Below are 251,773 nucleotides of genomic sequence, written 5' to 3' on the forward strand. Positions count from 1 at the left end.
ATTTGAGGAATTCTGCTGCAAACCTGCAGACTAGCAGGTACACCATGGCTGTTTGCCTAAAAAGGACGTGCAAACATGTGACAAACTGTATTTTGGGAGGTACCTTCATACAGCAAGAACAGTGGGATTCTCTCCACATGGGCAAGGGAATAAAAAGGTCCCTAAGGTTTCTCTATTTGTCTTCATTTCATCACTTCACTTCAGAAGCCGCTTTGCTATGAACAAAGGGCCCAGAAGGACTGTTGGCCCATCCTAACAAAGGATGTACTCCAGAGACTGTTAAGAGCAGTTTGTTCCATCTCTGTTACAAGCTTGCACCAGGAACTTTGTGATTGGTGTATGTAATGTCATTCCTTTAACAATTCTACTCTCAACCTTTTCTTTCTTTTTAATAATAAACCTTTAGATTTTAGATTCTAATAGATTGGCATGGTGTACTCTTTTGGGTAAGATCTAAGGTATAAACTGACCTGGGAATGTGGCTGGTCCTTTGGCATTGGGAGAACCTGTTTGGATTTGGTAAGACTGGTTTTCATAACCTCTCATCTGTATAAAGTGTGGTGCTGGTTGTGGCACAGATAAAGCTGGAATGTCTAAGGGGGTTGCATGTGCGACTTCTTGCTGGACAGCGTGGCAGCTGAAGAGCTCTGTGTGACTGGTTTGATGCCCTATAGTGAAGGACCCCAAGTCTTGGGCAGTAAGTAGCCGTTTCTAAGCAAGTCACCCTGATTTGACCCTCAGTGGGGCCCTCAGAAATTATTATATTACAGCTAATAATGAGAATAGTGTCCATTTAATCATAGAAAGGAGAAATTATCCTTTTTGGAGCAACAGTCCTCCTTCAAATGATAGTCCCTTTGTGTATTCCACACGTGGGGAGGCATGTTCATCATGTGCCGAAGTCTGGAAATTCTTCAATGTCTGTTGACCTACAATTATGCAGTAGCGTCCTTCATGTTCCCAGCCTATATTATAAGAGGCAGTGAGTGTTGAGGCCTCTCCAATTCTTTCTTATTTCTTATGATCTGAGTCAGAATTGTCATCCTTCACTTTGTGCTGTATCACCTGTAAAATAAAATATTTGTAAGTAGCTTTTATATCTTAGCTTGGTAGTTATAGTTAGTGGATATAGTATAGAATATTCCCCTCCACCGCCTCACTGTCCAATCAAATAAAATCCTCCTTTGTCCCAGCACTATGCCCAGAGTCCCAGGATTCAAGAACTGCATATCCTGCCCTCATGCCTTCTCCATCAGAGACAAGTATCGGCAGTGCCTATACTATCTGGGTGAGGCATATCTCTGCAAAGTGCAGTCTGCTGATCCTTCCCAAATCCCATCCAGAACTCGTGAGGGTCAAGAACTGCAATTGAAAACGTTTTGGATTAAGGAAGCACCAAGGCCCCACTCTGACCTAAGCTCAGTAGATCTCCCTGAACATTGGCCTCAGCCAACCAGCAGTGCCGCTCCACACGTATGCCTGGGAGTGGAGCTTTTAACATTGAAGCCCAAGGACTCTCCCTCTAGGGCTCCCTATGAGAGTAGGGGACATTCTCGTGGGCATTGGGGCAGATCCCTGCAGAGGACTGTATGAAGAGCTGCTCTAGGTTAAGTGAGATGTCGGAACCCATGGAACTGGTGCCCCCAGACTGATGTGCAAGAGGCACAAAAAGAAGGATCCACTGGTAACAAGAGTGACTGCTGTACCAAAGTGGAAAGACAGACTTTCTCCAGCCTCAGCTCTGAGTGTGGGTCCAGGCTAATTGTTGGTGCTGCCTCATTTACCCAGAGACCTTTTGACTGTGACAGATGAGCTAAGTCCTTCGGGATCTCTTCTGGAATTCCGTGACCCATTAGGAGAGAACATGATTAAGAGCCGTGTGTTGTGTGGATTCCAGCAAATATGGTAATAGGCTCCTTTGTAGATGGGGAAATAATCTCTATAAACCTTTCTGTGAAGGTAGCATGTTCTCCTGGAAGTATGTAGTGTTTCGCAATATGTTAGAGATCACCAATATATTCCTAGAAGAAAAATAATTAGTATTTTCAGTGTTCACACTTTGGTTTTAATGCTGCTTGCACACTACATAAATCTGTTTCCCCCTCCCCTGCAAACACTGTATGAAGTCTGTTTAAGAATCTAATATTTACTCTAATAAACATGAAGGCAGCTCCCTTTATCCATTTCTGCAGATAATACTCATCCCTTCATTGTGAAGACAGATGTCAAAAATTAAAACTGCTATGAAGAAGCCTAAGAAAATGTGTGCTTCGAAATGTTTATTACACAACCATTTAAAGCATCTTCTGAATCATATCATTGCCCTCATTTCATTTGTTTCTTTGCTTCATTTTTCCCCCTGCACCATTTTCCTCTTAAAACTGTTCTTGCTGCTTCCTTATTATTCAGATGTATAATTAGAAATCCATTATTATGTTTTATGGAGATGTAAAGTGTAGGAAGAAAGCGGCATAACTACTTTTTACATACTGCATGCAAATTATCCACCTTGTGTATTTTGGCAGTGGCTCTGAATGTTCGGCAGATGCAGTTTTCATTTCCCTTGGAGCTCTGTTTACCCATTTTATTGCTAGTCATCAAGTAGAGCAGCAGAAAATCTAAAGGGGGGGAACTTTCTATACAAGGAGCTTAATATGTGTGGATTGTAGCTTTTTGGCTGGGAATGTGTATATATTAATGTGCTGCACCTACACAATCATTTTCATGGTTATTATATATAATTGATGGCCGTAAAAGACACAAGTAAGAAATATACCACACAAGAACTCTCTCTCCAAAATTATAACTGTTAGACAAGCATTTGTAAGATATGATTTTAAATATTCTGCACAAATAAAATATATGCAGAATAAAGGAGACAGAACCACAGTGCAGCTGTTTTGTGGGGGACGGGTACTAAGAATTAAAAACAAGCCTGTTTCCTGAGCCTGCTTCCTCTAACTGAGCATATTTATGGCCTCATAATGTCAACAGTGCTTTGGTTACCTAGATCAGTGGTCCCCAATGTGATGCCTGCGGGCTCCATGGCGCCCACCGGGGCATTTATGTGAGCCCGCCGAGTGATCAGGGCCAGCCCAAGCCATGCTTGTGCCCCGGGCATGCAGTGCATGCGTGGCCCCGCGTCCAGGTGCCTGGCAGCCCCAAAAGGTTGGGGACCACTGACCTAGATGGTTTGATGTACTTAGACCTGATAGTATAAAGAATTATGCACAAATGGTAACATTGTTAATACCCGTACATGTATACAATGGTGCAAATAGAATCCATTTCTCATGGTTACAGGGGACATATGACCTCCCCATGACTCCTACGCACCCCAACACCCATCTGAATGCCCTCAAGCACTCCCTGTTACCTCCCCATAAGCCACAGATGTTATTAGGAGCAGGGGGCTTCTATCCTCCTCCCATTGTGCCAGAGACTTCAGAAACACAGTGGCAAAAGGAGCAGAACATTGAGGAGCCTCATACAGGCAACTCCTACAGCAACTCATACAGGCAACTTCTTAAACTGTGTTCCGTGGCATGAGGCAGTCGGAGGTGTGCCATGGAGAACAGAGTTCAAAACGGCCGACCTTAACGAGGCAGGTGACCTTTTTTTCCCCCCCTGAATAACTTTCCCCCGACCCTCTCCTCCCCCCCAACTTTTTTTTTCCTCAACAAAAAATCATTGGTGTCCTTCATAAAAAAAAAATGTTTGGTGTTCCTTGGTCTTACAAAGATTAAGAAACACTGTCCTACAGTGTGGCTGTTTTGCCCCCAATCCTGTCCTCTCATGGGGCTGCTGTTCAGATCTCCACAGACACCTCCATGGAATGGCTATGGGGCAGGGTTGGCGTGGTGCCACTCCAAAGGAGCTGCTGGTGGCCCCACATTCTGCCCTTCTTGTGCCTTTCCAGTATGGAGCACCAACTACAATTATCTTTCTGGGTACAGTGTTGTGTAGCATACCCTGCCTTACTGTACTATACAGTATAGCCATACTTGCACTGCTTACTATATATTATGCCTTGACTGCCTAAGTGGTATGCTGCACACAAAAGAACAAGTTCTGGTCTCACATGTGTTTGTATAACGTTGGTCCATTTTATGGATGTTCATTGCAAGCACCTAGTGCCCTAGCTGTATAATGCACATGCTACTTTAAAATGATGTTGGTCACTGTAACTCAGACAACTGCATGGAAATAGCTTTTAAGAAACCTTAAAAGAGCAACATTTCTTCCACAATTACTTTTTTCTCTTCTTTAAGGCATTTGGAGAGGGGATATCTCGAGAGGAGGTAGGGTGTTTGTTAATTGAATTATGTACATATAGTATGATTGCACATGATTTTTGGTGTTGGATTTTAGCAGGTCAGTGTAAATTTGATTCCTGTATTCTAAATATTGAAAATGCAATGAGTGGAATCTTCCTATTCATGGTTTAAAATGAAGAAAGAGAGTAAATTTTTTCAGACATTATATCTGAATGTCAAAGAGACATTCATGGATGCATCACAGTCATCTGAAGAAGTGGGCTATGCCCATGAAAGCTCCTGATACCATCTACATGTTTTGTTAGTCTATAAAGTGCTACCAGACCATTTGTTGATTTTTATGTTTATCCTGTACAGACTAACTCGGCTACCCCCTGAAGCTAGATAGCATACAGTATTTTGCCAAAAGTTTTTGGGTTTTTTTCCCTTTAAAATGTAATTTCATGCATCTGACCAGAACAATGCATTATTTCTGAGAATAGTATACTTATGGCTAAAGAACTTGTATACTTATGGCTAAATCAGCACTGCTGCAATTAATGCAGCTGTGTTGATTTAGCAGGACTGAAAGGTCCGCTAAGTCAATGGCAGAGTGTTCCCCTATTGGTTTCTTTGTTCCAGCTCCCTGAGAAGCATAAGGGAAGTTGGCGGGCAAGCATCTCCTGTTGACACAGTGTAGTGTAGATACCGTTTTAAGTTTACCTAAATTACATAAAAAGAAGGGTAACTTAGATTGACTTGTAGCAGTAGTGTAGACCAGCCCTCAGTTTTCTTTCAGTGGTGGAAAGAGGAGGAAGCAGATTTTAGAAAACCAAATAGTACAATTCACTTAATTCTACAATGTTCACTCAGCATATTATAAACATAAGAATTAAGGATGACTGTTTCTTTTCTCACTAGCTTACTATATTTGTATTAACTAGTTTGCATTAGTTGTGGCATGTAACCAAAGCCTTTTGTTTGGGAACTGAAATTATGCTTTAGTTTTGAGGGAGGGAGTTGAATTTCTTGGACTTACTTGGAATCTTAAAATTATGTGAGAAAAGGATGGTCCAATGAGAGATTTCTAGCCTGCAACTTAAGAAACCAAAGTCCAGTTCCTTTTTCCACTTGCAGACTGCAAATCACTCATAGTTGGACCCTCAGTTGGAGTTAATCAATAGACCTCCATTGACAGTAGTAGAATTGCACCAGTTGAGGAACCGCCCCTTAGCCATTTCATGTCTCAGTTCCGCCCTTCTATACAATGGAGATCAACTTTCCAACCCCATAGGACTGTTGAGAGGATAAATATGAACACTACAAGGTGGTCAGATACTGCAGTAATGGGCTAGATAGATAGATTAGATAGATGGTAAAAGAAGGTATCAGTGAGATAGAATGGGCTTCCTTCTACTGTTAGGTGTATGTTTTGTATTTTGGCTTTTTGCATAAAAGGGAACGATGACACCTTCTTTTAGAGAAATAAAGGCATCTAGAACACCTGCACGTGATTTCTATAAAGAAGCAGAAAATTAGGAGAGTAACTTGATTAAAATAACAAGATTCACTACCATACTCCTATCAAACCTGCTTTTTCTAAGAAATACTTGTGCTCTTCATGTTTGTGAAAGGTAATAAATTCCCAGCTTTGGAGAGTAAAGTCTTTTATTCATGCACAGAACAGGTATAGCAGAGCTACCTGTTATCACTGCAGGCTACCTCATATCACTCTGTTACTGTGCCTCAACTCGGGACTAGAGCAGGCATCTCCCAGGGTAAAGCACTGTTATATTTGCATGTCATTCCATTTTGTTTTCTGTGGAGTGAGACTAGTGGTAGGTGAATTTTGAAGATAAAAGTGTGTATGTCTGTCTGAATTACTCACCCTTAGAAGATGGAATTTCCCCTTAGGGGTGGGTGTTCATGGGAGTCCCCATTGTCTCTGATAATGGAAGTCCTTGCAAAGCCTCTCCTCAAAAGTAAGCTCTGAACTGCATTATCTTCAAAAGGGAGATGCCAGAGCAAGAAAAATATCCAAAGGTGTGGAAGGACTAAGTAAAATACTTTACGGCTGTGTCTAGACTGGCAAGTTTTTCTGCAAAATCATCTGCTTTTGCGGAAAAACTTGCCAGCTGTCTACACTGGCCGCTTGAATTTCCGCAAGAACACTGACGATCTCATGTAAGATCGTCAGTGTTCTTGTGGAAATACTATGCTGCTCCTGTTCGGGCAAAAGCCCTCTTGCACAAATCATTTGCGCAAGAGGGCCAGTGTAGAAAGCACAGTACTGTTTTGCACAAAAAAGCCCCGATGGCTAAAATGGCGATCGGGGCTTTTTTGCGTAAAACTGCATCTAGATTGGCACGGACGCTTTTCTGCAAAAAGTGCTTTTGCGGAAAAGCGTCCGTGCCAATCTAGATGCGCTTTTCCGAAAATGCTTTTAACGGAAAACTTTTCTTTTCATGCCAGTGTAGACGTAGCCTACATGCGTAGCTTAGTGAGAAGTGATACAGTCTGCAAATATCTGAAGGGGATGAATACAAGAGTGGCTAAGCTTTGAGCAAGGAGAGAATTTTTTAGAACTGGAGGACTTACCCAGCATTGCCCAGGTCCAGCTCAGGAGCAGGGAGAAGCCATGCAGGCTTCTCTGGGGCCAACCCAGAAGTGGGAAGAGACGATTGTGCAGGCCGGCTGGCTGTAGCTGCACTGGGTGGCCCAGCAGTGCTGAAGAGTGGGTGGGCTATGATTCCTGTGGCAGGGGCCAGGGCAGCATTTCCTGGCCCTAGTGGTGCTCCCAAAGGGAGTCATGGTAGTGGGGCCACTGTGGCTTTTCCCTGCTCCTGGTCTGGCGCTGGGGCCAAGGAATAAGGGTTTGGGGGAGCTTTTCCCCACTCATGGTCCAGTGCTGGGGCCAAGGAATAGGGATTTTGGGGTAGAGGGGGCACTTACCTGGGGCCATTGGCAGGCAAGATGGCAAGCCCCAGCCAGGGCCGGATTAAGACCTTTAGAAGCCCTAAGCACTGAAAAGATTATGGTGCCCCCCCCATATGTAATTCAAAATAAAAATAATACCATACCGTAAAATCTCATTTTTGTTTTTGTTTTGTGCCCCTGCTTTGCTGGTGCCGTAAGCACGTGCTTAGTCTGCCTACTGGGTAATCCAGCCCTGGCCCCAGCTGACCACCCCCTTCATGGTTGTATCTGATCCTCTGCTCACCCTCGCCCCTTTCGTGTTATGGAAAACAATTGAATTCCAGGCACATCCCATTTTCCTGGCACAACCAAACCTTGGCCTTGCTTTAAGTTAGGATAAAAGGAAGTTGCATACCAAACTTAGTGGTCCTAAGTCTTACTGTTTAGGAGGAGTTCTTGAAGAAACAGACTCACAAAACAGACAAACAGATGCACACATCTCTAATATATAAAATCATCCACCTGGGCATACCTGGATGAAAATAAAAGTAGGAAAATTGTCTGAATAGTATGCCAGATTCACTAAATATTAGATCCCTTGGCTGTGGAATAATCTCCAAGGGAAGTGATGGAGACATCATTGAATGAGACATTTTTTTAGAAGGTAGTATGCAATGTTGCATTAGAAATAAGATACACTAGAGCAGGGGTCTCCAAACTACGGCCCGCGGGCCGGATGCGGCCCGCGAGGCCCTCTCATCCGGCCCGTGGAGACCTTTTTGTCTACGGAAAAAAAATTACGTGAAGAACAATTTGAGAACAAACTTGTCCGATGATAATCTCAGGTCACTGTTGATGTTAGGGACAACAAATCTAAAGCCAGAAATGTCTGCTATTTTGGCATCCAGGAAACAATTTCACCATTCACACTAATACAGGTGTTCATGTGTAGTGTATCAATGTGTTATTAAATAATAACTGAATAAAATAATATTAAATAAATAATTAAAAACAACATCCATGTTTTGATTGTTTTTTATTTGGACCTCAAGTGTGTAGTCGGCCCCTGAACTGCTGTTTGATAGTTAATGCGGCCCTCGGGCTGAAAAGTTTGGAGACCCCTGCACTAGAGCAACGTCAACATTGGCAAGATTTTGTGCAAATACTCTTTAATGCAAGAGTTTTTGCGTTAAGAGTATTTGCGCAAGAGAGCGTCTACATTGGCATATGCCTTTGCGCAAGAGATGTGCTTTTGCGCAAGAGCATCCATGCCAGTGTAGACGCTCTCTTGCGCAAGAGAGCTCTGATGGCCATTTTAACCATCGGGCTTTCTTGCGCAAGAAATTCATGTTGCCTGTCTACACTGATCTCTTGCGCAAGAACAGTTGCACAAGAGGGCTTATTCCTGAGCGGGAGCATCATAGTTCTTGCGCAAGAAGCACTGATTTCACACATTAGAATGTCAGTGTTCTTGCGCAAGAACTCCCCACCAGTGTAGACAGGCAGCATGTTTTTGCGCAAATGCGTCCGCTTTGGCGCAAGATCGCACCAATGTAGACACAGCCTAGATGATTTACTAGGACTACCTCAGCTGTTAATACTGTGATCATAAAGTGAGTGAAATATAACCATGTAAAGAAATGACGACTGGCATGCTATTAACAGACTTGCCCACTGAGTGGTAAAATCTTAGGTCCTGTTCTAAATTATGTTCAGATAATTATGTGAAATAATGATACCCAAAGGACATAGTGCTAGTCCAAGATTGAGCCAAATGAGGTGAGAGATGCTGATGATAGTGAAACATAAAAGTATGTAGAAATGGACCGGTAAGAAAGATGAGTACTATGATTTATGTGCTTTTATGCTTGCTGTGCACCTGTCCTAACTCTACTGATTGTTAAGCATAGTTTTGTATTCAGCCTTCATGGTTACAATCCCAGGTTTCTGCTCCCCCTGCCAGCACCTGTCTGTCCTTCTATTTTAAGCCTCTTCACCTGGATTTATTGAAGTACCTTCATTTCTCTCATTGCCCCCAAGATCAAGTTGACCTGTTTGAATTCCTTTGAATTCTATCTGGTGTGCAGCACAATCGCATGAGCAAGCTTGAGGTGGGGAAAGGGAATTTCCTCCTCTTCCTTAGGGTGGTTTTCCAGGTGGACAGGAAAGATTTCTCAGAATGTATTGGTCACATCCTGTTGCCAAGCATGTACAGAGCTCAGTTGTTGCAAATAGAGCCCTGCATAGCTAGAAATGTCTACCCATGGATGCTGGCTCCCAGGTGTGATGGGACCATGCTCCTTTCCATTGGTCACAGTGACTCTTGGGAGTAGAGCCTTGCACATCTGAAGATCCTGATGTCTATCTGCAGATATCTGCATCCGCAAGTACACATTTCTATCCATGCAGGGGTTAGAACTTTCCTTCTTCCCTTTGCAGGGACTTGTTCTCTTACTACTTGTTCTCTTAATAGTAGTAAGTTAAAAGATGTTGTCTGTAATGGAAAATATGAAAAAAACCTGGGATCTGACAGTCTGGGTTCTATGCTGTTTGTGCAACATCACTAGTAATAAGGAGTCTTCAAGTGAAATTCTGCTTTCCTTTACACTTGTGCTACTCCTGTCTTCAAATTTTGCCCTCAGTTACAGCCCCGTTGCTTTCAGCTTAAGTCTTTGTTATCTTAAGTGGAAGCCTCAGTCTTGCAGACAACCTCTACAGTTGTACTTTTTTACATGAATAACTCTATATGGGTGCAAAGGTTCACTTTTGGGGACCAATTTGTAAGACTAGGGTCTGATGCCTTGTTTACACTGGGGCTACGTCTAGACTGGCATGATTTTCTGGAAATGCTTTTAACGGAAAACTTTTCCGTTAAAAGCATTTTCGGAGAAGAGCGTCTAGATTGGTGTGGAGTTCGCGTTATAACGATGCGCTTTTGCGAAAAAGAGTACGCGCCAATCTAGACGTGCTTTTCCGCAAAAAAGCCCCAATCGCCATTTTCGTGATTGGGGCTTTTTTGCGGAAAACAAATCTGGGCTGTCTACACTGACCCTTTTGCACAAAGGGACTTTTGCCCGAATGGGAGCAGCATAGTATTTCTGCAAAAAGCACTGATTTCTTACAGTAGGAAGTCAGTGCTTTTGCGGAAATTCAAGCGGCCAGTGTAGACAGCTGGCAAGTTTTTCCGGGAAAGCGGCAGATTTTCTGGAAAAACTGGCCAGTCTAGACACAGGCTGGATGTTTGCCATGATTACAGCCATTAGTAGCCAAGCAAAGGTATAGGGTTGCCAACTTTGTAATATTTAAAAATCAGACACACCACCAACAGTTCCAGAACCTCTTCCATCCCACCCCTTCCTCAAGGCCACTGTTCACTGCTTTTTCTCTCTTTTCCCTCCCTTCCCCTCTGACCAGGTCAGGAGGAATTTGAAGAGCTGAGGATGAGAGCTGAAGCTGCTTGTCACAGGTAGGAGACCCTGGCTGAGTCAGGGCTGGTGTAGGCAATGACCCAATATCTTCCCACCTCCCTCACCCACAGAAATCAGACTTTGGATGCCATGTCAGTAAATCTGACCAGATGCTGTTAGGTCCCCTTTTCAATTTGACTTTCTTGTTGAAAATCTAGCACCTGGCCACAGTACAGTGGTGTAGCTGCACTGGTGAAAATCACTGTTGTTCACATTGGTGGTGCTTACCCTTGCTTGAAAAAGAAGGCTGAATCTGAAGACAGTTTATCCCATCTACATTACGGTGTTGCATCAGTGCAGTTATACTGTAGGCTGGCCACCCAGGGCTACAACTAGGCAAATCCCCAATGAGGACAAGTTCCATTGGTGTGTGAAACCAGAAAGAATCCAGCTCACTTTCCCATAACTGCATTGGCTCTGCATTGCCAACAGCTGTAAAGACTAATAAAAGCTATTTTTTAAATCACTAAAGTAAATAGATACAACTCTAGATAGTGGATACACACTGGAAGCAGAGGAAGCAGGTGTCATTTTTACATAGCTACTTTTCAGAGCAGAATTGCACTTTAATGATCATTTTTAATTTGAAGGCAGTACTTTGTAAAAAAAAGTGAAGTGTTTATAAAATTCATTTGATCCAGCTGGAGCTCGCACGTCCTCTTTAACATTTTCTTTTATTATTTAAAAATCTTAATTATCTGAGACAAAATTGGTAAGGAAATCTGCAGAATCTGGGGATTCCACAGGGCTCTATCTGCAAGCACTCATGCTATTCACTGCTGCCAAATAGAAATGTGCCAACATTGAAATACCCACCCACTCCCTGCTGCTGCAGCAAACTAATAAGCACATTGACTACATCCATTTGAAGAAAAATGCTGTTCTTTTAATCTTTACATCCTGTAAGCTTTAGATTTCTGATTGTGAGTGATGTCATGTTTATCACACATCAGATGGTGCAAAAGCTACTTGACACACCTCAGTTCATTAGGTATTTTTAAAAATGCTTTTAAGAGTGCCAGCTAGTGGAAGTAGCAGAATATCATCATTGTCTGCAGGTTGTCATGTACCTTTTCTGTGTCAGTACCAGCACTAATGAATCAGAGGCCTCTGAAATCAGAACAATTTGTTTGTTTGTTTGGTGGGGAGAAGTGCTAGTCAGGTTCACCAGTTAACCTGGATAATTCTGAAGCCAGCTGCTCCAGTAATAACTGACAAACTTATTTAATGTCTTTCACAATATTTCCATACTAAATCATTCTGACAAGACTTGCATTATACCTATTATGATATATAAAATTATGTTTTTAAATTAAGACCAAATGACTATATTCTAATTTAAACACAAGTTGACCATCTTCAAAATCTGTGTTATAGAAAAGGTCAGACTAGATCTGTAGAGTTAATTGAGGTAAGTGTACCCTTGGGGGTACTTGGAGATCTTCTGGGAGGTACATCTATTCATCTAGAGGTTTGCCTAGTTTAAAACAGGCTACATAAAAAAGCAGTAGCACAGTTAGTACAAACTGAAATTTCATGCAGATGATGTATTTATACTGATGTATAAGGAAATAGTGAGGGAGGCACTGGACACCAACGGGCACCGAGCCCATGGATGTTGATGATGATATATGAGACACTGAAATGTAAATACAATATTTAAATTCCAATTGATTTATAAAATGAGAAAGTAAACATTTTTTCAGTAATAGTATGCTGTAACACTTTTGTATTTTTATGTCTAATTTTCTAAGCATCTTAGAGTCTGCAAGGGGGTAGGTAGTCAGGAAAGGCTGAGAGGCACTGGACTAGATGATCATAATGGCCCTTCATGATCTTAAAATCTGTATCCTAAACATTTCATAGAATCATAGGACTGGAAGGGACCTCGAGAGGTCATCCAGTCCAGCCCCCCGCCCTCAAGGCAGGACCAAGCTCCATCTACACCATCCCTGACAGATGTCTACCTAACCTGTTCTTAAATATCTCCAGAGAGGGAGATTCCACCACCTCCCTTGGCAATTTATTCCAATATTTGACCACCCTGACAGACAGGAATTTTTTCCTAATGTCCAATCTAAACCTCCCCTGCTGCACTTTAAGCCCATTACTCCTTGTCCTGTCCTCAGAAACCAAGAGGAACAAATTTTCTCCTTCCTCCTTGTGACACCCTTTTAGATATTTGAAAACCGCTATCATGTCCCCCCTTAATCTTCTTTTTTTCCAAACTAAGTCTATGAAAGTTGGAGCTGGAGCTGGGCTGATTCATGATGCATAAATATGTTTGTTGACTATGAGGCGTTTCAGGATGTATCAGAAGCACAGAATGTGGCTTTTAGTTATTCATCAGGCTCTGGACTGGAAGCTCAGAGAGCCAGCTCCTTCCTACGTGCCTGAATCGCAGCCAGGCCGTGTGCCCGTGAAATTGCGCTCTTTGTTTTGCTGCTTGGGGGGGGGGGAGCAAGGAGGCTCTGCGGGGGTCCCGCAGGGCACTTGATTAGTGCCCCCAGCGCCCCCGCGGCAGGCCAGGGAGTCGTGAGGAGACACCTCCCCAGAGCAGGGAGCTGCGATGGGTCACGACTTGCCTCTGACTGTTCCCCCAGCGCCCCGCATGGCCCCCTACAGCGCCCTGGCGGCGCGCTGTGCGGCTGGGCAGCGCCTGGAGGGGGCGCGACCCCCGGGCGCTCGCGGGGCTGTTCCCAGGGTACAAATCACCTTGCAGCTTCCCGCGCTGGGCGGGTTTCTCCCTCCCGAGCTCAGCCCCTGCGCCGCCTCCGGCCGCTTCCCGGGCCGCCGCGTCCCTGCTGCACCGCTGTAAGTGGCCTTCGCCCGAGCCGGCTCTTGTAGCGGGGGGGTGGGAAGGGCGGCTGCGGAAAGGGCTGGGGCCGGTGTGGGGCGGGCGGTGTCGCTGCCCGGGGGGCGAGTTCCTCTCCCGTCTCCGCACGAGGAGGCCTTTCCCCTGCAGCGCCGGGGGGGCCCGCGGGCTGTGCTGGGGGAGTGCCCCGAAGCGCCCCTCTTCCCTGGGGCGGACCTGGGCGCAGCAGCCGCCTCTGCCCCTGTGCAGAACCCGGGGGGAGCTCGCTGCTGCTAGCGACCCGCGCAAAGCCTCCCGCGGAGCCAAGACATTCCCCTGCTCAGTGCCGCTCGCTCGCTCGCTCGCTGCCAGGGGGGCCGTGCAAAGGGGGCTGGGGGCGGTGGGGCTGCGCAACCCCCAGTTTGACCATTACACAGTTAAAACTAGGAGAACGGCCATACTGGCTCACACCCAACGTCCATCTCACCCAGTATCCGGTCTTCCTACAGTTGTTTTCCTTCTGCTTCTAGTGCCAGCTGTCTCGCTTTAAAAATCCCATTTAACTCAATAATAAACTGTGGTCACTATAGAGGTGATGAATACAAGGAGAGGAGCTCTGGGAGTTTTCTGTCCTGTACCTTTGTTTTCCTTCAGTCACTGATGTTAATACTGATGGGAAAAGTTAGTAAAATGAAGCCCGGTGACAAAGTTGGTTGTTGGCTGTGGGTAACCTTTCCATGTGTTGCAGTGCTCATCACATTTTTCCCTAGCTTTTAGGGGCCTGATCCATCTCCCTGACCTAAATGAGCCATTTGGATGATGCCAGAGATCAGCCTTTGTGCCAAGAGTACACCTCAGATGAGTAATTTTAATACTCATCACTAAAAATACCCATTTGGTAATAATTTATACCCCAATTCTGTCACTCACTTATGCTGAATCAGATCTGCCTTGGGACCTGGCCATAGGACTCAGGATGGCCGCCTCAGGCCCTGTGCTTTGGAAGGCCTTGCAGTGGCTGACTGAACCGTCCTATAGACAAATCCCAGGTTGGCCCAGAATGAATATGGAGTAGGGGAGGAAGGTTCTGGGCCACTCTGGATCCCGTTGCCAAAGTGAGGAGGGGGGCAACCCCTTGCTGCTGCCTGACCCGCGTGCTCGCAGTCCACTGTGCTCTGCTTCACCACAGCAGCAGGAAGCAGAGTTCCCTGGCCCTAGGGCACTCTGTTTCCTGCTGCTGTAGAGAAGCAGGGTGCAATGGGCTGGGCGCAATGTTCCCAGTAAGTTGAGTTCTTGGGCAGCCTCCCACGGAAGATTCAAATGCGGTCCAGCTGATTAGCAGAATGCCCATAGCAGCGCCCAGCAAGCAGCATGTGTTTCTATGGTGGTGCACATCTGTACATGCCTGGATGCACATAACAAAATTTATTTTGCAAAAAATAAAGGAACATTGGCTGGGAGAGGGCAGCCTGGAATTTGTTCTAGCCGGTTTGGTATTCCAAAGAGGGGAGAAAATCAATTATAGTCTTTTTTCCCCCCGTCACTCCCATTGGTAGTGCACAAGAGGACCTGAGTGGGGGACAGGATACCAGCACCACTATAGTCAAGGTGGACCGAGGAGCCAGTGAATAGATATACCAGACAGTGAGGAAAGGGACCCCCAGCAATTACCCAGTCTGACTGTGCTCAGAGAAAAATGAATGTAATTTTTGCTAGACTGACAATAAATCTAGTTTATATCTTTCTTTTTTCCCTTAACCTCTGTTTTAATATGTGGATTCCTTGTACACAGCTTCATTGTGCATGATTTTACTTGTGGAGAAATTTAAATGCTCATCTTCTGCTTTTCCAGTCTGCTCCTGAGAGAGTCAATGTGCCAATGATTTCCTCAGGCTGTGCTCCCATTTTTAAAGGTTAAGTCATTCACTGGCTTAGGTGATCAGTGAGAGATGGACCAAGGAATTCTCAATACCAGCAGCATGAAGGATGTTTCATTGCAAATGGCAAGAAAAAAATTGAAATCAGTTTAGATTATAGAAAATTCATAGAAAGGAAAAAGATCCAAACCTGCTCCTCACAACAGTCAGATTTGCTTTATGGAACTATGCCATGCTGGGAAGTGGCATCTGCAGGCAAAGGGGCCACAGGTCGCTGCTTCCCACAGCTCTCAATGGCTGGAACTAACGAACTACAGCCATTGAAAGCTGTGGGGAGCGGTGCCTGTGGATACAAAATGTCTCATGTCCCACAATCAAAGTAGTTTGATGGGCTGTGTGTAGGCTGTAGGTTGCCTACCACTGTGCTAGAGACAGCCAAAAATATAGTCCTCCAAAGTCAGTACATAAAGAAGCAACAGACTCTGCTCAGAAATAACTTTGAGGGGGATTAGAAGCCACAAATAAAGGGAGGAAAATACCTTGGGATGCCCAGAAACAGTACCCACCCAGACCAGTACAAGCGGGTCAAGAGAGGGCTATGCTAATCTGGAATAAAGAAATGAAATACAGGAGCATGAAATAATGCCATTGGCGTGGCAGACTATTTCACAGCAGATGGCTTTCTCCAGCAAGGAACACCATATGCATTCTTCTTAGACATTTCCTGCAATGGTCTGCTGAGCTAAATGCATGATACCAGCTGTCTTTCAAAAAGACCCAAAGAATTCTGGGGTTGCATACTTTGAAGCCATAAGAGATAACTAAAGAGAACCACTGTGTATCACCACAATCCCCTTAGAAAAATATAAACATGGACTTCAGAATAGACACAGCTGCTGATATAATGGTCATTTTAGAATTACTTTAGAGGAGGATGAAAGCACTATTTCAAGAGCCAAAAAGATATTGAAAGGACCAGGATGGTCCCGAATAAACATGAAAGGAAAAAATGTGACCCTTTTAAAACTCTGAGCAAAATCTACAGCTGAAGAGATGTTGATGGAACATCTGTACTGTAGTAGACAGTTGAAACAGTGCATAGGCCTCCTGCCCAGCAGTGGCAGCATAGCTTTAGGTCTGATTAAAGTTAATGAACATGAGTTGCTAACAGGGCAGTTTTGTGAAGGAGTTCTTCAGGTGAAGGAGGAGCAATTATGTAACCCATGGGGTGAGTGATTGTCTGTAGTGTGCGTGTCTGTGTTTGCTGCTTGCCTGAAAGTTACTGTGTGTGGAGCTTGTTTGTTTGGAGGACCATGTGCTAAGGCTAGCAGCCTGTTTGAAGGCTGAAAGCTTCTTAACAAAGTTATGATACCTGATCCCTTTAATGCCCATCAAGCCTTAAGCAGGGGGCAAGCCTGTAGACCCTTCTGAGAAAGCTGCTACTGGGCTGCTCTGGTTCGCTTACTTACCGGCTCTGCAGCCCCGGAGACTTGTGGCTCCCATGGGCTGCGATTCACCATTTGCAGCCAAGGGGAGCTGCGGGAAGCAGCATGACCGGAATGGTGATAGTAACTGCGAAATGCTAAGGGAGATTAGAGAGGCTATAAACATAAAAAAACTCATTAATAATGGTGGATTTCAGCTATCACTGTATTGACTGGATACAGACCATCCTCACCATAAGTTCAAGATACCTTAAAAAAAACCATCTTAAAACACGGAATTTATTTTCCTGGGACTGACTTCCATTTTGCACTTTTAAGTCGCAAAAAAAAAAAAAAAGTGGGAAATGGGAGGACTTACAAAGCATCGGTTCCTACAAGCATCAATGACTTTACTGCAGAACAGATGTATTCTGGGGCGACTTATAGCAGGGATGCCCTGTACATGTTACCTCAGGACAGGATGCAGAGATAAAGTTTCTGGACACCTTAAATGACTGTTTCTTGGAGTGGCTGGTTCTGGAACCCACAAGAGGAGAGGCAATTTGTGATTTAGTCTGACCTAAGTGGAGTGCAGGATTTGGTCCAAGAGATGAATATAACTGAACCACTTGGAAATAGTGACCATAATATAATTACATTTAATATCCCTATGGTGGGAAAAATACCAGAGCTGCCCAACACGGTAGCATTTTATTTCAGAAAAGGGAACTACAGAATTACCAGATATGCTACAGAAAAATTTGTAGTGTAGACCTGCCCTGAGATATAATTTGGTCCTTGTTTCTTTCTTTGGTCAGGAGAAGTGGGGAGAGAGGGAAGATTGGAGGAATAATCTGAGTTACCTTGTGGGTCTGGGCTGCTCCTGGGGCAGTGTAACTAAGCAACAGGCAGTGCATACATCTTGTGGTAAAACCAAATCTAGCTCCTGGATATTAGCTCACATCAAAGGCTTGCTATAATTTGGTGCCACTCAAAATACTTCATGGCCCAGAGGCTATATTTAACACAGGTGGCCCTTATCGCTGGCTATATGTAAGTACCTTGTTGAATATACTCTTGGCTAATATTTAACCAAGCACATTTAGTGAATAACTGATGTTTCATTTTATAACAAGAAGCTTTTAGTACCAAAAGGTTAAGTGGTTCGTTCAAATATTGCCCATGTATCTCTGCCATTTAATTTTTTAAAAAAAATTAATTTGCCCCTCTTGTGGCCAAGTCTGACAGGCAATGGATAAAAATAATAGTGGGTTACAGCAGTTTGCTGCCATGACATCATTTTACTGGCATTCAGCAGATAGATTTTTTTAAACATTTCCTCTATAGACTATTTTATCAGCATGGGTCCTCATTCAGCCTAATCATAACCTGGTAATAGGTCATCCTGCAATGGGAATTATTGATTGGTTAGGTCTGAAGCATTTGTTCTAAGAAGTATGAAGGGATTTTTTGGAGGGTGGGAAGCATTCATGATATTCAGATAGCATCAAAAACAGCAGCTATAAAGAGGGCCTAATTCTTAGCATTCATTTTTTCCAACAGAGACCATAGCTCAGAAGCCACAGGTGAGGAGGAGACAGGGTGGAGCGGGGATGGAAAAAAATCAGTTGTCTGAATGCAGGTAAAATAATGTGATGTGAGCAGTTTCCCATAACCTGCCATTGTTTTTATCCAGTGCCTCTCAGCCTTGGTCACAACATTGTCAAATTAACTTCTAAAAACAGTGTTTCTTGGTTTACTCTACTCTAAACATCAAGATTCATAACAACTTATTATTTATTAGTATGTTCTGCTTGCTGGTGATGGGTGGGAAGGGGAAATGCACCAGATCTATTGACGATGTACTGTTCTGTTTTGGTCTTTTGTCAAAGGAGGATCTATTTCATGAACTTGCCTTCTGAACCCTGCAGTTATAGCCTGTTTGTTTTCATATAAAACAGTAACAGTCTATATAATAACCCCTGTGCTGTTGCCACTCCAGTGTTGCCCAATGACATGCAGTGTAAACTATTTGTTCAGTCTGTTAGTCTTTAGCAATACCTGTACCGGTTGTACTTCCCTGCAAGGGCACCATTTTGGGACAACGGGGGGGCAGCAGCCATGCATACTGGAATGCTACTTGCTTTTCTTCCCGTTCCTCTGAATATTGGGGAGCAGGGGGAAACTACACGGCTTGTGTCCATGCCTCTCACTCCTAGTGAGTGAGGGGAAGAGCAGAGAAGTAATTCACAAAATATGTGTAGTTTCTCCTCACTCCCCGATAGTCAGGGGAACGGGAAGAAAAGCAAGCTGTGTCCCAGTACACATGGCTGCTGCCCTTCCCCCCCACTCTCCTGAAATGGCGCTCTTGCCTCCCTGGTCTGGCACCCTTGGGACCTGATTGGCAGGGATTTTGGTAGGGGAGGCTGTCCTGTGCATGCCGTGATGTGGGCGGAGGGGGGGGAAGGGGGGAGTGAGCGTATAGGAGGGGACTGAGGACAGAGGCTTCAGCAGTGTACAGTGCAAACTAAGCACCAAATGGGAAGGGTGGGGGGGAGGGAACCAACCCTATCCACCTTACACACACCATCTCTGTCCAGAGGCTACCAAGGCACTGGATAACTCTACTTTTTTTTTTTTTTTGGCAAACAGCTTCGCAGTTAGCTGACAGGAGCACCGAATCTAATTCCTATATAAAAGAAAGAAAAAATAAATGAATAAATATTAGACCCACTCAGCTCTAACACTAACATATGCTGACATCTTGTGGCAAGTCACTTAAGTCAGTGGTCCCCAAACTGTTTTATACCACAGACTGGCAAACCCATTCACAAACTTTTGGCTGATGCCACATGGTGGGCGGCTGCCACAGCTGAAGCCGGCAGTTCGTGGGGCTCTGGGGACCGGGTCTGGGTACACCCTGGCTCCCTGAGCCCCCCAGTGCTAGTTGGGAACTGCTGACTTAAGGGACACTGGATAGCCTTACAATTTTAATGTATATTCTTACTTTGTTACTAACTCAGTGGAGAGAGTGACCCCATCAGGACTCCTGGGCTCTATCTCAGCTCTGGAAGGGGAGTGGGGTCTAGTGGGTTACAGCAAGGGGGCAGATACATTTCAGCTCTAGATAAGAACACCAGAATGGCCATACTGGATCAGAGCAAAGGTCCTTCTCACCTAGTATCCTGTCTTCCAACAGTGGCCAATGCCAGGTGCTTCAGAAGGAATAAGCAGAAGAGGCAATCATCATGATCCATCCCCTGTCGCCCATTCCTAGCTTCTGGCAAACGGAGACTAGGGACATGGTACCATCGCTGCCCATTGTGGCTAGTAGCCATTGATCAACTTGTCCTCCTTGAACTTATTTTGTTCCTATTGGAACCCTATTATAGTTTGGGTCTCTCCACCATCTCTTGGCAAAGAGTTCCACAAGTTGATTGTGAAAAAATAATTTATTTTGTTTGTTTTTAAATCTGCTGCCTATAAATTTAATTGGTTCAGCTTCTTGTGTTATGTTAGTGAAGGAATAAATAACATCTGCCTTTGTGTTTTGTGAGATCCCTTTGCAACTTTTTGCAGTCAGGTTTAGATTAGTTCCTGTTCACCTCTTTTTCAAGAACATTTATAAGTTTAACACACTAATCCAAATGCAGCACAACACTCATTCCTATTCCCCCCTTTCCTGTATCTTGTAAGTAGAGTGCCCAGCAAGATTTTCATGATAATCTAAAGATCCTTCAATTACTTGACTGCCCAGCCTTTTGTTATTCTTATTCACCTCCTTTCCATTTTTTATAACAAACTCCCTACCCCAAAGGCAAAGCTGCAAGTAGCTCAAACTCTGTTGCATTTAAGAACTGCCTCTAGAGCCAAGCAGCCCTCAAGTATGAAATCCAGGGGCTCCAATTTTGGGAGGAGGGCTACTGTCCCACCCCCCATAAATGGCATCCTCGCTGACCGGTCTCAAAGCAGGGAATATACTGGACCAGGTGAAATCAATTCTGACCCCTCTGCTGCTACCAGCTGCAGGGCTCCATGCTGCCAGCAACAGAGGGGCCAGCATTGTTCAACAAGCAGGGACTGTGGGAGGGTAGATGTAGAGCCCCAGGAGTGCAGTGCTCATCTGTGGCACCCCTGAACCTCTGAGGGTATGTAGGCATTCGAACTTGCAAATGAAGCCCAGGATTTAAATATCCCGGGATTTAAACCTCCTTGCAGGAGGAATAACGGTAGTTCGAATTAGGAGCTTTAATTCGAACTACCTAGTCCGTGCCGTGTGAAGCCGCGGGCAAGTAGTTCGAATACAGGGCATTTAAAAATGGCATCACCCGGGAACATGCAAATGAAGCCCGGATATTTAAATCCCAGGCTTCATTTGCAAGTTTGAATGCCTACATTAGCCACCCTAGTTCGAACTAGGGTAGCAGTGTAAACATACCTTGAGAGAACAGGGGAGGAGTTGCTGTGCGTGGGGCCCAGCTTTTCCCCATGAGTATTCCAGCCCAGGAGGACCCATGACAATGCCAGATCACAAATGTTGCCAGGCTTTGGAAGTCTGGACCATAGAGGTGGAACCTGTATTGATCTTTAATAGAATATGAGGACTACTTACCTCCCTTCATCATTTAAATGGGATTCTGATACTTCTCTCTTGCGTTTTCCATGTGAAATCCTTTATGCCAGTGACTAATTATGATCTCCCTTGCAACTTCACATCTCTGGAAGACAGATGTTGCTTACCAGAGCAATGCAATACCAAGAGAAATATGGCTTTGATTTAGAGGTAGGAGTGAGAGGGAAGAAAGGAATTGAAGGGGAAGGAGATCAAATCATATTCTTTGGATGATGTTGGGTTTCTACTTAAAAGGCTGCATTTATATGTTGGTAAAGTGTGATCTGGTTTCCTTGCCTTATAATTAAGCCTAAAATGTTAAAATATTTTTCCTGTATACGTATACTGTGTTTTTTAATATATAAGGTCGAGTGGGGGCTTCTTTAAGGTCTTTCTGTTTCTTATTTACACCAGTTTAGACTAGGGTTGTAAAATCCTGTTTAAATGGTTAATCGGTTAAACATATTGTTTAACCGATTAAAGTGGGAGCTGGGTACACGACTGTAGCAGTACCCCCTGCCACAGGCAGGGGCTGCACGGGCTAGGTTGGAGCAGCCCTTGCCACGGGCAGGGGTTACTTCAGCATACTACTGGAGCAATCTTGTCTATGGTGAGCAGCCCCTGTCCGTTTGTGTAACCCGCACACCTCGTGTGGGTCACTGACCAGTGCAGTGTCACGTAGACCACTTACAGCAACAGATAAGAACAAGAGACCTCCACAGCCTAGGATGAGAAACAGCAGCTAGGATGAGAAACAGCAGGCTTTATAGCTCAAGCTGTAGAGGCTCCTGTATTAAGCCCTGTGGTGGTTACATTTGTGCAGTTGGGTCCAAGCTCATTGTGTCTGGGGGAGGTGTTATTGCACTAAATATGTTTAATTAATAGTACACATCCCTATTTCTTTTTTCTATCACTACAGCACTATAATTTCAGAAGTAAGGAAGGGGTATAAAATCCACTTTTTCCTTAGAAACAGGCTTTTTTTTTTAACTTACATCACTGTAAATTAAGAGTGACTCCACTGTAGATAAGGCGCACGCGCGCACACACACACACACACACACACACACCCTCAGAACTGAGAATTTTTAAAGAATTTCTTGGAAGAATACCCTCCAGAGAGCATTGTGAGGAGAACACTCTGTCTTTTATTGTTGGACTGAATTGAGCTGGACTCTGTGCTGCAGGAATAAACACCAACTGCTTCTGTTTTGAAAGACCTTTCTTCCTGCCCTCTTTTTAGAAAGTCATATCCTCACATAATTTGAAATACAATCTTCATGTCCTGATTAATGATACTCATTGGGGCTGCATCCAGCTATGTTCTGAGTACACCTGCCAATATCCAGCCAACCACTTAAGCATGTGCTTAAGTCCCTTCGATTTCATGTTTGTTTTGCTGGGTCAGGGTCAAAGCACTAAGCATAGGGAAGCCAGGTGTCCGGTATTTGCGGCATGTGTGCGGTAAAAACAACTCAACAACTTTTTTTGTTTTGTTTTGTTTGTTTTTGGCTCAACCAATTTTTTCCCTGCAGTGTTTGGTATTTTTCATGAAACTATCTGGCAACCTAACTAAGCAACTTGCAGGATCAGGAATTCCATATTATGAAATAGTGGAGGAGAAGGATACACACACAGACACACACACAGACACACACACACTCTCTCTCTCTCTCTCTCTCTCTCTCTCTCTCTCTCTCTCTTACTGAATAGAATACAGGCAGTCCCCGGGTTACATGGATCTGACTTACATCGGATCCCTACTTACAAACGGGGTGAGGCAACCCCGCACTAGCTGCTTCCCCCCAGCAGACCAGGGAGACGCGAAGCTAGCGCCCCACCCCCCCCAGCAGACCAGGGAGACGCGGAGCAGCTTTTCTCAGCAGACACCTCAGCTTGAGAATAAAGGACTGAGGGAAGTGAGGTGTGGGAGAATAAAACTGAGCTCTGGAGAAATGTTTGGCTAGAGTTTCCCCTACAATATGTACCAGTTCCGACTTACATACAAATTCAACTTAAGAACAAACCTACAGTCCCTATCTTGTACGTAACCCGGGGACTGCCTGTATTCAGGTTTTAGTACGTAAGATCTAGCAAAAAGCAGCTTCAGCCTCACAATGCCTGATCTTGCTTTTTGTTGGATTTTGTCCTCTCTGTTTCATGTGTCACTTCTGCCTGGTCAGTCAACAGAATTCACCTTTGTTTTCTGGCTCAGTCTGGCTTATGCCTCAAAAAAAGAGGCATACAGATCTTGCGCAAAAGAGTTTTTTGTGCAAAACAGATCCATCTACACTGCTAGTTTTTGCGCAAAAAGCCTCGGGCAGGGATTATGCAAATGAATCATGAGAAGGTGCTAATGAGCACTTCCTTAGCATACTCTCTGCTGGCAAAAGCTAGCAGTGTAGGCATAGCTTCTGTGTTTAGTGGACCTGCAAAGTATGTCTTTCTGCAAGCCTTTTCAGGATGCTGCTAAGGATCGGGGAACTAGATAAAGCTTTTGAGACCAAAAATGCAGTCAATGATTAGGCTTGAAAAATATGAGGAGAGTTCAAACTGAGATAAAATGGCATAGAAAGAAACAGGTATTAAATGAACTAGGAATAATTTACAAGTGGTATTTATATGGAGTGTGCATTTGCTGCAAGCAAACACAACATCCTCAAGAGGAAAAGAGCTGCATCTAATGGAGATTTTGCAGGCTCCAACTTCAGGAAAGAGTGATGGAAGAGTGCACAGTTGCTGATTCATCTTCTCTGCTGGATGGTATAACATAGAGAACTTACACACTGACTGCTTTATAACTGCAGTATGTGATAGTTAAAGAAAATCTACTGGTTTTAGACTGCTGTCTGCTGAAACCAAAGGCATTAGAAACAAATGAACTATGCCTAGATAGGTAGTTATTGGATATGGGAACAAGAGTGGTATTCTGTGATGCATTTCAGTGCACTGCAGAGGAGTTTCTTGGGGAGAGGCCCAGGCAATTTGTAATGAAGGATCATTGGCAGTGTGCACTATCTCTTCAGAAGGCTATTGCTCAGATGCACAGCAGTGCACATGCCATGAGCAGCAGCTATCCTGGAATTCAGACAATGATGTGTGAGAGTCCCCTCTCTTGTGATCATTACTCCACCAGATGACATGTGGATCCAGATAATTGAAAACCAAAGCATAAAGCAGGGTTTGGATTTATTGGAGTTTAGGTGTCTGAAGTTAGTTTTTTTGTGGAAAATGCTAAGTGCAAAATTAGTTTTCTCATAAACTGATCCCGTCCCACACCCCTTTGCCTCCCACAGCTAATTGTAATTCCTAGTTTTCCGTCCTTGTCCTTACACACATCTCTTACAATTATTGTGTACAGTAAGACACAGTGTTTGTATTCTGTCTCATTGCCTGTACTAAATTTCTTAATATAATTATCCACTTTTATCAATTCAAAGAAAAGATTTTTTGAAAGCTGCAGTGAGGACCATAAAGGACAGGGAATGCAAGTAAACAGGGACCCAACTCTTTAAAAAAGCTGGGCTTTTAAAAATTGCTTAATCAAAAGTCCCCAAAGTTTTCCTTGACTGAGAGTTGAGACCACTCTTCTTAAACTACAGCATGGTCCTTCCCCTGACATTCAGCCCATTTTAAAATATGTGTGTTTCCATTTCAAGTTAGGTGCAGGAAAAGAGAAGGAAACTTCAAGCCTCTAATTTAGAGACGAGCATAAAAATCATGATGCATTAAGGAGATTACTGTGACAGTAGGTTAAAATAATTTAGGTACAATAACTTGGCTAAATAATGATTGTATTGGTAGGGGACCATGATAACTCTCTATTAGGATTTGAAGGGTGTAAACACCCAGGAGGGAGTGGAATTTAGTAAGGGTAACAACTGTAGAAATGTGATTAAGCAAAGATTAATGTAGGCTGCAGTGCGTAGGAGGCAAAATACATTAATTGTGAGACCTAATAGACTGTGGGATAATCATTCAAAGGGAAAGGCTGGAAATATATCATAGTTCAGGATACCTAAAGCTAAACTGGTCTGAACCAAGCATAGGAAAATACATTGTAGGTTAAAATCCTATTTTTGGATGATGGGGGCTTCTGTGATATAATAAAGTGTTTTATCCATCTCTAAATTGTGTGACTCCAGCTTGCTTCCTGTATTAAGCTGAATCATTTATGGGATACATATCAGTTCATTCATTCAATCTCCATTTTTAACTTTACTTTTTGATGTGATTGTCTACACATCATGCTTATAATGTATTAATAACAATCGGTGCCTCTTTGGTGCTCTGAGAAAATTGTATTTTGCATCAGCCTCTTGGGGCTGATTGTGATCTTAGAGCACTCCCTGTGACCTTGGGTACAATAACCACTCAGCTAGGGATATTTTGATAAGTGGCCTCCTTCATCTCTCCTGTTGAAACTAGGGATGTAAGCGTTTAACCAGTTAACTGATTAACCAATTAGCTGATGCTTATTGGTTTCTTTTAATAGTTAAACTCTGCTAAGGTCCATGTCTACTAGCTCCATGCCCTTGCTGCTGGCCTGTAGCCTGGGGCTCTGCTGTTGCCACACCTGGGGTGCTGATGCTTCCTGCTATCTCAGAGCTCCAGGCTCCCCCATGACCAGGTTCTGACCTGTCTCCCAGTCCGTCTCATGGGGGTCTACCTAGGAATATAAGCGACTAGTCGACTATCCAGTAAGCAAAAGCTTATCGGACAGTCGACACGCTAGTCAACCAGTCTCTTCCCCTCCCCCTTGCTGCCTCTATCACAAAGAGGCAGCAAGTTGGGGAAGAGGAGAGGGTGCTGGGGGGAGCCAGATTAAAAGCCAGTTCACTCCAGCTCCGTAGGAGGGGCAGGGGCGCAGTAGCTGCGTTCGAACTTTGAACAAGAGTCCCCACTGGGGTTCTTGTACATTTTAAAGCAGAATTGCCTGCATGGAGCCTGGGGCCAGCAGGGGACTCTGAATCCCCCACTGACCACAGGGTGCATGAGGGTGCTTCTGCTTTGAAATGTAGATTTCAAAGATTGAAACGCCACATGGAACCCGGAGTGTGCGGGGGACCCCCTGCTGGCCCTGGGCTCCACGCCACGTTTCAGTCTTTGAAACGTACAAAAGTCCTCAGACACATCACATTCATTCTGGCAGTTCTAAGGTAGGCTGCAGGTGTAGCATAGTTTACTTCCGATTTCACAGGGGGTGGAGCTGGCTAGGCATCAACTTCCTGGAGACCGACCATGATGCCATGACAATTCCTGAAGTCCCTTGGGTCTATGGGAGGGCTAATGCCTCTGGTTCAGTCCCAGGTTTCACAGGCTGTTACATCCCTTCCAAGAGGTGATTTTTTTCTTGGACACTTGTCAGTTAATTTATATACTTTGCAGGGTCCTTTCTCACCTTTAAAGGTTATAGATCCTAGACTGCCTTATGATTGGGTATTTCTCATTCACACTTTCCAGTTCATTCCAATGATTACATAAGCTTGCTTACATAAGCTCTGCTAGTCTAACAAAAGCCTAATATAAATTGTTTTGCTTGACATAACAAGAAAATTAACATAAATTGTAGCTGAGAGAGCCAGAATCAAGGGAAGGGAGATGCAGGGGTATGTGTCCAGCCAGCTAGACTCCAGTGGTTGGGGGAGGGGGTCATGTCCAGCTGGCTACAACACGCACCCCTCATCCGGAATTATCTCGTCTCACAATATACCTCAAACCTCTCAGCTCATCCATTTTATGCCTCTTTTTCTGAAGACTTTCACTTGGTCGGCCATCACTTCACCAGATTCTATTGCCTGATGGTTCTTTATTTCCTGGGCTTCATTATTCATCTCCTCTTCGGTTAGGTCAGGCTTAAATACCACATTAGGATCACATTAGTAACTTTTACTTCAAAGGGATCTGCATAATGTAAGTGACTCTTGGAGTATTGTTTCAACCTCTTCTTTATTTGATCAGGCATTACTAGCAGTGTCCCCTAGTCAATGTGCTGGAACTATCATCACTGCCTCCTTTGGTTATTATGCTAAGCATTCGCTTCACAAGAACCAGCTGAGATACAGAAAGTACCTGAGTCCACGGGAGAGGTTCCTGACTGTGGATCATAAGAAGCACTGCCCTGCAGCCCAGTATTAGATGTCTATCTCCAGAAGGGCAGGACATAAGCACACATTCCTCTCATTGCCTACTACCCATGTGTAACTTAGGTGGCCCCCACCTAGCATGCTGGCTTTTGTACATTCCATTTTTAGGTGACTCTTCCTCCCCCATTCACTGCTTTGGGAGTTGTGGTGTTAACTCAGAGTTTGTGGGTTGCAGTGATTTTTCTAGCTGCTCAAGTCCTTTTGTGGATCGAAGCCATAGAGTCTTTCCTCTACACTCCTGGTTCAAATTCACCACACTTGGGCTGTGATCAAACATCCATGCCATTGAGAGTGGCTAGGTGGCCTGGTTAAAAGTTTGTTGGTATTTCATCCTAATTTTGGATGAGTATGTGTTTCACAAAACAATCACCACCACCACTTTTGCTTTTCACTGGCAGAATCAGTGGAGCAAAAACATAGATTACCTTTTGGCCCCTCAGCCTGGTTCTTTCACAACATAGCTGAGATACCTTGAAGGGGATGTTTTCAAGGTAATGTTTTTGCTATTTTGTAGCCAAAGAGAGGACCTCAGTTCCCGCTAGCAGTGTTCTTTCACTCTTCACGAGCTATCAATTCCTTTAAAAAAAAACCAACATCAAAAACTTTGCTAGAGAATAGGAGGTTGGTCTGGTAACCTTGACTAAAATGTCCCCTCTGTTGTTGTGCGGTTTGCTCTGTACTGTTTAAAACCTGTCCTTCATTTTAGTAATGCCCATGCGTCAGTGGTGCTGTTGTATAATTTAAGTGGTCTAGAGTTTCTTATAGGTTGAAAGGCACAGTTCTATGGCCAGTCAGTGTGAAGTTGTTTATGGCATTCTATTTAATTCAAATCAAAATGGGAGAGATGGAAGATACATAGTATACAATCTGTTTTCACTTTAAATTGAGTTGCCATGTTATCGCCTGTCTGTACATACAGTTTTTTCTTACACGTTCTATGGCAAATACAGCAGATCATTTCTTGGAAATATCCACCGCAGCCAAGAAGTTTGCATGTAATGCATTGTCATTTCTCTCCACTAGTCAAGATTATGTTCTGGTTAAGCTTGGAAAGCAAATAGCTCTACAGGTACACAGCAATGGCATCTCAAGAACCAATCAGACCTTGCAAAATTATGTTCACTGGAATCATTAGTTAACTGCATAGTCTGGAATGACAAATTCATCCAAATAAATTCAGCAAGCCATAGGATGTAGTTAAGCTTGTTTCTTAAACCTCCTACTCCAAAATGTAAAGAATGTTCTTCTCCCCTAAAGGGCAGGAAATCTCTTGACTTTATGAAATTACTAGGACAGTGTTTCTTAAACTTTTTAAGACCGAGGAACACCAAACAATATTTTTTTTCTCTGAGGAACACCAAGGATTTTTTGTTGAGGAAAAAAAATAGATCAGGGGGAAAAGGGTCAGAAGGAGAAGTTATTAAGGAAAAAAAAGGGTCGGGGGAAAGTTATTAAGCAATAAAAAAGGTTGCCTGCCTCTTTAAGGGTGGCCATTTTGAATTCTGTTGTTCTCTGTGGCACACCTCCAACTGCCTCGCGGCACACTGGTGTGCCACGGAACACAGTTTAAGAAACACTGTACTAGCATGTTCTTTGCAAGTAGGCAATTTAAGAAGACTCCGTGTTTAGAAGTAGAACCACCATATGCAGTTTGGTTAGCAAGCAGCCCATTGTCCACACAATTTTCAACGTCTTGCATGCATAGCAGTCTTCAGGGGTGGTCTGTCTAAAAGAAATCTAGTATAAGTTCTGAATGAGGTGATGCTTTTATTCTCTCTGTAAATGTAGTGACATTTTCTCCAACAAACCTCCTCAGTAGGTATTTTAAACAACCACTTTAAAGACCTCCAAGATTTCCAGTACCATGTTCTTCAGCATTTAGTTAAACCATCTGTATTAGGCAACAGTTTTTGCTGATCTCTGAGGAGGTTGCTTAAGGTAGTGTCAAATTTATTGCCATTTCTCCCTTGAAATCAAATGTATTCTTTGGTTGCTTAGCTTCCCACCATCCTTTATAATAACTTAGCATATTTTGATTATTAATTCATTTTTTTCATTGCAGTGCCTGATTACTTTTTTCTTCCTCTATAACCTTGTTTTCATTTTCACAAAAACTTATTTAGGTTGTTCGATTTCTGGTGAATCCACTATAACCTTACTGTTGTTCGGAGATCTAGTTATTATTAGACTGTTTACTCCTCATTCTGAAGTTTAATTATGTTTTTCCGTCTGCCGTTGGTACAGGTGCAGCAATTAGATGGCATTCAGTCTGTCTCAAGTTCATTAAATAGATTTGTTATTGCCATCTTTTATATTTTAGGTGCTTTAAATAAGTCACTCATTTTTTAATGGATTGGATTCAAGTTTGGTGTTCTTCTGCATTGGTAGTACTGAGAAATTTCTTGTTTTAGGTTTCCCCAATATCATGAATTATCAGTCAGTTCAATCCAATCTACCCCTAACATTAAAAAAGCCAGATCTGACTAGAGGTGTTTGTGGCTGGTTTTTTTTAAGGTAGATTTGCATGTCCACATGCATACTCGTTCTCTCATTCTCTGTGTTTTAGTATATATTTTGATGCATATACTTGCATCTTCTAACTGTTCCCATATAACGGGAGCTAGCGGAAGTGGTTTAATAGTCAGTTAAGATGAATGAACCTCAGCAAAGGGTGGTGGGGGAGAAGGGAACAGTTCCAAGATTCCCAGGGCAAAACTGGTTATAAGAAGTTGTTTGCGAATGTACTGATCTGGTTTCCTTGGCAACAACTGAGATGAAGGTTGTGAACAGCAATTGCATTAAGAGAGAGCCAGTTCTGTCTATGACAGTGAGGAAGAACTAGGAATCTGTTAATTCCTAGATTTAGCAAATGGGAGCCCTATTTGGAGTGTATGTGTATCAGGGAGAAAGAGAGTATATGTAATCAGTCCCTTAGGATTTACAGGAAAAGTCTATTCCATGTGTAGACCTCTTCTGTGCCACTGCAGCACCAGCTCCCTCCATCTTTGGACCTGAAGAGAGCTTTCTGAAGAAATCTAGATCCCCATGTGGGGAGAGCATGGACCAGGGCGGGGAAGCAGGTAGGCTATGTTCACTCCCTGCGGCAATGAGCTGAGGATCTCCAGAGGAGTTAGTGCAGTCTGCGACTACATTAACTGTTCAGCTGCTTCACTCTATGCTGTGGCACATGCGATGCGTGACACTTGCAACTGCTTTTAGTGCATCTTTAAATTTCTACAGATCTGGCTAGCTGCAAAGCTGCTGCCATTTTCTGATGCAGCATATTGCAGAGGAAATGTGCATCATGCTCTCTCTTGGGGGATCTTACTTTTGTTCCCTATATGTTTTGTTTCTGTTTAGGAATTTGGAATGGATTCAGTGGGAATAAGTAAACATTACTATAGAGTACTTACTGGAGTGAAACCAGACTTAGATAATATTTCAGTCCTGATCATGTATGGAACTCACAGTATAGAAATTAATGAAGCACTGTGAGTAGAGTCCATTCATATTTGTTTTCTCTTGACTTTCGGAACAAAAACCATATATACTTGATTTAGTGCATGAGGACTGAAGTGTAACAAAGTAATTTTACCTGAGCACCCAAGTTTCAGTGGGCAGATATTCAATCCTGCCAGAAATAACATTTGGTTTAGTAGTCAAACCTTGTAACAGTGACTAATACATTTTATATATATGTAAAAATGTCAAAGTATGTTTTCTTTACAACTTCCTGTGCTTTGCCAGTGTCCAGAAAACGTGTTCTGGTCCATTGTTTGCAAGAGGACTGTTCACTGGCTACTGCAACATAAATCCATCAAGTACAGGACAGGGGCACAAAAGCATCTGCAAATATTTAAACAGCAAATGACCTTGAAGATTGAAGGGATGTACATAATTCCAAGTAATAGCTTGAAATTAAGAAAAACTGAGGTTGGCTAACCCAAAATATTTCTTGACAGTGAGATCTATCAGGGAAGGAAAAAGTTCTGTCAGTTGAGAGACAGAAAATTAGACTGAATAAGGAACTAGAAAATCAACTGTGGGTAAGTCTCCTGCACCAGCAGATGATATAGGTGTTTTCTGTTTCTAACTTGTATTACTCTGATTCTTGTTTGAAGCCAAGTAAGTATGAGAATTAATGGCAATAAGCCACATTTAGAGGTAAGTTAATTCTACGTAAGTTCAGAGGGGACATTAACTGATGTAACTTATCCCTGCTTCCGGTAGCCACTGTACCAATGTCTGAAGTGACCTGAGGAAAAAGTCCCTTGAACTGCATATCATGGACACAATGTGTGAATTGTATGGCTGTTGAGAACTGGTTTTACGATATGTGTAAAGAAGAGGCTCTGCCTTCACAGTTCCTAGCAAAAATCTTAATTTACATCAGACTTCAACATAAGCCCTGGTTTTGCCTGCATTTCTGCTGCTCAGCCTGCTGGCTCCCTCCTGCAGTGACATTTGTTCAGTGACAGAAATGTTGACCATTGTGTTAGTCCTCTGAATGTTGATTCATGTTTTACTTTTTGCCTGTCTGTGTGTGTGTCTGTTTGTTCAAGAGCTCCTAAACAGTAAGAGCTAGGACCACCAAATTTGGTATGCAGATTCCTTTTATCATAACTTAAAGCAAAGTCAGGGTTTCGTTGTGCCAGGAAAATGTAATTGCTTCTCATAAAGCGGGAGGGGGAGGGGACCTAAGACCCAGGGGCCAGAGGCAGTCCCTGGCTTGCCTAGATCCAGCCCCTGAGACTCAGGGCTCCCCCCAACATGCTGGTGCTCCAGCCCACCTCCAGTTTCTCACTTGTGTGTGCCCCCCTCCCTGACTGATTTTTCTGTGAGTCAACAGTCCTCACCCCCAAAAAGGTTCCCCACCCAGCCATACAGAAGAGACAGAATCATCAAGCAGGTGAAAGGGAAAGACTAGGTCATACCCCCTCCCCATCCAGGACTGCCCCATTTCCAAGCCTTCCACCCACCAGGTGCCTTTTAGAGAGTACATGGGGGCTGAAGCTCCCCCCCTTTCCCCAATTTGCTGGCTGTTCCCCTTTGTCAGAGAGCAAAGGGAAAGGGCACAGTTTGCTGCATTCTTCACGCTGTCTGGGGAGCAGTGGGACATGCACCCCTCCCCCAGCTATGCATGCTGTACCTGCAGCTGCTGTGGAGAGGTGTTTCTGTGGTGAGAGGGAGCAGGGGGAGTCCTCTCTCCTCATAGCAGCCTGCATACTGAACCCCTCGTCCCAAGCCCCACCTCAGAGCAATGATTTAAATGCTCCAAATGAAGCATGTACGTTTTAATTTTATTTTCCAAAAAACAAAAATTAATCGAGTTAAGGATCCAAGCAACAGCAGGTAAATCTTCTAGTTAGTTTATAAAAGGCAATGGTAGTGGACTGACATATTTTGCTTTCTGGCTTTATAAAGCACTAGTAACTCAAGAATGAAATGTGGAGTTCTTAGAAACAAGAGATATACAGGAAATTGTGCCTGTGGCATTGAAGTTACGCTTATTAGACTTCTACAGAAGGTGAATTAATAAATCTGTGGTGATGTGCATGTCTTTGTAGAGTGTTCACATACTTTGAAACACTGTCAATGGATGCATTTAATATAATGGACCTGAACTGGGAAGACCATTACATCATTTACTTATAAAAGGCAAAAGCTTTTCCCAGAGTGTAGTTAAGGGTTTGGAAACTCATTTATTTTTTAAATTATGACACTCCAACAAATAGTATGCCCATCATTTGAAAGGTAGATATGGGCTTATCTAATATTTAAAACCTATTTGTGAGCTAACCACCAAAGCAGAAGGAATGACCCTGAATAAATATTAACGGAATAATTAGAAGAGTACTGCAGTTTGAAGAAAGCTGCCACTTAAAGTTTTTGCAAATCCCAAGGAATCACGCTGGGGGTGGGGAACCTCAGGGCTTGCTTGGATCTGGCCCCAGAGGCTCAGGGCTTTTTTGGTTTTTGATTTTTCTGTGCATCAGTGGCCCTTGACCCAAAAAAAGGTTCCCAACCCCTGACTTATGCCTAGATTCACAAAGGTACACAGAAAGACACTACAATCACCAAGCATGAGTTAGGCATCTGGGCACTCTAGATGATGAAGGGGCAACTCACAAAAGCCAGCACACTAGGCAGCATGTCACTGCGAGGGGTGTGTGGTAAGCCCCACCACTCTCAGGGAGAAACTCTGAAGTTTACAATTGAGAGAGGTGTCCAAGGTGGATTTTTCAAAAAAGTAAGGGAAGAGGGAACATTGCTCTTATGACTTTAGCCCCGTAGTCAGGGTACTCAGCTGCTTTTCCTTCACAGAGAGATGCAGAATTCGGGTTAATCTGAAAAACTGGAACTTTATTAAATATTCTGGACAGCTCTGTCCATGTGACTGAATTGCTTCTAGGCTAACACTATGCATTTCTATTGTCCAGTCAATAGTAGCTCTTCCAGGAGACATGGGACTCTCTGACTGAAGTTCTACTGGTCAATATACACGTGGTTCAAGTCCCTTCTCTTGTGATCTGAACGGGGATCTGTTACAGCACAGGTGAGAGCCCTGGGCTGTGAGCTATTCTGTTATGGGTAGAGATGTCATAGTGTAGTCAAATACCCGATTAACCTATAATCTTATCAACTACATTAGCTAGATTAACCAGTTAATCTTAACTATACACATCTTCCCCCATTGTTGCCTCTGTATCAGAAACAGCCAGGGGGAGAGCTGGTACAAACAGGAAGCCCGCAAGTCAGCTCCCCGCGCATACCTGCACATGCAAGCTGCTTCCCGCCCTCCCAGCCCCACGCTGCTGCCTCTCTATCAGAGGCAGCAGCACGCACGGGGGAGGGGGGAATGAAGGAGGAGAAGGCGGGAGCTGATATTCATGGGGAGCTGGGTGTTATGCCGGCTCTTCTTGCATGCCAGCTCTGCAGAGCTGCCAGCTCTGCAGAGCTCTCCCCCCCCCCCCGTTGCTATGTGCCACAGAGGCAGTGAGAGGGGGTAGGCAGGAGCTGGTGCAAGAGGGGAGCCATCTGCATGCCCCTCCCAAGTGCTGCTGCCTATCAGAGGCAGCAGTGTGGGGGCAGGGCAGGAGAGGCTGCCATGTCCTCAGCAGGCCCAGGCTCACCGCAGACAAAAGCTGCTCCATGGGATGTCAGCGCAGCCTCTGTCCGTAGGGAGCTCGGACCCCCTGTGGACAGGGGCTGCTGCCACCCTGAGGCAGCAGTGCGGGATGGAAGGTGGGAGCTGGTCTGCATGGGGAACTGGTTCCTAAACCAGCTGATACAGAGGCAGCAGCCCCAGGGTAGCAGGGGGCTCTGGCTGCCAGCACTGCCCCCAGGGACTATTGAATAGTCGTGTAACTGCTAAGATTTCATGCAGTTACATGACTAATTAATTGCTATCTAACATCCTTAGTTATGGGAACTTGGTTTCTCCTGTTGAAGCTGTTCTGTTTTGGCTAAATGAAGTGGTATCACAGGAGGGTGACTCGGTCATGGCTCTTGAACATCCTGGGTGAGTGCAGTAGCTCTTAAGCTACAATAACTCACGTGTACACACTCAGCCAACGACATTTATTTATCCACAATGGAACAACGTCCCACAGTTGAGAGATGGCAAATCCATTTAAATCCTCTCCCCCCTTCGTGGCAGGACTTGAGGCAGGAGTCTCTTCTAACATGAATACCTGGACTTAAAGTGCTGGGAACAAGGTGTTTCTCCTCCTGCCCAGCCCCACCATTTTGTGAGAGCTTGCCTATAGAACCTTATGCACTAAAGTGAGTTTGAGCACACTTATCACCTAGCCTTCCCTCCTCCTCCCAGGCAAGTTTGATAGAGGAATGCCTATTCTTCTCAGGTTCCTGTGTCAGGCTGGGGCTTAGGCATCTGGATATCCAGCATGGAGTTGCAGTGAGCAAGTGCAGATTCAGAAACATAGATACCTAGGGAACTTTTACTGCAACAGTGTAGGTGCCAAGAGAGTTTAGGCATCAGCAAGGTTTGGAGGCTGCTGAGCAAGGGGATTTTGAATCCTAGTCAGGCTTGATTTGGGGATTTAGGCTCAAATTGTATTTCTCAATTGATCTTGACTACACTTTTGGTTCAGTATTAAAGTTCAAGAGACTAAATAACCAAGCTCCATTCATTTATTGTATAGAAACAAAGTACAAGTGTGAAAAGGAGGTATATCTACCACTTCCAGGAAGCTTTTGTTTCTTCCCATGCAATTCGCTTTTCACAGATGTGCTCCTCCCATGGATGTGAGCCAGCATAGACACAGTTATCTCTTTACAAGTTAAAGAGCACTCTTTGTCACCCAAAACTAAATTTAACCAATGAGCTGTTTTTATCTTGTTCTTCTGGTGTTATGGTGTATTTTTCCTTTGCTCTTTTGGATACTGTATTCCAAACCAATTGTCCATGCAGGTACCTCCATACCTGTATCAGGCGGGACAAACCATAACTATTTATTGCCATTTACAGGTTTCCTGTTTTACAGTTCTAAATCTGACTTTTGCAAAGTGTTGTGGGATACTTGGCATAGGTGAACAGAATTATAGGAAAAATATGATGCATGTCAGGTAACCTAACTACACAACATTCCTATATAATATCATGTACACAGCATTAGTTGTGCGTGTGTGTATATAATATGTTGGAAAATAGGAACCATTTAGGGGCCTACGTCCTTTTGGGTACATCTACACTGCACGGCTACCCCGCATCTACACAAGCCACCCGTTATTTTGTAATATTTTTGGAAATAACGGGTGTGCTATTTCGCCAACCTGGTCAACTTTATTGCTCAAAGGATAAGGGATGGCTTGAAATAGCACATTATTTCGAAATTTGGTGTCATGTATATGTGCCAAATTTCAAAATAGATTTGAAATAAGATACGCAATTTGCATAGTGCAAATTGTGTATCTTATTTTGAGTTTAGGGTGCTGTGTAGCTGCACCCTTAGTGAATCTAGCCCAGTTTAATACTGCTACAAGACAAATTGAGGCAGGTGCTGTTTTACATATGAGTATATAAACAGGTAAAAGAACTCAGCAAAAAAAGGTAAAGAAGGCAAAATTGTAGGAAAAGATAGGGAATAAGAAGAAAATCCAAGACAAACACTTTCCCCTCCTTTGTAACCAAGTGTCTTCTGTACATTTCAGGAGGTTATTTTTCTTGTTTCCATTTGTCATTTATTTTCTCCATAGGCACTGCTGTAGTGCTCATTACCACAGAATGAGAATGTGGCATCTTCAGCATTTCTAATCCTATCTATGATCAAGCACTGGAGTAGGCAGGCAGAGTTCAGTGACTGAATATGAACTCACACAATGCTTTTCAGGAAGAATTTGACAAAGCACACTAAAGCTTCTGTGTGATAAATAGAGATAGTGCGATAGAGCCAGAAACTTTGAAGAGCTGATATGTGAAAGCCTGAAAAGCATTCAAACAGCTAGGGTACGTCTACTACACAGTAGTGTTATTTCGTTATAAGTGACGTTATTCTGAAATAACATAGTCTGTGTCTACAAGCAGTTGTTTCAACATAATGTCAAAATAATGGCGAGCTGGAGGACTTCTTACTCCAACTCCTGTAACCCTCATTGATGAGGAGTAAAGGAAGTTGGAGGAAGAACACACTCTTGGACTGCCTGCTGTGTAGACAGCGCCAAAAGCCGAAATAAGGTATTTCGACTTAAGCTACACAATTGACATAGCTCAAGTTGCGTATCTTATTTTGGCTTTAGCCCTGCTGTGTAGACGTGCTCTGATAGACTTGGTCTGTTTTTGTTTTCTCTGTCAAGGTAACATGGGGGTCTAAAACACATGTAATAAATAAAACTGATCTTACATTGATTGGTGGACTTACTAGAAAATCGAATCCTCCTATTAACCGCTGGAAGCAGTTGTTTTTAGGCCAGCTGACTATCCTTATGTGTATTTCATCATACACATTAATCATAGAATTTAATCAGTCATTTCATGGAACCCATGTTTTTTTACGGATAGAAAGTAATTTATGATTCACCTTACTATTCTTTTTCTAGGTTAGAGATTCACCAAGCAAATGTACTCGAAGATGGCCTCAGCTCCAACAAATCCTGAAGTTACTTGCTCTTTGCTAAGTATTTGCTTTTGTTCAGCCCTCCTGATATCTGAAAAATATTTCCTGAAAGACAGACTTCTGTTTTAACCATTAAACTACCAAAGCTAGCTGCAGATCTATCCATAGCCTTTTTCTGGCAGCCAAAATGAAAAATGGCAACAACTGAAGAGTTAAAAGGAAGACTTTTTGGCTCTTCCTCCTCCCAGTTCAGGTCAGTCAGTGATGGCATGCAATGACACTCACGTTGCTCTCAATGAGAGTACCCCACCCATAGGCTCCCATTACACATCTGTGCCTGTCCCACTCAGGATAGTGCTGGTAATAATAATGGTATTCATGATCGCTATTGGATTTTTTGGTAATGCCATTGTCTGCCTCATTGTCTACCAGAAGACAGCCATGCGTTCAGCCATCAATCTGCTGCTAGCTACTTTGGCCTTTTCGGACATCATGCTGTCTTTGTTCTGCATGCCTTTTACTGCCATTACAGTTATTACAGTGAACTGGAACTTTGGAGCGCACTTCTGCCGAATATCAGCTATGCTCTATTGGTTATTTGTCTTGGAGGGAGTCTCTATACTCTTGGTCATTAGCGTGGACCGTTTCTTAATCATTGTTCAGCGGCAAGACAAGCTGAATCCTCACCGTGCCAAAGTTATCATAGTCATTTCATGGGTACTGTCCTTTTGCATTTCCTTTCCTTCAGTGATTGGATGGACATTTGTGGAAGTGCCAGCCCGGGCCCCTCAATGCGTTCTGGGGTACACTGAATTTCCTGCTGACAGAGCATATGCTGTGACACTAGTTGTAGCAGTTTTCTTCATTCCTTTCAGTGTCATGCTGTATTCTTACTTTTGCATTCTAAATACTGTGCGACGCAATGCCCTCAGGATCCACAACCATGCTGAGAGCCTTTGTTTGAGCCAGGTGAGCAAACTAGGCCTCATAGGTCTACAGAAGCCTCAGCAGGTGAATGTGGACATGAGCTTCAAAACCAGAGCCTTCACTACAATTCTCATTCTGTTCATTGGGTTTTCACTCTGCTGGCTTCCACATACCGTGTTCAGCTTGCTCTCTGTATTTAGCAGACAGTTCTACTACAGCCCTTCTTTCTACAGCACCAGCACCTACATCCTGTGGCTGAGTTACCTTAAGTCAGTATTCAATCCTGTCGTCTACTGTTGGAGAATCAAGAAATTTCGTGAAGCCTGTATGGAGTTCATGCCTAAAACATTCAAGATCCTCCCTAAAGTGCCTGGGCGAACAAAGAGGAGAATACAGCCAAGTACAATATATGTATGTAGTGAGACACAGTCAGCTGTTTAGGAAGAAGTTACAGGGCCAATGGGAAAAGTTATGAAAGGATTGGTTAAAGTAGGCAATGGTTTATTTCTATTATTTACTTTCTGCAGTTGTCAACTATCTTCAAAATGATTCTATGCTAGATTGTTTGTGTGTTATGAATGCATTTCTAACTTCTCCCAAGATTACAAATAACGTAGTACTGCTTCAATTAAAACCACTTGGTGCATTAATGTTGCAATACTTGATGTCATGCAAAAATGTCACTTGTGACCAAAAATATAGTCTAATAGCACTTTATTAACAGCTGAGAGCCTATGTCATCCTTTAAAAAAATGTGGTTTCATCACACAGTTCAGTTGTAGAAAACACACCAAGAACAGAAATAAGGCCTAAGTCCACAGTATCAAGCTCTAGAACAAAAATAGTTTTTAATTCTACTCATTGCCAGGTAACTGCAGGGAAGTATAAGTATAGTTAAAATGGCTGCAATGTCAGATTTTAGGGAGGCTGTACAGAAAACAAATATTTCAATTACAGTCCCCTTAGAGTAGAAGATATGTTTAAAATCTGTACCAAATTAAAATTACAGGTTTAGAGAAAAGCATAGTACTCCAAATTATCTGAACATCATTCTAACATAGGTGGTTAATGTTAAGGTATAATAACTTATGGCCTGAAAAGCACACGCCAAAAAATATTATGAACCTCAGACTTTTCCTCAAGATAGGGCAGCTGAAGCTACTTTACAGTTGGATGCAAATACAATACCAAACTATTGCATGGCCAGACTGTCAAAAACAAGTTAAACACCAGGTTACTTAAGGTCTTTTGATGCCAGTGGACTTTCCAAATGCACATCATATAAACAGCAAACAATGTGAAATGTCAATCACAATGAACATATCAGCCCAGGCAATCCTGCTGCATAATGTCGTCATTAAGCATACTGTAGATTGATAGTATGTATGAACCTGTCCCACAGGACATCCTGTTCACAACTCTGAGGACATTTGGCTGAGGGATTTGAAAATGCCAAGGCTTGCATGTATATAATGCAACTGCAGTTGCAGTGTCCTACAAAGCTGTAAGGTTAGGATGACAAAACCTCTTTCACATGGTTGTAACAGACTCTCTCTGCTCTGTGTCCATGGTGATACATAGAACTGAACATCAAAGACGGCCATCATTTGAGCTAAAGCAGCAACTATAGCTGCTAGCAGGAGGCAGTCCTTATAAGCAGTCAGATAGGAACATTACAACTAATGGCATCCAGTGAAAATCTGAAGAATCTTTTTAAAGGCAGCATTGTGATGAGGGGCATTTTTACCAACTAGCCAGGTGTCCAGGTCACTGGGCTGGACTATCAATTATTCTGCTTATAGTATTTAACCAGTTAGTAGGCCTCTGCAGGAATTCAGCATAATTAAGGCAAAGCTTGGAGGAAGAAGGCAGTGATTACATGGAGTGAGCCTGATTCAATGTTCTCTTTGATATGCTGGGGCAGGGCTGGATTAAGTGGGGTGGCAAGCTGGGCAGCTGCCTGGGGTGCCAACCTATGGGGGGTGCCTGATGGCAGCTGTAAGGTGCGCAGCATGCCGGGGGGTGGGGCTGCGCATGTGTCGTGCACCCACTGCCCGGGGCGCAGGAATGGCTCCAGCCAGCCCTTTGGGTAAGTATCTGTGAAAGACAGGAAGTCTCTCTGTATTTGACTTCTGCTGGGTGGCTGTGTCAGTGCCCATGAGACTGTAGACTATGCAAAAACACAATTGTGTAACAGCTTAAGTTCTTGCTTAGTTTTTTCTTTGATGTAATTGTAGCCATTACTAACAAACAGGGTAGACAGGTCTGAGGAATTTGGATTCGACCTGGATAGGACCTAGATAGGACTTGGAATTCCTAGTGACAGGTTTATAGCTGGCCACTAGAACCCTGTTTGGCCACTTAAAACCCCTTCAGACAGGTAACTAATGTTTGGGAGTGCTCTGTACCCTATTGTGTTTGTATGTGCTTAAGTCTAAGGCTATGTCTATACTTCACACTTTACAATGGCACCATTGTGCCATTATAGCTGCACCATTTAAGGTTAGCAGGGTAGCTGCTCTTTGTCAGCAGGAGAGAGTTCTCCTGACAATCAAATAAAACCACTCCGAACAAGAAGCATTAGCTTTGTTGATGGGACAGCGACTCCCACCAACAGTGCTGTCCACACCGATGTTTTTTGTTGTCAAAACTGGTCATTAGGGGGTATTATTTCTCACTTCTGAGCAACAAAAGTTGTAAGGATGAAAGTGCAATGTAGATATTCAGGAGAGCTGGCAGCCACACCGGGCCCCTGGGTAAGGTGGAGGGGAACCCAGATCTGTACTCTCAGAAGAGGCAGGGCCTCAGCAAGAAAGGACAGGGCCTGGGCAGCCAGCTCTCAGCACTGCCCAGAAAGCCCCTCAATGGTAATTTAAAGGACGTGGGAATCCATGCACTGTCATTGCCATAGAACCCCAGGCCCACCAAATACTCCCTCTTTCCCTCTGTCTGTCAGCAGTCCAGAAGACATGGTCTAAAGAAATCACAGACTTAGAGCAAAAGCTTTCCAGTGAGGCTATGTCTACACTGCAGGCTTTTGCTAGCAGAGAGTTTGCTAAATGAAGCACTCATTAGCATTTGTCGCACTGTCATTTTCATATTCTCTGCCCATGCTTTGTGCACAAGAGGTTTTTGCCTCCTTTGAGGCATAAGGATCTTGTGTAAAAGGTTTTTTTGCGCAAAACGGACCCATCTGCACTGCTTGTTTTTGCGCAAAAGCCTCTTGCATAAAAAGCATCGTCAGAGAATATGCAAATAACTGCATAACAAATGCTAATGAGTGCTTCGTTAGCATATTCTCTGCTGACAAATACCTGCAATGTACACATAGCCTGAGAGTGTTAAAGGCTACTAAAATGAAAGCTTCATGTAAAAGCGCTTCATTAGGTGCAGCCCTATAGCAGGTGCTGTGTCTCATTTATTTCTTGAAATCACCTCAGAGAGCAAAGTTACTGACAGCTTTGGATTTAGGAAGCCCCAGGTAGGCACCTGAGATTGGAAGATGATCATTAGGCCTCAATTGGAGTATTGTATCTAGTTCTGGGCAACACATTTCAAGAAAGATATGGAGAAACTGGAAAAGGTCCAGAGAAGAACAACAAGAATGATTAAAGGTCTAGAGAACATGACCTATGAAGGAAGACTGAAAGAATTGGGCTTATTTCGTTTGGAAAGGAGAAGACTGAGAGGAGACATGATAGTGGTTTTCAGATATCTAAAAGGTGTCACAAGGAAGAGGGAGAAAATTTGTTCTCCTTGGCCTCCAAAGAAAGATAAGAAGCAATGGGTTTAAATTGCCGCAAGGAAGGTTTAGGTTGGACATTAGGAAAAAGTTCCTAACTGTCAGGGTGGTTAAACACTGGAATACATTGTCAGGGAGGTTGTAGAATCTCCATCTCTGGAGATATTTAAGAGCAGGTTAGATAGACATCTATCAGAGATGGTCTAGACTGGTGTGGCCAACCCATTACAGAGGAAGAGCTAAAATAATGGTGGATACAGCGCAAAGAGCCGAGGGGAAAAAAGTTGTTGAGCAAAAAAAAGCCTCGGCTGCCACCCTCTAAAGAGCAGAGCAGGCATTGCCCTTTTAAGGTGGCCATTTTGAAGTCTGCACGGGATGCTGCGACTCTGGCACTGTCTCTTTCAGACCGAAATATGCTGCCCCTTTAAGAGCCGTGAGCGCGGGAGCCACAATTTTTTCTTTGAAGAGCTGCATGCGGCTCACGAGCCGTGAGTTGGCCATCCCTGGTCTAGACAGTGCTTGGTTCAGCCATGAGGGCAGGAGACTGGACTCGATGACCTCTCGAGGTCCCTTCCAGTTCTAGTGTTCTATGATTACCCTGCATGAAGTTGCAGTAAATATATTCCCGCTCCAGGGAGTGCCCAGACTGCCCCCACAGCTAGCTGCTGGGGGGGGGGGTGGAATCTTCCAGCTGCTGTGCACATGCATGTGCATACACAGCTGATTGGAATGCACACAAACAAGCATTCAAAGAAGATCATCAATACCTGTGGTCAGATTTCTCATGACATCTTGAATAAGGGCTACAAATGGGACATGCATCAGTGTTGTACGAAGATAAAGGAGCTGAGGTAGGCATACCACAAGGCAAGGGAATCAATCCATTACTCTGGTGCTTTGCCAAAGACTTACCTCTTCTATAAGGAGCTGGAAACCATCCTCATGGTAACCCCACCTCCACTGTTAAGAGCCCCATTGTAAGAAATTTTCCCACACCAATTGGCAAAGCACTTGTGCAGGAACCAAAGTGGCATCCAGGTGAGCACGCATAAGGACTTGGTCTGAAGCTGCATGCATGCAAGAGATTCTGCATACTCTCAGGAGTGAGATACTTACTTTCATGACTCTCCCACCCACCCTCTGGAAAATGGTAACATTATAATATTGTCTCTAATTGCCTATAGTGATCCCCTTAAACAGACCTTTCCCCATTTTTTGCCTGTACTGTTTGGCTGATTTATTGCTCTACCAAGTTCATCCCTGCTGTAGTTTTAACTAACCCAATCAGGAATCATATGGCCTGTGAGTCATATAGCACCCGAGAAAGTCCATACTGCTCAACAACAACTGCGGAATCCCAATAAATGCAGACTTAGTGGACAGGAAGAGAGGAAGCATACTACATGAGAAAATCACCCTCTCCCCTCCAAAAAAAACCATCCAAATTGCCTAGTGTTCTAGAAGGAGGACAACCAGTTCACCTAGGATTTAGTACAAACATTGAGCATATCATTGATCACTTCTTAGTAGATATTTCAGTTGCCTCTAACAAGGCAACATTTCCTTCATGAAGGTTTGCTTCATTTAACAGTGATATATCAGAGCGTGTACCTCTAGAAAGCAAGTTACAAAAAGTATTTAAAATAATTTATTAAAATCAACATGTTAACATTAGTATATTCCATATGCTGCTGGATATGTTCACTGCCATACTGAGCAAGAAGTCAAAATAGCAGAAGGATAAATATGAAGATGGCCATAGAAGCAAGCTTAATCCTGGGGTGTATTTCATTGTGCAATTAGCCATTAACTTTGCATTGGAAGCAGCAGCACATTTCATAAGTGTTCACAGGGCATAAACTTGTTAGCTTACAGCTCAGCCCGTGTTCTACAGCAAGGAAACACTCTACATTAGTAATTCATAGGCATTAGAAGAACTGGAGACATGATGAATTATTCATTGCAAATGTAAATTTAATATAAAAATTAGGACGTAACTGAAAATTTAGATCATGATGATCTGTATAGAATGATCAGACTAAAGCTAACTGGAAAAGAAGAAGTGATTACCATAGAGAACAATGAAAACTATCAGCAGAATGACTGATTTTTAAAATTACTCAAGGTAAGAAAAATCATTTTGTTAAAGTTGGAGCATTGATTCACAGTTAGTCTTTCATATGAAAATCATGAAGGTATTAAATGGCTCATATGCTTATATTTCCACCCCAAAGATAGCAGTTTCATAATACTAATGCATAATGGAAACTAATATTTTAATCAACCCACGAGTGATATGGTTGAAGATGCAGCTAATGATTTCAAGGCTATAATCAAGCAATGACCACATGGGATGTGAATGGTGGCACAACAGCAGGCTGTAGCTTCATATTTTGATGCCTCATTTAAACTTACAGTTTTTAGTAAAGATGCTACCTATGCTGATGGGAAAGTTTCTCCTATGGCTGTGTCTAGACTGGCATGATTTTGCGGAAATACTTTTAACGGAAAAGTTTGTCCATTAAAAGTATTTCTGCAAAAGAGCATCTAGATTGGCACAGATGCTTTTGAGCAAAAAGTGCTTTTGCGCAAAAGCATCCATGCCCAGCATAGACACGCTTTTGCGCAAGAAAGCTCTGATGGCCATTTTAGCCATCGGGCTTTCTTGCTTAAAAAATTAAGGTGCCTGTCTACACTGGCCCTCTTGCACAAGTATTCTTGCGCAAGAGGGTTATCCCTGAACGGGAGCGTCAAAGTATTTGCGCAAGAAGCACTGAATTCTTACATTAGAACGTCAGTGCTCTTGCGCAAATTCAAGTGGCCAGTGTAGACAGCTGGCAAGTTTTTGCACAAAAGCAATTGCTTTTGTACAAAATTTTGCCAGTCTAGACGCACCCATATATGAATGTAGGTACTCCACCTCTGCAAGAGGTGGTAGTTATCCTGACAGGAAAAGCACTGTGGATGACACAGCACTGTCTGCACCAGATGTTCAGTTGGTATAACTGTCACTCAAGATCGTGGAAAAGCCACACCCCTGAGCAACACAGTTATACTGATATAAGTTTGTCATGTAAACCAGGGCTGACTACACAGCAACTTACTGCTCTGCAAAACAAACCATTATGAGTGAAATGTGGTATTAAACCCACACAAAATAAGTTTGGAGAGAGAGAGAGAGAGAGAGAGAGAGAGATCAATGAGCATAAAAGTCTCATATCACAAGTTTGATGGACATTACATAAAAATAACTGTCTCTAACACACATGGTATGCAATTTATCAAGAATATTCTTGTAGTACAGTCAAGTTGCATGACAATTTACAGATGAAGGAGAACAGAGTGAAATGCCCCCCTGCTTAATTTAATCCAGCCCATTGCCAAGTCTCTGTGCCACAGGTGTGAAGCCCTGAGCCTCAGTTCTCCCCTCCTGCTCTGTGCTGGAGCTGCGAGTTCCAAGCTCCAGCAAATGCCGCCTTCACAGCTCCAATTGGCCAGGGACAGTGATCAATGGAAACTGAGGGTGCAGTGCCCATAGGCAAGGGCAGCACATGGAGACACCTCCCCCTAAGATGTGCTGGCTGTGGCTGCTTCTGGAAGTGGCAGCAGCATTGGGTTAGGGGTGGTGCAGGGAGCCTCTTGCCACTGTATGGGAGCTGCCTAAGTGTCCCAAACCCTCTTCTGCTCCCCAAATCCCTGCCCTAGCATTGAGCCCCCCTCCTGCACCTAAACTGCCTACTGGAGCCAGCACCCCCACTCAGGATATTAAGAGCCAGATAATTCACTAATCAACTACACAATTAGTCGCTAAGGGAAGAAGCGCTCAGTCCTGGCTCACACTGGATCCAGGCACTAACCCCACTGTGGCTTTGTGGTTTAAATGTAGTAAGAGCCAGGCAGGCAGGCAGCCTAGCTCCTACTACATTTAAGCTGCAGAGCTGCAGCAGGGGTAGGTCCCAGATCCGGCACAAGCCAAGACTGATCTGGACTGGACTGTCTGCCCAGGTGGAGCAACCCCCTGTCCACAGCCAGCCTGGCCTGCCATGGGCAGAGGCTGCTTTGTAGCAGCCTCCCCTCTCCCTTGCGTTGCTGCCTCTGATAGAGCAGCAGAGTGGGAGGGCAGGCAGCATTGCAGAAACAGTGGGGGGAAGGATAGCTCAGTGGTTTGAGCATTGGCCTGCTAAACCCAGGGTTGTGAGTTCAGCCCTTGAGAAGGACCATTTAGGGATCTGGGGCAAATAGGTCAGGGATGGTACTTGGTCCTGCCATGAGTGCAGGAGACTACTTGATTTGATGACATCTCAAGGTCCCTTCCAGCTCTACGAGATAGGTGTTGGGGGAGCCAGCTCCTGCTTCCCCCCCTACTGCTTCTGATATAGGGGGGGATGTGAGTAGTCCACTAACCAATAAGCCTAGGCTCATCAGTTGGTTGACTAGTCACTTACATCCCTAACCCCCATGTGGTGCTCTAACTCCTACCCAGACCTCCATCCTGTGTCTGGAGCCCTTGCCTGCACCCCAAACACTTCATTGTCTGTGCCCTCACTCAGAGCCCACATCCACACCCCAACCTTCTAACTCAGCTTGGAGCCTGCATCTGACCCCTAATTTTTGGCCCAAGCCTCCATGCTCTCCACAGCTGGGTTGTATATGGCCTGCCACTCATTTTTTCTGCATGTCAGTGGTCCCGATAGGAAAAAGTTTCCCTACTCCTGCTTTACAGGCATAATTAGGACAGTTCACTGCTGTTTCTAGCATCTAATTTAAGCAGAACAGTGTTCTGAAGTGCACGTTTTAATCAATTATTTCTTCCCTACTTTTTGCTTTACATAGGGAGAAAAACAGACTGTAAATCAGGACAAATTAAGATTTGGGGGGGCGGGGGGGATGGAGAGAAGCAAAGATATTATCTTCTTTAACCAGGATAATTGTGGACACATTAGTCAACATAGGTGACTAAAATCCCTGTGAATTACCTGAAATTTTAGGCCAACATTCAATGATATTTCAGTATGTGCAAGTAGCAGGCAGTACAGAAAGTTATGAGCTGGGTGCTGAAGTAAAAAGGAAACAGAGAAGTTTGTTTCATGTTGATAACAGCATCATATGGCTCTCAATTTATATGGACAACACAGGATGAAAACAAGCTTCAACTCCAGTAGTTGTGCTGAATAGTATCATTGTTGCAATGCTGTGTTTTATACCCAGTGCTGACATTTTGATTGGTTTGCTTACCAAAGATATAACATAGTAGAGAGGCTTGATCTTGGAGACCGAAGTGCTTTGAACTGACTCCAGAACCAGCAATGATTGAATAAATTGGTAGAACAATAAGTTGCAGAGATTCTGCAAGATAACTGCTGTGAAAGTGCACAGACTGATATAATAGTGTCTCAAAGGCAAAGTAAATCAGAAAAATGGCACTTCCAAGTCATAGCTGATGTCATTTCTTATCTAAGTTGTCAGCAGGGTTGCTGACACCAACCACCTCCAATGAATCCCTCCCAGAACCAGTAAACAACAACCCAACATATTCTTTCTGACAGAAAGTGTTACTAACAAGAACCAATAATTTGCAACCTCCAAGAATCTAGAGGGTTAGCAGGAGACATTCCACACTGCAGTACTGCTGCTATTGATATCAGATAGGGTGAAAAACAAAGGTAAAGGCAGAGACAATGAGAGAAAGGTTAGGCAAAGGGGCACAAACATCTTTCTGCAGTTCTGAATCCAATTTTGCTAGTTTCTCTCACATTTTGCATCAAAAGATCTTAGAAGGGTGGCCAGGAAGGGGGACAGTCCATCGTTCGAGATTACTCCAAAACTATTTACGGGATAGCAACTAAAGATTGTTGTCACCCATGTTCTTTCTCTGTCTTCTGTGGAACCTGGATTTACCTTTGGTTTATTTGCATTTGGAAATTCTAGCAAGTTTCCACACAGTTTAGAGATGCTACATTAATGTACTGATTCCTACACAATTTGAATTTAATTTGAGGCAAATTCTCAAGGTGGTTGCAGAATATGACGCTGTAACTGAAAAGATTTTGATACAAGTGCCTTGCAAATGGCTCTAGAATAGAAGTTTAATGATGGTCTTTGTGCCAGTGGCAGTAGTCTCACAAACCTGCTAATTTATCGTTGCACATAACTGAGTTGTTTTGAGATAATTTATAGTGCTTATTCTGCCAGCAAATAAAGGTGTTGCTTTAAATTTTAGAATTATATTCAAAATGTGCACAGCTGTAGGTATACATTGAACACAGTGATATAGAAGTTAATATTAAAGCAGCAATATATATTCCCCCTGCCAAGATTACACTCATAGACAAGTCCCTTGAGTTAAAAAAACTGTATGCATATTTTTTGCCTACTAAAGGTTAGATTATATTATTCTCCACTATCCGTGTGCCTTGAATGTGTGCTATAGTTAGATGAATTACAAGTTAAATGAATTACAAGGTTGTTTAGATAAGTATCTGTTTTTCTATTAACAAAATAAATTAATGCAGAATGGATATGAGCAAGCACTCAAAGTGTACGTCTAGACTACAAGCTTCTGTCGATAGAGAGTGTCTAGACTACATTCAGTTCTGTCGACAAAGCAAGCTGCTTTGTCGACAAAACCCTGTAGTCTAGACACAACCCTAGATGCAATAACACCTTCTGTTGACAGAACTCTGTCGACAGAAGGCGTTATGCCTCATAAAATGAGGTTTACCAGCATCGACAAAACTGCTGAGTTCTGTCGACGTTATGTCGACAGAACTCAGCGGTAGTGTAGACGCAAGTATAGTTTTGTTGACAAAAGTGGACTTTTGTCGACAAAACTCTGTAGTCTAGACACACCCAAAGACAGATACCTGTTTCGTAACTGGTGTTCGATATATGTTGCTTATGTCCATTACACATTAGATGTGTGTGCTTGCCAGAAGTTCTTCCCTCGTGAGCAACACTTCTTGAACACCAGCTATGGAACAGGTGTCTTGTCTTCAAGTGCTTGTTCACACTCATTCCGCATGGAGTGACTCCAAACGATATCCTTGGAAAGCAGGTAGGAGTTCACAGCTGCATAGGTTGTAACAGCTCTGCCAAACCCACATTGTTTCCGGCCTGCTGAGTGATGACATAATAAGATGTGAATGTGTTATAATAGGGCCATATCATGGGCTCTCCAGATGTTCTGGATTGAAATGTTCACCAGGAAGGCTGCTAAAGACACCTGCACTCTAGTAGAATGGGATCTGACAACTGGCAGTGGTAGAACTTTTGCCAGCTCCTAACAGGTTCTTATGCAAGAGGTAATCCAGTAGGTAATCCTCTGCAAGGAGGCTGGAAGACCCTTCATTGCTACATTGGATAGGATGAAGAGCTAGGTTGACTTAGGGAAATTATTTGTCTTTTCCAAGTAAAAGGCCAAGGCCCTCTGGATATCTACTGCGTGAAGACACCTTTCTACGGCAGTCCTGTGGAGTTTGGGAAAGAACACTGGGAAGAATGTCCTGGTTCTTGTGGAAGGAAGATACTACCTTTGGCAGGAAGGAAGGAACAAGTGGGACAGGAGCTGGACTTTTTAAAAAGACCGTGTAAGGTGGTTCCGAGGTCAAGGCCTTAATCTCCAAGACTCTTCTTGCCTAGTCAACGTGACTGCTACCAGGAAAGTGACCTTGCAGGATATGTGGGAAAGGAAGCAGGAGCCCAGCAGATTGAAGGGCTCTCCAGTGAGCCTGGAGAGAACCAGGTTAAGATCCCACTACAGGATCTTACAGGTGGCTCCTGATGTCGCTGGCTCCCTTGACCTTGAAGGTTGCAACCAGAATAATTTATAGGCAGGACTGGGAATGTACGGTCCCAATATCTTAGCGTAATGTAAAGGTTCTTAAGTCCGTGCAAAATGGTGGCCATTTGCTCTGCAAATGGAGTATGGCCATCGAAAGGAAGGTTTTGAATCAATAAAGAGCCTCCACGGACAAGCTGGAGAAGTACAGTCAGGATGCCCAATGCAGGGATATAGCTGAGATCATGGAGTCCATTGCATTGGAAGCAACCTGGAACCTTCAGGAAGCAATTCTTTGACTCTGTCCATGTCCTACCATTATTGAAACTATAATGGCCAAGGAGGGCTTGATGATTAGCCACCCTCAATTGTAGGCTGGAGGATGAATAAATTTTTCCACCTCAAACCTATCCAGTCTCCTGAAGTTTTTATTTGGCATTGCCCTGATTGACCCACTCTCCCTCTGGTTGACCACTTCAGAGTTAGGATCTGGGGAGTATAAACCAGTTACTCATGGTCCTAAAGATTTATATTCAGCTTTTTTGGAAATGTGCAGGGAGGAGGTAGAATATTAGTGATGAAGGAGCAAAGTCAACCTAGCTAGAGTTCCTCAGCGCCAATCAAAATGTGTCTAAATGTCTCTTTGAGCACCTCTGCACATAGGCCCAGGTGAAATATGAGACTCTTCAGCAGTTTCCAATTCACCTGAGTGTGACCCTGTGAGGGGGGTGCTTAGCGGCCTTGTCTGTTGTCATGGAGGATGCTGGTGCTGTGAGCTCTGTCCCTTCCTCCTACAAGGTGGCAGGCTGCTCCTCTAGAGCTTTTTGGGTCTGGGGAAGGTGAGATAAGGCCAATGGTCTTTCTGAAGCCCCTGAAATCAGTCAGGCGACCTGAAATGGTTGGGTTAACCCTTAAAGGTTCCACAGGTACAAGGGCACCAGCCATTGCTCCTGCAGACACATGGATTAGTGGCGGTGCTGAAGATGAGAGCGGTACCAACAATGTCTGTGCCTGCCCTTGTGGCAGGGACACCTCAGTACCGGCCTCCAAGGTGGAGCGCATGCTGACCAGCAATCAGGATCGGAAAGGTGTGAGGTCTTTTCCTACACAGATCCCTTGGAGTGGTCAGAGTCTCTGTCTTGGGACCAGTTAGGACATGGCCAGATTGAGAATGGTAAACTAGCATTCATAGATTCCCATTGCTCACCCAGTGCTGGGAGTTGGTCTGGCAGACCTCCAAGGCCATAAGGACCTGCATGATGGAGACTGGCACTGACAAGATGGTGACTAGTGACTCTGTTCAACTTGTGAGCAATTTCAAAGCCTGGGAGACACAGGGCGCTTGTCTCAATGCTCTTGCCGAAGGGCACAAGCCTCAACTAGTCTGTGCTGTGGTCTTGGTGAGCTGTGCTCAAAGTCCCGTTCCTGGTGCCCTCGTTCCCTGTGATGAAGGGGCACTCACAGAGCCCAAAGTCTGAGGAATGGTGGCTTTGCAAGGGAGCACTGGTGGGAAGGCCCCTTAGCCAGGGACCAACACTACTGGAACGGAGATGCTTGAAAGGAGCCCAACATGGGCTTGCCCTGGGACTGTGACACTGCTTATGTTGGTGCCACTGGCACCAGCAAAGGCAAAATGGTCTGTGCTGCTGGCAAGGCTTAGATAGCACCTCTACATGCCAGCAGCCTTTATCACTGTCTAGCATGGGGTGGAAAGGGCTGGACCACTTGGCTTGAGCTGTGGCCCAATTTGATGATCCACCCATCACAAGTCTTATCTCTCTTTGTTCTCTCCTTTCTTTTACAGGATACCAGAGATGTGCCCCTCATGGCCCCCTTTGGCTTTCTTGAGCAAGGCTAGAGGGGGATTGTACGTGGGCTTGACGCCAGTGCCACTGCAGTGCCCTACACCAATGCTATGATGCTGGGGCAGAGTCTGACCTGTACTCCTCTGCTGGAATTAGTGCTGACTTCATTATAATTGTCCTGAGGCAAATGGTTCTTTTGTTGACCAGAGCTTAAATGCAACAGTTGCTAATGTAGCCCTTGCCCAGACACCTCAGGCAACAACCATGTGGGTTGCTAAAGGGCATGGGCTGCTTGCACAATTCACAAGGTTTAAACCTAGGGACTTAGTGATAAAAAAACCCATCTGAAACCACAGAAGTTCTATACACTATAGGCGGTGTCTAGACTGGCTGCTTGAATTTCCGCAAGAACACTGACTTCCTACTGTCTGAAATCAGTGCTTCTTGTGGAAATACTACGTTGCTCCCGTTCCAGCAAAAGTCCTTTTGCGCAAAAAGGCCAGTGTAGACAGCTCGGATTTGTTTTGCGCAAAAGCGCGTCTAGATGGGCACGGACGCTTTTCCGCAAAAAGTGCTTTTAACAGAAAACTTTTCCGTTAAAAGCATTTGCAGAAAATCATGCCAGTCTAGACGTAGCCTATCACTGGCAGCAAAAAGGAACTCAAGAGTGGGAGGGAGTTGGCAGCATGAGTGCCATTACCTATGCATACTGCTGAGGGAAAAACTTCTGATACCAATGCATATGATGAGCACATAACACTTAATGTGGAATGGACATGTTCAACTGTCCAAAGAATATTTGGTCTTATTCACATATAAACTCATTTAAGGTGTTCTAACACAAATTTCTCCTTAGCCAAGTCCCCAGGGTTCCATTTTTTTTTTTAAAGATCAAGTGTAAAGCATCTGGATTCGACTTCCTGGCTGAAGAATAACCATACTTGTTTTTTTAAAAAAGAAACTATACATTTCCAGTGAGATATCTTTATGAAAACAGGTGTATTGCACCTGATATTTGTGTAATGCCTCTTTCCCGATATATAATGTCTTACAAACTCCATGCTATTGCCTACTTAAAAAAAAAACCCATATTCAAATCTTTAGATAACACTGATTTCCAGATGCATCAGTACTCCTTGAGTTATGATGTGGGTCTCCCCCCTCCAATAATTTGTTGACATTACCAATCTCAACTTATGTTATTTACCTGTATTTTGTCATACTGATTTATGATACTGTGTTCTAAAAGTAGTTATAGTCAGTGTAAAAAAAGCCATGCTTAACCTAAGGGAACACCACAAACCAAAGGAACTGAGCAGAATCAATTTACAATTGAATTGGGGAATCCTGGAGGCCTAATGCAGGAAAAAAGTAAGTTATGGACACCTTTATTTATGTGAAGAACTTTTAACAAAATTTAGCCTGTATGCTTCAGAGCAAACCATTCAAACAGAAATGTTACAGAATCATTTTCTGAGGTATGCAAGGTAAGAACCCAAGCCAAAGAACCCTAAATTGCTAATTTCTTATCTTGGGGTCAGAAAGATAGCTATTAAAGAAGCTAGATCCAAAACAGTTTTGCCTAAAGGTAGAGCAAAATGTTACATCCTTTCAGGATCAGACTCCAGCAACTATAGCTGGGTATGGAAATTTCTCTTAGGTAGCCAGACTATCATCAGGCCCCATACTGTGTGAAAGCCCACAGACTTTTTAGATTGCATCTAGAGGACATTGAGCAGATACACTTTGTGCTGAAAAATCTCAACTGACATAAGCTGAAAATTTAGAGTCAATTATTTCATCAATGTATCACTCAAGAGCCTATTATACTTATTACAGTGTGATTATTTCTTTGGCTTAAAATATTACAAAGTTTTTAATATATGGATATTTAATCTTATGTAAAGTGATTTCTTCCAAACTCAGGTCGCTTATAAAATTTGATTAAGGAGTATCTTGAATAGTTTACAGACTCAATAAATATTTTTTTCCTCATACTATAGAAAAAAGTTACCTGAAGAAGAGCTGTGTGAAAGCTCGAAACTTGCACTGACAGAAGTTGGTCCAGTAAAGTTGCCTCACTTACCATTTCTCTCCAGCTGAACACATCAGAATTTATATAGCATTTATTAAATCCTACCAAATTCACTAGCACATCAGGTGTGAGTACTGACTTCCTCACAATCTCTCCCCCCTCATTAAGTCTTAGATCTCAAAGGGATCTGAAAGCACTGATACTTACTATTGCAGTGAGTCCCAGTGGAGTCTCAGCTTGTTGTCAAAGTTATATTACAGCAGACATTTATAATATAACCCCAACCCTGATATCACTGGCTACATGTTTATCCTCCAAGGACATTCAATATGATAAGACCAATTTATTGAACTCTATTTACAGTATAGTATTAATAAATAAGTCCATATTTAAAATTATTAAAGCCTCTTTCACAACAAAAAAAGTGACTAGGGTCTGACCAGACAGCTTCATTATGATTGGCTTTTTCAAATACAGATGTGTGACTGTATGAGGCCATCAGTTTCCACTGAGTTTATTACTTTATATACAGCAGAACAGTAGAAACTTGCAACAGGCCAGTATTTAAATTTGTATTATGACAACAATACAGCAAGGGGGGGGGGCAAAAAGTGCATCAAAAGCCAATAATTTGTAGGGCATAGAACAAGTTCAGAATGTGATCCCGTGGAACAGGGTTCAGCAGAAATGAGGACATGCTGCAGCTAACAATCAATATGCATTTTTCTTGAAAATGAGCTGAAACATACCAGTCTCTTCTCTACACTGCTACAACATGGTATAGTCTCTTCATAAAGCATTCTAGAGATAGATAAAATCCAACTCCTGAATAAAAGTCTTACCGCCACACCATATTTATAAACACATTCAGTGCAAATTTAAGTTTCCTTAAAAAAAAACATTCATCTGCCCTTGTATCCATCCTTTTTGTGAAGAAAAGGCTTATTTTCTTTCAGCAGGTAGATTTTTATTACTATACACAGAACGGCTTACTCTTGCATGTCTCCATTTCTGACAGTTAATATTTTCATTGCTGTCTACATTCATAAAGATCAGCAGATAAGTGGCCATATTTCACATTTACTGAAATCTTCCCATTAGCCCCAGGATAATCTCTTCATCTTGATTTATTGTTAAAGTAGCTGCACTTTGTTCTTTATCCAGCATGTTTTCCAAGGAATAAGTCGTGGAAACCAGTGCAACTTGGAAAATATTTCAAGTCTGACTGCTAGAGTTTGATAAGTGATGGGTTATGTTAGGGTTCAGGAGTCTGTTTGCAGCGCAATGGGTGTGAACCATACCACCATTCGGGTATCTCACGAAGGCAGGCTCACAGAAGGGACTTTGGCACACCTGGCAGAGCTTTTTGTCCGAAAGAATAATTGGACTTCCTTTTAATTTAACCTATAAATAGGAGAGAAAACAGGAATCCATTATCATTGTAAATCAGGAAGGGAACTAGACAAAACAACATAATTCAGGTTGTTTATAAGACAAAAGTGTCCATTAAAGCTTTTTACATTACAGCTACATTAGCTATCTAGCACTAAGGGCAAGTTTCAGAGGAACAGCCATGTTACTCTGTTTCAGCAAAATCAATGCGGCATCTTAAAGACTAACAATTTTACTCTGGCATAAGCTTTTGAGGGCTGGAATCCACTTTGTCAGATGCTCTAGTCCACACATCTGTCGAAGTGGGTTCTAGCCCACAAAACCTTATGCCCAAATACATTTATTAGTCTTTAAGATGCTCCAGGACTCTCGTTTGTACTAACTGGATAGACTTAGTCACTTGATTGGGATTTATAAAAAGCCCAATTACATGGACTGTTTACAATAGCTTGGACTAATTTTGCATATTTAACAGCTATTTTTGTAAATATTCCATGTTTATTCCTAATTACTACTCTTTAAAAAAATAGCACTTTATTTAAATCCGAAGCTCCCCAAGTATGTATGTGGAAATAAGTATTGCGAGTGTACATTCCCCAGCTTCTCGAGATTAATTAGCTCATGGATTCTTGTCTCAGTCAGATTCTGTAGGTCAATATGTTAACTCTCTTAATTAAATGAGCATAACAGCACATTGGAAATGTTCAGTAACATTAGTGTAAGCAAGGATGTAAGGTGGTTTCTCAAGTGAACATTGTGCTTACAGAAGTGATCCAGTAGGTCTGAGTTGGGGTGACTGCTGAGCAAATGTCACGCCGCAACTCCATCCAATACATCTCAATCCTGATTAGAAAAAAGTCGATTACTGGAGTCCTGAAGTTCGCAGTAGAGCATACTAATCTTTTAAAGGGAAAATGAAGCGGTTTGTGTCACAGTATTTGAAATTTAGGACTGGATAGAGTTGGGCAGTTATCAGTACTGTCCTGATAACTGGGAGATATAGCCAGAGGGAAAAAAGCAACTTTGAATAACTGACAAGAACTAAGGGAAAGATTTCTTCCTCAGGAAACAAATACCTTAAAATTATAGACATATTTAAAAATAAATCCATATATTTGAATTATAAGAGAGAAAGCAACGCACCCACCTTGTCATGTTTATAGATTAAGTTTTCAGCTTTTGCTAAACCAAGTGTAATTTGAGTCATTCTTTTTGTATGAAGGCTTTCCCTCATTGTTCTAGTCAGGAATGGGGAGAGAAGCTGTACTGACCAGCTGTCAGGCACAAGCTGTAAGACATGGGCTGCATCAAATTCGGTAGCATGATTATTCAAGAGATCTACAGCAGCCATAACCAATTCACAGTCTGAAGAGCCTGGATTTAGATAAACTGAGAGCAACATATGGAAAAGCCTTTGCCTGTATGGTAGACCTTTATTCTCAGAGCTCCATATGCAGTAATCTTCAGCGGCAGAGAAGTCCTTTATTTCATGGACTAGGATATGCAACGCTTTGTCATGTTCTTCCAGTTTCCCATATAGTATTGCCCTTTCCATATGAAGAACTGTCCCCTTGATTTTATCTGTCAAATGAGAATCAGTTTAGTGCAGTGCTTTGTTCAATAAAGGAGCATTATTTGCCTCCCCAGACAGAATCAAAACTTTGACACCCAAAGCCAGTATTCTCCAATACTTGTTTCCAATAAAAATCAATCAAAAATAATTTTTGGGAAAAAACAAACTGCAAAATACTGCTATCTATGCAACCAAGGGCAGTGTCATTCTACGTACTTTATCTGAAAAAATATATTTATATAAATCCACCTTGTGTGCTCAGTGGATATCAGCCCATATTATGAACTATGAAAAAGAAAGAAATAATTTTCAGCTAATGTATTTAGAGTAAGTATGTTCAACACTACTGCAGAAATATAATAGAAACTCAAATAATTTACTTACAAAATATGCTACTTTATTGTCACTTGGGAAAATTAGCATGCATTTCTAACACTTCCACCCCCAAATAAGCCAAAAGGTGGGTACGCTTACCTTTAAAGTGCACTAGCAATTTATTTCATGCTCATGTAAAATTATGAAATACCAATTCAGTGTTTCCAATTTTAGATATTGCAAAAGTTAACAGCTTTTGCGTGGAAATGTAACATTTTGAAGGGGAATGTTTATATACATTACTATCTTTTCACTTGGTTAAGCTTTAGCTTACATAGTAACATCTTCAATGACTGGCACGACCATATTTGTCTGCTAAACGCCAGGTGCATGTACAGAGCAATATAAAAACAGAAGCACCTCAGTGGGCCTTAAACCTGTTCTGTTTTCAAACCTACTCTGATTGCTGCAAAAGCTGTCAAAGGATAGTATGGTCTTTCATTTACAAGGTAAATGTGCTTATCTTACCTAAAATAAAATGAATTCTATACAAGTCAGATTTCTGAAGAAGACTGCGTAGCTTAATCTGTGTTTCAGTCAATTCCACACAATTGTCTGTTGTCACAGTTTTTAGTTGAAGCACTGCCTCCAAATACAGCACAGCTAAGTAGGTATGGTACATTTCTTTCTGCAGGCAAAAAGTACAAGATTAACTCAACATATACAAAAATGCAATTACAAGACAAAGATAATCCATCCCCGCAAAATTAAACAGTGTTTAATCTTTACTCAATATATTAGTGTAAATACACTGAAGCATGCAGTAAAAATTGCCCAATAAATTGAACACATTTTTCATCTTAGACTCTGCTCCCCAGAAAACGTTAGTATGTTCTGAAGCCTTTTGACTCTTCACTCAATGATTCTTCTAGTCCTGTACCCTATCTGATAATAATTAGTTTCTGCTTTAATGGACCAGAGTCTATATCCCTTATATGTATCCCAAGAGTACAACAAATATTCCTGTTATATAACATGTCAAATCCTTATTTTACTTGTACTGAGATCCTGGCCTCAAAGATACCTTGCAACAATGAGCTCCAGAGGGAAGTTGTTTTGTATATAAAAAAAATTCCCTTTCCTGTCAAAGTTCTTCCCATATACTGGATTTAAGCCTCAAAAATGAGGCATAAAAGCATACCTTGCCCAGAGATCAAAGTGTCAGCGAGGTTAAGTTACTTGCACAGTCTTACACCAGCCCAGTGTTGAAAAACTGGAAGCCAGATATCCTTATTCCCATGGTTACACTCTAGATCAGTGTTTCTTAAACTTTTTAAGATGGAGAATCACCAAACATTTTTTTTTTCTGGGGAACACCATGGATTTGTTTTTGTTGAGGGGGAAAAAAAAAAGGTTTGCCCTTTAAGGGAAAAAAAAGGGCCCCCAGGGAAAGTTGTTGAGCAAAAAACAAACAAACAAACAAAAAAGGATGGGGGAAAAGAAGTTAAGCAAAGAAAAAAAAAAACCAAACAGTTTGCCCTTTTATCAGGCAAGCAGGCACTGCCCTTCTAAGGGGGCCATTTTGAACGCTGTTCTCCATGGCACATCAGTGTGCCACAGAACACACCTTAAGAAATGCTGCTCTAGATATAAGACTACCCTCTTTCTCTCCTAAACTTGAAACCCAATGTTCAAACTTATGAAGAAAATAATTGTCTGCTTCAGGCTCTGCATTTGAAGTATCCCATTTGTATACTGAACCAGTGTAGGGTATTTCTGAAGAGCTTACCTCTATTTTTCTATCCAAGACTAGATGCTCCAGATATTTAACAAGTGACTTGGGGTATTTGTTAAGGCAATTCATGACATCATCTGGATTAAAGCTGTTTTTCCCTTGTTCTTCCTCAGATCTTTTTGTAAAAATCTGTACTCCAACCTATAACAAGTTAGCTGGTTTAGAAAGTCAGACTACATCTTTATTCTTTGTTTTCAGCACTTACTTTTTGTTAATTAAGTTAATCAAATACAAAATATTTAGAACGCACACAACGCCAAAGTAATGGATTAACAAAACATACTAGAACTGGGCTGCTCTGTTACTGCTTCATGATGCATCACATACCTACGGCCCCAATTCATAATCTATACATTGTCCAACTGGTAAGCCTTTTGTGGCAATGGCTTTTTCAAACAAATACTATTCATTCTAGGACATAAATGTGAATGTGAGAGAAGCAGAACAAAACATTAAATACCCCAAAGGACAAGGAAAAAGAGGAAGAGTCAAAGCTCAAATGTCAGCTAAGATTTTCTACCTCATCTCTGGATTCCTTTAAGTAAATCGAACGTATAAGCTTTTATAAATGGCTAAAATAAACAAGGTTTACTAGCTGTGGCATCAGATACAATGCTATATCAGTAGCATTGTTTTAGTTCAGATCCAAGAGGTTGGTTTCAGTGTCTGTTAAGTCTACATGCTATATAGATGGAAAAAACCATGCTTTAATTCAGCAATAACTAGAACTTATTTAGATGGTAAATTCCATGGGATAAAGGCTGCTACTTGTGCACTTTATAGCGCACAGTCCCTTGATACAAACTGTAGTACTAAATACTTGTATATGTTACAGAAATAATGCACTTGCATTCTGGTTGGGAAAGAGCATAAGCCGCTCATGACATCTGACTCCTGAAGCAGCACAGGTGTTGCCAAGAGGGGGGAGGGGGAGAAAGATTACTTAACCCATTTTCCCACACAAGTCACCACTACAGCAACCCTTTAGAGCAATGGAATATTATCAACACTGAACTATTAACATGTTAAATCAACTTGTGTTTTAATCTTCATGCGCAAAAAAGCCTTAATATGAAGCAAAACTTCAATATAAATCTCGGTTAGCATACACAATGCCATTTCTTCCATTGTGCAAGATGACAGCTTAATAGCATTTTGAAATCTATTGTTTACAATAAACATCTGCAGATACTGAAATTGGTGCTGGCATCAAACAAATTAGATAGGAGATAGTTAAGTCTAAAAGATTTAGAGAGGTAAGAAACATGAAAGGGAGAAGTGATTAAGCCATTAGATTTTACCGCATTTTTTTTTCCTGGAACTATTTGTTTTAAGAAGGGATATAATCACAAACCTCCTCACTTTTCTGTAAAACCCATTCAGCATATTTCCATACTAGTTCTTGGTCTGAGCAGAAGGTAAGGAAGTCTACTATATACTCATAGAGGTCTGAACGTGTAGAATCTTGAATGTCTCCATTAACTATTTTCACCCATAACTGAAACAGAAAAAAGTGTACAAGAATTAAACTTATGGGCTTTTTCAATATACTTCAACTTACCAAGTCTACTGCTCAATTAAAAAATTACAGGAACAACATTATGATTGTATATCTCTCCTTGGTCGTCAGTTCCCAGAGATCTCAGTGCACAGACCCTCTCTCATACCTGATTCTAGTTCCTAGTGGTTAGAGCAGGAGTGGGCAAAGGGGACTCTGTGGGCCAGAGCCAGACCACCAAGATGGTGGATCCGGCCTGTGCCGCCCTGCCGTTCCCCTACCCCCAGGCCAATCAAGACCTCTAGTCCCCCCGCCAAGGGCACACCAGCGTTTTTCTCTAGCTGTCGCAAACCCGTGGCAGGGCTGGGGGAGGTGGTGGTGGAGGGGGGAGACTTCATGCATTCACCTTGCCCCCAGACCGTGACTGGCCTGGGGGTGAGGGGAGCGTGCAAGGTCTTCTCCCATTGCAGCACCTAGGGAACCACCAACTGTTTATAAAAAGCTGGTGACTGTCTCCAGGTGCCGGGGGCACGGGAGGGAGACTTCACACACTTCCCCAACCCCAGGCCAATCAGGGTCTGTGAGGTGAGGAAGCCCCACCCCTTCCACAACAGCCCAGGGCCACCTCAGAAATTTGTGTGACCCCCTTTTAAAAATTATTGCCCACCTCTAGGTTAGAGAGTAGCTTAAATCCTGAAACATGGTGGTTTAATAGTCCTTTAAAATGTTCGCACTAACTCTGGATATTCTTTATATCCACGTATACATATAATCCCCTTTTCAATCTCACTAAAGTTCTTGGCCTCAATGACTTGCACAGTAATTATAATCAAGGAACATTTTTTCCACACTATCATTTTGGAATTTGCTCTCTTTGCTCTAAAGTTACATTCAGCCTCTAGTTGCTACTTGAATCCTGCTCTTTATATTCTAGTATAGGTTTTAAATAACTGAATGAGTTGGCAATTTAGCAACAAGCAATCTTGTTTTCTTTAATGCTGGTTTTGTCCCTATACGCAAAACTCACAAAATTGTATTAATTTGCCTAGCAGTTGCAATCACATTTATACACGTCCGTCAGCACCAGCAGACACTATTTCAAGGGCATCAAGGGTGGTGGAAAAATTTTTACAGCAGTCGTGCTGACAGCCAATGAACCAAACTCTCCCATGTATAAAATAGAAACCTCTGCAAGCCATCAGATGCAGCAGCACCCCCGGCACCGTTAGTTCTAGCACTTATGAAGGACATTCCTGGGTTGAGAAGGGTTAATCATTCATTATGCTGAATGATTTTGCTCACCTTACAGCACCTTTTTCTGCACCAAGGACCTGACCCAGCCTTACCATTAGCTTTAACAGGTTTTGTTTAATACCCTGAAGAAGGGATTAAACTTTTACAACAAATACCAGAACAAAGGAAAAAAATTGTAATGAATATATATGTCTGTGAAATAATGGAACAGTCTTTGTTGATGCACAATTAAGCACCACAGCATATCTGAAGGCAGCTTTTCTGCCTAGGATCACTCAGGTGACTACCTTCCTCATTTACTTAGTCAAATATATTGCAAGTCAAGATTTAAATAAATCTAGGAAACAACCATAGCCTAACAAAAAAGAAAGCAAGCTACTTAAGACATCTTTACAATCTACTGAGGGGACCATCTTCTAAAGAAATAATCAAGATAGTTATTCGGTACGAGTTGTTCCTGTCAGACTAAGAACATTTTGATGCCTCTATCTGAAGATGCACAGATGCGATCACAAAAGTAACCAGGGTGTGTACAAACACACTTGGGAGTTATGTCCCTTAAGCTATTTTGACCCTAGCTAAGAATTATTATGGTATAAAAGTTGCCTGAAAAGATGGGATTTAAAAAAACAATTTACATGGCTTTGTAATTCTCTAACTTCTTAGGCTTTAAGAGAAAGTTCATCTTGCTGTGGATATGTCAATCTTGAAATCAGAAATTACCTAAACGCACTTTCAGGGTAGGTATGAAGGAACTAACAAAAGTTTTATTATACCATCTCGATTAAATATCAAGTTGTCATTCTAACCTGAAGTGCTGCACCATCTTGACCATTGTAGTGATACAGGAGTCCAAGTGCAAAATACCTGTATTAAAAAAAAAAAACAAAAAAAAAAAACTATAAACATTTCAGTTCCTAGATCATCTTCATCAGTTTATATATGGTACAAATAGCAAAGGACAAAGAGCAGTGAGGGGGCTGGGGATGCAGGATCTCAGCAGGGCAGTCAGTGAGGGTGCAGGGTCTTAGCAGAGAGGGTGTTTGAGGGGGATAGGGGTGTGATGTCTTGGAAGGGCAGCAAGAGAGAGAGGGGCGGAGGTGTGGGGTCTCAGTCTGGGGGCTACTTACTTGCTTTTGCACAACTTCTAGCACCATAGCTCTGGCCAGATTCCAGCCAGTAGGAACAGTGGGAAAAGCCTCCAGGAAGCGTCCCCCTGCACTGCTATCCCACAGCTGGGGAAAGGGGAAAAGAAGCAGCAGCAGCACGCGCAGCTACTTCTAGTTCCACTTCTTCCCCACAAGCAAGATCCAATGTAGAGCCTCGGGGTTTTCTCTCAGTTTCTCCCCCCCACCTGCCTCCAGAAGCTGCTGCTTCAACCTCACAGGGGAGAGGGAATGCAAGGCTGGAGCACCAGTGCGGGGAGCGGGTGGGAGGGGCAGGAGGCTGCGCTGGAGCTGCAAAAAAAGCCTTATTTGGCTCAGGAGCTATAAGTTGCTGACCCCTGGCACAGGAGATGGGGCTTTCATGACTAGAGAGTGTGACAACGTCACTGTTGTACAGTAGGAAAAAATTGAGAGAGAGAGAGAGAGAGAGAGAGAGAGAGAGAGAGAGAGAGAGAGAGAGAGAGAGACACACACACACACACACACACACACACACACACACACACACACACACACACACACACACACACACACACACACACACAAAATCTGAAATGCCATGGTGTTGTAATTGTAGGGGTTCTTATCCAAAAAAGGAGTTGGGGAACTGGAGGATTACAAGATTATTATAAGGTAGGTTGTGCTATCCTTACTTCTGAGCTACCTTGAGAGCTGGGAAGCCAGCCAACAGCTATCACTCTCTGCTCACCCAACTCCAACCCAGTGCAGATCTAAGGGTGGCAGTACTGTGAGCCCCATAAAACATCTTTGCAACCCCCACTCCACCCTCAAAGCTTCTTTTTGGGTCCAGACCCCCAATTTGAGAAACACCGGTCTCCTCTGAAATCTGTATAGTACAGGGTAAAAGTAGACAAGAGAGACTAGATTTCCCAGTCTGAGACATTTTTTCATGGCCCATGAATTTGGTAAGGCCCTATTCATAACTATTCTCCTTTTCTCAGTGCAGTGATGTGAAATCTGATATTTTTCCCTAATTCAAATGTGCAGTTTCTGGCCTATGAATAAATTAGTAGTTTTAAAGTTAACTACTAAATAGATTACCTCTAGATTTAATTAGAATTCAACTTAAATGTAGTTCTGCTCATGTGTATGGTTTTGCTTGTCCCAGCACAAGACATCTCAAAAACAAGGAAGAATTTTGTTCTTATTGTTCCACTTTTTTGATTTGAGACTGACAAATTAAAAGGGAGACAATACCAGTAACCTATCATTTGTACAATGCTATGCCAGTCACCTAGTTTTAAGTACTACTACAAAATTATAAAATGACAGTTGAGTTACTTTAAGCCTGAAAATACCTAGGGATCAGGCAAGCAAACACTTTCCTACCCATAAGGGAATTTCCCCTTCCTAGCCTAAAGTTTTCATTTTCAAACTCATTAATCATGAAAAGAAAGTTCAAATTGTACTTCCAAGCCTGCAATTTTATGCTGGTTCAGGGAAGCTCTGTATGTCCAGCTTTGCCAATATACCTCACATTTGGACTGGAATGTCTGGATGGGATTGAATTGCATCTCTTAAAACAGGCTCTTTTGCCATTTGTGCACACACCAATACCACAAACTAAACTGAATCTAGCCTGACTAGGGCATTTAGAGAAATGGGTTCAAATCTGTAAGTGATTGCAAGTGTACAGACCTAAACAAAACATTTTTCCCCACTCCCACCTTCGAGCTGGTGATTAATTAATTAATGAAAAAAAAATCTCACTTTTTGTGTTTCTCCAGCCAAGCAGCACTATCAGTTAGAAGACAGAAGTTCTCCGAGACCAGTAGATCCAGAAGGCTTTCATGATTAGCCTCTGCATATAGCTTGAGCAAAGCTGTATCGATGTCTTCCTTGTAGCCATTTGCAACTTCAGTGCTGCGGACTTCATTCAAATAACTCATGAGGAATCGTTTGCACTTAGTCATCTTTTCCTGGTCCCCGTGGGTCAGCTGGTTTAAATCAGCATATTCATGAAGAGGCGGATGAGACCGTATGAATGAAGAGGAAGTAGGCAACAGGAAGGGGTAGAGAGAAATCAGCTCCCGGACATCAAGCTGGCCGCTTCTGCAATTACAGTGTCAAACTAAATGAAGCAAAAAAGAAAGAAAAAGTATACATAGGCACAAATAAACCCAAACATACGGAGGTTGTGTGCACACATGCTTTTGAGTGGAAGTACACTATTAAAGTGTCCATTTTTAAAGTTTTGATTAATTTTAGTACAAAGACACTTTGCCAGGAACAAGTCTGGGGATGTTTCTAGTTCTACAGAAGAACTCTTGGGTTATTCCTTATATGTGCCCCAAGGCATGAGAATTTCATTAAGGGTGACAGAGGAGCTCAGTGCTGACAAATTAACATCTAACAGCTATAGCCCATGTGAAATTAGTTGTGGTCCCAGTGCAGCTTTTAGGGGACTATTGATTTATATTATTTGTGCTGGTCTCAGACTAAGGACTGAATGCACTGAACTATCCTCTCACACTGGGCTGAGGCTCTGTATGTGCTCTGTAGATAAAGATGACTTGTCCCCCCGAGATGGTTCTCCCAGAACTAAATTCTTCAAAAAGAATCTCAGGGAGAATTCTGCCTTAGAAGAAATGTTGTATGTGGGCTAGAGAGGGTGTTGCTAACATACAATAAATGCCAAGAAAACAAAAGGTTGATTAAATGAACAACTATTTATACATATGCAACAATAAGTTGTGTATGGCAGATTGTAAAGCTCAGATCCCTAGAGTGTTAAAATCCACCTGAGTTACAATGAATGAATGATCAATGTTTAAAGAGCATTGCTTATGCTAACAGCAGCTTTTCTTTTCTTGGAGATGCTCCTTTCGCCAAGGCTGAAAATATTTTTAGTTAAAAAGCCTGGCTAGAAGACTTTTAAGCACATATCCTGTAACCAAGGATGTCTAAAACATCTGTCTGTCTTGTACTGTTCAATGCCTGAGCTACTAGTCAGATTTGGCCCCAAGTTTTTAAAAGACCTAATATTCACAAAGCAAATCCAGAAAGTCCAAGAAGGCTACACTAAATGTTGAGGATTCAACTGAAGTGAATTAGAGCTGCAACCACAGTGGAAGAATGACTGGACCTCTTTTGTTTAGTTTTCTACATTTGCAAGCACTCTACAGGACAGAACAGAGTTAATATTAGCCTTCGAGATGGAAATAATATTCAGAAAGAACAGTGTCTGCTAAGTCTCATCCTAAATGTAACTAAAATATAGAAATGTATTTTCTGCACCCTTCAAGCAGTGCAAAGGATTGAGGAAGTCAGGGTAATGGAGGAACTAAGGGAAAAAGGAAGCAATTGCTGGGAAAGTGCCTGGATGTTTGAATTGGGAGGGTTGTTGGGTGCAGACAGGAGAAGCATGGAACAGGGAGGTTGGGGTGGAGAGCAGGGTTCCCTCTAAGCTGTGCACCTGTGTGGCCATGCACAACAAATGTTAGGTCCGTGCAGCTCTCCTGCAGAGCTGCGCAGAGGCACCCACCTTCCTGCTGGACTAGAAGGTGAGTGGTGGTAGTGGTGGCAGCTGAAGTCTGGTGGTGCCACATGACAGCAAGCAGGCTGCCCTGCCCGTTTGCTCTGGCTGGAGCCAAGGCATGGTGATGCTGTCCCTGCTGGGGCAGCCTCACTGGCTCTGGTTCCAGTTATGATAGGCAGGATGCCATGGCCCAGCTGGCAGTGCCATGTAGCTGGGGGCAGCTGCTTGGGCGGCCAGGACCGGAGCCAGGGCCAGAGACACGTGGCCAGGGAGCTATTTGGTCTATGCATCGAGGGAGCTGGGCAACCCAGCCCCAGCCCTTCCTCCCATAAATAGCTGACCAGGGGTCTGGCAGCGTTCATTTCTGCCTTCCCCCACAGCAAGCAACTTCCTGGGGGGCTGGGCAACCCAGACCTGAGCCCATCCTCTGCAAGAAACCACTGGAGGAATGGGCAGCCCAGCTCCAGCCTCCCACCAGTGAGGAGCTGCCACCTGCCCAACCACTCAGCTCCCCCTTCTGAGCTCCCCCTTGCCCTGAATCCTGCCCCCTTTACCTCCCACCTCCTGCCCCGATTCCTGTACCACAGGGTCACACACTTTGTTAATTATACCTTGGTTTATTATTTTTTCTTATATAACAATTTAAATGTATGCATGTGATTAACTGTTGGGTTCTACACATCCAAATAAGAGCACATGTCAATGTGATGCACAAAACTCACTCCGCTCACAGATGGGAAATCTTAGAGGAAAGACTGGTGGAGAGGGATTGTTAGGGAGCTTCCACGATGCTGATACTGGCTGACCCTATCCTCTCTCAGTCAGACTAGAGATGTTAATGACTAGTCAGCTATCCGATTATCTGATGAGCATTTGCTTGTCGACTAGTAGCTTCCGCACCCCCACCCTCCCGCTGCTTCTATCAGATAGAGTTTCAACTTCACTAAGTCACAATGTAACAGTTTATTCATAGATTGCGCTTCAACTATAGCAGTTCTACAACCATCACAGTGTGAGTGCATAAAGCAAGCCCTTCAACCAAGAGTGTCCACCTCCGGATGCCTGAAATCTGCTTCCATAATGAAGTACAGCTTTCCATTCTTGTGACTGGCAAACAGATCAACTGCTGGGAAACCATACTTCCATGAGATGACTTTGAAGATGTCCCGATTCAGACATAATGAGTTGATGATGCATCTGCTGAATCAGTGTACCTCCTGGTTAAGTTCTCACTTCCTATTACTCTTAGTGTAGGTCTAAACTACCCTAAACTACCAGCACCTAATCTTGCAAGCATAATTGTGTGCAGTTCCAGACTTCAGTAGAAGTTTCTGGAAACCTGATGTGGAATTATGACTATGGCATAAGAAACCAGAAAGCCCCACTCCATCCCTACATCACCCATGCACACATTTAGCAGTCCTATTAAACACGACAAGGAGCTGGAATGTTTTTTGGATATAAAAGCAAAAGAATCCTTCTTGTGAGGAACAGTCCATCTCCTACATTAAAAATCAGGCCAGGTTCAGAGTTTTTTGCTGCCATAGCAAAGTTCATATATTGCAATCATCTCTGCTTCTGATGCCAGGTACGTGTTTTTCCAATTACTTAACTGACACCTTTTTTGGTATTTCTGTGATGTGGATGAACAAAAGGAGATTTTCTCCCTATTGGGTCTATATTGCCTTAGGTACTATCTGGAGTTGGGAAGGTCTGCTTTTGGTTTGGATGCTTCTTTCCGTCTACAACGGAAAGGGGAGTGAATTCCTATCTCAGGATGGGGTTTGGCAAGTGTTTGGCCTTAGTCTTCTCATCTGCTGCTACATTTAGGTTAGCTCAGTATGGGAGATGCCATTTTCCTGCAGTATCAAATTTTATTAGGGGATGCCATTTTCCATCCCTTGCCCTGCTGAGTAGGGTTGCCAGGTGTCGGGTACTGTACCAGACAGTCAGTTATTTTCGCCTCCCGTCTGGTAAAAAATTTCAGAAAATACCAGATACCTAAAATGTCCGGTACTTTCTGATTTTTTCCCAGCCAGAAGGCGAAAATCCCAGGCTGACCAGCTCAATACGGAGGCAGCCTGGCAACCCTAGTGCTTACCGGGGAGCTGTCCGGCCTGGTGCAGGGAGGCAAGATGGCGGGTGGCCACTGGCAGTCTGTTAGGGCCAAAAAGCCTCACCATGCAGTTTTTAAAGGGGGGGATGGTGGTTTGTTTGTTTTTTCTTTTTTGCTTAACAACTCTGTCTTTTTTCTTGGCTCAACAAACTGATCTTGCCCCACTACTCCCAGTGCCCCTTGATCCACAAACTCCACTGTCGTGCCAAACCCTGATCCTACTCCATTGACCCCGCAAGTGCCTGTTCCATAAGCTCTGAGGCCCCCGACCCCGCTCAGAAACCCTCATATCTGCTGCCCCCGAGACAGCAGCACAAGCTGCGCCGCACTTGGCTCCATAACCACTGACCCACTGCAACCCACCTCCTCCTGCCCTTTGATCTCTAACTCCTGCCCTCCCTCAGCCCCAGCTCTCCCCGCTTCACCCCTAGCTTCAACCCAGCCCCTTGCTCCCCAGTGCCTAACACCCTTTGATCCCCACCTCTACGCCCTGTGACCCTTTAACCTCTAACCCCTACAGCCCATGCCAACACCCTCTTGCCCAATGACCCCACCACACTCACACCCAACACCCTTTTGCCCTCACCTCAGCCAGTGGTTCACAGCCCAGTAGAAAGCGAACAAAAAATCAAACCTGATCTTGGAAACTGATCTGCAGAGGTATGAAATCAGTGGGTCTCCATATGGGCACAGTGTGATTAGAGAACAGAAACAGGGCCCTAGTACTTTATGCCAATTATATGTATGATATAAAAATATAAACACACCACATTATGGATTATCTGTCATCTGGTCATAAAGCTGTTTCCAAGTTATTTTGGCTTCTTCAGCTATTGCCATTTATAATCACAGCAGTTTTACACTTGCATCGTAAAATATTTCTATGAAAAGCCTTTAAATTCAAGCATGTAACCTTGTTTTAAAAGACTATTAACATGAGTGTTTTTCATTCTGTCAACACACAAAATTACCTGAAGAGTTCTTTTGCTTCTAGGAACTGAAGCTGTGCAAAGTGTATAAAACCTGCTTGCTGCAAGATTCGTTTGTACATTACCTGAAAAATGAGGGAAAAGGTTGTTAGGGTTTTTTTAAATGGAAATGTTTACACTGTCATTGCTTCCACAGTTATATACTTGACATAGCATTCAGTGTATGATCTCGAAGTATGCTTCTAAATAACTGCATATTATATAAAACCCACAGCTTTTGCATTTTAAATCAGGTTTACTCAGTAACAAAGAATTTTGAAAATGCTCCATACATGAAACATCTTACTTAAAGAAGATTCGAAACACTTAAAACAATTTTACTGTCAAGACTCCTGAACACAAATTCAGATTGACAAATTTAACAGCTCACTGCATCATTTGACATCAGACTCTAAAGTTTCAGGACAAGTCAGAGAATATGATATTTCAAAATCGGGAGAAGAAGAGTACAAGCAGGCAGCTAGGAAGAGCCAGACTTCATGATGGCTATAAAGTGCTACAATGCTAAGGCTTTTCTACTATTTGTATTGTAATTTCCCTCTTGAAGTTTTATGTTCAAGATTTTTTACATACTTTGCATGCACACTTACCAACATAGAAGCCATATTAATTTAATGAACCTATCCCCCATCTATAAAAGCAGAGATGAAACAACCAGTATATTTTAAGCTAAATGTTGATTTAGTGATCATTAGATACTCCCTATATTAAAAGAAGTATCTGTATTACTGATAACACAGAGAAGTATATTTTTGAAACTGCAGTGTGCAACACCTGCTGGTAGTCACATGACACTGGTTCCTCTTGCTTCCAGGATCATCTACAGTTGCGATAATCTGTCAGCTTCATTGATCTATGCACTACTCACAGCTCTAAACAGTGTTATGAAAGCTGTCACACATTGCTAACAGCGCCAATTTTCAACTGAAGTACCCAGAAAAACTGTAGTATTTCTCAAGTAATGCACTGAACGCAGAAAGATACTGCACAAGAATTGGAGATCTAACACAGGGTGGACTGGACACCTGATTTACACTGACACTAGCTGTATTTTGTATGTGCAACTTTTAAGTTATTTCCTAAAGTAAGATTTACTCTCATTGGTTGATATAACCATTATCACAGTCAATTTACAACCAGATGTGGTGGTTTTTGCTCATCAACCAGGTATAATACCCCTATGAATTATTTAAGTAGCTATATGCTTAAAACATGTGTATTCAAATTCTTAATTTTTAGCATTTATGATAGACAACGGTGGATGATGCATTTCTTATTTAGTAATAAAAAATACCTCTCAATGTGCGTGTCATTACATTTGGAGGGAAACTGGAATATAGAAAAACATAATTTTAAAATTAAGTGTGCTAGATATATGAAAACTTATTCAGGCAAATGGAAGTGCACCAGAAAAATTCCCCAAATGAATGTTGTATTTGAGTGTTTTAGTAAAACATGTTTTATAGTCATGTATCAAGTGCAATTTGCTAGACTTTTTTAAACTGGGTGAACGTTTATATTGAAGAACAGCCCCTGATTTCCATAATGGTAGAAAGTATCACTTGCTTTCCCAAGACTTGCTTAAATGCTGTCTTTGGGCAATATGCCTATTATCACTAAAACACAGGAAGAACACCCACAAGCAAAGAGGGAAAATGTATTTTAAATAGAGGGTGCCAGCTCCTAAAGTGTGGTCCTTGAAACAAGTGGCTATCTGCCTCTTCTCTGTCCACCTACAGTGGCGGGCAGGGGGTCCTACAAACAGATTTCCTTGATCTCTTGCCAACATAAAATGGCCAAAATTAATTTAGCCTCTTTCTTAAAAGTGCAAGGTGGAATTGGACAGTAAGGCTAAGACAAAATGTTGGACAAACCACGTTTGAAAGCAAAAATATTTGTCTTGTGTGCTTAAAATTCAAAGCACTGAGAGAAAGATCAAAATGCCGAAATAATATTTAGCAAGCTAAGAAAATGAACACTGGGTATTCTACAGGGTAAGAATACACACCTGACGCAACATTTGTTAATATTTCTAGTAAAAGTTTTATAAAAGATAGGGATGTAAGCAACTAGTCGGCTACTGATAAGCATAAGCTTATTGCAGGGGTGGCCAACATGCAGCTCTGATTAAAAAAAAAAAAAAAAAAAGGTGGCTCCTGCTGGTTCTGAGCCGCGTACCTGTCCTGCTTAGGTGGGCTTCTCTGTGCAAGGTGCCCCAGCAGCTGCTCATGGCCGGCTTGCTCTGTGCACGTGCCCAAGCGCCTGGAGGGAGAAGTGTGTGGCGGCGGCTCCAGGACCAGGCATTAGGTTAGAGCTGGGGGTGTGTGTGGGGGGAAGAGAAGTGGGTTTGGGTTACAGCAAGGGGACTGGGGGTGCCTGGCTCTGGGGGGGAAAGAAGGGGTATTGCCTGGCTCTGGGGAAGGAGATTGGGTTAGAGCGTGAGGGAGAGGGAGGGGCTGAAGCATCTTAAACTCAAAGTCTTCGTGGATGCAGAATAAGGCAGCCCACACAGATGTCATTTAAATTCCAGAGCAAAAAAAAAAAAAAAGAATCAGCATGTACCTGGTTTACACTGTGTTTGTTTAAAGAAAATTCAAAGGCTATTGCTTGCCAGGCTGAAGCAATTATTCGGAGATAAGAGTCTCTCCCTTGTTTTTGAACCTCTCATATTTGCAGTCTGGGACACACCTGAATTTTTAGAACTATAAAAAAGCCACAATCTTCATAAGAAAAAAAAATTTAGGAAACCATACCAGATTTCAACAAGCTGGAGTGAAACAGGCACTTCAAACTGTGCTAATTTACTTCTCAGTTCAGTTTTAAATTAAAAAAAAAACCTCATAGGACATAATAGGGCAGTAGTGTTAAATTTAAAATACATGGTGGGGATGCTTTTTTGTGTGAGAGAGAGAATATTACTGTATTTTTAAAGGTTTTTTTTAATTTGATGTTTGTTCCTTGTCAAGTTCTCTGATAATCTGTGGACTGACTGATTTTGTAAGTGACTAGAGACTTTATTGGCTTTTGCCTGAAATGTCCAGTAATGTTATTTTTATCACTACATTTTGTATACTATATCTATCTATCTTTATATATATAGATATATAAATAGATAATACGTGGCTCTTTGCACTCTATCCACTACTATTTTGGTTCTTCATCTCTAAGTGGTTGGCCACCCTGGCTTATCGGATAATTGACTAGTGATGCAGCAAGGGGGGTGGGGGAGCAGGAGCTGGTGCTGGGGGGAGCTAGCTTAAAAGCTGGTTCCCCTCAGCGCCATCTCCAAGGGGGGTTAGGGGAGGTAGAGGCACAGTGGGAAATGGTATGAGTAGGAACTGAAACAGTCTCTGCTCCCGCCACATCTGCTGAGAGTCCCTTTTGAAATGTATAAGAGCTCTGGTGGGGCTCTTGTACATTTCAAAAGGAAGTCCTGCCGAGAGCAGGAGGCCAGAGAGGGAATCCTGTGTGGCTTGTGCTTTTGAACTGGGGCTGCCCTTATCCTGTCTTCTGAGTGCTAGAGCCAGTTCCTGCTCAGGGATAGCTTGTGTTGGCTGCTCCTGGGGGGGAGGGGAGAAGGGTTGGGGCTCAAGCCCACCACCCTGGGGTTCCCAGGTGAATGCCCTATCTTCTAGGCCACTCCGGAAACCCTCACAGCTACCTACCTTCCGGGCATCCCTTATTCTGCCTTCTGAGTGCTAGAGCCAGTTCCTAGGCGGAGAAGCCCTTACAGACTATTCAATTAGTTAATTAATCTAAATTTAACATCCCTAATAAAAGGAAGAGGAAAACACTCCTTTTACACTGAACTTTCCTACACACTTACAGAAGAGGCCCTGCTGTGAAAGGAAACTTAAACAGGTACTTTGTGGTAATGAGAGAGAAGCAAAGAGGGAAAGGTTTCTGCTGCTTCTAAACATCAGCTCTTTGATAATGTTTTCAGAAGGCTAGACTGTTGAAGCCAGCTGCTCCAAGGTGACTTTCTACATTTTCATAGTTACTGAATGAGGAGTGTGGCATCTTTACAGACTGATTCCCATTTACCTGTGCTTTCAACTAATTTTTATTTTCATCATTAGACTTTGCTGGTATGTGTTCTTCCTGTATCTATTTGGATCAAGGCCATTGGAGAGTCTCCTGCTTCTAAAACTTCCCTCATTGCACATGTTTGTTTTTTTTTTTTTTTAATTAAGACTAAAATACCTCACAAATAGGTAGAAACCCCCACTTCGGTTATCCCAGCCTCATCTAATCATGTATGTTTTCCTGAGGAATCAGTTCTGGGGAGAAGTTACTCCTTCCGGACAGCTGATCTTATTGACATTAAAAGCATTAAGTTAATGTATCAAGCTGGTCTTCAGACTTATAAACACAGAAGTTCTTTGAGCTCTTTCAGAAAACTAAGAATTATGAAGATAATTAGCTTAAAATGAAATTGAGAGTTTGGAAAAAATATTCAAACAACGAAAAACATTTATAATTAGAATTTAGGAGTAGCAGAGTAACACCAGAGTTAGAAATCTGAGTATGTGGATTAAAAAGAGTGGTTGACCAATAAAATCTGATTAGCAAGTAGATAAAGATTCTTCTTGAAGTTGTTCTTGAAGCAAAATTGTATATGCCAAAAAAGAATGGAAGTGCATATTGGTTCTGGTCATTGCTATGCAGATTGGATCCACATCATCTCTCAAATTAAATGTTTCAAAAAATAATTTCTAATGAGAAACACATTCTTTAGAACAGTGTTTCTTAAACTGTGTTCCACGGAGCCCCAGAGCTCCGCAAGACAACTCCAGGGGCTCCGCGAGGTTGACAAACTGGAAACATCAATAGGTACAACACATATAATCAGTTAACCGCTGGGGCTCCACATAAATTTTTACGCATGTAAAGGGCTCCAGAGCCCAGAAAGTTTGAGAACCGCTGCTTTAGAACATCCAAGGAGAAACCTACCAACATAGAAAGCAAATATGAGCCCTGGTTCAATATCACCATCTTGGCTCTCTTTTTTAAGCATGCACAAGCTGCTGTTATACCTCTATTTTAAGTTCTGAAACAGCAGCTATCACACAGTATTTACCACAGCTTTGGGTGATTTGACAGCTGTATTACCTGAGGATGATGGAGCCAGAAGGTAGGTAAGGTTGGTTGTTTGGAGGGGAAGGGTTGTGTGGAAAAATGTGTCTTAAATTCACAAGAAAAAGTCTATTGATGATGACCACTTATCTTACTAAGTCTGATGGGCTGGAATAATCTCTTTTGGCTTCAGTAAAGTTATTCCAGTGGATGATATTCCCTATTTTCATGACAAATTTCTGTTAGACTACATGTTAAAGACTTTTAAACTATTTAGAAGAAATACAATTGCAATTGCATACAGTTGCTTGTTTCCTTTCCCTTTTCACAGAAACTGGTCTGCAATGATGAATTTAACATAAATGCACTTAAGCTTGTGTATTATGATATTGTTCTGTCATTGTGGAAACATCTGCCTATTATAAATAGAACAAGACCTTTAAAGCGGTTACAAAAATACTCTGTATAAGCAGCAAAATCTTTTTCTTGACTCAATGCCCTTACCCAGAACTGAATAAAATGCAACAGATTAAGAAAGCATTTCTTAGTGAGAGGACAGATGTAGCCTTCTTTATACTCTCAACACCCCATGTCAGAAAGAACAAAATTTAAGCTCCAAAGTATGAAATAAGAGTTAATTATAAAAATTCCTCCTCACCCTGAGAAGCTAAAGGGAATACAAGGACATCATTTTTCATATATGCACACCACATTGATACTTATGTATGCTATGTAGAGTAATTTACCTTGAAGCTGTTGCTTAAACCTCTATTCTATAGTAACTGATTGTCCACATGCTAACTGCTTTAGGGGAAATGGAAGTGGTTTATTGTAGATATTTGCTTTTATCCATATTAAATTTAATTCCATAGCAATTTTGTTGTAATTTGTTTAATTTGAACTGAACTGTACTAGACAAAGCAGTGGATCAATCCCAATACTTTATCCAGATGTCTAGACAAGCCACCCTGCCCTGCACCCTCGAAGTCCCCCTGCAAGGAGCCACTAAACAGTCCCCCCCCCCCGCCCGCCACTGTGAGGAGCTGCCATGAGGTCACCTTAGCTTTCCATCCAACCTGCATCTAAAGGCGCAGGCTAGACCACTGCTTCCGCCAGCTCCCAGTGGACAAAGGCAAACTGGCCATTGGGAGCTTCAAGTGGCTATGCCTGGGGACACTCAGATTAGCCAAGTGTCTGGTAGCCCGCCAGGGGCTAACCCCGGCAAGCCACTTTTGCCTGATCCAAGATCTATGAAATACATACAAATCTTACTTTACATGTTAATGAGACAATATTTATAAGAAATTAGAACCATAACAATGGATGCTAGACAAATTCAGACTACAGAATAAGGTGTATTTTTTTTTTTTTTTAAATAGTGAGGGTAATTAACAATGGAACAACCTATGAAGGGTTGTGGTGGATTCTCCATCATTGGATTTTTAAGTAAAAAGAGATATTCTTGTCCTACCACAACTATTATACTTAAAGCAGAAAATAATTCAGGCAAATTCTATCGCCTGTGTTATGTACATGTCAGGCTAGATAAACACACTACCCCTTCTGGGTGCCTTAAAATCTAGTTACACAAGTGACAAGATTTCAAAAACTAAAAACTGCAAAAGAAATTAAACCACAGCCACTCAACTGTTCTCACAAAAAAACAAAATGTCTTGTGTAATTCTTAAAAATGAATTAAATAGTTGCACAGATACTTGACAAAAGTTTGCCCATCTGGGTCTTCATTTATTCCCGCATTTGGGATAAGGATGTTAAAATGCAGATAATCAGCTAACTGTGAAGTTGATGGAATTTCCACTGACTACTTGATTAGTCAATGGGGGGGGGGCGCTCGCTACCCCCGCTGTGGCTCTGCAGTTTAAATGTAGTAGGAGCCCAGAACCACAGCCCGGGTTAGCTCCCCGGGGCAGCACCAGCCGGGATTAAGCAGTCTTCACTCAAGCCACCCTGGAACTACCCCTACATTTAAAAGGCAGAGCCACAGAAGTAAGAACCACCAGGCTCTTAATACATTTAAAAGGCAGAGATGCAACGGGGGACTGGGCGCAAACCAGGACAGATGATTTCCTGCTTGCGCCAGGTCCTCTGCTGTCCCCTGCTCTGCCTCCCCTCCCACCCCAGAGATGGTGCTGAGGGGAAATGGCTTTTAAGCCAGCTCCCCCCACACCATCTCCTGCTCTCCCCCCTTGCTGCCTCTAACAGAAGCAGCAAGGTGGGGGGAAGCAACTAGTCGAGTATTGACTCGACTAGTCACTTACATCCCTAGTTTGAGATCTGTTTTTTAAAGGATATGCTCTACAGTAGGGATGTCAAGTAAACGTGTAACCATTGAAATTTTCAGAAGTTACAAATAGGGGGCCAGGCGGCTCCCCGAGAGCCAGTGCGCATAGGGAGCCAGCTTAAAAGCCTCTGACACAGGCAACAGCATGGGAGAGGGGCCCGCGTGTAAATGTGCATTGCAACCAATGAGCCCAGGCTCATTGGTTAACCATGTAAACGGTTACATTTTCACATCCCTACTCTACCGACTGATTTCTTTGAAAAGGTGGGATGATTTCACCTTGATGAGGCAGCCACTCCTGCAGGAGAACCTAAGTAAAGCACAGTCCATCATTTGCCTTTCTATACGTTCTCTGACCATCTCACCTCATCTTTATCAGCATGACAGAGCATATACCATCTTTTAACACCTCTGATAAGAGAAGCAGAGAGAGAAGACACCCAGACAGCAATACTCAGCACTACCACTTCATTATTGCTTTCAACCCTGAGTTCACCTAGCCACATACCTATCTCCTCAGACTCCAGGGACAAGAGATAATAGATTTCTCTCTGGTGAGAGCTCTCACTCTTCAGTCACTAAACCAGCTTCCACACATTCTTACATATGTGCAAGGTATGGCAAACCTGAAATTTCTCTTTTGGAATGTTCCTTCGGGCTCCCTTTGCTAACGTTAGGGCTTCTTCCACTCTGTGGCTGGTTAGAAGATCCTGAATCTGTTTTTCCAGAGGTAATGGCACCAATATGTACACATCTTTAGTGGTAGCTACAATTACTTTTCCTGAGTAAAGAAAACAAACATTTTTGTCAATACGCATTTTGAACAGTACAAACTGATTTTCAGAGTCTTCATTAAATATTAACATGGCTATATAATAAAAACATAAAAAAATAGTTTTGTTTTCAAATTCTGAAGCTCATCTTTGAATTAATGTATTTAATAGAATTTATATTGCACCAATAAACTTGTCTTTAAATTACAAAAATATATTTAAGTTCACTCAAACTAGTAAATTTTCTTCATTTTCACAGGCAAAATATAAGTGTTCTATCCCAAGGAATTTTCTGAACATTTTAGTATATCACAGAAGAGGAAAAACATTGCACCCCAGCCTGCAAACCTGTATTTGCGTATCTGTCAGGAAAGAGTATTATTCATGGTTCTTTTCAGAGTCATCACGAAAGGATGGGGCTGCTCCAGCCTGGTGGGGACCATCGCACCCACAGCGCAACACAGCAGGCCAGTTAAACATACAATTTAACCCAGAGCTGGGCAAGATACAGCCCTGGGGCTGGATCTAGCCCGCCTACACTTTGATCCAACCCATGGACTGCATCTGGCTGCTTACTATTTATATCCTGCTGTCTGTGCCACTGAATTTACAGGTGGTGGCTCAGGCAACAGGATTCCTACTTAAATGGCTCAGGGCTCTTGGCTGCAGTGCTACCCTGGCAGGGGCTGGAACTGCAAGCCCTGAGATTGCAGTTATTTTAAGGGCTCGTGGCTCTCGGCCCCACTGCTACCACATTGTCTGGCAGCCACTTTTAAATTGTCTGCGGCTATTTAAAAGGCTTGTGACTCCAGCACGCCAGGGCAGTGCTGTGACCAGGAGCCCTTTAAATAGCCATAGCAATCTTGAGAGCTGCCAGACAATGCAGTAGCAATGAGGCCAGGAGGTACAAGCCCTTTATTGTATTTTTATTTCAAAGCTTCCAGCCTCAGACAACTCTGGGGGGAGGCTAGTTCCCAGCCCCGTCTCTTACACCCCAGGCCCCACCCTTCCAGGGTGGTACTGGCCTGTGACCACATACCAAAATTCATTAAGTGGCTCCCCTGTGAAAATTATTGCCCACCTCTGGTTTAACTGGTTAACATTTTACATTAGATTTTCCATCCCTAACGCGCGCACGCGCACACACACACACACACACACACACACACACCCCCCTTCTCCCTCCTGCCCCCCCTCACCCTCTATGCTGCTGCCTCCCTGTCAAAGGCAGGAGCATGTGTGGGGGAGGGAGGAACACGCAGCTCCACGGAATCTGGTGCTTGTTGGAAGCTGGCTTTTAAGCCAGCTCCTCCTAAGTACTGGCTCCTGCCTCCCCTCTGTTGCCTCCAGCTGCTGCCTCTGTAGAAGGCAGGTAGCTGGTTTAAAAACCAGCTTCCCACCACCTTGCTGCCTCTGGCAGCAAGGGTGTGAGGGCATGTGTAGTCATTTGGATTAACTGATAACACGGGCTTATCAATAAATTGTTTAAACAACTATATATACCTAATGACTACATGAATCTTGAGTCTGCAAATGAAGCAGTTGAGGTTGCAGAGAATGTCTCCATGTGACCTTTTTGGATACAAGGAAATAAGTCAAATAAAAGACACTCTCTAAGTATTCAGGAGACATGTTCTATTGCTCCATACTCTAATAGGGAGTCCACCTTTTGCTTGAGAAATAGTCTTAAGAGCGGCTCCCAAAGGTTAAAGGTGGTAACTGTGGAGGAGGAAGGGATGCAAACATTTGGTATGGCTATTGTTATTGCACTCCATGGGTTGAGACAACCTCAAAATGGCATGTGAAGGTCAGACAGTGTTGACTTTAGTGGCTTAAAACTTTTGAGGTCCCCTCAAAAAATAGTGCTTTGTTAGGGGTTGAGATTGGGATGCCATGCCTATTGTAGAAGGTGCAGAGAAGTAGGTCCTTTGGAAACCTCTGCCTTTTGCACAGTAGTTCATAAGTAAGACTAAGATTATGTCATGGAAGTCACCCCTATGACATTTTCCACTTCAGCCCCAACTCCAAATGAACAACCCCACAGGTAGGGGATCCCAGAACTACCAACTACTGCTAACATCAAAGGGAACTTTGGAGATCCCAGCCACAATGGATGTTGGATTCACATCCTCTCTCCTTCCTCAGCAGGGCTGGGGCGCTGCCCCATTTTGTCACTTATTTTTAGTAAACAAGTCAGGGACAGATTGGGAAAGTCAGGAATACTGTTATGGCTCATGTCTAGGACTAGATGACTGTCAATAGAATTTTCTCTTGGGAATAAGTGTATATATCCCCAGACAGCAGAGAGTAGCTCAATAGTCTTTCTAGTCAGAACCAGAGATTTCTGTCCATCTTCTGACTGAATAAATGGACTCATTGAAGGTGAGGTCCCTCCATGCTATTCTGAACAGAGCCATAACACAATGTCTAACAATGGCAGTAACTATGATTATAGTGAATCCCGCAAACTTGAGAGTAGTTCAGGAAGCTGTACTTTGCCATTAGTGCTTTGTAGCTGGCTATCCAGAACTTGAGACTAGATAAGAACACCTTTCCCTCCAGCAGGAGTAGGTGCTTACCCCTCTTTGACCACAAGAATAGACCAGGGGTGTTGCTGTGTAACCCTTTTGGAAGTTGGTTGGACCAAAGAGTTGGGAGAAGTGTAAGGGGGGGGGGGGGGGGGAGAGAAGGAGAGCAAAAACAAAGATTGAGCCTCCTTCCAAACCTAGAGCAGAAGATGTCAAGAAGTTTGTTTTAGGATTCCTGAATCTCTTCATGAGGAACCTGTAGTTCATCAGCAACTCTACAAAGATACTTCTGGAAATTGCCTGAATTCACTTGGAGGAGGAAGGCTGGAGACATGAGATATGAAAGAGGGATCAGTTTGTCTGGAGATGAAGAAGAAAGACTTGGTGGTTCCGGCACTTCCAGCTGATCTGGAAGCGGCCGCGGGTCCAGCCCCGGGTCCTACACCGCTTTGCTCAGCGTCTCCCTGGGCTGCAGACCAGGGAGACGCTGAGCAGAGCCGCGCAGGACCCGGGCCGGACCGCGGCGCTTCCAGCTGATCTGGAAGCCCGCGGGTCCGGCCCGGGTCCTCCGTCGCTTTGCTCCGCATCTCCCTGGTCTGCTGGGGGGGACGCAGCTAGTGCCCCCCCCAGCAGACCAGGGAGATGTGGAGCAAAGCCCGGGGCCCGTGGTAGAGCAGGTGGGGCGCTGCCAGTTGGTCCCGCAGCACCGCTCCTTGGCGCTACTGGACCAACCCGGCAGCACCCCAGCTACTCTGCCCCAGGAGTCCTGATTCAGCCGCTGCTGATCAGTTTCAGCAGTGGCTGAATCAGGACGCCTGGGGCAGAGCAGCTGGGGTGCTGCTGGGTTGGTCCAGTAGCGCCGAGGAGTGGCCGCGCTACTGGACCAACCCAGCAGCACCCGAGCTTCTCTGCCCCAGGCATCCCCAAGTTAGCCCCTGCTGAAACTGACCAGCGGCTGACTACAGGAAGCCCGAGGCAGAGTTGCTCTGCCCCGGGCTTCCTGGAATCAGCTGCTGATCAGTTTCAGCAGCAGCTGACTTGGGGACGCCTGGGGTTCTTAAGTTGAATCTGTATGTAAGTCAGAACTGGTGTTCAGATTCAGCGGCTGAATCTGGATGCCAGTTCCAACTTACATACAGATTCAACTTAAGAACAAACCTACAGTCCCTATCTTGTACGTAACCCGGGAACTGCCTGTATAGAGGCTTCCTGGAAAAAAGGTATCAACAGCACAGAGCTAAGTGTGGAGATTAATCGCAAGTTGGCTTAAGTCTTTCAGGCAGGAGAGGATATGTATGATAAGGAAAAAAAAGTCCTCAGTTCGGAGTTTCCTGATGAGGAAAAAGTTGATTCCTATTCCAGAGGTCACAACTTCTATCCAGTGGCACCCACAGTATCTCAAGGATCATAAGTGATCTGGAGAAAGGGATAAACAGGGAGGTGGCAAAATTTGCAAATGATACAAAACTGCCTAAGATAGTTAAGTCCAAAGCAGACTATGAAGAACTTCAAAAGGATCTCACAAAACTAGATGACTGGCAACAAAACTGCAAAGGAATTTTTATGCTGACAAATGCAAAGTAATGCATATTAGAAAAAATAATCCCAACTACACATATAAAATCATGGGGACTAAATTAGCTATTACCACTCAAGAGATATCTTGGAGTCATTGTGAATAGTTCTCTGAAAACAGCTACTCAATGTGCAGCATCAGTTAAAGCAAACAGAATGTTAGGAATCATTAAAAAAAGGAATAGAGAATAAGATTATCTTATTATCTCTATATAAATCTGTGGTACACCCACATTTTGAATACGGTTTGCAGATGTGGTCACCTTTGCTACGTCTATACTACATGCTTCTTGTGCAAAAGGCGTCTCGCATAAGAGTTTTTGCGCAAAAACTTCTAGCACAAGCGCACATTCACATCTCAAAGCACATCGCAAAAGCCATGTGCTTTTGTTCTAGAGTGTCCACACTGCATGGACGCTCTTGCGCAAGAATGGCAATCAGAGCACTTGCGCTTTTTCCCATAGGGAAACCCCTCTGGAATGTCCACACTTGCCTTTTTGCGCAAGAACTCTTGCACAAAAGGGAGTTATGCCTCATAAAAGGAGGTTTGCCTATGGCAGAAAAAGCGCTCTGTTCTGCTGTTTTACTCTCGATTTCCTTGAGCAAAAAGCGCATTTGAGGTGTGGATGCTCCACAGGTTTTTGCACAAAACCAGCTGTTTTTGCGCAAAAACCTTGCAGTGTAGATGTAGCCCTTATCTCAAAAAAGATTCTTAGCACTGGAAAAAGTTCAGAAAAGGGCAAAAGTGATTAGGTGTATGGAATGGCTACCATATGGAGGCAATTAAAATGACTGGGACTTTTCAGCTTGGAAAAGAGATGACTAAAGAGGTATATAATAGAGGATTATAAAATCAGGATTGGTGTGGAGAAAGTTAATAAGTACCAATTATTTACTTGCTCCTATTACACAAGAACTAGGGGTCACCAAATGAAATTAATAGAGAGCAGGTTTAAAACAAAATAAAGTATCAGTCAACCTATCTCGCTCCTTGCCAGAGGATGTTAAATCCAGGATTTTAACAGGGTTCAAAAAATATAAATGGATACATTCATGGAGGATAGGTCCATCAATAGCTATTAGCTAGGATAGATAGGAATGGTGTCCCTAGCCTGTTTGTCAGAAGCTGGCAATAGGCGACAGGAGGATCACTTGACGAGTACCTGTTCTGTTCATTCCCTCTTGGGCACCTGGCATTGGCCACTGTCAGAAGACAGAATACTGGGCTAGATGGACCATCCAGGTAGTGTTATGACCTCTCTGGAAAGGAACACACCTAATGGAGGGGATTCCAGATTCAGCAGTGAGGAGACTGCCAGAGGAGCAACATGGGACCCAGTTCTTCACAATGCAAGCAGGATTGTCTTTGCCTGACCAATTACGTTGGGGAAGAGGACGTCAAAGACTGTGCTGTGGGCAAGCAGTGAACCTCTTTATCAGTGCTGACAGAGCCAGAGGATTTGGAGATTCCAAGGATGATGGTACCAACAGATCACGTTCTGTTACCAACGGAGCCTGATGTTTATGAGCTCTCTTCTCAAGCTTCTGGGACTTAGTACATTTTAAGTCTTCTCGCACTGAGATGTTAGGCTTGCTCAGAGTCGAATCAGACTTCTTCAAGGAGGATTTTGAGAAAGGCAATCTCATACATTTGAGAGTGCTTCCTCAGTTGCAAGATCCCACCAGAAGGTTTATGAGGGTAGATTCTCTGGCACCAGTATTGGGCTTCTGGCACCAGTATTGGGCTTAGCAGCAGAAGGCTCAATCCTTGCTAAGTCAAGTCACTGTATAGGTGGAATTCTCTGGCCTGCTATCTGAGGGCTCATGATGTGTTTTTGAAAGTAGATTTTCCACTCTTTTCCAGTACAGCTGGGGAATAAGAGGCAGATATCACATCTCACTGCAATGTGAGCTTACCCAAGATGGTACAAAGAGCAATGGTGAAAAAGGACAGATGTCAGGAAGATCAAATCAGGATCAAAGCATGGAGTCCTAGGCATAGGTAACCAGAGGTGGGGTCAGGAGGGAGGAGTATTCCTCCAAAGAATAATCTGTCACTAAAAACTATGAGAAACACAAACTATTAACTGTACAAGATATTGAAAGATTTAGCTTTGTAAATAGTTTATCATAAGGGACAAAGCTGAAGCTACAGATAGTTTCTAACCCAGATCATTTGGTAGAGAGACGGCATTAGAGAGGCAGTTAGTTCACACAATACTTTAACCCCTTAGTGGGAGACACAAGGTGAGTTAGGATGCATGCACAGACCAACAGAAACCACTTTCAAATTCTCCAGCTCTAGGCACATGATGTTCATGTGTAATCCACAGTGGAATACAATAAGGATCATCATCCAAAGAAGAAAAACAAGTTTCACTTGCAGTGTTCTATAGGAATATATTGGACATATTCTTTAGTAAAAATACGATTAACACCAGGATAAAGGACTACACTTAAGGCTGTTCTATCATGTGTTTGAAGACCAAGCTACCAAGCTGGCTTGCCTGAAAGGAGCCCAATGTTGTAGTTTTACTGTATATTAGGTTAGCATAAAGTTCTTCCCTCTCCCCACCTTATTCATTCTTGAATCTGGATTTTGAACACTCCTGTCATCTGAAGAAGTGGGTTGCGCCCACTAAAGCTCATGATACCATCTACATGGTTTGTTAGTCTTTAAGGTGCTACTAGGCTATTTGTTGTTTTTAAAGTTTTTCCTGTTACAGACTAACTCAGCTACCCCTCTGAAGCAAAGAGATAGGTGTACTATTTAATACCTTCAAAGTCTTGTAGAATGTGGCCTTCTTTAAAAGGAAGGGTCTGTTTTAGTTGTTGATCCAACATGCTATGTACTGTAAGAAACTCATCATCTAGAGCAACTACATAGGGAAAACACAGGGCTGCTCCAATCACATTCTCTGACCAATGCACAGGAGCACGCTGGGAAATGCCATCCACAGTTGCAAACATACCTGCAAAAGAAAAAGGAAGAAAGTCTGAAGTGAGCGCCAAACCTACAGTTTTCCAGGACTCTCTTGCCATGAACAAAGGAGGAGTAATTTACAAGTGTAAACAATAAAGGACATGTTAAACTTTTTACAAAACACAATCTTCAAGGATCCTAGTGCAACTATATATTTGTTGATTAATTATGTTGAAAGCAGTATACAAAAAAGCCTGCTTTCCTTGCTTATAGGAAAGTGACACAAGCTTCTTTTCAATGCTCATTCCTCCCAGATTTAAATAATTCAAGTCCCAAAAGCTTACAGTGGCCTATTTTTGATAAAACCTGAGTGTGTATCTTTTGGATGCCCTTTAACCAACCAAATCCAAGCCAACATTCCATGAGATAGTCCCTTCTAACAGGGCTGTCCCTAGGAAGGTGTGGCACTCAGGAAAACCTCTCCCTCTGCTCCAGGTCCTGCCTCCAGCCCCGCTCTGCCCTCTCCCTGCTCCCAATCCAGCCAGCCCCCACTCCACCTCCTTCTGGTTTCCATCCCCTACCCTGAGCGATACCAGGAGTCAGTAGAGCAGAACATGATAGACTTGGGCAAAATTGTTTGCTCCTGCCAGTGCCAGGCCCTCTGCTAAGCCCAATCCGCCTTGGACCCTGCCTCCCCCTTAAGCACAGAGTCAAGGTAGTTGCCCTGGTCTATCCCATGGATGGGAAAGTTCTGCCTTCTAACATTACTAGTTGAGTTTTTAAGGGGAAAAAAGAAATACACCAACAGGTTGCCCGAGCACTCTTCCTCCTGCAATTTGGCCTGACTGTTCTCTTAACATCTCAAATGCCAGCAGAACATTTTAGTCCCTCAAGTAATTTAATTCACCCATATTTCTTGAGTTAATTGCTGTAGCAGAGAGGGCCCCAATTCTTTCACAAGAGGCATGTGTTTCCAAAAATTAAGTACTTACAAAGCAAATTGTCTCAATGCAAGAAAACAAATACTGAAGATTTTACAAACGTGTTACAAAATGAAGATAGTCTCCAAAGTCCCACTGAATTTTATTAGACTCTTTCCACTTCATTTGTAGTTATTTTCTCTGCTAAACTGTGTATTTTGAATTTTTCTTCTTCAAGTAACCACTCAATTACTGACTCATTTCTCTTTTTAGCCATTTACCTCTAATCATACCATAAACTTTAACAATCTAGATCTCCCTCTCCAATTCATCTGAGAGGTTTGTGCAGCACCTCTGTTCTGAGAGAAAATTCAGTTAGCACTTCCAAAGATGTACAATAAATTCCTTATGTGAATCAAACCACAGTTCTTTATACAGAAGAGGAAATATCTAGATAACAAAAATTACTTAAATTAGACTTCATAATATAATTCAAGATGCAAAGTTTAGAATGGAATATTGTACTAGTACATTTTCTTTTTTGTGATTTGCCAATTACTGCCTGTTTCTCTCATGCCTGGACCTGAAAAGCCTAAATAGCAAGAAGATACTTCTGTCTCTACCCCCATCTGAAATTGCCAACAACACTGCCAAATATTGCCATCAATGGTTTTTGTGATGTGGACATGCAGCTTCTGGGAACTAGAATGAAATCAACTGATTTCACATAAGGAACTGAGTAAGTATGTGATGGTAACAAGTTAACACTTGAACTACACTAGTTTTAAAATTACACTACTACTGAACTACACTAGTTTCAAAATTTAAAATGCTGCAATTTAAAACTCTATATCCAATTATTAATCTTCAGCCATCCAGCCATCAGCATTTTTCTCTTGAAGCATGCTGCTGAGCATGCACATAAACAAGCCCAGCAAAATAAACCTCACTTTTCTTCCGCTTTTGTCAGAACGGGATAAGTCCAATTAAGTAAAGTGATGGAACTTTTGCCTGTCACAAAAGCTGAGAGCATTAGGAGCTTTCCAAGGGTGTGAGAAGAGGGAAGAAAACTGCATTGGTAACTGATAGCTACACATTATGAGAAACTGTGAGAAAATAGTTTCCTATTACTCTGTCCAGTAAGCATGCATGGTAATAATAGCCAATATGAAGAAAAAACACCCCCATTAACATCTGCTCAAGTATTAGTTGGAAGAATGTTTGAAATGGTATTTGTTAACAAAACAGTAACATTTAAATGTCAAGATGTTTAGAACCTATGTTAGAAAGCAGTTGTAAAAATCATATAATCTACCAAGAAATGTACTGGAGGCAACAAATTAATCTTAAAGTGACAAAGATGGTAAAAATATGTAGAAAGTTACAGTAAAACGATATGAAAGGAAAGAACTATACATTCAATAACAGGTGATCTAAGTAATGAAACAAGCAGTTAGCTACCATGTTTAGATTAGGGAAAAATCATGAAAAATTAAATCCAGGACACACTTGTGTTAAGAATTTAAGAATGAACATACAGGGTCAGACCAGTGGTCCATCTAGTCCAATACCCTGTCTTCTAACAGTGGACAGTGCCAGATGCTTCAGAGGGAATGAACAGAACAAGGCAATTAAATGATCCATCCCTTAACCTTCAGTCACAGCTCTCAGCAGCTAGAGGTTTAGGCACACCCAGCGCATAGGGCTGCATGCCCGACTATCTTTGCTAATCATCACTGATAGACCTATCCTACATCAACTTATCTAATTCTTTTTTTCCAACAGTTATACTTTTGGCCTTCACAACATCATGTCAGTGAGTGCCACAGGCTGACTGTGTGAAGTACTTCTTAATGCTTGTTTTAAATGTGCTATTAATTTCTCCTGGTCCGTGTATAATGTTATTTACTCATTCACAACTCCTTACTTGCTTTCTCCACACCATTTGTAATTTTCTAGACTTCTATCCTATCCCTCTTATTCATCTTTCCTAGATGAATAACCCCGTCCTTTTAAATCTTTTCTTGTTTGGAATATGTTGAACTGCACTGGTCCCAGTACAGATCCTTTCCGGAGCCCATTATTTACCTCTCTCCTTTCTGAAAACTGACCATTTGTTCCTATTCTTTGTTTCCTATCATAACTAGTTACTGAACTATGAGAGGGCCATCCCTCTCATCCCATGACTTGAGAGCTTATGGTGAAGGACCATGCCAAAGGCTTTCTAAAAGTCCAAGTACAGCAGACTTCCGATAATCTGGCACCTTTGGGACCCAAGGGGTGCCGGATTATCGGATATGCTGGAGTATCAAGAGGTACTCCAGCAGGGGGGCTGTGACTGGTGGGGGGAGGAGGGACAGGTGGGGAACGGCACGGCGTGGGGCCAACCAAGTGCTAGTAAGGGGCGGTGCTGCAGGACCAATCTGGCAGCACCCCAGCTGCTCTGCCCCACAGCTTTCCCAAGTCCGCCGTTGTTGAAACTGATCAGCAGCAGGCTTGGGGAAGCCGTGAGGCAGAGCAGCTGGGATGCTGCCAGGCGCCGAGCAGAGGAGTGAGGGGCGGCGATGAGGGACCAACCCAGAAGCACCCCAGCTGCTCTGCTCCGCACCACTTCCCCAGGTCCGCAGCTGGTCAGTTTCAGCAGCAGCGGACTTGGGGAAGCTGCACGAGCAGCTCCAATTGTCCGGCTGGCCAGAACACTTCCGGGCTCCAGTTGGCACCAGATTATTGGGAGTGCCGGACCACTGGATGCCGGACAATTGGAGTTTTACTGTACATTATATTCATGGTCAACATTTGTTGACACTAAGAATTCTAATTCCCTTTAAAAAAAATCCTGTTGATGCTTCCCCATGTGTCTGATAATTCTATTCTTTCCTATAGTTTCAACCAATTTGCCAGGTACTAAAAACAGGTTTACTAGCCTGTAACTTGCAAGAACACCTCCAAAGCCATTTTTTAAAATTAGACTTCACATTAGCTGCTATCTGCCAATCACGTCATACAATGGCCCATTTAAGTGATAAGTTATATACCACAGTAAGTATTCCTAAGTTTCATATTTGAGTTCCTTTGGAACTCTAGGGTGGATACCATACTGGTCCTGGTGATTTATCACTGTTAAAGTTCTCAGTTTGTTCCAAATCCTCCTATGACAACAACTCAATCTGGGACAATTCCTTAGATTTAGCATCTAAGAAAGAATGGACTAGGTGTGGGAATCTCCTCTATGTTTACTGCACTAAAGGCCTATGCAAAAAACTTATTTCGCTTCCCTCCACAATGGGCTTATCTTCTTGGCATGTTCCTTTAGCATCTCTATAATTCAGAATGTTTGACAGGTTTCCTGATTCTGATGTATTTTTTAAAAAATTGCTGTTAATTTGTGCCTTTTGTTCTTTGAATTCTTTTTGGCTGCCTTATTATACTTTTACACTGTTTCAAATGCACTGAAAGATGCATTGACTAATATGTCTTTAAACATAACATTTTCCTAATCTAAACCTGGTACTAGATATTATGCTAATTAAGACAGGCAGATGGCCTAATTTGTCATTGTCTCTAGAACGCTCATGTAGGAACAGAAATTAAAAAAAACCAGTATTTATATAGTTAGGGAAGGCAAGGAAGAAGACAAGAAAATTAAAAGAATGATCCAATGAAGAAGTGGGAAACAGGAAGTCTGGGGATAGAGTTTCTTTTACACTACAAGTAAATAAAATGAAAAATAAAAAGATGAAGAGAAGAATGAAATAGAGAAACTTATGTAGAAGTGGGTGTTAAAGAACAGGTTGATTAAATAAAACAAAATATAGGAATTCATCTTCATTTTCATTGTAGCACATGAAATCTGTAAGTACCAGTCTATAATCAAAATCACAGTAACCTTATTTTGAGGTTACTCATGCAAAGATAATCTAGACATTAAGCAGTTGTGTCAAGATTGGCATAAAGGTTAATCCTGCAGGTGTCAACAGCAGGATATGGCAGTTGATTGTCAACCTCTCAATTGATACACTGATGCATCGCTTGACTCCTGGTAGGGCAAACTGGCAGCCTGCCCTGTTCTAGTCTATATAGGTTTTAATACAGGCTGAAACTCTCTTAACTGGGACTGGCAAGACCACAGATGTTCCAGGACCCAGTGGAGTCCCAGTCCCAGTGGAGAGCTAGCGCCAGGGCAGCAGGGCTTCTCAGCAGGGCTATGGGAGCCCCATGCGTGGCAGCAGGAGCCCGGCGCAGAGGCTGCAGAGCTGCCTGGAGTAGCAGCAGGATCCAGGCTCTGCAGCAGGAAGCTGGACATGACAGCAAGATCCTGGTGCACAGAGATGGCAGGGCTGCCCAGTAAAGCAGTGGAGGCAGACAGGACAGCTGGGCCAGTGAGAGGGGGGAGCCAGCTGGGAGGGCAGCAGTCAGGCCAGGGCTGGAGGGAGGTAGTGGCAAGTGGGGGCCAGAAATGACCACCCCTGGTCTGGCAAAATCCCTCCTCTGGGACAGGTCACATCCCTAAGCTGCCAGACCAGGGAGGTCCAACCTGTACCATGCTCACAGTATCTGAGTGCCTTCCAGTAGCTCATTAAGCAACATAATGCATGTCAAATGTCTGTTCACTCATCCTCTCTCCAGAGGAAGTAGATGCATTGAAGTGTTTTATTTTGCAAAGGTGTGTTTTAATTCAAGTGAACTTGTTTGCTTTCTGTCACATAAGCACAAGCCAAGTCAAAGAAATGTGCCTTGTATCTGAAGCCCAGGCTGGCAAGATTTGTAATGGACTGTATTCGACACTTCAGACACATGACCAACAAATCCAGTAAATTCAATGTAACTGAAACAAACCTGACAGGTAACAGTGGTCTTGCCTATAGCTACTGGATCTCTTAATTCATTTTGTAGAAGCTGCACATAGCCCTGAGTTGGGACCTGGATACTTGAGACAGACTATCCCTTTATGTCATACTATGCTTATGGTACGCTTATGATTAACAGAGGCATTCAAGTTGGCTCCCCATCAATCTAAGTAAAGTGCTGGTTGTGGAGCATTTCCCAAGAGGGGTCTTCATCTCTGAAATGGACTTGCTTGTGATCTAAGAATTTCAACTATACTGGCCATCAGAGCACACCTCCCAGCCCCCCACAATAGCTGTTTATGCAGTGCACAGTTAGATGCTCCAGAAAAAGGGGGCTTGGATGTTCTGCATGAGATCTAGCTTTGTTTACACAGTTCGGCAGGTCTCCCTGAAGGTGTCTCCTAAATCTGTCTAATGTAATTACTGCTGTTATTCCTGAAGTCTACTGTAGGGCACTACCAACCAACAGCATGACCAGGGAAATTTAGGCAAGTATGCAAGACAACCAAAAAAGTAACTTCTGCTGTTGTGCTGCAACTTTACAAGGAACTAAGATTGAGTATCAGTACTAATTATCCTCAAAACATTTAATGATCGTATTATAGTGAAATGCATGTATCTGTAGCTCTTGCATTGCTTTATGAAGATGGGGGAGTATAACTACCTTTCAGTGATGAAGCTGCAGACACACTGATTTTAAGTAGCTTCTCCCTGATCACAGTAAGTCTGGCACAAGAAAATTTGGTTTGCTTGAGTCCCAAATCATTTACTATAGCCAGAATTGCACGCTAACAGTCTTAATAATTCCATTTGGTTTTTACTTTGATATGCCCTGGGGAAAGAGTAGAATTTATTCCACCTGCATTTTTCTATTTCCCTGTAGACAGCCCAAAACCAAGTTTATCTAGATCAATTGAAGTTTACCATTTTAAAGTGATATGCAAATTTTGCAAACTTGTAAAACGATATAATGAGAATACCCAGGAACAGCTTTAGTGAATTACTTATCTTTCAATTTTCAAATATTCCAAGTATAGCCTATAAAGAAATGCAGCATGTATTCTACATTTTAACATCAATTACTAAAGTAACCTAAATCAACATGAAATGGAGTGAAACTTTAAATTGGAAGTCAAAAAAAATTTCAATCTCACCTAACCCGCCAGGTCCAGCCAGCAAAAACTCTTGTCTGCCTATCCTTTTCACAATTGGTCGTTTCTCATCACTGCAATAAGGGAATAGATCCTGGGAGGTGCCAGTATTATAATTCAATATAATATACTGCGTAGTGAGTGCAAGGCATAAGTAATGACCATCTACAGCTACAGCACATGGTTGCTCCGGAGTGAACACTTCCTTCACTATCTGGACTTTATCCTCGTACACCATAAACATCTGGATGGTCCGCCGTTTCACAGAGATAATGCAAACTTCTACACAAAAAGGGTCCCCACTCACAGGGTTTTCATTTAGTGTGAATGTCACAGCTCCCTTGATTCTAGCTCCAGTAGGAATAGGTTCCAGGTTCATCATGTTAACTAATGTTATTGTGTTGTCACAAAGCACCAGTAACCTGTTGAGTGCTGAAGCTGCTTTCAGCTCATTGACAGCTTTCTTAAAGCCCAAGTATTTATGCAGTTGTTTGGTGGTGGCAAAAGTTATTTTTCCAGCTGATATCTTCTCTTCTAGTAGGAAGTGATAGACAAAGCAGTCGTTGGTTCCAATATAGAGGTTTTTCCCACAGCACTCAATACATTCAACATTGATTCGAGCTTTGTCTCCCATTAGCGTCTCCCGCTCAACAGCAGGAACAAGCTTGAAGGCCTTCACACTCATTGTGTCTTCTGGATGTCCTGTTTTGGAAGAGAAAAAAAAACACAACATTTTATTCACATCTCTAAGTCCCGCTAACTTTAAAAGGCCTTAGCCAATTCTGAAATAATTACCCTCTGTCTAAAGGAGACCTTTAGGCTGGTAAATTAATCTTTCACTTAGCACTTTATACTCCATCTGATCAAATTTATGCTAATGGCAATCTAGAATTATAAAATACGCCATTCAGAAATCTTCTGCTTTTAATAATAAATATATTCTACCCTTGATATGCACATAATATATTTTTACTGTTACAAGGGAGTGCACATCAAAGAGCATCTAGAACATAAAACTCGCAAGCAACCTGGATTATGCTGTGTATATTCAAAACATATGTCTGATTCAAAAGAAATCACCTCAGGAAAAAAAAAACCTTTAGGGAACTAAATAAATTGAAAAACTATGAGTAAAGTATGGATAGAAAATGGAAGTAATTTACTGAATTCAAAGCATAGCTTACTTGAGAATACAAAGCTGGTTGCTTTGGGTGCATAAACCAAGAGACCTCTTCCAAGTGCTAGATTGTTACTTTCTACTTCTACACATCACCATATGGAGCTCCCAAGTAGTAACACAACACTAAACATCTTACTCTGTCTACATGTAAAGATACTAGCATATTTTGGGCACTGTAAAAGTAACTTTCCATAGCATACTAAAAATAAAAAAAACTCCAGACAAGCAGCTGTGTTCACAAAATATTGCAGTCAATTATTACTTTTTCTGAATTTAAAAAAGGTGATGTGCAAGATAAAAAAAACTACAAATCTAGTTCATTTGGTCATAGAGAAATCATTTGCAAGCAGAAGAAATAAAAGAATAAATAACTTAAATGTTGGTGAAGTTGAACAGCAATTCATAACAACCAACAAAGCAATTTACATGTTCCAATATATTGAAAGAGTTTGGTACTTTTATTCTATACCAATCTCTCAAAACTCATTTTAAGAAGGGCAAATGATATTTTGAATTGTAGCCTGGGGGCTTGAATTAAAGCTAGATTAATATTACTACATGCAATCCATAGCATATCTCAGATAATGGGAGCTTTGCACAAAAATAAAGAGCCATATGGTACTCTCTCTCACACAGTAACTAAGTTTTAAGTGGAAATAGTCAATTTCACTATAAGAGAAAAAATTAAGGACACCATTATTTCTGCACTCCATTTGACTATCTGCATTTGCAATTAGTAGATTTACCCACAGAACTGCATGCCCAATTTATTGGAAAATGTAGCCCACAAAGTGTTCTCATGAGGTTTAGAAGTCAACAGCACAAAAATTTAACAGGTATTGTTCCCTGTTCTCAGAGCTGTTTGTCATTAATACGCTCATTCACCTCACTCTTCAGAACCATTATCTACGAGCATTTTCTCTGACAGATCTTCAGAATGTGAATCTCATGATCAGGCCCTGTGTAATCAGTTTATTTTACTTTTTTAGAAAATTCACTATAGTGTAAATAACAAAGTACTAAAATCACAAAAATTTGCATGGAATTAATTTTATTACTAAGTTTATTCAGTTTCAAGGGTGGAATGATATAGGAGCATAGCACTGTAAATAATTTTTTTGTACTGCAGGTTTCATTGTTAACAGTTTCCATTTTTTATAAAAAAGGAAAAATCATTTTTGTGGGGTATTTTCGTGATTTCCAAGAAATCATGATTTATGTGGGATCCTACATATGGACAATTACTTTAAGACTATGTCTACACTACAAGGTGGAGGGTTCACACCTCAAGCGCACTTCTGCACAAGTAAATCAGCAGAAGAGAAAGCTTTTGGCGGTAGTTATTTCTCTCCCCACGAGGAATAACTCCTTTTTGAGCAAGAGCTCTTGTGCAGAAAAGTCAAGTGTGGATGCTCTGTAGGGGTTTCTTGAGCAAGAAACCCCTATCCGAAAAAGCACAGGTGTTCTGACGGCCATTCTGCGAATGGCCATCAGAGCTTTCTTGTACAAGAGTATCCATAAAGTATCCATGAGGACTGGACGCGCTTTTGTACAAGTAGTTTTTGCGGAAGAACTCTTCCGCAAAAGGCTTCTTGCACAAAAACCCTACAATGTAGACGAAGCCTAAGAGTGGCTCCAACTCAGTGTTGTTTTTTGACACCTGACCACATTGCTATCAATTATATTTTCAGCACATCCAAATTAAATTTAGTATTCCAAAGTTAATTCCCCATTTAGCATGTTAGGCAAACAAGCATTTGTATCACTGATGAAATATGAGTATTGACTAGCTTTTCGTACTTGAAGAGGTCCTTGTCCTAAAGCACGAACCACCAGAAAGCAGTTCTCCCACATCCTTGAAAGTTTGGGAGGGAGCGGAAGTGAGTGACAAACTAAACCATGTGAGTCTAGCGCAATCTCCCTCAAGAGTGTTATTAAAACTTGAGAATTCTGACTGCTCTTTAGGCAGTGTACAGTGCTACACTGAACATTTTAGAGAGTTACAGGCCTGTGGGGGAAGTCACTAGTAAGGATTATTCATCCACAAGTGCTTAGAGGTAAACAACAACAACAACATTTCAAATAAAATGCTTAGGTCCCAAACATTTGTTTGCACAAATTTGAGAAAACCAGCACCATCTAAACATTACTATCCACCATCCAGAACATAAATGTTAATGCTTTAAACAGGAAAATTTCCATCAGTATTCCCAATGCAGTATACTTTCAAACCATAAGATCACAGAAAAGCATAAGCTCTGTCAGACACCACGGTAAACTATTTTGGGCCAATGTTTTCAAACTTGGATCATTAAAGTTAGGCTAAAATCCATTTTTAATCATCTGCAAAGAAGTGGCCTGATTTTAAGACAAGATACAGCTACAACTTCAATTTATAACAGCAGACAAAGTGCTAAGGACCTTTGAAAAACAGGTCATTTCTAGTTGGACGCTGAAAAATAGCTTTAGGGCATAATTTAATGTATTTAGGTTTTTAAATCTAAACTTTGGTTATATCTGCACTCCCCTTCCTCCCGCCATGGGCTTAGCTACCTAGTCTGAAAAATAGCTTGTAGCCTACAGTGAAAAGCCAGCCCCTAAACTTTACACTGCCCTTCTTACCTCTGGCTGTCAACATTCAGTCAAAGTTCCTGTAGCCAAGGGTAAAAAATGCTGATTGCCAGTGGGAGAGCTATACAAGTCTGGTTCTAACCAAGACAATTTTAAAAACATCTTCAGAATAAAGGGGATATACAAAGAAATATGCAAATAATCAAATTAGTTAGAATCCTCCAGTAGCCTGTGCTGCTAAAATTAAATCATGCAAATCCTGGGCAAAAACCATAATGTAATACTATACAGATTTAGTGTCTACAGAAAATAAGTGATCTGGCTATATATCCAAGAATAAGGTTGTTGAGAAAGTTTCAACTTAAACACAACCAGTATGCTATAACTTTTAAATGTATCTTTGATTAAACATCTTGCAACATGCTGTGTTTTAAGCAGATAGCACTGGTCTAGGTATCTTGGAATATGCTATTCCTTGTAAGTACCAGATTCCATCTCTCTCAGAAATAGCAAGGGAAATTGTTCAATATTGAACATCAATAGCATAATCCCTAAAAGTGACACATGCTACCATCCATTGCAATTACTATTGTTACCCATTACTTGGATATTCAATATACATACAAAAATACAATATTTGACCCTATAAATTAAAAACATTTTGGAGACATCACTGAAAAGCCTCACCCTGCTTAAGGCTTTGCCTCATTGATTAGTCAGTACAGTACAATGTAGTGCAGTTTGGGTGTAGCCCTGTCGGTCCTCAAATCTCAGGCATACAAGGCAGGTGACTGAACAAAACAGACACACCTGTCACCTGTGGGGGAACACTTTTCACAAAAAGCGAGCATCATCGTAACTCTCCTACCGGCCCTTACGAGCACAGGAAGCCGGCACATCCCTTTCAGAAGACGAGCCTGAGGGCTTCAGTTCACAACTCGGCCAGACACCAAACATCATGGGCTCCCCTGACACACTGGATTGGGGGCTTTATTACAACGATCCGTAAGCCGCTACCTTCCCGCTCGGCCCTCTGACCGCAGAGGCGCTCGGGGCTCACGCTGCCGGGCCCCGACGCTGCGGGCCGCTGCTCACCCTCCAGAGCCGTGCCCCGGGGACAGGCTCTGCCTGGGCCTGCCCCTCTCGCCAGCGGCTGCCGGACGGACAGACAGACGCGGTCCCCTCACCCCTGCGCCCGCCACCGCTCAGCAGGGAGCGCCCGCCCCGCCCGGCCTGGCGCTGGGCAGAGCAGCGACCCGGAGTCACCCCCCGCCCGCCCGCCTCGGGCACCAGCGCGGCCCCCGCGCCCGGACAGCGGCCGCTCCGGCCGGACAAAATGGCTCCTGCAGCCCCCGCCCGCAGCCCGGACACAGGCCGGGGCCGGCCCAGGGGGGCTCAGGTCCGCCCCCGCGGCGCTTACCGGGGCGGTCACGGCCGGGTCCGGGGCGGCCTGGCCCCCGCCGCGCTACTGCCGGCGGGTCTCCGCCTGCGGCCCGCCCGGGCGCCCTGCCTCCTCCGGGGGCGGCTCCCCGCCCCCCTCCTCACGCTCCTTCCGGTCACGTGAGCGGCGCCGGACACGGGAAGGGCGGGGCCTGAGGAGGGCAAGGGGAGGAAAAGGCGCCGCCCCCATTGACTTTCGTGGGCGCGTATCCCGCAGACCCGCCCCGTACTCAGCCCATCCCCCAACACTCACTATTCCCCCCCCCTCCCCCCGCAAGCTCGTCCTCCCTCGGCGTTCCATTCACGCAGCGCGCGCGCGCGCCCCGCCCCTCTGCCCAGCGCCCCGCACGCACGGGACGCTCCTCATGCGGGTGCCCTGCACGTTCGCTCCGGCCAGACCTCGCCCCGCCCCCCCCCGTCCTCAGCAGCCGGGCGCTGTGCGGAGAGGGACGCTGCGGGCGCGGGTCAGAACTTCGACAAGTGCCGTGGGTGGCGCAGCAGGGCGAAGACCGGCCCCTGCCGCGCCCAGAGCTTACGTGCCCCCGTGTCCAGCTCCTAGGTCCAGGGGTAGTAACAGGGGGTCTGTGCACACTGCCCCTGCCCCTAGTGTGGGGCTGTAGCGGGGAGGTTGCCCTAGGCTAAGTGCCACACCTGGGCCACTGGGAGAAAAGGGGTTGCCCCAGCCCTGTGCCCCGTATGGACAGTCATGCCCCTTCGCCATCTCTGTCCCAAGGAGCCAAATATCCGGGGGCTCTGCATCCCATGTGCAGGCTTCACTTCCTGCCCAGGACCCTGCTCAGCTTCCATTCCCACGCTCAAGATTCTCAGCCAACCCCTTGTCCCACTCAGCTGCTGGCCCTGCTCTCAGGGACCTGGCCACAGGCCCTAGGTCCCACTTCGCTGCTGTGACCACACAAATGGTCTCGGTGTCCAACCCTGGTTCCCACTTGGCTGCTTGTCCTGTTCTCGGGGACTTGGCCACCACTTCTGAGCCCCGCTCAGCTACTGTCCTCATGCGAATGTTCTTGGTGGCCAGCCATGGCCTTGGGTCTCACTTGACTGCTGGGCACTGGCCCTGCTGCTGAGCCCAGCTTGCAGGATCCCACCTAGCTGCCAGAATGAGGATTTTGGACACCGACCCTATTTGTAGGATCCCAGCTGCTGGCCACAGCTCTAAGGATCAGTTGGGATGTGGACGGAGGTAAGGGGGATGCAGCTCAGCATCATTACTCCAAAAATTATTCTCGTGCCACTACAGGACATGCCATCCACTTCTGGGAGCTGCCTGAAGCTCTGCCTTGGCCCCAAACTTTGATCTAGCATAAGTTAACTAAGTTATAGTTTACAGCCTTATTAGGGGCCTGTAAAAAATAATAATAAAAAAAGACTCCATTTCAAATGTTTATGAAAACTGGTTGATAAAGGATTTATGTGAAGAGGAAGATTCTTGCTGTAGACATTTTTGTTCAAATAGTACTAACTCAAAGCAGTGAACAATTATTTGATTTAGATGGGGTTGGTCCTGCCTAGAGCGGGGGGCTGGACTTGATCTTCTGAGGTCTCTTCCAGTTCTATGATTCTATGATAAGGGGATGGTTGAATGAAATAACATGATCATGGTAACTAATTGACCATTATCAGTTGGAAATAGGTCAATGGAGGGATGATAGGAGTTACTATAGAGAACTTTCTGGGTGTCTGGCTGGTGAGTCTTGCCCACATGTTCAGGGTTTAGCTGATCGCCATATTTGGGGTCAGGAAGGAATTTTCCTCCAGGGTAGATTGGCAGAGGCCCTGGAGGTTTTTCGCCTTCCTCTGTAGCATTGGGCACAGATCACAGCTGAAGGACTCTCTGCATGTTGGGGCCTTCAAAGTATTTGAAGGCTTCAATATCTGAGACATAGGTGAGAGGATTATTCTAAGAGGGGTGGGCGAGATTCTGTGGCCTGCACTGTGCAGGGGGCCAGACTAGATGATCATAATGGTCCCTTCTGACCTTAAAGTCTATGAGTCTATGAGTCTATTGTACTTCACAATAGCCAGACCTTTTTGGTTATTGCAAATCATCAAATATTAGTAGTCAAAGATAATTTTTATCAACAGATCCAGACCTATTTACTTCAATGTCAAACATCCTGGGTATGTCTAGACTACATGCCTATGCCGACAGAGGCATGTAAATTAGACTACCCGACATAGTCAATGAAGCGGGGATTTAAATATCTCCCACTTCATTAAAATAAAAATGGCTGCCATGCTGTGCTGGCTCACCTGATCGTTGGCACAGCGCAGCAGTCAAGACGCGGATCTTTCGACAGGGCAGCCTTTGTCGACTGTTCCTGTAAACCTCATTTCACAACCTGGATTTGTTGATAAAAGCGGGGGATATTTAAATCCCTGCTTCATTGACTGGAGTCAGCTGCTGATCAATTTCAGCAGTGGCTGACTTGGGGACACCTGGGACAGAGCAGCTGGGGTGCTGCTGGGTTGGTCTTGCAGTGCTGAGGGGCGGCGCTACGGGACCAACCCGACAGCACATCAGCTGCTCTGCCCCAGGCGTCCCCAAGTCAGCTGCTGCTGAAATTGATCAGCGGCTGACTCCAGGAAGCCCGGGGCAGAGCTGCTTGGTCCGGCATCCAATGCTCCGGCACTCCTGATGGTCTGGAACCATCGGGAACCTGAAAGTGCTCCGGGCAGTCGGACAATTGGAGCTGCTCTACCCCGGGCTTCCTGGAATCAGCTGCTGGTCAGTTTCAGCAGCGGCTGAATCGGAGACGCCTGGGGCAGAGCAGCTCCAATTGTCGGACTGCCTGGAGCACTCCCAGGTTCCCGATGGTTCCAGACCATCAGGAGTGCCAGAGCATTGGATGCCGGAGCAATGGAGTTTTACTGTAATATGTGATTCATAGAGAAATATTTATGTAAAAATAACATAAAATAGAAAGGAGCTAATGGTTCTACAGTGTTCTTTATATTAAAATACTTTGAAGTTTAAACTTTTTTACACTAGGAACTGAAGGTACTTTGATAAATGTATGGAAAGGTTGGTTTGTTTTCACTTAGTATGTATTTTTTTTAATAAATATTTTTAAATTGCTGTGGGTAGGAGAAATACAATGACTTAAAAGAACATGATATCTTAAGGTTTTGAAAAACAAGGCAAACATTTAAAATACAATGAAAAATACTTGGTTTTTTTTCTGAGTAGTTTATAAATAACAACTACTTAGAAAATAAATGGCATGTGTCCTCTCTTAGATTGTGATTCTGCAAACATGTATGCATGTGCTTAATTGTACTACTGTAATTCCACTAATTTAAATAAGCCTATTCATAGTAATAAAGTTAAGCTCATGCATAAGTGTTATCAGAATTAGGATCTTAAAATGATACATGGATAAAACTACAAAGAAGGAATGACTTCTAATATTTGACAAGTGCCTATCTCATTTATAACTGCTTATATAATAGCAAAGATTAGCATGATTCTTTACACTATAAAGATGGATTCACCGACCTAAGGAACATATGCCAAATTTCCATTCAGTTATAGAGGTAACATGGGTTGCTAGAAAGTTTTAGAAACGATGGGATAAGTACTGACTGGTCAGACACCAGTAACCAGTAAAACAAGTCCCTGGCAGTATTTCGAACTAGGGGGTTAGTGTAGACATACCCTTGGATAATTATTATCTTGTCCAAGATGTTAGCACTGTGGCATGAAAATTGGTCTTTAATTCTTTTCCTTTTGTTATATACATCACTGCCCTCTGCTGGATACACTTTGTCCGATCTATTCAATTGTTCATACACTAAAGTTACAAATACCTAATGGAGCTTGTTCCCAATTCTGAAATGTCTGAAACACTGGACAAAATGTAATGGTTGCTGTTTCAAAAGTTTACAACTGACTATTGACTTCATATAGCTTTGAAACTTTATTATACAGGAGAAAAATGTTGTTTTTAACATTTTAAATTTAAATGAAATAAGTTTATTTACTTTGTAATCTTTTTTAAACTTCCCCTTTATTTTTTATCATTTTAATATTTAACTCTGTTTTGTACAGAATAGTATTTCCTTTTTTGGGTCTCTGCTGTCTGATTGCATACTTACACTTCCAAGTAAGGTGTGTGGTTGATTGGTCACTTTGAAGCTGTTGTTCACAACTGTTTACACCTCTGCTGTCAATGAAATAGACACAGAGTGTCTTATATGTAGTGTAATGTACTTCTGGAGAAATTTGCACTAAAAAATTAACAATTCTATGCACAATATTTTATTTTTCAAAAACAATGTAATCACTCCAATTTCAATTATTTTGGTAATTTATTTCAAAATACAAGTCAGCAAGTATATATGTACCAATACAGACAACAAAAAATTCAGAATTTTTTTGACAAACTGGTTATATATTAGGTATATTATTACAGAACTTTGAGTTAATTTAAACTACAATTCAGAAACATATTTCATTCATCTTTCAAAAACAGTATAAAGGCTTGAGGGAGTTGGGGTAAGGGAGGAGCTGAGAAACAGGGAATAATTGCTAGGTAAGAATCTGAGTGTGACCTGGAGAATTATTGGGTATGGGTGACATAAGTATGAAACAGGTTTGATTTTTGGGAAAGGGATTTTGAGAGATGGGGAGCTTCCTCCATGCAGACCCTAGCTGACCCCTAACCTTTCACATTCAATCATGAATCTGTGGCCCTGTCCCCATATGTCATAGAATCCGAGGGCTGGAAGAGACCTCAGGAGGTCATCAAGTCCAGCCCCCTGCCCAAAGCAGGACTAACCCCAACTAAATCATCCCATCCAGGACTTTGTCAAGCCAGGACTTAAAAACCTCTAGGGACGGAGATTCTACCACCTCTCTAGGTAACCCATTCCAGTGCTTCACTACCCTCCTGGTGAAATAGTTTTTCCTAATATCCAACCTAGACCTCCCCCTCTTCAATTTGAGACTATTGCTCCTTTTTCTGCCATCTGTCACTACTGAGAACAGCCTTTCTTCATCCTCTTTGGAACCTTCTTTCAGGTAGTTAAAGGCTGCTATCAAATCCCCCTTCACTCTTCTCTTCTGCAGACTAAACAAACCCAAATCCCTCAGTATCTCCTGATAGGTCATGTGTTCCAGCCCCTTAATAATTTTCGTTGGCCTCCGCTGGACCCTCTCCAATGCGTCCACCTCCTTTCTGTAGTGGGAGGCCCAGAGTTGGACACAATACTCCAGATGTGGCCTCACCAGTGCCCAGTAGAGGGAAATAATCACTTCTCTAGATCTGGTGATAATGCTCCTCCTAATGTACTCTAATATGCCATTACCTTCCTGGCTACAAGGGCACACTGTTGATTCATATCCAGTTTCTCATTCACTGTAATCCCCAGGTCCTTTGTCAAACTGCTGCTTAGCCAATTGGTCCCCAGCCTGTAACAGTGCTTGGGATTCTTCCGACCCAAGTGCAGGACTCTGCTCTTATCCTTGTTGAACCTCATCAGATTTCTTTTGGCCCAATCTTCCAATTTGTTGTCTAAGTCACTCTGGACCCTATCCCTGCCCTCCAACATTCCTATCTCTCCCTCTCGCTTAGTGTCATCCGCAAACTTTCTGAGGGTGCAATCCATCCCCTTAGCCGGTCATTAATAAAGTTGCTGAACAAAACCGTTCCTAGAACCGATCCCTGGTGCACTCTGCTTGAAACCGACTGCCAGCGATACATCAAGCCATTGATCACTACCCATTGAGCTTGACAATCTAATCAGTTTTCTATCCACCTTACAGTCCATTTATCCAATCCATACTTCCTTAACTTGCTGGCAAAAATATATGGGAGACCCTATTGAAAGCTTTGCTAAAGTCAAGGTATAGTACATCTATTGACTTCCCCATGTCCACACAGCCATTTACCTCATCATAGAAGGCAATCAGGTTGGTCAGGCATGACTTGCCCTTGGTGAATCCATGTTGACTATTCCTGATCACTTTCCCCTCTTCCCAGTGCTTCAAAATGGATTCCTTGAGGATCCCCTCCATGATTTTTCTGGGGATTGAGGTGAGGTGAGGCTCACTGGTTTGTAGTTCCCTTTTTTTTTGGATTGTCCTTCCCTTTTTTAAAAGATGGACACTACATTTGCATTTTTCCAGTTGTCCGGGATCTTCCCTGATCTCTAAGAGTTTTTAAAGATAATGGCCAAAGGCTCTGCTATGACATCTGCCAACTCCCTCAGTACCTTCAGATGCATTAAATCTGGATCCATGGATTTGTGTGTCTAGCTTTTCTAAATAGTTCTTAACCTGTTCTTTCTCAACCAAGGGCTACCCATCTCCTTCCCATACTGTGTTGCCTAGTGCAGAAGTCTGGGAGCTGACCTTGTCTGTGAAGACAGAGGCAAAAAAAGCATTGAGTACTTCATCTTTTCCCACACCCTCCTTGATCACCCTTTTATTGCTATCATGCCTGTAGAAACCTTTCTTGTTACCCTTCTCAACCCTTGCTAGCTGCAATTTCAGTTGTGCTTTGGCCTTCCTGATTATGCCGCTGCTTTCTCAAGCAATATATTTATACTCTTCCCTAGTCATCTGTCCAAGTTTCCACTTCTTGTGAGCTTCTTTTCTGTGTTTTTTTGTTTTTTGTGTGTTTCCTTTTGTGTCCTTGTACCACTGCTCAGCTGCCCTGTCCATATGTGTGCCTCCCTCGGCCATCTTCCATGGCCCTGCATCCTCAGTCCCATTCAGCCTTTGTCCCAGTTCCCCCCTGCAATTAACTCTTTGTATCCCAGTCTATGTGACCTCCCAGTAGCCCCATGTGCCTTACTCTTTCTGTCTGCACCATAACCTGTGCCTCCTCACCTGGCCCTACAGGCAGGGTGCTATGAGGAATGCAGCTTCTCCTCCTCCCTATTGGCTGCTCTGTCTGGTCCAATATTATCTCAGAGAATCTTCACACTTGTATAGAATGCTGGACAACTAATTAATGTTTAATAGTTCATATTATAACATTAACTCCTGAAGTTTCTGAATAACTAATTGGAGAGAGTAGTATTTGTAGAAGGAAAGGTCCTAAGTTACACTTATTTATCTTAATGGATTAAAAAATACCTCTTGCTGTGGTACTATGTAGTTTGTAATGTGACACTAAACAAAATAAATCATTACCTAGAGTGAATGGTAAGGTACACTGATCATAAAAATGATGTCCCTCCGTCCTGTCCTGGAATATGTCTTTTTAGTTTGGTTCTCAGCAGTCTGGTCCTAATCCTGAAAAGCATGTGCCTAATGCCATTGACTTATGACACTAAAAAGGATCAGGAGGTTATAATGGGTCACAAATTGAATATGAGCCAATAATGTGATGCAGTGCCAACAATTCTTGGTTGTAATAAGACATGAGAGGTAGAGATGTAAAAGAGTAGTCAAATAGCTGACTACCTGATAAGCCTAGGTTTATTGGGTAGTCGAGTCAACTACAGGTGAGACCTCCCATGTCCAGCATCATCAGGTCCTGAACAAGAGAATTTGCTGGACCAGGGGAGGTCTCCTGCCACCGGCCCCCAAGCTCATCACCTGCTACTGGCAGGCTGCCCCAGCAGGCAACCCTGCTTTGCCCCTCCTGCCCGGTCTGCTTGCCCAGCTAATGCTGGCTTCATGGGCGGCATAGGCTCCAGCTCCTGCTGGGAATCTCAGGTCCCATGTAGCCAGGGGCAGCTCTGGGGCAGGAGCTCCAACTCGGGCCCCACACAGCCTCAGCCCAGCCTTGCACAACTGGGGGAAGCCATTGGAAGCTGCATAGCTCATACCCCAGGCCCTCGCATCCCCAAGCCCAACCCCACATAGCTGGGGGAAGCTGCAGGTCTCTGACCCTGCACTGCCACAGGGCTCTGGCCTCAGCCCTGCATTCCTGGGGACTGCTGCAGGCCTCAGGCCCCGGTCCTGGGCTGACCCTGATGCCCAGTCTGGATAGCCCTTCTGCTTTTAGGCTCCCGGGCTCTCTGGTCCAGGAGCATCCATGGTCCTGCCAGACCAGGGATGATGCTGGACTAGAGAGTGCCAGATTTTGGAGTTACAACCTGTACTCGCATTCCCCCCACCTGCTGCCTTTATATCAGAGGCAGAGGAGAGCAGGAGCTGGTGCTGGGGGGAGGGAGCTGGTTTAAAAACATGTGCTGAGTGGGGGGGAGTGCAGGAGAGGCAGAGGTACTCTCTGCCTTTTAAATGTAGTGAAAGCTGATTGGCTCTTACAACATTTAAAAGGCAGAGGCACAGCTGTCTAGACCAGCGCGAGCTCGGCTCTTACTACATTTAAAAGGCAGAGACACATCGGTCTGGACCCAGTGTGAGCCAGAGCTGAAGCTGTCCCGGATTGTGCCGGGTCCCAGACCTATTCTCACTCTGCAGTTTAAATGGGGGGAGGGGGGAGACACAAAGGGGCCAACTGACCCAGGGCCAAGTGATTCAAAAGGACTAGGGACTCCCTGCTGTGGCCAACATTTCTGTGGCGATGGTGGAGTCCCAGGCCCTTTAAATTGTATCAGAGGGGTAGTCATGTTAGTCTGTAATTGAAAAAACTTTAAAAACAATTAATAGTTCTGCAGCACCTTAGAGACTAACAACAAATGTAGATGGTATCATGGGCTTTCATGGACACAATTCACTTCTTCAGATGACTGGAGTTTAAGGGGTCCAGGTTCCAAATAAACAGTAGAGAAAAAAAGGGGTGGAAAAGAAAAGGAGAAAAAATGGGAAAAGAATAGTCAATTACAGTATCTGTGTTAAATGAAGCCGATAGAGTGGGTTATAAGTACTCTTAAGTACCTGGTGTTTGTCTTTTTATGTCATTAGGATGTGGAATGTAGTGGGTAATCCAGTTAAGGTCTTTGTTTAAACCTCTGTTGTAGGTATTAGACTTGTAAATGAAATTAAGTTCTGCAGATTCCCTTTCAAGATGGTTTTTGAAACTGGCTTGTAATAATATGGAATTTTGAGATCCATTAATGTCCCAGCAAGTTAAAATGATACTTAACGTACTTAATGAGAGGTAATTGTCCTGCTCTACTCTACACTCCTCTTGGTACTGTATCCAGTTCTGGGTGCCACGCTTTAAGAAAAATATGGCCAAACTGGAAAGTATAGAGGAGAGTAACAAAAATGTTAAAAATTGTTGATAACCTGACCTATGAGGCAGTGTAAAAACAAACAAAAAAAACCCCAACTGGGCATATTTGGGGGGGAGAGATTGCTCAGTAGTTTGAGCATTGACCTGCTATACCCAGGGTTGTGAGTTCAATCCTTGTAGCAAGCCATTTAGGGCAAAAATTTGTCAGGGATGGTACTTGGTCTTGCTGCAAAGGTAGGGACTGGACTCCATGGCCTTTTAAGTTCCCTTCCAGTTCTAGGGGATAGGCATTCTCCATTCTTTTTTTTTTTTTTTTTTTTTTTTTAAAGTCTTGAAAAAAGGAGGGAGAGAGGTGCCATGATAACAATCTTCAGATATGCTAAGGACTATTATAAAAAGTTTGGTGATCAACTGTTCTTTGCATCCACTGAAAGTAGGAACAGAAGGAATTTATGTGATGTGCAGCAAGAGAGATTTAGATTAGTGTTAAAAACCAACAAATCTGGGTATGACCCATAACATCTTAAGGTGTTAAAATGTAAGCAAGATAATCTACTTGTGTGTGAATTTCAGATATATAATAATTAATTTCAAAGAAATATACTAAACTAGCAATCTGCTCATTTATTTGTAACTAGCCAATTAGCTTGTCATAAGATGGGATTTTCAGGTCTCTCCTCCACCTTGGTCTTCTTTCCTGAGCCTCCGGTCTCTTGCTCTTGCTCAGCTCTCCTCCACCTCCTGCCTCTCTCGCCTTCTGCCTCTCTCTCCATCTCTTTCTTTCTTTTCTCCCCCTCCTGCCTCTCACGCTCCCTTTTTCTTCTCTTCACCTTCCTCCTGCCTCTCACTCCCCTCCGTTTCTCCCTGCCCCCTTCCCCTTCCCCTCCCGCCCTCGCCGTGGCGTTCGGCTGTGTGCTGCCTGCTCAGCCAGGCTGCCACGAGGGAGGGGGGCAGGGCAGTGACGTACACGGCCAGGGGGCGGGGCTGTGTATGTCACCGCCTTGTCCCCCCTTTCCCTCCCACTGCAGGGGAGACCAAATGGCCCCTTGTGCTGCTGGCTCCCCCGTGGTGGCCCGGCTGAAGGGTGCAGCACTCAGCTGAGCACCACAGCGGGAGGGGAAGGGGCAGCGGTGACGTACACGGCCCCAACCCTCTGGCCATATACGTCACTGCCCTGCCCCCTTTCCCTCCCTCCGTGGCGGCTCGGCTGAGTGTTGTACGCTCAGCCGGGCCGCGTGGGGCAGGAGGGGTGGGACGGTGATGTACACTGCCAGGGGGCAGGGCCGTGTACATCACTGCCCTGCTCCCCTTTCCCCCCCGCCGTGGCGCTCAGCTGAGTGCTGTGCGCTCATCTGGGCCACTGCAGGGGAGCCCAAACACCCCCCACAGAGGCCCACCTGAGGGGTGCAGCACTCAGTGCCACAGCGGGAGCGGAAGGGGGGGCGGGGCGCTGACGTACACGGCCAGGGGGCGTGGCCGTGTACGTCAGTGTTACAAACTCACAGACATTGGGCTACTATATATTTATTTGTAATAATAGACATAAGGAGTGGATACTAAGTATATTTTACCTGTATCCCTTGTTAAAAGTTTAACAATGTAACTGTAGCTTGTAGATGTTAATTCCTTTTCATGTCTTAATTGTTCATAATTGTCTGATATTATGTATGCATATGGTTCAGTTAACCTTAAGATTGAAGAAAATACTACATTATCTACATTGTCTTCATCTTAACTGTCTATGCTATAATGAAATACTGAAATGCACAGGGAATAAAAGATTAGATTGAAAGCAATGGTCCTCAGACAATCTGCAATGCCTACTTTTCCTGGGAGGAAAGGTCCTTCTTTGTCTTGTCTGCTTGCTAGGGCCTGATTCTACCATCTCCAACGTGCTTAAACTTTGAACAGGGAAAGTAAGTCCTAAGATAGAGATCTTTCAAATAATTATTTGGAATATCTGAAAAGTGCATGGAAAGAGTTTAACAGACTTTACATCTAAGATGTCTTTGGTTTCTGATATGTCAGGATGATTCCAGAAAGACATTTATGTCAGCAGCCTTGCTGGTTATGCTATTTAAACTGTCCTGAGGACTTGCGTGTATATTGATTTTTTTAACCATTTGCAACTCTTGCTTTATCCTTTTATTATTAAACCTTTAGTTACTAAAGGATTGGCCTTGTGTAAGTGTGTGTTTCTTTGGGGTTGGTGAAATCATATGTATAATGGATTTTTAGTAATCCTTCACTCTGTAAGAGACTTGGAAGCCATGAAAGGAGTACTAGCAGGGCTTTTTTAGTAATTAGGATAGTATTACAGAAACTGCTTCTTTTCTGACTTGATAAATCTAGTTATAAAATAATCAGTTCTGGGTATTGTTGGCTCTATTTCTTGCAGCCTCCCCTAAAAGGAGCATTCTCATTATGGCAGATCAGGCACCTTGACTTTCAATTAGACGTTAAGAAAATGTTTCTATAATGATAGTTGAGCACTGGCATATGCTTCCAAAGGAGGTTATGGACCCACCTTCAGTGGATGATTTTAAGATCAGTTTAGACAAAACACCTGTCATGGAGGGTCTAGATTTACTTGGTCCTCAGCTGCTCGGGGCTGCACTTGTTCAGCCAGCATGTCTACGCTGCCTGCCTCCCTGCTCCATGTAGCAATGCGCTTGCAGACTTATTAGCTGGCAATGACAGAAGCGCCCCAGGCCAGGGAGTGTGCCACAGGGCATTCATGCTGAGCACAGCTACCGTCAGTGCATCGCCCCTGCTGAGCCGCAGCAAACCCTACAAGGCAGCTCCCAGAGTCCACACACGCTCCGCGCGCTAGGGGGCGACGTTGGCGTGAGGCGCGAGCTGACTCACTCCCGCGGCGCCGGCCCGGGCGGGGTTTGACCATCCCTCCCCGCTCGGAGTGCGTCACTTCCTGCTCACGCGCCGCCCCGCGGGCTTGTGGGAAACGGCGACGGGAAGGCATCGCGGCGGCAACATGGCGGCGCGGGGGGGCGGCGGGCGGGTGGACTCGGACCTGTTGCTGCACCCGGAGCTGCTGTCGCAGGAGTTCCTGCGGCTCACCCTGGAGCAGGTGCGGCTGGGAGGGGCCCGCGGAGGGAGGGGAGCCCCTTCCAGACTTGCACCCGCACCCCGGCGTCGGGGCCCCGCAGCGGGTCATCCCCGAGCAGCCCGGATCGCGCCCCGCCCCCCGCCGGGACCTGAGCTGGGGGGCGCCGCGTGGAGCCCGTTTGGCGCGGACCGATGCTTCCCTGCGAAACGGCTTCTGCAAAGAGCAGGCTGCCTGGTCCAGGCCCCGGGGAGGCGCGCTGGCCTCCCACCCCCCCGGCTGCGGCCCGCCGGCTTCCCTTATAAAGCCTCCGCCTAGCACAGCCTTGTGGCCGCTTTGACGTGGGAAACTTTGTGCACCTTGAAAAGGGGGCGGGGGCGCCCGGAGAATAAAAGAATAGTTCGCCCGAAGTTCGGAGGGAATTCCTCCAACCATCCTCATCAGAATTCTCTGATCCCATAGTCACTTTAAATGTATTATTGCACATGGTTGCTGACAGTTTTGAGTTCACCTCCTGCACCATTTGATGTCAAAGGTTTATTTGACATCAGTTTAACTGGCAATAGAACTGAGGATTGTTCTCCATGCTAAGGCTTGTACATGTGAGTAGTTAAAATGCATTTTCATGTTCCCTCACAGAGTTGCAGGCAAAAGGTTTACAGGTTTAAAGCCCATGGGTGTGGGAGAGTATGTTTCATTCTCTTGGGTGGTTGTAACTAATACATCAGCTTTCTAGTTCAGATGTTATTAGAGTACAGTCTTCTCCTCAGATGGTAGAAGCTTGTTTTTTGAGGTGTGAAATCAGGACTCCAGATCCAGGGACTTGAAAGACAGTTGTGTATGATTTATGAAGAGAGAATTGGGGTTGTTTTTTTCTGTAGGGCCGTGATCCTCTTATGGAGTACATGCAGATACATCTTTTGTACCTGCATAGAGCCTTACCAGTGTATGTGTTGACGATCTGCTATGTTATGTAAATCACCAATTTCATTTCTTGTTTGAAATTAACTATTGGAATAATGGAGTGCTATTAAAGTTATTTACATTGGAAAGTTTCTCCTAATAATAGTGGCTTTGTTCATTTTCCCACAGAAAAACATACTAGTTGAAAATGATGTGAAGATAGACAAAGATGGCCTCACTAACCTCTATGTTCAGCATGCCATACCATTGCCTCAGCGGGACTTACCCAAAAGTAGATGGGGGAGAATGATGGAAAAGAAAAGAGAGTTACATGAAACAAAAACAGAGAGTAAAAGGTAATTCAGTTGTGCTTGTAGCTTCTTCATAACCTTTGGCACATTTTGGAAAACGTGATTAGGTTGATCTTTTTCTACTCAGTAGTTTTTGTACAGGTTGCTAGCACTTATAAGATATGTTGGTGTGAGATATAAGAGTGTATTACTTAATGGTGATCCAGAAGAGGAAGTTCAGCTCTTGTAGAATGCTAATAATAAAATCTAATGCTTTTTATCAGTAGATATCAAAGCACTTTGAAAAGGAGGTAAGCTTCATCATCCTCATTTTACCAGTGGAGATGGATAACTGATTAAAAGCTTGGTAGTTGTCATGAATAACAGTTACAGTTGTTACTATTACCTGTAATTGTTAATAGTAACATTAACTACCAATTACTGTTAGTATTAGTAATAGATCTCAAATCAATATTGGGGCATAGTATAATTAATCAACTGAATGTTAATGATGTAAGGTATGTCTACTTAATGTAAGTACGTTGCGGTAACTATGCTAGCATAGTGATGGTGCAGCCTTGATGGAAGGGGTTTTTCCATCAGCATAGGATTACAGCATGGTATTACATTGAGAGAAGTATTCTTCATTTGATGTAGTTTCATCTACATTGGGAGTAGGTGAATATAGTTATATCCGTCGGGGGGGGTAGATTTTTTTCATGCCCTTGATTAATGTAACTATGTTGACCAAACAGTAGACCAAGCTATAGTAACTTATGCTTGCTCGTGTTCTAGTAATTGAGTAAGGGACTAGAGCACTAGCCTTCAACAAAAGTGTTTAATGTACCTAATTCAAGACCATTTTTAAAAAATTAAACCGCTCTACTCCCACATGAGACCTTAAAATCAACTTTGATGAGAAAATAAAGTGATCTAAAATTTTTGTTTTGTTTTCTTTATATTTCATTTCCATGCCATGGTCTGAATTCTATAGCATAATGTTCATAGGCAGATCTCTACACTCCTGCGAAATCCCCGTGATTTTAAAAAGTCTTCCCTCTGCTTCATATTAAAGGTTCAGGTCCTGAGTTTCTGACCACTTTGTGAGTGCATGAGACAAATATATTCATAAAGAAACTTTCTGCATTTATGCACTCGACAGTATTACAGACAGTTAGTTTTGTATAGCTATCTCATTTAACTGTGTATTACAATAAACATAATGGCTAAGCAAATTCTGGCCACAAATTCTTGTTCATCAGTAGCTTCCCTGTGGGAATTTTTTTTTTTTTGGCCAGTTTGGTCTTTTCTAAATATTTTTCATATTGGTTCTAGAAACATTGACATTGTAGCAGACACAAACATGAAGAAGTTGAAATAAACATATAATAATCTCATATATCAACAGTGTTTTGAAATAGCTGAACAGGAATTTAAGTTTTTATTACATATACCAGGGATGTCAATGTGTAGTCGACTAAACAATTAACTGATAAACCTTGGCTTATCAGTTAATCTTGTCAACTACATGTAATCTCTTCCCCCCCCTCCCCCCCCCCCGCTTCTGTATCAGGGAGCAGTAGCCAGTGCCTGTGAGAAGCAGCTGGCTTTAAGCAGGCTCTTCATGATCAGTGGATCCACCTGCCCCACCCCATCCCTATGGCTGCAGCCCCTGTCCATGAGGGCGGGGGAGGGAGGTCTGAGTTCCCCATGTACAGAGGCTGCTCCAGCATCCCACAGAGCAGCCTTTGTCCATGGTGAGCCTTAGTTTGCCCTGGACAGAGGCTGGTCTGCGGCAGCCAGCCCCATCGATGGCTGGTCTGAGCTCCCCATGGAAAGGGGCTGCTGCCACCCTGTGCTGCTTCCTATATATCAGAGGCAGCAGCATGGGGTGGCAGGTAGCCGGTCTGCATAGGGAGTTGGTTTTTAAAAATGGCTTCCCTGGTGGACCAGCTCCCACCTGCCACTAGGGATATTAAATTTAGATTAACCAACTAATCCACTAATCTAATAGTTGATAAGGGCACCTCCATCTTTGAAATGTAGCAAGAGCCCCACTAGCCCTTTCTACATTTCAAAGGCAGAAGCACCGAGGGTTCTTGTACAGTTCAAAAGCAAAGTGCACAGGGACCACAGGCCCAGCGGGGGAGTTCTTGAATCACCTGCTGTCTCCATGCTTCCCGAGCGCTTTGCTATTGGGGGACTGCTTGAATCCATCACTGGCCCTGTGCTCCCCTCTTTTGAAATGTACAGAAGCCCTTGTTTTATAGTTAAACACATTTTATTATAAAAAAAATGAATATATGGAAACCCAAGAACAGAAATGGGGCTCTTTAGACAACTGCTCTGTTTCCATAAAGGTTGCATTGTTAAGGTTACTAAGATGTTTAACATATTGTATGTTGAAAGTGCCAGTAACTGTTTAAGTGCCTCTTATTGATTAGCCACTGTTAGTCATGATCAACACTTAAAAATAATTTTGTCTGGTTAGTGTTTTATTCAGTTATCTTTTTACTGCCAGCGTTCATAAAGCACACGGTATGGAGATGGTAGGAAAGAGGCTGCTGAAGGCTTTTGAAAGTTCTAGACTTAGAGCAGTTTTGGTAAGTAAAACTAAAACGGATGAAGGAGAAACTGCAGAGTTATTGTAACACACTACTGAGATGAATCAAGATAGTTCACACACCTAGGAGTGAATATTGCTCCCCGTGGTTGTTGATGGCCTTGTAGTGGACCCAGAATGATGTTACTCTGTGTGAGATGGAGCAGAATCTAGAAAGCATCATAGCCATTTTCTGTGTGTTGGAGGGATGTTAAATATTGGTTAATTGAATAGTTGATTAACCTCATGAATTATTTGTTACTCAACTATTCTGTAGTCCCCGGGGGCAGCCAATGTACTCTGGCCTCACTCCTGAGGTGCTCCCTGCCACTCTGTGCTGCTGCCTTTGTATCAGAGGCAACAGCCTGACGTGCCAGGTGGAAGCTGGTCCATGAGGGGAGCCAGGTTATAAATCATCTGTTCTCGCAGACCGGCTGCCTGGTGATACTGTAATTGAATTAGATGGGTGTCATGACATGGGTATGAAATATAATTGTATGTAAAATGCATTGGGTTTTATTTATATTTAAATATCCCTGTCTATCTAAACAACTCCTATGTATAGCCACCTCAGTGATACTGATACAGAGGCAGCAGTACAGGGTGGCAGCAGTCCCTGTCTGGGTGAGGTCTGAGCTCCTGGACCCGGTGAGAGCCAGAAAGGAGCTGGGCTGCCTGGCTCCTAATACACTGTAAATGCAGAGCCACAGCAGGGGTAGGTCCCGGGTTGGGGGGGGGGGGGGGGGGGGGGGGGAAATGGGGGAAGAAAAATGCATGTAGTCTATAGCATTAACCTATAAACTTTTGCTTATCGGTTAATCGACTACACTATTACATCCCTAGCGTGTTGTAGGGTTTAATGAGCTTTGCCATGAAGAAGGGTTTTGTGAGTGAGGGGGATGAATACAGATTTACCACTTAATGCAATATGGAAGTTACTTTAATGGTAAAGTTGGATTGCTGCCCAAGAGTACTTGTAGGTGAATTCTGTGCTATTGAAAGAGTGCATAATTAATACATTGTGCATATTTTACATTTTTTGCTCAGAAAAAAGCTGTTGAAATGTTGCTGCAGTTCTACCTTTTGCTCACCAGAGGGCGCTGTGGCAACAGAACACAGCCATTCCCAGCCACCTAGGGAAAAGCGAGAACCTGCAGCCTGCACCATACCTGTTGGGCCAGGTCAGGAGACAGGCACTATGTGGTGATGGACATCATGGTATGCTAGAGGTGTCACACAGGGGCTCATAAGAGCTAGTGGTGAAGGACAGACTGGATGAGGGGCTGAATGGGAGTGGAGGTAGGCAGAGGGGAAATGGAGATGCAGTTATATGGGGATGACTGAGTGGTGGCAGAGAGTAAATGGGGATAGGGACACAGACAGGTGGACAAGGAGAAGCCATGAAGGGCCACACAAGAGTAGGTGTCTGAGGTGGGTGGGATGGAGAGGAGGGACACATGGGGATAGAGCAGTTGTTCCTGACTGAATGGAAGAGGCTAGTGGTCAGAAGGGGTCTACAATCCCTCCCTGCCCTCTAAAAAACCAACAACCTTGTTCTGTATTTTTCCTACCCATACCCAACAACCCTCCAAGTTTTCCACCCAGGCTGTTTCCCAGAAATTTACTTCCCTTTCCCTCAGCTCCTCTTTTACCTCTAAGGTCCCCAAGCCTTTGCACCACTTCTGAGGGGATTGGGAAATATATGGTTCTGTACTGTTGTTTAAATTAATTATTTCTCAGAATTCTGTATTAATATACCTAGTTAGAAACCTATTTTTTAAAAAACATTTCCTAACTCTCTTTTGTTGTCTTTATTGATACAAATATACTTGCTGATGGGTATTTGAAAATAAATTACCAAAAATAATTGAAACTAGTGTGACTGTATTGTGTTATTAAAATATTATGTGCGCAGTTCCCCCAGGAGAAAAAGAGCAGGTTGCCTGCTATGGAGCAAGGAGGGAAGGATTCTTTCCTAATTGTTCCAGACTTTGAAGAATTCCCCAGAACACAGCACAACTGTTTTGACTGTGTGCTGAAGCTTGGAGTGGCGCCTTAGACAGTTTATACCTCTTTGTTTCAGGATTTCTTTCTGCAGGGTCAGGAAGACATTACATCAGTTTTGTTCACATTCAGGAGGTAATCTTCACAACTTGAAAGATTACAAATTGAATTGTTTTTTAATGGAAATTTAAGTTATGCCGAAACAGAGTTCCTTGATTGCTCAGGAGCAGTGGTGGAAAACATACCCAAAAAAGTTACTTGAGTAAAAGTACTGCTACTTTGAAAAAAATGTGACTGAGTAAAAGTCAAAGTATCCTTCTGGAAAATTACTTGAGTAAAAGTACAAAAGTATCACATCTTAATTGTCCGTAAGAATCCAGAAGTAAAAAGTAGCCATCCTATGGTTAACCACCTGAGTTATTGTAGGGCACTATTATTTCTCTCTCTCACACACACTCCTGTATACAATGCATGTGTGTGTGTGTGTGTATACAGTATATACTATATACACACACTATACATTTATATTTCAAATCTGGAATTTAAATGTAGTCACAACCTTAATTTATAAAAGTGAAGAGTGACCAAATTAAATACAGGAGTCACATTTCAGAAACGTATTTATTTTGCCCACATTCACAAATGTGAATGTTGAGTCTTTGCACTTTTGAATCCAGCTGGTATAATATAGGAAGCAGCCATCCCATTTGTACGCTGGTCTCTTTTAGAGAATATTTAGTGCCTTTGTCGCTGGGTCCAAGACCATGGCATATTCTGCCAAGAAGGCCAGCTCTGCTGGATTCAGCCTGTAGAATAGTTAATAGACATTGTTAATTAAGTTAAATACAGAATGATCAGGGTTTTTTTAACAAAAAGAAAAGTATAAAGCAAAGAACTGCTACTTACGTGTTAATTTTGAGTGCTGTAAACACATTTCTGATGGCCCCTTCTTGTTCATTCAGTATGCACAGAATTCTCTCCACAGCTATGAACGTAAGAGTTCCATCTTGTCTGGTTTGGCCGAATGAACTGTAGCTCGCATTCTGCTTCCACTATTTCTGCTTCAGCAGTTGAGTGTTCAGTTGCATTCCATAGTGCTTGGCATTTGGCAAAAGTGGACCTGGCCAGCTTTTTGTAGGTGTCATTTGATTCAGCCTGTGAAACAAGGTTCAACAAGCAGCAGGCACTACAGTGGTATTTTGGTAGGTGGTACTCAAGGCCGTTACCTGTGTCCAGGACATCAGCAATTTTGTGAAATTCAGCAGACCTACAGAAAAATCAATCGGGGGCCAACAAGTCAGAGGCATCACTCCCCCCCCCCCCAAAAAAAAACCCCCAACCCTCACCAATGTGGCCCCCAACTGAGATATCTCACTTCCCTGGCACTCCAGCCCCAGGGAGGCAAGGCGTACCAAGCTTCAGGGCTTCCTACAGGCCAGCTTAACTCTTTTTGGGTCCCAGTGTTAGTAGATTTTGAGAGTCCCATCCCCCCTATTCCCTGGGGTGAAACCAAAATGAGGGGTTCAGTGTACAGGAGTGGGATAGGGATGGAGTGAGGGGTCAGGGTGGGAGGTAGGGTGCTGGAGTGAGTGGGCTGGGAGGGAGGTGCTGGAGAAGGCTGAGGATGGGGTGTTAGGAAGGGTGGGAGAGTGCAGGAACCGACCGGGGCTGGAAGAGCTGGGCGGGAGGGAGGAATGGGAGAAGGATGCTGTTGCTGGGACTGGCTATGAGGGGACTGGGGGGGGGGCTTTTACCTAGTTCTGTGCTCCCAACTGCTCCCATTGGCAGAAATCTGGCCAATGGGAGCAGCAGGGAAATGCTTCCATTTAGCAGTTTCCAGCACCTCATTCTCCTAGCCAGGGGTATGGTGAGCAGCAGGATGCAGTGCTGCGCTTCTTCTCCCCCATATACTGGATCCAACCCACGAGGCTTGGGGCTCTCCACCCCTGCATAGATACTGTTTTTGAATGAAAAGTTATTGATGTAGCTATTAAAAGGCTTCTTTGTTGGCAGGGTCATTGTGCTTGTTGATTGGCTTTAAAAAAAACATCACTGCACAGTGATTGGATGCTTTGCGCACGCACAGAGGTGCCATTTCAGATTTTTTTTTGGGGGGGGTAACGAGATCATGGAGGGGGCAGATGAGGACAGCAGCTTCAACAGTTTTACTGAGCATACTCAGTACAAGCCAAGCAGCAAATGGGGGGGGGAGGACTGATTCTATTTGCCCTCCCCTCACACACATATCACCTCTTTCTAGTAATATGAATGCACTGGAAAATTCTAGGGGTTTTTTGTTTGTTTGTTTTTGGCAGATTACTTAGCAATTAGCTGACAGGAGCTCTGTATCAAATTCCTATATAAAAGAAAGAAAATTTAAATTCATATAAGATCCACTCACCTCTAATATTAACATGTTCTGACATCTTGTAGCAAGTCACTTAAGGGACACTGGTTAGCCTTAAACTTTTAACATATGGTCTGTCTGTCTTACTAACTGCAGAGAGACTGTCGGGATTCCTGGGCTCTATCTCCACTCTGGAAGGGGAGTGGGGTCTAGTGGGTAACCTCAGAATGCAGATACATTTGGGTGCTATATAAGAACATTAGAATAGTCTTAATGGGTCAGACCAATGGTCCATCTAGCCCAGTATCCTCTCTCCCAACAGTGGCCAATGCTAGATGCTTCAGAAGGCATCAACAGAAGAGGCAATCATCAAATGTCGCCCAGTCCCAGCTTCTGGCAAACAGAGGGTAGGGACACTATTTCTACCCATTCTGGCTAGTAACCATTGATGGACCTCCTCTCCTTGAACTTGTTTTCTTCTTATTGGAACCCTGTTACAGTCTGGGCCTTTCCACCATCTTCTGGCAAAGAGTTCCACAGGCTGACTGTGAAGAAATAATTTGGTGTAAATCTGCTGTCTATAAATTTAATTGAATTCTTGTGTCATGTTAGTGAAGTAGTAAATAATGTTTCTTTTATTCTATTTTTTCCACCTCTGTTGTGATTTTCTAGATCTTTAACATATCCCGGCCCCCCATCCTTTAGTCATTTCTTTTTCAAGCTGAAAAGTCCCCGTTTTGTTAATCTCCTCTGGCGGTGGGGTGCTTAAACCCCTTTGTCCTATTTTAGCCATTCCTGTAAGCCAGGCATGTCCAAAGTCTGGCCTGCCGGCCAATTGCGGCCCGTGTTCCGGTTTAATACGGCCCCACAGGTAATTTGGCAATATCTATCTTTTATGGCCCCCAACGAATCCATATGTATTGAGATGAATACATTGTAAAATCTCAGTTAATGTCAGTTGGTCTAAATCAGTTATAAATATATTTGGACACAACATGTATACTTGGTGTTATGTTCCTGTTCATATTTTTTGAACTTAAAAGTTGACAGACAACCTTTATTACCAATAATATGTAATGTACTTTACAATGTTCCTGACATATATTTCAGCTTCCTGGATTTTTTTCATCTGGCCTTCAGATATGAAAGGCAGAGTGATTTAACACCTGTTTAGATTTGTCATCCATGTGATGAAATGAAAAGTATGCCATTTGCAATAAACTTTGCATAAAATAGTTAATTTGCATTTAATTTTAATGGTTCAAAGAATGTCAGGCAAAATGGTCGGCCCTCACTCATGTTCACTTCATCAAATCTGGCCCTCTTTGAAAAAAGTTTGGACACCCCTGCTCTAAGCCCTTCCTCTGCCTGCCTCCTCCTCCAAGTGTGCCCTGTTCCCACTCCTCTCCCTCCCTCCTGAAGCTTCCTGAAGGCTGCAAATCAGCTGTTTATGGTGCTCAGAAAATGCTTGGAAGGTTGGGAGGAGTTAGTCAGTGAAGTGGAGAGGTGGGAAGTGAACTTGGCACTGGCAGCTGCTCTGTACCCACTAATTTTCCACTGTGGCTGCTCCAGGAATATGGTTTTTTTAATACCGTCATGTTATCATTTGTGGTGATAGAGGTGCTGTTACAGTATTCCTGAAAAATATAGTACGGGCAATGCCCACAATGATAAATATCAAATATTTAACTGAACATATAAGCATTGAGAGTGTTAGTCATTAAAATATGGAGTGTTTAAAGAGCAATCCTTAATAAAGGAATACATGTTACATCTTTGGGTGAGTTAATGAAAGAGACTGAAACTTTTTACTGTGGTCCACTGGGGATGGACATTGACAATACCTTTTATAGAGTCTATTCAAGATCCAGGGTGCTGTTATAAGGAAAAATTCAAAGTGTGTGGTAGAGATTAACTCAGTTCATTTGTGTAAGTAGCTTTTATTAAGGTCTTTAGTATTGTGTTCATTGTGTCAAATTAATGGATTAATTAAACACATTTGCTGTCTAATAAAAGGCAAACCTGATGACCAGCTTTGCACACTCAGTTAATGTACTCCAGTGAGCATGGATGTGCACTTTTGAACTGTTATCAAAATTTCTTTAAAAATAAAAGGAGTAAATGCTATCACGCAGAAGATTTTTGGAATTTCCTTTATCTTTGCATTTAAAGACTGCCAGCAACTCCATATTTAGTTTCCGTTCTAATGGTGATACTGTAATTGAATTAGATGGGTGTCATGACATGGGTATTAAATATGAGTGTATGTAAAATGCATTTGTTTTTATTTATATTTAAATAATCCTGTCTATCTAAACAACTTGTATGTATAGGCACCTCAGTGATATTTACGTTATAAAGTTAACACTTTATTTGAACCATTTTTAGGTTTCCTGGCAATTGTGTCTTAACCATGTCCCTGAGGTTTAGAGTCTTACTAAAGCTCATGATACTATATATATATATATATATGTGCGCTCATGAAAAATAATATATATGTATTTTTTAAAAATTAGTAGTTCTGTAGCACCATAGAGTCTAACAAAAATATATACAGTACCATGAGCTTTCGTGAGCAAATCCCACTTCCTCTAGGTGCCACAAGAGTTCTCCTTTTTAAACTTAGACTGACATAACTATACATCAGACAGTTTTGTTAAAATCATATAGGGTTTTTTTTGCCACTTACGCTGTTCACTTTTTAAATTATCTTTTGTATTTAGACAATTTGACAGTGTTCCTCCATAAATAAAATAATTGATTAGCCAAATCTGATAGCATTTAGATGCAAAAAATATAAATAGGCCCACTATTTTGACTCAGGAACAACTTATTTCAGAAATTTATTTTGCTAAATATTTTCACTAAGGCTGCGTCTAGACAGGCATGATTTTCCGCAAATGCTTTTAACGGAAAAGTTTTTCCATTAAAAGCATTTGCAGAACAGAGTGTCTAGATTGGCATGGGTGCTTTTGCGCAAAAGCGCTTTTTGCGGAAAAGCGTCCATGCCAATCTAGACACAGTTTTGCGCAAGAAAGCCCCGATCGCCATTTTAGCCATCGGGGTTTTTTTGTGCGAAACAGTTTTTACCTGTCTACAGTGGCTGTCTTGTGCAAAAGCATTTGCACAAGAGGGCTTTTTCCCGAGCAGGAGCATCAAAGTATTTGCGCAAAAACACTGACAATCTTACATTAGATCGTCAGCGTTCTTGCGCAAATTCAAGCGGCCAGTGTAGACAGCTGGCAAGTTTTTCCACAAAAGCAGCTGCTTTTGTGGAAAAACTTGCCAGTCTAGATGCAGCCTAATAGTCTAACTAGCCCATTTGGGCTTCCTCACTATAAGAATCATGAACAAAAGCAGATGTTAGTAGCAGTGTTTTTTATAAAATTTTAAATTGCCAGTGAATCTTAACTTAGATCAGGGCTACTTAACTTTGGAAGTCCCAAGGGCCACAATGATACTCACAGTACATGCTGAGGGTCGCAACTTAAGTGTGATTGCATACACATGAAGATAGCTTCTTTCACACTGACAGGCATGAATACAAAGATTAAGGCAGGACAACACTACATGCAGGCCCCATTTAAGTCAGTTCTGCTGATATTAATAAAACGCATATTCCATCCATATGACAGCACTTTTAATGAACAATGACAGTCCAGGGCTGTGTCTACACTGGGCCACTTATTCCGGAAAAGCAGTCGCTTTTCCGGAATAACTTGAAAGCTGTCTACGCTCGCCACTTGCTTTTCCAGAAAAGCAATGACGATCTACTGTAAAATTGTCAGTGTTTTTCCAGAAAAACTATGCTGCTCCCATTCGGACAAAAGTCCTTTTCCGGAAAAACTATTCTGGAAAAGGGCCAGTGTAGACAGCACAGTAGTCTTTTCCGCAAAAAAGCCCCGATCGCGAAAATGACGATCGGGGCTTTTTTCCGGAAAAGCGTGTCTACATTGGCCACAGACACTTTTCTGGAAAAGCATCCTGCCAATGTAGACACGCTTTTTCCAGAAATACTTATAACGGAAAACTGTTCTGTTTTAAGCATTTCCGGAAAAGGGTGCCAATGGAGACACAGCCCAGGAGTTTAGCTACTAAAATACATAACAGAAGACCATTATATTAACTACTTTTTTGTTTTGGCTCCCACCTGGGGGCCGCATGTTGAGCCCTGCGTGAACCCAAAGCACATGTAGCCCATGGGCTGCGTGTTGAGTAGCGCTGACTTAGATGAAGGCAATTCACAGCTCATCAAGTATTTGCCTTTTATATGGAATAAATTGTAACTCTCTTGATACTGTCCAGCCCTAAAATAGCTGTAAGCAGCAATATTAATGCTGCTAAATTTGACAACTATATTGTTTGGAATCAGTTTTTAAATTGCTAGGTTGATTTTTTTTTTTTAAAGCAATTGCTTTGATTTAAATTGAAGTGAGTAAAACAGTTTAAGGGAAACGACATTGACAAATATTGCCAGGTTGGGCTATATTAATTGTTTTAATAATGTTTGTTTAAATTGTTTCTGTGTTGAGTTACTAACTAAACCTCGAATCTAGTTTGTATATCTGAAAACTTTAAAACTTGTCTTTTCAGTGTTACAACTGTGGAGGGTTTACGGAAGCGACCACTAATTGTATTTGATGGCAGTTCAACAAGTACAAGTATAAAATTGAAAAAGAAGGAAGATGGAGCTAATGATCGCATAAAACCTCCTCCAGCTGGAATCACTGCCAGGAGATTATCTGTTCCTTCAAATGCCTCAACACATATTTCAGCCTCCAGTTTATCACAGGAAGCGAAACTGGAAATTAGGAAGAATGAAGCTAAACAGAACAGTGTTTCAATGACTAATAGTGTATTGGCTAATCTGAAATTTCCACCTTTAACCCCTGTAGCAGGAGCTGGTGTTGTGAAATTAAAGAGAGGTGCTCCAAAAGAAGAATCTGAATCAGCGGTATGTATCTTCTCTCCACTGTATATATTTTTGCATCTTTTTATTGAGCATACAAAGGAGCAGGTAGGTCCTCAGATCCCTATGTTGAGAATCCTTTATCTCATTATAATTCTTATATTTTAGTTATATCTTGATAATTAGTTTATAATTTATATAAATTTTTGGGTATATGCATTCCTGCAGTATTAAAAAGCCCCATTATAGTTGGTAATAGGCAAACACATAGCAAGAGTTTATAGTGTAAATAGATCACATAGGGTATGTTTACACTTGAAGCCTATTTTGGAATAGGGCTGCAAATGTAGGCATTTGGAATTGCAAATCAAGCCCGGGATTTAAATATCCCGCGCTTGATTTGCATCTTCCTGGCTGGGTGCCATTTTTTGAAATTTACAAGCCCAGAATTACTGCCCCAATAATACATGCAGCAGTGAAACGGGCATTCGAAATAAAGCCCTATTTCGAACTACCTGTTATTCCTCCTGCAATGAGGTTTAACAGGTAGTTCGAAATAGGGCTTTATTTCAAACGGCCGTTTGACTGCCACTTGTAGACGCGGGCAGTTATTCCGGGCTTGTAAATTTCAAAAAATGTCGCCTGTCCGGGAAGATGCAAATCAAGCACGGAATGTTTAAATTCCGGGCTTGATTTGCAATTCCGAATGCCTACATTTGCAGCCCTATTCCGAAATAGGCTGCAAGTGTAGACATACCCTAAGATAATAGGTTGGAGGGGAAACAGAGGCACAGAAAGCTGAAGTGACTTGTCTAAGAGCTGGGATTAGAACTGCTCTCTTGATTCCCTGACCTGTACTTTATCGACTAGCCAGCTCCCCCAGTAAATATTAATTCTTTAGCACTTGTTACTTATATTAATAACTGGTGTTTCACAATTGCCTTGGAGCTCCTATTATGGGTCAGAATTCCATTGTCTTGATACCGTTCAAACAAAATAAAATGATGATCCTCATCAGAGTCTAAGTATAGGACATTAGTTAACAGGGTGGTGATGGTGAATGAGCAGAAGGCAACAATTTGTCAGTATTATAGGCAGCTCGCTCAGCACATCAGCTGTCTAACCAATATTAAATTGCTTCTGCAGACGTTGTTCAAGGTTTTCAGAACCCAAAGCATTGATAACTATTTCACTCTATGTAGTATCAGGAATAAATCAATAGGAACGCAGCACTTTGAGCTGATGAAAGAGAGATACAAGGAAGCATGCTCTTATCTAAAACTACTGCTTACTAGATTTAAATACATATACATAATAGGACTGTCAAGCGATTAAAAAATGTAATCACGATTCATTGCGCGCTTCTCCTTTGAAATGCCGCAGCGGCATTTCAACAGGGAGTCCCCAGCTGACCCTGGGCTCCATTCAGCACTGCCCCTTGGAAGCACCGTGGCTGTGTATCCAAGGGGAAGTGCATTAGGACCCTGGGATCAGCTGGGGACTCCAGCTGATCCCCGACTCCACGTTGCTCAGCCCCTTTGAAGTGCCACTCCGGTGCTTCAAAGGGGCACTGCTTACACTACCCCCTTTTGAAACGCTGGAGCAGCACTTCAGAGGGACAGCGCAGCAATAAAGCGTTAATCCTGTCCTGTGTTAATTGCAGGCGTTAACACAGGTCAATTGACAGCCCTAATACATAAGCTTTAGGTTGAGGACATCTGAAATAATTACCTGAAATCTGAGATGGCATCAAGTAGTTAGCAGCAGGTCAGCGATGGCCAGTTGCTTCCCTGCCAGAGAAAAGTTTCTCAGGATAGCTTTAGAGAACTATGTGACAGTATTCTTTATCATCTAGATTTTTTAAAATAATTTTTACAGAACATGCTTGACTAATAGTGTATTAGTATCCAATGGGTTTTTACTTCTCATTTCAGTCAACTACTTATCAATAAAACATTCTTAGTAATCTTAGCCACAACAAGCTTCTGTCTCAAAGGCACCCAAGCTCAAGGTCTTGATCCACTTATTTTTTTCAGCTTCATAATTTGTGGAAACTTCTCTCCTCCTCCCATCCTGATTAAGGGAAACTACAAGTCTACAGCTAGTATTTGCTTCCTCAAATCTATCTTGTCCAAATTAATCCTTGAGTATGTAGTATTCTATTTTCTTTATTCATGATGGCTGAAAATACTCAATATGGATGCAATTAGATTGATTAAATTTTGGTTTGACATAGCATCAATTCTGGGGTAACAGCATTTCAGCAAAGAAGAGTTTCAGAAGGAATTTGAAGGAGTACAATGAGGTTGCTATGTGGATGTTGTGGGGAGCTTCTCGTGCATGATGAGTAGCATGGGAGAAAGCATGGTTATGTTTGAAAACTTAAGTGGGCAGTGAAGGCTGCTGTCATTTGTGAATCAAAGGCAGGAATTGGCATTGTGACAGCCTGTGAGACATGATAGGGTGCAAAGGGCCTTGAACTATGTGTCTTCCTTTTCATGTTTGATGCAATGGAGAAGTAACTTGAGTCCCCCACTGGCCCCCTGCTTTGAAAATGTACATTTCAAAAGCAAAGTGCACAGGGAGCACAGGCCCCCGCTCACCCCGTGCTCCCTGCTGTGTTCTGATTTTGAAATGTAGCAAGAGCCCTGCTAGTGTGTTGCTAGTTCCCTGCTGTGCCGATGCCCCCTTTCCAGATGTTGTGGGGGGAACTGGCTTTTAAGCCAGCTCCCCCTCCCGCCCCCCAAGCACTGGCTTCCCCCAGCACCGGTTCTTTCCCTCCTTTCCCCCTGCTGCCTCTCTCTAAGGGTACGTCTAGACTACAGGCTTTTGTCGACAGAAGTTTTGTCAACAGATACTGTCGACAAAACTTCTGTCGACAAAGAGCGTCTACACTACATTCAGTTCTGTCGACAAAGCAAGCTGCTTTGTCGACATGGTAGTGTAGACGCAAAGGACAGTTTACTTGCAATAACACCTTCTGTCAACAGCAACTCTGTCGACAGAAGGAGTTATTCCTCATAAAATGAGGTTTACCAGCGTCGACAAAACTGCTGAGTTCTGTCGACGTTGTGTCGACAGAACTCAGCGGTAGTGTAGACGCAGGTATAGTTTTGTCGACAAAAGTCCACTTTTGTCGACAAAACCCTGTAGTCTAGACACACCCTAAGGCTGTGTCTAGACCAGCGGTTTCCAAACCTTTTCAGATGGGAACCCATTTTGACAAGTCAGGCAGACTTGGTGACCCAGGACAATTCAAAAAATGTGTGAATGGCTACTTAAGAGCCACCTGGGGAGACACCTGGCGACCTGTATTTGGGTCCCGACCCATAGGTTGGGAAACCCTGGTCTAGACTATACAGTTCTTCCAGGGAAAAGATAAGCAAATTGTGTAGCTTTTTTCGGAAGAGGCTTTTCCGACATTTGGCCCATCTACATATTTCAAAACTTTATCAAAGGAAGCCAGATAAAATAATGTATCCCTGTCTTAGACGGGGAACTTGATTTCTATGGAGAATTCCTTGGAAATTGAGTGCTCACATACTCATTTGTGTGTTTAATCTCAATCAGCTCTTCCAGCAGTATTTCAAAGGCCTCCTGGATAAACGCTGACCTAGCAGGAAGAGACCCTTACTGACAACATCACTGAACTATTTCAGTGCTCTGTAGAGGTCTTTTAGGGTATGTCTACACTAGCTCGGTAGTTCGAGCTAGGTAGGCAAATGAGGGCAACCGGAGTTGCAAATGAAGTCCAAGGAGTAATGGTAGTTCGAATTAGAGATCCTAATTTGAACTACCTACTCGTGCCGCATGTAGCCGCGGGCACGGAGTTCGGACTAAGGGGGATTTAAAAATAGCGGTGCCCGGGAAGATGCAAATGAAGCCCAGGATATTTAAATCCCTGGCTTTATTTGCAACTCCGGTTGCCCTCATTTGCCTGCCTAGCTCGAATTACCGAGCTAGTGTAGACATACCCTTAGATACTGACCATGTCCAGACTTAAATAGGTTTTGAAATTTGTTTGGTTCACAGCACAAAGCTGCTGTGTGGTACATCAGCAGGTTTTGTTCACTTAAATATTTAAATTCAGGTACAGAGTTTACTGTTGACATTCTTGAAATCAAAATCTTTACTGCAGTTTTGTAGTTTTACACTGATTTAGGATCCATTATAGCAAGATATTTAAAAATGTGCTTAAATTAAAGTGTGAGAAGTCAGTGTCAGTACTCATACTTAAAGTTACATATGTATTTAAGTATCTTGCTGAATCGAGCTTTAACAACTGGGCAAGTGGTTTAATTTAACTTTACTATTAATTAATGAATAGCTTCAGAGTTTTTAGAAGAAAAGTATAAAGTAGGAATTAATGTTGGTTAGTCCCTGAGGCCTGACCTATACTAAAGGTGAAAGTTAACTCGAGCAATGTTAATTATGTAGTTGGAATAAAAAAGTATCCTAAATCATGTTTTGGCGCAGCTTCAATTTTCTCTGTAGTGTAGACAAGCCCTGAGCTACCACATGCTGTCAGTACAGCCCAAATTCCTCATTCAATTTTAATTTGATAATACTGTCTTTTGCTTCCTGTCCTACATTCCTGTGTATTTTTGGTTGTTTGGGAAGTGATTTCCATGTGCATAGTTTGAGTGGTAGTAAATGTTATATATTTGTATCTGTTAATTGATCATTGTAATTTTAAGAGGGATATATCTCCTGGCAGAATAAATGACTTCCTGTTTTGCAGTAATTTGGTGAACAGATTGTTAGTCGTAAGCAGACTTTTCATAATTAAAGAAAACCATACACATAATAAAGTGGTAAAGAATCTTCAACATACGAGAGACAGTGTCATTGGGAAAGTGATAGAAATGTAGCCGTGTTAGTCTGGTGTAGCTGAAGCAAAATACAGGACTATGTAGCACTTTAAAGACTGACAAGATGGTTTATTAGATGATGAGCTTTTGTGAGCCAGACCCACTTCCTCAGATCAAATAGTCCTGTGTTTTGTCATTGGGAAAGTTACTGTGCAGCATTAAACTGGCAAAACAGTTTTAACATTGGTCCTTGGCAAGACTTGAAGTGGCAGATGGTTGCACTAGTATGAAACTCAAGATATTGGCACTTGCCATTTCAATCATGCTGATGCTTTTTTTTTCCTCCCTCCCCCTTTGTTAAGAACTACTCATAGTAAAGTGTTAATTTGTAAAGTGTCTGTCTGTGTTCTGATTAAAGACCATCTCTTTGCAACTTCCAGTACCTGAGATCAGCTGAATTGTTGCTCATAACACCTAGGTCTATGCATCAAAGTGTGGTGTCAGTGTCATGTTGAAGTGCACTTGAATCTGTGTCCTTATCTTTTATTATGCTCTGTCAGAGCTAGTTTGCTTTTCGGAGTGTGGTGCAAAACCAGTCTGTTTATCCCGGCTTTTGCCTGCTTAGCCAATTGGAGTAATTGTTTCTCAGTTCCTTCTTATTCTTGTGATAGAAATGTAGCCATGTTAGTCTGGTGTAGCTGAAACAAAATACAGGACTATGTAGCACTTTAAAGACTAACAAGATGGTTTATTAGATGATGAGCTTTCGTGGGCCAGACCCACTTCCTCAGATCACTAAGTGGGTCTGGCCCACGAAAGCTCATGAGCTAATAAACCATCTTGTTAGTCTTTAAAGTGCTACATAGTCCTCTATTTTGTTTCTTATTCTTGATGATTGTTGGAGATTGACTTGGAGATTGTCTGCATGGAGACTTTTTTTATTCTCAAACTTGCAAATACACCCAAAGGCTTAAGCAATGGGTTCCTCATTTATATGTTGTAGTGTAAAGAAATACCTGTTTTATCTTCTAATGGTAATTTTTCAACAATTTTATGCAAGTGTATTATAATTGTTTTTAGAATAGAACATCATTTTGAATATTCGTTTTAAAATAGATTTAATTATTTGAAGAATAGATTACATTCCTGTATTTGCTTTAAAGAATTCTTCATGGGTTCAACTTTAGTCTAAGAATTTTTTATATGGATGTATTCCAAATTACTCATGTTTGCATAATGAGAGGGATACTTTTGGTAAACTGCTCTGTCTCACCACAACAAAAAAAGGGTGAATTTGCAAGAGATTAAATTCATCAGCTTTTATAGTTCTCCTGCTTACTTTTTACTTTCTGGATAAGCCTGACCTTTTAGCTTTCTCCAGAAGATGGCAACAGAAAGTTGTTGTTATGGTGCATATAGTGCTGAAGTGTTCAACTAACCACCCCTCGATATAGTACAGTAATTACTAAATACTGTCTACTGCAACACCTCTAATATTATTTGTATATTTTCTTCTATTCCAGAATGACCTGAAACCTACAGAAGCAAAGAAGAAAATCCAGCATGTAACATGGCCATGAATTTTTGGGGGTCCTAGAAATGTAAAATATATCACTCCTATAGTTCAAAACAGTTGAAGTACATATTTGAAGTACATTTTTCTTTAAAATATACAGGGATTCACATTATTATGGAGTTTTCTTAACAAGTTTGAAAGCTTCCTAATATAAAATTGGAATCCTATTCTCACCAATCACCTTAAAAGTGTTTACCGTCTTGTACTGAGTGGTTTCACTTCCCCTTCCAAAGATGGTGATGTTGCAAGAAACTAAAAAATACTACTTTTGAATTTTCAAGTATATTATAGTTCATCTCCTACGTATCCTTGTAAGACACCTATGTGACCTTATAAATGTTCATATTTTATGCTGTTTAACTAAATTCAGTTGAGTAGGTCATGTTCTGGCTCTAAATACCTTTAACACAATTGTTGAGGTTCCAAGTGGTATGAAAGATTGTGTATCCAAACCCTGCTTGGTTTCCAGAAGATAGTTACTTAAACAATATAGTGTAACATCATCCTATTGACAGATTTTATTCTAGGGAAACTATTATTATTTTTGTTATACAGAACAAAACTACAGAATTGTATTTGTATTACAATTAAAATACAGATTAAGTTGGTAATAGATGAACTATGTAAAATCTTTGCTTCAAATTGAAGCTTCTATAGTCATTTGAGATTAAAAAATGCACATGGAAGCACATTAGAATCTGTATTCAGTATGAATCTGAGGAAAAGTAATGAATGGATTAGTGCCATGCTCTTATATATACACATTTCTGTGTGTGTATGCAACAAGCTTCTTTTGTTACAATAATGCCTGTTAAAATAAAGTGGGAAATCCCGGAATGCAGGCCAGCACTCTCCTATCAACAGCACATCAAGAGGTACCAGTCATGGCACTGAGAGAATACTATACTCTTAGCAATGTTTTGCCTCTCTCCTACCTGTGACCGTTTTGAAATAAGATTGTTGGTTTTTCTTTGAATCCCAGTGGATTCCATCTAGGTTATTGTGTGGTGTAGCACACTGGATCTGGTCCTATGTTCATTAAAATCAATGACAGTGGGCCATTGATTCCAGTGGTTTAGTGGGCCTGATCCTGCACCTACTTTGGTGTATGTGGTAAATAGTGACGTTTCTATGCAACAATTAACATGAAATCTGTGTACCTCTAATATTAAAGCTTTTCCTCCACTGAATTTAAACACGAAAAGACCTTTTGGTTGGCTTAATGAGCCAGTTTAAAATGCTGTCAGCACCAATCTGAAAGCTTACTTTGAATTTTTAAAATGTGTGTATATATATTAAAAATATGAACAGTAGTCTACATCAGACATAATTGTGACAGGAGTTTCCCATTCATTATTGTGGAATCAAAGGCATGTCTGAATGCTGTAAAATAGAATGATGTATGTTTTTTTAAATATTGTGTGCCCGTATCCTTTTACTAAACACTAAAACCTGTGTGCAGGTTTTATACTTCAGTATAGCAAAGTTTCAAATTAATGTACATTTTGTATGTAAAGAGTGGTCTTTTAAGTAGTTTTATCCTATTTAAATAAACTGAATTAAATATAATCATGTAAGTAGTATAGATCAATTCCGTAATGTAATTTAAGCCTATTTAGTTGAAATAGTGATGCTGAAGAGTACTCAGTCACTGAGGCTACTCCATAAAGTTAAGCATGTGCATAAGTGTTTGCAATATTGTGGTTTGTAATTTTAGTCAATGTTACACTTTTCTTTATTTTGACGTCTTGCTCAGGCAACCAGAATTGTGACTCACTATGGGCATGTCTAGATTACATTTTAATTTCGAAAGAGGATATGCAAATTCTGTGGGAATTTGCATATTGTCTTCCGATCGCTTTTTTGAAAGCAGGTTTTTGAAAGTTAAAGTAGTCTGGATGCAGGTTCTTTCAGGAAAAAAAACCCTTTTTCGAAAAACCCCGTAAACCTAATTTTTTTAGGAAGAGCGGGGTTTTTTTTCCCAAAAAAAACCCATGTCCAGACTACTTTCACTTTCGAAAGACCTGCTTTTGAAAAAGCAATCAGAAGTCGATATACAAATTCCAGTAGAATTTGCATATCCTCTTTCAAAATTAAAACGTAGTCTAGACATGCCCTTAGTTACCACTCTGCCACAGGAATAGTGAGTTTTGCTGCTGATCTCTGTTTCAGCTCCCTGATGCATCAACTTATCCCTTGCAAACAAATGCTTCAGGACTTACCTTAAAGGTGACTGTGAATCCAGGTTCCCTGGAGATGTCCTTCTGCAGTGTTCTCTGTAGATATTCACAGAAGTTAAGTTTGCTGCCTCTAAAAAGACTGCACACGTTTGTCTGATAGATAGTTGAAGACTTATCGCTTCACTCCAGTATAACAGCACTGTGATAGTTTTGCAACAAAACAAAAATAAATTTATTAACAAAGAACGTAGGTTTGAGTCAAGAGTGAAAGAGATATGGAAGATAACATGTTTTGCTTGTAACTTGGCCAGTCACTAAAACAAATTCAGAAAGTTATTTTTTTGTTTAAGGAGGTTTCTGACCTTCAGTCAGTTCTCAGATATTCAGTTTCTTTCACTCTTAACTTATTCAAACTTATGTTTTTTTGTTAATACACTTATTCTTGGTTTGTTACATAACTATCCCAGTGCTGTTATACTGGAGCCCTGGACTCTATTGCTGCCCCGGAACGGACCCCGGCACTGGGGGTTGTCCGCTGACTCCCAGACAAGGGGGCTGGCATGTGGCTGTGTGGAGCCAGCAGTGGTGTGTCCCCCACTTAACACCCCCCTTCATCCATAATTCCTAGTTAAAAATGTATTGGTTACACAGTTACATTTTACATTCCTGTTAATGACCAGCATATTACCAGTTTGCGTATAATACCCTGTGTGACAACTTTTATGTGCAGCTTATGGCTGCAATGTTTTCTAAATATTTGATACATAAATTTTCAAACAGATATTTCATTAACAGAAGTAAATTGGCAACTCATTTTTTTCATATTCCTGAGGTGTCATTTTTTAACAACTTTATTGATTGTCAGCTATATGGATAGCTTACAGACCACCACAATACTTAATATAGCTTAAGGAATGATTTACAAATCATTTTGACCAAATATACAGCTCTATTGAAGAAGTAGACCAATGATTAATAGAGCTATTTGTTCAGATATCCTTTCTTTACATTCTACAGTTTTGCGATGAGACCTCCTCAACTATGCTCCAGCAAAGGACTGGCTTTGTGTAGCATGGGTGATGCTAGATTTTTAAGTAGACTTACCACCTCTGCTTATGTATCTAGAAGTGGTTCAGATTAAACATACATTGATCTATACTTACATTTTAAAATGTTTAATTTTATACAGATTACCTTTCTGATATTTTCTCCTCTCAAAATAAATGGTTACATGGCTGCATGCTGCTCATTTTAAAAGCAAATCAAAGGGGTTTTGTTTAGTGATGCAAAATCCCATTTAATTGGTTAAACAGTTGAATATGGTGTTGGCATTCTGTTTAACCAATTAAAGAGGTGTGGGCTGGGGTCAGGCTAAAGCGGCCCTCACTGGGCTGTTGCCACAGTTTCCAACCTCCCCCCCACAGGGACTGCTACTACTGCCATGGTTCTGCCCCCGCTCCCAGTTAAGGGTTACGCTTACCGAGTAACCATTTAACCAGCTAACCATTAAAATCCCTAGTTCTGTTCCTGACTAAACAAGATATTGAAAAAACTAGGCCAGTTCTAGCTTTTTCACAGCTGACAGTAAAACCCAGAGGAGGGGCTTTAGAGAGGAAATTTCTTTACGATTCTCCTTGCAAAATTTTCCATTCTGTCTCGTCTTCAGTTTTGGCTCCTTGAAAGATAAGTCAGGGGGATTCATAAAAGCCTATGTTACTCTGTGCCTCCATATTTGCTTTGAAATGCCAATGTTCCAATCTGCTTTCTTGAAACTATATTCCTAACTCAGTTCCTGTCCATGGCTGCTCCCAAAGGCTTCATTCATTATCCTTTCCAAAATTGATTCTTTAGGGCTTTGTTTCTCCTACACCTATACACTCACCAGAAGTCACCACTCTCTTCTCTGTATAGCTCAGAGAGATTTAAACATGAATTCTAGGGTTTCATTTGAACTACTTATACCTGGTCCAGTTCTCTGCAGTAGAAATGAGTTGCTGTAACTTCATAATTTTTTTCATTGCTTTTAAACAGTAGCTTCTGGTGCAATTTGCAAAGTTTCAGTAATAACTTCAAAACCAGTTCTAATAATTGTGCCTAATTTTTAAAAAAAGAATACTGTTAAGAAGTTTAAGTCCCTAGCACAACCTGTTTAAAACTATTATTTGATCTGAAATACATTGCCGAGTTAGCATGAAATTAAAAAAATGTTGACAGGACATTAGATGTAAGCCAATGTTTTATGTTCTCCTGGCTATTTTTAACAAGGTGGGGCTCTTACACCTTTCAAAGGAGGAATATGGAACTCCGTTCGCAGCCAGGGGCCAGTGGGAAGTCCCACTGACTGGGCTGCATGTGGGTGCCAGCTTTGAAATGTACAAGAGTCCCCAGCAGGAGCTCTTGTGAATTTCAAGGCAGAAGCGCCCTCATGGAGCCGAAGGTCAGCTGGGGACAGCGTTGAAATGCCACGTGGAACCCGGGTCAGCTGGGGACTCCCCGACTGATCCTGGGCTCTGCATGGCATCTCTGTGGAACCCGAGGTCAGCTGGGGACTCCCCAGCTGACCCCGGACTCTGTGTGCTGTGCTGGAACCCAAGATCAACTGGGGAGTCCCCAGCTGATCCCGGGCTCCATGCAAATGCTGCGGCGGCGTTTTAAAGGGGCAGTGCTGCACAGAGCCTGGGGTCAGCTCAATGCAGCGCTGCTTTGAAACATTTAGCCGCATGGAGCCTGGGGTCAGCTCCGTTCTGTGCTGCCGCTTTAGTACTCCTTTCCCCCTCCCTTTGCTGCCTCTATCTGATAGAGGCAGAATCAACTAGTCAACTCAACTATCCGATAAGCATATAATCGACTAGTCCTTAACATCCTTAGCATGGATACAGAAAACAAGTGATCTATTCTGAAAGCATGTAGAAAAAAGATATTTCACCTGTGCCTAAGGTTTCCATACATAAAGCTCAAAGGGCAACTGCCACTATATTTTTTGAATAAATTACTTACAGTACCTAAGATATCTCTCTTCTACTATGCTGTCTGAAGAATCATCTGAAATGCAATCAGTACCATGATCAGACACTATTTGATAGATGCAATATAAGGACCTAAATGTGTAGTATTGTAAAAGTGGTAAGTGCATTTTTGCTCATGTAGTAAGTCAGTGTTGGTAAAAATAGGATTCACTTAGCTGATACTGTAAAACCAAAAGTAATACAGGCAGTCCCCGGGTTACGTACAAGATAGGGACTGTAGGTTTGTTCTTAAGTTGAATTTGTATGTAAGTCGGAACTGGTACATATTGTAGGGGAAACTCTCGCCAAACATTTCTCCAGAGCTCAGTTTTATTCTCCCACACCTCACTTCCCTCAGTCCTTTATTCTCAAGCTGAGGTGTCTGCTGAGAGAAGCCGCTCCGCGTCTCCCTGGTCTGCTGGGGGGAAGCCGCTAGTGCGGGGTTGCCTCATCCCGTTTGTAAGTAGGGATCTGATGTAAGTCGGATCCATGTAACCCGGGGACTGCCTGTAGTTTGGGACTGACTGGGTTTTTTAATCTTCATTAAAGAATGTGATTATGCAAACTGAACTGTGAACTAATCATTTATGTGAGTGATACCTGTACACACTGCACTGCTCTACTAATTTTAGTTTTTAAAGACACTTCACTGCAGGTAATAAGTAACCCATGTTGGGTACAAAGATTTCCAGCATTTTTTTCCCTCTCTTTATTCTGAAAGTTAATTTGCATCTATAACAATGACAAGGAAATTTTTATATTTTGAAAGGATGTGTGGTATAATTAGCTGACTGATCTCCAATTCCTGCTGAATACATATTACTTTCCATCTGAAAAGTGCATAAAGAGTGTATTCGCTGTCTGACATGGCCATCATTCTTGAAGTTACTGCCAGGGGTCTCCCTTCATTTGATTGTTTTCCATGATAATATTCCACTGCTAGCACATAGTCACTAGTGTTGGACAAGAATACACATGTTGCAACAGTTGGTATGCTAAGTTAAAATTATAATTTGTCCTGGCGGATATGGTATTGTGACTTCTGTACAAATTTCTCCTATGTTCTCTTGAGCGCTTGAATTGTTAGCTAAATTTTGAGCATAGACTTAGAAATAATTTTATAAATTAAAAATAGCATATGGCTAGATTAAAGGCATATATTCACTGTTGGGGCTAAACCTTAAAAAAATCATATACTGGTCAACAGATAATATCCGTTCATAAATATATTTGGAGATGTTAGTTTAATTTTTCCCTGCCAGTAATCTTATTATGATTTGATTCCATAGACTAGTGAGCAGCCTGTTCAGAAGTTATCTGGTAGAGAGCAAGCACAGTAACTGAAAACTCTGGAAGGTTTGATGGAATAAGGTACGATGATCTTGATACGTTGGAGAAACTGGTAGATATCAATGAAATAAGATTCAATAAAAAGACATAGAGGTTCATCTCTATGGGATAATCAAATTCACATATATGGTATACAAAAATGATTGATGATAAATAGCTCAGACAGCACTTCCATTTTTTAAAAGCATTGTATAAGAGGTAAATATCTCATTTTTACAGGCGGGGAAATGGAGCTATCAATTGAATTATGCAGTGATGTGTGCACAGACTCAGAAAAGTCTCTTGTCCTGAGCTCAGTTTTCAGTCCATTTAACCACACCAGCAATAATAATAGAGCCCAGCAAATTGACTTTGTATCTTTGACTACGTTTGTAGATTGGATGCGCATACAAATTTTATATCTGTTCATGGCTGCAAGGCACTGGAGCCAAATATAACGGCAACGAAGTATGAGAGCAATGGCATAGTGTTACAAAAAATAAAGGTTTAAATTTGGATATACTTAAAAAGTATTTACTTGGCTTGTTTTGCAGACTATTACTCTGTATCCAGATTTGGATGAGGTTGGAGCAGAAAACTGTGATCAACTGTAAGAACTATATTAAAGAAATAAATTGAAAGAGAGGATTATATAATTAATATAGGGCATGTCTACACAGCAGCATTATTTTGGAATAACTCCTGTTGTTCTAAAATAACTATGTGAGTGTCTACACAGCAAGCCCATTATGTCAAAAAAATATTGAAACAACGGGCGTCTTATTCTGTGTTCTGTAACCTCATTGTATGAGGAATAAAGCCTATTCCAAAATAGCTAGTTTGGAACAGGACATGTATAGACCGGGAAGCTGGAGTTATTTCAAAATAAGAGGCTTCTGGCTCCTCCCACAGGTGCCGTGCTGGCCACTCTGTCCATACTCATCAAAACTCTATAGTCCCCCTTCCCCTGCAGCCCTTAGAGCTGCAGTCCCTGGGGAAAGGTCTCATGGCAAAGTGGAGGCCCTGACAGCCCTGAGATACACAGCAGGTGCCAGAGCAGTGTTTTTGGCTGCCATGAGCAACCCTGTTGCTCCCACTGAGCCCTCTTCTGCTCCCAGGGAGCCAGTAGCCAGCTCCCAGGACCCTACCCAGGAACAGAAGAGTCATGTGCCCTCCTGGTGTGCTGTGGAGATCCTGGACCTCATTGAGGTGTGGGGAGAAGAAGCAAACCTCCAGGATCTCTGTACCAGATGCAGGAATGCAGCTATGTATGGCCGCATAGCTACCAAGGGCCACGCTCACCCAGCAGCAGGTGCACTTTAAGGTAAAGGAGCTAAGACAGGCCTATGCCAAGCCCAGGGAGCACAGCTCCCACTCTGGCAGCACTGCAATCCTGCCCATACTACACACACCACCACCACATTCCAGGGGAGGGGTCAGTTCCTTCCCCCTGCCTTGTTGTGGACTCAGGGCTGGAGATGCATGTCATTGCCCTCCTGGGGGGCACAGCCTGTGAAGAAGAGGAGGAGCTGGATGAGACCATCACCATATCCATGTCGTCCAGTAAGAGGTCATGCTTGCCCTGGAGTCGGTACCCCCAACCCAGGATGTCTCCCGGGCATCATCTGAAGCTGGGGAAGGCCCATCAGGTGAGTGCCATTACTTTCCCCAGACACACACGGGTGGAGGCAGTGAGGGGCTACTGCATGCTCCTTGCTTGGCCTTCTCAGCCTGGGGATCATGCAGCAGCCTGTGCATGTGGATGCATGTGGAGCGGCAGTTTGGGGTGCTCAGCGACAGAGGACCCTTGTGCTCTTGCTCACGGGGGGTCTGGAGAAGTCTGCCATACTGACGCCAGGGTAGGACATCCACCATTAGAAGGAGGTGGGGGACATGGAGACATGCACCCACTCAGGAGTGCCCTACACTCGGGGCAGTATCCTCTCTCTGGGACAACACGGCGAGGTGGAGGAGCTTCTGCTTCTCACATAAACCTCCTCCTCCCACCATCCTGCCCCACTCTCCTCCCATGGGCAGGGATACAAGTCCTCTCTCTGTGGGACATTGCCACTGCTGGACCTGGTACGTGCATGGCACAGAGGGAAGCCCAGCTGCTCCATGGTTCCCTGTCCCCTCCGCAGACTTCCAGTCTTCCCAGGCCTGCTTGTCCCTGGGATGTGGGGGTAGTGAAACTCCCCCTTGGACACCTGTGCCCTTGCAGGAAAGGGCCCACTGTCTATGCCTCAGGTGGCCTTGCTGGAAGCACATCACCTTAGTCTGACCTGTGGCTTTTCGGGCTCAGATGCGTGCTGGCATCAGACACAATGGCTCCAGGGATGACTGACCTTCTCTCTGTTCTATACAGCTGGACTAGCTGCAAGAGGGGAGCGGTCAACACCCCACGTGCTGTCGTCATGACCTGCATGACCTGCATGCAGAGGAAAGCCCACAAGGACCTCCAGAGGGAGCACATTGCTGCTGTGTGAGCTTTGCAGCATTCCATGGACCGGCAGGACCGGAGACTGGAGGAGGATCTCCAGCTGTGCCACAACACCTGGCATGAGCTGCTGCAGCAGGGCCAGACCATCTGCGCAGCCTTCACCACAGTCGTCAACCTCCTGGTGGCCGCTCCTGCTGTCGCTCCCACGCCACCTGCCACCCCTCTGGCTTCTCCCCCTAATGCCCTCCATGGCTGTGGAGGGCCCTGCACACAAAGTGGTGGGACCACCCTAGGCAGGTGCAACTCCCAGCCCCACCCTTGAGCCTCTCCTTCCTTCCCCCAGCTCCCTTCTCCTCCCCCCCCTCCAAGGTTCTTTCCCCAGTCCCTCCCCAATGACATTTACTCCAACTAACAAAACGAAGTTTATTGTTTCCAAACAAAAAGTGTGGTTTATTGTCTCTGCAGGGGAAGGGAGGGATGTGGGAGTAAAGGCAAAGAGGGGCAATGCACAGGATCTAGTTTGAAATAAGCTATTTTGGAGTATTTCCTCCGAAATAGCTTATTCTGAAAAAACCGTGCAGTGTAGACGTGCCCATAGAGAAAATATATTGTTCCTACTGTGTGCAATTCTGATTCCCCATGTTTTAGAAAGATGAATTCAAATTGGAACATGTGTAGAAAGAGATGATTAAGACCATTAGAGGAATGGAAAAGCAACCTTATGAGAGGAGGTTGGCTTGTTTAACATAATCAAAAGAAGGCTGAAGGAACTGAAGAATGGCCATACTAGGTCAGACCAAAGGTCCACCTAGCCCAGTATCCTGTCTTCCAGCCTTGGTCAGAGCCAGGTGCCCAGAGGGAATGAAAAGAACAAGTAATCAAGTAATCCATCCCATTGCCTGTTCCTAGCCCTGACAAATAGAAGCTACAGGCACCTTTCCTGCCCATTTTCTGGCTAGTAGCCATTGATGGACCTCTCCTCCATGAATCTAGCTTTTTTAAAACCCTGTGAAAGTCTTGGCCTTCACATCTGGCAGGGAGTTCCACAGGTTGTGGGTTGTGTGTGAAATAAGACTTCCTCTTTTTTGTTTGAAACCTGCTGCCTATTAATTTCATTTGGTAAACCCTAGTTCTTGTGTTATGGGAAGGAGTAAATAATTTTCCTTATTTACTTTCTCCATGCCAGTAATGATTTTATAGATCTTTTTATGTCCCCCCACCTTAGTCATCCCTTTTCCAAGCTGAAAAGTCCAAAATGTATAACTCTCTCATATGGCAGTTGTTCCATACCTCTAATCATTGTCCTTTTCTGAACCTGTTCTAATTCCAGTACAACTTTTTTTTTTAGATGAGATGACCACATCTGCACACAGTAGTCAAAATGTGGACATACCATGGATTTATATAATTGCAATATATTTTCTGTCTTATCTATCCCTTTCTTAATGATTCCCAACATTGTTTGCTTTTTGGAATAGTTTCACGTTGAAGGGGATGTTTTCAAAGAACTATCCAATATGACTCCAAGAGCTCTGTCTTGGGTCTAAATTAGCATTTACCACTCATCATTTTATATGTATAGTTGGGATTATGTTTTCCAATCTGCTACTTCACATTTATCAAAAAAGTAATTGTCTGCTATTTTATTTCCCACTGACCCAGTTCTGTGAAAACCTTTTGAAGCTCTTTGCAGTCTGCTGTGGACTTAAACATTTTGAGCAATTTTGTATCATCTGTAAATTTTGCCACCTCACTGGTTACCTCTTTCTCTAGATTATTTATGATTATGTGGAATAGGGTAGGTTTCAGTACAGACACCTGGAGGACACTACTGTTTACCTCTCCTTTCTGAAAACTGAACTTTTATTCCTACCCTATGATTGCTACCTTTCAGCCAGTTACCAATCCATGAGAGGATCTTCCCTCTTATTCCATGACAACTTACTTTGCTTAAGATCCTTTGGTGAAGGATCTTGTCAAAGGCTTTCTGGAGATCAAAGTACACTATATCCACTGAATCCCCCATTTCCACAAGCTTGTTGACCCCCTCTAATAATTCTAGTAGATTGGCGAGGCATGATTTCCCTAAACAAAAACCATGTTGACTTTTCCCCAACAAATTGTGTTATCTATGTGTCTGACAATTCTGTTCTTTACTATAGTTTCTACCAGTTTGCCTGGTTCTGAAGTTAAGTCTCTATTATGGTGTTTTGAAAAAGTTTCCATGCAGCTTGCAGAGATTTGGCATCGTGCCTTTTAATTTCTCTTTCACTAACTTCCTCATTTTTGTGTAGTCCCCTGTGCTGAAAATTAAATGCTACATTTTATGGGCTGCGTAGTGTTTTCCTCACCACGGGGGTGTTTAATTATATTATGGTCACTGTCATGAAGTGGTCCAGCTATATTCACTTCTTGGGCCAGATCCTGTGCTCAGTTTAGGACCAAACCAAGAATTTTCCTCTCCTCTTGTGAATTCCAGTACCAGCTATTTAAAGAAGCAGCCATTTAAGGTGCCAAAAATGTATTGCCTGCATCCTGTCCTGAAGTGATATGTGCCCAGTCAATAAGGAGATAGTTGAAATCCCTCATTATTATTGAGCTTTTTTATTTTTATAACCTGTCTAATCTCCCTTAGCATTTCACAGTCACTGTCACCATCCCTCCTAGGTGGTAGGTAATATACTCCTGCTGCTATATTCTTATTATTAGAGCAGAGGTCAGCAAACTATGGCTTGTGAGCCATATACGACTCACTTAGGAGCTAAATATGGCTCACAGCTCAAGCTCAGCCCCCATGGGTAGCCTGTGCTGGTGACCCCGAGCCCATCATACACCTGAACCCCCTGCCCTGATCCCCTCACTCCCCCACATCTCCAAACTCCTGAACCCCCACATTCCCAGCCTCCCACCATAAGACTGACAGAAGACAGCCTGAATGTGCACATGAAGCTGGATTTGACCAGTTATGATGTAAACTTGAAAGAAATGTGCGAAAAGATGCAACAGCAGAAGTCTCTTTAAATAGTCTATGTGTACAAAGTTTCATTTTTGCTATTATTAATCATTGTCAATTATCAATAATATTAAGTTGTATATTTTCAGTCATGCAAATGGGCATTCCTATACAGTTCTTTGTTGACCACTTGTTCTGAATTTTGATGTAGTTTGGCTCTTTGGTTTGAAAAGATTGCTGAGCCCTGTGTTAGAGCATGGAATTACTATCCATAGAAATTTTATGGTGCAGTTTGGTTCATTTAATATTTTTACTTCATTTGATTCTACACTTTCTTTCACATATGTGCCATTCTCCCACCGGCATGATCTGTTCTGTCCCTCTGATTTATTTGATACCAGGTATGACTGTTTCTCATTAATTACCCTCATTCCACCAAGTTTCTGTGATGCCTATTATATCAATATCCTCCATTAATACAAGGCAATCTAGTTCATCCATCTTATTATTTAGACTTCCAGTGTTTGTTAATCACTTTAAATGCTTGTCACTCTTTAGCCATCTGCAATTACAAGACATGATTGAAAGGTGCCCTTTTGCATTTGACTGTTTCTCTTCAGATCTTACTCATATTTTATCATCTTCCACCGTCTTCTCCTTATTAGGACATAGAGAATTTCCATGAATTTCCTAAGAGATGTCTCTGTCCAATCCAGGTGGTCTCTTGCACCAGGCGGCTTTGTTTAAAAACTTCTCTATGACCTTTTTTAATTTTAAGTTCCAGCAAATTGGTTCCATTTTGTTTTAGGTGGGGCCTATGGTTCCCCAAAAGGTTCCCTGGTTCCTAGTAAAATGAAATCCCTCCTCACTGTACCTTTGTCTCTTCCACACATTGAGACCCTGCAGTTCTTCCTGTCTACTGTGGAGATCCTGGACTTTACCTTGCAGTCTAAATTTGGTCTCCAGGACCTTTCTCCTATCTTTCCCTATGTCACTGGTACCTACATGTATCATGACCACCAGCTCCTCCCCAGCACTGCACATAAGTCTATCTAGATCCCTTGCACCAGGCACATAAGTCACCATGAGATACTCCTGGTTATCACAAACCCAGCTGTATATGTTCCTAATGATCAAATCCCCCGTTACTAACACGTGTCTCTCTTTTAATAACATTAGTTCCGTCTTCCGGACAGGTGCAAGAGAATGCCAGAACATCATCTTGAAAGAAGGTCCCAACTAGAGGATTGTTTCCCTCTGCTCCAGTTGGATGTTCTCCTTCTCTGAGATTTTCACTCTCCTCAACAACACAGAGGCTTTCTGACTGGAGTTGGGACCATTCTATTGTGTCCCAGAAAGTCTCATCTGTGTACCTTTCTGCCTCCCTTAGCTCCTTCAGTTCAGCCACACTGGACTCCAAAGCCTGTACATGGTCTCTGGGGTCCAGGAGCTCCTTGCACCATATCCACATATACACCACCTGTCAATAGGGCAAGGTAATCATACATGCTACATTGGGTGCAATAAACTAAATAGCCCCCACTCTGCTGCTTGGCTTCTGCCTGTATTCTCTTTTTACTCCTTGATTTTGTTACTCTCTTGGTGGGACGGTTTTTTAAACTTTTATGTTTAAAGAATATTAAGTGTATTTTTGCCCTCCCCTCCCCACAATTTCCCTCTAAGCTCCTCTGTTCACTAGTTCCTCTGATTGCTTAGAAATAGGCTTTTAAAAACCCTGCCCTTCCTGATAAGCCCTGCCCTGTGGATTAGGGATCAAAGCCTCTTTAACAACTCTCAGCCTTGCCTAGCAGGCTGCTGGTCTCCGCACACCATGGAGAATCTGCCGCACGGTATCTTTCCATCAAGCAGCAAGCACACCACAAACACACACACACACATTGTCTCACACACACACTATGGACAACCTACTTCAAGGGTCACATAGTAGGGAAGATATGATTGTTCTCTATAAAAACATCAGAGGGATAAATACCAGGTGGGAGGGGGAGGAGTTATTTAAGTTAAGCACCAGTATTGACACACGAACACATATCTATAAACTGGCCATCCATAAGTTTAGGCTTGAAACTAGATAAAGGTTTCTAACCATTAGAGGAGTAAAATTCTGGAACAGCCTTCCAGGAAAATAAAGGGGACCAAAAAACCTAGCTAGCTTCAAGACCGAGCTTGATAAGTTTATGGAAGGTATAGTCTGATGAGCATGTAGCCCATTTGTGATGGCTGGTAGCAAATATCTGAAATGGCTGATGATGGGATACTAGATGGGGAGGACTCTGCCTCTGAACTAAAGATAATTTTTTCCCAGGTGTCTGGGTGGTGTGCGATGTTCCCTCTAATCTTTTCCATCCATATACAGAATACATTTTTATGTGCATCAAGGCATGTGTGAATGCATCACCAGTAGAAATAAAACCTGGCCATGGGTGCTCTGCTAATCCACTTGGTAGCATCTGAAGCTCTTCTTAGTGGCAGCACAAACACACAGAGTATCAGGAACACTGGTAGTGGGTGTTGCCCACATGATCAGGGTCTAACTGACTGCTGTGTTTGGGGCAACAAAAGAATTTCCCCCTTGAGTCAGATTGGTAGAGAGAGTGGGGTAAGAACTGCACACTCTTGAGTTTCCAAACAAGGGACTCAGTGATACAAGAATACATCCCTAGTAATTGTGAACTTCTATTAGCAAAAATTAAACTAAACACACTACTGTAAATCAGTGTCTGCAAATGCTTTTTCGTGATAAACTACGTGAGAAACAAAAAAATCACATTCCTAAGTTTTATCTATAAAAATCACACAATGTTTTGGATTGGTTCAACATTTTTATATAAGGCCATATGGATTCTAAGTTGACAGACAATCCCAAATTGCAGTTTATCTTAAAACTTTATTTTCAAAAGAATCTTTTTTACTGGATTATTAAATATAGCAATTGAACATACAGTAATTATTATAACGGGTGATATTTCATTTTCTACACAATTCAATTAGTATTCATTTCTGTATGGAAAACCTTCCACTTGTTGAAATTAGTGGAAGATTACCTGCTATTTTGGTGCATTCATTTTAGGACAATTATCAGAACACTGTAAATATACTACTACTACGAAGAAATAGATTGTATTTATATAGCTTACACTGCATCTTTTTTAAACTTTTGAAGCGTTCTATTTATAATCTATATACTATATACTAATATACTATAGAACACAGGAAAATGTTGACACATTGAAAGTAATAACAAACCAAAATGATAAAAAATGTATTTTAAATTATTTTATTATTTTAAGAAATACAATATGCAGTGTCATTTTGACTGTACTGATAATCAGAATTTGTACTTCACACAATGATCATCTAGTCATGCAATAAAATATTTGTTACAGAACATTCCTGCTTCAATGACTAATAATCATTTTCTCTTAGTTAAGGCATGGTACAGATTCTTTAGCAACAATACACTCATCTCATTCTCATCTCCTTCTACACTTGACAGCACAGTGCAATTACACATTCTAAGAACACTGGGCTTGAAAGGTCAGCCCTATTGAAGTCAAATGGAGTCTTGCCATTTACTTCAGTGGGTCAAAAATTTCACCTTTAATCTCTACCTACGAAGTTAAATCACATGGCCTTTGTAATCCTTCAAACATATCACTCTCTTACAGACTACATCATGTTAGTATATTTAAAAATTCAGTGAAGAAAATAAAATGTCAAAAAAAGCCAACACATTTCATATGTCAAGCCTTGCACTGATCTTGGTTAACTATATCACTCCTTAATAATCAACAATCCATCTAGAGATTCTGAAATCATCTGTTGCCCTCCTCCCCATCCACTTTGAGATTTAGACAGTCCGGAGGGGAAAAAGTTGATGTGATGTGAATGGTACTGAGAAACACAGATGAGCGAGTAAAGTCTTCATATGGTTGACTAAAACTAGTACACATTGCATGTTTCAAAAAATAAGTATTGCAAGCACAGCTCTGCTTTCCTCCTTGTTTTAAACTTTAAATATCTTTCCCACACTCAGGGCAAAGGATGTCATCCCTTTCTGTGAGGAAGCCGCGGCCCACTAATGAAAGAGAACACTTCTTACAGTTAAAGCAGTCATTATGCCACTGCCGTTCTTCAAAGGAGATATACTTGGTTCCTCCGAGTCCTATTTAAAAACCAAAAGCAATAAGGAAAAACAATGGAGTACCAGTCATCAGGTGACTTAGTGCAAGAATTCTATTTGAGGACTGCCAATGATATCCGCTGTAAAGCAGTGAAAGAAATTTTTTGTGAAAGAGAATTCCAATCCTGCTGTGCTTTAGCTTAATTTTGCCATCCTTACAGATGGGCTGTGTCTACACTGGCCGTGAGTATTTGCGCAAGAACACTGATGTTGTAATGTATAAAATCAGTGCTTCTTGCGCCAATACTCTGACGCTCCTGCTCAGGGATAAGCCCTCTTGCACAAGTATTCTTGTGCAAGAAGCTAGTGTAGACAGCAATGTTAATTTCTTGTGCAAGAAAGCCCGATGGCTAAAATGGCCATCGGAGCTTTCTTGCACAAGAGAGCGTCTACACTGGCACGGATGCTTTTGCACAAAGCATGCCAGTATAGACACTCTCTTGTGCAAATACTTTTAATGGAAAAACTCTTCCGTTAAAAGTATTTGTGTTAAATCATGGCAGTGTAGACGCAGCCATGGTGAGTAGGGCTCTCACTTTATCTTCACTTTAAATGCTACAGCTGCACTGCTGTGGAGCTTCCATGTAGATATTTCCTTTGCCATTGGGAGAGGTTCTCCCTTCGGCATAGGTAATTCAGCTCTCAAAGAGGCCAGAGCCTTCCATCAACCTAGTGTGTTCTACAGGGGGATTTAGGCTAGCTTAACTGTGTCACTCAGAGGTGTGGATTTTTCACACCCCTGAGTGATATACCAGATTTGATGTACATTTTCTAGCATAAACCAGCCCTTAATCTTCATGATACTCAATGGACATAGGAACTGGATTTTAACTGATGGATTTGACAGAGAAATGAGATATAACATATACCAGGGAATCAGAACAGACAGGAAGGTTATGGGCTACATAAAGATAACATTATTATTCAGTATAGGCATACTTGTCTTGAAAAGTTAGGGGTTTACATTTTGTTATGTAAACTTGTTAACTTGTATTGCTGAAGGTGCCGAACTAAAATTGAGTGAACTCAATAGAATGAAGATAATGGTTTGACAGTTTTGAGGAGCATGTGCCAAGAAAGAGGGGAAGAAAATGCAAAAATATTTGAGAGAAAGAGGTGAGGGAGCCCATTGAGGATGACCTCACTGGGGAAGTAGTAGTTGGGGGACTGTGCAGGGGACAAGGGGCCAGGCTTTGATATGACCTATGCGTTGCATGACCTTGAAAGCAAGGAGAAGCTGTTTGAACTGATGCCGAGGGCACAGTGCAATCACAGTGAGTGAGGAGACTGAAAGGATGTGTGGAACATTGTTGAAGTGACAGGTGAGAGATGATTCTTTCAGGAGTATTTTGCATAGTTGGGAGGGAAGGGCAGTTAGTATAAAAAAACTCAAAGGGGGAAATTCAGCATTTCCTGCCTATGTTTATGCTGCAGTTTCCATGATGGCAAAGAAGTGCTAAGTGTGCCATCTAAAACAGATGATTGGTAACGGCCAGAGAGGTGTGAGCAGACAGGCAAAGAGTGAAATAATGGCTGGGGGCAGAGCAATCCAAGTGTCACATGAGAGACTTGCTCCGTGCTGTAGTTTGGAACCTTAGTCTTGGACAGTGTATCTAGTATGTCTAAAGCATTGGCCACCCCCATAGGGTTATCTTTATGCTTAGCCAATGTTGATAAAACACTGTATAATTGTTCTCTCTAATATTTTCATACTGAAAGGCTGTGCATCAAAGCGGTGTGATTTCTAGGCACCTATCCTGAAAACCCAGGAAAACCTCCATGCAGTCAAAAATGAAACATAATTAAATGTAGTTTCTATTGGGAAGGAAGTTACTGTTGGTGGACACAGTAGTGTCTCAGAAATAAAAGCAGGCTGAATACCAAATGGTGTATGTATATCCTACTATATGCATAGTTGTCTTAGGATGTAGCTACATGTTCCCTGGAAATCAAATAAAAAGGAGAAAAATTCAAAGTTAGGATTAATTTCAGTTTTCAAAGATTATAAAAACTGCTCAAGTACAAGTGCTCAAATTCAGGATATATATATATATATATATATATATATATGGTATGTGATAGATAGGGACCATTTCTGGGTCTCTTAAATTATCCTGATGGCCACTATATTTCTAACAAATAATCGTTACAATTAATTGTTTCACATTTCTGAAGATCATTGTAGTAAGCCACCTACCACTGATGGGGTTGGTGCATCCAGCACACTTTTTGGCATACAGATTGCAGAAACAGCTCAGGCAATATGCAAACTCGTCCCGGGAGGTAAAGCGCTGTCCAGACAACTGCTTCTTGCATCCAGTACAAACAAAGCACTCCTTGTGCCAGGGCTGCTCCCGGTAAGTTACCCCTCCTGTAGTGATAGCCTGTGGGGTTTTTTCCATGAATAAAAGAGGGTCTGTGAGATCACCTTCTTACTGAGGATGACTTTAAAAAAAATAATCCAGGAATATAATTTATGATTACGGGCAAGCTCCGACCTTGAACGGGAAGTCTTGGTTTGGGATAAGTGATTATCCTTCAGTATTTCCCAATTATGCAAAATCTCATCGTTAAACAACTTATTTGTTCCCTTTTCATGTTATAATCATGCTCAAATTTGTCCTCTTTGTCCTCCTTTCACCATCCTGCTTCATTACTATGTTTTTCTCTCCTTTTTTCCTCATGATTATCTCAATGAACCACAGCCACTGGAAGCAGCAGGGGCTGTGCCTGTGGATGGGCAACATATACAAAATGTCTTGTGGTCTGCCAGTGGATTACCCTGATGGGCCATGTGCTGAGGGATGCTGACCCCTGCCTTATACCAACCTGCTTCACTATCTTATTTTTCTCTACTCCTTTCCTTATGCTCATCTCAGTGTTGGCTTCCTGTCCGTGCTTTCACATAATCCCATCCCTGGGGGTGAAATAACTCATCTCTGCAGCTGCTGCTGTCTGAAACATCCTCCTTTTATTTTTTCTCATCAACAGACCATTTAATTTCAAATCTCTACTGAAAACATGTCTGTTCTCCTTTGCTTGCATCTTTTTGACCCCTGGATATTCATCACATGATGAGTTATTCAAACAATCCCACTGAAGTCACTGATACTAAACTGTGTGAGCAAGGAATTAGCCTCAAGACTTTGGGTTGCAGGAACAAGTCATTAATTTATTTTTCTCTGGTATTTTTAAATTGTAATTCGCTATAGAATGGTGATGTATGAATGATAGGAAATATGTTGTGCAAACAATTGGTCTGATCCTCAGTAACGCTTGTTACTGAGTAATGACTTTAAAAATGTTGATTTCAGAAAATATATGCAATAAACATGGCAACTCTTTCTTTTTCCCTCTTGATCTTTATAGTTGGGGTTTCCAAGAGTGCTCGGCATTAGCTTTACTCAGCTCCTGTTGAAATCAATGAGAAAATATTGATTTCAGTGGGCGCCGAGTTGGATCACTGCTGAGTGTTTTCATTTGAAAATTTCACCTGGGATGCCTTTCCAACACTAAGGCTATGTCTAGACTGCAGGCTTCTTTCGAAAGAGGCTCTTTCGAAAGCATCTTTCGAAAGAGCCTCTTTCGAAAGATCGCGTCTAGACTGCAGGTGGATCTTTCGAAAGAGAAATCCGCTTTTTCGAAAGAGAGCACCCAGCGAGTCTGGATGCTCTCTTTCGAAGACGGCCTCTTTACATTGAAGAACGCCTTCTTTCGAAAGAGGAACTTTCGAAAGAAGGCGTTCTTCCTCGTAAATTGAGGTTTACCGCCATCGAAAGAAAAGCCGCGTTCTTTCGAAATAATTTCGAAAGAACGCGGCTTGAGTCTGGACGCAGGGGAAGTTTTTTCAGGAAAAGGCTACTTTTCCCGAAAAAACCCCTGAGTCTGGACACGGCCTGAAGATGTTGGACTAAAGATGCCCCTCCCTTGTGGGAGACATTTCATGGTAGCAAGCATTGAGCTTTGAGCATTGAGCTTGTTAATAAGGCTTTGCAGGATTGGACCCTAAAGTGCTACTGCATTTCCTAAGATCAGTTGATTTTTATCATTTTTTCATAACATCTTTATCTCATACACAGAAAAACAAAAATCCCTCCATCAGTTTGGTAGGTATTTGTAAATTTGAGATAGATAAGTTAAGAATAATACCTTCTTACACTGGACACACTGCATGGCAAACTGCTTTTCATAGCAGGGGACACAAAAGTTTTGATTGTCTTTGGGGATGAAGCTCTTCGTTCCAATTGGCTGCTGGCAACGATGGCAGATGAAGCAGGTCTCATGCCAGCTGTTGCCCTTATATTCCATCTTGCGGGTACCTGTCATGAAACCAGAGCCCCAAATGAAACTGTTCTTGCTGCAGCTATAGCAGTTTTAGCGATTGGTGCTTCAGATGCTTTTGAATTGGTTCTACTGCTAGCTAGAATCTGCGTAGTGATTAGGTGTAAAACCTATTCAGTTTTCCAGTTGGGTGCTGTTCACAGAGGAAGTTTCCAGTTCATGTGAGTTATGGTAATGAGAGAGAAGGGGCTACTACTAAAACCAGAGAGCCTCTGGCTTCCTTCAGCTGGCACTGTGAGAATTCATTCATTAGGAATTCTAGTGAATGCTTCATTTTTAGCCTTACTTTTGCTCTGTTCCACACCATTTTACGTAAGTCCTACGGTTATTTCTTCACTTAATTTCTGCTCTGTGTTTGTGCCTCAGATAGAAACACAAATGGGTGAGTCTGGTGGAAAGGCCAATTATGTTAGTCCCTGACCCTCTTCCAAGAAAATGTTGGGCTAGGACATACCCATCACATCTGCTCTATTCCTTTAAAGTCTATAATAAAATCGATAACACAATCTTCTCTGATTGAAATGGTGCAGCATCTGACCCTGTGCGCATAATTGGCTGGCTGCATGCCCATTCAAACTTTCTTTGAGCTCAATAACCTTTAAACCATGCTTTTTGTTGAGAAAAGAAGGAGAAAAAACATGAAACAATCTTAATTTTTTGTCAGAAACATAAGCCCTCTCCTTGCCCTCACTGAAGCAAGCATTTCAGAGGCATATTCTTTGCCATTCCAGACAATATCACAAACACCACATTTTTGTAAGCAAACATCTTCATATTCTGATGCATATTTTTCTGTATGTCAACTACTTAGATCAGAGGTAAGCCAGATTGGGAGCAAAATTTTTGTTTTGTTAAACAAAATGCATGGATCTTATATTTACCTTTTAAAATGCTCTGTTTACAATAAGCTAATCAGGTATTAGAGGGTGGTTAAAGGACAGATTCTATCCTTTATTGGCTGGTTTCAGTGGAAGCCAAAAATATTTGTCCTAGAATCTCTCCACCTTCCTCCTTCCCCCCACCCCAATTTTAGATTATTTCCTTTAATAGCCCTGTTTTTAATTCCTTCAGGCTTCACTTACTTTTCTCTTCTTATATTTTTCTAAAATGTGCCCTGAGATATATGATAGGGCATGTTTCATTAACTACAAATTAAACAATAAAGAAATTGCTGGTTCAAGGCAGCATAGAAATATGTTAATTGAGAATTATCTTGCTTCATAACACCTCAGTGCCTCAATGTTTATCACTTTTTATTAGAGCATTATATTAATAATAAACTAATCAGATACTTAGCACTGGTGCAATTTTCAGATGAGACAAAGGAGCAACAGAATCAGTCCCTGAAGAAAAGAAATGCTGAGCGATTAATGAGAGGAATCTGGGAAGATTTGCATGCCAGGGCAACATACTCATTTTCACATATTTGGTTGGGAGGTAAGATGGATTGGGCTCTAACTGTGGTGGTGATGACAGTGAAACATAACTCATTGAGGCTACCTTGTTAATTAGATATCTGCCAGACTGAAGTCAATGGGAGTTTAGCCTGTATGAAGTCTGCATGATTAGTCTTTTAATTACTGTACAGATTGAACCTCTCTAGTCCGGCACATCTATGGTCTGGCATGAGTTTAGTTAGCTGGATGACCACTTATCATCTGGCCAAGTTTCCTGCAGTCCCATAAAAGTTTGTTTACAGCCACCAGTCCTAGCTCTCAGTAGTCTGTGCTATTATTTAGCTTTAAGTACTCCTAAATGTCTTCTAAGAGTCCAGTAAGCAGTGGATGTGTTGGCAATGCTGTTAGACAATATTGACCTCCCGTGGTCTGGCAAATTTTCTGGTTTGTCTGGTCAGGTCCTGAGGGTGCCAAACTAGAGAGGTTCAACCTGTGGAGTTTAATGTAATGTCATAAAATTGCTTTAGGAAATCTAAATAGAACATTTGGCGCAGCAAAGTAAAGACTAAGAGCAGCATCAGCAGCCATTTATAGATGTATCTAATCTCTCCTGTCTGTTTTAGGTCTTTATGAATTAATCCTCCTAGTCACTGTTGCTAATCCTAATCCTGTTGCTGCATCACGACTTGTACAGCACACTATGTAAGAGAGAAGATGAATGCTGCATGTGTAGCTCTCTACACACAATGGTCCATACAGTGTTGAGCAGCCTGATTACCAAGCGTGATGGTGGCATTGGCTGCATACATTAGTCAGGGATGTGGTAGAGGAATTTTGATTAACATATTTCCTGTCTGGGTTGTAAACTTAAATTAAATGGAGCAGGCCCAATGCTAGGAGATGACTCATTTAAAATAATGTTAATGAACATGAACACCCCTCCCCACAATTAAAATTGATACAATTAGCAATAGTTTTCGATTAATAAAACAGAAGTAACATCTCTATCCTTAAAAATGCATCTGTTGGTGATGGAGAAAGAGAGTACAAATGTGGAACCCTGAGCAATTTTGGCCATCTGCTTTTAAACATATTTGCATGATTTCTATTTATACATCTTATCTTCTATCCCAAGCCCCTGCAATTTTTATGTCACAGCCTGTCAGGCACCCACCCCAATTTTATATGGTTGACCGGAGAGTGCAAATTCAGAAAGGATTCAGCTGGAATAACATCATATCACTGAGCATTACCAGGCGTACATGTGGATTCCTGAATGTTAGGAGAAAAACTGTTTTTATTGTTTATCTGTAGCTCCAGCCTCAACCCTCTGCCCTTTTAAGCCTTTAAATTGTTATGGAATGCTGTGGCATTGTAAATGCTTGAGCATGTGTCAATGGTCTGTTACCATATGATATACACATGTTTCAGGCTATTGAGAGGCAGTTGTTTCTTGGATAGCTGAACTTGGAAGGGAAATGGTTCCCTCTCTTCAGATTCAGCACTCAAGTGCACTTTGGAGGTAGCCTGGCTGCTTTTTTCACTTTTCATTAAAAAGCTAAACAGGGAGTATTTAGTTCCCAATTTAGCTATTTAAGTAAAAAGTTAAACTTTTCAAGCACCATGCTGCTCTTCTAATGGCAGCAGCCTGGCAAGAGATTGTATAAGAGAAAGTCAAAGCTAGACAGCTGTGTAAGAGCTTTGGCTGTCCCTGCTGCATATATCATTTACAAATTGATCATGGCATGATGTTAATGCTTATCAAAAACTGAATTCAAAATAGAACTGAGACTTACTTTCTCCCTGTCTTTGTATTAACATCCATCTCATTTGTGTATAGATGTCTGGAGCTCTATTATATAAATTAGGTGATCTGGATAACTTAAAACATAGGTTATAACATCCCCAACTGGCCCATCAGCTTATGACTTAGGACATTCAGTATTATAATGAGGTTTGGTAAAAAAAAAAGTAGCTGGAGTTAGTTTTTTATATTTAATCCAGGTTGTTTTTGTTTTGTTTTTGTCTCATCCAATGTCCTGCCATTCTAGCGGCTTTGGCATTTGGACACCCTTCATCTCTCCTGCTGTCTCCCAGGGGCACACATTTTAATTTCCTGAGGACTGAAATGCTTTAGTATAACTAAACTCTTTGGGCTTTATATAGGGACATCTAGATCAAAATGAATAGCCTATGGGGATATACAGAAAGGGGACAAAATGAAATGAAGTTCAGAGACGGTCAATGACTTCGCTGGGCTTTGGGACAGGCCTTTAAAGTACTGTACAGGCAAATGAAAAAGTGGTATACCCTGACCTGGCATGATAGTCTTCTTACACTCATTGCATTTGGAAGAGTATTCATTGGAGTAGCACTCGGTACAAAGTAGATGCTCCTCTTTGGCAGCAAAAGGTTTGTCCACCAATGAGTTCTTGCACTGGAAGCAGTGGAAACAGGTTTCATGCCAGTGCCGGTCCTTGTAGGACAGATCCTGTAGAAATCCAAAACCACAGAATAAACAGAAGGAATAATTTGCATAGTTGGAAGCTTGGAGAATGTCCAAGCATATCCAAATCTGAATCACATAGCCAGGGTTGGAGGGTTGTTATTCATGCAGCTCAGAAAAATAAATGGTCCTACTTGACAATACATTGATTTGCTGTAGTTATTTAAAAGGGCCAAAGACAATTCTATCTCCTTTACAATAGGCTTTACATACAAAACAACATAACCTTTGCTTTTTGTAATGCCACAGAGAAACAAGTAGTCTCGTTTAGGTATTTCCCCTGAGAATTGAGTCATTAACAGAAATACATTTTCCAGCTCTATCTTTGCCAGTGCTGTCTTCTAGGTCATTCCTTCTTAACATAGGTCTTGGCAGAAATCACTGTTCCACATTCGTCTCTGGTATTAATTCCACTTGTTAATGGATTTACTCTAAGGATGGAACCATGGATGCCTCCATTTTTTAGGACTAGTTTTAGTTCAGTTTTATCTAGGTGCTAAATATGAGTCAAAACTGTCACAACCACTTTGCTGCTACTTACATTGCTGCTTTGCCATGGGCATCTCAAACAGATACACTGTCACATTATTTCTGTATATGACACTCTAGAACTGTCTGATACCTGGGACTGACATATCGCAGTTCCAAACAAAATATTAGTGCAGGAAATGATTTTAAAGATTGATCCTTCTAGGAGTGAATAAAAAGAAAACACCCCTCGTTCATGGTAACTCCCAAAGTCTTTGGGCATTTCAGACAAAACCCAGATCCAAGCCATTCTCATTTTTCAAAATAAACCTCAAATGAAGAAGTAATATATACACCCAAAACCCAGCAAGATGTTGCATTTTTTGCATAGGTTGAATAATCAGAATATTTGACTTATCTAACGGCATTTACCTCTAATACACGCTTCTTTCAAAAGAGATTGTCTAGACAGCCACAACTTTTTCAAAAAAGCGATTCGTTTTTTTGAAAGAGAGCACCCACCAAACTGGCCACCCTCTTTCAAAAAAGCCCTGTTTGCAGTTAAGAACACCTTTTTTTCCAAAAGAGCTCTTTTGAAAAAAGGTTTCTTCCTCATAAAATGAGGTTTCCCGCTGCCGAAAAAAACGCCATGTTCTTTCTATTTAATTTCGAAAGAATGAGATGGCAGTCCAGATGCAGGTGAAATTTTTTCGAAAAAAGGCCACTTTTTTCGAAAAAACCCTGTAGTCTAGACATAGCTTAAATGTATAGATTCTCAGAGTTTGAACTGATTCCTCTATCATGAAAAGGCAATTTTAAAAATACACTGGAAAAGCTAACCTTTAACTGTTCATGTAAAGACTCACCGATAATTTGGACAAACTTCCTTTGTATTAAATTATACTGGTGAGTAAAAGAGAGAAGAACGAACCAAGGAATGCTAACATTTATCTATCATCAATGAGACAGAACATTAACAGTGGCACAGTGAGAAAATCTTGTTTGAACACTTACCCTGCTCACCTCAACTCCCTCAAAATCTCTTTTCAATTATAATTGATGATGTTCTTGTTTTTCCAGCTATGAGGTCATACAGAGTGTAATACCCAGAGAGGTTCCTATTTCACTGTTTTCAAAGACTTATTCATAAAACTTGTTCTGTTCATGTCAGACAAAACCTTCTGAAACAAATCAGTTTCTGATCCTTAAATATCAGATTTTCTAACACAAAATGAAAAAAAATCCCACCCTATCTGGTTGAAGAGATTGCTATTTACATTTCTTTCTTGAAAGGAAGTTGAACAACTTAATCATGATCTCAAAGGAATAATATTTTTCCTGGAAAAGTACAACCTAGAGTCAACAGGGAGTTTTCCAAAATGTGAAATCTGCTTGCTGGAAAATGGAATGACTGCAGATCTATTTTCTTTATTGTTGTCTTTTGTGAAACTAGAAGCATTTTTAAACTTAGGAAACTGGAAAAAATAAGGATTTGTCGTCTTGGTGGTTGTTGTTGTTATGTTCTTCAGGGAGTTGTTTTCCTCCATAGTTTATGAAGTTGGTATCGTTAATGGCTTATTTTCCCCCTCTTTTTGTTTATTTACACCTTACCCTAAAAGTGCAAGTTACTTTTTTGGCATGTCTACACTTGCTCCTTAGTTCGAACTATGGAGGCAAATGAAGCATATTGAAATTGCTAATGAAGAACGGGATTTAAATATCCTGCACTTGATTAGCATATTGGCGGCCAGTCACCATTTTAAAACGCCAGTAGCCCGAATTAACTCGCCACGTGTAGATGCGGTAGTCCGATCCAAAATCTTTCCCTCAAATTAACTGTTACTCCTCATTGCACGAGGAGTAACAGTTAATTCAAGGGAAGGGTTTTGGATCGGACTACCGCGTCTACATGCGGCGAGTTAATTTGGGCTACTGGCATTTTAAAATGGCGACCGGCCGCAAATATGCTAATCAAGCGTGGGATATTTAAATCCCACGCTTCATTAGCAACTTCGGTATGCTTCATTTGCCTCCCTAGTTCGAACTAGGGGACAAGTGTAAACATACCCTTAAAAGTTGGACATAATGAAGCTCAGGGCTATTCCAAGAGATCCCAGGGCAACCTCCCCCCACAGTGCTCCAGGTGTGGGGCCTGGGGCAACCCCCTGTTGTAGGCCCCACATCTCCCCTGCCTCCACTCCACCCCTTCCCCAAGCTCTACCTCCTTGTCCCCGCCCTTGAGCAACATGGCCCCAGGGGATTATGGGGGCCTGACACAGCAGCAGCAGGAGTCCCCCTACTCACCACGTGGGTGGCAGGAGCCGAAGCGGCCCAGCAACTTGCTCTTCCCTGCTGCACCTCCCTCCTGCCCCACTGTGCCTCGTGTCTCTGCGGCAGCAGGAAGCGGAACTCCCTGGGGTGGAGTGCTCTGCTTCCTGCCACCGCTAAGAAGTGGCATGCAAAGGGCTTTGAGAGAGCAGCACAGTGGATTGGAGCAGGCTGCTGGGCTGCTCCATTTCCTGCTGCCCATGTGGTGAGTGTATGTATTGGGGAGGGGAGGGCAACTCCCACTGCCACCATGCCAGGCCCCTCATAATCCCTCGGGTCCCTCCCATTCATACACTGGTGGGGTGGCCACTGTGGGATCCCCAAGTGCATGGGGTCTGCGGCAGCTGCCCTAATTTGTGCTGTGGCCAGGATGACTCTGATGAAGCCTGTGCTTTTTCCTTTTCTTTCACAATAAAATGTTCCTGGTCCAGAAGCCTGGAGTCATCAAAGCTAAAGAAAGCTAAGTTAAATCTCGACGTGTAACACAGACATACTGGCTTAGAGAAATTGCTGAGCGGTGTGCACAATGGCATTGTGAAGCCATATTTTATCCTACTGCTGGACCAGTTTCCTAGGCAAACTAGAGCAGCCTCAGAACCCCTCTAGATTGTGTTGGATGCTCACAACTGCAATGAGCTGTTCCAGCAGCATGTATTGTGGATATAAAGACACTCTCTCCAGCCTCACTGCAAGGATGAGACCAGGAGGGAGTGATATAAAGCCACTATCATGGCAGTATGACACCCAAAGATTCCCCTCAGCACTAGGAGGTATCCTTAAAAGACTGGTTAAGCTGACTGCATAGCTGCTTAGTTCAACCACGGTTCGTCTAGACTACATGCCTCTGTCGCCAGAGGCATGTAGATTAGGCTACCAGGCATAGGAAAATGAAGCGGCGATTTAAGTAATCGCCGCTTCATTTAAATTTACATGGCTGCCGCGCTGAGCCGACAAACAGCTGATCAGCTGGGCCACGCTGAGCCGACAAACAGCTGGCGACAGAGGCATGCAGTCTAGACATACCCCCAGAGTGGAACAAAGCAGCTCAAGAGGAGATGAATTTCCAGGCCATCCTTCTAAATTATGGGGCTCTGAGGGCCCCCCCTTGCAGCTTCTGCCAGGGGCTTGGAGCTTCCTTCCCCACATGCAACTTCTGCTGGGGGTCTGTGATTTGGGTCTTCCCTCCTGCCTCCCCACACTGCTTCCTTTGTCCCCCACTGGCCCCTGCAATTTACCAGGACTTAAGGGCTTCCCTTGGGCCACAGCAAAGCTGCAGAGGCTGGAGGGTCCTCTCTGCCTCCAGTTTGGCAGCAGGGAGCCCTGGGTAGCCAGTTTCCGCTGGCTGACAGAAGCATGTGGGGGAGGGGACAGGGAGCAGCTGCTGGGAAAAGCTAGAGAGGAACCAGCAGAGGCTGTTAGTGCCCTCTTCAGGTATACAAGCAGATGCACGGTTGTCTAGGGGCACCCAAGAACTGGATGCCCCAATTTTTTGGGTATCCTACACAACCGTATATTTTGCGTATGCCTAGGGATGGCCCTGATGAGGAGCTGTCTCAATGTATCCATTGACCCTGATTTTTAATCCAGCCTTTAATATTGTAGGTGCAACTTTAGAGGCTGTTCTTGAAAACAAATGCCTCAGCTTGCGCAAACGGATGTACAGTTGAGATATTCTGTGAGAAATGTAAAAGGATTACCTTGCATGGATCATGAGTGTCTGAACCTTACGGGGGAGGTGGATACCTGCTCATTTGTTTATGAAACGAATGTTCGATAGCCGATGCAAAGGAAGAGTGTTCCGGACAAAGCTCAGGGATATATGTTACTGGTTAAAGCAGTGCATGGGCAGGGAGGGGGAACTGCATGCCTATGCAGAGCTTTAAAAAAAGCCCGGAGGAGAATTTACAGGGAAAATATTTAGCACTTTTCTTCTGAGTTCAAAAAAATAATTTTAGTTGGTTTGACTTGATTATTATGAACCCCCCCTAATTTAATAAACTTGCATGAATTAGAAACAGGATTGGGGGACTTCTCAGCTTGATCTTGATCTTTCCACAAAGGTCAATTCTGCATCACATAATAATATCCTCAAAGCAAACTGCTCCATGTAAAGCCTTCTTAAGTGAAGGCAAGAACATATTTTTCCTCATAATTCTTTCATAATGTACGTGTTCAAGGTACAATGTATTTTTCCTCTTCTGTGAAATGACTAGGGGTGCATCTACACAGTATCCTTACCTCAAAATAAGCTACGCAATTTGTGCTATGAAAATTGCGTAGCTTATTTCATGGTAATTTTCAAATAAAGCGCTATTCCGACAAATCCCTTAACCCTCATGGAACAAGTTTTACAGGAATGCCGGAACAGCGCACCCATTATTTTGAAATATATTTAGAAATGGGCATATTTAAAGATGTGGGATTGCTCTTTCGGGATACTTCTGGTATCCGAAATAGCGCCGCTGTCTAGACGTACCCTTGGTGAATAATTTTGTAACTGAGCAAAACTTTAATATTAGAGTTACCATGTTTTATATAAGCATAAGTCCCTTTCTACCCTGAAATTGTATTGTTTTTTAGTTAGACTTTATTACTCAAGCCATTGTGTTTTCCACTGAAATTGGTCTCCTCACAGATCACAATAGGAAGAAGGAGATTAGAGAGGTTATGAAAGGGGAGTAACCAGATATATTTGTGGTCATGAATTAGTGAACACATCAGCATTTTTAAAAGAAACATTGTTCTCCTTAGTATCTAAGGCAGGAAGAGTAGGATACAATTTCAAAGTTTTGAATAAATTTTTCGCGTGCAGATCCTGTGATTGATTGCTAAAACTAGTACCTCTCAGCTTAGAAAATGTACAGGTGAAGTTCCTTCATGTCTCTTTTCCCTTCTTCCTTACAACACAACACAGGATATCAAACAGGTCAGATATGCAGTGCCAAAGCAAAATAAGAATTGCAGCTCAGCAAAGGATCGAGATTTAATTAAAGTGTTGTTAAGATAACTTTCTTGTTCCATATATTACTGGTGGCTTCATTTTCTGTTTGCAGTGCATATTTAAGATGGACCCTTTTGATTTAATTTCTGGCCCACAATAGCTTTCTACAACAATTCTCTTTTAATTTTTTTCTCAGATTTTTCAAACATATGTTTGTGTTCCTTTATAGGTCTTCTGATGGTCTTCATTAGAAAGGTGAGTTGGTGTGGGTATTCCCTACATTGGTGATGTTCTCTTTGTCAAAGAGATTGAAAGGAAACTATTTTTAAAAAATTGTAAAGAATGCTAAAATCATCTCAAAAGTCAAATGTAAGCAGTTAAACAAATGTGAGAATATTCAGTGTTTCAAGCAAGCAAGAGCGAGAAACAATAGATGTAGTACAAGTCCAGTGAGTGACTTGGGCTTTGAAATGCAAGCCTATTTTTAAAAAAATATAACTTAATTCTTAAAAAAATCTCTGAAAGCTGTTGGTATATGAGTAATGTGCAATGGCTTTGAAAGAAACACTGGTGTATTTTTTAAGGTCTACCACTGCCTCCTGCCATTTGATACACACAATTTTTAATCTGCCTGTCAGTTTTATAAATATTAACTAGAAATGTTTATTGTTGGCCTCAGGCCAGGTGTATTATTAATGCCACATGTTGTCATTTAGTTAACCGTGTTACTGTGACATTTTAAATAAAGTACCAATCTGTATGATTTGGAAATTATATTCACAGTCATCCATGAAAGTACAATAAAGAGATTGTAATATTTTAAATAACCCTTTAGATTTCAGTAGAAACAGTATTTTTTTTCATTGTAGGGCATGTTGACATTACCACTTAATGCTAGCATAAGTGGTAATGTCGCTCAGGGGTGTGAAAAAACACATCCCCGAACAACATAAATTTCTCTGGTACAAGTGGTAATGTGCACAGTGCTGTTTGCAGAAAAGCTTCTGCTGACATACCTACTGCCACTCGTTGAGGTGTCTTTTATGATGTTGACCGGAGAGCTCTTTCCCAACAACATAAAGCAGCTACACAAGTGATTTTACAGCAACGCAGCTGCATCAGTACAGCAATGCAGCTGTAAATTTGCTAGTGTGGACATAGACTGGATGTCTTAGAGAGGAGGTTTAGTGCAGTGGTTCCTAACCGTTTTTATACCACTGACCAACATACCCATTCACAAACTTTTGGCAGACAGGTAGCATTTTATTAGCACATTTGCATATTCATTATGTAAATGCTGAATATGCAAATACACAAATAAAATGTTATTGGTCTGCCAAAATATGTACCCCAGTCCTAGCTCTCAGAGCCACTGCAAACAGCTGACTTCAGCTCCGACAGCTGCTGCGGCCTGGCAGCCAGCAGTTTGTGGCCCGGCACTAGTCCATGTCCTGGCAGTTGTGAACTGCTGCTCTGGGCCTCTAGCTTCTAATATGACCCCCTGCAGCAGGTCACAACATCACTCACTCAAATTTAGCCCAGCTGCCATTCCGTAATTTGAGTGAGTGGTGTTATGACCTAGTTCACAAAATCACAGTGCCATTCATATTGGGACCACCTGCCCCTTCATTAACCAAATTGCCCTGGCTCACCTCACTCCCCAAATCTGGGTTCTAAGCACCATGCCTAATTTGCCTATATGTTAATTCAGTCCTGTGTATGAGGCAAAATTAAATGCTCTGCCAGCTGCAGGACTCTTCAGTTTAGAAAAGGAGTAGTAGCTATGACACAGGGCATACAGGGAATATCAGATATCCATAAACAAATAGAGATCCTCAAGGCTCCATCAGTGACACTGGGGAAAAACCAGGGCTTTCTTAATTCTGCTCTCACACCAGTGTAACTTCTGGCCCATTGGGTTTATACTAAATATCAAATTCTACAGGTTGAACCTCCCAAACCCAGGACTCTCTGGTCTGGCAACATCCATTGTCCAGAAGGAAGAATCACAGATGTTGCTGGACAAGAGAGCCCTAGAGGCGAGGAGCACGAGCCAGCTGGGAGTCCGTGAGTGCTAAGAAGCCCCAGGTGGGCTGGCAAGGGCTGGTCCTGTGGTGGGTGGGGAGTCCCAGGCTGGGGAGCCCCTGTGGTGGCTGAAAGGAATCCCCAGCCCAGGCTGGGAACCCAACGGCAGTGGGGCCAGGGCTGGCCTGGAGGAAGCCCCGACCCCATCCAGAAACCAGGCAGCAGCTGAGCCGGCAGCAGGTGCAGGGAATCCCCAGATGGAAAACCTGGTGGAAGTGGGACTAGCAGCTGCTGGGGGATATCTCTGGTGGAAGGGGGGCCAGAGGTGGCCAGAAGGAAGCCCTGGCCCTGGCTTGGAACCCCAGCAGCAGCAAAGCCAGCAGGAATCATAGAAGCATAGAACACTAGAACTGGAAGGAACCTCGAGAGGTCATTGAGTCCAGCCCCTTGTCCTTACGACAGGACCAAGCACAGTCTAGATCATCCGTGACAGATGTCTATCTAACCTGCTCTTAAATATCTCCTGTGATGGAGATTCCACAATCCCCCCTAGGCAATTTATTCCACTGTTTAACCATCCTGACAGTTAAGAAGTTTTTTTAATGGCCAACCTAAACCTCCCTTGCTGCAGTTTAAGCCCATTGCTTCTTGTCCTATCATCAGAAGCCATGGAGAACAATTTTTCTCCCTCTTCCTTGTAGCACCCTTTTAGATACTTGAAAACTGCTATCATGTCCCCTCTCAGTCTCCTCCTTTCTAAACTAAACAAGCCCAATTCTTTCAGTCTTCCTTCATAGGTCATGTTCTCTAGACCTTTAATCATTCTTGTTGCTCTTCTCTGGACCCTCTCCAGTTTCTCCACATCTTTCTTGAAATGTGATGTCCAGACCTGGACACAATACACCAACTGAGGCCTAGTCAGCACAGAGTAGAGCGGAAGAATGACTTCTCGTGTCTTGCTCATAACACTCCTGTTAATGCATCCCAGAATCAGGTTAGCTTTTTTTGCAACAGTGTCACATGGTTGACTCATGTTTAACTTGTGGTCCACGATGATCCCCAAATCCCTTTCAGCAGTACTCCTTTCTAGATAATCACTTCCCATTCTGTACGTGTGAAATCGATTGTTCCTTCCTAAGTGGAGTACTTTGTGTTTGTCCTTATTAAACTTCATCCTATTTACTTCAGACCATTTTTCTAGTTTGTCCAGATCATTTTGAATTATCACCCTATCATCCAAAGCACTTGAAACCTCCCCAGCTTGGTATCATCTGCAAACTTAATAAGTGTACTCTCTATGCTATCATCTAAATCAATGTTTCTCAAACTGTGCTCCACGGAGCCTCAGGGCTCCACGAGACATCTCCAGGGGCTCTGCGAGGTTGACAAACTGGAAACATCGATAGGTACAACACATATAATCAGTGGACCACTGGGGCTCCACATACATTTTTACACATATAAAGGACTCCAGAGCCCAAAAAGTTTGAGAACCACTGATCTAAATCGTTGATGAAGATATTGAACAGAACCAGTCCCAAAACAGGCCCCTTTGGAGTCCCACTTGTTATGCCCTTCCAGTCTCAGCTCGAACCCCGGCAGAGAGGGGCCGGCGGTGGCTGGCGGGAATCCCAGCCTGAATAGGCTGACCCTGGAAGCCCTGGCATGGGGCCAGAAGTGGTGAGGGAAGCCCAAACTTTGAGGACCCTCACAGTCCAGAGAGGAGCATTGATCTCCCCTGGTCCAGCAAACCCCATTGTTTGGGACCACTCCGGTCCCAAGGATACGGGACCAGGGAGGTCCAAGCTGTAGTTAGAAAATTTTCAGCTGTATAGAAGTTATACTTGAGCACGAAAAGAAACACAGTTCCTACATTGGCCTTTCCACTAACTTTCAACACATTTTTAAAACAAATTTTCACTGAGAAAGTTTTACCTTAATTTGCTATGGTGCAATTACATTCTTCATGAAGACAGTTTTGTGTCTTTTCTTTACACTTAGTAATTCTCCCCCCCCCCCGCCCCCGCAAATCATCTGCAATATTAAAATGTTACTACCTTTATCTTCCATTAACGAGCATCTCGGTTAAAAACACAAAAGATAAACATATTGAATAACACACACACTCCCTAATCCATAAATCTGAGTTGAAAAGTTCATACTAAATAAATCCTGAATACTTTGTCTGATATTTGTTGAACTCAGTCCAAGTTTGGGGATTCTTAAATGTCAACACATGGAAATATCTTCTCAGGGTATTAGAGAGGTTAGAACAAAAGTGCTAACACACACACACACACACACATACACACACACACACTTTAAATGTTTATTTAATATGAAGTCAAATAAAGAGAAAATTAATACTGCAAAGTTTTCAGTATGTAGGATTAGCTTCTAGGCTGCTCTAAATCTGCACTGTCTACTGTCTATAGAAGTCATAGTAGGCCAAGAATAAGCACAGTGTAGCACTGCTTTAGTTTTCCTCCAAAATGCCCCTATTCCAGGAGCTCTAAGGGGGGTATATCCAGAGCCATTTCATTGGCTCTAAGCTAGATAGGGAGCCCCCTACTTACACTGGGAACAAGACCCAAGTAGGGTAGTGAGATCACTGCCTTTAGGGTACTTTTGTGCCACTGGAGTGAAAAATGGTTCTGGGGCACAAGAGAAACAAAAATATTAATTGTTTTATCTGTATTGTGAGGCTTCTAAGGATACACAGAGCATGATCAAATAATAAACAGTGTTTGTAAATGTTGTTTTACAAGCATTAACCCATATTGCTTGACTTTGGAGAATCTCTTTATATATAGTAGAATGTTGGAAAGAGAACATCCGGGAGGTCATAATAGTTGGTATGGCAGAATGTAATGATTTCAGTTATATATCTAGGTATGCAAGTATATTACAACCTCCGTTATTTAAAATATGGTGAATTCTAAACACTCTCATTTTACACTCATTTTTTCTCAGTTTCAGAAAAACCCCCTATATTTTCTTTATTTCTCCCTTCATCTAGTTTAAAACAAAACCCAGCAAAACCCAGATATTTTCCTGTTTAGGGGGCAGAAATGAATCAATGGTTCATCTAATCTGGCATCCTGCCTCTGGCAATGGCTAATTCCAAATGAGTAAGAAACAGGTGAAAAATGTTCATCAAACCTATTATCAAGGAAGGTCCCAACATGCAAAGGGATATCAGTGTGATTGTGTGAGCATAGAAGTCTGTGCTGGCAGAACTGGGGCCTAAGTATCTCAGTAACTGCCATTAGTCCACCCACCATGTGGCCGCAGTTCTCACCCCCGGCAGCAGCAGCTCACCCGTCCACGGTGCTAACTGCTGGGAGCAGCAAACTACCCACCTGCGGCCCCAACGCTCGGAACAGCAACCCTCCCGCAACCCCAATTCCCAGCACAGTAACCTGCCTGCCTGCAGCTCTGACCCCTGGTAGCAGCAATCTCACTGCCCATGGTTCTGACTCCCAGCAGCAGGAACCCACCTACCACGCAGCCTTGGCTGTGGTAGAAGCCATGCCATCAGGCCAGCAGGAAGGCGAGTACTGCTGTGAAGGAGGTGGGCGGGCTAAGAATGTTTTGTGGGAACACTGGTAGGGAACACTGCTGGTAACCCTTTCTAGCTTTATACTTGATATCACTTACACTGAGGGCGTTTTGTTTCATAAACGTGTCTTACTTGTACATTAAACCAGTTAAGTGCTGTGATTAAAATAGAGCATGTGTCAAACCTCAGTTATATTAACGAGCTACTGTTCTTTAAATGAACAGTGAACTTAACTACTCTGACTGTTCCAGGAGAGGACTGGACACAGCAGAGCAGATAATTTTGGGGAAACGCAGGACTGGGAAAGGGTGTTGGGTGCTGCTCTACAAAAAGAAGGTGGAAGCCATGGTGTGACCTGCATTCTGGTTTACTGTCTATTGGTATTAGGGCTATTGGTGGGTCAATGAATTGGGAAGAGGTAAGAACTGGCATTTGTACCAGCTTTTGAGAGTCCAATCTGTTGAACCCACCCATTAATAGGTGCCTAATCCTTAGATCCTCAGTTTTCTTCTGTCCCCCTCCTCCCAAATTCCACCACCCTAGCTCTCCCCTTCATCGTATTTCCACCATGAAAATGATAATTGTGCAAAGTGCTTATTTTTCATGTTCGCAGTGGTTAGATTATTAGATAAGCAGTTTGGATGTGGAAAATGTACATAGGAATGTCTGAGGTAAGTGGCTTCACTATTACATTCCAAACAGGAGTAAAAAAGTTTTGAAATTATTTCTAGGTGCCTACACACAGACTGTAGAATTGTACCCTCTTCAAGATAGTTTTGAAAATTCAGGCCATCGCTCTTGAGTTCATGACCTTACGCCATGTTTGCAGTTCTCTGGTTCTAAGGCCAGTTGGGGAGAAGTTTGGCTCTAGCATAAGTTAAAGGAAAGCAGCCTTACATCTGCTTTAACCCATGTCCAGCTGCTTGTGACCTACAGAGAGCTCCTAACCACATTTGCTAACTGGGAAGATGAGGTGTATTGCTGGTCTTCCTGAGGGGATACTCTTATATAGGAGTGTCACGCCCATATGCAGGAATTTCTGGGGCTGGTGGTACTTTGTTTGTAAATGTGGCCTGTAGTTTTTTTTAAATATAAAGGAGTTCAAACTAGTCATGCAATGAGTGTGTGTAAGAGAGGTTAATTTGAGTGGAAACAGTGATTGGTAAAATGTTTTTGTTATAACATCCTAAAAATGCATACAGTAATAAAGCTTTTATAGACATTATGTTCTGGGATCCTGGCAGACAGTACGGCTGCCATGGCCCCCCGCTCCGTTGGCCTCCTCTGCCTGCTGCTGCTCCATCTGCTCTGCGAGGCCAGTGCCAGGTGAGCATGGGAGGGGCTTCCAGCCAGTGGGGCTGGGGCTGGGCCACTCCTTGTTGGTGGGGGCCACCGTTCCCCCAGCCCTGTGGTGCTGCCACCAGCCCCGCCCACCCAACCCCCCACAACACAGCACTCTCCCATCCCCCTAACACATTGTTTCTCACACTTTTTGGCCCTTGGCCCAATTGTCTCAATGCATTAGGAGGTTGGGGTGTGAGAGTCTGGGCATGAGGGGGTGGGGGGCAATTACTTGCCTTCATGCTCCGTGCCGCTCCCAGGCACTGCCTCCTGCTGCTCCCATTGGTCAGATTCTAGCCAATGGGAGCAGTGGGAAAAGCCTCCAAGCAGCACGCCCACTCACTGCTGTTCCCCCACCGAGGTGAGGGGGAGCAGAAGTGCTTCTTCCCCATGAGCTGGATCATGCAGCGAGGCTCAGGGCTTTCTTCCCTCCTCCCCTTCCCCCCCCCCGTGGGAAGCTGACACTGGTGCTCCAATCTAGTGTGGGGTTGGGGGAGGGAGGGCGAGGCTGGAGTACCAGCGCAGTATCCCTGCTATGGGGGGAAGGAGGGTGGCTGAGCTTGAGCTCTGGACCCACTGTCCCAACAGAGCCCCTCATTCTTCCTTCACACCTTTGGCACACTCCCCCCACGCACATAGAGGCCTGATGTGATGGGAGTCTGTATCCCACACATGTGGTGAAAGCATTAGCGTGTGTCTGAGAGGTCAGTTAACTCCTCTGGCAGTACCTGGAGGGCAGGTAAGGCATAATAAAAGATAAAATTGGGAAGAAGCAATGGAGTGCTGGAAGTCTGGAACTGCAGAGAGAGAGAGAGATAAGACAGAGCTTTGCTATCACTATAGCGTAGAGAGACTTGTGGAAGCAGGAAGTCCAGGCCGGGAAGATGATGTGAAGGCACAGTACTAGGGTAAGACCCCAGCACAAGGGCAGGAACTGAACCTGTGGAAGCAGCCCTTGGAGGTGTTGTTCATTACAAAGGGCCTGGGAAATGGCAGAGGGAAAGGCCTGAGGAAAGGCTAATAGTAGAATGGAATTGCAGGAGGCTGTGATGAGATGTCTGGCAAAGCAGACCTTAGTTGCTGATTCTAGGATCCCTGGACTGGAAGCCAGGCAGAGGCTGATCTTGGGTTCTCCTACTGGCCTTGGAAAAGTGATGTAAAGCTCCCCTGACAGAAGAGAATAGGGATGATTCACAATCCCGATTTGAAAGATGTAAGGAGCATCAGGGTCAGGGCCCAGAGACTTGGCCTTGGAATTATTTATTGAACTTTTGGTACCTCAGAAGGGGCTAGGACTAAAATGAGACCTGGCTGGAGTGCTGAGTCACCAGACAAGGCAGACTGCCACAGCATCATAGTGACTCTTGCAAGAGGGGACTGGGGAGGAAACAGCTGCTACATCACACTCAGTTGCAAAGAGATCTGTCAATCGTGAGTCCACCCTGCTACAGGGGAATTCCTGGGTAGCCAGTTAAGTTAGTTCTATGGACATTTTCTGCTGCAAGAGTGTATGGGACATGCATGTTGTCTCTTTCATAGCTTCTGCCTAGTGTTACTTGAGTAATATTTTTACTGTTAAATGAACAGTTAAAATATCAATATGTATCATTCAGAAAGAAACTCATTAACATTTTTTAGCCTATCAAATACAAGGCTGATATTTTAAGTTTCTCCTAGATGGTAAAAAGTACTCTCCAGTTTTCAGCTGAAGCACTTCATTTGCATTCAAATCATCCGAACACTAGCTGTGTAAAACAGGTAATTATTAGTATGCCTCTTTTAACCCCAGGAGAGACTGAGGCAGAGAGGTTAACCCCCAAGTTCTCAAAAGCGACCCTATAATTTTGGGTATTTCACTGTTTGGGTGCCCAACATTAGAACCATAGAAAGCTTGTGTTCATTAGTGTTGAGCATCTAAACCACTAAGTCAATAGGAACTGTGTTTACGCAGCACCTTGGAAAAATGAGGCAAACCATGATCAAGTGAGGCACTCAAAATTAATGAATATTCTTGGGAATCTGGATCAAAGCACTTCCTGGAAAATGTTGAGCATCTTCAGTTCCCATGGTTCTCCAAGGAGGTGCTTAGCACAGTGGAAGGTCAGGTTCTTAATTACCTAATTAATAAGATGTTATGAAACAGATCTCTTCCACCCAGATCCCTTTTCTCCTGTAGTGTTGTAGTGATCCCGTGTGGGGAATGGACCTATCCTATCTGTTTTGACAGATGTGATGTCAGTGAAATGCAAGTCCAAAGTACCTTGCAATCACAGCCAATTGGTTTTTTGCATTCCTCACAGGTGTTGGAGTAAAGACTTTCATAACACTTCACGCAGTAGGGACTCTCTTCTCGCAGGATGTACTTCTTGCCAAACAGGGACTCCTTGCAGTAGTGACAGTCAAAGCGTTCAGTCATTTTGGTGTCTAGACTCTTGATCTGTCATGAAGAAGAAAACAAGCAGGTTCAGATTTATGACTTACTAGAAGATTTACCTGGCATTGCTCTGGTCCTTAACTCAAGTAAGTTTTGTTTTTCTTAATTTAAATCATTGTTCTGGGGTGGGGCTGAGGATAAGAGGTTCAGTATTCAGGCTGCCCTGGGGAGAGAGGACAACCCCAGCCCTTTCTCAAAGTAGTAGCTTGAGGCCAGGTGAAAAGTGTCTGATCATGGCTGCTGCAGTTGCAGTTGGCACAGCCTGGGGAGTGGTGCATTTCCTCCAGCTGGGGGACAAACACACAGACAGACACATAAACAGACAAACTCTCTGAAATATATAGTAGTTGGCTATCCCTTTCTCCACTCCTACCCCTTGTTGGCCCAGTGGGGTTATAGCTACCCCAGTCCCCATTTCTGGCTCCTTGCTGCCCCCCTGTGGTCATTCTACAGTATAACTGTCCCTTCTATCAGACTTCTCCCTTACCATTTTATGAGAAATAATCAAATTCCAGACGCGTCCCATTGTTCTTGAACAAATGAACTCACAAATGGACGGACAGACCGACAGACGCACATTTCTAAAATATAGTAAGGTTACCTTTAACTCCATTGAAAGAAACAAGATGATATATATCCCGTTCAGCGTTATTGCATTGTACCACACATTTACTTAATTTAATGGCAAGTAATTTCAACACTTTTTATTATTTAATTAAATCCTCATGTGCAGGGAAATTAGGAACACAGCAATGACTATGCTGCATCAGAGCAGCTGGTCTTTGTACTCCTGCACTCTGTCTTTGACAGAGTCTAGTATCAGATGCCTCACAGGAAGGTGCAAGCATCCTCATAATGGACAGTAATTAAATAATTTGCCCATGGGAAATTTTCTTCCTAATGCCGGCAAAGTTTGATTCAGCAGAATGGTCTTGCTTGGTGAACAACCTGGTTAAGTGAGCCGTTTCATCCACTGACAGAGTTGAGCATTTCTTGCTCTGAAGAGTTTTCAAGCCATTTTTTGGATTATCTCATTCAGATTTGAAGTTAGCTTTTACGTGTGGGGTGCAGCCAGCACAACTGTCTATAGTTCTGGGAATGCTGAGCAGGCTGCAACCTGGGGATTCAGTTATTCTCCAGTAGCTGTACAGTAATTATAGCAGTAATCATAAGATAGAGAGGTAAGGAATTGACAGCACAGGTGCAAGACTTGTAGGCCTAGATCGATAAGGATAGCTTAAGCAGTTAGCGTGAGTCCTTTCAGCCTGCCTAAGGATAATTGATCAATAGTAAGCTATTATAAGTTAGAAAACTAACAATGATCTTAAGTCACAAGATGGCATAAGACTCTGTGTATAGTTTTCTAACAATCACAAATGTTGCAAGAAGTTTGTACCTATCAGCTTTAGAACATTTTTGGAGGAAATATTAGCAGATGCCTAACCACAGATAACCATAGTAATTCAACTGACATATGTTAGTGACCTTGGCTTAATTAATATATTAAGCTATAAGAGAAGGACACTCCAATACTATGAGAGCAAAGAAGTTAAGGTACACTAAGAGAGGGAAGAGTTGTGTTGTCACTGGAGGGCCAAGGAGACTCCCAAAGCAAGTCAAAGCCCTGCACCATGTGACCTCCTCTCTCCCCCGGTGCTCCAGACACCTTGCCATGTGTCCTCCTCCCTACCCTGGTATTCTGGGGACCAGGGTGGCAGGAACCACACCACATGGCCTCCTCCCTCCCCCAGTGCTCCAGGGGCTGGGGAGGCTTGGGCGTGTGCACATGCCCCCTTCTCCCTCTTTCCTTTCCTGGGGGAGGGGGTGCTTTCAGCATGCTGCTCCACAGCAGAGGGGGTGGGGTTGTAGGAGGGGCTGCAGGCTTGCCTCCCTCAGCCCCAGCAGCACCAACCCCCCATGCTTGCAACTACACCTTAAAACCATTCAAAATTACTGCCGAATGTAACTGCCTGCCTATGAAGTAGTTTCTCATGTGGACTGCATTACACCTGTGCACCATATTCTGTTCTGTTTTCCAGTTGGTTTCCCAAATGAAGATTTAAATGGCTTGGGTTCTAATAACAAAAGTGTCCATCTTTCTTATCTGTAGCAGTATTCAACTGAGGTTCTCAAGCCCACAGTCCCTTGCTTTAAAGAGAAGGAAGATAATTGCAAAATCTCCCAATGTTTGGGACTCATAAGTTCAGAGCTAAAGTTTTGGTTCAGACAGGACTCACTCATGAAGTTGGGATCAAGACCAAAACTTCCCAAAAGTTCAGGAATGTTTAGATTTGGGGAGTTGAATGGATTCCATCTCTATTCTATAATACTCTGGACACACTCACAGTCTCTTCTCCCAGGAGAAAGAAACAAAAAGTAAGGTCACAAGGGTCAGACAATAGTGGGTCAGACCAATAGTCCACCTAGCTCAGTATCCTGTCTCTGACTATGGCTGGTCCCAGAGCTTCGGGGAGGATGTAGAGAACAGGGAAGTTGGAGTGACCCATTATTATATTCTGACCTTCAGGGTGTGTCTATGTAGAACCATTATTTCGGAATAACGGACATTATTCCAAAATAACATAGTGTGCATTTACACTGCAAGCCATTATTTTGAAATAATGGTGAGCTGGAGGACTTCTTACTCCGACTCCTGTAACCCTCATTTCATGAGAAATAAGAGAAGTCAGAGGAAGAGTGTTCTTCTTTCAACTTCCTCTGTGTAGACAGTGCCAAAATTTGAATTAAGCTATTTTAACTTCAGCTATGTAATTGATATAGATGAAATTGCATTGCTTAATTCAAGTTTTGCCCTGCTGTGTATATGTACCCTCAGAGATTTAGGGCCATCCTAAATTCGGGTTTGCATTCCTGACCATCTTGACCAATAGCAATTGTCTTGAGTAACTTATCCTCCAGGACATATTAGATTCTCTTTTTGAACCCATTTACACTTCTGGCCGATCACAGCATCCTGTGAGAAGGAGTTAATTGTGCATTGAGTGAAAAAGTACATTCTCTTGTTTGTATTAAACCTGCTGCCTATTAATTTAATCAGATGACCCAAGTTTTGTATTGTAGGAATAACACTTTTCTAACTTTTCCCATATTGATAATGCTTATGCCATAAGCATGATCACATATCATCATAACAAGGACTGTCCAATGAGATGTGAGAATGGAAAAATACATCATTTTGTTTTAGATTTATGAAAGATTCACACAACTCAACAGGTACCTGTCCTGTTCACTGGCATTAAGCTGGGACGGGGCCTAGAGAATGCGTGAATGATATTGATACTTACAGCTTGTCTACACTTAAAACACTGCAGTGGGAAGGGATTTTCCTCAAGAGACATTAGCTAGACCAAGGATTAGGACCGTTTTAACTTCATCACTCAGCAGCACAGATTTTTTCACACCCTCGACCAATGTGGTTATTTGGAACTAATTTCCTTGTGCAGGTATTAGTAAACTAATCAGAGGCTATGTTTATGTAAGGGGACTGTTACCCCTTACTAAAACTCTGTGGGAGTTTTTTGGTTTGCCAGCTCCCACTTTCAGAGGGGGAAGGGTTCAGGAGGCTGACAGACCCCAGAGACAATGGAAAGCAGCCAACACTCCAGCTCAGCCTGATTGACAGGTTGGATAGGCCAGTGAGGAAGGGGAGAGGCCAGGCCCCGTCCTCCCTGTGAGCTGGGATTGTTCTGGCTCTCTCTCTGAACAAATAAGCTGTGTGCAGAAGAGGTCCTACAAAGACAGAGAGCTGAAATAGGAGTACAAGCTGTGTGAAGAAGTCCTGCAAAAACAGGGAGCTGAGAGACAGCCCAAGCAAAGCAAGCTGTGTGCAGAAGAAGTCCTGCAAAAGGAACAGAGAGCTGAGAGACAGCCCAAGCAGTGCAAGCTGTGTGCTGAGGGGCAGTTTTTGCAGCAGCTGAGCCAGACACACACAGCTCAAAGAGCGCAGACCCTGTGTTGAGCAGCAGACTGGCAGTGCTCAGAGAGCCAAAAGGAACAGAGAAGCAATGCAAGAAGCTAGAGACTGGCCACACAGCACAGCCTGCAGCTGGATGTGGTGAGCAGCTGGGAACTGCAAAGTGTGGGGAGAGGCTCTGGACTGGGAGAGGGGTCTGGCCACTTAGAGCTTGAGGCTGTGTGGTCACTGCCAGAGCAAGCGTGTCCAGCCTGCAGCCCCTCCCCCCCTGCAGCACATCCAAGGCCTCTAAGGAAGAGACTGTGGACTGTCCTTACACTCTGCAGGCTGCTGTTTTGATGTCCCTGTGCTACAGAGCAGGGCTGTGTGTTCTCATTTAACCATTCTCATTTTTTTCTTATTCTTTTCTCTTTAATCAGTTGTTGTTTAATAAATTGTATTTGCTTTGAACCTTATGAAGTGATCACTGGGCCAAGAAGGCCTGCAGTGTAAAGAGAGCACCTCGGAGTGGGGACACCCTAACTCCTGCCCCTAGTGACTACAAGGTCAGGGATTAAGCCCCAGGAAACCTGGGCCCAGCCTTGTTGGGGTTTCAAGGGCTCTGCTACTCAGGAGAGTGGAGGGGGAGCCCTCAGGATCAGGGAGCCATGGGGTAAAGGAAGTGGGAGCGGGGACTCAGATCCTTTTGCTGGTTCATTTCACCGGGGTGTATAGAAGCCAGGAAAGTTCCCCACAATAGCGGGATCATTCCCCCGCTTACATTTAGACTGCAGAGTTAAATCGGAAAAAGATATGCAATTTGTGTACTGAAAATTGTGTATTTTTTCCTGATTTTCTTTCAAAAGAGGCTTTTCCAAAATTTGGCAAATCTATATGGCACCAAATTTCAGAAGGACCTGATCTTTCAACACATTCCTTATGCCTCATAGAATGAGGTTTACAGGGATGGCGAAAGAGAGCATCCGCTTTTTTGAAAAAAAAAAATTCAGAAAAGCGGACGCATTCCGTGGACACAGTATTGTTTTTCTGGGATACCTCTGGTATCCCGGAAAAGTGCTGCACTCTAGACGTAACCAGATTGCTTTATTCTTCATCTAATACTCCTTTTTCCTGTCTGGTAACATGGATAGCGTATAAGCTCTTTGGGCCAGGAACTGTCTTTTTTGTGTGCATTCAGTGCCTAACACAATGAAGCCTCCATGTGTTACCATAATACAAATTAAAAATAATACTGATGTTATTTGCAACAGTTAATATTGGTCTCATCAAAAACATTCATAATAAATAAGCCCATCCCACCATAAAAACTCATTTCTGCAATTTTCCAAATCATAAATAAAGCTCCAAAGGAATAAAAACGTTCTCAGGCAACCTGTTCTTCATAGGCCAGAGAAAAAAGATGTATACTTCAGTGTGAAACTTCAAGTAGCTAAAAAATTGTTACAAGGAGGAAAGAGAAAAATTATTCTCCAGAACCCGTGAGGATAGGACAAGAAGCAATGGGCTTAAATTGCAGAAAGGGAGGTTTAGATTGGCTATTAGGAAAAGCTTTCCAACTGTCAAGGTGGTTAAACACTGAAATAAATTGCCTAGGGAGGTTGTGGAATCTTCCTCATTGGAGTTTTTTAAGAGCAAACTAGACAAACACCTGTCAGGGATGGTCTATGGTGCTTATTCCTGCTGCAAGTGTAGGGGACTGGATTGGATGACCTCTTTGTTCTTTTTAGTTCTATGATTCTATGCTCAGAATGTTAATACTATCAAGGTTCTGCTGTACTAAGTAGGGCAGTGATTATATGACAATAATCAAAGAATAATTAGAATAATTTAATACATTAATTGTATAATGTGTTTCCTTTCCTTCTTCTCTTGAATAAGAGAAGAGTTGCTAAAATGTACACTGTCAGACTGCGAGACACTAAAAAGAAAAACAACAATGATAAAAGTATGAGGGAACTATAAAATGTAGGAGAAAAATTATAGTAAGACATTCAAAGCTTCTTACTTGGCATACTGAGATACAGAAGGAACTCCAAGCTCTGTTGAAATCAATGGGAGCTTTGCCATTGACTTCAGTGGGGCCAGGACTTCACCCATAGTCTGTGCTCTATGGGCATGAGATTCTGCTAACCCTCTGTTTAGCAATTAAGTGCTCTTTGGAGGTGTACAAAATCTCCCACATGTGTGACTCTTAAACCCCTCCCTCCCCCCACAATTCTATGTGCAGATAAACTTTTTCAATCCTTTTATCCTCCTTCATTCAAGAAAGGAAGATTTCTGTCTGGCAACACCACTGACATAGTCCAGGCAGACCTAGAGCATCTGGAAACTATTTATATTAAGGTTCCAAAGGCTAAAGTGTACATATTTTTGATGTCGTTCGTATTTACAATCTACCAGTCTGAACTATACAAAGTAATTACTGACAAGAGACTATCTTTCCCGTAACTTAGCAGCTATGGGCACATCATTATGGATCATCTTGTTGCACTAGTTGTAGGAAATTTTTGCAAGATCTAATAATTTTTATGACCAGAACCATAATTCCATGCAGGTAACAGAGGCTAATATTATTTCTTCTTTTGTTTATTTGCAGAAGAGACTAAATGAGCATTTGCCACAAGCATTAGTGGGAGAAGCAGCTGTAAAGGGTAGGTGGAAATACACCTGAATGAAACAGTATGAAACTTACTATGGAATAGGTATTGTACAAAAACCTAGGGTGGTTCTATGGACTGGCTGACTGATGGGGAGAAGGAGGTAAGACTGTCCACTTTTGGGCACCTATTTGAGTTCTGATATGCATCTGGCAAATGTGTTTCTTTTATAGTGAGTGATATGCCTGATTCTCAGGAAGAGGCAGCACCATCCTTACCATACACAGAATATGCAGCTGTGTAGGGTAGGGATGTTAAATTTAGATTAATTAATCAAATAGTCAGTGGGACTCCCCGACTGGCCCCGCTCTCCCTGTGGTGCCTTAGCCTTTGAAATGTACAAGGACCCCCGTGGGAGACAGTGCTGGGGGGACCTGGCTTTTAAGCTGGCTCCCCGCAGCAATGGCTCCTGCTCCCCCCACTTGCTGCTTCTCTCTGATAGAGATAGCAAGGGGAGGGAAGCAACTAGTTGCATCAGTAGTCGACTATCAGATAAGCATAAGCTTATCAGATAGTTGACTAGTCTCTTACATCCCTAGTGTAGGGCACACAAAAATCTGGGGTACTACTGGATCTTAATGTCCACCCACACACCTCTTCCTATCCCCGTTCTGTGGCTTCACTTCCTCCAGAAAGGATCTAGTTGACTTAAAAGTAGAAAAGCTTGCCAGACCTATTAGCAGAACCTGTGAAAGAGTCATTGAGGTGGTAATGAAACCATTTAACAGGCATTTGCCAACCGCAGGTATATACTGTCAGTTTCTGAATTTACTGTGTTAGTCGACAGGATCTTAGTTTAAAATTTGATTTCAAAATATTTCATTAGTGTATTGCTGAAGACTATGAAATCATATCTCTAAAAAATAATCCTCTTTCCCCCTTCCCCTGGCTTCTGTGAGGCATAGGGGCACCAGTTTAATAGTACTGCATGGGACCATTAAGGATGGCCCAGAAAGAGGAGTTGACTGTCTTACTGTAACATATTCAGGGCCAGGTGGAGCTATACTGATTTGCATCAGCTGAGGAACCACAAATGGCTAAAATCTGTGTAAATTTCACATGTCAGGCTACACATTTTTTTATTGAAAGATCTCAGTTCTCTACACATGCTGCTGTGTATTGTCTCAGAAATGGTTCTGTGTGTTTGCGTTTAATTAATTTTGTAGCATATTTGGCAATTCTCTGTCTCTGCCTCTACTATGTGATTCTGTCACTTTAATCTGACTCTTCTCTTTCCTAGCATTCAGTGCTCTAAAGTATTCCAGATTTGATCTTCTCTACAGAGCTGACATCAGGAGAGCTGAAATACTTGGAAATAAATCAGGCCTAGCCCAGTGTAGAGAGAGGGTAGGAAGGATTTTTTCTACTTTCTGTCTCTGGGCAAGGACTAGGTACAGTCCTGGGTCTTGCACCCCTAACATGTAAGGACCAAGAAAGAACAGCACCAACAATGACACTCAACTGCCAAATGGACCAATTCAGAGGACAGTGGTTTATGCTACACCCTATGAAAGGGTGCAGTAGTGGGTATACACTAGGCACCCCTATGTGTATTCCACAGGCACAGTGACTTAGGGTAGCTTCTTGTGACGGAGAGGCGGATAGCTTAGCGGTTTGAGCACTGGCTTGCTAAATCCAGAGTTGTGAGTGCAATCCTTGTGGAGGCCATTTAGGGATTTGGTGCAAAAATTTGTCAGGGATGGTACTTGGTCCTGCTGTGAAGGCAGGGGACTGGACTTGATGACCTTTCAAGGTCCCTTCCAGTTCTAGGAGATAGGCAATCTCCATTATACTTCTTGTTGTTAACCTGTGGCCTGAGTACCAACACCCCCATGTCAAGCATAGAGACACCTATCTTTTTGAAGGTCCCTGATATGGAAACTTCTAAAGTAGAGTGAGCAGAAGCTTCCTGTTCGACTGTACTTCCTGTTTGACTGTGCTTCCTGTCTTTGGGGAAGCATGACTTACTGACTTCAGCACTCTTGTCCATTTAGCAAGCTGTGTATCCTATGTTATGATAGCAGTTCTAGCTCTGTTAAAAGGCGCATAACCCACTCTTTTCATGTGAATTTTGCTGCTATCTTTCTTTCTCAGTTGGCTGGTTGTCTGCCTCTTCTTTCTTCATTCATTTCTTTAGAAAGGGAAGGGAGGGAAACCTTTTAATGCCATAGTTACTGTAAGCAGGACCCGAGGGCCAAATGGAGGAATTCAATATTGTGTCCTTAAGAAACCAAAGCATCTTGAGATATGCTGTTGCTCTTTTTCAGAACATGCCCAGCTTCATACCCCAGGACTGTAGTCAAACTAGGATCCTGACCAGTAAATGCTGATAGAAAAAAGCAAATAATCTTTCAGTGGTAGATTTGTTGCTTGCTGTATGCATGCATAGGGATTTTCCAAAAATAGAAAAAGAGTTTGATGCTTGCAAAAAGCATTCCTTAGATCTCCCAGAAGTCATTCAACAAAACCAGGGAAAGCCAGACTTGACATTTCTCCTCTTTCTACACTTAATAAAAATAGCAGTAAAGTAATATTAACAAATCCCTTTCAGGCCTTGCTGATACATGATCTGTATGAAAAAAAATATTACACACCCAATTTGATTTTTAACCCCGCACATCTTTGAAAGGTAGTCTGTAATTATATTTCTGAGTCCTAAATTAGTTCTTTCCAGTCATTCAGCTCCCTCTGACAATCCCCACCACATTTTTGCGGATTGTGTGATGTTCTGATGTCTGATCTCAATTACCTAAGTCCTAAGACAACAACATGTATTAGCATGAATACTCATAAGCAAAGCATATCTGCTACCCAGATTCATATCTGGGTTGCAGACTCGCTATCATGAACTAGAAAGTCTATTTAATAGTCATTTTTTTAAAATGCACTTAAATTGTTTCCTATGTGGGAAGGTTTCTGCTGTTCCTGGATAAAGGAGCATCAGAAATAGTAGGGGGAAGTGGGCATGCTAGCAGTTGTGGCTTGTTTGGCAATCAGCCACCATCTTACATAGTTTAGAATTATAAAGTCATTCCAACTGTTGTAAAGTAAGTGCCAGTGGCAGTGTAAGCACAGAAGGCACAGTAGATACGAGCCTACCCAGAACACCTTCCATTGTGATTAACTGGAAGTGACTGGAATACATGTGTATTTACATGTATGCCTGTGTACATTTCAACTACAAAAGAAATCTACTTAAATAATCTTCAATGTGACTCTTAAATCTACAAGAGCAATTTACAATTAAAGTTAAACGCCTCTGGCCAATTCACTAATTCAGTACTTCTTGATGCTGAAGTCTCCTTTGAAGAATAAATAGTAAGGCATAAAGCTGTGATCTGTTTAAGGTGGGGTATCAAATGCTCACCATTACACATATAGAAACTCAATTTTCTAAGTGTAGCATTTGAATGCTAAGGGGAGAAAAACAGTGCAAAGTTAATAAAGCTCTCATCTGTGGCAGACGTAATACACAAGACCAGGGTGGAATGGTTGCAGAGACTAAGCTACTTTCTCACCAACTGTTGTAGATCCATCCAGAGGAGTTAATTTCTATTGATTCGCACACAATCAGTACAATGCCCAGAACAGCCAGGGCCCGAAGATATAACCAGGGAATGGGAGAATTTCCTATGAAGCTATACAGTGAAAACTCCTGCCTTTCCCAGTGTACAAGAATCCTGCATAAAACAACCCATTCAGCAGCACCTTGACAATATTCTAGGTCAGTGGTCTCCAACCTTCTTAAACACAAGATCACTTTTTGAATTAAGTGCAATGTAAGATCCACCTCAAACCCAAATACCCTTGCCCTGCCTCCTTTGTGCCTCTTCTCTGAGGCCCCACCCTGCTCACTCCATCCTCCCTCCCTCCCCCATTCTCTCTCCCTTTCACCAGGCAGGGGCAGAGGGTTGGGGTTTTGGGCTAAGGGATTTGGAGTGTGAGGGGGCTCTGAGCTGAGTCTGGGGCAGGGAATTGGGGTGGAGGAGGGGGTTCAGGATGCAGGCTTTGGGAGGGAGTTTGGGTTCAGGGGGCTCAGGGCTGGGGCAGAGGCTTGGGGTGGAGGAGCGGGTTCATGACTGGGGCAGAGGTTCGGGGCTGGCTCCAGCTGGGCGCTCTTTACCACAGGTGGCTCCTGAGCAGTGATGCAGTGGGGCTAAGGCAGACTCACCCCTGACTTGGCCCTGCACCACTCTCAAAAGCAGCCAGTAAACTCCCTCCATCCCAAGCTCTGTTGTGCCCCACCCATTCTGAGGAGATAGAATATAGCGTAGACGAGAGGGCACCCTGATATCAGCTCCCCTCCTCTCCCTTCCCTGCTGTGTGCCACAAGCAGGAGACTCCCAGGGGAGGTGCAGCTCCAAGGCAAAGGGCAGGAGATGTGCAGTAGTGGGGGGGAGTGGCAGCTGAAGTGTCGGGCTTGATAACCTCTTGGCCAGACCAGTCAGGATCACCTGTCAGAGGCTCCAAGATCTACCAGTAGATCCAGATCTACTGGTTGGTGACCACTGTTCTAGATAGTTCATACTGCATCTCTTCCAGAGAAGCATGAAAAGTACATTGCTCTCCTACAGATAAGTAAAAGATATCTCAGTTTGGTACTTTACACAAACATTGAATAACAATGATCTATCTATATATCAAGGTACTTATAGAGCCTCAATACCATAATATCTGACACTCACTAAAATACCTAACAATTGTTAATGTAATTACTCTTTCTGTGCCCCAATTCCCCACCTATAAAACAGAGATAATAGATCTTCTCTACTTCACAGGGTGTTGATCCTATAAATGACCTGCCCATGGTCTCACCAGACATCTGTCAGACTAGGATCTTTGAACTTAATCTCCCAAGATCTAGCCTACAATTCTAATGACCTTTCTGCTGGGGGTCTAGATCCCAGTAGAGTCTCTGTAAGTGTTTTATTATCTTAATGTAAGTTATTTAAATGTTACAATCCATTTAACTCCTCAAGTAAGTTGCATCCACTTTTAAAATTAAGTCTTTTGCAATAATGGGTCATCTGTTCTACTGAACAAAAAAGTTTAGGAATTAAACATATAATGAAGATGACTTTGGAATGGGATAAAAAACTACTGAGAGAGAGAGACTTGTTCCATTTATGGTGTTGCAGCACTAACATTGCAAATTCACATAAGCTCTGAAATGATGTTCTTATTTCAGTGTTAAATACACTCAAATTGCTTGTACCATGTATTAGTATATAAGTTATCACATAGTAGTATAATTAGTATTATAAACTACTCTATAGAGAGGGCATGTGCAAATTAACAATGACATGTGACCCATAACTTTTAATCTTCCTGACAGGAGTACAGTACTTGAATATTCAGCTTCAAAGGAAACCTCCACTGCTTCTTGAGCAAAGCTTTTCATATACATACTCTCAACCCTCGCTAAATACTTCTGATATTCAATTTTCTCTGTGGCTGTCGGTGTACTTCTGATTATCCTACTATGGCTAGCCTCATTTGGGGTAAAACTGTGTCACAAATAATTATATATATATATATATATATATATGTAAATGCACCATTAAAATCACACTATTAAAATTAATCAGGCAAAAATGTAAACAAGGTTCCCAGTCTTTTGAGCTGACTGAGCTGTCCCATATTTACACTCTCCACCCATTCTCTGAAGCTACCCTGGACCAGTTTGTTTCCCAGCATAGTGAAGCAGCCTCACACCTGCTGTACTCTACATGAGCTTGTAACCAGCCTCTGGGAGCTGAGCATTGGGCATTGAGCTGACTTAATGCCTGCTGGGGATTCCCAGAATGGGGTAATCACCAGCTCCTATTTATGGCTCATTTGCTGGGAAGAATAAAAGAGGACCTTTTAAATGGCCCCATTGGAACTTTGGAGCCCATCTTCTACTTGGTGTGGGTATTTACATCAGTGGGAGCTGGCGATACTATGCTGTCTTCAAATATGAGAGTGTTTTGCACCCACTTTGCACTAGGGATGTTAAAGACTAGTCGACTAGTTCACTATCCAATAAGCATTTGCTTATAGGATAGTCTTTTGACTAGTCAACTAGTCAATATCCACCCCCCCCCCCCCCGCTTGCTGCCTCTATAATAGAGAAGCAGCAAAGCGAGGGGGGGAGCGAAGGGGTACTTCAAAGTGGCAGTGCTGCACAGCTTTGAAACCCCAAGGTGGCCACTGAACAGCTGATCCATGGATCAGCTGTGCGACGGGCTGCCCCTTTAAAATGCCACTGCTGCACATTTCAAAGGGGCAGCTGCTGTGGAGTCCGGGGTCAGCTGGGAACTCCCAGCTGACCCCGGGCTCCCTGCAGCACTTCCCCAGAATCCGAGATCTGCTGGGGACTCCCCAGCTGACCCCAGGTTCCGGGGAAGTGCAGTGTAGAACTTGGGGTCATCTGGGGAGTCCCCAGCTGACCCCGAGCTTCTAGCAGCATGCAGCTAGCATGGAGCCTGGGGCCAGCGGGAAACTGCGAGTCCCCCACTGACCCCAGGCTCCATGGCTTTGAAATTCACAAGAGCCCCTGCTAGGGACTATTGTGCATTTCAAAGCAGGCTTCCCACTGGCCCCAGGGTGTACTCAGAGTTCCTCGTTCCTCCTTTCCATTTCAAAGGAGGAATGAGGAAGTGCCTATCCACTAGTTGACTATTCGATGGAAATTTCATCAGCTAGTCAAGTAGTCAATTAACCGCATTTTAACATCCTTACTTTGCACAAGAGTAAATGGCTACAAAAGCTTCAGCCTAGTGGAGAATTAGACTAACTGGACTTACTCACGTTGGTATGGGTTTTTGAACTGTACCTTTTATTTTTGGGGGGGCGGGGCCAGGGAGGGAATGAACTTTGCACAATGCAACAAAATTTGTCATGAGATTTTAAAATTGCCTTGCCTGTAACTTTCTCCAGTTCCTGATGTTTAAACCTAGTGGATTTTTTTAGGACACTGTCATGCAAATTTCTATGAGCCCTTTAAAGCCTTCCTCATGCAAATTATTCCAGTTGCAGTTCCTATACATATATGCCTGACACTGTGGTTTGGGAAAAGGCCCATGTTGATTTCACAAAAGAGGGCCAGATTTCATTGAGCTCCCTTACTAATCATAACACCCTGGTTAGAAAGCTGGAAAATCAGAGACTACAGGTTCTGTCTATGTCCAGTATCCTTGACAGAGTCTTAGCTGTAAACTCTTCAGTGAGGGCTGGCCTAGGTGTTTTGCTGCCTGAGGTGGAAATATTTTCAGTGCTTCCCACTCAGTTACCATATAAGTGCAAGCAAAAAGAAAAAAAGCAAGTAGAACAGTCCAGCACCCCTTCTACAACTACTCTCCAAATGGATATTTGGCACATCCAAATGTTGGCATCCAAGGAAGCTGCCTTGATGGGCTGCCCCATCTTCAGGACAGGATCTGTATGTACTACTAGAGTATAAATAGCAAGTAGTGAGATAATTGAGTAAAAAAGTCATAGCAGTGGTAGGACTGAGCTTATACATGGTGGCGTGAAAACCGCTAGTACTCTGGTGACCACATCATTTTCAGCAGAATGTAAATTCTCATTAAAAAGTCCAGCGCTGTGATTGCTAAAGTACTCAAGCCCAATGTGACTTTGGAAGAAGTGAATGTTCAGCAACAGTTGAATCACCTGAGCTGCCCTATTCATCTCAATGAAGTGTTAATTCTCGACCTAATGATAGTAATATACATATTAACACTGCTAGATGTTTCACTGCTAGTAACTTTAGTATAAAACATCCAAATATTGTGGGAATGTGGTAAAGTAAACTTTTTTCTGTACTATGGCACCTTCTCAATTGTTTCAGTCATTAGTATCCAGCTAATTGTCTATTCAAACTTGGTCAAAACTATACAAAACCCTAAAATATACTCTACTTACAAACTAACTTTCAAAGTCCACTCTTTTTTAGTTATCTGCTTAGGAAGAGTAAATGGGTGACAATTTTTACACAGAAAAGTGAGTGTGGGGAATTTGCTGATGAGGGATACAAATCCCAATGGATTTTTTCTCAAAATTTCAGCAACCAAAAAAATCATCATTTGGCCGAGGAAAAATAAAGATGTTATCCCAAAAGGTGAGAGCTTCTTAACTGTATAAACAAATACAAATAAAGGATCATAATAAAAAATTAATGGCAATCTGAATTATAATATTCCCTACCAACTGGATGCAATAAGATATTAACTGATCCTCATTCTTTTTTTGATATGCTTGAGCCAACTCTGACTGAAGTTGAAGGGTACTGCATATGCATATGCATATCCAAGGGAAAAATTTGTCACATTGTCATTATTTAATTGCTAGTTATGACACTTATTATTTATAATCTATCCTCTTAATCAACATACCTTTAAATAGCAGATGACATTTCTTGTATGTATTTTTAATATTGGTTTCCTTCTTTGTAATTGTGACTGGCTTTCTCTATAAACCTTGTTTATATACAGGGAACTAGGATGCTGTCACATGAAGAATATATCAAAATCTAAATATTACCTCATGATGGGGGAAAGGATTTAGAATAGTAATCAAAGCAGAAAAATGAAAGTTAGTAGATATTGAAATTCTTTCCTCTATTATGCATAAAGAAAAATCCATGATACTCCACCTATGTGATTGTGGTTTTACACACACATGCACACATTTTATACATATATATGGCAAAAGGACAACATCCAAAGCTATTTATTGCTTTTCATTCCAATTAAATCTTTCCAAATACAAAAAAAGCACACTCTCTTCTTATGTACATTTCCCTCCCTGTTGTGTGATAGCAAATAGGCAAGGTTACCTTTGTTGTATATGCTACAGTGCAAAAATAATCTGTTCTTTTCTTGGGCTAGGCAGTATTCACAGAGGGGTTTTTTTCTTTTTTTTTTTAGACAAAACCTAAACTCCTACTTTTTACAACCTCTCCAGTAGATCAGACAAACATGCAATAGGTACAGAGTAATAAAAACAGTAACAATGAAATAAATGGCTCAGTGCTTCATCACCTTGCTTAAGATACCACTTACAGATGGACATACAGAGAGATCTTTTATGAAAAAACCCCTTTCAATCCTTTTCACAGCCCTTGCTGGTTTTTTAGGAGGGATTAGATATTTCTCTTTCCTGCTGTCCTTATCCAATACAAAACATTTTTTAGGATTACACATCTCTCACTGTGCACCCTTGATTTTTTAAATCAATAGGTCCTCAGGTATAGTCAATGGTACTGTGGGGGTGGGGTGGGGAAAGAGATATCTACTTACAGAGCAGGAGCGGGCAGTCAGTGTTTCTCCCTGGACCACAGACAGGGAGTCACATCCATTAACACATATGTAAGGAGAACACAAGGCCCTATTTGTAGTGTAGAGCTAGCCAGGGATTTCTACAGCCTGTGAAGAAGGGCAGCTCTTCTGATTTCTGCTCTGCAGTCAGCGTTGTGTGGAAACAGGCTGCTGCCTTCACAGCCTAGTGAAACCCCTCTGTATCATTTTACCATATAAGGAGACAAAAGCCTCAGAAACACCCGTTCTTTTAGGTTCTGTGCAGCTGGCATTCAACACATTTTCTTCTGAGGATGTTGATTTTTTTCTCCCCCTTCCTAACCACACTGTCTTTGTTGGCCCTATTCCTAAAATGGCTCCCCCCCCCACACACACACTTTTGCTTATTTAACCCCGTGATGTTTGTTAGTTATAGAGCTTTGTTAAAGCCCAGTGATCTCCACTTGCAGAAGGCGAGGCTGAGAGCAAGTCAAACACAAATACTTTGCCCATTTTTTTTCTCCTCACCTGGTTGGGGGAGTGAAGACCTGGGTCAGAATTAGTATAATAATCTGTTTGCACTGGCTCTTCTGTCAGGGGTTTTCACTGTTCTCTAAACAATCTCCTGATTTACATTGTCTCTCTAGGTACTTGAGGTCTCTGGCTGGTTTTCTGAGGAGTATGTGTGTATGGGTGCATCTGTCCATGTATCCATAGCCCTTCCTGCTTTTTTTTACTGCCTTAGTTGGTGTGGGGGGTATGTGAAGCAACTGATGTTCCAAATTCCCATTGTGTAGCTTGGCTCAGTGCACACCTAGGACCACACAGAGAACCCTTCCAATGGGCACATGTTAAATAAAGAGGGAACCATTAACCCCAACATAACCAGGAAATAATTTCTCCACTGTCGAGTCTAGTTTCATATTTCAACCCTTCCAACAGAAACACATTAAGTTAATGTGTGGATCCTCAGAAAACTCTCAAGGAGAGAAGAATTTGGATCCAAAGCAATGTTTGCCCTCCACCCTTGGGGACAGTTCGAGCTGTTATTATTTCCTTTATAAGGGCCACGGTCCAAGAAAGTTAAGTTTGTTCAACTTAAAGATCAGGTTGAACATAAACCCCATAAACCTTAGTCTGGAAGCTACTGTTGGTCGTGCCGCAGTTCTTCCCTGTGGGTGGCACGTAGGTTTGTGAGGAAAAAAACGGAAGTGCTTTGTTTTGTGTGCATGTTCTTAACAAGGCTTCTCTCATGTGTGGCAGGGAGTTCACAATCCTGTTGCTGCAGGTGCATCCCCCTTGTTAACTTGCATAGTACTCTGCTCCAGGCCCGGGATGAAACACGTCTGTAACATCTCCCTCCCCACTCTTTATTCTTTTTCTAAAAAAAAAATCTGATGCAAGCCTTAGCCTGCAGACCTTATGCAGGCCAATCCCCCATTGTATAACATGACAGGGCTAAGCCTTACACCTCTCTTTTCTTAGAAATAAATCCTTCTGCTTAAATGTCATTTGATTCACAGACATGATAAAAGGGGTGCCCAACCCTATGTTCTTGGCATCTTTAACATACCTTAAAAATACAAGCAATGTGGCTGAGTGCATAGAGCTCTGGACTGGGATTCTTAAGATTTCCACCTCTGCTACTGACCAGTTGGATGACCTTGAATGAGTCACTTTACCTCTCTGTACCTTAGTATCCCAATCTGTAAAATGGGGATAACGATACCGGCTTCCTTTGCAAAATGCCTTGAGATCTATGGATGCAAAGTGCTCAAGAAGAGCTAAGTATTACTTCCTATTATCCTAAGAACAACAGTTTAAGATAACCCACTACAAATCCCCTTTGAGTAATCCTTACCCCTAGAGTTACAATTCCCAACACATTTCCATGACTACTATTGTGTTCATCCCATTTTCAGTTATATGAACCTCTGTCTGTAGGTGAGGATTGGCCTTTCCCCCAAGGCCTGGAAAATGATGCCTCACTCTCACAGGCCTTGGGGGGCCATTCCTTACCTACAGACAGCCCTCTAACCTGAAACAAATTCTTTCCAGTAACCACACGGCACACCTCCATCACACTCATCCAGGAACCCACCCCTGCAATCAATACCAGTGCCGACTCTGTCCACACATCTATACAAGCATCATCCTCACAGGACATAACCACACAAACCACCACATCAGAGGCTCATATAACTGCACATCCACCAATGTGATCTATGCTGTCAAGTGCCAGCAATGCCACACTGCCAAGTATATCGGTCAAACTGGACAAAAGATTAATGGACACAAATCAGATATTTGAAATGGTAACACACAGAAACCTGTTAGAGAACATTTTAACTTGCCTGGGCACTCACTAATGGATCTAAAAGTAACTATATTATTACAAAACAATTTAAAAAACCAGCTGGAGTGTGAAGCTGCAGAACTTGGCTTCATTTACAAGTTTGACACCCTGAATCCAGGTCTGAACAAAGACCTGAACTGGGTGGGTGGCTACATTCCACATCCTAATTACATAAAAAGCTAAGCACCAGATTCTTACAGCCCACGCTATTAGCCTCATTTAGCATGAACACTCTCATTGACAATACTTTCCCCCATTTTTCCCCTTCTCTTTCCCTCCCATCCCCGCTTTTTCTCTGCTATTTATTTTTACCCTGGACTCCTTAACTCCATTCATCTGAAGAAGTGGGATGTGCCTATGAAAGCTCATGATACCATCTTTTTTGTTAGTCTCTAAGGCAGGGTTTCCCAACCTATGGGTCAGGAACCAAATATGTGTCGCCATTACATTTCAAAAGGGTCACCAGGTGTCTCCCCAAGCGGCTCTGCCCACCCTCCTCCCTCCGTTTTTGAATTGCCCTGGGTCACCAAGTCTTCCTGAATTGTCAAAATGGATCCCCATCTGGAAAAGGTTGGGAACCGCTGCTCTAAGGCTACGTCTAGACTACAAGCCTCTTTCGAAAGAGGCTTTTTCAAAAGAATCTTACAAAAAAGCCTCTTTTGAAAGAGAGCAACAACTTCTTTCGAAAAAGCAAGCCACTTTTTCGAAAGAGAGCACCCAGGCAGCCTGGATGCTCTCTTTCGAAAAAGCCCTGTTTGCATTCAAGAACACCTTTTTTCGAAAGAGCACTTTTGTGCAAAATCTTGCCACCTGACTACACTGTCCACAAGTATTTGCGCAAGAACACTGATGTTCTACTGTATGAAATCAGTGCTTCTTGCGCAAATACTCTGACGCTCCCGCTCAGGAATAAGTCCTCTTGCGCAAGTATTCTTGCGCAAGAGGCCAGTGTAGACAGATAATATCAGTTTCTTGCACAAGAAAGCCCGATGGCTAAAATGGCCATCGGAGCTTTCTTGTGCAAGACAGTGTCTACACTGGCATGGATGCTTTTGCACAACAGCAAATCTTTTGCACAAAGGCACATGCCAGTATAGACGCTCTCTTGCACAAATACTTTTAACGGAAAAGCTTTTCAGTTAAAAGTATTTGCGCAAAATCATGCCACTGTAGCCACAGCCTATATGTATAGTATCATGAGCCTTTGTGGGTAAAACTCACTCTGCTCATCTGAGGTGCTACAGGACTACTCCTTGTTTTTTAAATTTACAGACTAACACGGCTACCCCTCTGTGACTAGTAATAAAATAATTACCAATAAATAACTTAAATATCCTCTTTCCTCACCAACCATTTTGTCCTCCAAGCCTCTCACCTTTTCCCCATAAATCTTACATCAGAGATGAGCCTTGCAGCAAGTCCTGAAGGTTAAAAGACACCAGCTAGTTTGTATTTCTGCGGAGGCTGATTTCTAGTATCAAGAAGCCTTCATAGAGAAAAACTCTGCCAGAAGCTCTCTTGCCTTTAAATCAGGCCAAATACTTCTGCTGATCACAACTGTAGCAGTATATTATGAGGAATAGGCAAGTTCTCACATAGGCCTTTAAATGAAACTTATGTTTACATATCAAGTTAATACGACAGACACCTCTGATGCTGTTGCTGCTTTTGGTACTTAAATAGCCATATGAGGATGCAGTCACCCTATGGGTAGAATCCATCACAGTAATTATGTATACGAAAGTAGACATTTTACTACAAATGCATTTTTCTAAACATGCTGAAAATCCTTGAAAAGTGTTAGAAGTAACTGCGGTACAATGAGGATTAATTACGGTACAGAAACGTAGCAGGTGACTGGAGGAGGTTCAAGGTAGTCGGTTTGACACTTGCATTTATTTTCTTGACAAAACTTTGATCGTTCACTGGTGCTTAACACCCCCTCGCCCTTCTTCCCCTGTGAATGAAAAAATGTTGCCGTGGAATGTGTGTGTTCGAATGCTGCTTTGTTGGCAGGAGTGCTGACTTTTCGCGACAGGGCTATGTTGACACAACCCTGTCACTAAGTGCTGCGTAGACAGCTGTAGGAAGAATTCCTCAGGAGCACTGGGTGAGCATGCTGAACACCATCCCTTCGTGAGAGATACAGTATGTGCTCTCTTTCATGGGAGTCAAGTGCTATCCAGGGCCAGAGTTGTGGCCATTTCCTAAGGGTACGTCTAGACTACAGAACTTTTCCAGGATACCAGAGGTATCCAGAAAAACTTTGCTGTGTCCAAGTTATGCGTCTGCTTTTCCGAAATTTTTTTTGGAAAAGCAGATGTGTGTTTTTGTCATCCCTGTAAACCTCATTTTACAAGGCATAATGTATGTTCTAAAAGAGGTTTTTTTCCCACATTTGGCCCCATGTAGATGGACCAAATGTTGGAAAAGCCTCTTTCAGAAGAAAAGCAGAAAAAGATATGCAAATTGCAAACCGCAATTTGGGTATCTTTTCCCGACTTTTCTTTGTAGCGTGGACACAGCCTTAGACTCTTTGGCCACACTCCTAATGAAGCATGTGGTGCTATAGAGTGCACTAACCTGTCTCCTGAGGCTCCAAGGGAGTACTACAGGCAGTATTCTGACTGGTTCATTCCTGGTTGTGTTGAGAGGTTGGATAAGTGGTTCTCTCTCATGGGCTGGACCACTTGTGTAAGAAAAGCAGAAAGTAGGCCTGGAAGCATAAGCAGTATTAATTTCCATCCCATTATTTGTAAACATTTTATTCAACTCATATGTGGCATTATATAAAATTGTATTTGTTTAGGTTTTTTAATGGTCAGTGTATTGTCACAACTACCCAGTTCTGGAAGTTGACAAGCACATTGGGAATTTTCTCCCCTTTGGTTGAAAAAACAAACAGAAAAAAAAGACTGGAAAAAGGTGGTAGAGGTGGATCATTACATGCCATTTTCATTTCCTCTGGCTCCAGCCATGAAATATCTTTAATTAAGTGTCCATGAAAATCAAAAAGCAATGCTGCAAAGCTGGAAAACTGCTGAGCTTCTGTCTGATTCCATGGACTGCTGCTGTACTCTGGAAAGTTTTGTGCCATCAAATTTTAATCAAAATTCAGCAAATCCCATTCTGATGCTGGAACCGGTGTAATATAAGTTTCCAACAGAGTTGAGAGGTCCCATTAAAAATGCTGTTTTTGGCTCAGTGAGTGGTATGGAGTCATGCAAACATTACATTTTAGTCCAATAAGATTAAAATAACAGTTAAGTAATTTCATCCTCATGTGGGATATTTCAGATGTTTAATATTCTCCAAACAGATTTAGAATATAGACTCATAGACTTTAAAGCCTAAAGGGGCCATCATGATCATCTACTTTGACCTCTTGCACATCCCGGGCTACAAAACCTCCCTCACCTAATTCTGTAATAGACCCCTAATCTCTGGTTGAGTTACTGAAGTCCTCAAATCTTCCTGTTAAAGACTTCAAGTTACAGAGAATACACCATTTACTCTAGCAGCAAATGAGCCATGTCTCACATTGCAGAGGAAGACAAAAACCAAAACCAAGCCAAACCAGGGTCTCTGCCAATCTGGCATGGGGGAACATTCCTTTCTGACCCCACATATGACCATCAGTTAGACCTTGAGCATGTAGGTGAGACCACCAGCCAAACACATTGGAAAGAATTCTCTGTAGTAACTCAGAGTCCTCCCCATCTAATGTCTCATCACCAGCCACTGAAAATATTTACTAATAGTAGTCTCAGATGGGCCATAAGCAACTTCATCATATCCTCCTCTCCATACACTTATCAAGGTTGTTGTGAAGCTGGTTAGGCTTCCCTAAACCATCACCTCATTTCAAGCCTAAACTTATCGATGGCTAGTTTATATCTATTTGTTCTTGTGCCAGTATTGGTCCTTAACTTAAATAATTTCCTTCCTGCCCCGCTATTTATCTCTTTAATGTATTTATAGAAAGCAATCATATCTCTCTTTAGCCTTTGCTTGGTAAAGCTTAAACAAGTCAAGCTCTTTAAGATTCCTTTTGTAAAGTAGGTTCTTCATTCCACTGATCACCCTAGTAGCCCTTATCTGCATCTATTCCAGTTTTAATTTATCTTTCTTATCATAGGAGACCAGAATGGCACATGGTATTGCTCCAGTTTTCAAGGTCATCCAAATCTTCTTGTATGCCAATCTCCTCCATATTGGCAATACCTCTCAGCTTTGTGTCACCTGCAAATTTAAATAGCACATTCCCATTTTTTGTGTCAAGGTCATGGATGAACATCTTAAATAAGATTGGCCCCAAGACTGATCCCCGAGGAACATCTTTCTGTTGGGCTTACAATTTCATGTGTCAGTTCCTTGGATATTCTTGGATGGAGATTATCCCCATGATTTGGTCCTGTTAAATTATTTAAATCCCACCTAGGATGTTGTAATTTCTGTTTCCATATCTTCTTTCCCATTAGTCACCTTGACATTATCCTTATTACATAGGTCCTTATTACACTGGTTAAAAACCAGTTTTGTTTAGGTGCTGGGCTGTGTCTAGATCATTTTTAAGCTTCACCCCATCCTCCATGTTTAACAGTCCCACTTCTTCTCTCCTTGTGTTCTTATTTATATGGCTATAGAACCTTTTCCTATTGGGTTTAATTTTATCTGCACGATCCAGACTCTGCTTGGCTTTTGGCAGTTCTCACTTTTCCCCTGATGACCTAGTTTTGTTTATCCTCCCCTTTAGTTTAAACTGAATTAACTCATGGTCAGTCAAACCAGGACTATCCTCTACAAGCAATTCTTCTGCGAGATTATCACTATTTACCAATGCTAAATTGAAAATGGCATCGTGATTGTTTATTTGACAAAGAAATCTGTCAACACTTGCATCCAAGAATATCTGGGTCCCACCATTATCATAGCACTTGTTTACCAGTTTCGACGAGGGAAAATAATGTCTTCCATAATCACAGAAGTTTTTTTCATTAAACATATTAGAAGTCTATCTATATCCAAACAGGATTCTGGGGTCCCATAGCAAACCTCAGGTACTATGCAGTGGAACCTCTGTTATCTTTCTTCCCCAAAGTGATTTTAACCCAAACAGATTCTGTTTTATCCATTTCCTCACTTCTAATTTATTTATAGGCTACCTTACCATTAATCTACAATGTTACTTTACCAACTTTTATTTCTGTCTTTTCTGACAGCACGTACCCTTTCAATACCTGTATTCCAGTTATGGCTGCCATTCCACAATGTTTTTGTTCTCTCTATGATATCTGGGTTCACTTTCTCCAACAGTAGGTTTCATTCATCCATTTTGTTACTAGGCTCCTTGTGCTGATGCAGAGGCATGTTAATAGTTTCTGCTTGGCTTAGCCAAGATTCCTCACACAATTAGGTACAGTCATTCTACTGCCAGTATTGCTTACCTCACTATTAGTGCTACTAGTACCAGCACTATTTTCCCTCTTGTGATCTATTCTCCTACCCTCTGTTGTTCCTTTCGTCTTTGTTGTATCCTATCCTACTTGTTTTTTCTTCCACTCAATACTAGAATGAGTGGAGATTACATGAGCATTTCCCAAATGTCTCCCTCAGATGCCTAGTTTAAAGCTCTTTTAACCAGTTGTGTCAACCTCCATCCCAGAAGTCTGTTTCCCTCCTGATTAAGGTGGAGTCCACCCCATGAGAGCAGTCCTCTTTTTGTGAAAGCCTCCCATAGGTCAAACCAGGGCCGGCTTGAGCCATTCCTGCGCCCCAGGCAGTGGGCATGCGACACATGTGTGGCTCCGCCCCCAGGCACACGGCGCATGCGCGGCCCTACCCCCTGGTGCGCTGCGCACCTTACAGCTGCCATCGGGCACGCTGCACCTGATTGCAGCTCTAATGGGCACCGTGTGGCCATGCGCGTGTTGCCCCTTACAGCTGCCATCAGGTGCCCCCCAGAGGTTGGCGCCCCAGGCAGCTGCCCAGCTAGCCCCCCCCTTAATCTGGCCCTGGGTCAAACATCCTAAAGCCCTCTTCAAAGCACCACTGCCTGAGTCATCTGTTAATCCTGCTTGTCTTATCTCACCTTCACTCTTCTCCTTAGAAGTGTATAGAATCCCACCAAAGATCACCTGAGCCTCTATTTCTTTAAGCATCTTGGCACTGACTTCCTTGATGCATTCCAGTGAGAATCTAGCAATAGCCTGGATTCTTTCCCACTCCACTGGTATCCTTTTCATTCTCAGATCTACACTGTGTATCATAGTTCCCTGCAGAGAACACTCCCTAGTCAGCACAGTTTAAATTGTATGTCTGAGCACAGTTTTGTAAATATTAATCTGCATATTTTTAAACAATTATGCCTAATAAGGCTAAGACTTAATTATGGGTATTTTTAGTAAAAGTCAGGAACAGGCCATGGGCAATAAACAAAAATTCAGGGGACTGACATATTCATGACTTTTAATATAAAATATCCCTGAGTAATTCCTAACCGCTCCTAGGGTACCACTTCTCTTAGGAAGCGGAGGGAGAGGAGAGGTCTGGGGGGGGCTAATGGCTAGCTCCAGATCTGGCAGTGGGGGCTGACTACCTCTGGCCACCTGCTGCTCTGAGTTCCCTGGGTACAGTTCCTTGGGGCCAGCTGCTTGGACAGCCTAGGGGTCAGTCATGCTAACCACTGCAGTTGCATATATTACAGAGGTTGTAGAAAGATATGAAATCTGTGACCTCTGTGACAGACTCGCAGCCTCACTAATTAATAACTTAGGTTATGATTTGTTGTGAATAGTGTGCATGCAAAAAAAGGCTAAGTTTATCTTAAACTACTTAAGTATTAACCCAGCTTTACACATTTCTGTGCCTTAATTAAACCATTCCTGTTTGCGGGCTCTCTAGAAAGAGATTTTTAACTTCTTAAAATATCAGTTATGTCCTGGATCATCGTCTTTGGGGCAGAGTAAACTATATTCAGCTACATTTTGCAGTGTGGGTTAGGTCTGACTTCATCAATGAAATGGACTTTTTTCTTATGTTCCCCTTCAGTTCTTTGGATCAAGCCTGATGACAAGCCTGCCTTATTAAGGAGTCCCCGTCACATAGACCTGCCTCTTGTTGTGGTTGGTGCACTTCTCCATCCTCCCACCTTCTAATCTTTCTGATTTCTTCTTGTCTGTTGTTCACATTTGCAATATTCTGCAAGTCATCCACTATCCTGCTGGGCCTCCAAACTTTGGCTATTTTCATTGGCATGTCCCCTTTTCTTATAGGATTAGCTACTTTTCTCTTTCCTTGTCTTTCCGTTACTTACTGCCCATCTCTCCCCTTTATTTTACAGCTCAACAAAGCTGTTCCTCAACTCTTTTTCACCTTCATAGGCCAGTCTTTTCTTCTGCTGTGTTCTCACAGTCACATACTTCCACTAGTCACTTTTCTCAACCAGCTGTCTAGCCTCATATTTCACTGGTCCAGCTTGCATCTGCCAGTCTTGAGTTTTCCCTTCAACCTTCTCTTGCCTTCCATCAATTATCTGCTTAAGTCCCCTTGGAAACTCAGTCATAGTTTCTAGCTGCATCTTCAAACCTCAGATCCTCTTCCATCAGTTCTATCAGGCAGCCCTTCATAAAAATGAAGCATCTTCCATGTACCCCACCAGGATAATGTACATCCTTACCACTGCTTGTGTCCCCAAAATCCAAGTCCTCCACAAAAAATCCCAAACTGAACGTCACTCTCCCCCCCAAAACTTTCTGGACAAATTCCCATTCAGATTCCCATTTTCAGTTCTGCTTGCTGGCTCCTCTTCTGCTGGCTCCTGCATATGCAATGCAATGTATTAACAGTTTTTTTTTTACTGTATTTCTCATCCTTGCTCCTCCCCTTCAAGTCCCTAGTTACAACTCCTAGTTACTGCAATCTGAATTGTCCCCTCCTCCCACTAGTTGATAAAGAGCCCCTGGGGTAAACCTTCAGCTGGAGTAAATTGTCACAGCTCCATGGATTTCAATAGACAGCTGGGGAGCTGTTTTGTTTGCTTCTGAAAGACCTAAGGCCTTTTCTTCTCCTAGGAGGAAAGTGTTACTGCAATTTATTCCTAAACCAAACTGAAAAGCATTGTATTTGTGGGAACTCTGGACAAACTGGGAGAAATAAATCATATTTCTAGTCAATAATATCTGTTTTCTTAACATGTTTGAATAGTTTTCACATGTGGTCTTTACCAGTTACTTGTTTGCTTCAGTGATAAATGAGAGACAGGCTCTCATGGCTTGGTAGCGTTCAAGCATGCTTATTTCAATAGAGAGAAGAGAACAAGTCACCATGGCTTGTTCTGAAATGTCAACTTGGTTATGTATAGCCCGCATTGCTATGTCGGGATACCAAAACATAGTGAACGCGTCCACTATTTTAGAAAATTTTTCGTCTGTTTTTCTGGAAAAACGCTGCAGTGTAGACATACCCTTGGAGTCACTAGCTTGGGGGAGGAGCACTGCCACGTGCATCCTCTTCTCTTCCCTCCACCGGTGCAGCAGTTGCTTAAACCTGTTCCTGGCACCACTCCCTTGTAGGAGACCTCAGCAGTGGCCAGCAAGGGAATACAGTGCAGAGCTGCAAGATGCAGGCTGCTGTCCCGGGCAGACAGGGACAAGTTGGGGAGGTAGCAGATGGAAGTAGGAGATAGAACCGGCCGCAAACATTAGTGAAGCTGGGCCTCTGGGCCCAGAATATTCCTGTGTCCATATAACCCACTGCTCCTGAGTATAGGTCCTGTGCTTCTCTTTTCATATGCTGATGGAGGCGAGTCTGATCCTATGGAACAGGGTTGGGACATGGCAGAGAGGAGGGAAGAAATGTCACATCCTCTCTTCCCTGCCCCTCTGTGGAACATCCTCTGGATACTAGCTTTGCTGCCATTAGAGAGCATTGAGTTGCATTAGCAGGTTTTCACTGGGTTCCTCCAGCCCTGATCCCAGGGAAGCCAAGTCACTGGAGACGAATTTTGCAGCAATTACTGCTATTGTAATATTGCCCCTTGGTTTATTAAACAGTAGTTCATGTTAAATAACTTCTGAAACGCATATAGTACTTGTCAGCGTTTCTTCCTTATTTTCAGTCTCGGATTCTCTGTAGCTGCTGCCTTTTCAAGGCAGGATTTGGATCAACCCCCTATTTCACTTATTAGTGTTAACTTATCCCTAGAACTCATACAAATACTGAAAAGTAAATTTTTGGCTTAGGAATGCACTCATTGTCAAATTTTGTTTTTAAATTGTCCCCCAGATTTCTGTATGTTGGGTAGACTACATTTAGCAGATACAAGTGTATCTCTAGTCTGTTCTGTAGATCTTGTATCTGCACTCCAGATCACTATTGTATATTATGTACTTGATTCATGTACACCATTGGTATAAATGATTCATGTACACCATTGGTATAAATGAAAGGTGTGCATGCTGAGGAAGTAATTAACAGTTAGACCACAAGAGATTCGAACAGTTATGCGACATGAGATTTCGATGGGTGGGTTAAGAGCAGAATTTCACAGTACTTATACATTCCAGCTCTTACTCAGGTTTGGAGATGAAAATGAATAATGTTCCTGTCAGCCCTGGTTCAGATTCTTGGCAGGAACAGAACTGTACAGAAGGAAAAGTTAGAAATAAAAACTATAAAATAATTCAGAGAGTGCAGAACTATAAAATAAGTGAAGGAAATACTGAGTGAAAACAAGGAAACTAGAAAGACGTCACCAGAAACATAACAGTAAAGCTAAAATGGAAAGAAGAAAAAAAAAAGTAATGAAAGAAAATCATGGGTCATGGGACTACAGTCATTACTGAAGCAAAACTTTCACTGAATTCAAAGGGAGTTTTGACACTATCAGGACTGCAGAATCGCATCCCAGTTTTCTCTGAATGCTACTATTTCTGAAGACATAATTCAAGAAATATTGCTGTATCTCCCTGAATTGAAGATAGTTTGGGGTTCCCTGTTTTCCATAAAGATTCTTTTGTGTGGTAGCAATTTATTTCTGCCCGGTGACATGGTGTATTTATTCTACATATAGCATGAGGGCGTAGAGATTGACTCTCAGACATGTTATGATTAAAAATATTAACTCAAGTCAGGCACTTTGAAGTAGCAGCCTTGCTACTGATCCTTCTAGCTCCAAGTTCTTTTTGAACTCTATAAATGTCCTGTCCTGTTTAAATAATAGGATTAAGTACATTAGTTTGTTGCTGATGTGGATTCTGATCTCTGGGCCACTGGTATAGAACATTAATCCATAACAAGACACCTTAATTATAAATGAAAAATGCATCTTAAAATTGCTCTGTACATATATTGCATTTCTTCCTACAATGTTTTCCATAAAGGGATTGCCTAAATGTGTTATGACCTTCATGGGAATGGCTTGGTTTAAAATTAAAATAAAAATTGAGGAAACAGACAGCTTTATAAAATAACATGACAGTACCCTTAAAAGTTGAAGTGACTGTGATGTCAAAGAATGTCACTTTTGAAATTATTACTGACATGGTAGAAAACATAGTTGTGTGAAGTATTCAGGCATGGGGTGGGATGAAAGGGAATCAGGTGTTCAATTGCTATTAAAAATTAAGGGGAATTGGGCACATAACTTCTCTAGGTGCTCTTGAAAACTCTATCTGTCATTTGTTATTTGTACTACCTGTATCTGGGTTCTCTACTCCTGAGCTAGAGACTGAGGAGCTTGCTATAGGTTTAGCTAAGAGATAGGTGTATTTGAGCTCATGCACCACCAGTGCATGCATTAAACTTCAGAGGTCCCAAGTTTGATCTCATCCATCACTGACTGGAGTTTGTCAGTGCTGTAGGGTAATAAAGGGGAGCTAAGTATGGAGTGTAAAATAAACACAGCCAATATGATGGGACTCACGCTAGTGATGGTGTCCAAAGGCCATGTCTTGTTTCCAGCCAACACTACTTCTGCTGCTTCTCCCCACCACTGAGGGATGTGTGTATTGGAAGGCTGCAGTGGTTAAGGGGAGGATCCAGAAAGATGGAATAGCCTCTCTTGCCTTTGCAAAATATGTTGCTTAAAAGCATGTGGTGACAGAATTCAATGTACTAGATTTTAAAGTAGGCTGCTAACAGACTTGGCATGTTTTCTCCATAGGAATTTTCTTCTGTAGGTTGCAAGGAGCTCTGCAAAGGTAGCCAAGCCTTAGCGACACATTTTACAAATGAGGTGCCTGAGGCATGGAGAGTTTAAGTGCCTTATCCAACATGGCATAGCGAGTCGGTGGCAGTGAGGAGCACAACAAAGATCTCCCGAATCCCAGTCTTGTGTTCACTGAATCTAGCTGGCGGGTACTCCAGGCAGAGCCCACTGGCAGAGGTGCTGGCTATTCCTCATTTCCGGCTGCTTTTACAGGCTGTTCTCCCCACTTAGCCTGGGGAGCACCCAACTGTGCAGAGGGGGCCTGGCTCAGGGGACAGGGAGGCACCCTGCCTCCCACAGCAGGGAGAGCCAGAGGTCCAAGTGGACCAGGCAGCTCCCATCAGCTTATGACCTGCCAGCTCCTGGCAGGAGGAAACAGTTTTCAAACCATGGGGCACATCTCCCTCCCCGCACCCCCTGGGGAAGCATATCTCAGAGTTTGAAAACCTCAGTGCTAAATAGGAGGCAGAAAACTAGGTGGGGGCCAAGTGACATCACCTGCCTCCCCACGTCACCTTTTGGGGGTTCAAATGTGGCTGCTCGCCTTGGGTGCTAATATGCTTAGTTAAGGCTCTGCCCTCTAATTGCCACCCCTGACACCTTGAAGACCCAATGGGCAGGGCACCTGAAAGGAGCCAGTGGACAGGAGCAGCATGCAGCAACACAGAAACAGCTTCTCTGAAACACAGCATGATTTAGTCACACCCCAGCGTGTACTTAAAACAACAAATCTAAATGCATAGTGCCTTCCCCAGGCTTGGCATTCACCATCATCAGCCCCTTGGCTGACATGACTTAGACGTGGTGCCACCCCACTTTCTTGGGGACCAAGATACAGCCTGTGTGCAGCAGATGCAGGCTCTCAGGGGCTGACTGCACAGAAAACCAAACCAAACAGCACCCCAAGCCCTCATGGTTAGTTTGTGCCAGCTGACACGGACTTCTGGGATTCAGGCTGCAGGGCTGTTTCACTGCTGCTCAGACAAGCCTAAGTGGTGATTCCTGAGGTAAGAAAAAAAAAAGAAGACAGCTTGACAGGCAGATCTCAGGTTGACCTTGAAAGGCTGATAGTAAGTCCTTCATTATCAGTATAAACTGAGCATGCTTAGTGTAGAAATCACTGAGAATGATACAGGTGGAACTCTGCCAGGCCACTTTTACAGTCTCTTTTCAGAAGGGAACGGGATTCTCAGCCTGAGTGCAGTGAGGAAAAGCTAAGCTTAAACATGGGAATTCAAAAGTACAGGTGTGTTTTGTGAGGAGAAAACGGATGGCAAAATGTTTTAAAAGATAAGAAACCTTTAGCAGGAAAATGTTTTTTTTTTAAATATTTAAGTTTAACACAGAAATTAAGAAAAAGATGTAAAATGACAGAACGTATATTCTAGGTGGTCAACAGCCAGTGTCACTAGAATTGCTTTGATAGGTTTAAAAAATGGTTCAATAAAAAAACAAACAAACAAACATATTGTAGTTCTAATTCATGGCATTACGCCAGGATAGTGTGCCCATGCTCAGGCAAAATCCCATTGAAATTTTCTGTTTAGAAAGCCTATTAGCACTGCCATCACAAATCCATTTTTGTAATACACACACACACAACTTGGCATAAATGTGCACAGGGCTGAAACTTATCATAGAAGTCTTGCCCCCAAAGCACATTTACTTACAAGTTTAAAATAAATGTATCTGTTTTTATGAGGAGATTTCCTATAAGTATTTTAAAATTAGTCAAATGGAAAATAACTTTTTAAACCAGCAAGTGTAAATATATTTATAGTTGCTGATTTAAAATGCTATTTTCTATTTGACTAATTTTAAAATTATTTTGTTTAAATAATGAAGTCTGATAGGTGATTAGTGCACAAATATAGATTTGTGACTTTTCAGTTTTTGGAAAAGGAAAGTTATGATGAATAGCTCGAGGTGACTTTCTACTGAATCACATAATGCATACAACAAAGAAAATGTGTGGATTGCCAATCCCAAAGACTGCGATCTCTGGTTTTCCAAAAGAAGCAGTCCAGGTATCTCCCCAAACTTGATAGGTTACCTGTAGCATGATAAAGTAGTCCAGGCTCTCTGCCTATTTAGTCTTTAAGCTCTGTTGAGATGGCTAACAAGGTTGTGAGTTTTTGATGGCTGTTGTCATGAGATGGACACCAGCCCAGTAGGAACTGTACTGAGTTGACCAACTCATTTAACATGTAGGTGGCCACAGAGCAAACATCAGATACACGTTTCAGTTGTTACTGATCTGGACTGAATACAAACCTGAGATGATTTAGAGGCAAGGGGCTTTGTATTCCCTTGCCAGTCTCTTGAGTCACCCAGATATTCAAACACAAACCATTGTTCAGAGGTGCCTATGTGTAACACGAAACCCTCTCTCTTGAATGTTTCACTTTCTCTTCACTTACAAGAGAGAGTGGTTTCTACAGAGTATTGCTTCCTACTGCAGCTACAGTCTTCCACCAGCTGAGAAGGAAGAATTCACGGCTAAGTTTTTTTCCTACCAACATCACCTTCTTTAGACACAACCAGCTCATTTGTGCATTCCCAGACCCAGTCCTGCCTTGAAGAGTTGAAACAGCGCCAGGAAGTGAAGCTAGAGCAATAAGAAAGCTGAGTTCACCTCACCAAGAAACAGAATAATTACAAAGAGAAAGAAGGTAGAAGGGAACAATGAGAGGGAGGTGGGTCGCATCTGTGTTAGTACAGTGACTCCCTATTGTATCAGTTTTACAATATATTGCTTGGGAGGACACTTGCTGACCTCATCCTCAGGATTTGGGAAAGTATCTTGGTTCACAAAAGTCCAAGTATGGAGGAGTGAGTAGGGCACAAATTTGGGATATAGATGAGTTGGGTTTAATTCCCTCCTTGGCTATAGTTGTCCTGCATGACCTTGGCCGAGTCAAATAGTCTCTCCTTGTTCCCTATTTGTGAACTGGAGATAGAGAAGTACGTGAAATGGAGATAGAGACGTATTGTTATCCCCCAGGGACAGATGACTGGTACTTGCTACTTGGGGGGGGGGGTGTCACAATTTGAAGTTCACCCCTACAGCAGTGTGAGTAACGTCCCTCCCTCTTATCCTCAGCAATCCCTCCCAGCAGCTTGCAGCTGTTTGCTCCTGCCGCCTTTCCCTGCGGCCAGAGTTTGCAGCTCACCATCTCTAGAAGCTGCCACATAGGGAGGGGGGTCTGGCCAGAATGCCCTGGCAGAAATTGAGGTGAGGGGAATGTGACCCTGCATGTCCCCTCACCCCCGCATTTGTGTTGCTTCTGCCCCAGGGCTTGTATTAAAAAATTGTGAGGCCCCCAGATAGTTACAGTAATGGGGGCTATAGAAGTACCTAAAATAAATTTAAAAGTGCTTTCCTGAATTGGCATCTAAATTTTGGAAGTAAAAAAAAAGCACCAGTAAATGCAATTTATCCCCTTACCATTTCTTTCTAACATGTTCTGCACCACTAGTGCCAGGCAACAGAAATTCACTAGAGCTTTAGTCCCTCATTGGGCCCTACTCAGCCTCCAAACCAGCGATGGGCAACCTAAGCTAGTGAGAGATGGGCAACCTCCTTCCTCTCAGTGGGCTGCAAAACTGTCATAACCAAGACAGTCTCCCGGGATAAAGTGGTTTCATTATCTTCACTTGTGTACCTGGAATGTGTAGGGTGAGCCGAATGAACCACAGCAGCGCTTCGATTGGGTGCAGAGGGAGCGCACGGCTCTCACAATCAATGTCATGTGCCATCAGCATGCATCTCACTTTGCGTGCCCTTGCTTTATGTGTGTGTCAAGTTAGTAGCATTGGTAGGAAAAAACCGATGTGGATAGAAACCAGGGGAATCTGGCAACACTGTGCATGGGCAACATTAAATAAAATGTCTTATGGGCCACACATAAAACCCAGATGGGCGGCAGGTTGCCCACCACTGCTCCGAAACTTTGGTTCCTGGGGCTAACAGTTATTTCAGACCATGAGTCTCAAGCCCCTTCATTTCCCCATCTTGCCGCAGAACCAGTGGAAATAAATAGATAGGACTGCGTTACTATAACATTCTTGCTCAGGGTGACATAAATGGGTTAAATTGCAATGAATCAACTGAAATGCAGTCTCCGTTACACTGACAACCTAGCTTCCTACAAGGGAAGGGATGTACATTTACATTTAAAAAAAAGTTAAAATTGTGTAGCTAAAATTCGGTATCAGTCTTAAAGAGAAAGTTCTAACTTGAACTCCAGGTTAGAGTGAGTGTGTGGTATGTGTTAGAAATAGTTTCAGACTTTACCTCTACCCCCTATTATATGCACAGGGCAATGTATCTTGGAAAATCATATTTTCCTATTTTTTTAAAACTCCATTACTCTCCCCTGTTGCCATATGAAAAGCCAACACTGGCAACAGGGAAAATGTATCATAAAGGAGACAGCTGTAAATTAATTACTCTTGAAGCACTGTCAAAGGCACAAAGTTAATAAACTTGAAAAGAGGAAAAATACTTTTTCTTCTAATCACTTTCAGTTTTAGTAATGTTAGGTAATAATTGTACCAGTATTCAGCCAATCAATTTCCAACAGAAACGTGATTTGTATTTTTTTTAAATTCACAGTATTCCTTTACAATATATATTCACTTTTATTCCTTCCATGTTTGTGTAGAGAAATAGTCTATAGAAAATACGTTAAGTAGGCCATACGACTTTTTTTTAAAAAGTAGGTGCTATGTACAAATTGCAGCGAAACTTCCTAACACTAATCAGTCTTTCAGGATGAACTGTCATTGTTGAAATCACCCTAGATTTATCATCATCAGACTGAACTCACCAGTGTACAAACTAAAGATAAAATATTACACCAGTAATAATTAATCTAACTTAAAAACAACTGTCTGAGGCAGTTCAGCTACTACTTACTGCTTATGGTCTGATTTGGCTCCCCCCCCCCCCCCCCCCCCCCCCCCCCCCCCCCCCCCCCCCCCCCCCCCCCCCCATTTAGCTATAAAAAAGGGAGAATTAAAGAGAAAAATATGAACATTTTGTATTGTTACATATCGATATACAGGGATCTCCTTAGGAGGCTGTGGGACCCACAAGCTCAGTACTGTTTAAAATAAAAGGAAAAGGATGAAATCCTGGCCTATCAATGGGAGATATGGCAAAATTTCCAATGATTTCAATGAGAGAAGGATTTCACCCACTTGATACTAAACGGTTCAAGAAAGTTCAGACCAAAGCAGACTGTAAAGAGCTTCACAAACTAAGGGTACGTCTAGACTACAGGATTTTGTCGACAGAAGTTTTGTCGACAGATACTGTCGACAAAGAGCGTCTAGACACACTGAGTTCTGTCGACAAAGCAAGCTGCTTTGTCGACAAAACCCTGTAGTCTAGACGCAACCCTACAGGCAATAACACCTTCTGTCGACAGAACTCTGTCGACAGAAGGCGTTATGCCTCGTAAAATGAGGTTTACCAGCGTCGACAAAACTGCTGAGTTCTGTCGATGTTATGACGACAGAACTCAGCCATAGTGTAGACGCTGGTATAGTTTTGTCGACAAAAATCCACTTTTGTCGACAAAACTCAGTAGTCTAGACACACCCTAAGTGACTGGGTAACAAAATGGCAAATACAATTTAATGCTGATAAATGTAAAGTAATGCACATTGGAAAAAATAATCCCAACTACACATACAATATGATGGGGACTAATTTAGCTATAACTACTCAAGAGAGAGATCTTGGAGTCGTTTGTGGATAGTTCTCTGAAAATATCCACTTAGTGTGCAGCAGCAGTCAAAAAAGTAAACAGAATGATAGGAATCATTAAATAAGGGGTTGGGAATAAGACAGAGAATATCTTATTGCTGCTATATAAATCCACGGTACGCCCACATCTTGAATACTGCATACAGATGTGGTCGCCTCATCTCAAAAATATATATTGGCATTGGAAAAGGTTCAGAAAAGGACAACAACAATTTTTTGGAATGGGTCCTATATGAAGAGAGATTAAAAAGACTGGGACTTTTCATCTTAGAAAAGAGGAGACTAAGGGGGGATATGACAGAGGTCTGCAAAATCATGACTGGTGTGGAAAAAGTGAATAAGGGAAAGTTATTTACTTGTCCCCATAACATAATTTCACTCCCCATGCTGCATGGGGAGTGCGGAGCCCAAACAGCCGCTTGCGCCACTTGCTCCCATGCAGCGGCCTGGCTGAGCGGTGCAGAAGTCAGCTGAGAGCCATGGTGGGAGGCAAAGGGGGGTAGGGTGGTGACATTCATGGCCAGGGGGTTGGGCCTGGAGCCGCTGTCACGCCGTACATCACCACCCCGCTCCCCTTTCCCCTCCCGCCATGGTGCTCGGCTGACTTCTGTGCCGCTCAGCCAGGCTGCCACAGGGGAGCAAGTGGCCGTTTGGGCCCCTAACTCCCCATGCAGCATGGGCCACCTAGAGGGAACAGCCAGCATTTCAGCAACAGCGCCGCCCAGTGGGAACAGCCAGCATTTTGGCATTACAGACTCTCAGACACTGGGCTACTATATATATGATGCCTGTTTTAATGGATTTATTCTCACTACACCTCTTGCCAGCTGCTGTCAAAGGTTTGCCTTATTCTAATTAGTTGGGGTATGTCTACACTACAGCGCTAATTCGAACTAACTTAGTTCGAAATAGTTAATTCGAACTAAGCTAATTCGAACTAACGGATCCAGACTAAAAAACTAGTTCGAATTAGCGTTTTGCTAATTCGAACTAGCATGTCCACATTAAGTGGACCCTGAACCGGGCTTAAGGATGGCCGGAAGCAGTGCTGGCAGGGCATCAGATGAGGACTTAGAGCGTGGAGCTGCTGCCTCAGGCTAGCTGAGGGCTGTGCTTAAAGGGACCCAACCCCCACCTCGGACAGACAGTTCTCAGGGTGCCCTGCTTGCAAAGCAGTCCTGGCTTGGATTGCCCGGAGTGCCCACACTGGGCACATCACAGCACTCGGCCATCAGCCCGGCTGCACTTGCCGCAGGCTGCCATCTGGGGAGAGGAGGCAATTGGGGGGCTGCAGGAGAGCTTCCACCCCCAGAAGCCCGCAGAGCCAGCCCAGTGCTCCCCATCGGGGGCTCATACCCCATTCCTCCCTCACCTCCTTCCACTTACCCCTCCCTAGCCCCCCTTCCTGATGTACAAAATAAAGGATAATTGTGTTCAAAAATAGAATCTCTCTTTATTGAACAAAACTGGGGGAGACTGGGAAAAGGAGGTGGGAGAGGGGAAGAGAGAGCGTGGGAGAGGAGAGGACAACTACAATGATGAGGGGTTTGGAACAGGCCCCATATGAAGAGAGGCTAAAGAGACTGGGACTTTTCAGCTTAGAAAAGAGGAGACTGAGGGGGGATATGATAGAGGTCTATAAAAGCATGATTGGGGTGGAGAGGGTGCATCAAGAAAAGTTCTTCATTAGTTCCCATAATAGAAGGACTAGAGGACACCAAAGGAAAGGAATGGGTAGCAGGCTTCAAACTAGTAACAGAAAGTTGTTCTTCACAAAGCAAAGAGTCAACCTGTGGAACTCCTTGCTGCGGGAGGCTGTGAAGGCTAGAACTAGAACAGAGTTTAAAGAGAAGTGAGATCAAGTCATGGAGGTTGGGTCCATGGAGTGGTATTAGCCAGAGGTTAGGAGTGGTGTCCCTGCCCAAGGTTTGTGGAAGGCTGGAGAGGGATGGCACGAGACAAATGACTTGGTCACTGTCGTCGGTCCATCCCCTCCAGGGTCCCTAGGGTTGGCCGCTGTCGGCAGACAGGCTACTGGGCTAGATGGACCTTTGGTCTGACCCAGGACGGCCATTCTAAGCTCAGGGCTCAGGGTCGGGGGTCTCAGTGGACCACCTTGATTTTCATGCCAACCTGCTCCTGGGTGGCCAGGCTGGCAGCTCTCCTGCCACTTTCCTGTGATGGCCACTTTCCTGTGCCTAGTGCGGAGGTCGTGGACGAGGTTCACGATGTCCGCACTGGACCAGGCGGGTGCCCACCTCTTGCAGTCCCGGGCAAGCTCCTGGGAGCCACCAGCCTGGTCCTGAGAAGAGGGGGAGGGCTGGGGGGCATCGGGTGGCTGGCTTGATCCGTGCCAGGTACAGGGTCTGCTAGCTGGGTGCTGGCAGGCTTGCACCTGGCAAGGGCATCGTAGCCAGCCTGTGCCCCTTTAAGGGGTCTGGGGCCGGGAGGGGGGCATAGAGTTTCCCTGGTGGTGCCCAGAGTGGCCACCAGGGAAAGCTGGGGAGGGCTAGTCTCCCACTAGTTCGAATTAAGGGGCTACACACCCTTTAATTCGAACAAGTAAGTTCGAACTAGGCTTAGTCCTCGTACAATGAGGTTTACCTAGTTCAAACTAAGCGCTCCGCTAGTTCGAATTAAGTTTGAACTAGCGGAGCGCTAGTGTAGCGCCTATCAAAGTTAATTCGAACTAACATCCGTTAGTTCGAATTAACTTTGTAGTGTAGACATACCCTTGGATATTTGTAAGGGAAAAAATAAAATTATTCATCCATTAATCATTTTTCAAAGGCTAATTATTAGCAAGGAATTGTTATTAACATCTCTTAAAATGAATTAATTTTTGGTCTCTATTTTCTTTCTCTGCATATACACATTTCACTTTAAAAAGTCAAATGCAATGGAAAGCTCCAAATTCTCTGCATTGCATTGGCATTTTTTTCAAAGTAACATAAACTGTAAATTCATCTTTGGGCAAGATATTTACAGGAAGCGTCTGTAAAATTAAACCTCCAATTCTTCATTCTTCATCTTTGCACTTATTGCTTATTAAGAGCAAATAAAAATCCTAAGACAGTGTCAATATGCAAAGCTGATGGCATAACAATGAGTGCCTAGCACGAATGACTGTTTTATTTCTCTCTGGTTCTGCCTAGAGGTGAGAGCGTGGAACAGGGAATGTGAAGACCTGGGCAAGACAGAAGTGGGGCTGATCTTTAGTATGAATACTGTCTTGTAACTTGGTTACTGGGATATTTACTGTACAATTATGTTGATTTAGTTTTTGATGAAAAAAGCATGCAGGAAGTGGAATGATGGCTCCAGATGAGATACCATCCAGTAAAATTTCACGGTTAAGAGTCAGTGCCCGAGCATTTTGCTTCTAGCCGATTTACAAAACTTAGAAGGGAGACAGTATTTGGTGGTGAACAAACAGCTTTTTATTGGGATAGCTGAAGAAGTTAGATCTTTTCAGCATCCATCAGTAGATGGTAAAAATTCAGCTAAGATTGACATGTGTCAGCTGCTGGTTTAAATTCCTTTCTTATGTATTTTGCTTTATTTTTATGGTTAGGATTAAACAATTCTTTGGTTTAGGCAGGTCATCTGCTCAGTCCATTCTGCCCTGGTCACAGATGCCTGAAGGCAAAAATTGTATGTTCCCCACCCGGTCAGGCTTCCTGGGCAGACATGAGAAATACACAAGGTACAATAGTCCAGATGCATGATTCCACTCCAGGAGAGGCAAAGGGATGAAGTCTGACACCCAAGGGAGTAGAATCAGAGAACAGAGAGGCGTCAGAGAACGCCGAATATGGGTCTGATAACAAACCTATTGAAGTCAACTGAAATAGTCCTATGGACGTCAGTGGGCTTTGGATCAGGTCCTGAGGCTACGTCTATACTACAGGGTTTTTGCGCAAAAACAGCTGTTTTTGTGCAAAAACCCACAGAGCATCCATACCTCAAGCATGTTTTTGTACAAAATTTACAGTAAAACAGCAGAATAGAGGGCTTTTTGCGGTGTAGGTATACCTCTTTCTATGAGGAATAACTCCTTTTTGCACAAGAATTCTTGCACAAAAAGGTGTGTAGACGCTCAACAGGGGTTTCTTGTGCAAAAAGAGCCTATCAGAAAAAGTACAGGTGCTCTGATGGCCACTCTGTGAATGGCCATCAGAGCTTTCTTGCTCAAGAGCGTTCATGTGTGGATGCGCTTTTGCACAAGAAGTTTTTGTGGAAGATCTCTTCTGCAAAAAGCGTCTTGTGCAAAAAGCCTGCAGTGTAGATGTAGTCTAAGGGTCCTGATCTCCAGAAGTGTTGAGCATTTACAACCCCGATAAAATACCTGCAAGCTGTGGATGCTTAGCATTTTAAAAATCAGCCTAAATTAATTTCAGTCCCTCAATAATAGTATAGTAAATAACATTGGGACACAACATTTGTTAGTGTTAGCTTTTATCCATAGCTGTACAGTCTGGGTAAGAATTCTTATTTTTCCATGTAAAGCACTTTGAGATCCTTGATTGAAAAGTCCTCTCAACAAAACTGTGAGTATGCAAATGAAAATATACACAGTCTACTATATGTATGCAAAGAATTTTATTTTTCCAAAGAAGTTTCCTTGTATTGACTTCATTTGAAAATTAGTATTCTCATGAGATCAGAATAAAGGTAATTGGATGTAACATTAAACTGATAATTGATGTTTGGCAGGTATTGTTAATGCTGTTCCACATGTTAGTTATGAAGAATTCCTGCTCTGATACTGAGTAACACAGCAGTGCTTTTCCATTTCTTCTTTTGCACATTTACTATAATCCATAAGTAATTGTTTAGCTATGTAATCAGCATCATCTGGAATTTGCCCCAGGCCATTAGAAAATGGTGTCAAGGAGAAAAAGCTGAAAAGCAATATGGTCCATCTTTTGATTTTGTATCTAGTTTCCAAATATTCATCAGTAAAGGAGAAGTCATGACAGAGAAAAATGTATCAAGAGCTTTCTGTCTAAAGTCATTCAGTTTCCTATTTCAGTGCAGGAAAGCCTCTATACTTAAAGACTATTGTATTCCTTCACAACATGAAAACATGACACTGTATTATTAGGTGCTGACATGTGACGAGCAGCTGTTATTTAGCACCTGGTTCCCACCAATAAGCTAGCAACTCAGAAAAATGGGACATGTACATTGTTAGACAGTAAGAAATAAACAAGCTATTCAATAACCACACTCCCTGTAAAAGGGAAGCACCTAGCTCATACTCTATACTTAGAATGCTGACAATCTTCTTCTCCTCTGGGGGTGAGGAGGAAGGACAGTAAAAAAAAAAACACCTTATAATTTGCTCTTACCTTAGTGATGCTTCTGCTGTCTAGTCTGAGAATGAGTGTTGCGGAACTAGTACAGCGGCTTATTGCTGCACTGGATTACCCAAACTATGTATTTAGTAATTAGACAGTCTGGCATTTGTTAGCTAGATGAGCTATAAATACTCTATCTCCAAAGAACCAGCCTTCTACAGGAGATAAGAACCACAACACCTCATGGCAGGCAGCCTTTTAAGGCAGAGTCATTACAGTGGCACAAGACCTATAATGGAAAGGAGCTGCCTTTCTCTTAGCAACCCCATCCCTTTGTTCTGTTTAATATGAAGACAGCTGAACTTTATATAAACTTACCCATCTGTGTAAAGTGCTGGGAAATACTCAGGGCATTACATTACTGAACTATTAGTATTTTATTATAAATATCTGTACAATAAAAAAGCCTCAGAGGAGTAGCCGTGTGAGTCTGCATGTGCAAAAACAAAGAGGAGTCCTGTGGCGCCTTAAAGACTAACAGATTTATTTGGGCATAAGCTTTCATGGGTAAAACCCACTTCTGCCCAGATAAATAAAATGTCTCATTTTTAAGTAAGTTTTATCACATAAGAGATAAAGGCACTTAGAAAGTTTCTATTAGTCTTTGTGTACAACAGATTCCCTTTAGTAATCTAACTAAGGTATATGGCCACATTACTACAGAATCTCAGCATCTCAAATCTATGATATATTGATCTTCATAACACCTCTATTAGCTAGGGAACCACTACAAGCCCCACTTTATGCATGGAATGCTGAGATCAAGGTATGTATGGTGAGTTAGTTTTCAGCTGCTGGGGTGTAAATCTACAGTGCCCTAGGTTGCTGTGATGTAACTGGCTACATGGCCCCTATCATGCACTAAAAGTCCATAGTGCACAGCAGCTCTAAGCATACTTCAGCCAGGAATTAGGATCGACATGGACAGATAGCAGGCAGCAGGCTACTGTACAGTGCACCGTAACTTATAGCTTGCCACATATGAACAGCTCTCTGTATAAATAAGCCTTAAGGGACATGCTCAGGGTCACAGGGAAACCTGTGCTCGATCTGAATTGAACTGAACCAGATTCCAACTTGCTCCTTAATCTCCTCCTTTCTAATGAGTTGTTAGATCAGTTTCAGCAATATCATGCAAGTAGGGCACTACTGACCTGTCGTAGAATCACACAGAGAGTAGAGGTGGAAAGCATTAGCTAGGCCTCTGTTGTGCACTGAGAATTATGTGGGCCAAGCCCTGAGCTTGTGCAGAGCCTCACCGACTTCAACAGGGGCTCTGTACAGGTGCTGGGATCTGCCCATGCAGTTCTCAGGACAGGCTGGCTACTAGAGTCCATCCTATTGCCAGTGCACTATGCCGACATCACTGTGACCATAGGACAGTTGCCCCAGAGTTCCTAGATTCCAAGGCCAGAAGAGAGCATTGTGAACATCTAGGGATCACCTGATGTGTACCACTGGCCACAGAGCTTCCCCCCAATAATCCCTAATGCAGAGCTTTTAGTGCAAAACCTCCAGGCCTGATTTTAAAATGATCATTGAAGGAGAATCTGGCACAACCCTTGCAAAATGCTGGACAGATAAATTACTCTCACCATTAAAAATGTCTGCCTCAGTTCTAGTTTGAATTTGTCCAGCTTCAACTTCCAGCCGTTGGATCATGTGATACCTTCCTCTGCTAAATTAAAAAGCACTTTATTCAGTATTTGTTCCCCACGCAGGTTCTTACAGACTGTAATCAAGTCACGCCTTAACCTCCTCTTTGTTAAGCTATCTAGATGGAGCTCCTTAAGTCTATCGCATGTTTTCTAATCCTTTAATCATTCTTGTGGTTCATCTCTTAACCCCTTCTATTAATCATCATCTTCCTTGAGTGGTTGTCACCAGAATTCAAGCAGCAGTTGCGCCCGTGCCAAATATATACATAAAATAACCTTTCTACTCCTACTCAAGATTGTCCTGTTTATGAACCCTGGGACCTCATAAGCTCTTTTGGTCACACTGGGAGCCATGTTCAGCTGATTATCAACCCCCGTAAGTCTTTTCCAGAGTCAATGCTTCCCAGGATAGAGTCCCTCATCCTGTAAATATGGCCTACGTTCTTGGGTCCTAGTTATATATGCTTATGCATTTAGCCATATGAAAATGCATATTGTTCACCTGCTCCCAGTTTATCAGGTGATCCAAATTGTTCTGATGTTTTTGTGATTTACCACTCTCCTACTTTTTGTGTTGTCTACAGATGTTATCGGTGATGATTTTATGTTTTCTTTCAGATCATTGATTAATAATGTGAAATAGTATTGGGCCAAGAATAGTTTAGTGTAGCACGTAGAGTGTAGTTTCGGGCCAAGAATCCATTCTGGTGGAACCCCACTGGAAACTCACCCCTCTATGACACTCCCCTATTTACAACTACAGTTTGAGACCAAAGTTGTTACCTTTTCACACTGAGCCTGATTTTGAAATCTCACTATAGCTTCCTGTCACTGGGTGACACTGGTCCTTTAAGAGGGAAGAGGCCATTGTCTTGGACTAGTAAACTGACCCCAGATGGTCAGGCACATGTGCCATTGAGAGCAGAGATCAGCATGTGAGAGCTGCCAAAGACCAGAAGACTGTAAGCAGTCCTAAAGGAAGCTGTAGGTGGGGAGAAAGACAGGAGAGCAATAAGTTGCCAGCTGACCTCTCCAAGCCAGAGAGCAAGGGCAGAAGGCAACAGAGGGAGTTGCCTGCTGACTGATACCAAAGCAGAGGGCTGAAGGTAGAAGGAGCATGGAAGGGCTTACCTGCTAATGGCTCCATGCTAGAGCTAGGGGAGCAGTGGAAAGGTTTGCCTATTGGCCCATCTGAAACAAAAGGTTAATGGAACAGAAGGGGCATAATGGATGTTCTCTTGGGAAGAGGCACAATGAGCAAAGAGGGGTGGAGGTTCCAGCTGAGAAGAGCAGAGTTCCACTTGGGGCTGGGGTGGCTGTCCTGGCAGAAGGACAGAAGAGGACCAAAAAAGAGCTGTTGTGACATCAGCATGTGGTGTGTAGTCATCAAGGGACTAGCTGTCATGGGACTTCAAGGACTACATGCACATGATGTTTGGGAATTTTGTACATGAAATAAACTGGCTCAAAGGAGGGGAATTGCTGAGGCGAGAGAGTTGCATGGCTTTACTGGGGACTGTGAAGGAGGGAAACTAAGGTAATGCACCTGTTCTGCCACTGACTGCCACAAGAATATGCTCAAGGAGGCATCACCCTATGACACATGCACCCCACAAAAGAAACTAGTATGGGGATTTTGACATCACAAACTATGTTTTTTGAAAAGTTGAATCTAAATTGATTTTTGAGCAAATTGGAGCACGTTAAGGTTTGGCTGGAACTATGCTGTATGGTATGGGTTAGACTACAAACCAATGACAGTTTGGTGTTTTGCAGTTCATTCTAATTCAAGAGCTCGAAACAAAATATTCTCTGTGGATGTCAAGTAATGCAAATTGTTGCTTGAATAAAGGTTTGGTGAAACTTTTGCACTCTGTTGGCTAGGAATTAGCCATATAAATCCCCCAGCTTTCAGGCATCATGACAAGGAGGATGTTCTAAAACTTAGATTAGAGATAGGAGAACTATCCTATGGTTGGATAAGGAAAACAGTCTTCATCACAGAGTTAGCAGCCTTGTGCTACATGTTACTGTAGCTACTGTGTAAACACTCCTTGCTCATTTCCTAGAACAATAAACAGTTATGAAAAGTTGCATAAGCATCAAGAATGCAGCAGTTAGGACAAGTTTTTGGACAGCCCTTAAAGCCTCAACCTTTCACATTAGCCAGTTTTTTTGTTTTAGTTATTCAAAAGTCCCAGCTACACTATAAAAATAAGCTGGATGAAACATGTGTGCAGTGCTGTTATAGCCATGTTGGGCCCAGGATATTAGTCCTGAAGAGTTCTGTGTAAGCTCAAAAGCTTCTCTCTCTCCAGCAACAGAAACTAGTCCAACAAAAGCTGTCTCCAACACAGTTTCATTTTTCAGTGTGTTTTCATGATGCCCCTGAATCACGTTAAATTCCCTAGTGTTAGCATTAGTTACAGGCCACGCTTAGGGTGTGTCTAGACTACAGGGTTTTGTCGACAAAAGTGGACCTTTGTCGACAAAACTAAACCTGCGTCTACACTACCGACATAACGTTGACAGAACTCAGCAGTTTTGTCGACGCTGGTAAACCTCATTTTACAAGGAATAACGCCTTTTGTCAACAGAGTTCTGTCGACAGAAGGCGTTATTGCATGTAAACTGTCCTTTGCGTCTACACTGCCATGTCGACATAGCAGCTTGCTTTGTCGACAGAACTGAATGTAGTCTAGACGCTCTTTGTCGACAGAAGCTTTGTCGACAGTATCTGTCGACAAAACTTCTGTCGACAAAAGCCAGTAGTCTAGACGTACCCTTAGGTCCCATGTATTCTCCAAGAGCACTCATGCTGGCAACAAGTATGACCTCCTGACAGTTCATCTGCTAGCACAAATGACCTAAGAAGCAATGATAAAATTGCAGTACAAATGTACTGGTCTTTCTAGAAAATGTAACTCACCCATCTTTGGTCAGTACAATTAGTAATAATTGTGGGAAAATATATTTTACTCACCTGTTAAAGTATTTTTCAAACTAGAATTTTGTGGTTCAGCACACCACACCTCTGGTTAGTGAAGTATAGCCCAATTTTAAATCTCAAGGCTCTACCTTGCATCTATTAAAGAGAACTGGAAGTTTTATCACTGACTTCAGTAGAAGCAGGCTCTGGTCTGCATTTTGTGGAAGCATACAGAGTCGAGGCATACAGGAAGAATGCAAATCTGAAATTACCTCAGCTCTGTGTAAGCTCAAAAGCTTGTCTCTCTCACCAAAAGAAGCTGGTCCAATCAAAGGCAGAATTAGGGGTGAAGAGGGACGCTATGGAGATTTCACTGGTGAGCAATACATTTTCAACACTTTTCATTCAGCTATGTATACCCAGAAAGATGGGATTAGAATGTTCTGGGGCAAGCTTGAGACTCAGAGGTGTTAGAAAGTCATCAGCAATGGCCCTTATTGGTGTGGTCTTACATTTTGTAATCATAACTCCAGTGCTTTGCTTTCAGTATTTCAATTTCAGATAAAAAATATCTTCCTTAGAAACCTCACAAACAGGTGCCTGCAAGTGGAGTCAGACTGTTAACAACTACTAACCACCATGCCCCCTGCTCTTACCCTAGGCTACAAATATCAGCTTACGTAAAACTGATCTATGTGAGGCTAGCTGACTCTCCTGTATGGAAAAGCAAAATTCAGCCTCCAAAGTCTATGGCTTTCAGGGGGCCTGCTGAACTCCAGAGCCATCTCTACTGAGGGCCTGGGCCTGTACATTGAGTCCAAGATTTGACCCAGGCTTCCTTTGTACCTGCCTCTCTCCCTCCATGTGTTGCTGTTCCCACAGTCTACCACTCCCTCGCGTAGTTTCCATGGAACAGAGGGGCTGGTTGGAAAGGTTAAGGCACCGTTATATGAAACAATGAAATGTCTGTGATTTCAGTGCAATCCCTTTAGGGCTCCCCCATCATGCTCCAGAGTTTGTGTCAACAAGAATCCAGGGGCCAAATATTTTCTGAACATAAACAAAGAGGGAAGGGCAGGCATCATTTCTTCTAGATTGACCTGCCCAGCAAATGCCATAGCTTTATAAAGGCCCCTGCTCAGCAACTATCTCCTGGCCCTGCCCCTGGCCTTTACTGGAGAGGCTAAAATGCTCACTCTTTCTGGTGTAGCTGCTGTTTTTGGATCATGCTAATACTTCTTCAAGCCAAATCTAAATCCAGCCTCATAATCCCCAAACTAAATCCCGATTAATCTAAACAGGTTTCATTTAACAACACGCTTACATATCATTATCTGCTGGTTGCGACAGCAAAAAAGTATCCAGGTAACTGACTGAATCCTTAGCACTGAAATGAAGTTAATCCAAATGGTCCGTTTACACTCCTATGCTGCTTACATTAATTTGCACATATTACAGTAGCTAATTCTGCTGAGGAGCATCAGCACGATACACTTTCTGCTTTCAGGATTCCTTACATTAGTAGCTGTACATTTGTCAGCTACTAAATTTAATTGAAGGATGCATAGCTCAGAGTGCTGAGCAAAAGACTAAGAAGAGTCAGGAACTCCTAATATCTAAACCAGCAACTCCCATTGTAAAGGAACTAAATAGGGATCCCTATTTTACAAAGAGAAAACACATACCTCATGGGGGTATTATGAAGCTTATTAGAGAGGGCCACATTTTTACAGGACACTTAGGACCTTTGTACCATGTTGGAATAGAAACTTCACCCCCACTCTAGCTCAGGAATACTTCTGACACAAGGTAGTCTGCAGCAGGTAGAAAAGAAGCAGAATTGGCTTTTATGTCTCCTTCCCCACGGCTCTTGGCAGAAGGGACATGTTGAAATGAGGAGGGCTGATGTATGATCCTTAGGGCATTATAGCCAGTTTACATATGCTAGAGAAGCCCAGCGAATCAGGGAGTCATAGCCCATTTCCTGAACACATGCCTTTCCTGTGCCTAGGCTAAATTAGACACGGCAAAGAATATGGCCCTGCATGTTTTCAAACTGCAAATTATTTAACCGTGTGACTTTATCAGATTTGTATTAGCAGCTCTGTCCACCATAGACAAAAATTATCCTGTTTACAAATATTGCGCTGGAGTGACTTTGTTATCCTAGGAATGTATCAGATAATAATTAATCATAAGTTGTCAAGTTAATACACCGTTACTTACCTTCAAAGGTATTTCACAAAATGATGCTTTATAGAAACTTCAAAGGATAGGGGGAGTCACATTGCTTACAATAAGTATTCACCTAAAATCTTCAATAAAATGTGTAAACACCGTATCATCTCCGCACAAAATGAAATAGAACAATAAAATTTTAAGCTCAATATTCCCTCGATGCTGCCATATCCTGGACGGAAAAGTAGCTGTCTAGTTTTTCTTGCTGTGAACACATGTACATCATTTGAAACAAGCATGGGAATATTAAAAAGTTATGTTTGAAAGCAGCAACTGTTGCCATTATGTCCAATTTTGTTTTATATGCTCCCCATGGAGACACAATCAACCACATAACTGGTAATCCAATCCTTGGCAATGGTTTTCTCCAGTGTTGTTAGAAGTGTGATCCAGCCTGCATTCATAGAGCTACGTCTCTTTTAGTCCAGATAACACGTGTGGAATCTTATTTGAGAGCCTAAATTAGATCTGTACACAAGAGATATAATGTGACAAACTTTATACTCAAGACATATCCCTCTGAGTTCCCACAAGTTACTATGATGAAGCGCAAAACATTGTAAAAAGAAATCCCAGCTTTTTTTCTTTCCCCAGACCCAAAATAGATAAGTCTTTCATTTTAAGGCATTTTTGCTCTTTTAGGGTTTTTCTTTGAATCGGGATTCAACATTTGTGATCTTTAGTGGTCATCAGAAGTATGTGCATCATCAAAAATTTCATTCTGCCTCTAAGACCTCATTCTTTTCTGGTATTTGGAAAGAAAAATACTCATTGCAATTCTGATACCACAGTTAGTCCATAAATATATTTTCATACTTATAAATGCTTGGAAAGGGTTTTTTTTAGTAAAAAGATGTAATTGTTTCTAAAGGGGTCTGGATTTATAAAGTGTTATTCAGGTGTTAAAAAATGTCAGCATATAGGGCAATGGATTCCTGGTTTATGGCTAGTGCTCCTAGGAGCTCCAGTTCTGCAATAATAGAAAACAGCAACAATGAACAATAATAGAAGTAGCATCTAGAACAACTTTGAGATTCTTCTGCTACTTCTGTTACCTGAAAGCAAAGCACACAGTTAAGAATATTCAAACAGGAGGAGGGAGAAAAATTGTTCTCCTTGGCCTCTTAGGATAGGACAAGAAGCAATGGGTTTAAATTGCAGCAAGGGAGGTTTAGGTTGGACATTAGTAAAAACTTCCTAACTGTCAGGGTGGTTAGACACTGGAATAAATTGCCGAAGGGGGTTGCGGAATCTCCATCACTGGAGATATTTAAGAGCAGGTTAGACAGACTCCTCTCAGGGATGATTTATAGAGGGCAGGGGACGGGACTTGATGACCTCTTGAGGTCCCTTCCTGTTCTATGATTCTATAGCTTTTTTATTTTTCACATTGTTAGGAAGATGCCATATGGATTGTTTTTTTGCTCTTCTAAATATATATTATGGGGCTAGTCTATACAAAACTTTTAGCTTGTGGCAAACTGGAGTGTGATTCTACCCTGTACTAGCTGGCCATGGTCTAAGTGTCCCTGTGGACCTTGTTGGTGCACACTAACAGTTCATTAGGGCAATACTCCTGTTTCAAAGTAGATCAAGGCACAATAACAAATTGTCAGTGCATGTCAGCAGGCTCCATGTGGACACAGTGTTTGACAGGCTAGTGCAGAGTAGATTCACAATCCAGCTTGCTGTGATGTAAATGTTCATTTAGGCAAGTCCATAATGTAAAAAGAAAGTAATTACAATTCCATGTCTGAGGAGTGTAGCACACTTTGGGTTTTTTTTTAACCACTTGTATTCTGATTCTGAGTAGGTCACAAATTCATAAGAATGTGGTGGTCTTATGCTAATTCCCATGTATGGACATCACAAACCTATGCCCCCATCATCAACTTCCAACTTAAGCTAATCTATAGGCTGTTTTAGCCTATAATAATAATTCTTTCCTTGAGGATTTTCAGGGTCCATCACCACTGTGCTCCTCTCATTTTGTCTTGTCCCCTGGCTCTCAACAGCACCTCAGCAATAAGTCCTGCATTTCCTCTAACTTCCTTTCCATCCTGGATATTCTAGGTATCTCCCAGGCAATCAACTCCCCTACCCACTACAGGCTCAGGGTACGTCTACACTACAGCGCTAGTTCGAACTAACTTAGTTCGAATTAGTTAATTCGAACTAAGCTAGTTCGAACTAACGCATCTAGAACTAAAAACTAGTTCGAACTAGCGTTTTGCTAGTTCGAACTAGCAAGTCCACATTGAGTGGACTCTGAACAGGGCTTAATGATGGCCGGAAGCAGTGCCGGCAGGGCATAAAAGGAGGACTTAGAGCATGGAGATACTGTCTCAGGCTAGCCGAGGGCTGCGCTTAAAGGGTCCCGACCCCCACCCCGGACACACAGTTCTAAGGGGTGCCCCGCTTGCAAAGAAGTTCTGGCTTGGAGTGCCCTGAGTGCCCACACTGGGCACATCACACCACTCGGCCATCAGCCCGGCTGCACTTGCCGCAGGCTGCCATCTGGGGAGAGGGAGTAATTGGGGGGCTGCAGGAGAGCTTCCACCCCCAGAAGCCCGCAGAGCCAGCCCAGTCCTCCCCATCGGGGGCTCGTACCCCATTCCTCCCTCACCTCCTTCCACTTGCCCTTCCCTAGCCCCCCTTCTTATTGATGTACAAAATAAAGATAACGTTTCTTCCAACATTGACTCTGTCTTTATTGAAAAAAACTGGGGGAGACTGGGAAAAGGAGGTGGGAGAGGGGAAGAGAAAGGCTGGGAGAGGGGAGGGCAACTAACATGATCAGGGGTTGGGAACAGGTCCCAGATGAAGAAAGGCTACAGAGACTGGGACTGTTCAGCTTAGAAAAGAGGAGACGGAGGGGGGACAGGATAGAGGTCTCTAAAAGCAGGGGTTGGGTGGAGAGGGTGCATTCAGAAAAGTTCTTCCTGAGTTCCCATCAAGAAGGACTAGAGGACACCAAAGGAAAGGAATGGGTAGCAGGCTTGAAACTAGTAAGAGAAAGTTGTTGTTCTTGACAAAGCAAATAGTTAACCTGTGGAACTCCTTGCTGCAGGAGGCTGTGAAGGCTACAACTAGAACAGAGTTTAAAGGGAAGTGAGATCAAGTCATGGAGGTTGGGTCCATGGAGTCCTATTAGCCAGAGGGTAGGAGTGGTGTCCCTGCCCAAAGTTTGTGGAAGGCTGGAGAGGGATGGCACGAGACAAATGGCTTGGTCACTGTCTTTGGTCCATCCCCTCCAGGGTCCCTAGGGTTGGCCACTGTTGGCAGACAGGCTACTGGGCTAGATGGACCTTTGGTCTGACCCAGTACGGCCATTGTAAGCTCAGGGCTCAGTGTCGGGGGTCTCAGTGGACCCCCTTGATTTTCATGCAAACCTGCTCCTGGGTGGCCAGGCTGGCAGCTCTCCTGCCCTAGCCGGCCACTTTCCTGTGCCTAGTGCGGAGATCGTGGACGAGGTCCACGATGTCCGCACTAGCCCAGGAAGGTGCCCGCCTCTTGCGGTCCAGGGCAAGCTCCCGGGAGCCGCCAGCCTAGTCCCGGGAAGAGGGGGTGGTCTGGGGGGCATCGGGTGGGTGGCTCTGTGCCGTGCCAGGTGCAGGGTCTGCTGGCTGGGTGCTGGCAGGCTTGCACCTGGCACGGGCACCGTAGCAAGCCCGTGCCCCTTTAAGGGGTCCGGGGCCGGGAGGGGGGCAGACGAGTTTCCCTGGTGTTGGCCAGAGTGGCCACCAGGGAAACCTGGGGAGGGCTAGCCTCCCACTAGTTCGAACTAAAGGGCTACACAGCCCTTAGTTCGAACTAGCTAGTTCGAACTAGGCGTTAGTCCTCGTAAAATGAGGTTTACCTAGTTCGAACTAAGCGCTCCGCTAGTTCGATTCAAATTCGAACTAGCGAAGCGCTAGTGTAGCGCATAGGAAAGTTAGTTCGAACTAACGTCCGTTAGTTCGAACTAACTTTCTAGTGTAGACATACCCTCACATACTCAAACTCCTCCTTTAAATCTTTTCTTAGCCTTGCTATCACTATCTATAACGTGGCTATTAACAAACACTCCCGCATCACATCTGCACCCCAATCAGTCTCATTTTACGATAGCTTCCTAGAATACCTTAGACTTCTCTCTTCTCAATCTAGTTGGCATGGGCCTGCAAGCCAAAACTAGAATTTGTCATCTCTTGCAGCTTTATAACAGCTCTCAGTGATGCTGGAACCTTTCTTTGTCATGGAAGCAACTGTCTTATGAAACATCCATTCGAATTAATAAATCTCCAAGATACACCAAGTATGTCCAACATCAAAATGTAATGGCAATTGTTTAACCTTGCTGGAACAACTGTCCAAAAAAAGATTAAAGATTTTCAAAGACATTACAATTTTTAACATAACCATTTAATACTTCAGTGGAATGAGGTGTAATGGTAGTTCAAATTAGAAAGCCTAATTCGAACTACCTAGTCCGTGCTGCGTGTAGCCGCGTGCATGGAGTCCGAACTACTGGGGATTTAAAAATGGCGGTGCCTGGCAAGATGCAAATGAAGCCCGGGATATTTAAATCCTGGGCTTCATTTGCAACTTCGATTGACTACATTAACCACCCTAGTTCGAACTAGGGTGGTAGTGTAGACATACCCTCACTTATGAGACAGTGGAAGTTCTCTCTCTAAAGGCTTGCTACACAATGAAGATCGACCCTCAGGAAGTTGACTTCTAATGTTCAACTTAGCAGGTCTAGTGAAGACCCACTAATTTGAACTGAAAGGGCACCACTACTGGTGCTGGTAGTCCTGCTCGTCACATGGAGTAAGGGTCACTCCTGACAACCTCCCACTGTGTGGATGGCCCGAAAATTTGATTTAAGATACAACAACTCCAGCTACATAGTTAATGTAGCTGCAGTTGTGTATCTTAAGTTGACTTTCCCCTCTAGTGTTGACCAGGCCAAAGTTGTTATTTCACTGTCTGTCTCCATTCTCAACGAGAGGACAATGCCTCTGTTTATCTTGTGAAGGTTAAATTCACAACCAGAAGAGAATCATTTGTTCAGAAGGAAAACTTAAGTTCTATGGAGGCCCAGTTATGTGCTGTGACTGAGCTGAGCGTGACCCAGATCAGGGGAAGTGGCAAATGAAGCTCTACATAGACTGTCCATGACAGAGAAAAGACTAGAGCATAGGGATGTCATCGTGTAGCTGATGACATGATTAATCGATAAGCTTGGGCTTATCGGTTAATCTTGTCGACTACACGCATCTCCCCTACGTTGCCGGTTCCCCCCAGCACGGCTCCCTGGTACCACCTGTCCCTCCCCTCCCCCACACAGCAGCCCCTATCCGGGGGGAGAGGGGTGAGCTCCTCATGGACAGAGGCTGCTCTGCATCTCACGGAGCAGCCTCTGTTTGCAAAGAGCCTGGATCCACTGGGGAGCTCGGACCTCCCCCCCATACGCAGGGGCTGCTGCCGCTCCACACTGGTGCCTCTGTATGTGAAGTGGCAGGCAGCTGGCCTGCACGGGGAGCTGGTTTTTAAACTGGCTTTCCTTGTGGACTGGCTTTCACCTGGCACCCCATGCTGCTGCCTCAGATATAGAAGCAACAGCACGGGGTGACAGGGGATTCTCTGGGAGTGGGGCGGAGCACTAGCTACCATCCCTGCCCCCGAGGACTATTGAATAGTCATGTAACTGCTAAGATTCCATGCGGTTACATGACTATTCAATTACACGCTAGCTAACATCCCTAGTAGAGAAGCCTCTGAAGCAGAGAAAAGATGCTCTCCCTGCTTGTCTAACTTCCAAGAGATGCTGCTTGATAGCTGTAGCATTTGTCTCCAATGGCCTTTGAGAAGACAAGAATGTAAAGCAGATGCTAGGTCTGAAGCTGTGTCTCTTACAGATAAGCAGCAGCTTCTGCACTCCTTCCACGGCACGGTGCAATGCCAGATCCATGCGGAACCTGTAGCAGCTGGCAGGAGGCAACAAGGCTACAGAGACCCCTCTGCCTATAGAAAAGTTATGTGGAATGCAAAAGGATAAGATCCTGGGGGTCTTATAGGAATTTAATGTAGTTCTACAACAGTGACTCTAAACACCACTAAAATGCAATAAGAATGATCAATAGGTTATCAAAGTTTCTTACAGAGTTCTAGGGAAGTGATGTAGCTCTGTGTTCATTTCCGCTGGATAGTTCCCAAAACCCACAGAAAGTTATCTGATAGGGCCTTTCCATAATGGCTTCCTTTGAGAGACACAAGAGTCTAGGAAAGTAGTCATTTTGAGGCAGCCAGCCAGCTCAGGTGCTCCTTCCATTCTCAGGCTACGGCTACACTACATGCTTTGCCGAAAGAGGCAATGCAAATGAAGTGCGGATTAGCATTTTCTCACGCTTCATTTGCATACTCTCTTTCATTCCGTTTTTGCACAAGGGGTTTTGCGCGAGCTCTGGCTCCATGGTACCAACTGCAATGGCATCCCCAATGAGAACCACCGACACAGGCAGGCAGAGAGGAAAACGCTTTGCTGTCCCTCGGTAAGGTAGGCAAGCAAGAGGAAAAGCTGAGAACCGGCTGTCCAGGGGAGTCCCTTTAAGCACGAGCCTCAGAAAGCCTCAGACAGCAGCCACGCAAAGCAATTACTGACCTGATGCCCTGCTGGAACCGGTTTCAGCTGCCCTTAAATGCAACCCAGAGTCCAATCAGTGTGGACACACTATTTTGAATTATCAAAACGCTAATTCGAATTAGTTTTTGGGTCTAGGTGCGTTATTTTGAATTAGCTTATTTCGAATTAACTAATTCAAAATAAGTTAGTTTGAATTAGCACTGTAGTGTAGACATACCCCTATAGTGTATGAGAATGTTTGGCTTTCCATTACTGCTAAAGGACGTAAGCCAAGATTTATTAAAGTGACTAATGATTTTGGTTGCCCCAGTTTCTGGGTGCCCAACTTGAGTCACATTAAAGGTGCCTAGTTTTCAGAGGGTTGGCATTTTCTGAAATTGTGGCATCTTTCAGGTATCCAAAGGTAGGGTACTCCCCAAAAAAGTGGGGAACTCAAATGCTACATTAATGCCATGGCAATACCCATGAAATAGAAATCATAGAATCATAGAATAATAGGACTGGAAGGGACCTCAAGAGGTCATCGAGTCCAGCCCCCCGCCCTCAAGGCAGGACCAAACTCCACCTACACCATCCCTGACAGATGTCTATCTAACCTGTTCTTAAATATCTCCAGAGAGGGAGATTCCACCACCTCCCTTGGCAATTTATTCCAATATTTGACCACCCTGACAGTTAGGAATTTTTTCCTAATGTCCAATCTAAACCTCCCCTGCTGCACTTTAAGCCCATTACTCCTTGTCCTGTCCTCAGAAACCAAGAGGAACAAATTTTCTCCTTCCTCCTTGTGACACCCTTTTAGATATTTGAAAACCGCTATCATGTCCCCCCTTAATCTTCTTTTTTCCAAACTAAACAAGCCCAGTTCATGAAGCCTGGCTTCATAGGTCATGTTCTCTAGACCTTTAATCATTCTTGTCGCTCTTCTCTGTACCCTTTCCAATTTCTCCACATCTTTCTTGAAATGTGGCGCCCAGAACTGGACACAGTACTCCAGCTGAGGCCTAACTAGTGCAGAGTAGAGCAGCAGAATGACTTCACGAGTTTTGCTTACAACACACCTGTTGATACAACCTAGAATCATATTTGCTTTTTTTGCAACAGCATCACACTGTTGACTCATATTCAACTTGTGGTCCACTATGACCCCTAGATCCCTTTCTGCCATGCCAAGTGACTCTAATTGAATTAAACTATCAGTTTAAACTGTCTGAGTGCAGCTTTTAGACTTTGTGTGGAAAATATGCGCACCGATAATTGCATTAGCTGAGAATAATGAGCCAGCTAGCAATGTAAAACTAGAAAGGCGGAATGTCCAGAGTAATCCAAGCTACCAAATCCTGGGATTATGACACTATGCTTGTCCTGTCACGGACGACTGAAGAATTCAAACTGTAAATGTTTATTTTAAAATAGGCATCCAAAGGCACTCCTTAGATAATTTGTTGCTGTTTAATATGCTTGTGTCTATTCCCTCAATACCTACTGATATTAGTGAAACCAGCACTTTATGTTCCTTGAACAAAAGCCATTTCCAAGAGAGGAAAGAGTGCAATGCCCGGACTTTCTATTAAGAAAATCTAAAAGGTTTTATGTCCACTCTGGGACTGTTCAAGGACAAAGAGACTTTGACACATTTTACTTATTTTTAGCTTGATCTCCCGCCCCCCTCCCCCGCTCCACTGACATTGTGTATATTAGACAGTTGCTTAAAATGAAAAGATCTCTTGTAAGAAACCTAGGCCTCATCCTGAAATTGAGCCACATGTCACATTGGCTTTGTCTTTGAAATGACTGAAAGATAAGGGCCCAAATGAGCATTTTGAGGGTTAGATTGTAAGAGTACAATCTGCCCTGAATCAGGTGTAATGTCTGGCTGTGCTGCCCCCGGAGCAGCCCAGAGAATGAAAATGTCTAACTTGCACTATTCTCCACACATCCCACAATCACTCAAGAGGAGGGAGTAACATACTACTGATCAGTAGCCAATGGCTGGTTGGCATCTAGCCGGTATAGGTGGAATCAAGGTCTTTCCATTCCCAGTCCCAACCTTTCCATACCTGTGTGGCTGGAGGATGGTAGCTAGCAGCTCTATTAGGCCTGCTCTCTCCCTGCTCTTGGCAGATGTGAATAGCCTGTATAGGGTATAAAGGGGCATCAGGATCATAAAAAGCAGATGGAGGAGCGTCCCATTGTTGTATGAGGAAATTCTACCCAGGAAAATAAAAAGGAACATACAGTCCAGCAAGTCAAGTGTAAAAAGTGTAATTAAATAGGCTAAAAAAATAATTTGAAGAGCAATTAGCAAAAAACATAAAAACGTACAGCATTTTTTAAAAATACATCAGAAGCAGGAAACCTGTCTATCACTGGGGCCACTGAATAATCAAGGCACTAAAAGAGCACTCTGGGAAGACAAGGTTGTCGTGGAGAAGCTAAATTAATTCTTTGCATCCATCTTCACTGAAGAGGATGAGAGGAAGATTCCCACACTTGAGCCATTCTTTTTAATGTGACAAATCTGAGAAACAGTCCCAGACTGAGATGTCCATAGAGGAGGTTTGGGAACAATTCGATAAATAAAAAAGCAATAAGTCACCAGGAGCTGATAGTATCCCTCAAGGGTTCTGAAGGAACTCACATATGAAATTGCCAAACTACTAATTCTGGGTATAGTGATAGAGATGCAGCCGTGTTCGTCTGGTGTAGCTGAAACAAAAGACAGGACTATGCAGCACTTTAAAGACTAACTAGATGGTTTATTAGGTGATGAGCTTTCATGGGCCAGACCCACTTCACAACAGCTCATCAACTAATAAACCATCTTGTTAGTCTTTAAAATGCTGCATAGTCCCGTCTTTTAATTCTGGGTATGTAACATTACTTAAATCAGCCTCTGTACCAGATGACTGACATAGCTAATGTGACAATGTTTTTTTAAAGGCTCCAGAGGTGATCCTGGCAGTTATAGGCTGGTAAATCTGCTTTGGTACCAGGCAAACGGATTGAAACAATATAGTAAGAATAAAATTATTGGACACACAGATGAACACTACATGTTAGGGAAGAGTAAACATGAATTTTTGTACAGAGAATTATAATTCTTTGAGGGTGTTAACAAACCCATGCACAAGCATGATCTAGTACAGTGGTTCCCAAAGTTTTTGGCATCATGCCCCCCTTTTTGATTTTTGAAAAACCCTCATGACCCCCCTTCCAAATAGCAGCAAAACTTGTTGACAAAAAAAAAAAAAAAAAAGGGAAAAAGGAAAAAAGGAACTGAAGAGTGCAGCAAAACTTGATGGGGGGGAGGGAGGCTGGGTTGCCTCACCCCTCCCCGGAATTTCTTCACATGCCCCCAGGTGAGACACGCTCCCCCCCCCCCCCCCCCCAGTTTTGGAACCCATGATCTAGTACAATGTTTTTCAAAGTGGTCCGCGAAACCATTTTGAGAAACCTATTAATTGGCTGAGCCGGTTTGTTTACTTACCAGTGCCATGGCTATCGAGCCTCATGGCTCCTATTGGCTTTGTTTCACTGTTTGCAGCCAAGGGGAGCCTCAGAAAACAGCAGCCCAGCCCATGCCACTTCCCGTGGCTCCCCTTGGCTGCAAACTGCAAAATGGAGCCAATAGGAGCCGTGAGGCTCCAGCACCGGTAAATAAACTTAATGCTTTTGGTGTCCCTGAACTCTGATTGCTAGTGTATGACAGGGGCTGGATCACTCAATAATTGCCCAGTTCTGATCATTCCCTCTGAAGCACTGGCATCAGTCACTGTCAGAAGAAATTGGAGAAGGTCCAAAGAAGAGCAACCAAAATGAATAAATGTCTAGAAAACATGATTCATGAGGGAAAACTGAAAGAACTGGGTTTGTTTAGTGTGGAAAAGAGAAGACAGAGAGAACATTATAGCAACTTTCAAGAACCTAAAAGGGTGTTACAAAGAGAAGGGAGAAAAATTATTCTCCTTAACCTCTGAGGATAGGACAAGAAGCAATGGGCTTAAACTGCAGCAAGGGAAGTTTAGTCTGGACATTAAGAAAAACTTCCTAACTATCAGGGAGATAAACATTAGAATAAATTGCCCAGGGAGGTTGTGGAATCTCCATCTCTGAAGATATTTAAGAGCAGGATGGATAGATATCTATCAGGGATGGTCTAGATGTTGCCTGGTCCTGCTGTGAGGGCAGGGGACTGGATCTGATGATCTCTAGAGGGTCCCTTCCACTTCTAGTATTCAATGATTCTATGACATGCCTGCATGCAAAACTGCCAGTAGGCATAAGCAGACTAAACAATTGCTTAGGACTCCAAGCCTTAAGAGGGGCCCCCATTCACATTTCTGCACAGGGCCCACAGTGGGCTTGCATTGCCTTTGCATGTATATTTATATACAATAATATATCAAAGGGAAAAAAATGCCCATGTAACCATCTGGTGACTTAGTAAGTACCTTACACAGAAGCTAGTGAAAATTTTTTGCATTTTGAAATAAATAAGGGCTACCTTGTCCTTCACCCTTAATCATCAGTGAGGCGGTAAAGGGCTCAAATGTGTGTGTTTGCTCAGTTGAGTAAAGGCTGCTTAGATGGGAGTTGTAGGTGCAGGGCTTTGAGGTAAATCATGGGCACCTTACTTGAAACTCTGGATTGAGAGTCAGTGGGCGGAAACAGATGGGAAGGAGGAGCAGCCTCAGCTCCACCCTCTTCTCACAGGGCAGAATAAATTGCATTAGAACAATTGTGAGGCTACTTTCTTCCCCAAGCAAGTGGGAAGGGGATGAAGAATTGTACTTGTCAGGCACAATTCTCTCTTGCAGTTTCTGGGGCAGGCTGAGTTTAATGAATCAGTTGAGCCCTAAACGAAGTAACACAATAACTCTACTAAAACACAAAGCAATCCAAAACGCAGTTATATCAGCTCCCGGTCTATTACATTTGAGTAGGAACATTGCCTGGCAACTAGTATTTTCGATGTGTTACCATTCATCAGTGTAAACAAAGAGAATTAACATGTATAGGTCAACAACAATTGTGGTGTTCTTTAAAGGCAATTTCACAGTCAAAGCTCTGGGCAGGTGGACAGCAAGTGTCCATAAATAATTAGTGTCACAAATCTTCACCATAGCATTTACCTCTATCACAGCCACCGGAATGCAGCCACTGCTGTTTGTGATTATAATCTGTGCGTCACCAAAACCACAAGGCCTGCTTTTCACACTTCTGTCCACCCCAACACTACCAAAGCCCATAAATTTAATTACTTTCCAAAGAAGCTGGAACCCTGTTGGCAACATCTGCAGACATGCCAAATATTTGTTTGGAGTGCAAATCCTACCGCTGAAAAACAGAAGCCCTTGACAAAGGAAGCATCAGACATTTTCACATAGTACCTGGAATCTCTGGAAACAGTCTTCACTGAGAATGATGGAAGAAGTGTTTAGGAATTAGCCTTTGTGTCAGGAATCAGAGTAGCAAGGATCTTGCTTCATCAGAAGAGATGTTGATAGACTCTAATGTAAACAGCTGATATTTTTTATGCTTTGCCTGTAAATCAGGCAAATTCCAGCAAATTCCAGCAAAATGTTGCCTATGCCAAAGAATGCAGGGCTGGACACCAGCAGCAAGCTCAGTACATTAGACCTACAGGATTGTTTACCCTGCATGTTTTAAAACATCACTGCACAAATGCTCATGGTTGCATATGCACAGATCCACTACAACTGATATGTTGGCTAAGAAAGTATGCACACAATAACAGCAAAAAAAGAAAGTCATCTTAAGAGCATGATGATAATTAAACATAAAGCCAGCCACAATATTCAGACCAGGCCGATTTCTGCTGGAAGGCTCTAGCAAGAGAAACAGCTTTTTCCTCTAGAGGCCTACAGTCTCACTGCTGACATAATTGTTTCTGGTTTTCTGTAACCACATGCCGACACAGAGGTTTGTTCCAAAGATTATGTATACACTAAAAATTACTTATGATCACGGAATGTTTATTCAAACGAGACCTTGTACAATAAAGCCAGCTTCTAGGGAAGGTCAAACTAATTCAGTGTCCTTTCAGAGTATGCAGCAGAATTCTGTTCATTGGTCTCGTGTACATGAGAAAGGTTTGTTGATGGAGGAGTTGGGGTTTTAAAATTATACAGATAACTAAACCAAACAAGTGTGTCCATGCTGCTTTGTTCTATATGGCTTTAGATACTTCCCATGTAAATCATAGTGGCTGTGTCTAGACTGTATCCCTTTTTCGTAAAAGGGATGCAAATTAGACGTATCGCAATTGCAAATGAAGCGGGGATTTAAATCTCCCCCGCTTCATTAGCATAAAAATGGCTGCCGCTTTTTTCCGGCTCGGAGCTTTGCTGGAAAAAAGCACCAGTCTGGACACGGATCTTTCGGAAAATAAAGCCTTTTTTGAAAGATCCCTTATCCCTCATTTTAAGGGCTGGTGCTTTTTTCCGGCAAAGCTCCGAGCCAGAAAAAAGCGGCAGCCATTTTTATGCTAATGAAGTATGGGAGATTTAAATCCCCGCTTCATTTGCAATTGCGATACGTCTAATTTGCATCCCTTTTACGGAAAAGGGATGCAATCTAGACCTAGCCAGTGTGTGCACAGCACTGCCCTTTTTCAGAATGAGTGCACAGCTTTTATATTGTCACTAGGGCTTGAGGCCTGATGGCTTATTTATTTCAGTGGATTGTGGGACACTTACTGGAACATAATGGAATTCGGGGGGTGGGCGGGACAAACATCCATGGTATCCCCACACGAGTCTGTTTTTTCACTAGCCAGCAATTTTCATGCTGTTCCATTGGCAAGCAAATTTTCAAACTGCTGTGAAGCAGACTGAAGGAAGCACTGCTGCCCACTGGGATCCTGATCATTGCTAGTCCCCCAGTAAGGGGCACTGGATGTAGTGGCACTGATGCAGACGGGTGGCTTCAGAAAACATGGAAGATCACCTCACTATAACCACCAAGAGGCCTCGTGTATACCACATGTGGGGGACATAGTTACTCCCGTGTGACATTTACTGAAGGACTGTGTCTACATTGGCAAGATTTTGCGCAAAAGCAGATGCTTTTGCGCAAAATCTTGCCACCTGTCTACACTGACCGTGAGTACTTGCACAAGAACACTGACTTTCTAATGTAGGAAATGAGTGCTTCTTGCGCAAATACTCTGATGCTCCCACTCAGGGATAAGTCCTCTTGTGCAACTATTCTTGCGCAAGAGGCCAGTGTAGACAGGCAAAGTTAATTTCTTGCGCAGGAAAGCCCTATGGCTAAAATGGCCATCGGAGCTTTCTTGCGCAAGAGAGCGTCTACATTGGCACGGATACTTTTGCGCAAAAGCACATCTCTTGCGCAAAAGCACATGCCAGTGTAAACGCTCTCTTGTGCAAATACTTTAACACAAAAACTCTTGCGTTAAAAGTATTTGCGCAAAATCATGACAGTGTAGACATAGCCAAGTAGTTTTGATGGAGCGCTGCTTCTGGGTCTGGCCAAGCAGTGCTGATCAGAACTTCAGGATGCGGGAGGCTACTTTCCTAGAAATCTGCCCAGAGCTCATGCTAGTGCTGGAGCACCAGTTGAAGAGTCCTTTCCTCCCACAGTGCAGAGAAATGCATGGTAATCGCCATCTGGAAGTGGCTCACCCTTTACTGAGAATGCTCAGTAGATCAGTGTTTCTCAACCAGTGGTATGAGTACTCTTAGTGGTACTTGAGAGAAGTCTGGGAGGAACGTCAACACAATGGAAATTTGGAGAAAACTGAATTTTTATTTCAACTTTTACAGCGCTTTGTTATTTTTGCACTTTTTACGCCCAAAAATTTTGTCGCCCACCTGGCTACGATTAAGTTGTTTAAACGAATGTGTTGAAATGGTAGAAAAAAATTGTGTGTGTCTGAACACTGTAGGTACTGGAGGTACTTATACATTTTTTAAAAAGGGTTCTTTATAAAAAAAGGTTGAAAACCATCGCAGTCGATAACCAGTTTAGTGCTGGCAAATCAGTTGTTGGGGCTGTTTTCATGCTGGTGGGTGCTGCTGTGGAAAGAGTGTTGTTGCCTCGGGTCATAAAGCAGAGAAGTATTGATAGTATTGGTGTCTGGGGTTTTCAAGTTATATAGGAGTCATGGAGGGTATCCACAACACTATCATTTGCCTGTCTTCACCCCCAGGCCTTGGCATTCATCAACAGAAAATGGTATTTCTTCCTGCAAGGCCTGGTTTACCACCATGGCAGTATCACCGACATTCCTGTGGGGTTGGCCTGGAAAGGGTTGCTGATGCCAGGTTCTTTAGAAACTTCCCCCCTCCCCTACCTTTTTATGCAGTGAAAAATGAATCTTTTGTGCCCAGCATCTAGTATGGACATTAATGGTGTTGTGGTTTCAGTTGTTATTCTGGTGGACACAACTTACCTTCCTTACGGGCCCTCTCCCTGGATTCTCCAAGAAAGGATTTGTTTAACTGTCCCTAGAGTGGCTGTGGAGTGACTGGGGAGTGTGGATTTGGAAGACAGAAAGGAAGGTGGAAGTGTCTCATGACGAATATGGAGGTTTTTGAGAGAGCTCTGCTTTGTGTTACAGGTGCTTGTGTTACACAGCTGCCCTGACAGTAAGGAAGGGAGCCTCACTGAGGGTTGGGAGGCAGAGCTGGAATGACTTTTGGACATTACCATCAGGTGGAGAGGAGGCCTCTATCAAATGTCCCAATGGCCAGCAATTGGTGCCAGAGAAGCATTGTGCTTTATTTTGAGAGCAGGATGTACTGGAGGCAAAACAATGCAATGTGATGAGTGAAAGGAATGCAAATGTATGAAATGATTACAGCATATGCTTTGTGAATTGATTTTGTTAAGAACAGGTGCTATAGGGGAGAGAGAAGTTTTATCTTAAGGGCAGTTTTGTGATTGTAAATAATACCAAAAAAACCTTGCTGTGCCACATAAGAAGACAATGCAAACTCAAAAGCCCCCAACTAAAATGGTGTGGGACCAGCCACAGTGCAGAGCAAGCCTGTTGTGCAGATGAAGGTCCAAAAATCCATGGAGGGCGGGGGATGGGAGAATGGCATGGAAACGGTCTCCTGTAGGTATGTGACTGGAAGCAGGCTCTCAATGTCCTGCTTTCTCAGCTGGCTGCAGGACAGGGCTATGTGGGAGTGTAACACATCAGCATGGTGCAACCGTGTTCTCCAGGGAACCGGTCTTCATTTGCATCATGTCCAATGTCCTGCCCTGGAAGTCCTTTTCTGTGTCCTGTTGATCCATGTGCTCCACTGGCAACTTTTTGGCAGGCTCTTTGTCCTCCTCTCTCTCATTTTTGTCCTGCACAACGACTGCTTCCCTCCTTTTCTTTGGGTTTTTTGTCTTCTTGTGGGACCTAGTCACAAGGTTAGCAAACATTTCATCCCTTACCCTGTCTCCTCGGGAAGGTTAGCCAGGCACTTGGCTACTGATAACCCTTCTGCACATGTGAGCCATGCCACCCCCTGTGCTAGGAGAACAGGGAACCCTGTAGCACCATGTCAACAGTGCTAGAATGTTTCTTCTCTCCAAATAGGCTGAATTTTGGAATTCCGTTCTTTTGCGCTATTTTCAGCCTCAGTTGCGCTTGGTGATAGTGAGGCAGGGTTACCTGCTCCATGGTGAAATGATACTCTTTGAATCGCTCTTACACAATATTTTAGGGGGAAGGGAATAAGGGAGAGGGAGGCTTTCCTAAGGGGCAGACTATTGGTTGCACACCTGCAGGCCATCTTTGCTCCAGGGAATATTACTCTGAGACAGAGGGAGAGAATGGTCCTGTTCAGAAAGGCAAAAAGACAACTGGGGAGACATGCACCATTGCTACTTGCCAAGATGGTATCCCCTGAACTGTTGCTGGAATGGAAGGGATTTAGTACCAAGACAGGCAGCTGCAGGAAGACAGCATCACCGTGTTAGGTTCATGCCAAACTAGATCTCTCTCTTTGCCTGGAAGTCTTATTTATTTTACTGGCTGATCAGCACAAAGTGATCTGCAAAATAAATGAATGGTGCGGCTGTGATGCATGTCCTCTAATGGGATTAACAAGGCAATACACTGCAACAAATAAATGCTTGTTACTTTTATAGCCCTGGCTGCCACAATTGTCTTTTGAATCAATACAACATGAAATGCTTGCAAGAACTTCTGTAACTTCAAGTGGCCAGCTGAGTTCATTTAACTATATGTATGAAAACATTCAGACCCCAAGAAAGCTTGAGGCAATGAAGAAAAGACACATTGGAGAGAGTCCAGCATAGGGCAACTAAAATGATTAGGGGGCTGGAGGAAATGACCTATGAGGAGAGACTGAGGGATTTGGATTTGTTTAGTCTGCAGAAGAGAAGAGTGAGGGGGGATTTCATAGCAGCCTTCAACTTCCTGAAGGGAGATTCTAAAGAGGACGGAGAGAAGCTGTACTCAGTAGTGACGGATGTCAGAACAAGGAGCAGCGGGCTCAAGTTACAGTGGGGGAGGTCTAGGTTGGATAGTAGGAAAAACTATTTCACTAGGAGGGTGGTGAAGCACTGGAATGGGTTACCTAGAGAAGTGGTGGAATCTCCATCCCCAGAGGTTTTTATGTCCCAGCTTGACAAAGCCCTGGCTGGGCTGATTAGTTGGGATTGGTCCTGCTTTTAGCAAAGGTTGGGCTCAATGACCTCCTGAGGTCTCTTCCCTTCTTAGGATTCTATGATTCTAAGAACAGAGTAAGGAAACGGTGAAAAATTTTCATCATACTTAAGGTCCCAACATGCAAAGGGGCATTCATATAATTGTGTGAGCATAGAAGTCTGTGCTGGCAGAATTGGGGCCTAAATATCCTGGCAACAGCCACCAGCCCACCCGCCAGGCAGCCGTGGCTCTAACCCCCAGTAGCAGCAACCCGCCTGCCTGAGGTTCTGACCCCCAGTGATAGCAACCCACCCGCCCATGGCCCCAACCCCCCCGGTATCAGCAACCCGCCCGCCTGCAGTCCCAACTCCCAGTGCAGCAATCCACCCACCCATGGGCCCAATCCCCAATGCAGCAACCCATCTGCCTGTGGCCCCAACCGCTGGCGCAGTAACCCACCCACCCACAGCTCTGAGCCCTGGTTGCAGCAACCCGCCCACCTGCGGCTCTGACCCCTGGCACAGCAACCCGCCCACCCATGGCTCTGACTCTCATTGGCAGCAAACCACCCACCTGTGGCTCTGTCCCCCAGGGCATCAACACATCCACCACGTGGCCCTGGCTGTGGTATAAGCCGTGCCACTCACTTTCCAGGAAGGTGAGCACTGCTGCGCAGCTCTGTGAAGGAGGTAGGTGAGCTTAAAAATTTTTGAGCGTGGCCGTGCAGGCATGCACTTTATAGAGAACACTGGCCCCCAGCAAATTAACATGGGTAGGAAGAAAGCTACATCAGGTCCTGCCCATTTTAACTTGCACAGAGCATTTGTTATCTATAGACTTTTCTGTGTTGGTTGTCACCATAGTACTAATAACCCACAGATATTAATGAATTTATTTTTAAAAACAATATATCGCCTACCTCTGTGTCCCAGTCTATTTCCTTAACTGCAAGGCCATCCTTTCTCTCCACATAATTTAAAGGTAGGTCTGAAAGTTGTTTTTATTGATCATCGTACTAACCTAGAGGTGAATTAGAGGTGAAATGGCCTGTTACTGGCAGGTTAGTAATGCTGGTTCATTCTCTTCAGTTCAGTATATTTTTATATAGTTTGTGCAGCTCAGCACGCATGGAGGAAAGGGATGTCTGCCCGTAGGAGGTCCAAATTACATGTCGTCGTTACCAGGTGAGTTAGAATCATAGAATCATAGGACTGGAAGGGACCTCGAGAGGTCATCGAGTCCAGCCCCCCACCCTCAAGGCAGGACCAAGCTCCACCTACACCATCCCTGACAGATGTCTATCTAACCTGTTCTTAAATATCTCCAGAGAGGGAGATTCCACCACCTCCCTTGGCAATTTATTCCAATATTTGACCACCCTGACAGTTAGGAATTTTTTCCTAATGTCCAATCTAAACCTCCCCTGCTGCACTTTAAGCCCATTACTCCTTGTCCTGTCCTCAGAAACCAAGAGGAACAAATTTTCTCCTTCCTCCTTGTGACACCCTTTTAGATATTTGAAAACCGCTATCATGTCCCCCCTTAATCTTCTTTTTTCCAAACTAAACAAGCCCAGTTCATGAAGCCTGGCTTCATAGGTCATGTTCTCTAGACCTTTAATCATTCTTGTCGCTCTTCTCTGTACCCTTTCCAATTTCTCCACATCTTTCTTGAAATGTGGCGCCCAGAACTGGACACAGTACTCCAGCTGAGGCCTAACTAGTGCAGAATAGAGCGGCAGAATGACTTCACGAGTTTTGCTTACAACACACCTGTTGATACAACCTAGAACCATATTTGCTTTTTTTGCAACAGCATCACACTGTTGACTCATATTCAACTTGTGGTCCACTATGACCCCTAGATCCCTTTCCGCCATGCTCCTTCCTAGACAGTTGCTTCCCATCTTGTATGTATAGAACTGATTGTTCCTTCCTAAGTGGAGCACTTTGCATTTCTCTTTATTAAACCTCATCCTGTTTACCTCTGACCATTTCTCTAACTTGCTAAGGTCATTTTGAATTATGTCCCTATCCTCCAAAGAAGTCGCAACCCCACCCAGTTTGGTATCATCTGCAAACTTAATAAGCGTACTCTCTATCCCAATATCTACATCATTGATGAAGATATTGAACAGTACGGGTCCCAAAACAGACCCTTGAGGAACTCCACTTGTTATCCCTTTCCAGCAGGATTTAGAACCGTTAACAACAACTCTCTGACTACGGTTATCCAGCCAATTATGCACCCACCTTATCGTGGCCCTATCTAAGTTATATTTGCCTAGTTTATCAATAAGAATATCATGCGAGACCGTATCAAATGCCTTACTAAAGTCTAGGTATACGACATCCACCGCTTCTCCCTTATCCACAAGGCTCGTTATCTTATCAAAGAAAGCGATCAGATTAGTTTGGCATGACTTGTTCTTCACAAACCCATGCTGGCTATTCCCTATCACCAGTTACACATCTGGTCTCTCTGAGTCCGTCCTGAGGCCTCCAGTCTTGGACTTTTACCTCTTTTGTGGTGGAATAATGTAATTCTCCCACTCATAGTCCAGGCACTGAGCTACAAGACTCATCTGTATAGATCGTGCTCACCCAGAAAATCCAACCGGATTCAGTGCTAGCTGTTCTGCCCTTCAGGAACCTGTTTAAACCAATTTATTGTTTAATCCTAAATTGGGATGAAGCATAACATGAGAGAGTTTCCCTTAGCAACTCAGTATCCTTTGGTAGAGACATTGGACAGGCCTCCCTTTCAGTCTCCCTGAACCTTTGGGGGCTGAGTGTCAGTCTTTTCTCCTCACCTGTGTATCTCCTCTGACTGAGGTAAAGTTTTTATTTAAGAGTTGTCTGGGTCTCTGTTCTCCTGTGTTCTCAAAGTTGGACTCTGCTGCCCACTTGGTGTGTGCTATTCATGGTGAGAGGTAGAACATAAAAAACAAAAGGCTTTTGCATTGTCCCTTAGTTGTTGGCAGTTAAGTGATTTTCCTGCACTATTGTCTCATTTCCTGATTCTTTTTCATCAGCCTGCTATTGCACTAAATATATTCATGTGTAAGCAGGGGCTGACCTGCTGCTTGCTATCAGCCAGCTAAAAGGAGAGAGCTGCCCTGGGGTAGGTGTGCCCACTACAAGGCTATGTCTACACTTGCGCGAGTAATATGCAAATGAGGCTAAGCATGGAATATTGCCAAGCCTCATTTGAATACCTAATGAGCCACCATTTTTTTCAGAAGAGGCTCTTGCGCAAGTAGGAGCATCTACACTGCCTCTCCTTGCGCAAGAAAAACCCTCTTGCGCAATGCCGTTACACCTATTACTTGACAGGAAGAACGGCATTGCGCAAGAGGGTTTTTCTTGCGCAAGAAGGGGCAGTGTAGATGCTCCTTCTTGCGCAAGAGCCTCTTCTGAAAAAAATGGTGGCTTATTAGGTATGCAAATGAGGCTCAGCGATATTCCATGCTTAGCCTCATTTGCATATTAATATTCATTTGCAAGAAGCTGCGAGTATAGACATAGCCCAATTGTTTAGCTCTGCAAGATAATTAACTGTTAACTGTGGATATGTAAATACAGCTCATGCCAGGATTCGGAGAGAATAAGAGGTGTGTCTATGTAAATCCAATTAATCGAGGGCTGATGGAGGGTCAGTGTTGGAATGGAATGTGAAGAATTGTAAATAATTTGGAGCCGTTGTGGGGGTCACAAATCATGCTACCCCTAAATGTGGGAACTGTAAAACATGACACCAGTGCTTGCAGGAGAGACACCACCATCATTGTAAGAGGTCTCCGAGGAACAAGATAGGGAAAGTCACTCTGGACTCATTCCCTGAGGAAACCTATTAAGGAACAGGGGGTTTTCATGTGCATTTGGATCCTGGTTCTCATGAATCCAGCCAGCTCTGCAGTGGACTGAACATTGCATGGGAAGCCTACTTTACTATATAGGGATGCAAAAATTGATAAGGATAGATCCAGGTTTTCATTTTCTCATTTTGTTTTGTGTTGTAGTGTTTCCATCGCTTTCTCTCACTTCTAATTAAATTCGTAGCTCATTCTTTCTTAAATAACCCTACTTCTGTTTAATTGTAAATGTTCACAAGTGCTGTGTGCTATACAGGAGTGGTGGTTAAAGAAAAAAATAGTAAATTGGGTACACTGTACCTTTGAGTACAGAGGAGCTAGAATTTCTTTGAATAACTAGTGTCAGTGAGTGTACCCCATATACTGGGGGGAGGAGCGGGAGGTTGGACTGCCCAGACATTTATTTCTAACAGCATATGCAGAGTCTATAACACTTACATCTCAGATCACTGTTATCTGAAGTTGGAAAGTGGCCAAATGACTTAAAATTAGTGCTAATCATCAAAGCTTAACAGAAGCCTACTACCACATTTGGGCTGTTACACGGTCTTTTTTGTATTGATAACAGCCTATGTAAGCTCTTTATGAGACTAAAATGACAAGACTTCAATTTTGTGATTAAAGGGGTGTAACTGTTCCTTTGTGGGTCACAACCAAGAACAACTAATTCAGGTACAGCGGAAAAATACATTCCCAAATTGGGGGGTTTTATTCTGCCATAAGAGATACCAAACCAGTCACAAAAGGAAACTTCTGTCTCACCACACTGGCTAACAAGAAGTCATGAAAGCACTTTTCTGGGGCATTCTACTCTTTGTATCAAACCTCCCTCCCGCCCCCCACACACACACCCTCAAAACACTGCATTTAAATATAAGTGGTTCTATAAAACTACTCTCATCAAAGATCAAATTCTTCTGATCCCAAAGGACTAGCCACACATCCAGGTCAGTATACAATGAATTTCTTACCCCCAAATCACACTATTGCCAATCCTTTAGTAACGTTTTATTTATAAAAGAAAGGTGAGAGTTAAAATTGGTTAAAGGACTCACATACAGACACAATAACTGGTGATTAAATAAACTGCTGTCTTAAGTCAATCCTTTGGTTGCTTCCAAATCATTGGAAGAAGACTCTCCTTGTTAGAATTCTCTCATTAGAAGTCCATTATCCAGAGGTCTTAGCAGGAAACACAATGGAACAGGAAAGAGACAAAATGAAGATGTTCCCAGGGTCTTTCATAGCTTCTGCCAGTGAAGGGAGTCCTGTTCTTATTGTGGAAAATGACAGGTAAAGCTGGAGTATGGAGTCCCATGGGCAAGTCACATATCCATGAATAATTTTGCTAACCCATTACCCACATTCACGTTTGAATGTTCACAGGAATGTCCCTTAAGTGCAACTGGGCGTCTTCCATGGTCCATTGTGAGCTAAGTGGTTTTTGATAGGCCATTCAGGTTGAATAATCCTTTCGCAATGTGCAGTATAAATATCTCATGAGTCTTATCACAGGGGCCAATTGGTTGAAATACAGGTACAGAGTTAATATTCATGCCTTTACATACAAAAATAGTATGTGCAATCAAATAGCATAGTCAGAGCCAACAAATCATAACCTTTCCATAGACATCATATATACCGCATTTTATATAAGATTTGTTTCAAATTATAACAGTGGTTGCAACAATGAACTACATGGTCACATTTTAATCACATAACATCACAAGAAGAACAAAACTTTTGCATGTGGGGGAACAATGCTGTTTTTGGCCTGGCTTGGAGAGCATTTGTTCTGGTAAATAAAAAGGTATAAGGATTCAGGCCTACCACTGATGGGTTTTTCAAAAAGCTTATCATCTGGTGGTTGTGATGGGAGATTTATATTAATATAGAAGGCTTGCTCTAAACTTAGGCAGTTCTAAATGAGAACTGCTTTTTAGTTCTCATTTAAGCCAAGAAAGGCAAAATAATTAAACATTCCTAAAATTAATCAAAATCAAATAATTATTATATAAAGTTAACTGGAGATCATGAATTATTTAAAATGGGGGAAAACCTAGCTAGAATATTGTAGGCTCTTTGGGGGCAGGGACTTCCTTTTTGTTCTGTTTGTACAGCACCTCACACATTGAGGCTCTGGCCCATGAATGGCTCCCATGGCATTATTAATACGTAGTTTAAAAGTATGGGTATCCTTTTGGAAAGGGATTCTTTGTCTGCAGCTTCTGCATATTTATATCTCACAGCGATGGATATAAAAAAAATTGACTTCAAAAGCTTCACAATGCACCCCAATCAAGAACTGAATAGTAGGCGGAGAAACAATTAAAGACACTTTAAAAAATGGAATCCCTGCTTAAAAACAAGACTACAAAACAGACTATTCCTTTCACTGTATTTTGTGTGTATAAAACTGAGTCCTGCTAAATGTAGCTGTACAATGATTCTTGTATACTCAATTCAATACAAAAATATGTGTCTGAGGGCCACAAATTAAGACTAGGATTTAGCCAGCACACCCTTTAAAAGAGCGGCTTGCAATGAAATGCACAGTTATGGTACATCAAACAGACTTAACAAACTCTTGTCCCTATGTTTGTACAGCCTTCAGGGAAAACAGGCAGGTGTCATGTTAGTAGTCTGGGAACTCTGGCAATGATGAACTCAATATACCCTTCCACTTCCTCCCTCGTTAAGGCTGGGGAAAAAGGCAACTCAGATGTCAGCCTATTATTTTGACAGTTGCTGTGGCATCTGAGCTGCTGGATTGCACTTTTCCATTTCAGTTTTACAGTCTCTTAAATTTCCCAGTAAATCCAGAAGTAAAGACAGAATATTAATAATGTGAACTATACAAAATGTCTGTCTGTCTGTCAAATCTTTCAGATTCTTAAACATTAGAACAGAGCAATGAAAGGCAATATGATTTTTTTCCCCATTAGAGTTCACTTTTAAGGAAGACTTTGAAATGCAATGCTTCCCCTTCTTAAGGCACTGGAAACTAGTGTTCTTACCAAGATGACATTTGGTTTTTGTCAACCCCGGGAATGTCTCCTCATAGCTAATCCTGTTCGTGTTATCCAAGGTGTTGCTTTCAGATGTCCACACTTTGCAGCCCGTTCCCAAGAAACGAGATTCTGAGAATTTCCTCTATGCTGCTTGAGGATGCATCTTTAGAAGTCTTGAATTGCTATTCATAATCCTCTTCAAGGGAACCAAAGAGTTTGTGAGGAGTTGTGTAGAGTCCAGACATTCATTCAAGGGTCTCAATATTTATCCACAATCATGGGTATATAATCAGGTTATTTAGATGAACAGTGGATGGGGATGTGACACCCAAGAGTTAACAATTGTTCTAATGGTATATTTGTACTATATTACCTTGCAGTGAGATGAGTGAAATGACCCTTAATTTCACTGGCTATATATATATGTCATCACAAGCTTTCGTTGTGTATTTTAGATACCGCTAGTAGCATTCTGATTCTGGCCTGGCACCATAGCATGAAATTGTATAGCAGGTCCAACTTTTTGTAACCTGTGTACTGTCAGCATTCACTAATGACAGCTAGCAAAGCAGTCTATAAACATTCTCTGAGGGCGTGACTCAGATTTCCAGCCCAGTAAGAGCTTTCTGTTGAAATGTAGTGCCATTGGGTAAATGAAACTGCAGCAATTGTAACCCATTATATCAAATCCCTTCTGTGCTCTCTAATTTTCCTCCAATAAAATTTAGTCAATGCCATGGCTGGGTATCTTGGACTTCATGCTACCAGGTACACTGATTCAATCCTTCATATTAACAGTGTCCCTTAGTCCTAGAGCTGAGGCAGGATTCTGTACACTGCCCTTGTTATTGCTACAATAAACGGCTGAGACAGGGGATGTATCCAAAAAAAAGAGGGGGAGGAGAATCTTTGGCCCTAAAAAGCAGAAACATCTGCTAGTTTCTTGCTGTTTGTGAACTTCAGTCAACAAACTCAGAAGGCATTAGTTTGGATTTAGGTTGTCTCTTTGACAAACTGGGTTCTTGGAAAATACAAATGTGCATAATTCTTAGAAAGTAAGGGAAATAACAATCACTTTAAAATGGTAAAAATTACTCCTCTAAAGGAAGGCCACTATAGCTTCTAGTAACCAACACAGGACAATCCATTTTTAAAAAACATAGTTATTCCAGGCAGGGGCACCATTGCAGATTGAGGGGTGACCTGTGAATGCCATGATGTGGGGGGAGGGAAGAGTGAAACCATAGCAGACTGAGGACAGAGGCTTCAGCAGTGTTACTGAGCATGCTCAGTACAAACCAAGCAAATGGGGAGAGGAAGAACCAACCTTCTACCCTCCAACATGCATTATCTCTATCCACGGGCTACTAAGGTAGTAGAAAATGCTATTTTTTGGCAGACAACTTAGTTATCTGTCAGGAGCACTGAATCTAATTCCTATATAAAAGAAAGAAAATTACATAAATATTAGACTCACTTAACACAAGCACTAACACATTCTGACATCTTGTGGAAAGTCATTTAAGGGACACTGGTTAGCCTTAACATTTTAATTATATTCTTACTTTGTTACTAACTCTGTGTTACTAACCCCATCAGGACTCCTGGGCTCTCTCTCAGCTCAGGAAGGGGAGTGGGGTCTAGTGGGTTACAGCAAGGGGGCAGATACATTTCAGCTCTAGATAAGAACACCAGAATGGCCATACTGGGTCAGCCCAAAGGTCCTTCTCACCTAGTATCCTGTCTGCCAATAGTGGCCAATGCGAGGTGCTTCAGGAGGAATAGACAGAAGAGACAATAATCATCATCCATCCCCTGTTGCCCATTCCTATCTCTGCCCATTCTGGCTAGTAGCTGTTGATGGCCCTGTCCTCCTTGAACTTATTTTGTTCTTATTGGAATCTTGTTATAGTTGGGACTTTTCCATCATCTCCTGGCAAAGGGTTCGATTGCGAAAAAAATAATTTATGTTGTTTGTTTTAAATCTGCTGTCTATAAATTTAATGGGGTCAGTTTCTTGTGTTATGTTAGTGAAAGAACAAATAACATTCCCTTGTTCTATTTTTCCACACTATTCATGATTTTCTACACATCTGACATATCCCCCCACCCTATAGTCATTTATTTTCCAAGTTGAAAAGTCCCAGTCTTGTTAATCTCTCCTCATATGGAAGCTGTTCTTTATCTCTAATCATTTCTGTTGCCCTTTCTGTACCTTTTCCAAATACAATATCTTCTATTTAGATGGGGTGACCAGATCTGCATACAGTATTCAAGATGTGGGCGTACAATGACTTTATGTAGAGGCAATATGGTATTTTGTCTTATTATCTATTCCTTTCCTAACAATTCCCAAGATTAGGTTTTAGACTGTCACTGCATATTGAACAGATATGTTCAGGAAGTATGCACAATGACTGCAAGATCTCTTTTTTGAGTGGTAACAGCTATTTTGTATCTATAGTTAGGGTTATATTTTCCCCATGTGCATTACTTTGCACTTATCAACACTGAATTTCATCTGCTTATGTGTTGCTCAGTCACCCAATTTTATGAAATCCCTTCGTAGCTCTTTGCAGTCAGCTTTGGATTAGTCCCTGTTTATCCCTTTTTCAAGACCATTTGTAAATTTAACACAGTAATCCAAATGCAAATCCTAGCAGCACAACAACAAGAAGACTTTTTATAAATACATTAAAAGCAAGAGGAAGACCAAAGACAGGGTAGGCCCACTGCTTAGTGAGGAGGGAGAAGCAGTAACAGGAAACTTGGAAATGGCGGAGATGCTCAATGACTTCTTTGTTTCGGTCTTCACCGAGAAGTCTGGAGGTGTGCCTAACGTAGTGAATACAAGCAGAGAGAGGGTAGGTTTAGAAGATAGGATTCACAAAGAACAAGTTAAAAGTCACTTAGGAAAGTTAGATGTCAGCAAGTCACCAGGTCCTGATGAAATGCATCCCAGGATACTCAAGGAGCTGATAGAGGAGGTATCTGAGCCTTTAGCTATGATCTTTGAAAAATCATGGCAGACAGGGGAGATTCCAGAAGACTGGAAAAGGGCAAATATTGTGCCCATCTATAAAAAGGGGAATAAGAACAACCCAGGAAACTATAGACCGGTCAGTTTAACGTCTGTCCCAGGGAAGATAATGGAGCAGGTAATTAAGGAAATCCTATGCAAACACTTGGAAGGTAATAAAGTGATAGGGAATAGCCAGCATGGGTTTGTGAAGAACAAGTCATGCCAAACTAATCTGATAGCTTTCTTTGATAAGATAACGAGCCTTGTGGATAAGGGAGAAGCGGTGGATGTCATATACCTAGACTTTAGTAAGGCATTTGATACGGTCTCGCATGATATTCTTATTGATAAACTAGGCAAATATAACTTAGATAGGGCCACGATAAGGTGGGTGCATAATTGGCTGGATAACCGTAGTCAGAGAGTTGTTGTTAACGGTTCTAAATCCTGCTGGAAAGGGATAACAAGTGGAGTTCCTCAAGGGTCTGTTTTGGGACCCGTACTGTTCAATATCTTCATCAATGATGTAGATATTGGGATAGAGAGTACGCTTATTAAGTTTGCGGATGATACCAAACTGGGTGGGGTTGCGACTTCTTTGGAGGATAGGGACATAATTCAAAATGACCTTAGCAAGTTAGAGAAATGGTCAGAGGTAAACAGGATGAGGTTTAATAAAGAGAAATGCAAAGTGCTCCACTTAGGAAGGAACAATCAGTTCCATACATACAAGATGGGAAGCGACTGTCTAGGAAGGAGCATGGCGGAGAGGGATCTAGGGGTCATAGTGGACCACAAGTTGAATATGAGTCAACAGTGTGATGCTGTTGCAAAAAAAGCAAATATGATTCTAGGTTGTATCAACAGGTGTGTTGTAAGCAAAACTCGTGAAGTCATTCTGCCGCTCTACTCTGCACTAGTTAGGCCTCAGCTGGAGTACTGTGTCCAGTTCTGGGCGCCACATTTCAAGAAAGATGTGGAGAAATTGGAAAGGGTACAGAGAAGAGCGACAAGAATGATTAAAGGTCTAGAGAACATGACCTATGAAGCCAGGCTTCATGAACTGGGCTTGTTTAGTTTGGAAAAAAGAAGATTAAGGGGGGACATGATAGCGGTTTTCAAATATCTAAAAGGGTGTCACAAGGAAGAAGGAGAAAATTTGTTCCTCTTGGTTTCTGTGGACAGGACAAGGAGTAATGGGCTTAAAGTGCAGCAGGGGAGGTTTAGATTGGACATTAGGAAAAAATTCCTAACTGTCAGGGTGGTCAAATATTGGAATAAATTGCCAAGGGAGGTGGTGGAATCTCCCTCTCTGGAGATATTTAAGAACAGGTTAGATAGACATCTGTCAGGGATGGTGTAGGTGGAGCTTGGTCCTGCCTTGAGGGCGGGGGGCTGGACTCGATGACCTCTTGAGGTCCCTTCCAGTCCTATTATTCTATGATTCTATGATTCTAACACTCATTCCTACTCTTTCCCCCCTGTATTTTAAGTGGAGTGCCCAGCAATGTTTTCATGATGAAATAATGACCCTTCAATTATTGAAATGCCCAGTCTTTTGTTATTCCTAATCACCCTGACTTCCTCTTTTTGTAACAAACTCCCTACCCTAAAGGCAAAGCTGTAAGCAGCTCAAACTCTGTTGTATTTAATAACTTCCTCTGGAGGGCATGTAGCGTTAAGCAGACCTCAGATATGAAATCCAGGGAGTTCAAACATGGGAGGAGGGGCTACTGCCCTTCTAGCCCCCCAGAAATGGTGCCCTTGACTCCAAGTAAAGGAGGATTCTGTTGCATCCTGAATATCATTACTGACATTTTAATGATGCATTAAATAAAATAGCAGTCCTTAGAATTTCATCTGTGTTCATTTCTTTTCCCTATTAATTGATTGCTTTCTAAAGTTTCCCCACACCAATTCCTTTCAGTCTGCAATGGAAATGCCAAAAGAGAGTCTGACTCTTCAGTTATCATCCCCTCTACTTTATGTATCTAAAGATACTCAACACTGAAGACTATTTAGCCAAACTATTTTTTACATAAAGAAAAATCTTCTCACCTTGAATTTGGAGGCTCCGTAGATTGACACTTCTGGAATTCTGAGGGATTCAAAAGAGGCTGGCTACACGTGCTGCAAGGTCTTTTCCACATCTGTTCTACTCTGAGGAGCTCTCTTTTCATCCAGAACAAGTGTGGATTGAGTGGAATATGTCACTCACTTTATAGCATTTTCACTTTATAGCACGACCTGCATTTTCTTGGGCTGTAGCTTCCTACCTCAAACAACTTAAAGTTCTTTTGCCCTCCATTGGTTCTCAGTCAGATCTTTATAACCCCTGTTCACTGTAAAAGCACTCTAGCTGTAATGTTAATGTTTCCATAGCAATGTGCAACTCTCTCATAGAAGTTGGAGAACAACTAGGTCAAGTGTAGTCTAGAGAAGGCTCAATGGCACTGAGTAATTTTACAGACACAGCACAAAGTGTAAGGCCCTGGCCTAGTCTACAAATTAGATTGTGCTGTGTTGCTGCTGCTAGTGGTGGGACTGCCTTCAGAGATGGATCCCCGGCCAGCAGTCATCCAGCTCTGAATGTGTGGTTTTTTTTTCAAAACTTCTGACACTTGCCATTCCCCAGAATACATTCTGTGCCCCCTTCAACTTTGAGAAGCTCTACCCTAGGGTAAAGTTCTTGTCAACCCTAATAACACTCCAGGAGCTGTTCCACAATGACTGCTCTGGTCACAATTGTGACATTCACATTCTAGGGAATATGGATGTGATGGGTTCTCTCACAGAAATCCTGGTGACCGTCACTTGATGTGCTGAGATGCCACTCAGCCTCTCTTCCTGCCCTCTTGGGCACCCCTCCACCCTGTCCTTATCCAACACCGACACAGATCTAGAATCACAGCCCTTTGCAGTATAATACAGACACTGAGATCAGCTCAGCTCTGGGAAGGATCAGCCAAAAGGACTTCGGCAGGCACCATTGCAGTTCACAGGCTAGAAGCATGCAGACTTGGGCAGCTTCAGGCCACCACCAGCAGCTGACATCTTTCTCTGCCTTTGTTATCCTCAGAAGTGAGAGATCAGCTAAAATGGCTGCCTGTGGGAAATGCTGCCCATTTTCAGTGACATTGCCTGGTTCTAATAGTTTCATGCAACCAAGCAATTCCCTCCCCATTTCCCTCACTCCCAGAAGGCGATATTCATCACAACTGGGGCTGTGTGTGGTGCCATCCACTCCCAAGCAGAAGCATCAACAAGCATATCTTGTTTAAAACTTTAGGGGAGCAAGGGAAGGGAGTTTTATCTATAGCTGCTGCTGTCACAGCCCTGAGAAGGTCCCCCCAGAATGCCCAGTGTTTGTTTACTTTATATAGTAAGTAAATATTGGAAAGATGTCCCCATGCTCCCAGTCACCTGCCACAACTTGTTTCTGTCTCATCATACATTTGCCAAAACACTGGATGATGGCACGATGCACACTGGGATACCTGCCCATGGTGCATTGCACTGAGCATTGATAGAAGCATTCTCGGTGAGCATGTTCACCATCAACACAAGCAGCCAACAATGCATGCACTCAAGTGACATACTAACCGGTGGCTTTATGCTGATGTAACTTGTGTCAACCAAAGTTTGTAGTGTAGGCTGGGCCCAAGTTAGAGCTGCATGAATCTTAGAATTTTGAAGTTACAGTGTCAAGTTACATCTCTTTAAAATAATGAGTAATCCTGTGGCACCTTATTCCCAGCTCATCTGAAGAAGTGGGTTTTGCCCACAAAAGCTCATAATACCATGTCTATATTTATTAGTCTCTAAGGTGCCACAGGACTATCCATTGTTTTTAAAGTTACAAACTAACATGGCTACCCCTCTGAGACACTTTAAAAATGTTACCCTGTTACTAAAAACACCATAGTGTATGAAAATAGAAAGGATTTTAAAAATCTAAATTAATTTCTAATGTTTTACTCAGTTTAAAAAATGAAAACTTATCAACCAATATTTGTAGGGTTTATGCACATTACAATGCTACTAGATTTACTATAATCAGCATCAATCTTGTTAGACTTGTTTACATAACACCTTCTGAACTCCTTTCTAGTCAGAATCACTTATTTTGTGCAAAACACCTTCCTTGCAGCCCAACTGAGCAGATGGAAATAAATGCATACTGTTAACAAGTGTGACTTTCTCTAACATTTGACCTTCATGTGTGAGTGAAATGGAAATGCAAAACATTTATATCCACCACCTTTCAATGCCTGAAGATACACTCTGATTGCATATTCTGAGGGAATATATCTGTCATAGTCTGAAATGTCTCCTGGCAATACTTCCCTTGACATTAATAACATCAAGCTGCAGAGTACCAGCATTCTTGTGTTCCTGTATAAATCCTAGAAGCTCCATTTGGGGGATAGGCTAGTGTGAATAATGTGAGGTGAGTAATCTTGAAAGTAACTCCCTGTCTAGAACTGTACTATGTAAGTAACCATTATTTTAGCAAGTTATTCAAATCAGGGAGCTGAGAAACAAAGGAAAAATGGATAGGTAACGTGCAGTGTTCCCGCTAATTTTTTTCCATTCCTGGGCAGAATAAATGTTGTTATGTGCACCAAGGCATGTGCACCACCAGTAGAAACACATGCTGACAGCTGCTGTGGACACTCTGCTAATCAGCTGCATAGCATATGAATCTCTCCTGGGTGGCTGCCCAAGGGCTCAGCATACAGGGAAGGCTGGTAGCATGCCATTTCAAAGCAAAGGAAGATGAAGATTCATTGAGTGTCCTAATCTCTGACTTGATCCTAAAATTAAGTTCTGAAACATATCAGAATATGCAATAAATAAATAACTTGAATAATATGATGCTCAACTTTCTTTTTAGTATATAAGGAATATCAGAGTCCTGCCACAGCTCAATGGACTTCAGTTTACCAGGAATAGTCCCCTGCTTCTGCACTAGACTCTGTTCATGTCAAACCCCTGAACTCATGCGAAGTTCTGTTGATGTAATTGAGATCTCAGTTCAGGACTGGGGTCTTAGGTAGCACAACAAAAGGAGTGTTCTGTTTTATGTGGTTCTGTAAGTGGGAGATTCTAATTTTAAGTTTTGTCATTTGCCAGCTATTCTATAAACTAGTTGTTCGGTAATATGCCGTGAAACTTCCGAAATCCATTCATGGACAGCTGGGATCTTCTCTGACTTCCATTGCCATGTGCTATGTAAAGTTCCCAAACGGGAGAGGCAAAGAAAGTATAGAACTTTCTGTTATCAGTGAGAAGTAGAATCTCATTATAGTTACACGTCACCAAATGGAATGGAACCATGTGATCGTTTGGAATAAATTGTAAATAATTGTAAATCCTGTCACTACACTTTTTTTTTTAACCCTGATAATATTTTTTGTAGCCCTGATAATTGATTGCAGAATATATGGGCTTGAACCTGGTCCGAATCTTATCAACACTAGAACCCCCATTGACTTCATTAGGATCAGGACCGAGCCATCAGGCTTGTAAGTGGTATCCACACTGGGCAGTGTAGTCTACTGATAAGGAAGTAGGAGCGTACTGAACAGCTGTTAACAGTAGACAAAAATTTGAAAGTCAACTTGAAATCAGAAACAAGTTAGAGCCTGGGACAACTTAAGAGCAAACAGTGATAGCGTCTATCTCATCTTTGCTGAGAGTTACAATGGAGTTGCCAGCTAAAACTTGTTCTCTCCTTATAGGGCACTGAAGCAGGCACTACACTATCTGCCACCTCCATTTATTTTTATTTTGGTCTATCTTTTATTTATGTTGGGTGAACGGCTCTACAAGTTGTTGAAAAGTGAAGTGAGTAGTCTTCCATCCTTGGCATTGTAATAAAAATAATGGACCAGATTTTCACACGTGATGTGGCTTCTCTGTGCTGCTCAGGTGGCACAAGGAGCTGGATTCTGGAAGTAAATGGCCCCTCCATCCCTGCACTAGCCATCTTTCCTCCTGCTCCCTATATGCAGGGGGCAAAAAAGAGTGTCTGGGTTGAGGAGGGGCAGGTGGATATCAGTTCTACTACACCAGTCCTCAACTGATACATGGCCATTAGTGTGCTATAATTCATGCTAGGGTAGAGACTGGTGCAGAATGATCCACACAGCTAAGCCATAAACATCTCTGACAGCCCTTCTTCAGTGCCGGAACCTGTATGGAACTTGGAGGGAGGAACACTGTATTCAGGAGGGAAGAGTTTGGAGGATACCACCAGGAAGCTAGTCCGTGTGTGTGTGTGGCTCGAATGTGAGATGCAGTGACAGCACCTCTGTGAGTCTGTCTTTTAACAAAGAGGCGGTTTCATTGTAGGAAGCTGGAATCTTCTCATGTATTTACTCAGCACATGGTGCAGAAAATAAGCTGTCTGCACCAAGCCAACCTCAGGCACAGGTGAGCACCTGCCCCAGTGTCATGGGAAAAGGTCAGCTCAAACTTTTGAGCTAACTTGAGCCTGACAGCTAGCATGCCTTTGGTGGGGGATATTCTAAACCACATAGTTGGGGTACAGCAAGGTCATGCTGATTAGTGGCTTCAAGCCTGTTAGGGGAACAAATGCTGTATCCTAGTACGCAGACATATACCATGGTAGCTTTGAGGGTTAGTGGAGGTGGCTCGTCCTCTCCTATGACTCCTGAGATACCTTTTGTCCATCAGTGCAGTAGGCAAAAGTAGTTGGTGGTGAGTACTGGTCTCAGGTTGGGAGGCTGCTTGTATGGAGCTCTCTCTTGCATTCGCTCACAGACCTTGGGAGGCACACCAGGTCTCGCTCAACAGACAGCCTTCCAACCTGAGACAAATTCTCAACATCAACTTCACACCCCACAATGGAAACACTAATCCAGGAATCTATCCCTGCAACAACCCCATTGCCAGTTCTTTCCACACATCTATCTAGTGACACCATCACAGTACCTAACCAAATTGGCTACATCATCAAAGGCTCATTCACATGAACATCTAATGTAATATATGCCATCATATGTCAACAAGCCCCTCTGCCATGTATGTCAGACAGGAGCAGCCTGAGGCGGGCTGCAGCAGCTGGCGCCCCAGGCGGAACGTGCGATTGGTGCCCCCGCCTGCACGGCTGTCAATAAAGTGATATCATCATCAGGTGCCCTGGGTGCCCCATGACGTCATCATCGGGCACTGTTGAAGGCGGCACCCTAGGTGACAGCCGAGTCAGCCTATAGTCACGGGCCGCCCCTGATGTCAGATACACCGGACTATCTCCATGCAAAAGAATAAATGGACACAAATCAAGCATTAGGAATGGAACATACAAAGAACCTGTTAAGGAGCACTTTAACCTCCCTGGACACACAGTTTTGGACTTGTAAGTTGCCATTCTCAGGCACAAAAACTTCAAAAACAGACTTCAACCGGCAACAGCTGAGCTAGAATTCATATGCAAATGTGTCATCCTAAACAGAGGTTTAAATAGCTACATTGAGAGGTTCTTGCATTATAATAGGAATCTATGGTGTCCAACACGCTAGTGTCAGCCGACGGTCAGGGCAGTGTGTGTGTGTATGTTTCCGAGAAAAGGTTTAACGTCCGTGCCTTTACTGCTAGGACCGGGGTCCCATCGCAGAGGGTGGCCAGCAGGCCAACAGACGCCCCGTTATATAGGAAGAGCTTATTACATCTTAGATTTCAGCTGCTAGAATTTCATAATTCCTTCGCAGCGGGCAGCCTTGAGGAAAGACTGAAAGATGCCCCAGTGGATCCTGTCACCTGGGAGTGACACAGATCCAAACGCCCAAGCTCTTCCTATAACTGTCCCTTTAGACCGGCTGAAGTTCTTTTAAATTGTGCTTGGTTCTGTTACAGCAACTGAAGGAGTCAGGTTAAAACTTAAACAGTTACAGGTTTATTTGAGGAAGCTTATAAATCATATGGTTGCAATGGCTATTGTTCTATTTCTTAACTATTAGCAAATATATAGGTCTTAAAAATGGTTACAAAGAAGATAAAGATAGAAAAATAGAAATAATGGTACCAAGTAACAGCTTACTCTTTCTATGTGTACACTTAAGACAGAGGACCACATCCAGGTACCATTTTTACCCCCTTCTGTGCCTCTCGACTCCAGCATGTCAGGCCAGGGCCGGTCCCTCAATTCCTAGGAAAGACGAAAATACGAGGTGGGCGTCCCCATAGAACCTCGGGAGGTCAAACACCTAACCCGACCAGCAGGTAGAGGGTAGAATGACACTCAAAGTGAGTGTGTGCTGGGCCCATCTTTTATAATCATGGGGTCACGTATTTCTCTTTCTTATCTGTCATGCCAATTGATGCTGGTCTGTCTGCTGTGAGACCAGTTCTTACAAGGGAGTTGTGAACTTAATTTACACTTGTAAGAGAGAATTGAGATGATTAAATTTTGAAGTACTGGACATTGTTTTCTCAGTGGGAAATTCCTCTTCCTGGGACTGTGTGTGTTCGAATCAACATAGGTGCCAGCCGCAGCCTCGAGGCCAGCTTATTGACTTAGCTGCTCTCTATCCACATATCTGTGTTTCAGCTTCTCAGGATCAGATGAGCCAGCATAGACTATGCTGATATTATTGCTCCTTCTCTGTCCTGTATGCTTCAGAGAGGAAAATAAGATGGATGATATAGAGGCGGGCTGTCTGGCCACAGCTAGCCACTAGTCACGTGTGGCTATTTGGCTGAGTGAGTGTGGCTAGTTCTCTATAGCAGTAGCCACTATAGTGGCTACTACTGCTACTACTTCAAAATTGGTTGGACACCACGGTAACTTCCCATTCAGACACTCTTACCTTCTCATCGCTGTTGGAGATGAGCCACATCCACTCTGATTTAATTAGCACTGATGTCACAATCCCATCTCTGTATACTTTTCTCTCTTCTTCAGCATCTGGGGTAGTGATCTGTAGCTCATGAAAGCTTATGCTCTAGTGCCCTAATAAATTCATTAGTCTATAAAGGTAACCACTTGTCTCCTGGAGCTGGGTCTTAAGGAAAAGATCAAATATTGTGAGAGATGCAATAAAATCACATATAGGCAGCACTGTGTAACAGCCAGCTGCCGTCTGGCTATACTTTTTCTTTTAATTATCTTAAAAGACAGCATTGCTTTTAAAGAGTGGTGTTTTAATGACCTGCAAAGATTAAAAATCAGAGGGAAATATAGATTCCTGAACTGATCAGTCTCCCCCTTTTATGACTAAGCAGTCTCTTCTTTTCCTTACCAGATGCTGAAAGCTAACCGCTGGCTCTATATTACTTTGAGTAGCTCTATTTAGGGCTTCTCAAAAAAATTCCATTAAGCTGCCTTTGATGAAGA

General features: G+C 42.9%; 4 protein-coding genes across 21 annotated transcripts; 2 read left to right on the plus strand and 2 right to left on the minus strand.

Annotated features, from left to right (window-relative positions):
- The first annotated feature begins 13,280 nt into the window (after positions 1–13,280).
- On the plus strand, positions 13,281–56,829 carry GPR45 (G protein-coupled receptor 45). 9 transcript variants are annotated; one of them, XM_075917589.2, is made up of 5 exons: positions 13,281–13,453; positions 18,298–18,376; positions 30,480–30,572; positions 31,455–34,048; positions 37,552–56,829. In XM_075917589.2, the coding sequence occupies exon 5, from the start codon at positions 37,833–37,835 to the stop codon at positions 38,934–38,936; it is 1,104 nt and encodes a 367-aa protein (XP_075773704.2). In that variant the 5' UTR covers positions 13,281–13,453; positions 18,298–18,376; positions 30,480–30,572; positions 31,455–34,048; positions 37,552–37,832; the 3' UTR covers positions 38,937–56,829. The 9 variants fall into 9 exon arrangements, with proteins under 9 accessions (XP_075773704.2, XP_075773694.2, XP_075773729.2 ...); XM_075917579.2 differs by having other exon boundaries at positions 30,480–34,048; XM_075917614.2 differs by lacking the exon at positions 30,480–30,572 and having other exon boundaries at positions 33,933–34,048.
- Positions 54,272–96,901, minus strand: TGFBRAP1 (transforming growth factor beta receptor associated protein 1). 3 transcript variants are annotated; one of them, XM_006114576.5, is made up of 12 exons: positions 96,108–96,512; positions 91,550–92,248; positions 84,483–84,677; positions 77,456–77,610; positions 69,434–69,516; positions 64,579–64,920; positions 62,491–62,548; positions 60,284–60,427; positions 58,924–59,070; positions 57,663–57,822; positions 56,394–56,827; positions 54,272–55,258 (listed from the first exon to the last, which is right to left on the minus strand). In XM_006114576.5, exons 2-12 carry the CDS (start codon positions 92,229–92,231, stop codon positions 55,070–55,072), a joined length of 2,589 nt encoding a protein of 862 aa, XP_006114638.2. In that variant the 5' UTR covers positions 92,232–92,248; positions 96,108–96,512; the 3' UTR covers positions 54,272–55,069. The 3 variants fall into 3 exon arrangements, with proteins under 3 accessions (XP_006114638.2, XP_006114637.2, XP_075773638.1); XM_006114575.5 differs by having other exon boundaries at positions 95,985–96,122; XM_075917523.2 differs by lacking the exon at positions 96,108–96,512 and adding an exon at positions 96,718–96,901 and having other exon boundaries at positions 54,273–55,258.
- Positions 96,902–108,782: 11,881 nt separating this feature from the next.
- TSLIG2 (tRNA splicing ligase complex subunit 2) lies at positions 108,783–143,112 on the plus strand. 2 transcript variants are annotated; one of them, XM_089775399.1, is made up of 6 exons: positions 108,783–108,941; positions 110,010–110,176; positions 112,632–112,713; positions 114,796–114,851; positions 121,657–122,017; positions 128,307–143,112. In XM_089775399.1, exons 1-6 carry the CDS (start codon positions 108,846–108,848, stop codon positions 128,361–128,363), a joined length of 819 nt encoding a protein of 272 aa, XP_089631525.1. In that variant the 5' UTR covers positions 108,783–108,845; the 3' UTR covers positions 128,364–143,112. The 2 variants fall into 2 exon arrangements, with proteins under 2 accessions (XP_089631525.1, XP_075773831.1); XM_075917716.2 differs by lacking the exons at positions 112,632–112,713; positions 114,796–114,851 and having other exon boundaries at positions 128,307–130,383.
- A 465-nt stretch (positions 143,113–143,577) lies between these two features.
- Positions 143,578–215,422, minus strand: FHL2 (four and a half LIM domains 2). Of its 7 annotated transcripts, none has more exons than XM_014569284.4 (6): positions 215,203–215,422; positions 167,640–167,816; positions 152,525–152,699; positions 148,620–148,789; positions 146,668–146,854; positions 143,578–144,452 (listed from the first exon to the last, which is right to left on the minus strand). In XM_014569284.4, exons 2-6 carry the CDS (start codon positions 167,793–167,795, stop codon positions 144,301–144,303), a joined length of 840 nt encoding a protein of 279 aa, XP_014424770.1. In that variant the 5' UTR covers positions 167,796–167,816; positions 215,203–215,422; the 3' UTR covers positions 143,578–144,300. The 7 variants fall into 7 exon arrangements, with proteins under 7 accessions (XP_014424770.1, XP_006114635.1, XP_089631522.1 ...); XM_006114573.5 differs by lacking the exon at positions 215,203–215,422 and adding an exon at positions 208,381–208,553; XM_089775396.1 differs by lacking the exon at positions 215,203–215,422 and adding an exon at positions 188,625–188,765.
- Between the last annotated feature and the right edge of the window lie 36,351 nt (positions 215,423–251,773).

Source organism: Pelodiscus sinensis, chromosome 1, assembly GCF_052426305.1.
Source record: "Pelodiscus sinensis isolate ZL-2025 chromosome 1, ASM5242630v1, whole genome shotgun sequence".
Taxonomy (NCBI): Eukaryota; Metazoa; Chordata; order Testudines; family Trionychidae; genus Pelodiscus; species Pelodiscus sinensis.

What these genes read in the sequence shown, in the direction of transcription:
- TSLIG2 (XM_089775399.1), top strand. Translation starts at nt 108,846, where the DNA reads ATGGCGGCGCGGGGGGGCGGCGGGCGGGTGGACTCGGACCTGTTGCTG. An exon ending in ACAAAAACAGAGAGTAAAAG is followed by an intron (nt 110,177 to 112,631) that starts GTAATTCAGTTG and finishes TTTTACTGCCAG; the next exon opens with CGTTCATAAAGCACACGGTA. An exon ending in AAGAAGAATCTGAATCAGCG is followed by an intron (nt 122,018 to 128,306) that starts GTATGTATCTTC and finishes CTTCTATTCCAG; the next exon opens with AATGACCTGAAACCTACAGA.
- GPR45 (XM_075917579.2), top strand. Translation starts at nt 37,833, where the DNA reads ATGGCATGCAATGACACTCACGTTGCTCTCAATGAGAGTACCCCACCC.
- FHL2 (XM_075917668.2), bottom strand. Translation starts at nt 168,426, where the DNA reads ATGGAGTTAAAGGTAACCTTACTATATTTTAGAAATGTGCGTCTGTCG. An exon ending in TGATTATTTCTCATAAAATG is followed by an intron (nt 167,817 to 168,300) that starts GTAAGGGAGAAG and finishes TCTTCATGACAG; the next exon opens with ATCAAGAGTCTAGACACCAA. An exon ending in CAATTGGCTGTGATTGCAAG is followed by an intron (nt 152,700 to 167,639) that starts GTACTTTGGACT and finishes GGATTTCTACAG; the next exon opens with GATCTGTCCTACAAGGACCG.
- TGFBRAP1 (XM_006114575.5), bottom strand. Translation starts at nt 96,006, where the DNA reads ATGAGGCAAAGCCTTAAGCAGG. An exon ending in GGCTGGACCTGGCGGGTTAG is followed by an intron (nt 84,678 to 91,549) that starts GTGAGATTGAAA and finishes TTTCTTTTGCAG; the next exon opens with GTATGTTTGCAACTGTGGAT. An exon ending in TAGAATTCATTTTATTTTAG is followed by an intron (nt 56,828 to 57,662) that starts GTAAGATAAGCA and finishes CTCATTTGACAG; the next exon opens with ATAAAATCAAGGGGACAGTT.